Source organism: Carettochelys insculpta, chromosome 2 (assembly GCF_033958435.1).
Source record: "Carettochelys insculpta isolate YL-2023 chromosome 2, ASM3395843v1, whole genome shotgun sequence".
In the NCBI taxonomy this organism is placed as follows: Eukaryota; Metazoa; Chordata; order Testudines; family Carettochelyidae; genus Carettochelys; species Carettochelys insculpta.
In genome coordinates, this window is record NC_134138.1 from 114,966,220 (window position 1) to 115,218,676 (window position 252,457).

General features: G+C 43.3%; 6 protein-coding genes across 10 annotated transcripts; 4 read left to right on the forward strand and 2 right to left on the reverse strand.

The window, feature by feature from the left end:
• Window positions 1-424: 424 nt before the first annotated feature.
• Window positions 425-106,792, forward strand: RIPOR2 (RHO family interacting cell polarization regulator 2). Its single transcript, XM_074985879.1, is given in 23 exon segments — window positions 425-576; window positions 63,657-63,783; window positions 64,929-65,084; window positions 65,771-65,849; window positions 66,310-66,333; window positions 67,573-67,626; window positions 70,617-70,766; window positions 72,286-72,349; window positions 78,029-78,072; window positions 79,480-79,605; window positions 79,716-79,864; window positions 81,122-81,251; window positions 84,177-84,860; window positions 87,982-88,166; window positions 89,859-90,027; window positions 91,700-91,835; window positions 92,766-92,927; window positions 93,876-94,034; window positions 95,619-95,821; window positions 100,561-100,644; window positions 102,264-102,354; window positions 105,197-105,231; window positions 105,233-106,792. Coding segments are annotated over 23 exon segments (3,183 nt in total). The 5' UTR covers window positions 425-515; the 3' UTR covers window positions 105,344-106,792.
• Window positions 106,793-108,024: 1,232 nt separating this feature from the next.
• On the forward strand, window positions 108,025-113,856 carry ARMH2 (armadillo like helical domain containing 2). The gene is made up of 2 exons (XM_074985456.1): window positions 108,025-108,969; window positions 113,408-113,856. Exons 1-2 carry the CDS (start codon window positions 108,636-108,638, stop codon window positions 113,854-113,856), a joined length of 783 nt encoding a protein of 260 aa, XP_074841557.1. The 5' UTR covers window positions 108,025-108,635.
• A 3,215-nt stretch (window positions 113,857-117,071) lies between these two features.
• GMNN (geminin DNA replication inhibitor) lies at window positions 117,072-126,145 on the reverse strand. Of its 2 annotated transcripts, XM_074985880.1 has the most exons (7): window positions 126,076-126,145; window positions 125,912-125,972; window positions 122,334-122,429; window positions 120,695-120,833; window positions 119,633-119,715; window positions 119,422-119,532; window positions 117,072-117,583 (listed from the first exon to the last, which is right to left on the reverse strand). In XM_074985880.1, exons 2-7 carry the CDS (start codon window positions 125,966-125,968, stop codon window positions 117,389-117,391), a joined length of 681 nt encoding a protein of 226 aa, XP_074841981.1. In that variant the 5' UTR covers window positions 125,969-125,972; window positions 126,076-126,145; the 3' UTR covers window positions 117,072-117,388. The 2 variants fall into 2 exon arrangements, with proteins under 2 accessions (XP_074841981.1, XP_074841982.1); XM_074985881.1 differs by lacking the exons at window positions 125,912-125,972; window positions 126,076-126,145 and adding an exon at window positions 125,667-125,864.
• Window positions 126,146-156,990: 30,845 nt separating this feature from the next.
• C2H6orf62 (chromosome 2 C6orf62 homolog) lies at window positions 156,991-175,046 on the forward strand. Its single transcript, XM_074987582.1, has 5 exons — window positions 156,991-159,047; window positions 162,053-162,229; window positions 162,894-163,019; window positions 167,170-167,304; window positions 173,733-175,046. The coding sequence occupies exons 1-5, from the start codon at window positions 158,919-158,921 to the stop codon at window positions 173,856-173,858; spliced, it is 693 nt and encodes a 230-aa protein (XP_074843683.1). The 5' UTR covers window positions 156,991-158,918; the 3' UTR covers window positions 173,859-175,046.
• Window positions 175,047-185,162: 10,116 nt separating this feature from the next.
• Window positions 185,163-193,115, reverse strand: ACOT13 (acyl-CoA thioesterase 13). Of its 3 annotated transcripts, none has more exons than XM_074987585.1 (3): window positions 192,720-193,115; window positions 188,099-188,283; window positions 185,163-185,778 (listed from the first exon to the last, which is right to left on the reverse strand). In XM_074987585.1, the coding sequence occupies exons 1-3, from the start codon at window positions 193,113-193,115 to the stop codon at window positions 185,622-185,624; spliced, it is 738 nt and encodes a 245-aa protein (XP_074843686.1). In that variant the 3' UTR covers window positions 185,163-185,621. The 3 variants fall into 3 exon arrangements, with proteins under 3 accessions (XP_074843686.1, XP_074843688.1, XP_074843687.1); XM_074987587.1 differs by having other exon boundaries at window positions 192,725-192,864; XM_074987586.1 differs by lacking the exon at window positions 192,720-193,115 and adding an exon at window positions 191,551-191,966.
• Window positions 193,116-193,165: 50 nt separating this feature from the next.
• Window positions 193,166-205,533, forward strand: TDP2 (tyrosyl-DNA phosphodiesterase 2). 2 transcript variants are annotated; one of them, XM_074987583.1, is made up of 7 exons: window positions 193,166-193,342; window positions 193,438-193,511; window positions 196,232-196,396; window positions 199,231-199,322; window positions 199,770-199,888; window positions 203,598-203,768; window positions 204,865-205,533. In XM_074987583.1, the coding sequence occupies exons 1-7, from the start codon at window positions 193,166-193,168 to the stop codon at window positions 205,144-205,146; spliced, it is 1,080 nt and encodes a 359-aa protein (XP_074843684.1). In that variant the 3' UTR covers window positions 205,147-205,533. The 2 variants fall into 2 exon arrangements, with proteins under 2 accessions (XP_074843684.1, XP_074843685.1); XM_074987584.1 differs by lacking the exon at window positions 203,598-203,768.
• Window positions 205,534-252,457: the final 46,924 nt, after the last annotated feature.

Genomic DNA, 252,457 nt, shown 5'->3' on the forward strand with positions numbered 1-252,457 from the left:
TAAGTGACACTCACAAAGCATGGGGGTGTATTCGAGTTGAATTGTTCTTGTATGTAGTGAAGCTGAACTTTTCCTTACAGAAAGGTGAATGCAAATTACTCGCTGGCTCGCTCATGGCCACCAAAAAACATTCACATTCTTATGCAAAAACATCCCCCCCACACATCTTGTAAATAACATGTGTGCTAGACAATGTTGATTTCGCACAGAATTCCCTGCAGTCAGGCAGTGAACGCAGTCTGCATTCTGAGCCTGGTCTGTCTGCATTTCCCCTCTAGGTTCCTTCTCTCTCAGCATAGAGAAACACCCCACCTCAAACCTAGTTTCGAGGGCTATGGCTAAAAACAAGAAGCCTTATTCATATGAATGAGGCTGTTTTCATAAGTGCAAATGCGGAAGCTGCCACCACCAAAATGTTTAGGAAACTGGTGAAAGGAAATAGCCTTCTTGTAGCCTAGAAACTAATTCAAGCATTCAGCTCTGTAGCAGCTACCTCTGGCTGAGCTGTGGCCACGATGCAGCGCCTAGAGGAAGATCTGACTACCCTTGGAGAAACCGATGATGTTTTCTGTGAAGGTAAAGAGCCTTTTATTAAGCCAATGTTTTTAATATATAGACTGAAGACAGGTTTGTAGCTTGTATTCTCTTTTCTTTAGTAAAAGTTGAAATTCTCTGCTGGTTCAGGATAGCTGTGGGGCTCACAGTGATAGGTTTGAAAAACTCTTTTTTTCTCTCGGTAAAATAATGAGAACAAAAGCTTTCTGAGTGCCATACAGTGAGTGAGATTCATATTAACTAGGCAGAGAGGTTACATAGCAAGACTGTTAGCTCCAAAGGGAAAGCGAAGGGGGAGCTGCAGACAAAAGTGATCCATAAAGTTACACTTTGAAAAGTCAACTAATACAAATGGGGCCTGCATGCAGTGATTGCCACTGGGCCCGATTCACCATGGCCCTAAGCTTGGCTGTGACTGGTATCGGTGCCAAGTGGGTGCAAAAAGCTACTAAATGAGAGTGAAATGCTTTACACCCACTTAGCACTCATTCTCCACTGGCATAAAAGATTGTACCATTGGAGGCCAATGAGAATCAGGTCCACAGTCTCTCACTGTTCACCCTCCACTCCCCATTGGCATAGCAACATACGGCTTTATCCTGCAGAAGTTCTCCCTGGGCAGAATTCCTGTTGTCTTCCATGGGAATTCAGCACACCGGGGGTGTGCAAGATAGGGCTCAAAGATCCGTAAGCTTTAAACTTAGTTGCACCATAGCTTCAGCAAACTCAGTTGAAAGAAAAAAACAGTCGTGTTGCACTGGTCCCTTGGGATGGAGCCAAACCAAGGTATTTTAGCTTGAGTAAAGACTAGACCAGAGGGGAGGTCACATTTTTAAATCCTTGGCTTCAGTGACATGCTGCTAGTATTTGAATGTGTTCCCCCAAATATCCTCCCATCCCTACACTGTGATGTAGCACCATGCTTGATGTGCAGTTCATTTGCTAAGGCAGGGTGAGAGGTCAAGCATTTACTCCTGTGTTTTCACTTATACTGAAGTGCTTTCTAATAATCAGAGCCAAGGAGGCAGGCAATCCCACCCAGCAAGCCAGTTTACACTTAGCTTAGCTGTGCTTCATGCCTGAAAACTGTACAGTTTATATCCTTGAATAGTCCTACTGACTTCAGTGGCACTGCTCACATAAGTACAATTATTTATGTCTTTCTTTGCAGGACTGAGGCTTTAAGGAAGTAACCTCTGACTTTATTTTATTTTTTTTTTTTTTTGCTATTAAGACATTATTATTCCAACGATCGTGAATCCCAATTGACAATGTTCAGTTTGTGCAGCTTGGAAGGAGCACAAGCTCTCCTGCTTCAGGGCTTAAACAGACCTCTAACTATTGGGGTTCTGTAAGAACGTATCCCCTGGAGGCAGCCTATCCTGTAAATGCCTACTGTAGGGTTTCCTGAAATTCCACTGGAAGAGCTGGTTGGGTCTGTGACAGGCTACCTTATTGGTTGGATTCAACAAGATTTCCCTGGATCCAGTTTTCAAAACTGCTTAAAACCCATTGGAAATCAATGGGATTTAGCCATAGCCACTAAATACTTGTGATTTTTTTTTTTGGCCCATGTTCCTAATTTGAAATGTGTGGGGAGAAGGAACCATTTTTTGTAATACCTGCTATGTGGTATAATGTAATCCAGTCCAGAGACAAAGACGCAGCATTCAGTACATTTTTGAAGCCCCCTGGCTAAATCATCCCCAGCAGGAATGATTTGTGAGGAGCTAGAGAAAGGCTGGTTACTGGAAGCCAGGGGAATCATCCTACCTAACCTCCCCTCTAGTTTACTGACAGAGTTATTAACCAGAGGCTTAAGAAGAATCCCCAAGGTGTTCCCAGCCGTGTAGCTGTAACATGATCAGATCTCCCCCAGCCACATTGGCTGGCAAGATGGAATTAGGAACAGCAGGTTCCCATAGTACGTGGGTTAAAGGCCTATTTAGATGACCCGCCCCCCCTTCTGTATTTTTTCCCTTTGTCTTAGTTCCTTTCCTTTGAGTGAATTTGAGAAGGAACAATGTTTTGCCTTTATTTTCCAAAGCCTTTCCTAGTGCCATTGATTGCCTCAGTGGGGGCCCAGTGCACTCCCAGAGTGGGCCCTGCCAGCTGGTGAGGACTGAGCACAAGACCATCTTCTGAGTCTCCGAGCATCTCCTTGGCCACCTCCACTTGCATAGGAAAAGAGGGAATCAAGTGGCAGCATTCACCAAATGAACCAGAACCAGCATAGTTACATCAGATTAGTGTTACCAGAGGCTAAAGGAGGCCAGAATGGAAACAAAGGCCCAGTGCACGAATAACACTACTCCTCTCCCGCTCCGTTCTCTGTCTCCAAACATGTCTACTAAGAGCCACAGACTTTGGAAGCTGGCACCAGTGCAAAACCCATCATGTGCTAGACAAAGAATTAGGAGGAAATTTAAATTCCATGTCACCAATCTCCTGCACAGGGGATTGTGTCAGAATATGGGGATATTCTACTGTGGTTCTAATGTTCCTACACAGTAATGGGTTACTAAAAATATCTGCAGCTTCATAATTGTACCAAAAATGTGTCCAAAACTTCCCTGTTAAAACTGTGAGATTTTAGTCATATTTTTCTTGGTCCGTGTTAATGTTTATCACAGGTTAGACAGGTGACCCACACGTGGCATGACACCTAGAGCTCAGCCTGAAAAGACATTCAGCATTCAAATTCATAGATTTTTAAGGTTCGAAAGTATCCTTGTGACCCTCTGGTGGGGCCTCCTGCCTGAACTAATTGCTATTTCAAGAGCAATCATTGTGGTTGAACCAGAGCATAGCTTGTAGAAAAACATGATTTTTTTTAACGATTTTCAGCTATGGGGAATCTACCACAACCTTTGCTATATTGTTCCACTGGTTAATTACTCTTAGGCTACGTCTACACGTGCAGCCAACATCGAAATAGCTTATTTCGATGTTGCGACATCGAAATAGTCTATTTCGATGAATAACGTCTACACGTCCTCCAGGGCCGGCAACGTCGATGTTCAACTTCGACGTTGCTCAGCCCAACATCGAAATAGGCGCAGCGAGGGAACGTCTACACGTCAAAGCAGCACACATCGAAATAGGGATGCCAGGCACAGCTGCAGACAGGGTCACAGGGCGGACTCAACAGCCAGCCGCTCCCTTAAAGGGCCCCTCCCAGACACAGTTGCACTAAACAACACAAGATACACAGAGCTGACAACTGGTTGCAGACCCTGTGCCTGCAGCATAGATCCCCAGCTGCCGCAGCAGCAGCCAGAAGCCCTGGGCTAAGGGCTGCTGCCCACGGTGACCATAGAGCCCCGCAGGGGCTGGAGAGAGAGCATCTCTCAACCCCCCAGCTGATGGCCGCCATGGAGGACCCAGCAATTTCGACGTTGCGGGACGCGGATTGTCTACACGGTCCCTACTTCGACATTGAACGTCGAAGTAGGGCGCTATTCCTATCTCCTCATGAGGTTAGCGACTTCGACGTCTCGCCGCCTAACGTCGAAGTTAACTTCGAAATAGCGCCCGACGCGTGTAGACGCGACGGGCACTATTTCGAAGTTGTTGCCGCTACTTCGAAGTAGCGTGCACGTGTAGACGCAGCTTTAGTGTTAAAGATCTGCATCTTATTTTTAGTCTTAATTTGTCTAGATTTGTCTATGTAGTTTTGAAGAACTCTCTGTTATCAAATTCTTGCTTCCCCATATAGTTACCTCTCAACCTTCTGTTTGGTAGGCTAAATAAATTGAATTCCTTGAGTCTATCACTATAAGCTGTATTTTCCAATCCTTGAATCATTCTTATGTCTCTTCTTTGGACCCATTCTAATTTGTCAACAACCTTCTAGAAGCATGCACACTAGAACTAGACTCACTAATCCCACCAGTGTCACACTGGTTCCAAATACTGAGGCAATAAAAGCTCTTTACTCCTATTTGATATTCCTGCTTACACATTCAAGGATAGCATTAGTCCTTTTGGTCATAGCATCCAACTGGGAGCTCCTGTTCAGCTCGTTAGCCACCAGGACCCCCAAGTCTTACCCAGTGTCACAACTTCCCATGACAGAGTGCCCCATCCTGTAAGTATGGCCTGTATTCTCTGTCCTTTAAGCCTAACTTTATACTGAAATGTTGTTTGCTTGCTCTAAATCAATGAGTTGTCCTCTTTATTATGTGCCACTCCACCAGTCCCTATATCATCTACAAATTGCATCAGTAATGTCAGTTTTCACGTCACTGATAACAATACTAAATATGTAGGTGCAAGAACAGATATCTAAGGGATCTCACTAAAACCAGAATTTGCTTATGGCGACTAATTCACATTTACAGTTACAGTTTGCAATCAATCAGCTAATTCTTAATTTATAAATCAAGATACTGTGTGGAACAAAGTCAAATGGTGTGAAGTCTAATTATATAAGCACTATTTCCTTTATCAACAAGCTCATGATATCTTCTTTTTAAAAAATGAGATTGTTAGTTTAACAAGATACATTTTTCATGTTGATTAATATAATTAAAGTCACCCTCCTGTAATTCTTTAGTAATAAAGTACTTATCAGCCATTCCATGATTGTGCCCAGATTTAATAATTATCTAATACATCCACTTAACTGTTTTTAAATATTGCAACAACATTAGCTTTCTTTCAGTCCTTAGTGTTCCAGAGAGCTCCCTGACTAGCTATTTTTGCACTCTTGGATGTAAATTATTCACCTATACAGATTTTAAAATGTCTGACTTTAGTAGTTGCTGTTTCACATCCTCCTTAGTTACTGCTGAAATGAAATTGAAAGTATTTGCATCATCATCATTATATATGTAAGAGTGTGAGAGGGAGGCCAGGCAAGGCAGGGGTTAAACATGGCCTGTTTTCCCAATCAGCTGCACCCTGGTTCGCCTACAGCCAGTGTCAGGCCTGGAGGAGTATAAAGGGAAGGAAGCCAGCCCAGTTTGGGGCTGACCAGCCAAGAGGCAGGAGCTGGCTCTGAGGCAGCAGGCCCCAAACCAGAGCTGCCACTTGGCTAGCTGCTGGAGGGCCCAGCCCCCACCCCCAGGAACCCCTCTCCTGCCAAAGGGGGAACTAGATTCTTGGGGCCATGCCCCAAATTTAACCCACAGACCCTCGGATGGGGCTGAAGACCCACCCAACAGGCCTTGGCCAGGGGGCCTACCCACTAGGCCACCCAGTCCCAGGTGCGAGCCGCTCACAATATGGTAATAGGTAATCTGCTTTTTCTACCACATACAAAATGGAAATATTTATTGAATACTTATGCATTTTCTGAATTATTGTTGACAGTTCTATCATTGCCCCCCAACAGATTTTTAGAAAGCCTTTAAAGATGTTCCTCACCAAAAGCTCATAAGCAAATTGAGCTGTCATGGGTTTAGAGAAAAGGTCCCCTCATGGATCACTAACTGGTTAAAAGATAAGAAACAAAGGCCAGGAGCCAATGGTCAGTTTTCAGAATGGAGAGAGAGGAAATCATGCACTCAATGTGCTATAGCAGTCAAAAGGCAAACAGAATTCTGGGAATCATTAAAAAAGGGATAGAGAATAAAAAAGAGAATATTTTATTGCCTCTATATAAATCCATGCTACACCCACATCTTGAATATTGCAAACAGGTATGGTTGCCTCATCTTAAAAGAAGGTATATTGGCATTGGAAAAGGTTCATAAAAGGGCAACAAAAGTGATTCGGGCACTGGAACAGGTGCCATATGAAGAGAGATTAAAAAGACTGAGACTTTTCTGCTTAGAAAACAGGAGACGAAGTGGGGATATGATAGAGGTCTATAAAATCGTGACTGGTATGGAAAAAGTGCAAAAGGAAAAGTTATTTTCTTGTTTCCGTAACAAAAGAACTAGGGGTCACCAAATGAAATTAATGGGTAGCAGGTTTAAAACCAACAAAAGGAAGTTCCTTCACACAGTGCACAGTAGGCCTGTGGATTTTGCATGCCCCTTTCAAAAGGGAGGGGCCAGTGTAGATGTAGCCCAGGGTTCTGTACTAGGACAAGCTCAAAAATGATCCGGGGAATGGGGTAAAAAGTGAGGTGGCAAAATTTGCAGATGACACAAAACTACTCAAGATAGCTAAGTGCAGAGCAGATTGCAAAGAGATACATGGGGTCTCACAAAACTGGGTGACTGGGCAACAAAAGGACAGATGAAATTCACTGTTAATAAATGCAAAGTAACATGCATTTAAAAACACACTCCCCACTATGCACAAAATGATGGGGTCTAAATTAGCTGCTATCGCTCAAGAAAAAGATCTTTTGAGTTATTGTGGATAGTTCTCTGACAACATCTGATCAATGTGCAGTGGTGCTCGAAAAACTAATAGGATGTTGGGAATCATTAGGAAAAGGATACATATACATACTCTGTATAAATCCATGGTACAGCCACATCTTGAATACTGTATGCAGATGTGGCTGTCTCATCTAAAAATGATACCTTATTAATCTTATTGTATTTAAAAGTTCAGAAAAGGGCAACAAAAATTATTAGAGGTATGGAATGGCTCCCAGATGAATGGGAGTGGGACTTTTCAGCTTGGAAAAGAGACTGCTAAGAGGGGGTCTGATAGAGGCCTATAAGATCATGACTGGTGTAGAAAAAGTGAATAAAGAAGTGTTATTTGTGCTTTCTCTTAATGGAAGAAATAGGTGTCACCCAATGAAATTAACATGCATCATGGTTAAAACAAAACACGAAGGAAGTATTTATTGACACAATACACGGTCAACCTGTGGAACTCTTTGCCAGAGGGTGTTGTGAAGGCCAAGACTATAGCAGAGTTCAGAAAAGGAGTAGGTAAGTTCCTGAAGGATGGGCCCATCAATGGCTATTACTCGGGGCGGGCAGGGATGGTGTCCCTGGCCTCTGTCTGTCAGAAGCTGGGAATCAGTGACAAGGGATGGATATCCTTATGATTACGGTTAGTTGGTCACTGTCAGAAGACAAAAGACTGAGCTAGATGGACCGTTGGTCTGACCCACTCTGGCCTTTCAGTGTTCGGATTCCTTTTGTTTCTAATATACTTACAATATCCTACGTGCGACAGGCAGAGCTGTCCCATCAATAGGACTGTTCGGGTTGGCTGCCCTGGGCTCTGCACTTGAGGGGTTGGCGGGGAGGCAAAGCAGCCACCCCAGTTGTCCTATGGATGAGACAGTCCCCCACACTGAGTTTGACCCGTGGGGTCCAGGACAACCAGAAGGTTAGCTGAAGGGCCTGGTGCAGGGCAGCATCAGGAGTCAGGTCTCCAGCACTCACTGCAGTGGTGGGAGCCACAAGAAGTGGAGCGACCCAGCAGCCTGCTCTGCTGTACCATCTCTCAGCCAAGTAGCTCCGCTTCACTATGACAGCCGGAAGCCGAGCGCCCAGCCCTGGCTCCAGCCCGTTTTGCTCCTCCAAGTGATGCAGGGCTTGGGGGAGCAGCGTGGGGCTGGGACACTCCATTTCGTGCTGGCACAATGACACAGAATGGCCTGGCTAGGAGATGATAGTGCAGCACAGAGCAGGCTGCTAGGTCACTTTGCTTCCCGTGGCTCCTGTCACCGCAGTGAGCCAACCTCTGCTGCCACCCTGGTAATCCCCTGGACCATGTCTCTCTGGGGAGGGGGCTTCAGGGAAAGAATACAATGGGGACAGAAGGAGACATGGTAGGGATGGGAAGAAATGGAATCAGAGTGGGTCTGGGAGTTGTCCTGGGCCTCACACCTGGGATGGTAAGGGGGGTTTACTCAGCTCTGTACTCCTGTAGGGATGGCCCTGGAGACAGCTGTGGGGTCCAAACTATCCCATACCTAAACCCATGCAAGATCGAGTCCATGCTTGTAATATCTGTTCAATGCAGGATTAGAAAAGTGTGTGTCCTGAAAGAATATTATAATCAATTTCCTTACACTTACATATCACCTTTCATCTCAAAGGACCCTGCAGAGCTTTACCAATGACTGCTTTGCCTATCAATAAAGTTCAGCCACTTCTGGTGTGAAATACACTCCACGTACAACTTTTTAACAGTGCACAAACATGTTAGCAAAACTTTAGGATAGGAATTAGAAAATATTTTATCCACTTACAAGTGCAGAGGATAATTTACATAAATTCTTATATGGCCTTCATCATCATCAGAGTGCCTAAGCAGTCACCAAATAGGAATTTGGGCACAGCATTTAGCTAATGCATATGGTTTTCAGAAAATTCTGTTTGATTTTTAGTGACTATACATGTTTGAGATTTTGAGTTTTTCTCTTGTAAAATACAGCACCTTGAACAGCACGGTGCTCCCTAACTCCATCCTGGGATATCAGCACAATAGAAGCCAAAGCAAACCTTCCAAGTGACCTAGAATTTCCTTATCTCCTATCCATGTACAAACTTAACAAGCTTGCAACCAGCCCCATGTAATTCCACACATATTTAGTTAGCAATTGTTAATATCTAAACTTAGAACTGAATTACAATTATTACAAAGTATTTTAAGCAGCTGCTCCACACTAGCCTATGCTCATTTATGCTTATCTCCCTCTCTGACCTGCTGAATAGCTTCTCTGTTTGCACATCGGGTAGCTAACCTACTTTTGAATAGTTTTCTTTACAAAAACACAAAATCCTGTTAATTCGTCCAGTGTATGAAAAAGTAAAACATTTTTGATAATATTTAGTATACGAAAGATCCATTTTAAACAGTATACAGCTTTACACATAGAATCCCAGAGGTCCTTTTCCTGCCCAGAGCTGATTTGCTTATTGGGTCATGCTACCATTCTCTCAGCATTGCCATCTACTGAAGGGCTCCTTGCAGAATAGTAATTACATTGACTGTACACAGTGGCTATGTGGGTCTGCACAAGAGGGATTTTCTGCAAACACAGCCTTTTGTCGGAAAAACCCGTGGAGCATCTACACATAAAATGTGCTTTATCAACAGACTGTCGAAAATACTCGGCACATCCACCAGCAGCATTGTGCCTCTCCACGTTCAGGTATAACACCTTTGTCAACAGTTTTCGGTTGACAAAAAAGCTGCATAGATGCTCCAGGGACCCTTCTGTTGACAGACAGGGCTTCCGGTTCCTGGGCAACCCTCAGATTGCTCTTTTGACCCACTTTTGTGTGTAGACATGATCTGTCGTCATACGTTTTGCCAGAAGATCTCTTCTGACAGTAGCTTCTGTCAACTAATCGCTGTAGTGTAGACATAGCCAGTATGTTTTAAAATGTATACTAGTTTGCTCCCTTGTGAAAGTCACTTTTTGAAGAGGTGAGCAATTTTAGGTTTAAATTTCATGATTGAGGTGAGGTTTACCTGAAATAAGGGTGCAAATAACACTCAATATTCATTTGGTATATGTTTGTGCTCGAGGGGAAAGAAACTAAGAAAGAGCCTTTCTGTGATAACTGTAAGTTGTAAAGGTAATTTTACATGGTTATTCACAAAAACCAATAACTTCAATCAATTTGGTTAAGATAAAATAAAATAAAATAAACTCTTCCTAAGCCAAAAATATTCCCTAAAAGATAATACTTTTCTCAAATGCACAAATCTTTGAAAGCCTGAAAAAAGTTAGAATTTCCCATTCAGAAATAAATAAGTCAGAAAGTACAAAATGTAAGGCTTGGGTACCACAAAGGACCTTAACTCTGCCCCCTTAGCACCACATTGAGACAGTCTTATTAATTCCAGCAAACATCATGCAGGTTTCTCTCTTTGACAGACACAAAAACAAACATCTTGTTTTTAATTAACTGGTGTGAAGGTTTTTTCAAATTGGCATTTCTGGGCCTTGTGTTTTTTGGGTGACCAGAACCATGAATACTTTTGAATAGGGTGAGAGGGGGGCTTTGTTAAACAGAGCACTATCTTGGAATTTTCACGCAGTTTGTCTCTTTTGAAAAATTTACTATTTTCTACTGAGGAATATTGGTTAAAATGTTTATTTCAAACATAATTCCAAACTAACGAGATTTTCGCATGGGAATTATTTTACTTTAGAAAATAATGTTTCAGTACTGCTAAGTGTCAGGAGTTCTTAAAGATATTTTAAGCCCAGCAGGGACTGATTTGAAACTTTGAGGCAAAACACAGGTACAATGGCAGACTTTCCATGACACACTTGGGAACAAACTTCATTCCTATTTAGAATGCCTCTTGTCTTCCCATGTGCCTTCCTATTTCCCATTACCTGTAAAAACTTACCCACTCATAGAGGTTGCCTGTTCCTGCTCCTTCCACAACAGAATGCATCAAATTGATGCCTGTGTTATCATATTATTGTGTTTACTTTTGAAAAACCGTGTGCTTTTCAAAATTATTCTTGTTCATTATAGGTATTCTTTATGGCTCTATATTTTCACAAAAAACAAACTTTAGGAAGTGAAGAAATAAGTACATAAGGGCTGTGTCTACACTAGCCAAACACTTCGAAATGGCCATGCAAATGGCCATTTCAAAGTTTACTAATGAAGCGCTGAAATACATATTTAGCGCCTCATTAGCAGGCGGGGGCTGCAGCACTTCAAAATTGATGCAGCTCACCGCCGTGTGGCTCGTCCAGACGGGGCTCCTTTTCAAAAGGACCCCGGCTACTTTGAAGTCCCCTTATTCCTATCTGCTCATAGGAATAAGGGGACTTTGAAGTAGCCGGGGTCCTTTCGAAAAAGAGCCCCGTCTGGATGAGCCACGCGGCAGCAAGCTGCGTCAATTTCAAAGTGCCACGGCCGCCCGCCTGCTAATGAGGTGCTGAATATGTATTTCAGTGCTTCATTAGTAAACTTTGAAATGGCCATTTGCATGGCCATTTTGAAGTTTTTGGCTAGTGTAGACGTAGCCAAGGACATATTACTGAATATTCTTTACTGAAGACCTGCCTCAGTCAAATGTATGAACCATGGGCCTATTCTGTTCTCGTACTCCTGAGACATTATAGCCAGTTTATACTGACAGTTATTAGGGTGTGTCTACACTTGCATTCCTCTTTCGAAAGCGGTATTCAAATGAGGTAAATCAAACATGCAAATGAGATATGAATTTGCATATTCTGACCTCATTTGCATATTCTAATTTCAAAAGAGCTTCTTTTGAAAGAAGAAAGCCAGTGTAGATGCTGCTCTTTCGAAAGGAAACTCGATCTTCGAAAGAATCCTTCTTCCCTTTATTTAATGGGTTTTCTTTCGAAGATGGGTTTACTTTCAAAAGAGCAGTGTCTACACTGGCATTCTTCTTTCGAAAGAAGCTCTTTTGAAATTAGAATATGCAAATGAGGTCAGAATACGCAAATTTATACCTCATTTGCATCTTCACTTTACCTCATTTGAATACCTCTTTCGAAAGAGGAATGCAGGTGTAGACACACCCTTACAGTTCATCCCCAGCTCTTCCCATCCCTTTATCTCATCTCATGTGCCTAGAGAAGGAATGGTGATGGGACACTGAGCTGCAGTGTAAATAATGAAGAATTTATTTATTTCTTTATATCACCAAAGCAACAGTGATATATTTATATCACCAAAGCAACAGTGTTTTCTTGCAAAATATACATTTCTCAACTGATTGTTTTAGCCACAGGCTCAGATTTTAGTCAAGAACTTTTACAGATGTAATTGATATTCAGAACAAGGATGGATTTTTAAAGTTAAGTGACCTACATTGTTTTCATTTTTAAATATCCTTTTATTAAACCCACACTTCCTTAGTCTGTTTGACAGTCATTGCTGATTGTAATTAATAGATGTAGAGTTAACAGAACTACAATACATTCTTTCATATCTGGCATTCTATCATCCAGAACTCTCAAATAACTGGCATTTTAACCATAGGCAAGGTTTAGTTACATTTTTCGTAAGTACAGTATAGTGAAAGTAAATACAAATAAATGCAACAACTATAGTATAAGTTTACAGTGTACAAGACTATGGTTGTTGATAAAGTACTCTACATATAGGCTACATCTGCACTAGCCCAAAACTTCAAAATGGCCATGCAAATGGCCATTTCGAAGTTTACTAATGAAGCGCTGAAACACATATTCAACACCTCATTAGAATGCCGGCAGCTGTGGCACTTCGATATTGACACGGCTCGCAGCCGCGCGGCTTGTCCAGATGAGGCTCCTTTTCAAAAAGACCTCAGCAACTTCGAAATCCTCTTATTCCTAACAGCAGGTAGGAATAAGGGGATTTGGAAGTTGCCAGGGTCTTTTCAAAAAGGAGCCCCGTCTAGATAATCTGCATGGTGGCAAGCCGCGTCAATTTCGAAGTGCCGTGGCTGCTGGCATTCTAATGAGGCGCTGAATGTGTATTTCAGTGCTTCATTAGTAAACTTCGAAATGGCCATTTGCATGGCCATTTCAAAGTTTTGGACTAGTGTAGACACGGCCATATTTCTGTTTGTTTCTTATTATCTAATCTTGTTTTTCCTTTGTGTTATGCATTGCTAGGTATACCTCTTTGTTATCCAGAGTATTTGAATATCTGGCAACCTTCTGGTCCCAGGGCTGCAGGATATGAAAGAGTTTACTGTAAAAAGCTCAGAGGTTTGAGCATTGGCCTGTTAAACCCAGGGTATGAGCTCAATCCTTGAGGAGACCATTTAGGGTCTGGGGCAAATCGATTAAAAAAAAAAAACTGTCAGGGACTGTGCATGGTCCTGCCAAGAGGGCAGGGGACTGGACTCGGTGACCTCCTGAGGTCCCTTCCAGCTCTATGAGATGTGTGTATCTCCATAAAAGGAGACTACTCTGGCATTCAGTGCAGGGACCCACAATAAGATAGTTAGACAGGTCTGCTCATCCTTATCTTCTCCCCCCACACTTAAGCCGTGTCTACACATGCACGCTACTTCGAAGTAGCAGCACTAACTTCGAAATAGCGCCCGTCACGGCTACATGTGTTGGGCGCTATTTCGATGTTAACATCGACGTTAGGCGGCGAGACGTCGAAGCCGCTAACCCCATGAGGGGATGGGAATAGCGCCCTACTTCGATGTTCAACGTCGAAGTAGGGCACGTGTAGTCGTTGCGCGTCCTGCCACTTCGAAATTGCGGGGTCCGCCATGGCGGCCATCAGCTGAGGGGTTGAGAGACGGTCTCTCTCCAGCCCCTGCGGGGCTCTATGGTCACCGTGTTCAGCAGCCCTTAGCCCAGGGCTTCTGGCTGCTGCTGCTGCAGCTGGGGATCCATGCTGCATGCACAGGGTCTGCAACCAGTTGTCAGCTCTGTGGATCTTGTATTGTTTAGTGCAAGTGTGTCTGGGAGGGGCCCTTTAAGGGAGCAGCTTGCTGTTGAGTCCGCCCTGTGACCCTGTCTGCAGCTGTGCCTGGCACCCTTATTTCGATGTGCGCTACTTTGGCGTGTAGACGTTCCCTCGCAGCTCCTATTTCGAAGTTGAACATCGACATTGCCAGCTCTGGAGGACATGTAGACGTTATTCATCGAAATAGCCTATTTCGATGTCGCCACATCGAAATAGGCTACTTCGATGTAGGCTTCACGTGTAGACGTAGCCTTAATGTGGTTTTTAGATTCTCAAAACCAACCCTGTGACAACCGGAGTATTATTTGTAATGATTCTTCAAGATCTGGATATTCAGTAGAAATGCCTGCTTCTATAATTATGGTATATTTTAAAAATAAATAATTAAATCTGGGATTTTTTTTTTCAGCACTGTTGTCTCTCTCTTTTTAATTAACAATCTTGATCTCATTTTCCTAACGATGCCAGCCTAACTGACGTTGGCCTAACTGATTTTCATGGTTGACATTATTTTTGGATAGTGATGAGAAAATCAGGCCATCTAAATTAGCAGCAGAAGAGAGCAGAGTACTTAGGCAGCAGCGAAACAACTTACTGTACTAGCTGTGCTCAGACAATATTGCAAGCTGCTGGAACAAGTGTCATGTCAAAATTTAAACCAAAGTTGCATTTCATTTTATCAGCTTGATCTAGTATTTGTAGTTCCTTGTTTCAGTTTACAGCTTATTAAAAAATATAAGGGCTATTGTATCCAAATGATTAAAGTCCTAAGACAAATTTTTAATGATTAAAACAGCATATCTAACTTTACCCCATTAACAGTTCTGTGGACAGGTTCGTAGCCTGCTGTGCATGCATGCCCACATAAACATATGCTAATCGTGACTTTGTGGTTGGTGTGTTAAGGGTGTGGCACTCAGAAACCTACGAGACCAGGAAGTTCAGAGTTAAAGCTAATGGGTAGCTCACGTGTATGTGAGGAAATGGTGCAACAACCTGAGGTGCAGACAGAGGGCAGAACTGTTAAACACTTGACAGTGGCACATAACTGTTGAATGTGAATCCTGGCTCACAGAGGTAGTTCATCTTGATTTGCAGGGGGCTGCATGTGTAACACCAACAGACCCAAGTTGCTAGCACCAGGGATTGAACCTGCAATCACAGGGGCTAAATCCCTGGGCTTTACTGCATGAGTTAAAGCCAATTGGCTCTCAGCTGTGGCTGTAGACCAGAGACTTCACGCACCCCTCGTATACAGTCTCAGTGCCGCTGGGTACTCCACATATAACAGCATGCAGTGGGCCTTACAGCTTTACTGAGCCCCCGGGCAAGGGAGGGAGAGGTGGGGCATGCTCTGCACTCCAGCAGGGGTGGGGCCTCAGGCGGGAGGGGCAGAGCTGAGGACAGCTAGCAGCATGGCCTGTTCCCTCTCCCCCATCCCTCAGTGCTAACCAGAGCACACTGCAAGGTGCTCCAGCAGCATTTTAAAGGGCCAGAGGCTCCAGCTGCTCCCCCGCTGCAATAGCAGTTTTGTGTCACTAGGCCCTGTGGCAATGACTCCCTTTGCCGCCCTGTCAGTGGGCTTGACAGCATGCTTTCTTCAGGGAGCCCCTACGTCTGATTTTTATCTACAGAGCATAACCTGGTTCCACAGAATTTAAGTCAACATTTCAAAACCTGCGAGCGGTGAGTTGCATCAGAGGAGGGTAGCTGAGTTAGTCAAGAGATTTGAATATGGTTCCTGTTATGTTGTCAGTTAAAACAATCCCATTTAAGTTTTGAACTTCACCATTTCATAGGAACATCCTTCTAAAAGGTTTGGTGCAGCTGTCCTCCTGAGACCATTTTGCTTAAAATATACAAGAAATTACTTAGCCCCAAATAACTTTCTTGCACCCAGATTATAATCAGTAACAGAGAGGGAGCCGTGCTAGTCTATATACTATCAAAACAAAAAGCTGTAAACTAGTGCTTTAAAGACTAACAAAATAATTTATTAGGTGATGAGCTTTCGTGGGACAGACCCACTTCTTCAGACCATAGCCATAACAGATTATAATAGTTTTTCTAGAGCAGGGGTCAGCAACCCCCCACCCCCGCCCCCAGCAGTGGTGCCAAGAGCAGCACGTGAGCTGATTTTCATTGGCGCATAAGGTGGGTGTTCAGCTGCGCCCCTTTATGTGCATGCACCTGGGAGCTTGCTCGAGGCCAGGCCACCTGTGGATTAACAAAAGACCAGCTAATGCTACCAACCACCATCTAAACAGTAAAGCGCTACATCTTTATTTATTTATTAAGGAAGCTGCTGTAAGTAGGACTATTAGTGACTTTAAAAAGTATCACTGGCACTTGGACGGTACATAGAGGTCAAAAGGTCAAATTTCATCACTCTGCCTCAGAAAGGTTTCTGACCCCTGGCAAGAGGATAACAGGTGGGAACAAAGTGCTAATAGAAAATGGGGTGGAAAATCTAGTATTGTTAACTTTTATAAATGTGAACATTTGTGAATTAAAAACAGGTAGACACCAACACAGTCAACCTTAATTGTCAGTAGCCTGGCAATTAAAGGCTTCAAAAGCGCCTACTTAAAAAAAATAGATGCTTAGTCTACTAAATCTGAATTTCCAAAAGTGATGAGCAGTCACTGAAGTCAGTTGGGAGAAAAAGAACATACAGTTTTGGGTCATACAAGGGATGGAATAAAATAAAGAGTGGGGCTTTCACAAAAGCTTATGCAATTTAGGAGCACAAGTTCCTAAGTAAATAAACAAACATTGAAATGTGGCAGCAGGAGAAAACATCAGAGACACAGAGGAATAAATACACTAGCCTGCATCTGCACTTAGGCTATGTCTAGACTGAAGAGATCTCTCGGCAAAAAATACACAAATTGTGCAACGTATTTGCATATCTCCTGCCGACAGTTCTGTCGGGAGAGGCTTTCCTGACATTTGGCCCATCCACACGGGGCCAAATGTCAGCAAAACCCCCTTTACCGACACCTCCCTTCTTCCTTGTGGAATGAGGATGACTGGGATATCAGCAGACGGCTCCTGATACGGCAATCTAGATACAGCCTTAGAGATGAGTTGAGCTCCTGCTATTGGCCTACCACCACTGCAGATCATGTGATGCTAGCCACAGTGGCAGTGGTATTGGAGACCAGCTGATTGCCATTTTGCCAATATGTTGGTTAATCTTGCACAGTCTCATCCATAATGGCAACCAGTCTACATCAACGCTCCTACTATTACTGGACAGTGGTGGGAGAGCTCCCTAAAATTGTTGCTGCTGTAGGCGAGGTCTAGTGGCAGTGGGTTCCAGCGAACAAACCTCTTTGTGGAGTCTTATTTTCTAGGCAAATGGAACATGAACTGACCCGATGGCTCCCCAAAAACAATATACTTAAAACACACTTACTTAGAACACTGCCCACAATCAGCAGTTTGACCTTCCTTCATTCAGTGATAGTAGGTAGCAGAGATCGCTTATAATCAAATGACATTAACTTTACTACAGGTAGTTGCAAAACCTCCAATTTCATCACCCAAGGCTCTCCTTTTAGGTTGCCTGTCTTCCTTCCTCTCCTCTTACCAAATCTAAGAGGAAGTAACAAATGACAAGTTTTTGTGCAACTCTTTCTGTTCTGCCCTGAATTCCAATAAGATGTTTGTGAAAGTGACTTTCCTTTCGATATTTCCTGGCACTTTCTTTGTAGTGCCTACGCTGAAGTTTAAAAGTCCCAGTGCTGGGTAACCATTCCATTAACTGGAACATTTGGAGCCCAATAAATCCAAAAAATAAGTGTTAGTGAACTCAGGAAGAAACCTGAATTTCCCTCCTAAGGATTCTTTAAAGCCTCACATTCTAGAAGGATCATTTAGGAAAGGACAGCCTTTCAGCAGAGCTTTTTGAACTGCCAAGGAGAGAGTTATATACCCTTCCTAGAGAAACCTATAGGATGTTTCAAACATTCTATGGAGAGGATATCCCTATCTATTACATTCAATAAGTGCTCAGAGTAATTTCCATGGAACACTATTGGAGTCATTTCTATAAAATTCTGTATGACTCCTTCCTCCATAGAGCTCCTTACAGTGTGTGAATAAAGACTGGTTAGTTTAGCACACAGACTCCCTGGAATCGATGCACTTCAGTATTTTCATCAATAATTTGGATAATGGATCAACAAGCATGCTAACCAAGTCAGTGGGTGATACATCAATCTGGGGGAGTGGCCGGCTTTTGGGGTGCAGAATTAGAATTGAACACAACTGACAAATTGGAGAGTTAACAGGCGTGTCAAGTGTGAGACATGGGAGGTAATTGTCCTGCTCTGCTCAGTACTAGGGAGGTCTCGAATGGAGCACAGTAGCCAGTTTGGGGCCTCACAGTTTAGAAAAGATGTTCTGTGACAGGGCTCCACTCATCGCACTAGTGGCTCTTGCTGGCCGTCTTGAGGATTAACTCTGCAGGTTGGTATTCCCTTTCCCAAGAGTGTCACACCTCATTCCGGGGATCCTGGCATCTGTCTGTGCTCCCCCAGTCAAGGGGTTAATATTGCAGTCCGGATACTTCCCTAGTATCAAGTTGCCAGGGGTGTGGGAAGGGAGAGGGCAGAAGGACTGATCCTCACAGCCTCTCTCCTTTAGGCTACTTCCTCACACAGCCTTCCTACGGACCTGTTAACCTGTTCCATGACACCATGGGGCAGACATCCCGCCCCATGTGGACAAATTGGAGAGAGTCCAGCGGAGAGCAATAAAAGTGACCGCAGTTTTAGGAACTCCTCCCATGTTCCCTCTTATCTTTTCCATGCGTTTTCTTATATGCACCATTAGTAGAAACAAAACCCAGCTGTGAGTGCTCTGCTAATCATCTGGGCAGCACTGGAATCTTCCCTCAACGGTTGCGTAAGCACATAGCTTACAGAAAACCCTGACCATGACCTGTGGGGAAAGGTTAAAAAAACTGGGCATGTTTAGCATTGATAAAACAGACTGGGACACCTGATAATCTTCAAATATGTTAAAGACTGTTACAAGAGGACTGTGACCGACTGTTCTCCATGTCTGATTAAGGCTACGTCTACACGTGAAGCCAACATCGAAATAGCTTATTTCGATGTAGCAACATCGAAATAGGCTATTTCGATGAATAACGTCTACACGTCCTCTAGGGCTGGCAACGTCGATGTTCAACTTCGACGTTGCGCGGCACCACATCGAAACAGGCGCTGCGAGGGTACGTCTACATGCCAGAGTAGCACACATCGAAATAAGGGTGCCAGGCACAGCTGCAGACAGGGTCACAGGGCGGACTCAACAGCAAGCCGCTCCCTTAAAGGGCCCCTCCCAGACACAGTTGCACTAAACAACACAAGATCCACAGAGCTGACAACTGGTTGCAGACCCTGTGCCTGCAGCATGGATCCCCAGCTGCCGCAGCAGCAGCCAAAAGCCCTGGGCTAAGGGCTGCTGCCCACGGTGACCATAGAGCCCCGCAGGGGCTGGAGAGAGAGCATCTCTCAACCCCCCAGCTGATGGCCGCCATGGAGGACCCAGCAATTTCGACGTTGCGGGACGCGGATTGTCTACACGGTCCCTACTTCGACGTTGAACGTCGAAGTAGGGCGCTATTCCTATCCCCTCATGAGGTTAGCGACTTCGACGTCTCGCTGCCTAACGTTGAAGTTAACTTCGAAATAGCGCCCGACGCGTGTAGCCGCGACGGGCGCTATTTCAAAGTTAGTGCCGCTACTTCGAAGTAGCGTGCACGTGTAGACACAGCTTAAGAGGGCAGGAGAGGTAAGGGAGTTAAGTCGGGGATTTAGGTTAAATATTAGGAAATCCGACTGTAAAGGTGATTAAGCTCTAGAAATGCTTCTGAGGGATGAATCCACATCATTGACTATTTTAAAGAATAAGTTGGACAAACAGCTCTCAGGGATGATCTAGTTTTACTTGTTTTTGTCTCAAAACAAGGGACTGGACTCCATGACTTCTTGAGGTCCTTCCATTTCTATATAATTTTTATTCCTCATTCTTATGTCATTTTGCTCCACTGTGGTGAAACCCTAGTTTTAGGATGCAGATGGGCCTCAAGCTGACATAAAAGGCATGTTATTAATTAAATTGTATATACATTGGAGGGTAGAGATAGGATCAAGAGTGACCTGGATAAACTGGAGGATTGGGCGAAAAGAAATCTGATGTGGTTCAACAAGGAGAAGTGTAGAGTCCTGCACTTGGGACGGAAGAATCCCAAGCATTGTTACAGGCTGGGGACCAACTGGCTACGCAGCAGTACAGCGAAAAGTGACCTAGGGGTTATGGTGGATGAAAGGCTGGATATGAATAAACAGTGTGTCCTTGTAGCCAAGAAGGTTAATGGCACACTAGGGTGCGTTAGGAGGAGCATTTTGAGCAGATGTAGAGAGGTGGTTGTTCCCCTCTATTCAGCACTGGTGAGGCCACATCTGGAATATTGTGTCCAGTTTTGGACCCCCCAGTATGAAAAGAATGTGGATGTGCTGGAGCAGAGTTCAGCAGAAGGCAACAAAATGATTAAGGGGCTGGAGCATATGACCTATGAGGACAGGCTGAGGGATTTGGGCTTATTTAGGTTACAGAAGAGAAGACTGAGGGGTGATTTAATAGAAGCCTTCAACTTCCTGAAGGGGAGCTCTAAAGAGGATGGAAATTAATTGTTCTCAGTGGTGTCAGATACCAGAACAAGGAGTAATGGTCTAAAGTTACAGAAGGAGAGAAGTAGGATATTAGGACAAACAACTTCACCAGGAAGGTGGTGAAGCATTGGAATGTGTTGCCTAGAGAGGTGGTGGATTCTCCTTCCCTAAAGGTTTTTAAGTCCTGGCTTGACAAGGTCCTGGCTGGGAAGACTTATTTGGGGTTGATCCTGCTTGAAGCAGGGGGCTGGACTAGATGGCCTCCTGAGGTCCCTTCCAGCCCTATGAGTCTATGATTCTATTGTTTAAAAAATAAGACATGTTGTGCAAAAGTAGTCTCGCCAAATTTTCACAGCCACCTCTGTTTATTTATACATTTATTTATTTACTGACAAAAAGATGTTTTTTGCCCCTGTTAGCATCACAGAGCTAATACAGCTACAGGCAAATGAATGGGATTCTGCTGTGCCTCACGTTTCATCAGCAGAGCTGTCAGCTGAGCTTCACTTGCTGACATTTTCTTGCTAGTGATGCAAAAACCAAAAAGAGCACCACATGGTTTTCATAAACCAGATTTCTCTGCTGGTATTTGGGGGAAAAATATCTTTTACTTTATAAACTGAATGAATGTGTGAGTTTTCTTTGAGTCAGGTCTCAAATCAGAAGTTACAGAGAATAAATATGGAAGCACACATTGTGGTATTTATAATTACCTTCTCTCTTTTTTTTTTTAAACTGCAAAGTCCCTTTGAGGTACTTAGATGGGCTCTGTTTGGCCTCTTGCCAACAGGGACACTTTAAATAATTTCATAAAGCCAGAGAGTGTCAGCTTGACACTGATAGGCATTGCTGAATGATGCCTGGGAAGTGATGCTATTTGTATGATTATGAAGTAGGCTCTTTTTTAGTTTAGGAAAAAAACCGCTGAAATGGCCTGTGAGATAGCTCTCAGAAGAAAATAAAGATGTGGCTTCGTAGTGCTGCTGAATTCACTTGTAGCACCATATGTCTTTTTTTTCTTTAAATAGGCAATAGCAGGCAGTTGTGTGTTCTACAGATCTGCTCGGTCCCCCATCTGGGTGGCTATGTACCATTTCTATTCCTGACACTGGGCATGAACCAGGAAGAGTTTGCTTAATCAGTGGCACGTGCCACTGATTAGTGCTGGGCTGCTGTCCCTAATCACTTCAAATCCTGCACTAAAAATAGCACCCCGAGGTCATATGTTGGAAAATGGGCCTCACTGCCATTTAACCTCAGCCATGATCGACACCTAATTAACATGATTTCCTGGTTTGCCCTTTATTTGTTCAGCTGAAACCCACCGGCACACCCAGTGAGGTGGTGGGAGAAGGTTTCCAGTGTCTGCAGGCGAGTTGCATAGTGACAATGCAATTTGCCCCTTTGTGAGGAAACTGTCCCTTTCCCTTCAATGAGGACCTTAATTACCCAGGCAATTAAGCATCAGTTTCCATGAGCGACCTGAAACCCACCAATTCCCTGTTTTCCTGCCATCGGATGTTTGGCGGCTGTATAAACTGCTTGCTGCTGTGATGTCTCTATTTGAACATTTAGCAGATGAAGTCTAGGATCATTGCTTTAGAGGAGCAGAAAGGTCACTGCACTGAGAGGTATTTCACTCACACAGCAGTTGTGCACTTTTCCATATGCTATTTTTAAGCCATGGAAATAAGTGCTGACAAGTGCATTAAAATGAAAGCAACAGCTGTATCTCAGAGGTAGGAAGGTTATGAGACAGGTTCTAAGTTTTGTTTCGAATACCATCCCAGCGGCACTACTAGAGGTAGGCCTAAAGTGCGGAGATGCACGAGCTGTGTTTGAGTTAGCACTATGAAGTGTAATCGGGGGGCAGCAATGGGCAGTAGCTGGGGCTAGCTGCCTGAGGGGGTCTGGATAGGTTTGTACTCAGGCAGCTAACCCAAATTAATTCCTATGCTACCCAAGCTACACTGCTATTTTTAGTGCACTAACTTGAGAAGAGCAAACCCATGTCTGTCTACCCACATTGGGAAACAGGCTCCCAGATGCAGTGTAAACATACCTTAGTCACCCATTACAGGTAAAAAACGTTAATTTATCTGGATAGTAAAACTCTAAGGGCTGAATTCTGCTGAGACACACCAGGGTAAACCAAGAGTAAATTCAATGATTTCAAATAACTGGAGATTTACACTGGCAGAACTGAGAGCAGAATTTGGCCCAGAGCATTTGTCACACAAGCTCAGCAGAAGTGTCTCTGGCAGAATTATGTTAGGAATGTGTGTGAACTCAAATATCGAACAGCAGGTCTCTCAGACCTGGAACTCAGTTTTGGAGCCTACATTAAGTAACATGGGTCCCTTCCACAATTCTCTTAGTGCCATCTTCTAGCAATTACCTTTCCAGCAAAACCTCAGTGGCACTCTGTGTTTGCCCGCTGCACACCATAATATCTGTGTTGCAGTAGCTGTCAATAAAGCTGTAAGTTGCTATGCTATGATGGGCTGCTGAAATGTTGCAGGGAACGTGAGGAAGTATTGTGGAGAGAGCGAATATGTGAGGGTTACAGGACGGAATCAGGTCTGAGTGTTTGAAGGTCAGGAGTGGGAGGAGCTGTAAAGGTGTTGAAAAGGAGCAGGATAACACCAGCACTAAAGCTGGGGTCTGAAAGTCTTTCATTTTTTCAGCTCCCAGAGCAAAATTCCCCTTCCCTATAGTTAATGTACTAACAGGGTCCTATCAGTCTAATACTGGTGAAGATGATTGATTCATGCACTTTATCTGTGTGACATGCTAAAAGGTCTCTCACCCAGTGATGACTTTATGGAATGACTACAGCACTTCACCCTTCTGGGCTGCATGCAGGACTGCCGCTATGGCCTTAAATAGGTCACATGGGCTGCAGCTGTGTGCTGATTGGGCTGCAAGCAGCCCTTAAGCCACAGGTTGAGAGCCACTTTGCTAGAGTGTTCTGTATACAGCTGTCTTGAGTGATGAAAGTGAGTGAGGTAATATCTTCTATTGGACCAATCTCTGCTGGTGAGAGGGACAAGCTTTCAAGTCTTTCAATGCTCGTCTTGAGGTCTGGGAGAGGGATTCCAAATGTCATAGCAAAATGTGAGGTGGAATGGATTGTTTAGCATATGTAGTTAGCCCCTACGGCAGGGAGCTCTTCAAGGTGAGTGATTTACAGTGCTGTAGTCCTAGGATGAAGGGGAGTTTAGTGGGTTACACACTTGTAATAAGCCATAAATTCAGGCCAAGGCTATACTTAACATGCTGCACCAGTGCAGCTGTGTCATTGTAGTGCTTTAAGGAAGATGCTCTAAGCAACTGTGAGAGAGCTCTCCCGTCAGCTTGGCTATTGCCTCTGGGGGAGATGGATTGACTGTGTCCACAGTCTTCTGTCAACATAACACTGTCTACACAGAGTGGGTGGTTAAGAAGATGTAACTGCTTCACTCAGGGGTACTGATTTTTCACACCCCTGAATGATGTGGTTTTATCAGTATAGATCTATAATGTATACTAGACTATAGTGTCTCTGTTCATCAGTGAATTTCAGTATCTAGCAGAGTAATGAATTAAAGCTCCCAGGCTCATCTTCCAAAAGTGGTGGGCAGGTTTCCCTTGAGGATTGAGATGGATAGGTCAGATATAGAGTGATGGCTTTGTGAAAAATGCTCGCCCACAGGTGATGTGTTTTCATCTTTTGTCATTTTTCTGTGTGAACCATTGCACTGAGTGTGAGTTAGGCCATCTCTACACTACAGACTGACACTGGTATAACTACATTGTGAAACATCCACAGAGTTGTAACTAGGCCTGTTAACACCCGGGGGAGCAAGTATATTTGCACTTCTTAGAGGAATAAATGGGGCCATCAGCTCTGATGCGGAATCACTGGATGAACCTATTTGAATGTAGGTACTTATGTGACCCATATTGATGTGGATCCGCAAAGGGGAGAAAATGAAGGTTTGCCTGGCTCGTCTGTTTAGGCAGGTTCTCACTGTGTGTCTGGGAAGCTCTTAGCGCAAGGGATCCCTGATCTCAGTTGCTGTCTGCGTGCTGCCATAATGATGGTTTACACAACTGCTTTTTCAAACCTGCCACCAAACGTGCCTGGAGTGAAATGCAACAGCAAAAGAAACTTTTCTGTCAGACGCAGTGGGGACAAAGGGGTAGGATGACTAGAGACATTAGTGGGGTGTTGAAACCTGTTCACACCACTGAGGAATCCTACAGCTTCTTGACCAAAGGCAGCTTCCTGCAGCCCTCTGCAGGACCAGTGTGTGATTAAATGTCTTTAAGGTTTTAGATTAGGATTGGGAGGGGTATAACTGTATAAGCCTAGATTCTGAGACAGTGCAGTTGTGCCTGGCTGATGCTGCTGGTTGGTCTCAGCCTGAATAATTGTCATGTTTTTGGAGCACGCCCAATAGTTTGAAAACTTCTGCCCTGAATGGAATGCAGAAATCAGAGGGGTTGGCGGAGGCAGCCCTCCCCACACTATCCCATTTTTCCACACACCCCAGCCCTCCTCCACAAGCAGCTGCCTTGCTTGCTCCCCACCCCCCAAAAATCCATACCTCAAAGCAATACCTAGGCTTATCTATCTAAACCATGTAGACAATGCTATATATGTGGGAAGTCTTCTCCTGTCAACATAATTACTGCCTCCCACAGGGGCAGATTAAGTATGGTAACACGGAAAAGGTCTCCTGTCAGCATAGTAGCATCTTCACTGAAACACTAAAGAAGCCCACAGTAGCACTGTGTGTGTAGATCTGCCCTGAGTTATACAGCAAAGTCCTTCCCATAAACCAACTACTGTACTGCAAACCAATGGAACAGTCCCTCTGAGTCTCTCACTAGGGAAAACAAACTGGAAACTCAGCACCTGTGGCTTTAGACCTCAGATTATCACATTAGCTTTGGCCATCTTGTCACATATCTGACTTCTAGCTGTCCAGGAAAACACAATGAACTTTCAGTAGCTTTTTCATGCATATTAACTAGAGAACGTGGAATGCAGCTTTTCAAAAAAACCTGGATGAAAGCACAGTTTTATGCACGTGCACACACACACGCGCACACACACACAGACTCTCTCTCTCTTTCTCAACGTGCACTTATGGGCTGCTTGGCCAGCAGTGGTTGCTAAGCGTTACAAGAAATTGGTATGTACAATTCAGTCAGGCTCTCATTTGAGCTTTTCACATTTGCCATGAAAACTCCTGCATATAAGAGGGGCTGACAGCACAGAATGTGAAGCGTGGGATTTTGAAAAAAAATAGTGCCCCAGAGGGTTCGGATGTACCCACGGGGGCACCATATGAGGCAGGAAGCATATGTTTGCTTTTCTAGCAGCTGAGTTTCATCCTCGCTAGTTACTATTTTGAAGTCTCTGTTGGTGGTGCACAGCATTCTACAGAGAGACGCAGTTGGGAGAGTCCCTGCTCTCTAATGATCTACAGTCACTGCAGATGCAGGACAATACAAAGGAGCAAGGGGAAAAGCAGGCTTAAGCTATGAAATGCACAACTCCTTTCCCTCTACTTAATGCTGAGGGAAGCTCCTCCTTCTGTTCTTGGCTTGAGTGAGCAAGCACTCCCCCAGGCCCTCACGCCTCCTTCTTTTCATTGGTTGGTGCTCCCTCACTCCTCTGCTCCCGCGACCACCCGCACTCCAGTGTCAATCTACTTAACTGTGTTAAAGCAATTACTGTGGAACAGTGGATTGAATGCAGGCCTGGGCTCTAGGACAGCTGAGTTCTGACTCTGGTTCACTGCAGAACTTTGGCTAACTCTAGGAACTGTTCTTTGCTCTAGTTGTAAGATGGGGATAACAAGCCTCTCTCTGCAAGTGTCTGTTAAGTAAAGTGGGATGCCTGTGGTCACTGTGGACATCAAAGGTGGGAAAATTATCCTTGTAATGCAGGGCTTTTTTTTGTCCTCCCTTCTCCCCTGCCTTCCTTCCCTGCATCTAGGTAATCTGTCAATATTTTTTTTCCTTTCTTTTCTTAAATTCTCTTTCTCCCAATTATCAGTATTCTCCAGATCTGAAGAAGTGGGTCTGTCCCCTGAAAGCTCATCACCTAATAAACAATATTGTTACTCTTTAAGGTGCTACAGGACTGCTTTTACTGCTTTGTGAAGACAGTCTAACACAGCTACCTCTCTGAGACTTGTTCCCCATGGTTTATAGTCTCAGAGGGGTAGTCATGTTAGCATATAGCTTCACAGAAACCAAACAAAAATATAAAGTGTGGTTGCACATTAAAGACTAACGTTTTTATTTATGTCTTACCCACAAAAGCTCATTACCTCACGTGCTACGGGACTGCTTGGTTTCTGTTTGTTCGTTCCACATGGTTTGCAACCAATAACTCAAAGCCCAATGGGTAATTTAAGATTCCTTGCATCAGTTTCCCCAACTGTAAAGTGAGGTGGATACTACTGAAGCTTGTTCTGAGTATTAGTGTTTGTAAACCACTGTGTATGTGCTATATATTTTGAAAAAATGTGTTAGTAAAAACATAAGGGCAGTGCAGTACCAGGTTCATTTTAATGCAGTGTAGTTTGAGTAGGAAACAAGAATCAGTTTTTCTTTTGTCACTTTGATATTTGTACTTAGGACATTAGCGGTGACCTATTTTTAACATAACAGCAGATTACACTTCAGCAGTGTGAATAATTTATAGGTATGGTAGCACTATCACAATCATAATACAATGAGGGCTTTCAGGCCCTCATAATTATGAAGGAGACAGTATCCTCCAGCATTTACCACTGAATTAGCAAAAAAGCAGACTTGTGAAATGACAGATTATTTCAAAAAACAAGAGTGTCACAGTCAGTCAACATGCAGAAGAATAGCAGGGTAGAGAAGATTTTATCCAAAGCTTAGTTAAAAACTACAGATACTCTTTGCAGTTTTAGCAGGCTATAGCATTAAGAGCAGGGTCAGTATCTGTCTGCATTTGCTGCTGAAAAATGATATTGAGAAGTCACAGAGGGATAGACTGTGTCTCCTGAGCTTTTGCACACAGATGGGCTAGAGAATGATTTCCTTAGAAAAGGAATCTTGGAACTGAGGAAGCATTAGCTTCTATAACTTGAAGTTCTAAAAGCCTCCTGGAAGAGGACATAAGACTCAAGAGGAAGTTTGTGACATGCTTGATGCACACAGTAATGCTGAACATCTATTACAGGAGTGTCAGGGTCAAGGGGAGATACACCAACCAGAGTGCAGCACTGAGAACCACTAACAAATAAGCCAGACCTCCAGATTCTCTCTCTCCTTCTCTCTGTCACACACACATGCACACACACAACTGAAATGGGCTCAGAAGCATACTAAGCATACCAGAAGGGGAATTAATAGTTTTCAACATTGCCACAAGTATTTCTCTGCTCTTTATGCTGTGGAGGGTCAGGGGAAGAGGACAGCTGCTATTTTCAGGCAGCAAATTCTCTGAATTGCATCCAGAGTTCAGTTTGCTTGAAATGTAGAACACGTCTTTCTTCTTTAATTGAATCTTGAGAAAATTGCTCTCATTTCCACTATTTTTGAAAACTGTAACATCCTATTTAATGTCTACATAGAATGCAAATAAAATGGATTAAGACCTAGGGCAATCAAATTCAGCAATCTGTATGCTTTCTGGCACATATAGGCTACGTCTACACGTGAAGCCTACATCGAAATAGCTTATTTCGATGTAGCAACATCGAAATAGGCTATTTCGATGAGTAACGTCTACACGTCCTCCAGGGCTGGCAATGTCGATGTTCAACTTCGACGTTGCGCGGCACCACATCGAAATAGGCGGTGCGAGGGAACGTCTACACGCCAAAGTAGCACACATCGAAATAAGGGTGCCAGGCACAGCTGCAGACAGGGTCACAGGGCGGACTCAACAGCAAGCCGCTCCCTTAAAGGGCCCCTCCCAGACACAGTTGCACTAAACAACACAAGATCCACAGAGCTGACAACTGGTTGCAGACCCTGTGCTTGCAGCATGGATCCCCAGCTGCCGCAGCAGCAGCCAAAAGCCCTGGGCTAAGGGCTGCTGCCCACGGTGACCATAGAGCGTCTCTCAACCCCTCAGCTGATGGTCGCCATGGCGGACCCTGCTATTTCGAAGTTGCGGGACGCACAACGACTACACGGTCCCTACTTCGACGTTGAACGTCGAAGTAGGGCGCTATTCCTATCCCCTCATGGGGTTAGCGACTTCGACGTCTCGCCGCCTAACGTCGAAGTTAACTTCGAAATAGCACCCGGCGCGTGTAGCTGTGACGGGCGCTATTTCGAAGTTAGTGCCGCTACTTCGAAGTAGCGTGCACATGTAGACACGGCTTCATACTGCCATGTATTCATTTGTACAAGGTGTAATAGCAAATCCTAATTTTGAAGCCCACTTCTTCATTGTTTAAACTCACTTCCAAAGTACAATTCTTTGTGAAAGGTCATCTGTTGTCTCTGAAAAATATTTGAATTTGAAAGGGTGAATTACATCCGTGACGCACTTAATCAGACCACAAAAAGATGTCGATATAAGAGGGACAGCATCAATGTTTGCAGTCTGCAAATTTGATTAACCCTTTACAATTTTGTTTGTTTACCAAGTCTACGTAATTGTTTGCAGTTTTTTCCTGTCCCTCCAAAAAGAAATGTTTCCATACGTCTAGATTTGGGAATCACTGTAGAGAGCTTATTGAAGGAGTCTGCCCAATGCACAGCAGCTAAAAATTAAATTACAGAAAGGATGGACACTAACAGGAAATAGAGTGCAGACATTATGTTGGATGATACTTAAGTATTGTGTCTCATTTTGATCACATCGCTATAAAAAAGTTCCATTGAAAAAATTAAAAGGGATAGAGACCAATAATAAATGTGCTTAGAGATGTGTCAGTACTTATGAAGAGAAATCACAATAATGGGTTATTTACACTAGAAGAAAGAAGATTTGACTTGAAATATTCCAGAATTTAACATGAAACCTAATCACTACTTTCTTCCAAGATATAAAGAAAGAAGGTTCCCTCTTTCACTTACTCACCCTTCTGGTGTCTTTACCCTTCAGTATGTCTAAACTGAGGACTTGGTCTGGCAGATGCTATCAACTGTAATGCACACAACTGCAAACCAGCCTTTTGCATCACTAAACTACTCTTGGTAATAAATGCTATGACCGGTCTGATGTATCTGCAATATGAGGCTCTTGGATTATAAGCGATTATAAGGTCTTTGGGGCATGGAGCAGCCTTATTTTTACCTATAAAGCACCTAGTGCATTATTGTATGACATGTAAATAATACCAAATAAAACAGTAGTTCTTCTTGCAACAGACAGGGGAACTCATTGCCACAGGAAGTCATCTAGTCAGATAGCGTGGCTGGATTTCAAATTACATTTATAATTATGCATGCTGAGATAAAGAAAAGAAAATCTCATGCATCAGAGCATAAGCTGAATTTCACAGGTGTCAGAGAAGGGTCACCTTATACACAGCACTGTTCATTAGGCGTCAGGTAGTGAGCGGGCCACAACTAGACTGAGCTGTAACCTACTGCAGTATGGTAGATTTTATTATGTTAATTCTATAAAAATAACACCAGCCGTTGATTGTTATGATTATCCTAATGGTGCAGCAACAACTGTGTGTGTGCATCTAATGGAAAGAGAGATGGATTGCTAGAGTGCATTGCCGCAAGAGGGAGTGAGATTCTTAAGAGTATAAAACATATGTGACAGTGCTCTTTTTTAAATATGGCATATTAGAAATGGATCAATTCAAGCAAAAACCACCCCTTTAATTTTCAACGCCTTTAAGCAATATACTACCACAACAGGTCCCCAAGTAGTTTTAAAGACTCTTTTATTTGCAAGGTGGTTTACAAAGAGGCCATGGAAAAAAGATTGTGCTGTACTAGTTTAGGCCAAAAAAGTCACTTCCATGTAAATCTGATATATATTTTACAGAGCTTGTCTGCTTGATCAAGAAATCTTCCTAAAAAGTAAGAGCCAGGACCACCAAATTCAGTATACTGCTTCTAATCATAAGGCAAGCTTAGTGTTTGGTTGTGTCAGGAAAAGGGGATGGGCCTGTAAGGGGATTGCTTCTCATCAAACCAAACAGAAAAGAGACAGAATCACCAAATCAAGTACCATCCTTAAAACTGACCTAACTGAGTGACTGTTGAAAGAGACTGAACCAAAATAAGCCAGAAAATCAGGACAAACCTTGAAAATGGATTGCTTCTCAATAAACATTACAGAAAAGAGAGAAACTTGAGAAATTTGTAGTGCTGTGTCTTGCCCAGCTAAAATCAACGCTTAAGGAATGAAAACTACAAGAAAATGTTATTGGAAACCAAACTGATTATCACCTTTTTTTTCTTTATTACTCAACAAAAAAAATCAAAATAAAATACAAAGAATATAAGCCAGTTGTCAAGAGATGAAATACAAAAGTACTAACTCAAACACATGAAATGCCATGCACAAAACCAGTAGTATACAAAGGGGGACTTTACTGGGTACAGGATAAAGAAAGGTTCTGAAGAAGAAAAGGGTTAAATGTATTTTAAAATCTACAACATCAATAATAACAAAATTATCCATCTCCCAGTATTCACAAGAATACCCCTGCTCCCATCTTGTTCTCTGGCACCTTCCCAGCAAGATAGTTTGCATAGGATGAGTCTGAAGATGGGTACAGCAACACAGTGAACATGCTCTGGCTTAGAGAGAGTGTCTCTTTCTCAGTGTGTGTGTTTTTACCCAAGAGGGGCACTGTCCTCTCCTGGCTCCCGGATCCAGAGTCCTGTGAAGGTATTGGCTGACTCTAGGTAGCTGGCCCCTGGTTGGTTTTCTGATTCTCTAGCCAGTGGTGTCTACACAAATGGAGCTACCTGAGCCCTCCCTTAGACCCCCTCAGCAGTTTTGTAAAATCGTGAGCTTACAAGAGATTCCCTGGACTGTTATCTGCACCAGGGGTCATCAACCTTTCCGAAGTGGAGTGCCAAATTTTGACCTTTTGACCTCTATGTACGGTCCAAGTGCTGATAATAAAGTACTTATAACACTAATACTGATGACACTAATAGTCGTACTTACAACAGCTTCATTAATAAATAAATTAATAAGCAGAGCTTTACTGTCTAGGTATTACTTGGTAGCACTAATTTTGTTAATCCACAGGTGGCCTGGCTTTGAGCAAGCTCCTAGCTGCATGGGGGGGAGAAGGGGGGGGGGGTCTGAATTCCCATCTCAGGGGCTGATGACCCCTAAGCCACACTTTCATCTCTCAAACTTAGAAGCTAGAACAGTGAAACTAAACTTAGTCCCTCTGTAAATGAATCAGACTCTTCTTTGCCTCTGGCATGTGAGCATGTGAGACAGGGGATTGCTTTTTACATAGGCAACTCCACATTGCAAGAGTGGGAAGAGGAAAAAAAATCTGTTCTAGCAAAAGGCAGAAAAGCTGCAAATATTGTCTACCAACAAGCTCCACCTAAGGTTTAAGTCACTTCAATTCTTTTATTAATACACTAATTTTTCCTTATTTTTTGAAAAATTGCAATTGTTTTAATAAAGAATGTACATTTTTATTTTATTTAAAAAAACAAATTGGGTTAAGGACCTGAGCAATGCTAGGTAAATCTGCTAGTAATCAATAAGTAAGAAACCCTGCTTGTAGAGGTGGGGAACTACATTACAGAAATGTTTGTAGGGGAGACAATGGGAGTGATCAACTGAAAGCAGAAAGAAAAACACAGCCCTCCCTTCCCGTAGCTAGTTAAAAGTATCTGTCAAGCAGCTGTTTGTATGAGCCTCTGCTTTCTGCACATATGACGCTAATCAGACACTGCTCCTGCTTCCTTCCACCCACCCACCTCGCCACTCTGAGTGCACATACGCCCATTCCCTTTCTGTCTCCTGTAAGTTTACTAGAGGAATAATGTAGTTACTGCTGCTTGCAGTAGAAGCATGAGTCAGACCAGAGACAGGGGCTGAGGACAAATTGGTGATTGCTTCCCTGCTTTCTTTTTTTTAATCTGAAACTCTAACTAAACTGAGGTTGCTTTTGAAGACTAGTATACATTCAACTAGTCAGATCCTAGAGTGCTTATTATGAAGTTCTACTGTGCAAGCGGAACTTTGCGAGACAAACCAGCACATTCAACAGTCCTGCTATGAATCTTTATATTTAGGTAGGTATATAGTTTGGTTCTCTTGTCTTTTTTCCATTCCCTAAACCCCCAATTTTAGTGAGAATTACAAGCCTAGATCCTTCTGATTGTCATTGTGAATTATGTGATTTGAGTGCTGTATTTGTGGATCAGCTGTCTGCAGTGTGTTAGGGACATCTAGAAGTGATTGTATTTCAACAATGCTTTCCTAACTGCAAGTAATAAGTTGTGGACAGGATGGACGTTACTATTAAAATAAGTGTGTGAGATTAGCATGACAAGCAAGTACAACAGGGAATTAATGATTTGAGCTCAAAGTTGTAAAATTAATTAAAGTCACAGAATCTGTGACTGATTTCAGTACAATGTCTGTAAAAAGTGGTAGATTCTAGAGTATGAATATGCCAAATCAAGAAAAGCACTCAGAGATGGGGGAAATGATACAGAAAGTACACACTATATAGTAAGAGTGAACCTGTGTGATAGGTCTTCAAAGCTCAGTGGTCACAGGTCAACACACTAAAACAATCCACTGAGTTCTGAGTTGTCCATAGGATTGCTAAGTAGGCTACCATTGTCTGACAGTTTGCCTTAATGAGCAGATGAGATAGTGGGGAACTAAATAGAAAGGAAAAAGAATTATAAATTAAAAAATAAAAGACTGAGAGAGTGGGAGTAATCAAACTAGTAGTTGGAGGATTTTGTTTTTCAAGGTTATTGTCACAAAAGCAGTTTTTGTACCAATCCTGTGGTCTGTGAGGTCCCAGAGCACTGGTGTGGGGTTTTAGGGGACAGAGAGCTTGACAGTCTTGTGTAACTGCAATCTGCAAGTTTTGAAGAGACCCCTTTTGTTTGTGTGCATTCTCGAAGGACCTGAAAAGCTTTGCCAGGAAACCTGTTTAAATATTTTTTTCACTGCATGGAAGCTTGTTCCTATCTGGAAAACACCTCCGACTTCTCTTTGATTTTGTGTCTCTGTTCCCTGCAAGCTTTTAAGGTATTATCCGTTTGAGGAAGGATTGTCCTCTCAAACTCTTTCCCCTTTAGCCTTTGGCTAGGGCCCAAACCAAAGTGGTACAAGCATACTGTGCTGTAGCGTTGCACCTTTATGTGCTCTGTGTATGCTCTAAGCTTGTCTCTCTCATCAATAGAAGCTGGTCCAATAAAAGATATTAGTTCACTCATCTTGTCAGGTCACAAAAGGTCATTCTAATCCTGTCTTCCTCTCTTCTGATCTTTAACCTTTTGAAAAGGCTGTTTGACAGCTTTCTGGAAGAGGGTTTTTATTTGTTTCTTTGTTGATTCCATTTTGTCTGTGTCCCTTTCCACCTTTACATTTAACCTTCAAAGCTGCACATTTTCTAGTATCAGTTTTGCATAATTTAATCTGACTATGCATTTTTGCCATGCTGATCTTGATTAGTGTGTTTTAGCTTCTGTCACACAGCAGGAAACACTACCAAATTAGAAGCATTATCATCATGAACACAGTGCTCACAGTTCCACAGCACATTAGAATTCAAGAGCAGATCTCTCTTTATAAATAAACAAAAGGGCAGGGGTCTGTCCAGTGAAGGGGGGGCATTGGAAGATAAGGAAGTTGCTTAGCTTAGAAAAACTCTGCTGTGTTAGCTGCCAGATGTAGCTGAGAAATTACTTAAATGTGGCTCTAAACGAGGTAAAATAAGTGTCACAGGGTTACTGTGGTCCACATTGGTGGGTCCACTTTAAATGAACAGAAAAATATGTTACAAGTTGTCTTTTGATAATAATTCAGCAGTGATGGGTAAAAGTTAAATAAATGATAACACCCTAGCTCTAAAACACACCAAACATGCCACGATTTGTTTATAAAGTCAAAATCCCATCAGCGACTAGAGGCACTGTCTATGATAATCATCACTACAGATTAACTCTTTGGCAACCTGGAGTTCAAGTCTATGGAAAAGCCACATGTTGATTACGATCTAATAAAATTCTAATTTTACACTGCATTAACTTTTTGTGCCCCGGCAACATTTTCTCGACAATATTTTGTGGTGTTTGGAGCAGTGAAGTGAGAGTCTGGTCTCTTGGGTTCCACTGATGGTTCTATTAGAGGAGTTCTGTGAACTTTGGGGTTAAAATTTATACCCCTGTAAAATGAGAATACAGGGATGCTATGAAACTGAATTAATATTTATTAAGCACTTCAGGATTTTCAGAGGGAAAAGGACTTTTTAAAGGAACCTGAGAGTGAACGTCCCAGCATATGCTGTAAAATGGTTTGTTGTTATTGCTTTTTGTGACCCTTTAATTCATCTGCAAATGCTCAAAGTAACAGCTGTGCAAAGCCTGACCCTGATCGTATGTCGATACATCTTATATCATACTTAGTGGAACTTCTAGCACTGTGTTCATGAAACTGAAATAGTAGCTGTTTGCTTTCCATTTACATCTGATCAAAAGAATAAGTCATTTTTGCAACATATACTTCACAGCTGCCTCTTTATCCGCTAACTAGGAAGGAACATGGGTCAAAATAAAGCAAGTATTTATAAGTTCACCACTTCTCCCCCCTCTCCCCCCCCAAAAAAAAAGCCCGATCTGACTTTATGCTTTACATGCAGCAGTGGCTATCAACACTGTCATGAACAGCTCACTTACTGGGGGAATTTTCGTCTGCCAAACTAAGCTGCAGGCCGCAAGAGACAGACAGCTTGTGTTTGTGGTCATTCAACCAGCAAAGAATACTAGCTGAAAAAGGATAATGAAAGAACTGAGTGTAGCAGTGCTTTCAAAGCATGCACATACAGCTGGTCTGTAGATGTAGCTAGGGATGTGTAGTAGTGTTATACAGACTGCCGTCATGATTGTTAAACTCAAGTTATATGGTTACTGGATGATTCTGTGAGTGAAATGCTAAGAATTCTGAGCATTCTGCCTTTTAGCAGGTGCTTGGTTTCTCAAATATTCTCTCCCCTTCACATCTCACTATGTCTCTCATGATTTCCTAAAAGGAAATTTTCAGTTGGAGAATCTGATAATAACGCAGAAGAGAGACAGATTTGCCTCTTGCTCCTGCCAGTCTTGCACAAAAATAGTACTGCTGACTTCAGTAGAGTTATGCCTGATGTGTACCAGGGGAAGTCAGCAAGGAGAATCTGGCTACAATCTGTTAGAAAGGTCTGTTGATGAAAGACCAAATTTCTCCCAGTGTAAATCCAGAGTAAGCCTGCTGATTGCAGTGGGCTGATCTCAAATTTATTCCATCAGGGTGAATGGAAATCAGAAAGAAACCTTCCAGAGGGGTAAATCCCAGCCCAAATGCTGCATCTTTGGAAGGTGGGTGCTGATGAAAAGCTCACTTGAACCCTGCACTGCTGCAGGACCAGTGGCTGGCCAGTGCTCTTCCTGCAGTGAAGAGTGTTGGTTGAGGAAATATGGCTACAACACTGGGTCTTAACTCGCAGCCCAGTCAGCACCGAGCTACAGCCTACGTGTCATCCTCAGAGCCATACAGGTGGTACTGTCTACAGCCCATAAGGTGAATAGGTTGAGAGTGTTCAACTACTGTAGTGATGCAATGAGACCCTGTCCTACTGAGTCCTGAACAAGCAGCTGGCTGTTTCCTTTGCAGTAAGTGATACAGTTGGGAGAGATGTAGGAAAGAGATCTCCACTGAGCATGCTGAGGGTACTGCTTTTTTTTTTTTTTTCCTGGCAGTGGCCTGATAAGTTTCCATTTCTGATTTTCAGGTCTCACACCAAACTAGTTGTTTTTTCTGAAATGGACCCTCCTTCTCCAGTTCAATGCCCTCACACTACAGTCTCCTTTCTTGGTAGAGCTTGCAGGAGAAGAGAGAGAGTAGCAATGCAAAACACACCTTCTCCCGGGGTAAATGTTGCAGTAGGTCCTACTGCAGCAGGAACTGCCCCGGGGTAGCAAGTGGGGAGCTGCCATTTTCATGTCTTTATGGCAGTAGGTTAAATCAAGTCAAAGCCAATTCAGATATATCCCTCTATAATGTTGTGGTAAAATTCCTTTGTACAAAAATGTCTACTTTTAAATCCATTACTGAATGTCCAGGGAGGTAAAAGTGTTCCCCTACACATTTGTGTGTGTTCCCATTCCTGACCTAGATTTTATGTCCATTCAATCCTTTGGCACAAAGACTGTCCAATGTGTCCCATGTCACGTTAGTGGATGTGCAGGTGTATGAGCCCTGGATGAGGTGGCTGATGTAGTTAGATCCTGTGAGGGTGTCCCTTTTAAACCTATGGGGATGGAGTTGGCAACAGGCTCTGTTGCCGGAGTAGGTTCTGGTTTCATGTCGCTGTGGTGTGGTGTGTGTCTGCTGGTGGGAGTTTTCTTGAAGTTGGGCAGCTGTCTGTAGAGGAGGACCGGCCTGTCAGCTAGGGCCTGTGAGAGTGAGAGATCATGTTCCAGTATAGGTTATAGATACTCAAAGAGGCACTGGAGGGGTTTAAGCGGGGAGCAGCAGGTGATGACAAGTGGTGTTCTGGTATCTTCCTTGTTGGGCCTGTCTTGAAGTAGATGTCTTGTGGGCGCTCATTGGGCTCTGTCAGTCTGTTTTCTTACTTCCCCAGGTGAATATTTAAGTTTCAAGAATGCTTGATAAGATCTGTTTGGTGTTTGTTAGTGGGATTGAAACAGACTCAGTGTCATGAATGTAGCATAAGTATAGATGTCATCAAAGTGGTATAAGTAGAGCAGTGGCATTAGAGGACAGAGGCTGAGGAAGCATTGCTCTAGGTCAACCATAAAAATGTTAGCGTATTGTGGAGCCATGAGTGTGCCCATAGCAGTGCCTTGAAGGTTTTAATTATCCCCAAATTGGAAATAGTTGTGGGTGAGGACAAAGTCACATAGCTCTGCCACCAGATGTGCTGTGGCATCACTGGGGTTGGAGTTCCTGACAGTCTGTAGTTCATCATCCTGTGGAATATTGGTGTAAAGAGCTTCTACATCCATGGTAGAACGGATGCTGTGTTCAGGAAGATTACTGATGTTCTGTAGTTTCCTCAGGAAGTCAGTGGTGTCTCAGAGATAGCTAGGAGTGCTGGTAGCATAGGGTTTGAGGAGAGAGTCAACATAACAGGAGAATCCTGCTGTAAGCATGCCAATGCCTGAAATGATAGCACGTCTGGGAGTTTCAGCTTTATGGATCTTCGGTAGCAGATAGAATACTCCTGGCTGGGGCTCTGTGGGCACATCTGTGTGGATTTGGTCCTGAGCTGTAGCAGGGAGTTTCTTGAGCAGATGATGTAGTTTCTTTTGGTATTCCTCAGTGGGATCAGAGGAGAGGGGCCTGCAGCATGTGGGATTGGTGAGTTGCCTGCAGCCTCCTGCTTGTAGTCTGTCTTATTCATGATGACTACAGCACTCCCTTTGTCAGGCTCTTTGGTTATAATGTCAGGGCTGTTTTGAGGCTGTGAATAGCATTGCATTCTGCAGGGCTCAGATTGTGTCACAAGATGTTGTTTGTTTACAATGTCCGCTTGTGCGTGTTTGCGGAAGCATTCGATGTAGAGGTCCAGAATGTCGTTACAACCATCAGGAGGCATCCACGCAGAATACCACTTCTTGTTGTGTTGATAAGAGGGATCCTGTGGGTCAGTGTGATATTCACTGATGCATTGAAGTATTTCTTCATGCAGAGATGGCAAAAGTAGGCTTCCAGGACACCAAAGAACGGTGTAGTGTGTGTGTGGGGAGAGGGTATCAGAAAGAGAGTCCCCAAGATGGAACAGACTCTTCTGTTGGACCAAGTTTGTAGTTGTAAAAATTAACAATATTGTTTGGTGAGTTGAGAGTATCATAGTTGTAGTCTCTCCTATACACACTGCAAAGGCATTTTAACTTCAGTACCCAGAGAGCTAATGAAGCAAATAATTGAGCAACTAATCTGCAAACACCTAGAAGATCATAGGGTGATAAGTAACAGTGAGAATGAAATTGTCAAATCATGTCTAACCCACCTAATAGCTTTCTTTGACAGGGCTGCAAGCCTTGTGTGTAGGGAGCAAGCAGCAGAAGTGGTTGGGCAGGGCATTCCTTATGCCTTATGAAAATATGCTTATGAATAAGAATCATATCACTGAAATATAGTAACAAAGAGGAAGCCGTGCTAGTCTATACACTATCAAAACAAAAAGCAGTCAAGTAGCACTTTAAAGACTAGCAAAATGGTTTATTAGGTGAGCTTTCATGGGACAGACCCACAAAAGCTCACCTAATAAACCATTTTGCTAGTCTTTAAAGTGCTACTTGACTGCTTTTTGTTTTGATCACTGAAATATGTTTCATGTGAAATACTTCATATAAGATATAATTGGAAAGTTTGTAATCTACTGAACATGATTATCCCCTTTGTATGCCTGTCTCAGTCCTGTATTTGAAGTTAGAAATAGGAAGAATAAACCTCTAGTCATGATAAGTGAAGGGGGTTAGTAACACTCAAACTTAATGGTCCAATACCTAGAACAATGATCTGTGAATAAACTTGTTTTTCCTCTAAGCTTGGGAGAAGAGCTGTGGTGGCTCTTACAAAGGCACGTGGCCATGGCACTGGATGCTGGGATTCATGTTGGACGTTGTATTTTTCCTCAGGAGGAGAGGGAAAGTTAAAGACAGAACACAAAGGATTCCTGCCTTATGCAAAACCTGTGTAAGAGTGAGGTAATGTAGGTCATCAGTTCTCCCTGGCTACCCAGCCCAAGATGACTGTTGGTAACATGTAAGACTGAACTGGGGGGGAGAATTGGGCCCAGGCCGGAAGGCCTTTTAGTCTGTGAAAGAAATTTTGAGATTGAGATATTACATGTAACTAGTTTCTTTAGTGTATTAAGCTTGGCTTACATACTCTGTAAACCTACATTGTTTCGTATGCTATTTATCTCTTACAATCGCTTAAATCCTACCTTTTATACTTAATAACATCACTTCTTTATTAATGAACCCGGTGCAAATAACTGTTACTTGACAGGGCAGGGAGTCTGTGTATCTCTGTTGACATTGAGAAAGAGGGCAAATTGTGTCCATTTATGCTGTACAGATCTCTGTACAGCATAAGGAGGATTTATTTAGGGTTCAGTTCCCAGAGGGGGTGGCCATCTGAGTCTGAGAGAGAGGTATCTCTCTGTGCTGTGTTCAGTTGAAGTAGGGTGGGCAATAATTTTTGATGGGAGACCACTCCAAGAATTTGATAAGTGGTCACAGACCCACACTCTTCTGTGGTATTAAATGGAGGGGATGTGGGGTCTTGGATGGAGGTTGAGTGTAGGAGGAAGCTTGAAGTAGGGAATTAGGATGTGGGAAGGGATGTGGGGTGTAGGAGGGAGTTTGGGTGCTGGAGAGGGTTGTGACCTGGGGCAGCGGGTTGAACTGTGGAGAGGGTGGGGTGCCAGGTGCAGGCCCTGGCTAGGAGATACTTCCTATAGCTGGGTCCCAGCCAGTGGGACCCTCAGGCAGGCTGCCTGGCTGCTGCAGCCCTACACGCCGCTCAAAGTGGCTGGCTGCTGGGGCCAGCGTGTGCGTCCCTTCACTTACACATGCCTATAGTTTTCATATCTACTGTTTAAAGAAATCAGATGAAAGTGTTAGTTTGAAACTATTTCATAATGTAAACTAATATATTGCAAGATGTTTTAGTGATTCTATTTTACAACTTTTTCCTTTGTGTGTGTTTAAATGTAATGTATTCGTATTTACAGATTCAGTGTCCTTTCTGTGACAGCAATAAAGTCACTCTTTTATGGTATGGGAGCTCTCATACCTGTCATAGCTTTGGGCCCCAGAATACCATAATCCAGCCCTGCTGTGCACAGGTGTAAATAGCTACATGAATTGCAAGGCTGTGGAGAATAGGACTGGCCTAAAACTTTCCATGTAACTGTTCTGACAGAAAATGGGGCTCCCAGCAAAATGAATTTTGCAAGGTGTGTCTGCTTTCCACATTTTCAATTTTTCGTCGAAAAAAGAAAATGCCGTAAAACCAAAAAGCTGCCAGTTTGCATCTGAAATCTGATTGAGTGCAGTGGAGTGGATTCGATGCCGTCTCAAAGTCCCTTCTAGTCCTGTATTTCTATGATTCGACTTTGATTCAGCAGTGTCATCACAGTGTCTCATGGGAGGGTAATTCAGTTGCCTCTCATTCCCATGATGAGCCAGGATCTCCAGACAGACTTCCTACATTTTCCATTAGCCACCGCCTCCCTTCATCAAGAGGGGAGACCATAGTGCATCATGGAACAGGTAGTTTGACCAAGGAGTCCCACCTATACAGAAAATGGGAGTGTGAGGAACCATGGCATCATATCTGAATTAAAAATAAACCTTTCAAAGTCACTATTTTCTGCAGAGCCTCCCCCGCCTCATCCCCAAGCTCTCATGGAGAATCAAGCTCAATAAATTCTATTTCATGGATCCCATGCTAATTGTTACTCACGCAGCATGTATACATTGTAGAAACAGTGACATGTGCATTCATACAAATCACTTTTTGTGCATGGATGAGGGGAGTTGCTGGGGGGACTTCACATTTGAATTTCTTCCCATGACATCTGTGGTTTAACTTATTACCCTCGTCTAACAATAGAGAAAGGTTTCCTTGACACCTCTGTTTTGTCCATCAGATTCTTCATTGGAACTGCATTCCATCTGCAAAGGTACTGATGTATCATCACTATAGCATCTGAGCATTTCATAATCTGATGGTTGGTGTTACCATGTAAATCACCATTTGTATGTAGGTAGTCCGTCATGTCCGACAATGACGTAATCAAGATTATGAGAATGTTTAAAGTGGAAAAGCCGTTGCACAGGGGCAGTTCCACTCTCTCTACCTCAGAAGCCTGGTTCCAGTGGTATGAAAAGTTGTCGTGGATGGGACTTCCTAGGCTGCAGTGGATGGCTGTGCTGTCTTTGGCGCCGTCATGCCCTTTGCTCTCCACAGAGCATTGCAGAACCGCCTTCCTGGTCATTGGATCTTGCTGTTGATCTCATCCGCCCAGTCCACCAGGGCTGACTTTGCATGCTGGGATAGGCAATTCCCCATCTCGCTGCAGGTTTCAGACCTGCCAGCTGCCCTCACCTGGTTTAACCCGCCTGTCGAAGAGGTTTATCGGGATGTGGCTGCTGCAGGCTACAGCTTCCTGGAGCCACAGGTGAGAGCTGGGTGCCAGGTGGGGACCAAAGGTGCACAAACTGCCCCAAAGAGACACGACAAGTCCCCGCACCAGAGGTGCTGCCCCTCCCTGGGCACCCCACACGCCCCACACATTCACTATCAAAAGGGCAGAAAACTGTGCACAGTAGCCGATAGTTAAATGGCCTCTTTTCCCTGCTTATAGGACAGTCTCTCGCTATTTTTCACTACCATTTGAATCTGTGAACTCTGCAGTCCCAGCAAAGGGGTGGGGCTGGGGAAGATGGGTGAGGGTACTGGAGTGCAAGGTGTAGTGTGATTCGTATAGATCCTTACCAGTGCGCCAACTTCACACTGAATGTTTTTAAATGACAGACCATGAGGAAATAGAGTGTAATAAATTCATGCAGCCTTAATTTATGCAAGGTAAATTTATACAATATAAATACCTTGCAGCTGAGTAATAGCGAATGCAGTGAAATCTGATTAATCCATGCTTAGTTTATACACAAGTCTCTGTATCTAAACATTTTAGTAGTAACCGTAGGTGCTAGGGGTACTGGAACTACTGCCATGCAAAGCTTGAAGTGCTTTCCATTATAAATACAGGGTTTAGAGTTTGGTTTGGTGGCTCCCTGCACCCCCACTGTACAAGTTGTTCTAGCCTTCGTGGTGGTAAATAATCTTGTAGCATGTACAAAGTGTGATATTGGCTTCTTAAACTGGGGATTTGTTGTTGTTTTTAAATCTGCACTACAGATGGAGTTAACTGATTTGGATTTGCAAGGCCTGACTGTAATTACCATAGCAAGAACTAAATTGTGTTTACAAGATTATTTGTCCACATGCTATATATAAGTGAAAAACAGTACAAAGGCATATAGACAAAGAGCTGAAAATCTTTCACTAACATAAGTGCATTGGTGTAACACACAGAATTTTGCCTCTATAGTGTAACTAATTTATAATAAATAAGTGCAAGTCTGATTATAATGATTTTCTGGGGTGGGGGCGGGGAGGACAGGATTAATTGTCTTTTCTTCTTAACTAACTCTTTCTTGTTTTCCCCAAGGAGCAGAACTCAGGGGGAAGGTCTTTATGGAAATGACTGTTGATTTAATAGAAGACAACCTTTTCACTGGTTCTTTGAATCATTCCACACAATTTGATAGAGAATTATATCCCTGCTATAGGATTCTATTAGATGGGCCAGAAAACCTTTAGAAAGGAGATATAAATCATTCTCTGTACAGTTGTATAAGGGGTTGTAAGTAATTTCCATAGGACACTTGGAATTCTTTAGTATTCTGCTGGTGTCAGCTCTGTGACATAACATTTTGACTGCGGCTGTGTGCTAACGGGGCTGGCTGGCTAGTGGATGTGTGGGAAGTCAGGGTATGCAGATTGTACCTTAGTGCTGAGGTCCTTATTGCACCAGTGCCTCTGATATTCTTCAAGATTTAACAGTTAAAGTACAGTAAAGTTGGGCATGTGACTAATAACCTCCAATGGGATTTTAAAGACAAATCCTAATGTTTTCAGTATCTGGTCTGAAACACACAAACTCCCCTAATGTAACATTCAGGATGCTAATTTAAAATTTCCAGAAGCCAGGAAGTGAAAAAGTTAAATTTGAACACGCAACCTGACATCATCCCCACCAGGCATGTACGTTGTTACAATACAGTATTTAACTGCACGACTACATATATAACTAAACTTGAAGGGGTCCTTAACCTAACGTGAATAAAACAACACATAGAGGTGCTATGAAAGTAGACGACACACAGCTCTGGTGTGTTTTTATGTAATCACTACTGATATGGGCATATTTGGTAAGTGTTGGAAAGTGCAAATTAAATATTTTGTTGCATCAGCATATTTGGTACAAGACTATATACCTATTCAGGTGTGTTGTAAAGGAATGCTGGTGTTTATGGCACTGGCCTAGGACTGGGGAGATCTGGGTTCACTGCTCTATCACATACTTCCTGTGTGACCTTGGGTAAGTCACTTAGCCTTTCCATGCTTCAGTTTCTGCTTCCCTACCTCACAGTGGTGTGGTGAGGATAAATTCATTGAAGCTTGTGAAGTGTCTTTAGATAGTGCTTTTCATTAGTAGATCCAAGAGTTAAGTAGAATATGTTGTCCTAAAACCCTTGACAGTGTACCTTTATCAACAGAGTAATGAGTAATGTATCATTAATTCACCCAAACAGACTTACCATATTACCATGTTTTTAATTAGTCTCTGATCACGTACTTTTTAGAGTGGCTATTAAAGAGTCTTTATCATTTTACTAACTGAAAGGTCTTGAAAATTATATTTTAGCCTCTGTTCAGTGATAAGCCAATTTAATTTCTCTATCTTACACATGCATTGCTGAAATAGATACCAAGTACTAATGCAGTTTGTTGATTCTGGATGGAACAGGACAAATAGAGCAGTACAGTAGGTAGACTGGCTATTCAGCATCAAGCTAGGTCTGCTTACTTTCTCGCCCACCCCCAGAAAAGGGGGCTACGTTAACCCTCTGTCAGTACACTGCAACTGATGCTCAGGAATGAGGCTTACGGCAGAATGATCAACAAATGGGAATAACAAAGTTGCCCTCCCAAGGACCACTTGATCTTAAATCCTGAGCTTGTTTGCTCTTCCTCTCAATAGCTTCTCTTGTATTCCCTTAGTGTGTAAAGTACACCTATGTTTTATAGATTCACTGAGTCAAAAATCTGTGAAAGTTGCACACTTTAAGACTCGATGCTTGATATATGTAACTTACAATTACTGTTTATCACCATCACGGATGTGGACCTCCATGGAGTTGTGCCTACATCAGAGTTGTTGGTCAACTGTTTCCATAATTAACTCCTCTGTCTATTGCTTTACACTTTTGATCAGTAAAGAACTACCTGCCCCAATTGTTTATTCACTAAGATCATCAGCGTGTCAGTGCTTGCAATCTGATAATGCAATAGACTATGGGGGGCAGGGGGCAGAAGATCTAGAATTTGTGACAGGAGAACCAACCATCCATCTCTGCTGTATGGTGAACTGAATGTGAAAATCCATGTAATGCCTCAGGTTGTATAGTGCTTGTTTGTAGGGTAATTCTTTAAAGAGCCTTTCCTTAGTTTGGCTCTCAAACATGGATTCAGTGTACTTATTGGAACAAATGTGGCCCTGTCTGTTACAGCGCAAATCTATTGAAAAAGTAGCATTCTGCACCTACATCCCTAGTCTTCTGTGAATTCAATGATGGGTGGAATTTGAACCCAAATTAGTAGGTCTTGGCCTGGGTTTTAGGTTCGTTCTTTATTAGCACTAGTCTATCCATATCTCTAAGGTACTAACTTTGGTGCGTGGAGGAGATTTTTTTTCCATTTTAAAAAGCACTTTACAGATTCTACAATTGACAAAGATCAATGATCAATACATCCTCCTTTAAGATAGACATAGAAATTATTCAGTTACATATTGTGGCAGATCACAGACTGCAGCGGACAGGAGCCTGAGGGAAGGGGAACATTTTGGGCATTTGGAGGAACCCTTTTTTGTTCCCCTTGTAAGTTCACAGAGGGCACATCCTGCAGGCTGCATAGGCAGCTGGGGCTCAGTAAGGGTCAGCCAGCATCAGGATGTAGTTGAAGCACCTGGGACCAATAAAGGCCTTCAGGCTTTTCCATAAAAGGCTTTCCCCAGGCAGCAGGAGAAAAGGGGCATGGTGCCCAGAGAGAACGAGGCAGGAGGTGTGGAGAGTGGAGACCAGACCAGACCCAAGCACAGCACAGCACAGCACAGCACAGCAGCATGGTACCAGAGGAAAAGACCCCAGAGGGTAGTGGTGGGTGAAGGGGCCCAGGGAAAAGGGAGCTGTTGTGGGGCAGGGGCTCCCTCCTTCCCTAGGGTCCGTGGGCCAGAGTCCAGGGCAGTGGTAGGACTGGACTCCCCCCTCACCACTCTCCCTGGTGGAGCTGGCCGACTGGGGTAGGGCCAGAGCAGCTGAGGCTGGTGGAGAAGGAACCTGCTGCACCCCAAATTCAGACCGGCCTATGATGAAAATGGCTTGGTAAAGGGAGACCCTTGCCTTTGGGAAGTCCCAGGGCAACGAAGGGGGTCTCCCTGAGTCTCTGAGGCTCACAAAGAGCCTTCTGGAAGTATAGGACCCTTTAGGGACAATCAAGGGGTTTGTCACAATATACAAAAATGATAAGTTGAATAATAAATAGAACAACAGAATTCTGCAAATTTGTACAAATTAAAAAAAAATTAAGATGAAAGGCCAATCCCATATGATGCCATATTCTGCTCTCTCACTTATATTCAAATTTTGGTAGTTTTCATTAGTATAAGTCCAGTGGGGTAACCCTGTATTTATGCTGGTGCAGTGGGACGGAATCAGACACATATTCAGAGTCAGTTGTGAGTTTAAAACAAAAGGTGGAGGCTAAAAATTGAAAGCAGTTACTATGAACCCAGCACTGTGGTCTGAGCGGCACTGAGGTCTGAATGCCTTAAGCCTCACCCCTTTCAGGGCACGGCTCTGGGCCCCTTTCCCGCCTTGCCCCAGGGCCTGTGTTGCCTCTCAGTGCTGCTGCTGAATCTAAGGTAAAATAGAAAAAAACCAAAAAGCTAAGAATTACTTATACAAGTTACTTGTCTTCAGATCAGCAGGGAGCCTGTTGAAACGCATCCTAGAGTGTTTAAGAAACTGTCTAAAGAACTCTCTGAGACATTAACGATTATATCTGAGAACTCGTGGAGAAGACAAGAGATTCTTCAGGATTGGAAAAGGGCAAGTACCTATCCATAAAAAGTGGAATTAGGATAATCATCAATATGTAAGCACCTAGAAAAATATAAGGTGGTAAGTAAATGTTACCAGGGATTTTTCCAAGAACAAACCATGTCAAACCAGCCTAATATCCTCCTTTGACAAGACAACAAGCTTTTGATAGGAAGGTAGTGGATTCCATATATCAACTCTATTAAGGCTTTTGATACTGCCTCTTATGGCCTCAAACTAACCAGAGAAATAGAGCCTATACAAATTCATTATAAAGTGGATGCACACTGGCTAGAAAACCATTTTCAGAGAGTAATCGGTTCCCAATTAAGCTGGAAGGGCATATCAAGCTGAGTCCCACAAGGATCTGTCCTGGGTCTGATTCTATTCAATATCTTCATCAATGGTTTGGATAATAGCATAGAGAGTACAGTTATAAAATCTGCAGATGATATCAAGCTGAGAAAGGTTGTAGAGTGCTTTGGAGGACAGAGTTAGAAATCAAAATTATTTTGACAAACTGGAGAAATGAGCCTGAAATAAATAGGCTGAAATTCAATTAGTACAAATACAAAGTGCCTGGAAAGCAATACTGCAGAAAAAGGTTATGGGGTTCAGTGATTCACAAACTAAATATGGGTCAATAGCATGATGCCAATGTTTAAAAAAAGAAAAAAAAAAAGAAAAGGGGGAAAAAAGAGAGTCAACATCATTCTAGGATGTATTAGAAGTGTTGTAAACAAGGCATGAGAAGTAATTCTTCCACTCTGTTCAGCACTGACACCTTTCCTGGGGTATTGTGTCCAGTTCTGAGCACCATACTCCAGCGAAGGTGTAGGCAAACTGGGGAAAGTACAGACCAGAGCAGCAAAACTGATTAAGCGTCTAGAAATGCTGACCTGTGAGGTAAGGTTGAAAAAACAGGTTTGTTTAGTCTGGGGAAGACAAGACCAAAAGGGGTGGGGATGCAGAACAATCTTCAAAGTACATTGTTGTTATAAAGAGGAGGGTGATAAATTATTCTCCTTAACCACTGAGGATAGGATAAAGGAGGCTTAAAATTGGCTTAAGGTTGCAGAAAGAGCTAGATGTAAGGAAGATCTTCATGACTGTCAGGGTAGTTAAGCACTGGAATAAATTTACCTAGGGAGGTTGTAGAATCTCTGTAATGGGAAGTTTTTAAGAACAGGCTGAACACACCTTTCAGGAATAGTCTAGGTAATACTTAGCCCTGCCTAGGTGAAGGGTACTGGACTGGACTAGGTGACCTACCAAGCTCTCCTCCACTCCTACATTTTATGAAATTGCCATAAAAGTAGTTGGTCTAATCTAGTTTCCTGTTGCTTATAGAAATTTGGGAGGAGAATGAAAGAAATATGGCAGTGATTTGATAATTTGTCCCCAGGGAGAGCTTCCTCTTAAGCCCAATAGTTAATGATTGGCTTATGCTCTGATGCACTAGAGATCTGTATCCCTTTGAAAGCTGATTAGTTTAACACCTCTTATAATAGCTCTGAATATTCTTATCCATATAAATGAATATGAAAATTCTAATTAGCCATTATGGTTGGTTAACTTTCTAAAAGGATCGTATGGGAAACATGCATCCATATCGTCTAAGAGTCTGAAGACCTTTGACTCCACAAAAACATGACCGTTCTCATGTATTTTCTGGTTGACTGATCAAAGCTGAGCATATGCGATTCCAGTGAGACAGCATGAAGAGGAGGGAAAGACAATAGACTACAAATGCCATGCTCATCAGTTAAGTGCATATTGCATAGTCCCTTAAGCAAATTAGACCCGTTGTTATACCGGACCAATCCAAAAAGAACTGTACTTGGATAGATGAGAGAATAGATCAGTTTATTTCTTTATTGAATTCATTCTTTTTTCAGGTACAGGTTTCTAAGAAGGATTTTATTGTGCTGAGTTTTACATGTGTAGTTATCAAAACAAAAAAGCAGCTATGTAGCACTTAAAAGACTAACAAAATTATTAGGTAATGAGCTTTTGTGGGACAGACCCACTTCTTCAGATCATAGTGTTACCAGGACAGACTCAATATATAAGGCACAGAGGTCCAAATATTGTTGTCAAGGTTGGCAAATCAGAAGAGCAGAGGGATGGCAGGGCGGGTGTGGGGTAGGGAATTTAAGAGTTAGATAAAACATCAAAGTATGTAAAAGAGTCCTTATAGTGGGTCAGGTAACTGCTGTCCCTGTTCAAACCACGTATGAATGTGTTGAATTTGAATATAATGTTAGTTCTGAGCATTCCCTCTGTAGAAGGTTGTTAAAAGCCCTTTTCAGTGGAACACAGACTTCCAGGTCTTTAACAGAATGGCCCACTCCACTAAAGTGCTGGCTGACAGGTGGCTATACTACAATAATACTAACCCTGGAACTTTTCCTTGCAACAAACCCCATTGCCAACTTTGTCTGCATATCTATTCTGGAGATACCATCACTGGACCTAACCACGTTAATTACAGAATCACGAGCACATTCTCCTGTTCCTCAACTATCATCATATATGCCATCATGTGCCAACAATGCCCACACACCAGGTATATAAGACAGACTGCAAACACTCTTCGACAAAGAATGAATGGACATAGAACAGACGTCAAGAATTTCCAAATACACAAACCTGTCACCAGCACTTTAATGGAGTTGGCCATTCTGTTAAAGACCTGAAAGTTTGTGTTCTACTGAAAAGGGACTTTAACAACCCTCTACAGAGGAAATGCTCAGAACTAACATTTGTATTCAAATTCGACACATTAACACGTGGTTTGAACAGGGACAGCAATTACCTGACCCATTATAAGGACTCTTTTACATACTTCGATGTTTCACCCAACTCTTATCTTCCCCAGCCCACAACCCCTTGCCATTCCTTTGCTCTTCTGATTTGTCAACCCTGTTAACAATTTTTGGACCTCTGTGCTTTAAATATTGAGTCTGCTCTGATAGGGCTATGGTCTGAAGAAGTGGGTCTGTCCCACGAAAGCTCGTCATCTAAAAATTCCTTGTTATCCCAACCCTTGCTCTGGTTGATTTATACTTGGCCCTGCAGATTTCCAAGACCAGCATCTGATGAAGTGAGTCTGTGCTCACGAAAGCTCATGCTCAAAACTGTTCTGTTAGTCTATAAGGTGCCACAGGACCCTCGTTGCTGCATCTAAGAATTATTTTTTTAGTCTTTAAAGTGCTACGTCTGTAGTCCTTAAAGTGCTACATTTTTTGTTTTGAGAGAATACCGACTAACATGGCTCTCTCTGTCATCATGTGTATTTATGTTAACAGTTCAAGAGAGCATATATCTGATCTGATCAACAGAGCATAAATGAAGGCAAAGCAGAGCCTTTTGGTTCATTATATTCTAGAACAGTAGTTCCCAAACTTTTCAGCATCACGCTCCCCTTTTGATTTTTGAGAAGCCCTCACACCCCCCCACCTCTTTTTTTTTTACTGTGGGCCCACCACACCAGCTGCCTGTGAGTCGCCTGCCTGAACCCTTCCCCTCCCCCAGAGTCAGGAACTGCCAACCCCTCATCTAACTTCATCTTCCTCTTCCCTTCCAATCCACACTCATTCAACTTTTCAGGAGGCAGCTAGTTCCATGTGGACCTTTGCCAGCTGCCTGATTTTTATAGCAGATGCACCAGGTCACTCACGTGAAATGGCAGGGGCTGAGAGCTGGAAGCAAAGGCCAGCTTTTTCTTTGGGTGTGGGGAATGATGGGGCAGGGTTGGGTTGCCTCGTGCCCCGCCTTCCCCCCAGAATTTCTTCATGCCCCACAGTTTGGGAAACTACGTTCTAGAAAGAGAAATTGATTGATCAGACACATCCTTATACTAAGCTTTCTATTACGTATCATTTTCAGTATGCTGACAGAATTTATTCTCTTTTATAGGTTTATTGTTAATTCACTCATTGAATGACCTCAACCACACAATCACAACCTGAACAGACTATACTCCCTGCCATATTATATGTCATTATAAATCTTCAAAGGGTAGAACCTTGCACATGTGATAGTAAGCATCTTTCTACAGTCAGACTGCTGTTGATTCTTTGCCAGCAGCTGCAAAGGTATATGTGGATAGTGGAGAAATACTCAGCATAGAGACTATGCCTTCCTAGGTATCTGACTGTACTCCTGACCCAGGAATGCTGGATCTCAGTACTAATCGAGGCCCCTGGGCAGAATACCAATAAATTTTAATATAAACAATAGAGTCACAATGTGATGCTAAATGTTAGTAATTTCAAGACGTGTGGCCTTTGAGATCTTCTTTGTCTCTTGTTTTGGTTAACGTAACTATATGTTTGACAAAAGTGTTTCTATCTTCCTCCCCCACACCCATGTTATATACAGTAACTACTCACTTAACGTTGCAGTTATATTTCTGAAAAAGTGTGATTACGCAAGACAATGTTAAGGAAATCCAATTTCCCCATAAGAACTAATATAATGGGGATGTGTTTTAGGTTACAGGGAAATATTTTTTGCCAGTCAAAAGGCACTAGATAAACTCTACAAGTTCTAAACAAATTTTTAACAAGCAATTTAATATCCACATACGTTTTAAACAGTTGTGCACAAACGATGTAATTCTATACTCAGTAAAGATAATTGTGATCCTTGGTTAAGGTGGTGGAGTCAGAGTGCAGCTCCTCTGACTGCTTCTCTTGCTGAACTTTCTGAACTGGAAGAAACATCTGTAGTGATTGCTTTGTGGGTTTTTTTTTCCCCTCAGTTCATTTCTTTATAGTAAAAGTTATTAGATCACGAGCTCCCCTACTCACTTGCAATCTGTGTTCAGTCAGGATTGTCATCCTTAATGATTTATAAGCCAGCGTCAATCATTTGGAAAGCTTCAGAAAGAAGTTTGGCAGTCAAATTTCGATGGGCTATTTTTCTTTTAGTTCTTGGCCTTTGTCTTCCATTGCTCTTATCACCTCAAGTAGCATTAGATCTTCGTTGGTTAGCTCTTCTCTGTGTGACTGCAGAAGCTGTCTAACACCAGCTTTTCTCACCTCATCAAAACCCACTTTCTTGGACAAGCCAAGTATGTCTATCTTCAGCATCTTTAAATCATTTTAAGTCACTGACATTCAGACCACCACTTCCCCCAGACACTGTTCATACATGCCTAAGTAACTTCAGCCCAGGACTCACCAGTGTTTTTAATGCACTTCACGATGTTGCAGTCATGCCAAAATCGCCGAGTTGTAGGCTTGCCTTTCCCCTTGGAGCTTCTGATGAGCTGCTGGAACATATGGCATAAGGAATGTGCCTTTAAATGCAGCAATGTTTCCTTGGTCCATGAGTTGCAGGAGTGAGTGATGTGATGTTAGGTGGCAGGTAGGCAAGTTCGACAATTACACACAGCTTCTCCAGGTTGGTTGGTTGAACCTTTGCATTGTCAAGAAGCAATAAAATATTGAAAAAAAATCAAGATTTGCCTTAGCACAGTATTCCCTCCAGGAAGGCAGGGCACAGAGCCAGCCATTCTGAAAAAATAGCTCCAGTTATCCATGTCACCGTATCATTCCTTTGAAAATCTCTAGAGTGGGTACATAGTGTTTCAGATTGGCATGTTGTCAGTGGTTTCATCTTCATGCCTTGGGCAGCATTACCACCTGGAAGCAAGATTAAGTGGTTAGCTGCTTTAAACCCCGTCTTCTCTCATGAAATGCAAGTTGGCTGAGGCACCCTCTTCAACAGAGGCCTGTTTTTACTTTGAAGGCTTGTTTAGGGGAATACCTACCTTCCTCCATTATTTTTTGAGACAGTGCAACCCTATCCCCGACTAAGGGCGGTAACTGCCTTGCTGGACAGTTTGATGCTATGCAGGTGAATGCACCCCTTGAACTGAACAAACTGTCCCTGAGTTGCCATGACAGTCTCTGTGATTCTTCATCTTGGTGCCTCTCTGCTGGAGGGTGCTGCAGTTGGAGAGTCATGGGTGGTGGCAGTTTGACGCTGATGAGAGTCATCAGTCTTTGCAGGGGAAGGGGCAACTTAGGCATGAGAGTGCTTCCTGGGCAGGGAGCATTATTTGAGGGTGGGAGGGGGAAGATGTACGAGGAAGGGCCGGTATTGTGTACTGCAGTCTTCAAGTCTCTGCTCTGAGGGTGGGGATCTGGGGAGGTTTCCTGTGTTAAGGGAGGAGGAATTAATCGCCCTGAGAAAGAGGAACATGGCTGGGTCCTAATTAGTAGGGATGGAGAAGTCTGCAGGCTGATGGAAGTGGATCAGGGCGCCCTCGCCTGTATAAAAGACGTTAGAGGGTCAGCTTCCATTCAGGTGATTTGCCTTGAACCCCACACTCGCTAGGGACAGCCCTGCTTATTCAGGTTCTTTCTTTTGTGGGATCCCTGCTGGAGGAAGAAAAGCTTGTGTTCCAGGATGCCGTGGAAAAGCGGGCCCTGTTAGATCTCCCCTAGCAACCGTGTCCTCTGCACTGGGCAGCATTGTTGCTAGTGTAATGAGAGGAAGAAAGTAATGTTTGCTGCAGGCTGTGCCCCTCCCTGCTGTGTGCATGTAGGGATAGAGAGATGCAGCTGGCATTAAAGTGAACGCCAAAGCTCCTGTGGATTTCGCAGACTTTTCTGGGAGCAGGACTCACCTGTGCGCATCCCTTTGCTGCCTCTCCCCCTTGCTAAAGCAATACAGGCCCTGGAATGGTATTACTGTCACTTGCTTTGGGCAGGCTGCCACCCTCTGTGTTCTTACCCCTCTCCTCCAGCTACGGGGGCGGGTGGAACAAGATGTATTCAGCCGCAAGGCAGGGCTGCTGCATGTAGCTGTCAGGGAAGCACAGCAAGTGGCTAGAGTCCTGGTGAGCACTTGGCTTAGCACCCTGCGATTACTGGGCCATCAAGCAGGGGGTGAGGAACCTGTGAGCCACAGGTGGCATTTGGCCCACAGCTTGCCTCGACTGGGCCCACAAAGCTCAGGACTTGCCTTCCCTTGCCCCAGCGGCGCAAGCTGGCCCTGGCGCACCAGCCATGCGGTGGGTGCTGTGGCTGGAGCGACAGCACTGGTTGCCCACTGTGGTGGGGGAGGGGAGTCCTGAGCATTGTGGGCCCAATCAAGGCAAGCCATGGGCTGAATTTGGCCTGTGGATTCTGCTGGGGGCAGGGCAGGAGGGGGAGGAAGCAGCTCTGTGCACTGCAGGGAAGTGCTCCCTGCAGGCACTACCCCTTCATCTCCATTGCTCCTGATGGTTGTGAACTGCAGCCAATGGGAGCAGTTGTGGGCGGGTGGGGAGGAGTGGCGGGCGTTGGGGTTGAGCCTGCAGGAAGTCCTTCCCTGCAGTGTGCAGAGCCACGTGAAGATACCCATGCCCACATAGGAGCTGCATCAGGTAGGTCCTCATCCCATGCCCCCTCCTGCACTCACTTCCTGCCTAGACCCACACCTCCAGCCTGTCCCTGCGCCTGACCTCCACCCAAACTGCAGATGGCTACACCCCAGCCCACTCCCTGGTAGCCCTCTGTCATACACTGAACCCCTCATTTTTGGCCCCTACCCCAGAGTCTAGGGCAACCCCACAAAAATCTACTAGCCCTGGCCCCCAGAAGAATTAGGCACGGGGGTGGAGGGGTAAGCCCTGAGCCTCAGTGCCTTCCCGTCCTGTGGGGCTGGAGCTTGAGGGGAGTGAGAGGGGTGTCTCTTTTTAACTGCTTCTCATTTGGGGACAAGTGTGTGTGTGTGTGTGTGTGTGTGTGTGTATGTGTGTGTGTTTCTCCTCTCACTTGGAAGCCAGAGCAGCAGGAGTTGTTTTGCTTCTCACATGCGTGTGGCTGCTGACTGATTTTTTTTTCTGTGGCCCCTGACCCAAAATAGGTTCCCCCACCCCTGCTATAAAGCGATAGTGAATTGAGAGAGCGTTGCACAACTCTAAATGAGCATGCTCCCTAGTAGAGCAAGGATGGAACATTAAAATAACAGTAATTGGTAGGATGTTAACTGAGAAGTTATTGTGTGTGTATTTGTGTGTGTAATATATATTTTTTTTCCACAAGAAAGTTCCAGCCACGGGAGTTTTGTGTCTCTTAATTTATTTACTACACTAAAGCTCTTTGTACACAATATTTGCTTACAAGAGGAGAATGACAGTGTAATGCTGTGCCCACATATTTTTTATGAAAATGTTTTGGAATATGAACACGCATAACTTGAAATGGGTATGTGATCTATCACTGAAGAACTTGTAGTCTCACACAAATAGAATGTGAACATTCAGGAATCTATCATTCTTGTATGTGAAGATAAAATTATGAAGTGTAAACTTGTTCATGATTAGTCTAGGTCTTCTAATGAAAGCCATTAGTGGTATGACAGGAACCTAATGGCCTGGTGCTTAAGGCAAAGATTTGTGAGTAGTCTTATTTTTCCTGTAAGTATGGACTATGATTGGTTCTATAAAGACAGGTAACCATCCCATTTAGTGCTGGAATCCATCTTGAATGTTGTACTTTTCCCACAGAGGTGTGGAAAATTGAACAAAGACTTCCTGACCTGGGGAAATTCTATAGAAGGAATGGAAAGTAAACGATGATTTTCAGTTAGCTTCACAGACTGTTTCCCACCCAGTGTAAACAATTGTTACCTGGAGGGGAAACAATAAGAGCTCTTTGTATAAAACTTTTATACAGCATAAGACAGACTTATCTTGGATTTTGATTTACATTGGGGCTGTGCACCGGGGTGCTCTGTCAAGTCCTTGTGACTGAGCCCTCCCATAGGTGAGCTATTCTCAGTGCCTGCATAACTCTGTTATGGGCTGTTATCCCAACTCTGTGCCTTGTTGGAGGAGATCAGAATTTCTGACCCAGCAGGACAGGGCCATGGTGTGATCAGCCCATCAAGTGACAGTCTTAGCATGATCTCTGTGACCCAACCTATCTTAGACATGTGCCTTTTAAATCTTCTATGAAAAAAAGGCCACCATGCCCTGCTGTACCTGTGAAGCCTACACCATGTGGAGGTAGGATTTTAAAAGGGAAGAGGAGCAGCTCAGAAGAAGCAGGCGCTGGAAAAGAATAGATCTCTACGCCTGAGACCTGGCAGCACACACCTGATAAAGCCTGAAAAGGGGAGATTTGTGACTGATGCAAAAGTCAAACTTTGTGGTTCTTTAATTTACTGGGGGATTGGGGGCCAGGAGAAGGGGAGGTCAGTAGAAGGCTATCCGGAGAAGCTGCTGCTTAGCATCCCAACAGACAGAGCGTACCTGTCCACCATTGGACACTGGATTAGAGCCCAGTAGAAAGTTTGGGTGTGGACTCCCCTACCAAGTCCCATAAATGGGACAGTGATAGATGTCTTTACCTCAGTGGGGAATCCAGCTGGGGAAGACCCTGAATGTTCAAGGGCCCAGACCTCCAGACTCCTGTCTAAAGGAGAACTCCTGAAGCCTGTGAAGGTGCTGAAAGAGTTCTCTGTGACTGGACTTTCTCCTGGTGTACAGCAAAAGGCCTGAACTGGAATGTACCATACAGCCAGGGGGCTGAGCCAGAGAAGAAGTGATGGACCCTGCAAGACAGAACTATAACTGGACAGAGTTATGTGAGAGAGGGAGACACCCTGCTCATCACCGGGCAGCACAGGTGGTGTGTCCTCCCTTGTGCCCCTATTCAAGACACAGTTGACTAGCAATGTCACAAATGGTTAAAACTATCACCTCTTTCACAGTGGGACAAGTAAACTTTCCATTCATATAACACTGAGAACAGCTTAAGGATCCGCTGAAAGTAAATTAGTTATCCCAAAAGAGTGGGAGTCTGACAGAATGCTTGGTGAATTGCCAAGATGCCACACACACAAATCACTTCAGCCTTTGAAAGCACAAATCAGTCTAATCAAACTGCTACTGAAATGAACAGGAAGATGAAACTTGGATAGGGTCTAGTAGGGTGGCATAACTTTGGTAAAGGGGACAAACTCCCTGGGCTATATTCTACTCTAGGTCAAACTCTACCCTCAGTTATGACATCATTAGGTTCTAAGGGAATGCCAACATCTTTGTGTCTTTGGCTACCCGTGTGAACCTCATATTTAAAATAGCTGAGCTCTTCTCCATCTGTGGCAAAGAAAAAGACATTAGCCAGATGTTTAGAGCAGCTGAGCAGGCGCTCTTAGCATGTTGACACCAAATTGTTGTGCTTGTTGGTAAACCTTGCTGACTGCCACCGCTAGCTCCCTACTTTTACTGATGATAGACCCAAGGCTGATGATCCTCCTTTCTGTCAGCAATCCTTTAACACTGCATCAGGTGATGCCCCTCTGTTCACAGGCCCATACAGGTGGTCCTCTGCCGTGTTTAAGGATGGTTATTTGGTCATTGGCTTTGAGTGCAGATTCCCCGTCTCCATATCTCGCCTCAGTATAGACGCCTTACTCTCAGTTCTGGGGCTGGATCCTGCAGCTCCCCAGCAAGATTTTGCTGCTGTCTGAGCCCCACATCTCTGATCTCTTAACTTTTTCTACTACTGTCACTGCTGCCAAATAATCACTCATTTATGTTGATGTGGTTTGTTTGAAAAGCCCAGGTTCTCCCGCTGCTGCTGCTATTCTAACTCCCATACAAAAGAAGTCTGTGTAGATCAGGTAGCGCTTCCCAGTGCCAGTTCAGTTATTTGCCTGTTTATCTGCACACTTGCACATGCATACCTGCAATAGGTCCTCCCCAAAAATGTAGGTGAACAAAATACAATAATCTGAATTACTCATGGGAAAAACAAATAAGACACAGTACAAGTGTACAGCCACTATTGTGTCATCAGTCCAATTTAGCAAAACGTGTTTGTGAGTGTATTGACTGCTTGCCTAGCTCAGGTCTAAATAAACACTGGTTATCAAATATTCGAGCTTTATAGAAAATGAAGACTGGACTTATACTGGTTGAAAGGAAGCCTTCTGTAGACAGACTATTTCCTCAAATACCTTCTCTTCTAATTAGTTTAGACTCAGCTGCTTCACCACTGTTTCCATAATGAAAGAAGAGATGAAGCTCTTATTTCCCCAGGGACAGAGACACTGTCAATTATTTGCACTTTCCTGCTATCAGCTATCACTGAGAAGGGAGGAGAAATCTGTTAACATTTCTCCTTATGTTGAGACTGTGTTGATGTACAATTAGTGCAGGCAGTACTCAGTGTATTACGCTAATCAACAGTGTGTATTTATATCTGCTATAAGCAGATAATTTTAAATCCAATATGAGTGATGCATCTACACCATCTTGAAATAAGAGCATTAATTGATTTAGAACCAATACAGAACTCTTAAACCTCAATTGTATTTTGATGTAATCTTTTTTTTTTTTAAGTATGCTTTATAGTAAGAGAGGGAAAAACATCCCCACTCCTAAAATATATCAGTATATCAATTAACTGTTACATCTGGATTTAGGAATTCAGTCATTACATCAAAGAACCAAAAAGAAAAACAAAAATCCTTCTCACCGATTTTAATCCTCATGGGACCTCACTGAAGTCAATAGATTTGCCTGACTAAACTCTTGAAGGCTAGGTCTTATGATAACTGTATTAAGGAACTTACATGATGCTTCTCTTCTTCTCAAGTCCAATTTGCATACACTGGAAAGGGAGCCGGCTGGGGCATGGACATGGCGGGGCAAACCCTGGCAGCTCCAGGGTGGCGGGAGCTGGCTGAGGTGACGAGCCCTGCCAGCAGCTCCATCCCCAAGGACCAGCCAGGGGAGCGGGGGGTCCCCAAAAGCCCTGCTGCAGTGATCTGGCTGGGGGGCAGAGCCCCACCAGCATCTCCAGCCATGGGAACCCTGCGGGGCGGGGGGTGGTGGCAGGGAGCCAGCTGTGTACTGGCTCCTCTTTTCTTACAAAATATCCCACTAGAAGTCAGGATTTATTGGCTAGAAAAGGGCACCCTAATTAAATAATTCTCAATCACTTGGCTGTTTCTGTTTTCAGTTATTTTCCCCTGTTGCTAAGATTTCTTATACTCCATGCAGCAACCCGCAAGCTTTCTTTGGACCTACTATTGTTTCCATTTAAATCAGAGGCAAAACTCCTCTTCAAATGAGTTACACTTACACCTATTGCAGTTGGCACCAAAAGATGATTGATCAAAACACAAAAGGTCCTCCGTCAGCGGAGAGCCCAGTATTGGTATCATTAGCAGGTGTGCGAGACTTTTGTTCATATGCTTCATTAATACATGTTAGCTAAATTCAAACTACATTAACATGTGGCCATTTTGGGAAATTCAGAGATGGTAACTTCCAAGGACTATCTGTTAAATATATGTTAATGAATTATTTAAAATATTTAGGGAAAATAGAATATTGTACAACTATGTAAACACTCATTACTTGAAGTACACTTCTCATTCCTAAATACTAAAACTAACCTATTGATATGTAACCTACTCACCACAGTTGTCTAAGCAAATCTAAACTAAGGTCCAGGTCTACACAAGGAGAGAAAAATCGGTATTAGATATGTAGCTCCAGCTCCGTGAATTGAATAGGTGGAGTCTATGTAACTTGCATCAATTTGCTGAGCCATCCCCACAGCATGAGATTGATGGGAGAAACTCCCACTGATTTCCCTTACTCCTTGCAACTTTACAGTACTCTCAGTGTGTGATTTAGTGGGTCTTCACTAGACCCACTAAATCGAACCCCAGAAGATCAACCTCCAGAGACTTGACCGTCAGGTAAGTATAGACAAGCCCCAAGTAGCTGCCGCTGGAGAAAATATGTATGAAAATATGTATGTATTGATGTTATTTAGGCTTTGGTGAAATGAGGTATAGATCGTGTTTGTAATATATATATAAAAGTCCAACTCTGAAGTCTAATTGCATTGTGCAGACCCACAAGCAAAATGTATTAAAGTGATTCAAAGAGAGACTATTCCTGAGAGAGTCCCAGCACATGGGTTGTACTGAAATTTTCAGTGTGGAGCGAAATTTTTTTTGTATCTAAAATACAGGAAAGATCACAAGTTATAAAATTAGGAGTCAAAACTTCATAAGTGACTGGTATATTTTCAGCCTATACTTAACAAATTAATTGTAGAATGCTATTTTATTTTGGAAGTTGACTCAGTGTTACGTTTAGTTGATTCAGGGTTACATTTATGCCTCTGTTACTCCCATTTTTGATTTGCTCAGTCCAAAAATAAAAAGAGATTTTTCTTTCTAGCTCCCAGATGTGAAAGGCAAGTGGGATTCTTTCTATTTCATACATCAAAAAAGCAAAAATAGAGGTAGACGGGTCTTAACGTAAACATCAATTGTATTTGTTCACAAGTAGATTCACTGCTAATACAGCAGCACAAAACATGAGGAAAGTTGGTTAAAATATTTTTAACAAAATTAGGTGAAAAATGCCCTTTTTAAAATAATCTTTGATTCTTTTTACTGATGAAAACTGAAAATGTCTGTGTGTCATATACAAACACTCAGGAAATATTTTCATTTAGACTAATGAATACCTATTAAAGCCCCATCGTCACACTAATGTTTTTACTCTTTTGTGTAGTAATAGGGACCTGATGGAATAGTAATTGTTTTGGAGTGTTTTAGCATTCTGACTAGAGTTTGAATGTGCAATACCTCATTAGATATATCCCCAGTCCTCATGACTAATACCAAACTTAGTTTGTTTTTGTTCTGCTTACTGTTGGAGGAATCTTTGATGTATAAATGTAACTGCTGTTGAACCCAGCTGAGTGTCACAGCTGTCTGGCTTTTACCTTTGTATCATTTCTAGAGTCTGTCTGGAAATGCACTAAGCATCATGTCAGATGTGGCAAATGCTGAAAAATTACTACTGATTTGGGCATGTTTTTAAAACCATACAAATTGCAGCATGCAGCACACATATTAACCATTTTAAAGTCATTTGAGAAAATAGAGAGAACATATTGAACTTGCAGCACAGAACCCGAAAGTACTGTAATCAGATAGGCTATGTCTACACTACAGGGATCTTTCCAAAGAAGCTCTTCCGGAAGATCTCTTCTGAAAGAACTTCTTTCGAAAGAGTGTGTCCACATGTGCAAAAAAGCGGATCACAAGAGTGAGCTACTATTTCAAAAGAGAGTGTCAACACAGCCCCGCTCTCTTTCAAAAGAATGGGCCAGGGATCGAAGATGAAGACTGTTCTTTCAAAAGAAGGGCCTGCGAAGCCATCTACATGTTTTCTTTCGACAGAAGCTTTCAAAAGGGGGCGCTCTTCCTGAAACAGGAAAGGAAGAGTGTTTTTGAAAGGAGCACCGCATTCTTTCGATTTACTTTGGAAAGAACGCTTTTTGTGTGTAGACGCTCCATGGGCTCTTTTGAAAGAGCCCCCTTCCTTGAAAAATCTTTCAAAAGAACTTGCTACTGTAGATGCAGCCATAGAGACATAACATAATGGGGGAATAAAGTAGTTGTTTCTCAGCTGGGCTTGAGCTAGTTGATTGAGATGCTAATTGATACAATACATAGACTCTCAAGTGGATTCATAAATGGGAGCTTGATCCTGTAAGGTGCTGAGTGGTCCCTGACAGGTACTAAGCATCGTCAAGTTTAAGCAAAGAAACTCAGCATAGTGGAGGAGATGCTCTGTGTCTTGAAGGCTTGGATCCTAACATAGGGCCTGATTCTGGTTTCCTTTAACATGGTGTCAAATTGAAGTATCTCCAGCAATATGTAGAGAAAGTTTATACTATTGCATAAATCAGATAAAAAAATTTATGCTTCCTAATAGTTACTTCTCTGCTTAATAAAGCATGAAGGCCTAATGAAAAGGCACTGATATAAGATTGCCTGTGGTGGTGGCAGCACAGACCGCATCTGTGGAAGCCCTATGCTCTGAGAAGAGGTGTGGCACAAACTTTTGTAAGTTACATATTCCTAAAATAGTACACTGCAATGTTCTTAACTGATTTTCACATACACTCAGCACACAGCTGAAGATTTGGTGAATGCGGTATAAGCCACATAATACCTAATATGCTTTCTGTACCTTAAAGGAACATACTGTGTATTACAGCATATATTTAGCTCATTTTAACACAGATGCTTAGGATTCTGCTTTAAAAAAAAATACAAAGTTCATCAAGATTAATGGAGCTTCTTAAGGGTCTTTAACAAAGATCACAGTTATCTAGTAGTTATGGTAAAGATGAGAGAGAGTCACGGTCTGATCTGTTGCAACTTCCCACAGCTTCCAATGGCCAGGAATGGCAAACTGTGGCCATTCTGGGAGCTGGGGGATGGGAGAAGGACTTGAAGCCTGCAGATGGGTCAACACTCACAAAATATCTCATGGCCCACCAGCAGATTACTTCGATGGGCCGTGCTCAGTAGGTTGCCCTCCGCTGATCTAGAGCACTGGAAATGCAGTAAACATAAAACTACTACATAGCTTCAGTGCCAATTTTTAGTGAGTTCATTTAATAAATGTGAAAGGTCCTAGCTTATCAGCCCAAGGTGCAGTCCTCGTTCCACCAGACAGCAAGAACAACATAGTCCAAACCACAGTGCCCTGCCATGGTGTGTCAGTATTGTTCACAACCCCAGGGGTAAGAGAATCATTCGGTCTCCCTGACCACCCATTCAGCTCCTGGCAACCTATCAGAGAGGAAAAGAGTTAGTTATGATAGGCAGGTGTTCACATTAAAAATCTACGACTACAAAATGAACTGAAATCTCCAGCGTATTTCCTATAGGAAGATGAACGGGACAGACAATATTCTTGTCAGAGAACAGGGACGTGCAAAGGGGAGAGGGCCTTAAGAGGGGCATGAAATTTTGTAAATGGGGTGCAGCATGAACAGCAGTGGGGTCTGAGGCTCATCTCTCTCATTTAAAATGTTGAAATATGTTACTGCTTTTATGTGTGTGTGTTCACATTTATATACTGAGTAATAAAGTTTTTATGTTCTACATGTTTATCTTCTTACACATTCCGAAAGGGTTTTTTTTGCATATGAATGTAACCAAAATTTATAGTGGTTGGGATTATGTTAGACAGGCTGGGGAGGGCCCTGCTAATTGCAGGGATGGAAAGTGGGGCCCAACGTAAAAAGTTTGCTCTCCCCAGTTCTAGAAGATACTAGAGAGTCTGATGACTTCACAGTTGGCTCCCCTCCCTGCCATCGCCACTGATAATTCCTGTCCCTTTCCAAAGGGACCCACATTGGTTTCCCACTCCCTGCCCCCTTCTCTCTCTGTAATAAGATGCTAACAATTACTGAGATAAGGAAAGCTAAGAGGACTGGTTTAGAAATAGTTACATTTTTAAATAAACCATCATCATTATCTTTATAATAATGCCTTGCCCTTTGTAATCTTCAGAAATCTCAAAACATAGTAATCCATGTTAAACAAGTAACTGTGAATTCCCAGATGGTGAGACTGAGGCAGAGTGGTTCATGATTAATCCAAAGCACAGAACATGTCAGAATTTTCTGTAGTCTAAATCCAATTCTGGGTTTCAGCCCTGTGTTGAACCCAATGGACTTTTTTTTTAATCTCAAGCCTTTAAAAACAAAAAAAACAAGAAAAAAACTATAGAATGTAATTATTTCAAGAAAGCTGCTGTTGGGGTGGTTCACACACATTTAATATGTTACCCTGGAATACAAGATAGATGTGCAATTGGAAGAGTTTAGTTCTGAGAAGGGCATTATGGCTTAGTAATGTGAGCCAGTCAACTGCAACACTTTGACCATCCCTTGTGTTTTCCATGTGAATTCAAGAGAAAGTGCCTTTGCAGACATTCCTGGTTTTGTTCAGAAAACTGAGCTGTCCTATAAATAGACTGTGAAGTAAAGAGTCAGGCTTGTAAACATCTACTCATCTCATGATTTTGTGGGATTCCTTTATCCTTTATCACTTCAGATGAATGCTGTTTTGGGCTTGATCTTCAATCTGTCTGTAACTTACCATCACTGACCTTTGTTCTATTATCCCACAGGAATATCTTCCAGGCTCCCAGAAACCATGTCAGTGGGATCACATTCATTCTCCCCAGGTGGTCCCAATGGGATTATTAGAAGTCAATCTTTTGCTGGCTTCAGCGGTCTTCAAGAAAAGCGATCCAGGCAAGTATTATTGTGCAGGGGGTTGGGGGTGGGTAGCGGGGAAGCTTTCAGCTCAAGAATTAGAACTTTGGATATGGGAAGATTTTCAGTGTCTGTCTTCAGAGTTAAATCTATGTGCTGTAGGTCAGACTGTCTCTGTTTATTCTCCATGGAACTCTGCTTTCTCACACGGAGAATGAAGACACCCTGTCTCTTCACTGACAGGAATCCATTAGGCTTTATTTTTTCTTAAGATGGGGCTTATTGCTCTGGCCTCAGTCTCAGAGGAATTTTGCTGGCATCTCAGAGTATAAATTTTATCCCATTAAATAATACAGTTGTGTGATCTTTTCAGCATATAAAATGCCCAGAACTGTCTGAAGCCCACCATCCTCCCTAGGCCTCAGAACCTGAGCCACAGCTTCAAATGGCTGTTTATGCAGCTATCTTGTAGAGCTCCGGTTTGAGACTTGCTAAATTAGCTAAGTCAGCTGAACCAGCCTAGCAAGTTCACGTCTAGGGGCTATGTAGCCCTAAGCTACTCAGCTTGATTAAAATCTGATTGGAGGGAACAAGTAAAGCCAAGAATTCAGTGGCAATTTTCAGATGCCATATGAGAATGAGTACAGAGAGTAAAATTATTTATTTATTTGCAGAGCAGTAGTGCCTAGAGGCTCAGATGGAAACCGGAGCATGGTTGAGCTGTGCACTGTACAAATGCCGAGACAGCACTAGTCAGTAGCATATAAGTGTTGTATTATTAAAAATTGCCTTTTGTTCTCACCAGCTGGGGACAGCTTAGACATTGCTGCCAGGGATGGGATCTTCCAGTCCTACAATTCTGTGATTCCCTGGTATTGCTGGATGGGAAGGATCTGGTACGAAATGCATAACAGCTGTCTGACAGGGGCCAACCTAGGCATCAGCTATTGTTTACCAGACAGGCATTCACATCTCAGCAACTGGAACATCAACTGCTGATTGCCTGAGCATAGTACAGCTCAGACCTATTGACCTGTAAACAAACCAGTAACAGTATAGCTTGTAAACAAACAGTCCTGCAGCCCGTGCTACTGTAAGATTACTACTTATAAGAGAGAAGTCAGGCAATACTCCTTGGAGCTCATTATGATTTATAGCGTTTTCCTTTCATGTCCCTACCGCAGGTGTAACTCCTTTGTTGAGAACTCCTCTGCACTTAAGAAACCTCAAGCAAAGGTGAAGAAAACTCACAATTTGGGACATAAAAACAGCTCTGCCTCCAAAGAGCCCCAGCCTGAAAGGATGGAAGAGGTCTACAGGGCCTTAAAGAATGGATTGGGGTAAGAGAGTTTATCGTTAGATGACTGATGTTTTCTTGGCTACTTTAAAGTCAGAAGCGGTAGGTCAAAGGAGTCGGGGAGTACATCCAACTGCTGACTTCCATTCTCCTGTTTTAAACCCATTTGTAGATAGGGAGCAAAAGCGCACTGGGTGAAATCCTGGCTCTGTTAAAGTCAGTGGCATACCTCCTAGTGACTACAATAGGACGAGGATTTAACCCTGGACTGTGGCTCCATATTTGCCTGCCATCACCTGGGAGGGTCAAACCATACAATATGATACAAGGTAACATCACAGAATGCGGTAATGCCTTTGCTTGCTGAGTCCAAGGACAGTGATACGAAAGAGGCAGCCCCAAACTAAAACATCAGCTTAGTTCTCATAAAACCCAGGTGTTAAAGGTACTTGAAAGCATTAACCTGTTGCTGGAGAGCTATGGAAACGTGTCTATTGCTTGTTCAATTGGTGTGAAGCATGAGAGTCGAGCATGCAAGGGATTTGGGATTATGTGGTGCATTTTTATGACAGTCAGGTCAATATAAACATGTTGCACTTGTTTAAGCCAGTCTGTGTGGAGAAGAGCGATTGTTACACAAATATTCCTTCCACAGATGTCAGCAATCAGCTCCCCGAGGTACTGAAATATAACAGAGTTCATGATTCCCTTTCTGGTTTATCTTTACAGCGAGTATCTGGAAGTTCACCAGACAGAGCTGGATAAGTTAACTGCTCAGTTAAAAGACATGAAAAGAAATTCACGGCTGGTACGTGTTACTCCAGAATCCAAATGATAAAACATTGTATACTACTTGTGCAGATCAAGGGTAACCCTTTCCAGGTATCACAGGAAAAGGGGGAACAAGGGAGTTTTAAAAAAAAAAGCTGTCCTTTAGGGTTGTCAACATTGTATTTCAAAAACAAGGGACTTTTTTCCAACTTTTCCTCCCACTATTACCATGATCATCACCATCAATAATAAGCAGTACTTGACAACATTCTGCAGGGGTATTTCTGGCTGCTCTTTTGCAGCGCTCAGCAATTCCCGACTATGCCACACAGAGATGAAAAAATAAGGGACTGTTGGCAATAAGGGACTGTGACATCACACCTAGGATTTTTTTTATATGTCAGCTATTTAAACACAATAGTACATTGTCAGAATGCCCCATTCAGTGGAATGTCAGGACACGCAAGTTACTCATAATTTCCCTTTCTTTATTGCAGGGGGTGCTGTACGACCTAGACAAGGTACGTTACCCACTGGAGCAGTGGAGCTGGAAATAAAACATTAGCAGTTGAACCCTGACCAGTATGCCCTCTAAGCTGTGCACTTGGGTGGCCACCCAGGAGAGGGTCACATGCTGCCCAACTGATTAGCAGAGCACCAACAGCCAGCAGCAGCTGGCAGCATGTGTTTCTACTGGTGGTGCACATCTGTACATGCCTAGGTGTACACAATAAAATTTATTTTATACAGGAGTGTAAAAAAAAAAAAACTGAGTGGGAACATTGACCCACAATTCAAGAAAGCTGGGCTCAAAGAGCTTCTCAGAGTCTGATTCTCTCATCAGATAGCACCACTGAGAAGGAAAGGCAGGCAGGATTTCCCACTGACTTCAGTAGGAATAGGATCAAGTCCTTGAGGGGTCAGGAAAAAGAACTACCGTGTGTTCAACAAGAACCCTCTTTAGGAAGGTCACATAAAAGGTAACTCACAGATTAGACTCTAGATAAAGAACTTTAGGAGAGAACTACCATTGAATAACTGCTGCCTGAGCTCCAGCCAGCACTTGCTCTTATATTTGCCACCTCCTCATTTTGTAAGAGAAGACTAAATTTATTGCTGTGATGCTTCAGTGGAGCTGTACCCACTTACACCAATAGACCACCAAGTCTTCAGGGTATATCTAGTCTTTACGTTCACTACTGACCTGCAAAAAGTAAAGGCCTTCAAGTTTTTCAGTAGACCTGGTTGAAAGACAGTAGTACTTCACAGGAAAATGTAAAAAAACACTTTAATGAAGATGAGGAAAACAAAACATTGTCAGTTTTCAAAAAATAAAAATGAAAAATTCTGGTAACATTTTAATAATTTTAAAACCTATAGAGCATTTATTTACTGAAAAATCAAAAACATTTTATTAAAAGAAATCAGGTTCTTTTTAAAGAAAATTTGTCCATAAATATTTTGTGTTTTGATCCGAGTTGATATTTGACAAAAATAGATTAGAATGAAATAAATTCAGCCAGTTCTTCCTTGGAGTGAAATAATAATATTATTAAGATAAAGTACCTGATCTGAGGATCATGTGCAAAGACCTCCAAAAGAAAGCTTCACAGTTTGAAGAGAGAATTTCTGTGAAGCTCACCATGGCTAGAGATAGGAAGCCAGATAAAGAGTACATCTCTGCAAGGACTCTATGTAAAAATGCAATCAGCTGAGCTATTAGGAAGAAACCTCCTCTCATTCCTCTTATTTATTTTCAGCAAATCAAAGCGATTGAAAGATATATGAGAAGACTGGAGTTCCACATTAGTAAGGTAATGGACAATCCTATCATATTTTTTCTGAATCTGCTTTTATGTCATTAAGAAAATTAACCATTGCCTACTGTGATAGCGCTAAGGTTTTCCGAAGCTTTAAAATTTCAGAGGTTCGCCTTTCCACATGCACACCAAAACACTCCCACAGACAATAGGTACAAAGCAAATACAAGGCCATGCCCCTGATGTGTAAGCTAAAATCTCACCATAAGTTTACAGTAAGGGTACAGATATAGGCACACTTGCAATGGTAAGAAGTTTACATTCAAAATATGATCTATTGTATATTAAAAGTCTCGTGGTCAGACTGGGCATGTCCTCTGAATTTCAATTGTAGGGTCTGATTCTGCCATTGCAAACACTAGTTTTTACACCATTTTACTCCACCGGGCCAAACTCTGCTTAGTTACACCAACATATACTTGGAATAGCTCCATCCACATCAGTTGGTAATGGCTAGATTTACACCAGTATGCCTTAGATCAGAATCAAACACAACGTGTATTTTTTAGTCATCAGTATATCTGCTAATTAACACTTTTCACAACTTGACAAAACGATGTCTTTATAGGATAGATGGTCTACTGAGATTCATTTAAAAACACACACGCTGCCTGTTATACGCAAGAGTGACCAAGCAGATGCAAAACACGTTAATGTCATTATCCTCATAGTAATGCAGCTTAAAGAAAATTTTGAAGAAATAGGTTGAAATGTTCTCCATAAACAATATACTTTCTTTCTGTTGACCTTCATGTGTTAAAATTCAGAGCCTAAAGCACAATTTCAGTCTAAAACCCTCCTACGCTATCTCCATCTTGCACAGAGCTACTAGTCTGTAGGTGTGTCTACACTAGCAAGTTCTTTCGAAGGAAGGGGGCTCTTTCAAAAGATCCCACAGAGCATCTACACACCAAAAGTGTTCTTTTGGCAGTAAATCAAAAGAATGTGGCACTTTCGAAATCGCTCTTCCTTTCCTGTTTCAGGAAGAGCGCCCCTTTTCAAAAGCTTCTTTTGAAAGAAAACTTGTGTAGAAGCTCCCCCCTCCCCATTTTTCCCCCCCCAAAAGAACAGTTGTCATTAGGTCTGATTTTTCGATCCCTGGCCCATTCTTTCAAAAGAGCTGGGGCTGTGTGTGGACACTCTTTCAAGAGAGCAGCTCACTCTTTTGATCTGCTTTTTTTGTGTGGACGCTCTCTTTCGAAAGAAGTTCTTTTGGAAGAGATCTTCCAGAAGGGCTTCTTTTGAAAGCTCTCTCTGCTGTAGACATAGCTTCTGTGTTTATTATAGAAATAAAAGAGATCCTAAACATAAGAGGAAATAAACAACTCTTCTTGCTCAGTATGTGAGTTTACAGCTCTATAAACCATGGCGACAAACCAACCATTGTGTGAGAGAGTTTTACATTATCAGGTAGGTAGGACGGTCAACTTTTTTGTTGTTAAAAACAAATAAAACCAGAAGAATCTTAAAACAAGGACAAACTGTGCTGTCTTCCGACAACAGCAGTGCCCTCGCAGTGTTAAATGCTGTTGCCATTCTGTACAGGAAATAAAGCTTGGCAAACAAGAAGTGTAGTAACAGGTGGTAGATCTTTACAGCAGCAGATGAACTCATTTTAATCAGGCTCACATTCAGAAACAGTCATAGGCCCCACCCCAATTGTATCATAACCCACAATGCACTGCACATATTAAAGGGGGATTTATCCAACGTTTTAGATCACATATCATATGCTATTTAGATATAACTTCATTTGTGAGCTCTTAGATGTTCACCATTTATATAAAAATAATCAGAAGTTGTTGTTTTTTTAAACTTTGCAGTTATAGTGTTGGGAGCCACAAATAAGTCCTTAAAGAGCCGCATGCGGCGCAAGAGCTGCAGTTGCAGACCTCTGGTCTAGGTGTTTGGTCCTGCTGTGAGGGCACAGGACTGGACTCGATGACATCTCGAGGTTCCTTCCAGTTCTAGTGTTCTATGATTCTGTGGTTATTATTATTACTTGTTAATATTCCCCAGATCTGAAGAAGTCCCACGAGAGCTCATCACCTAATAAATAATATCATTAGTCTTTAAGGTGCTACCTGACTACTTTTTTTGTTTTGTGAAGATACAGACTGATTCTCTCTGAGACTGGGTCTTTTCCTGTGTCCTTTCAGGGAGAGAAGCAGGGGCGGGAGGAGAAGCAGTCTGTGAATTCAGAAGACAATCAGTCTGCTTCCTATTCTTATACAGGATTTCCCCCAAAGTGGAAAATCATTGTTCAATTCCTCTCCGCTGTGTAAAAGTACTAAATTCAATATGGGATTCCAGCACCAGGTGGAATAGTCATATGTCTTTGTAGGACCAACCACAGCCCATGCTTAGAGGAATAACAAGCCTATTTACAGATCATTGTCTTGGGGACCAGACCATTCAGTACAGGAATGATACATGCACACAAATAGAAGCTACACATTCAGGGGACTGCAGGCTCTTCAATGATACATCACTAGCCCCATTATGCATAAAGCATATCTGAGTTATGTGTATTCTCCTTCAAAACATATTTCCATAAAAAGCATAGGGCTGCAGCACCACACCTGGTTTTGATTCTAGACAGAGGATAGATATTTTACTACTACCCAGAACTCTCCAATCCATGCTCTTTTATAAACTTGAAATGGATTTTTTAAGAGAGGCTTGGAAAAGTTCTACAAATTCCAGATAAAAATGCAAAACAGTAGCTGGAGGCCTGCAGAACTGAAGTTACAAAGTACTAACAGTCACAGCTGCCTTGATGAAGTTTTACAGCAGAGGCTGTTTTCCTATGTTGCATCCTTTTTAAAATATAATGTGTTGGCATCGGAACTGCAGTTGTTTACCCACTGGTGTATCTAAAACAAGATTTTCAGAATTGTTCAGTTCTACTTCCTTTTAATGGAATCTGCTTTACGATTCCTTTGGGTTTCTTCGTTTTAAAGTGCTTTCAATGTTTATGCTAGGTGGATGAGCTATACGAAGCCTATTGTATCCAAAGACGTCTCTGCGATGGCGCAAACAAAATGAAGCAAGCCTTTGCAATGTCGCCTGCCAGCAAAGGAGCTCGAGAGAGTTTGTCAGAAATCAGCAGAAGTTACAAGGAATACACAGAGGTCTGTGCTGATCTGATTAGTCCATTCCTGAAGTGTGTTCCCATCCACTTTAATAGGAATTTTGCCTGAACAAGGATTGCCGGATCAGCCCCTAAATCAGAGCAGCTTTTTCCCTTTTGAAATATTTGACCAATTAGAAATATCATGGGACTAGTCTGTAATTACTTCCATGTGGCACTACACCACCTGCAAATACAAACTTGTCATTCTGCCAGAGAGGGATGCAATGGGCACGTTGTATTGTAATGCCACAATACATCTGAAGTTACATCTGAACGTGAACCTTGGGGCCGCTGTGCAGGAAAAGACATGGGTCTGCCCATCTGTACTCCAACTAAATTCTTCCCAGTTCCTGCAGATTTCAGTACATTATGGTTTCCATTAGTTTGGAACCCATTTGTGCAAAAGCCTCTGCTACACCTTTTCTAATCTTGCTCATTATAAACAAACCTACTTTACTAATTTGTGATTGCCTCATGAGATGGCAGAGCTTTGGCAGCATGGCAACCACCACAGCTCTTAGGTCATAGCAATCCCCTTAAATATAGAGAAGGCATTGGGTAGAGCAGTGATTCTCAACCTTTTCAGTAACACAGAACACCAGCGAGACTGACAATTCCATAGTGCGCACACTTTTTCAGCTGAATCGATTGTTCAGAAGCATCACATTTACTTTCATTTACTACGCTTACAGTCTTACTAGAGAGGTTCGCAACATAGTGGTGCATACAACAAGCTAAACAAGGAAAGTTGAGTAATGGAATAACCGCTGAAATGTTCAGTTACCCACGGGGTGGGGAGGCAGGTCAGAGAGCAAGCTCGCCTTCCTGCCGGCTCAGTGGAACCAAGACCTGGCATTTAAACTTCATCCCAGCTCCAGCAGACTCCCTCCCTCTGTGCTTGCCACAGCGGAGATGGGGAGTGGACTCTCTGCCAACCCATGTGGCTGGGAAGCAGCTTTTCAACTGCCTCCTGGCGCTAATGGGCTCCTGCAGGGTTGGGCATTTCCCCTCGCTGTGGTGAAATGGATGAAATTTCATGGCACACGAGCAGGCTGCAGCACACTGGTTAAAAATGGCTGGGGTAGAGTCCAATGCCCCTGTTCTCTCCACTGGCTTTTCTCATCACGTGTTCCACAGAATGCAAGGTATAAAAACACGCTGAGACCCGCTTTGGCGTAAATCCTTGGCTGGCGGGAATGACGGGAAAATGATCAGTTGACATGATGGCTGAGGCTTCGTTCTGCCAGTGTAAGGACTACGATGCAACAAAAGAGCAGCACTAGACCAAATTCAGCAGTGGTGTAAACAAGCATTGCTGACCTGAAGTCAAATGTGCTGCCTCTGTCCCTTCCAGGGCTGACTGTAGCACATTGCTTTTAATTGGAGGTTTGGAGATATTTATTTTTATCTAATGAACATTGTGGGATGTTTCCTTTCCGAACTATTCTTCTGGTTAAAAAAAAAATGAATAAATGTAGGAGGTTGGTCTGATGTCAATCTTCTGTATTCCAATGTAGAGTATGTGCACCATTGAAGCAGAGCTGGAAAACCTACTAGGGGAGTTTTGCATCAAGATGAAAGGTAATTGCCTCCCTCCCCACGCTTCTGCATGAACAGAATTGCCAGCGTTCTCTGCGTGTGTTTCAAAAGCTCTAAGAGCAAAGGCTAATTTAAGTTTAAAATGTAGGAGAGGCTTGTTGTTCCCAACACATCAATTACTGAGTTTTCAGAATCCTGACTTACACCCACACTGAGCGGAAGGGATCATCATGCTAGTTTGATGTTCCGATCTGAACAGTAAGCTCTTCAAAGACAATTCTTCCTGTTTTTGAGGGAGAAGGGTAATTAAATTGCATTGCTTTTACTAATCAAGAAGAATGTGTCGTGCAGTGTCTAAGGCAACTCTATCTTTTGCCTCTATTTCTGTCTTCCTTCCACAAGTTTGCTAAGAAACTGCGTCAGTGGCTGTAGATCAGAATTGCAGAATGTTTTCTTATTTTGATACCAAGTTTCCAAGTCACTTTGCGTTTGTTGTTTTTTGAAGTAAAAAAATAAAAAGTAGGGGCACCTTCCTCTCCCACCCTCTATGGAAACGTATTCTGATCAAACTGTAGTCAGGTATTTGGACAATAACAGAGGAGAGGCACGACCCTTCTGAGTGAATTCAATAATATCAAGAACTACAGGGCTTCCCTGTTCCTTTTCAGACTTGCTTTCCTCATTCTATTTGGCATCCTTTCACCCAGACAAATGTTGTAGGCCAACAGGCTGGCAACTTCGGGCATGTGACCTTTCATGGTGATGTGCTGCTGGGCTATGAGACAGTTCAGGATCTGCAAACTGCAACCTCCGAGAGCTGTGGGGGAGCCATGCCCGCGACGGATAATATAAACAGTCTCTCTCGCAGCCTGCCTGCTCGTTACCCAAATGGGCTGCATGCTGAAGGTTGATGACCCCCTGCTGTGGGCCAATGCCCCTGGACCAGGTCTCAGACAAAAAGAGAGCTTCAGTTTTAAACTTCCATTATTTCTATTAAACACCTATTCCATCTAGCCGAAAAAAAGTTTATTTTATTTACATAAACTGCTCTGTGATGCTGGCTGCCTTGCAGGGATCCAGGTGGCTGAGATCAGCACCTCTGTGAAGATGGAAGCAGCAGCAGAGTGCTAGTAAAATGTAAATTATTTATAAGCAATAAATAAATTAGAAGGCGGGAAGCAATACGCACCCTGACAGAGGGCTGCTTTGTTTTCTGCTCCCAGTGTTAGGGTGAGAATAGCGGATCTGCTGTGTGTGTTCTGCTCAAAGAGCTCATCAAAAGAATGGAGAGGAAAGGCTTCTCAATGCAACGGCCAACTACAGATCAGCCAGTAGTAAAAGAAAATAGTGTTTTCTGTGTTAGGTTGGATTTAATGCCTCTTGTTTTTTAGAAAGAGGGCTTGTTTTGTGTGTATGGCAATAAAGACTAGAACTCACAAATCTGGAGTTCAATTCCCTGTTTGGCCACTGGCTTCTTGTGGGACTTTGGGTTAGTCACATAAGCACAGACCCGCCAAAGGCATTTAGGCACTTCATCCCCTTTGAAATCCAAAGGAGCGAGGTACCTAATACAGTACCTTTGAGGTAGTTTCTCTGTGCACATTTCCCATCTGTAGAATGAGGATAATACTTCCCTTCTGAACCAAGGTGATAGAATGCATTAATTTGTGCACAATTCAGGTACAAGAGAGATTGGGCCCATATAAATATTGTTTGAAGTGATATAAAGATGAGTAATTAGGAGTAATGGGATGAAGCAAAGTTGAGAACTTTTATGCCAAATGTCAGCAATAGCATCTCAAAAGGAGACATGAGAGTCTGCAGGAAGACGTTCCCTCCTATGACACCATTTAAATTATGCTTGTGAAAAAAAATAGATGTGTAAGGTGGTTGTAGGGAACAAGCTTTGCATGGGAAGGGAGAGACGCATAAGTAGTGTGTGTATTTAACTTGTAAGTATCTATGAAGAGAAAGTAACTGACGAGAATCCTCCTCTATCATCTGTATGTCAGCTTGGTAACTATTTGCAAGTGAATATTATGCAGTTCACAGTGATGCCAGCTCTTATGAGCCTCATGATGATCTAAGCCCCCAGCTTCTGAAGTCATGTGGTTACGTTAGAATCTACACTTCGTTTAAGTGCAAAGTTTTCAGCTGCCACACTTACAGAGAAAAGCTTGAAAACTTGAACCCTGAAGACTGCAAAAGCAAAAAACAAATAAGAACCACAAGTTAATTTTTAACCAATCTCATGATTTGTTTGAGGCCTGACTTCTGGTTTTTGAACAGTTGGGACTGGCTGTTCTGGCATTCTCTGGATTTGTACAGCAAATGGAAAATACTTTTTAAATGTAGGAAGAGCTGTTACTGAAACAGTATGTTAGGCTTGCGGAGGATTGCTGCCACCTATGGACAAGACTTGTGAATAGAACACCTTATTATTTAAGCTTATATGAATAAATAAATGAATAAATAAAATTAAAATTAATCATGATTAATCATGCTGTTAAACTATAATCCAAAATAGTTAAATAAATGGTTTTCTATGTTTTCAAACAATTTAATTTCAGTTACACAAAATACCAAGTACAGAGTACTCACTTTTTCATTACAAAGATTTGCACGTTAAAAAACCAAAACTAATATTTTTCAGTTCCCCCGATTAAAAGTACTGTAATGAAATCTCCGTCATGAGAGTTGAATATAGAACTATGTACAAAAAATTGCATTCAAAAGTAAAACATTATAAAAAAATTCAAAGCAATGGTGGCAGCCTGTGGCCCACTGGGATTCTGTGTGTGGTACATGAGGCATTTTGTTTATTGTTGCCCATGTGCAGGGTTGCTAGATTCTGCGAGTCTCTGTCTGCAGAGCTTTTCCCCCTACTGGTATTACTAAAATGACATGCATGTAAAACAAGGGAACGTGAAGTGAGGTGGGTGCTGATTGCATATAATATTGACCGTAACAGCCATGTGCTTCTTCTGCATCCAATCAAAAGCACTGCTACAATTCAGCACACCCAAGGTATTTAGGTACGCAAGGGCAATTAACTAAATTACCCTGTCCCAGGAGACAATCTTGGTTAGGACAATCTTGCATGCCACTGAGATGAAGGAGGGCAATTCATGCGGTCCACTCACTAGTATAAGTTGCCCATGGCTGCACTAAAGCTTTACATTGTTTTGTTTGTTTATGTGCCATTATCTAACAAAAAACCGACATTTATAAGTTTTACTTTCATGATAGAAATTGCACTACTGTACTTGAATGAGGTGAATTAAAAAGATTTTTATCATTTAGACAGTGCAAATATTTGTAATAAATATATAATAAAGTGAGCAAAACTTTGTATTCTGTGCTATAATTAAAAATCAATACACAGTAAACCCTTTAGTTACACGGGGGTTGCATATTCAAGTCCTGCCTAACTCAAATTTTTGTACAAAGTGAGGGGATATGGGAACCAGGCTGCAGCCTGGTTCCTGGCTCCCCTGGGCTTGCAGGGCTGGTCAGTTTCCTGGCTCCCAGAGTGGCAGAGAGCTGGGAACCAGTGGTCAGCCTGGTTCCCATCTCCCCGCTGCCTGTGGGACCCAGCAAACTGACCAGCTGGTCGGTTTCCTGGGTCCCACAAGTGGCGGGGAGCTGGGAATTGGGCAGCAGACTGGCTCCCAGCTCCCCTCCGTTTGCAGAGAGGGTGAACCGAGCAGGCCAGCAGCCATGTTCAGTTTCCTGGCTCCAGCCAGTGGAGGGGAGCCAGGAACCAGGAGCAGCCTGGCTCCCAGTTCCCCTCTGCTCCTTGGAGCCAGGAAATTAATCAGGGCTGCTGCCCTGCTCAGTTTCCCCTCTCTGCAAGTGGAGGAGAGCTGGGAGCCAGGCTACTGCCTGGTTCCCAGCTCCCTGCCATTCTGGAGACTGCGAAACTGCTCCTGTCAAGGTGGCAGCCTGACTCGCAGCGCTGCCCCTGACCAGAGAAGTTTTCTGTCAGGGCAGCAGTTGAGAGTCCAGCTGCCATCCCTGATGGGAGCGGGGGACACCCCCCCCCACCGTTTCTCAGGTTAATGTGACTGCCGCCCCGACAGGAGAAGGAAACAGCTCCTGTCAGGGGTGGCAAGATTCAGGCTGCTGCACCTGAAAGAAACATTTTGCCTGCTACTGTCAAGGATGGAAGCCTGACTTGCAGTTCATGTCAGGGGTGGCAGTCACATTAACCTGAGATACGCACAACTTGATTGTGCAGATTTTGAGGGTTTATTGTATTTTAAAGTTCAGAGGACGATCAAAAGCTATTTAACACTTTTCAATTGATATTGTTTAACAGTGTGATTAAAACTGCTATTAATCATGATTAATTTTTAATTGCAATTAATTTGAGTTAATCACAAGCATTAACTGCAATTAATAGCCCTAGTACTTAGTGACCATTTCACTAACTGCCTGAAAACTAAGTTCTCTACATAGAAACGCTGGCTTGATTCTGCTTGCAGTGGAATGTAGTCGTCTTAGAATTGACATGAATGTAAATGACAGCAGTTTTGATGTATAATCTTGGTTATGTATGACTACTCTGTATGTCTATAAAATATACCATGCAACACTAAATATGGTACTTGAATCAGTTTTCCTGCAAGGCTGAGCTTTCTTTGTGCAATTCAAAGTGTATAGTCTTTATGATGCACTGAATATTTGTATTTATTTGCGGTGTCACAATTAGGCGTGTCCAAGAAGAGAATTTGACCCACAACATGTCATGAGATGCATCCCATGCCATTTATGTCAATGTAGGGTACTACATGTTCCTGAATGTGGTGACCTTTTTCGGTTTTATCAGAATCTAAATTCCTCTCGTGTGTGTTTATAACAAATTTCACTGGGCAAAAAGCAGAATGAAAAAAAATGCATTGTCACTTGTCCATTACTAGTTTGGGTAGTGAATATAGTGAACAAAAACCAAAACTGCTGGACAGCAAGGCATCCAAAATTGCTCTGGCAAGACTGTTGCTTACTTGCACTACATTCAAAAAGTTTTGTGCATTTCACATGATCACCATTTATAATGAACCATGACCTTGACCATGAAAAAAGAAGTTGTCAACTTATGATATGTCTCCTTTTAAAGTCCATCAATTCTGGACACACTTGACTGAACAGCTGCCTAGGGGGAAAAAAAGGTGTGGATACTGTTTCTATTTCTTGGGGCCGTAGCAATGGCTAAGAAATCCATTTTCCAATCCACTGGAAGATACTGGAGAATGATTTGGGGCTTCTCTTATTAACTGACTTAGAGCTGTACTGAAGAATTTGAGGAACTAATAGGAAGTTTTCATAGCTAAAATCCAGCCAAGAGCATAAATCAGACATTCAAGGACCAAACAGTCAAATCTGTCATTGGGTTACTCTCTCACCTACCAGGGCATCCTACTTTCATATTTTCCAGAACCAAAAATGAATCTCTCAGCTTCCTTGCCAACAATGGGATCTTTATAAGGTCCAGAGGGGCAGCCTGAATCTCCAAGAGGATGGGTGGGTTCAACTCTTTTAAAAAGGATCTGCAAAGTGCTGGGGCGCATGGCATGGACATGCTAATGCCATAGGGATAGCTAGGGTTTTGATCAGGTCTTAAGCATGTGGTTATACAAATAGAGGGACCTACAAATGGAAATATTATTTTTAAATAAGAAGGGTCTTCTGAAACTGATCTCACGTATCATTTGCTCCTAGGTCTCGCTGGTTTTGCTCGTCTTTGTCCTGGAGATCAATATGAGGTAAGTGTCGTGTCAGTTTCTTCAGTATAAAAGCGGGAGGAGGGACAGATTTCCATCACTTTATACGTAATTATGAAAGGAACTTACTATGGTGGCAGTTCTGCAAAGAGCTGCTTTCTCCTCGTGGCTTTTTGTAAGAAAATGCTCCCCACTGTAGGCTTTGTGACCACACGTGTCAGCAGCAGTCAAGACTTCAAGATCAGATCCAAAGTACTATTAAAATAACAGTAGTCTGTCTTTTGCTTTGCTTTAGAAAGAAGTTGCGTTACGCAATATATTTTTCTTGGTATAAGTCTCCAGTTCCTCTGTGTAGAAGGTGCCCTCTTAACCCAGTCACGACGGATTGAATAGAACAAATCTATTAGAGCATTGCTATAATCAATGGGACACTAACACCGGGGTAGAAAAAATTTTGACAGACCAAGTCATGCTGGTGGAGAAGTGACACTATACGTGAAAGAAAGCATCGAGTCAAATATAGTAAAAATTTGAAATGAATCAAACTGTACCACAGAATCTCTATGGATAGAAATTCCATGTTTGAATAATATAAGTATAGTAGGTGTTATATACTATCAACTATCTGACCTGGGTGGTGACTGTGAAATGCTATGGGAAATTAGAGGGACTATAAAAATCCAAAGCTCATTAATGGGGGAATTTCAGCTCTTTCCATATGAATGGGTACAAGTCACCTAGGACAGGATGCAGAAATAAAGTTCCTGGAAAACCATGAAGGACTGCTTTTTGAAATAGCTTGTCCTGGGACCCACAAAGGAGGAGGCAATTTTTCATTTATTGCTAAGTGAGGCACGGGATCAGGTCCAAGAGGTAAATGTAGCAGAACAACCTTGGTAAGAGCAATCAAAATATAATTAAACATCACATCCTTGTTGAGGGAGAAAACACCAAAGAACAACACCACAGTAGCATTTAACTTCAGAAAGGGAAACTACCCAAAAATGAAGATATTACCCAGTAATTAAAAGGCACAGGCCCGTAATGAAGTGCCTACAAGCTTTTTTAAAACACCCCAACAGAGGCTCAAATTAATTGTATCTTAAGTGTATGCCACAAATTAAAAAGAGTAGAAAGAGGTCAAAAAAGCCACCATGGATAAGCAGCCCATTGTTGGAAGTGGTTAGCGGCAAAAGGGCGTGTTTTAAAAATTGGAAGTGAAATCCTACTGAGGTGAATAGAAACTGGTAAACAGGTGAATAGGAGAACACAGTGCACTTCACTTTCAACATAGACTTTCCCCCATGTCTCGTGGAAAGCACAATTCAGTATTCATTGCATCTACTCTTTAGGCACGTTTCAGAAATGACCCTTGCCTTCACGCCTTTGTCCAAGGACAACAGGTAGACCTGCATTCCAAGAAACTGAGAGGACTTTTCTTTCTCATAGATTTTCATGAGATATGGCCGCCAGAGATGGAAATTGAAAGGCAAAATTGAAGTGAATGGCAAGCAAAGCTGGGATGGAGAAGAAATGGTTTTCCTCCCTCTTATTGTTGGGCTGATTTCCATTAAGGTAGACACACAAGTTTGTATCATATTGCCATCTGCAGCTAAAAGCTGCCTGGAAAGCTGACATACAGGACAAGGAGGTGTTCTGAATACTCTCTCTCTTTACTCTTGCAGGTCACAGAAGTTAAAGGACTTGCTACTCACATTCTAGTGGGAAGTGTAACCTGTGAGACAAAGGATTTGTTTGCAGCCTGGCCACAGGTGGTTGCTGTTGATATTAATGACCTTGGCACTATAAAGCTGAACCTGGAAATCACCTGGTAGTAAGTAGAACTTTTGAATGGATCAGCAGCTTTTCAAAACCAGCTCAAGACTCATATTGTCTTTATTTCTCTGGTAAAGAGCACTGGGATACAGTGACGACCTTGCTTCACCACAGATTTCCTGCATGACCTGGGACTAGTCGCTAATGGGGTACCTGCACTCACAGAAGCGTGTAGAGTCCAGACACTGCACACCCAGCTAACACAGGTGTAAAGAGCAGTGTAGACAGTGGGGCAAGACCTAACCAACTAGAATAGTGTAAACTGCCCTATGTGGTTCTTTGCTAGGGTTACCAACCCTCCGGGATTATCCTGGAGTCTCCAGGGATTAAAGATTAATTTTTATTTAAAGATTATTTGATGAAACCTCCAGGAATATGTTCAACCAAAACTGGCAACCCTACTTTGTGCAGGCCAGGCGATGGTTGTTACCTTTATACTAATATTTTTAGCACCGTAGCCTGCTGTTGTCTCCCTGCTATCCAAGCTTTTCCCTGTCACTTATAGCCACACGCCGCAGTGATGAGTGTGGGCACTGTGTGTCTCACTGTAGTGTGTAGCTGCACATGCTCAGTGGATCGCTGCAGTTGTGTACAAGCAGCATTCGGTTCTCTACCTGTAAGAAGGACACAATAACGCTTCATTTCACAGAGATGTTATGGGGATACTACATTAAAGATGAAGGCATTCAAATACTACAGTAAGGAAGAACCTATAGGAACAATACCATAGAGCAATAATAAGCATGGGATGACAGAGCTATGATTCAGAGCAAGATTTCTAGGTATTTTACACTGAAGTATTTAACATTTACTTATGTGTGTATCTTATAATACAACAAATCACTGAAACCAATCATGACAATTGCTGTGTTTCATTATGGTGCAATAGCTCTATTAATAACAGAGTGCCTTATTCAATTATGTATGTTACTTGCCATCTCAAATGGAAGAAGATTCTTCACGTTGTAAATCACATCATATTAGCATACATAGTTATTCTTGGCGGTGGACTACTTTTTATCCTAAATGAGAATCATGCTTCTGAGTGACCTACCTAATGAACAAGGTTCTCTGAAAAAGTTCATTTAAAAATTAATTCTCCTTTTTAGGAGTTGCTGCTAAAATCTGTGCATGTGCGTGGGGGCAGGTGCAAATTATTCCAAGAAACTAAATTAAAAAGGAAGCAAACAGATTTTCCCTGTGATTGCCATACAGTCTTATTCAACCTAATGACTATATGACTTATTTTTTGCAGCCCATTTGATGTTGAGGACTTAACCCCATCCACAGGCAATGTGAATAAGGCATCTGCCCTCCAAAGGAGGATGTCCGTATATAGCCAAGGCACTCCAGAAACTCCTACCTTCAAGGATCACTCATTCTTTGTAAGTTAAGGTTCACATCATTATGTAGAGATCCCCACCCCCTCATCAACATAGTAAATGCTTAAGTACTTTAAAATGCATTTTTTCCCAGCTTCATCAATATTGCCCTTATAAACTCTTTACAAAAAGCAAAATACTTGTAGCTGTTCCACCTGAAAGGAAGAAGTATGTTTAGGGTCCTGTTAACCTAAGATACAATTTGGTCAGTTATTTGATGCTCACATGTCTGCCTGTGTGCTTGTAACATTTGGGTAGATTTCATGTCTATTCTGTGATAACAGTTTTAAAAAATTGACTAGTCGTAGGCTAGTTTAAACTCAGGGTAAAATTCACCCTTATGCAAAGGATCTGCACAGGGCCAAGATACCACTTAAGTCTCACCATATTTTGGTGGGTTAAATAGGATTTAAGTAATGCATTGGCCTTGCCTAGAGGTGAATTTCACTCACCGTATCTTTAAAGCTAGTCATTTAAGTGTTGCAACTGCGATGCACTGAACTAACTCCCCCTTTTTGCTTTAACTGCTGAAGAGATGGCTACGTCCTCCGCAAGACAGGCTGCAGTTGTCAGTTCTAGATGTGCTGCAAGACGCTTTCTTTGACAAGCTTCAGCGCAGTCGCTCTTTTAGTGACCTGCCATCTCTGAGGCTGAGGCCTAAAGCAGGGCTAGAGCCATATGTGAGTTTTGCCGGTAGGAGGGGTGAGTGTGTGTGTGTAACAAATGTTTCAGTGCTCGTGAGGCCTCAATGCTCTTGAGGCTTCCTCATTTACATGCATGCTCCTTTTGATCTTTAGACGATCTGTGATGCTCATTTGCTGACCGGTTGCAGGGAAGACTACGAGTATAAACCCATTGCGGGTCTCAGGTCAGCCAAAAGCACAGTTCCTGTTCATTTCAGTGGAATCGGGATCACGACTACTATCTAGGGACAAATAGTCAGACAATTTTCCTTTAGGAATGCAAAGTTAAATTGGTTGATGGTCTATTTTTCTTGTAAACCGACTTCCAACACTGAAAGAAAGTTTAAAAATGTATATACGTGGAAAAAAGTTGAAAACCAAAAAATAGAATCTCAACTATATTTAGACTGACAATGAGAAATAGAAAGAGCTCTAGGCAAAAGTCCAATATACATTTTGATGTTTTCATCTTAGCTAAGTCAACGTATAAATGACATACAGCTTTGTTCAACAGACTGTCAGCAAAATATTAGCCGCTTTTCATCTGTGTTGTGTCCACATGCAAGTTGTGAATGAGTTTGCTGTGCAATTCCAAGCATTCAGGTGTAAGGACTATGCTAAAAATGACCCATTTCAATTTTTCCACATCATTCTGAAGAGTTTCTGATAATTCCTGTTTTGCTGTGATTTTTTTAATCTTTTTAATGTTGTACATTTCATTTCCTACTATTACTTTAAAAGCTTATCTAAATAACCACATAATTAGTTCTAAAATGCCAAGATGTTTCCAACCTGTTTATAGAGAAGACAACAGTGGAGCTTTTGTTTTAAATCCACATAATTCATACTCAAGGAGAGTTAAATGTAAGATATTTATCCACTTTGCTCCTTTTTACTAATGCCTTATCTAGCCAAAGGCTATTTTCCACTTTTTGAAAAAATACATTCTGATGAACTTCTCTAGTCAGGGTCAGGATGGCAGGTTTTGGCTCCTAAATTCTGCTCCCCTGCAAAACATAAAACTCCCACAGAGGTCAGTAAGGTGCTCAGATTGTGGAGAGGTGAGATCTGCTGCACAGACTAAATGCATTTAATCTATGCACACTACTGTCTTCTACCTGTCACAGAACTGGTGGAAATAAAGTTCTTCCGTTTTCTTTGATATTCTATGTGACCTATGTTCCCCTGTTACTCTTAGTATAACAAATACATTTTTAGCCAACAGTAGTGCATGAGTGAGATTTTGACCCTGAAAATCGTATGTTAAAAATTAATGTGAGTAGTCAAACAGTTTTGTGATTCTGGGACTTTTGTATTGCTTTAGAAATGGAAAAAACACAAAAATAAGGAGGGAGAGTCTGAGCAACTATTAAACAAGTACAGGTTAAACCTCTCTAGTTCAGCACTCTGTGGTCAGGTATAATGTTAGTTAGCTGGATGTCCACTTGTCCTGGGCTTGGCGAAGTTTCTCACAGTCCCATAAAGTTTGTTTACAGCAGCAGTCCTGGCTCTCAGTGTTCTGTGATGTTATTTAGCTGTAATTTAGCCCTAAAGGTCTTTTAAGGGCCCAGTAAGCAATGGAAATGTTGGTAATGCTTCTGGGTAATGACCACCTCCCGTGATCTGGCAAATTCTCTGGTTCAGCACCAGCCAGGTCCTGAGGGTGCCAGACTAGTGGGGTTCAACCTGTACAGATATGCCCAAAAGAATTGCAACAACATAACAATGAATGTGTTATGAAACAGTAAACTGAATAATGCAAATTAAATTACTGTCTGCAAATTAATCCCAATATAACCTATTCAGTTTTTACTGTTGTATCATGCTCAATCATGCACTCCGTTTACTGTGCCAACAAAAAATACCAAATGTTGCAGGTGGCTCTCCCAGGCTATGGCTAATCTGTAGCTAAACTCAAAATAACTTAGGCAATTTGCTCAATGCAAATTGCGTAAATTATTTTGAGGCAACATATTTCGAAGGTTGTACTGTCCAAACAGCACTGAAGTTTGAAATAAGCGCCTATTTCGAACTTTCCCCCACCCCTCGCGCACCTATTTCAAGCTGGTGTTTAGCTGTGGGGTTGCTAGTTCAGGATACATTTGTGTCCCAAAATAGCAACACAGACTGGAGTGTATGCACACACACACACACACGTGTATGTAGATCTCTCTCATGCATACACATGGTCATGAGAGATATATACCTGGTGTTTTATATTCACACGTTTACATTATCATTGCAGTCCACTTCGCCAGACGACGTCTTTGAAAATGGGATGGCAGCCAATGAGAAAAGACCAATGTCTTTCAGTTTTGGTGATATACCCAATGGAGATTGTGTGCCCCAACTCAACACTGTCAGTTCCATCTCTACCCTTGACCCTTCCAGTCCTGAAGTTACCGTCACACCTCCAGAGCATAAACCTTCCAAAAACTCAACTACAGGCACTTCCAGAACAAACTCATCCCTGGACTCTGCTCCTGAGTCAAAAGACTTGAAGTCACAGCCAGAGCAAACAGCAGCAAATGAGAACAAGAAAAGTTCCAGAGTAGCCACTGAAGTTCAGCAAAAGCCTCCTGGCCCTAGGAATGATAACCTGTTTATAGATTCTAGTGTTCCTGTGTCGCTTCTGCAGGACACAGATGAAGTGTCAGAGCTAAAACCAGTGGAGCTGGACACCTATGAAGGCAACATAACCAAACAGCTGGTAAAAAGGCTAACCTCAGCAGAGGCTCCAATGACCCCTGAAAGGCTGCACTGTGAGGGATCAATAAGTGGCGAATCTGAAGGATACAAGTCTTATTTAGATGGAAGCTTAGAAGATGCCTTTCAAGGGCTTCTCCTGGCACTTGAGCCCCATAAAGATCATTACAAAGAATTCCAGGACCTGGACCAAGAGGTGATGCAGCTGGATGATATTTTAAAAGTAAGTATAGTTTCAGAAAACACAAAGAACATCTGAATGAGTATGATCGGCCATATTAATTGTAAACAGCAATGTACAATTTATTCAGTCGGCTATCAAGAGGTCACTGGGAAAATACCTAACACCAACTGATTTGCTCCAATGGTGATTCGAGACCACTGCCCTACAGAGATGTTTTGTCAATCTTTTTAGGCCCAAGATCACTTTTTAAATTTCAGGGCAACCCAGGATCAGCCCTGCCCCTTCCTTGAGCTACCACCCTCTTTATTCCCACCTCGCCATCACTTGCTGCTTCCCACCGTCACTCACTTTCACTGGGCTGGGGCAGGGAGTGAGGTCTCTGGGCTGGGGCAGAGGGATTCGGGAGCAGGAAAGGGTGAGATGTGCAGGAGGTGGGCACCAGGCTGGGGCAGAGCGTTGGAGTGGGAGTGCCTGGTGCTTGCTCTGAGAGGGGTCTCCAGGCTAGCACAGTATGTTAGGGTGCAGGAGAGGGTGGAGAAAAGGGTGCTGGCTCTGGTGGGGGGCTCCAGGCTGGGACAGTATGTTAGGGTGCAGGAGAGGGTGGAGAAAAGGGTGCTGGCTCTGGTGGGGGGCTCCAGGCTGGGACAGTATGTTAGGGTGCAGGAGAGGGTGGAGAAAAGGGTGCTGGCTCTGGTGGGGGGCTCCAGGCTGGGACAGTTTGGGGGTGGAGGTGGGGGTTGTTGACTCTCGGGGAGTGGGGGTGCATCAGGGTTGAGACAGGAGTGTAGGAAGGGGTGTAAAGTGAAGGCTCTGGCTGAGAGCAGGAGCTTATCATGGGCGGTTCCTGGCTGGCAGCGCAGCAGGGCTCACACAGGTTGCCTGTCTGCCATGGCTCCATGCTGCTCCCAAAGTGGCTGGCTTCAGGCTTGTCTCTGTGCTCCCCGAGGAGTGGGAGGGACAGCATGTCTCTGTGTGCTGCTGCCTGCTCCCAGCGCTGTTCTCAGAGCTCCCATTGGGTGGGACCCAGCCAACAGAGCCACGGGTGTGAGCAGCTTACAGACACACACTGTTCCCCTTCCCACACAACAGGAACAGAGATGAGCTTGCAGCCACCAGGCATCCTGTACGATTCCTGCTGGATTTTAGTGGCCCAGAAATCACAATGTACTGTCTGAGGCTCCAGGATTGACCAGTCTATTGCAATTGATACGTTGGTGTCTCCTGCTGATTTTTAATGCTTGTATTGTTTACAGTTTGGTTGTAATTACTTAATGTTCTTGAGCAACTTGTATTTTAATTTATGTGGAAGCTTAAAAATGGCCGGGGATAGGGGTGTCTCATAATCAAGGAATTAAATACATTTCCCACACTGCCCCAGTGCAGAAAGTACGTAATGAAACTATGACCTGTGCTGTACAGTGGGTCAGATAACAGCAGTTCTTTCTACCTGTAAAATGTACAGGCCAGAGCCTCAGCTTGTCTCCCTTGGAGTCAAGCGTGCTCTTAAATCACAATTGGCTATTTTGTAAACTCGCCCCTGAGCATATAAATCATAATATCAAAGTCATGTAGGATGGGAAGGGACTTTGCGTGATTTACTAGTCCAAGCCCGTGCACATGACTGTGTTGTTAGGAGTCTTGTAAGTAGCCAAAAAATGAAACTGATTATGTGATAGAATCGAAAAGGAAAAATGATTTTTACATAACAACAATGCCTAACCTTAGATTTTCTTCACAGTTCTTCACTAATCACTGTGACTCACATTTTTCTCCACAAGAAAATATTCATGATACTTTATCATAAGGATGGAGTTAATTGGGAGTAACTGATTTCAATTGTTTCATATTCATATGCCAGGAAGTCTGTTGGAATGATCTGACTAGTGTTGAATTAGCCATGTAATTGAAGAGGTGTGTAGCTAAGGAAAGGAGGCAGAGGTTGTCCTTTCACTTTACCATTTTAACATCTGTGTTTCCATTGGCATTTACAGCTACATGATACTTTTCCAAGCTAAGTGCTTTTTTGACAGCCCATTCCTCCTGCTCTGGCTCCCGAACTAGCTCCGAAGTGGATTTGTACATGAGAGAAAAGAAGTATCGGTTATTTTTGAACTTCCCAGCTGCTCTGCTGCTTGTGCAAATGAGGTCAGCTGTCAGAACAGTACTGGGGCAGGGGAAAGTACTCATTTGCTCTCTGTGAAGCAGATCTTGCAAAGGAACAGAGGGGGGAGATGCATGTGCAGGTGGGATGCTCGGCCTCTTGTGACCGCTGCTTCTTTGAGATCACCAGCCTGTCAATTTGCTTGAGGATTGAGACTGTGGGTCACTGAGTTGCTGGACGTCATATGTGCAAGGGTCAAGACAGAAGCTTGTTCTAACTGAAGAAAGCTTCTCTTGGCTGTGTCACCAAGAAGAGAAAAGTGGCAGTGTGGTTGCTTAAGTTTTATTTTGTACAGGACAGGAAATTGCATTACTAGCCCTTCAAGTGTGTAAACCCCATGAAAGGCTGGATACCTATCTCACAGGGGTGTTGTGAGGATTGTTTAATTAATGCTTATAAAGCCTTGGAAAGTGTAAGATACTATAATGTTAACGTATTGACGTAGAGACAGCATAGATGCAAAACTCCAAATCACCCCAAGCTGTGGAAGGGGGTGGGTCTGGAAGCAGAGCTGATTTAGTAGAAGACGGTCTTGTTCTCCTCCTCCGGCAGGAGATATGGGACCAAAGTCATACCTGATTTACGAGCCACTAAAGTTATCCCAGGAATGAATTTGGCCCTGTACTGCTAAAATGAATGCATGTAATTAAGTTTCTGTATCTAAACTTACTGCTATAGAATGTGCCTTATATTCAGCATCCCACATGCTAATAAATGGACTCTTTAAGGCCCATGAAGATCTGTTCACTTGACTAAGTAAAATGTTTGTTATTTCCGTAGGACAGAGTTGAACCCTGGCCTTAACATATTTTCAGTTTGGAGCTTTTTTTAAGTGTGCAGCATTTGATTGTATTTTTTTATGAATATGAAATTTTGAAATCAACATAATCCAATAAACTGAAGTTTTAAAGAGCATGAAGAGTTGTAAATGTTAATTTTACCCTTTCTGCAGTGACCAAACATATCTGTGGTGTTCACTGGTTTGTTCTGCCTTTGCAGTGCAAGCCCGCAGTAAACCGAAGCAGGTCCTCCAGTTTCAGTCTAACAGTTGAAAGTGCTTTAGAAAGCTTTGATTTCCTGAACACCTCTGACTTTGATGATGAGGATGGCGGAGGTGAGGAGGTTTGTAACGGTGGAGGAGGTGCTGACTCAGTCTTTTCAGACACTGAGACTGAGAAGACTAGGTAAGTCAGCGATGGCCAGCTTGTCGCTCTCACGTCAAGCTAGTTCTTTGTCGCTATCAGAGGATCCTAGTGCACACGTTATTCAAGGAAGAGGAAACTATATATTTAAGGTTGAGGTTTCCTATTGGTTAACATACATGAAACTCTCCAACTGAAGGTGTCAATTCTTCCGTGATCAAACAGCTACAAGAGAGACATATAAGAAATTACCAAACCAAAGATAAATATCTGCAGAGCTTCTTCCCTGATGTAGGTTTGGACCTACAGGTCCTTGGTTTGGATTTAGTAACTAATTCATGTTTGTTTTTCCCCCATCCCTGTCTTTTCTCCCTAGCCCCATGAGTCTTTGCAGTGGATTAGACTTGTCAGTAACAGTAACACAGGGTCAGATTTAAACAGCATGGTGTAGGTTTCCTTTGGACTGTCAGAGTGATGACTGGTACTTTGTTCATGACCCTCATTCCACCAGTCTTTGTGTGAAGAGAAGTAGTTATGTTTGTTATGTTTTGTCACATCACCTTGTGAAGCTGTGTTTTATCATTAGATCCACACATCCTTAGGAGGATTAAAACATGACCCAGAAAGTTTGCACGCTGTAATTATGATTGCAAAAGGAACAAAGATCATACAGTTTTAGTTTCTCCTAGAAGGGAAACTATATTTCTCACTACCTATCGTAGTACATGCAAGGAGTTTAAGATAACAAGCAATCATCCTATCACCAAACTCCCCACACCCCTCAACTTGGATTTACAGTGGAAGTAAATTATGTCAGTTGTGTTGCTGGCTAACTTAGGCATTATGAACTTGATCCTGCTCCTACTGAGGTCAGTGACAAAATGGCATTGCAGAATCAGGCCTTAGATAAGCACCATAGCAATTAAATTAAAAGGTTCTCTTTTTTTCCCCCTCTAATGCAGACTTCAAAGCAGCCTCAGTTCTATCTCTGCTTTTAGGTACATTTTAACACATAGTTTAAAGCATCCAACGGAAGCAGCACCCCTGCTGTGATTTTTAAAACACGTAAATGTAGTTGCATATTGAAATCAGAATTGGGTCCTAGTTTCAAACCATGACAGAATATTCTTACAAGAAGAAGATGGAAATAATGATGTAAACACAGTGAGAATAAGTATTATGCAGTGGAAAAACTATGGTGAACTGTTTGTTATACATAGTGTCTAAAACAGCAGATGGAAACATCATGTCTCTTATTCCAGCCATGTTTTCTTTTACTGTTAAATCTGGTTTCGTGAAAACCATGATAAATTAATTCTTAGCTGCTCAATTTGAGAAACCACAAAATCAATAATGCAGTTTAATCTGGAACGATTTGATAAATAATTATGTCAATAGATGAAAAATAAAGAGTGCGAACTTGGGCAAATTTCAAAGACTTCTTGGCGAGTTCTTCACAAAAGTGGCATTGTACTGGAGAAACAAGCAGACCACTGTTGAAGCAATTTGTCTTTTAAAATGTGTGCAATCATTCCACATCCATTACACAATGTTACTGCCAAGTTAAGATATGATGTATTCATTACGAGGGTTCTGGCTTATCAAGGGCTGTTTGGTTACAGATCACTGCTTGCAGCAATTCTTCTTGTGCCTGATGTTAGTCATTTTGACTTAACATGCTCTGTTTGCATGAGAAGAAAAATCAGCTCCTCACCAAGCTTCCTGCCTTAACAGTTACAGGTCAGAACACCCGGAAGCCAGAGGGCACCTCAGTGAAGCTTTGACCGAAGATACAGGAGTTGGGACCAGTGTAGCTGGAAGTCCTCTCCCACTGACAACAGGGAATGAGAGTCTTGATATCACCCTAGTTAAGCATTTACAGTATTGTACACAGCTCGTTCAGGTACAACTGCTCTTTTGGGTTATATTTTTAATCATATTCCTAGAGGCATTTATATGACAGTTACTTAAGGTTTAAATTGTCCAGTGAAATTAGTACTGAGTGAAAGCAAGGCAGGAGTATTGCTAGACTGAGCCAATTGAAGGGCTAGCAGATGCCAAGAAAGTTTCTACAATATAACTTCTCTCAGGTGCCTCAGGTATGGCCTGCCGGACCTCCATGTCAGTGCTCGCCCTCTTCTGAGGGGAGCGTGACACCTGCAACTATAGGCAGTGTGACATGAACTACTAGGAAAGTACAGACCACTCGATTCACCTTCCGTTTGGATCCAAACCCGGGCACTGATCCTCACATTGCCTCATGTTTGAATTCCCATTGATGGCTGCTCCACTCAGAGCAGCTGCAGGATCAACCCTATTTTAGGTGAATTTAGATTTCCAGAGGTGACATGGAAGCCCATTAATCCATGGTTTACTCTAGTTAAATCCAGACTACTGGAAGTCAACCAAGATATTTGTGCTACTTAGAATCAAAAGGTATGTTTGGTTATAAAACCAGAAGGATTCTTTAAATGTAGGAATTGTACAATGCTACTTTTGCTTTGGATTTTATGGGCAAGTACAGTGGAACGTACAATACCTCACAGTCCACTCTCTGTGTGAGCTAAATCTGGATAGTCCTATATGACATGAATGTTTCCCTCCCTAATCAAAAAAAAAAGCTTGCCCCAGGATTTTGCACTTCCCTTTGGAAACCACTGGTTTCTGATTGTAGTGGAATATATTGGAACCTCATTTACTGTACTTGGGTCTTCATTCCCAAGCACACAGTGTAACATCTACTTCCAGTGGCCACAGCCTCACTGCTGCAATGGAAAACCAGTCCTGCTTCTGGCATCTTGCTAATTTAGACAACTAAATCCCACCCCTACCAGAATAAGGAAGGGTGTTGGGCTCAATACTGGAGTAACAGCATGAAATTCTGTGGACTGCATGTGTTATGGGGGAGGTCAGAATAGATGATCTAATGTTCCACCCTAGTCTTACACTTTGACTCTATGGAAGGAGCTAAGAGCCTCAAAAAGGACTTTGCTATTTAAATAGGTATATTCCTTCCTAGATATGGATTTAGGCATTTCTTTATAGGCATCAAGACATAGAAATTGCATCCCTAAGGAACAGTGTGCAAGACATACAAGCAATGGAAACTAAGAAAATTACAGTTGACCCTCAGTTACAAGCAGGCCTGTCAACACACATACCCACACCCACCCACACACACCCCTACCTTTGAAACCAGAAGTGTGCGATCAGGGTGCAGCAGAGACAGGCTGTGGCAAATGCAGTACAGTACTGTGTTAAACTGTTGGCCGGGGGGGGAACCCAAGAGAAAGCACCATTTTTGTTTCTACATAGTGAAGTTTTACAGCTGTATTAAGTCAATGTTCAGTTGTAAACTTTTGAAAGAACCACCATAAAGTGTTCTACAGAGTTACAGCCAACGTCCATTCCCAACGAGTCTGTAATCGAGGCTCCACTGTAAAGATAATGTATCACAGCAGTTCTTTCAGGTTAAAAATAGCTATATTCTGATCAGACATTTTCAGCATGATGAAATGTCTTCCAGGCTCTTAGTAGGGTATAATAACTTTTTTTTTTAAACTCTCTTTTATTAGCAAATTGTGTTCTCCAGTAAAACTCCATTTTTTGTAAGAAACCTCCTGGATAAGCTGTCCAAGCAGATCGTAATACTAAAAAACCTTGAAGCCATCAGCAGTGAGAATATGGGGAACATCATTTCTGTAACTGAAGGTAAGTAATAGCTGAGGGGTTTGCCCTTTGGAAAGGTTGGGCATATGTGTTAAGTATAAGTCTTTCTAAGTATACATTTGTCTGACTTTCAGTAAATTCCATTGCACTGAAGGTTGGTACATGCAGTTGCAGATGGACACTATACCACCATCTAATTGGACTTGGTCAACATATGGTGGCGGGAGACTTCACATGAGGCTAAGGGGAGATGCAGACATGCTCAGTATTGCCAGTGCACCTCCATTCCTCTGCCCTGCAAAAGAGTAGATGGCTGCAGTAGCACAGGGCATTTCAAAGCAACTGGTATGGGATGTGCTCTGAGAAGCCAGATTTTTACACCTCTCATTGTCCAGAATGGGGAGATTTGGAAGAGCCGTTGTTTACAGGATCAGAGGCATGACAATCTCTGAACAGTTTGTCTAGGAGACAACTTTTAGTTATCATTCACTAACACTTTGTACTTCTATAGCATCTTTGAAGACTTTCATAAATATTAGCGCTTGCATGCCAAGTGGAATAGATACATAAATGATGTTAGCGCTGATTTGCTGATGAAGAAAAAAGGCAAAGTAGTTACGTGAGTTCTCCCAGAAGCAGAGTGTACCAGAACCAGGATTAGAATCCCGCGTTCAGATCATTAAGTCATATCTCTGATACTAACTGGAATCAAATCACTATTTTCCAGTTCCCAATACTGGATCAGAAGCAAGTTGGCTTTTATCCTTTGGATTTTTTTAGTCTGGGAAGCCAAAACACCCTAAGTTTTAAGAGGATGCACTTCCTGTGCATTGGGAAGTTGATGGCTTGGGGAAAGTCTATTCAGCAGTCAGGTGGGAAGCAGTATTCATCTCTTTATGTCTGTGTTGTACGAACACAATCTGATCACTGCAATATTGTTTCACCCGTTTTGTTCACCCACCCCACCCCCAGCAATTCCAGAATTTCATAAAAAGCTGTCACTGCTGTCTTTCTGGTCTAAGTGCACCAGTACCACAGGGATGTATCATACCTCTGCAGACAAAATGATCAAGCATCTGGACATCACTTTTGCCACAGTAGTAAATGAAGAGTGCCCAGGACTCGCAGAAACAGGTACATTGTTTAAAAAAAAAAAAAATTCTACCCACAAGTCAAGGTAGTGTCATCTGTCTAGTAGTGGCATTTTACAGAAATACAACATGCTGAATCCACGTTTTGCTCACCTTCAGTTACAACACCTCAGTCTCACAGAGATCAGCTGGGATCCGGTACCAAGACCTTGCCTGAGGGTAACTGGTTTCAAGGGGTTTTTGCCAGAAATTGTAAAAGCCAAAATAGTAAAACAAAAATTAAACTGTTTTAAAGTCCATGTGATCATTTAAAGAGAAAGGACTAACTCTGATCGTTCCATCCACACACACACACACACAGTATCAGTTGAGAGAATTTCTCTGGTAAGTGACTGAACCGCTGATCTCATGCTCTTGCCTGTGTTGCCTGCCCAGTTCTCACAGAGGTCAATAGAAGCTCTGCATAAGAGCACGAAAGAGGCAGAAGATCCTCGCTGCAGTCCAAGTCCTGCCCCTGGGCAAATCTCAGGACGTCAGTGGTGTTAGAGGTGCGACTGGGCATGGCTTTTGGTCCTCTAATGATTCACTGTCAGGTGGAGAGAAAGGATGGATTAGTGGACAGGGTGGTGCACTGGTTTTGAGAGTGCTGTTCACTTCCTGGCACAGCCCCAGACACCCAGTCTGATATATGACAAGTCACAATCTACCTCATCCCCTCTGGAAGTTGACAATTATTCTGCCCTGTCCCACAAGGTTTCACAAGGACAGATTCTATTATAGTTGTGAGGAACTCAGACACTGTACAGATGAGGACTAGACAGAGCACAATATGTTGCATTCTGTGAGGATTAAAATACTAACGCTGGGAAATGGCTTTTAAGTTCTACCTTTCTTTTAAAAAGTGCTAAACTGAGTTAATTGCAGTGTTTTGCCTGTCTGGAGTTTATTTTTGTTAATAAAATATTCCTTTGTCTTTTCCTGCGTCATGTAGTATTCAGAACCCTGGTATCTCAGATCCTTGACCGAACAGAGCCAGTCCTGTCATCCAGTCTATCCTCTGAAATCCTAACAGTTTTTCAGTATTACAATTATTTTGCCAGCAACAGCATTAGTGACCTCAGAAGCTATTTGTTGCAACTTTCAAAAGAAGGTAAGATGTCTAATTTCTGGCAGGGAGAAGGTCAGTGTATCAATGTGATTTTGAGTAGCAGATAAAAACAATTCTCTCTTCAGACTGATTTTTCATTAAAATTACTACTAAAAATGTGTGTAATACTTAGGAGCTGGGTGGTACTGTTGGTTTGGTCCCACAATCTGGAAGGTGCCAAAATGACCACAGCTTTTACTCTTTCTTTTGATCCATTCTGCTCTTTGGAGGGACCTCATGAAGTGCTGAGCCCCTCTGGGGAGGTTCTGAGAAAGCAGAACAAACTCTGTGCCTTGCAAGACATGCTCAGCACTTCAGAAGATGTGGCCTGTAAACTTAACAGGGAAATCAACACTTAGCACCCCCTGGGATCATGCAGCCACAGATGTGAATCTCACTGGATAATCTGGTCCATCTAAAATGGAATTTCAGGGACTCCTAATCCCCTCTTCTGCATGCCAGTGTAGCACATCATGGTATATCTGCAAGCTTTACTCGAAAGGGGCCAATGGGCTGGAAAAAGGAGAGAAGTTCAATACAGAAGTACATTAGCAGAGGCTATCAGCAAAGACTAACATAAGCGGGCAGGGGAGAAAGTGGCACAGGAAGATGCTCTTGTTACCCATATAATCGCTGAGAAGATCTGACTCAAAGCAAGGCATTCCCTTATAGCGCTTCCAGGGGGCTGCATGGAGAGGTTTGCAAGAAGCCTGCTTGCAGTGTGGCGGGCTGAAACCAATTAAATCCAGTCCCATCTCTAACACAAGAACAACCTCCCTCCCAGCACTAATAACCAGTGTTACTATAATCAGACATCAGTAGTGTAAATGCCACTCAAGTGGTCTCAAATGCAGAAAGTGCCAAATTGAAAAACACATCTTGAAGTCAACTCTCTCTAGGCTGTAGCAAGGAAACTTGAATAATTACAGATTAGAACCTCTTAGGTTTTCTAGCTACAGTTGAAATTTGACGATTGGTAGGGCAACCATATCTCTCTGTCCCAAATACAGGACAGGGAGATATGGGCAGGAGGAGGGGCTTCTCCCAGCTCCACCAAGCCCCAGGGAGCCAGGAAGGAGGAGGCAGCTGCCAGCCCTCTCTGGGAGCCCAGGGAAGCAGCAGGGTCGTGGCAGCCACCCACACTCCCCACGCTTCCCAGAGGCTCAGGGAAGTGACTCCCGCCAGCAGCTTTGGGCTGGGGATGACCCAAATACAGGACAATCAGTCCCCTTTAAAAAAGAAGTCGGGATGCTTTTTTGGCGTCCCTAATATGAGATGGAGAGTCACCCTAATGATTGGGCCCTCACTTTATAAGATTCCTAACATCCCGTGTAACACATCCACGTCTATGTTACTCCTGTGGAAAATGTATCCCAGTTCTCACGAAGAGTATCTGAGAAGCACAACACAAAGAGCAAAACGTTGCCCAAGTGGGAGCGTAGCAATGTTGGCAACCCAGTGAAGCAGCAGTTTTTCACCTCTCCAGTGGGTAGATGTTTTAAGCTAGAAGGAGCAAAAAATTATGTCGGGGGCAGAGAGAAGAAGGGACAAAAGAAGAATACTAATATCTTTCGTTTACGTTTCTAGCTTCAGTGGTTCAGAAGCTGCAGACATTAAGAGATGAAAAACCGCTAGAGAATATCTCTGAGCTAACCTCCGGCAGTCTTCCACCTCAGCAGGAAATACTGAGGACCCTGGCTTTACTTCTGACCGAAAATAAAAAAGAAGTTGGCGAGGCTGCAGCATTACTCTTATCAGCTTCTGCAGAAAACAGGCATTTCAGGGAGAAGGTAGGGGACAGAGGAATCATAGCTAACTGCAAGGACAGCTTACAGTGTAGAAGACCTTATAATCAAGTTCTAAAACGTTAAGTAACTTCTCAGCCTTTCAGCGTTATTCTAAGAATGCTGGTCCCAGAATATTAGAGACAAAGGTGGATGAGGTAATATCTTTGGTCCGATTTGACTGAAGACCTGAAGAAAATCTCTGTGTAAGCACAAAAACTTCTCTCTCTCAGCAACACAATTTGGCCCAAAAAAGTTACCTCACCTGTCTTTTTCTTCAAGGCTGACAGAATATACAAATGTGCAGGTAGACGTGTACAATACCAGACCATATCTGGTCATGAATTTAAAGCTATTTGGTTTGCATTGTATTCTCCAGGTATCTGTCATGTTTCAGCATTAATGTGTGTGCTGGGTTTTTTTTTAAATGCTACTGGTCCATTCTTCGAGCACTTCCCTTATCAAGCCAGATGCATCTGACATTTTGCTCTGAAGGTGGTAAAACCTGGACAGCATCCTGATTTCTGGCAGTTTCCTTCCTCTGATCAACAAACGAGAATCCCCTTCATTGTCCTTAGTGAGATGATAAATAAAGACCTTGCAAAATAAGTGAACTAAAGAGAAAGGAGAAGGAAAAAGGGCAGAAGTAATGATGGACTTTTGTTACGTCCTAGTCTCAAATTTTCTGGAAAAAGTGTGTGTTCTGTAACATTCAGCCCTCTCCTGGGCTGCTTGGGGAAAGAATAGGTTATTTCTATTCTTCTAAAAACATAAAACCCACCACTTCACAGGAGTAAATTTAGCCTTTCATGTAAACACGGCACAGAGCACATTTATAGTAAAACTAAAATAAAGATACATACGAACAATAGGCCATAAACTGAGTGATGCCAGGCAATAGGAATAAAGTTAGAAAGCAAATAAAGTTGAAAAAAACATCTAAAAAAAGTCTAAAACTTAACTGAGTGAGATACAGGTTTTGTTCGAGATGGCTTTACTCACCAGTTATGACACTTTTCTCTCAGTCAGGGCCTTTCACAAGAGCACACAGGGCTGGTTTCCCTAGATTTCTTAGGTTCCAGATCTTGCGCTAAGTACGCATCTCACCTAGAGTCAGTTCCACAGATTCCAGCCCCTGAGTGGCTGAAGAACCCATCTTTCTCAGCTCTCTTCTCTTGTTCTAATAAGCGATGTCAAAGATGGTTTCTGTCCTTACTTATATCTTCCAGAGTTCAGTGACTGCTTCAAGATGCACTCATGCTGTTGTTCCCTTTTTGTGAACTTCTCAAACCCTTGAAGTAAATGGCACTTTCATTGTTTGATTCCACCCTGCTTAATTTACTTAGGGGACAGGTGTAACGGGGCTCACTGTTCACTATTGACATACCTCCTCCTGGCAAATCTGGGGATTAGCTTGGCACTAGTTGGACTCCCCTTTCTGCCGCCACTCAGGCTGTTATCTCAACCTCACCCTCCAGAAACCAGGATAAGTCTTCTTCATGGCTCAGCTGGTTTCTCTTCATGACTTGGGCTTCTGAACAGATCGCTATAGTCCTCCTCTTCTGGGGTCTGTAAACTCCTCTGGGCAAGCTGTTTCTGGCAGTCTTCCCTCTTGTGTCCAGAGCTGTGCCACTACCCTTCGTATCTGGTACGGGGAGAAGCTGGGCCAACCCTCTACTTCAAGTTCCTGATCACGGAAATTCTCAGTTATTGTCTTCTTCTGTCCAGAACTGGTTGCTCCTTCCTTAGGCTCTGTCTTGCTCCCTCTTTTGTCCTCTGTTCTTACCACCTGGCCAGACACCCTCTGCAGCCCATGACTGCTTTCTCCTTTGGCTTCTTGTCAAACCATGCAATCTCTAATATACTTCCCTTCCATCAGGGAGTAACTGTCCTCCTTCTGGTCTTAGCTTTATAGAAGCCCTGCCTGTTCCTGCCCAGGTGAGCTTCATCCTTAATTAATCATTATTGAGCCCTGGCTCTCCTCTAGGTGCAGCCTATGTGGTTAATTGGCCCAACTAGCCTATCTAATCCCTTCAGGACTGGTGTGGGATGAACACCCCTTCATGACAGGTAAACAGCTCCCTTCTCTCCTGTCTGTGAGAAACCTGTTTTCCCTCTAGACCTGAAAAACCTAATATGAGTGAGTGTCGACAAACCTTTCTGTAGTGTTCACCAGAACATTAATGACCGGTGAGTTATAGGCTTCCGCAAACAACCTCAGTCAGTACACTTTTGCAGCATGCTACTGCTGTATGCAATCCATTGATTCATCTGCTTATAATTTAAGGTTCTTACAATTCAGTCCTTTGCAACATACAGTAAACTCTCCTTTAAATGGTATTTGAGTCACCGGCACTCTCAAACACCCAGCACAACTCAGAGCCGAGTAGCTCTAGTCAGGGGACACGGGGCAGGGGTGTGGAGAGAGCAGAGGAGCCTGCTGGCTGCACTCGCACATGGCAGGCTTCTCTGCTCTCTCCGTCCCCGTTCCCAAGGCAGAGCAGCTGCTTCCGGCACAGGCTCCGCAGCGATCCGCCTGCTCTTAGAGGGGAAAGCTGGTGGCTAGGGGGGCGGGGGAGGGCATTCTGGAGCTGGATGCATCTCCCCCTGTGGAGCCACCCCCCTTCACCCCTGCAGCCAGATGCAGCTCCCCCCAGGGTGCCACACCCCCCCAGAGCTGGACACCGCTCCCCCTGCAGTGCCACCCCAAGTCTCTCTCTCTCTCTCTCTCTCCCTCCCTCCGCCCCCCCCAGAGCTGGACACCGCTCCCCCTGCAGTGCCACCCCAAGTCTCTCTCTCTCTCTCTCTCTCTCTCTCCCTCCCTCCGCCCCCCCCAGAGCTGGACACCGCTCCCCCTGCAGTGCCACCCCAAGTCTCTCTCTCTCTCTCTCTCCCTCCCTCCGCCCCCCCCAGAGCTGGACACAGCTCCCTTTGCAATGCCACCGGCTTCCTCCCACTGCTGCAGGGGTCTGCCTTGGAGGGCTTTGCAGATCCTGGGGATGGGAGATGGCAGCTGTAAATCTGCCTCCCCCTACCCAGGCCCATGCCCATGCCCCAGCCCTTGGCGGTCCTAAGACTGAGCACAGGCACAACGCCCCCCCCCCCACCCAGCTCAGTGCTGTGTGTGAGCGTAGCCGGCACACGCCTCTGTGCTCCTAACTGGCACCAGTACTGGATGCTCCATTATGGAGTATTTGATTATCTGGCAACCACCCGGTCTCACGGATGCTGGATAGCGAAGTTTTCTGTAGTCTTTGAGAAGTACAACCTGGGCCCACCTTCTCTCCCCCCGTGGGGGTAAACACTTGGTGTCTCCTCCCCTGCTTGTGAGTGTGGTGTTCACCTCCACCACTTGTTAACTTGATGGATCTAGTTATGTGATACGTAAATACCTTACCATTGTCTTTTTAGGTACTTGGGAAGTAACTCCCAGGTAGGGAAACCATGTTCCTTTGTTTGGTTTGCAGAGTCAGCCCTGTTTACCAACCCCTGGGAATTCTAGCACCTACTTTTACATGTGTACACACAAGAGTATTAGTCTGTCAGTCATTAGTTTTCATTTGCTACCTCACAAGGAAGCCTGCCAAGGTGGGGCAAAAGGGGCAGTTCCCCCAGGACCTGGTGATTTAAAGGACCCAGGACTTCTCACCACCACTGTTATCACAGGAGTGGCAGCAGCCAGAAACCTGGGCCCTTTAAATTCCTTCTGGAGCACAGCATGGCATGTTTTGGGCAGTGCTCAGGGCTGGTGGAGGAGTCCACTCTGGGCAGTGATGAGGGCTGGGCTGCCCCCCAGCCCCACCTCTTCTGCCCGAGGACCCGCACTTTTGTCAGGGCCTAGGAAGGCAGTCGGGATGCTGTATACAAAGATTATTGCAGTAGTGTGGAGGGTGTGAATCCAGGGTGCTTAGCGTCACAGGGCGCATGGCAAATGAAAAGGAAGGGGCAAGAAAAGAATTGAAGGGCACCGGTCATGCGCATTCTTCATTTGATCATCTTCTTCTGCCCCTCTGTTCTCCTCTTTTCCCAATCTCCCTCTGTGTGACCCTCATTTCCTACTGTGCTGTATCAATGCTCTCTGCTACCTCAACCCCCTTTTGGCCAGAACAAAATATATATCCCCTTCTCCTAGCACAAGCTTGCTGCATTTCGGTCAGGTTCACTGCCGTATGACAAAGGCAATAGCATGCCTGGATCAAAACACCTTGGAATTGGGTAGCAGCTGCTTGCTCTTGAGATTTGCAGCTATCACTGATTCTTCCTTGCTTAACACTGACGGGAATGCGTCTAGGGCCAAACGGTGAACTTGGTTTAGCCGGTCCTGATAGCTTTGTCATAGTTATTTTCATTCTCTCTGACTACCAATCCAGCCCATGTTACTAGTGACCCTAGTACTAGTTATAACCCCCTGATCTGCAGGGACAGTGAAAGAGGTGAAAGCAGTTCAGTCTCCAGGACCACTCTGAGGAACTACCATCACAGGTGCCAATTATTGTTGATTAACTTGCTCACTAAGAATTGGACCAAGCTCAGTAGCTCATAAGCCACAAAGCTTGGGCTGGATTTCAACCCCAGATATACCCTTTATCATATCACATTACTCAGTCAATGACTTTACCTTTTGAATTCTGTATCCACATTGTTAGGTAATTTGGTTTTCTGTGTTTGGAAATGTAGTGACACATTCTTTCACTTTTGTGCTCAACACAGCTACATCTTAACTGGTGTCTTCCTCTGTTTTCCAGGCTTTAATTTATTACTGCGAAGTGCTAACACAGCCTAACCTCTACCTGCAGAAAGCGGCTTGCGTGGCACTGAAATGCCTTCAGGTAAAATGTGATGCAATCAGTTATTGTACTCTGCTTTGCTGTCCCAAGGAAGTTCACAGCAAAAACAAAGATTTTATTCAACAGAGCCTCCTCAGCACAAACTGGAAGATGCCAACAACAGCAACAATGGGAGCATTGCCTTTTATTTTGCATTTTCTGCCCTAATATTTAACAAATGGCTGGTTGGCCTGAATTGGGGAGAATGTTGACTTTTAAAGCAGTCCATTTCTGGGGTGATCAGCTATGTATTGTGTACCTGTCTCTTTGTGCCTTTATAAAAAGGCTCTTATTTATCTTATAGGGTATGTGTCACCCCCACCCCACACACACACACCACAGTACAGAGTCTCGGTAGAGGGGGAAGAATGGTCTTCTCAGAACAATGGGCACAGCCAAAAGTTGTAAAAAGAGAGAGAGAGATGGAGACATTGGTCTCTGTTCAGTGCCTGATACCATAGTTATTGAAAGAGTGTACGGAACCTGTAGGTAAAAGTCTCCACAGCAAAGTGGCTGGGCTCCATGTAAGTCACCTCCCTATTCAGTATCAGTTTCTAGTGCCATTTGTGCAGGTCCCCACAGACTATCAGGACACTATATCATTAATGGATATGTGCTGCTAGACTAACTGGTTCTCTTTAATATAGCAGAGAAAGATATCAAAGAACTAATGCTAGAAGCTGAAGCCACATGATACAAATTAAAATTAAAGGTGCTGTATATATACTTAACATTGAGGCTAATTAACCACTGGATCAAACTACCAAGACACATGGTAGATTTTCCATCTCCTGGAGGTTTCAGATCAAGAGCTGGTGGTGATTCCTGGGATGATGTACCGTAGCCAAACACAATTGGTGGGGATAAATACGGGGGCAGCTGGGTGAAAATTGAAGGCTTGTACTCTATGAGAGGACACACTAGATAATCCAATGGCCCCTTCTAAAAAAAAAAAAGTCTGAATCTGTGAAGAACCTGCCTACAATGGAAAATTGAAACACTTAGGATTTTATTCTTAGCTGACCTGCACACTTTCCCTAACCTTAGCCCTGCCCCTTGGCTTTTTTTATGCTATTTTCCTCCTGCAGAGGAGATGGGAGAGAATGAACTACAGGACAGATAGTTATGTTGCTTAATGCACAAGTGGAAAGTGCTCACATGCTACAGTGATGAGAGACGTATACGAGAACCAGAAAAGAAGAGAATCACCCTTTGGAAAAATAAAAAACACATACAATCAAATGTTTTTAAAAATCATCTCACTTGAAAGGAACAGAGATTATGTGGCTCAAAACACCTTTCGTTTTTATGGAACAGCACCCAGCTCTCTGTTCTACTTATCACCACTTTCACAGTGGTAGCATCTCGGATACGGGCAACAACAACTGTTGCTCTGTCTAAAGGCCTGAGATTTTTTGCAGCACAAGTACAGAACAGAGTTTTACCTCCCTCCATGGAAAAGTAACAAATAGCGCTCAAACATGGAGATACAGACCAATGTTGTCATGTGCTGGGGAGGGGGGGGAGGGAGAGAGCTGTGGAGAAGGTTTATATATACACCCACACAAGAATATGAAGAGCTAATAACTGGTAATGTCAATCCACATTTGTGCACTTTCCAGGCTACTGAAAGTATTAAAATGCTGGCCACACTCTGCCAATCTGACAATGAAGAAATCAGAAAAGTAGCATCTGAAACCCTTCTCGCTCTTGGTGAGTTGTGTGTGTGATTTCTTTTACTGTGACAAAGTATCCAAGAAACAGACACATTTTAAGACAATAACTCAAAATGTAATTGGACCCATAGACCCATGAGCTTTTAAAAAAATAAACCAAAAGAAACTAGCCCCAAAGGGGGAAAAATAGAAAGAAAGAAGGAAGTAGGCAGCCTGGACCAGATGACAATCAAGAATGCAAAAGCAAAACTGGAACTGCAGCTGGCAAGGAATGTGAAGGGTAGTGAAGGGCTTGTATAGGCATGTTAATAACAGGAGCATGATCAGAGAGGGTGTGGGGCCATTACTGGATGAGGGAGGTATCCTGGTGACAGATGATGAAGGAAAAGCTGAAGTACTCAATGCTTTTTTTGTTTGCTTCAGTCTTCACAGACAAGGTCATCTCCAGACTATTGCACTAGGCAATGCAGTATGGGAAGGAGGTGGGCAGCCCTCAGTGGGGAAGAAACAGGCTAAGAGCTACTTAGAAAAGCTAGAGGTACACAAATCCATGGGTGTGCATTTCATGCACCCAAGAGTACTGAGGGAATTGGCAGATGTCATTACAGAGCCTTTGGCCATTATCTTTGAAAACTCATGAAGAGCAGCAGAGATCCTGAATTACTGGAAGAGGGCAAATGTAGTGTCCATCTTTAAGAAAAGGAAAGCAGAACTACGCAGGGAACTATAGACCAGCCAGCCTTACCTCAGTCCCCTGAAAAATCATGGAGAGGATCCTCAAGGAATCCGTTTTGGAGCACTTGGAAGAGAGTAAAGTGATGATGTAGTCAAAATGGATTCACCAAGGGCAAGTTGTGCCTGATGAAGCTGCTTAGCTTTATGACGAGGTGACTGGCTCTGTGGCGATGGGGAAGTCAATGGAAGTGATATACCTTGACTTTACCAAAGCTTTTGATATGGTCTTCCACAACATTATTGCCCATGCGTTAAGGCAATACGGATTGGATACTTAGACTGTAAGATGGGTAAAAAGCTGGCTTGATGGAAAGGTGCAAAGGGTAGTGGTCAATGGCTTAATAGCTGGATGGTGGTCAGTTTCAAGTGGAATGCCCCAAGGATCAGGTCTAGGGCCAGTGCTGTTCAACAGCTTTATTAATTACCTGGATGAGGGGATGGATTGCACCCTCAGCAAATTTGCAAATGACACTAAGCTAGGGGGACAAGTAGATACATTGGAGGGTAGGGATAGGGTACAGCGTGACCTCGACAGATTGGAGGGTTGGGCCAAAAGTTATCTGATGAGGTTCAACAAGGACAATGCCAAGCACTGGCTAAGCAGCAGTGCAGCAGCACAGGACCTGGGGATTACAGTGGATGAGAGGCTGGGTATGAGTCAACAGTGTGCTTTGTAGCCAAGCAGCTCATGGTATAGTTGGGTGCAAGAGGTGAAACAGTTCCAGCAGCACTAGAAAAGTTACTATTCCCCTCTTCTCTGAGGCCATAGCTGGAATATTTCATGCAGTTCTGGGTCCTCCAGTATAAAAAGAATGTGGACATATTGGAGAGAGGTCAGCGGAGGGCAACGAAAATGATTAAGGGGGCTGGAGCACACGAGGGCCGTATCTACACTGGCACAAAACTTCGAAAAGGCCATGCAAATGGCCATTTCGAAGATTACTAATGAGGCACTGAAGTGCATATTCAGTGCCTCATTAGCATGCCACCGGCCACGGCTCTTCGAAATTGTCACGTTTTTGCTCCCGCATGGCTCGGCCAGATGGGGCCCTTTTCACAAGGACCCCCGCCAACTTCGAAGTCCCTTTATTCCAATCTGCTGATGGATGAGCCGCACAGGAGCGAAAAGCAGCAATTTTGAAGAGCCATGGCTGGTGGCATGCTAATGAGGTGCTGAATATGCACTTCAGCACCTCATTAGTCATCTTCGAAATGCACGCACGCACACACATACACAAAATCCAAGGCTGTCTGTAAAAAGAAGATCACAGAAGCCCCTCTGACCTGCCTTAAGACAAGACACATGGACAATATCAGATGAGACATAATGTGATGACATTCATACAGAAAACAATATATGGAAAAGGCCTGCTTTTAAGACAGCAAAAGCACTACTTGTTCTTTTCTATTTGTTACATAGGTAAACTTTAGCTTGGAGAGCCATAACCATTTAGTAGTACACCTGTGTAAACAGCATCACATGATCACAAGGCTCACCTGCTTCATCTCTGATCCACACGAGTCTTCTCCACTTTGTAATGAAATTCAGATCATCTGTAAATCCATACTCATCACAGCTCCCTAGGTTTCTAAAGATGAGAGAGTATATTACATTCTACTTCATTCTTATTCTTCCTTTGCCTATTTTGATTATGTATGTGCCCATGCTCAGATCTGGATGCTTTATACAATGTCATATAAAACTAAATCCTTACTACACCAGTAACCTTAATAGATTGCCTGGACAAATAAAATAAATAAAAAAAAAAATTAAATGACATCCTGGCCCCCATCCTATTACATATTTTTCTCTCTCTCCTCTGAAAAATGTGGTCGGAAAGTGATAGCAAAATTATTTGATAGAAGACTGCTTGTTTTGACATGACAGTGGTAAAGAGTAAGCAAGCAAAACAGTATTTATTCAAGAAAACAGTATGTGGACTATCTACTGCCAAAGGAATAGTTTGAACATTTCTAGCATGTTCAATTTTTGTGGATAATTTCTTAATTGGCACTTATATGAAAATTACAATAGAAAATGTAACCAGAAAAAGAAATTCTTTGCACAGGAAGGATTGTAGGATGTGAAATTTGTGTGCACAAATGATATAGCATTTATTTATGCTTTATTTTTTTGTGCTCAGGTGAGGATGGGCGACTGGCATATGAACAGCTGGATAAATTCCCTCACGAATTTGTTAAAGTTGGAGGCCGGCGGGGGACTGAAGTTGCCACAGCTTTTTAAGCACAAGACAATCTATGTAACAATCAACAGTCATTCTGCATCATAAGACTGTCCACATTCATTGGGATGGTGCTGTAATTTAACTGCTTCAAAAACAAAGAGCTGAAAGTTAGAAACTTACAGCCCTTTTAAAAAAAAAGTGTGTAAAAATCAGTTATTGAATTCCTATTGGTTCTTCTTCCTAGCTTAGGCTGGAACAAGTATATGTTGAAGATAATACTGCTTCAATTCTTGCGGAGTAAATTATGTCATTGCAGTAAATCAGTCTCAGTAAATTTATCTGATTTTAGAATTCAGATTCTTAATATTTTTACACAAGTTTGTAATGGTTTTATTAGGGTTGTTCTGTAAACTTGAAATGTGATGCTGTGTTTAAAAAGGAAAAGCAGGAAGCAAACCAAGTGGAACTACAAAATCATTTTCTCTCCACAGGGCGGGAGAGTTGGGTGCCTAGCAGGGTGCCTAGCAGCACAGACCTAGACTCAACTATCCAGATTTATTTTAACGATGAAATACAGATCAAGTTTCTTCAAACCAAGTTTTGCCTCCGGAAACAACAACAAGCTGTAAACCCCAGGAAACATTATTTCACTGACTCATTTTAAATGCCTCTGTTGGTCTTTTATTTTCTCCCTCTCACCCTCCAGTAATGAACTATGATTAATCCAGGGATTTTCTTGTGCTATCAAGCAATTATGTAGCTCTTATAGAAATAAATGGAAAGTCAAAAGTGCTCATTGTTCAAAAAGAAAACATGAATATAATGGTTAATTGCATGAATCCCTGAAGCAATTTTTGTTTCCTAGGTTACAAGAAGGAGTGAGCTACATGCACTCTGGCAAGTGCATAACAACTTGCTGTAATTTCAGTATAAAGAATTAAAGCAAACTACAGAGCACCTTGGAAGGGTGCACATAAAGCATTTCCTCCCACCCAACTCCAAGTATGAAAGACTAAGTGCTTCAAGTTATTGACTATAGCTCTTTAGTTAATAGGTGAGAGTAATTTAACAGAACAGCACTCCTGTACTGCAGTACATCTGACATAAAATACTATTCAGCTGTTCATTAAAACATACACCTTATGAGGAATTATACAGAAAAGGATCACAAATAATTTGTTCACTTCAAAGAGCAGCCTTGTGCGCCAAATACATTGGCAGACAGTATTTCTGACTGTGAATGTTACCAAGACTGTACATACAACTGTATATTTATAAATATATATGTATATATTCTTCCTTTAATGAAAAAGGTACATTTGTACATTCTAAAATATTTACTTGTTTACAGCAGGAAACAGGCTCTTGTTATGGAGGGCTAAATAGCTATGTCATGGTTTTCATATCTCATCTACTGCACAAACTGATTCTCCCCTCATATTCTTCTGTTCTGACACCTGATTTTTTGCTTTCTAGTTTTGTGGCAGTTGTGTTCATATTTCCTATCACATTTAAGTTATAATAAAGAATATTTTTAATCACTAAACACATTGGTCCAAACTATAAAATGTGTGCGTGCAACCTTCTTCACTATGGGGACTAAACAACCTTAATACACATTTCTCAGGCTTTCATCTAAAGTAGAAATTGGGTCCCACCACCAGCCAATAACGGCCACTAATCACTCTGGCTCTCCCAGGGCAAAGCCCATCCATTGTGAACAAGGAAGGCCTCAGTTCTCAATGGTACAACTCTCTTCATGCTGGCACCAGGCCAAATCCCTGAAATAGTAAGATCATAATTTGCTACTTGTGGCAGCTTCCTTTGTGCAGTAAGATGTTGCTCAGGAAACAAATCTGCCAGAAGAGAGTCACTTGTGTACCAATGTACTATTATTGGTGCCTTTTTGTTAAAAAGAAAGAAGCTGGTACGCAGCTAGCGCCATGCCTCCCCCTGCTAGTAGGGTTCCTGTGGCTGGGGCTGTCAGTAGGGCTCCAGGCCCCAGCTGGTTCCCATCTATGGGCTAGTGAAGTCCCTGCCACCTGGCCAGGGATCCCACAGCTGGGGCTGCTAAGGTGTTGGTACACATTACCACCAAATATGGTCACAAAAAAGCACCATTATATATGCACTTGATAAGAACAGCTGGGGAAGGAGTTAGTTGTGTTTTGACATGTCTTATCTCCACTACAAAATTAAGCCAACTCTGAAAAGTCTAGTTAACTAAGTATGCTACCCACTACTTTCCTATTAGCCTAGCCCAGGACAAGTCCAGTTCAGCATTATGTCAGTTGATCATGGTTAGCCCTTGGCACAATATAGTAGAACCCCCAACTTATACGATTTCGACATGCATTTCTTGCAATAACTTGCACATTACAACTTGCACTGGTCAATTTCCCGGCTCCTGGGAGCAGCAGGAAGTCAGGAACCAGCCTTGCTCCTCTGCCTCTTGAAACTGACCAGTGCAAAATTTGACTTATGTGTGGTTGCCCAGGAACACAACATACACTCTACTGTACTATCATAGTGCGCTGGTTTGTCACTACATTCAGGAGCCCTGAAAAAACCACCAGCAGTATTGGAATAAGCATTTGGAAATGTGAATAGGCCCCCTGGTACTGTTAATTTATAGTTTTATAAAACACAACATGGTGGTAGATATGCAGAAACTGAAGCTTCTTTGGGACTCAAAAGGACAAGGCACAGTTGGTTTTTGACGTTTGTTCCACCCGCCCCCACCTCCCCCCCCGCCCACCCACACACACACACACACTTTTTTTTCTTTTTCATGGGTGACTAGTTTTGTATCTCTTTCTGCTGGCCGTGAGAAGCCATAGACCAAATGTTTTAATAAGCTAAAACTAACATTCATACAAAAGAGACAGGAAAAACCATGGGAAGAAAAATCAGCATGGAACAGTGGAAAGGTGGAGCTGATAGTCTAATGCTAGTCTCCGGTAACTACCATCCGCACACATGATATAAGGTGCAAAGTTTTTTCCACAACACTAGACCGTGGTAGAGGAGGAGGAATATGTGATTAGTATTATCTGAGTTTCTGCAAAACAAAACGAGAAGTTATTTTATTTATGTTTTAAATAACAGCGTTATTTTGAAAATACAATAAGATGAGGTCTGATTTCTGCTGTTCCTTCCTTTGCTGATCTAGAATAAGCTTACAGCATGATTGTAGCACGTTGAACACATTCTTTTAAACAACATGTCTTCAGCAAGCTGAATGTAAATATGTGGTACAAGGAAATGGGGGTGTAGAATGTTGATTTGCTAATAACATCTTATGATGTCACCAGATTCTGTTACAACAAAGAGCTGCTGCCATTTTTCATTCTGTTTATTAGCTTTATTCTAAAGTGTTGCTTAGTTACTAACCTGAATGATTTGCTTCAAAAATCAGAATAAATACACTGGCTTTCCAGCCAATTGCTATTTAATTTTCAGAGCACACGAAATTCTAAATGCATTGAAGAAAATCATTAAAGGCAATTTTTTGGGAGTCATGGAAAGTATATTTAAAAAGCTTCAAGGCTGTTACGAAACTTGCATCAAAACCTTTTCCTCTTCTGAGAAGGAAGAGCCCTACAATCCAAATGACAGCGTTTTTCATAAACAAAAAATTGTTAGATATGGCACTGATGTGAGGAACACACAACTACCCCTGGAAGAGAGAGCCCATGCTGCCAAAAATATTGGAATGTTAGCCTACACAGGTAACAAGGCAAATTGGCTTGCTAAAATATTTTTTCTGTCTTTGTGTTTGCTATTTCAACATAATTTAAATGTACTGTTTCATATATGTGCTAAAATAAAGCCATCCCCTTGCATTACTACAACTACTAAAATCTCTCTCCTTTCAACCTTCCTTACTCCTCTCCTTTTGCGCGGCGCACTGAGTTCAACTTTGATCCCTGAAAGCATCTTTTCACACGTGCACAAAATCAAATCACAGAAGATCAACCCGCTGCAGGTCAATCTTCTGGGTAGTCTAGGTGTGGCCTAATTTAGCTTTCATATGCCCAAGTTTCACCTCACTTAAATACATGTGCTTACATGGACATAAAAGCACAGATGTGTCACAGCACACAATCATGGAATAACTCCCTCCCTCATTTTTACCATATAATTTTAAAATAAATCAATTTGAATATAAAATTATACTGGCATTTCAGTGTTTTGTACATAGAAGTATGCATACCCGTTTGAGCAGCATTGCACAAAACTTTACAGTAAGGATAAGTAGTGCTATTCTGAGCTTGTTGAAGAAAAGAAGGGTTTGCTGAGCCTGCCAATCAACAAGCCTACTATAATTGCCAGAAATATTCATCATCAGTTGGCATCATAATGTTAAAAACGTGAACTGTTTAAGTCATAGTTCCACTGTGGGTAGAGGAGCCCCTGCTTCTTCTAAATGGTAGCAAAGGTACAGCAAAAAGTTTCCCATATATTATGATCCAAGAACACCCTGCTGGCAAACATTCTTTGATTTCAGGGAATGTAACATCAGTCAAAAACTCAAAAAGAAGCTGTCGAAGTCACGATTTTGACCACGCAGACAACTGTATCAGGGAGGTGCCCAGGGAAGGAGAGACCTATTGAACAGGATCCCTCTATCACACAATGTTTTCAGTAGAAAATGTATGTGTAACTCACTATCATGCGTTGTGCAATGTGGCCACTCTTTCTAGAGAATAGCTCAGTCATGCTCAGGAGCCAGATTCGCATCCGTCAGTGGATTTATGCAAAACTACATGGCCCGAGAATCTGTGTGAATTACTATGACTCATAACATCTGCATTTAAAAATGAGTATTTTAACCTCTAAAAATGGCATATCAGCCCAAAACTAATCCAGAGATGCTTTTACTTTGTACGAGGTTCCATGCTGTGCATAGACAAAAATCTCTTTTAGGTTGCACAGGGCAAAGATAACCAGTGGTTCTTGTTCTAAAGTTATTTACACCTGCTGCCACTGCTGTTCCCTTTAACATTTTTCTACCCCTGGAATGAATTTTGTTATGTGCACCACCACTAGAAACAAATGCTGCCTGCTGTGGGTGCTGTGGATGGGCAGCATTTGAATCTCTCCTGGGTGGCTACCCAAATGTTCAACTTACAGGGAACCCTGGCAGCTGCCAACAGTTTTCTTGCCATACATGGCAAATCCTGATACTTCCCCCACATCCCACCACCACCACCACCAGATTGGGCACGAGAAAGCTCAGATAAGTTTGCGAGGGAATATGTTCTCCAAAGCTGACCTGCAGCTCTGGTGCACTGATAACATGACTGAGCCTGCTTTTGCTCAGCCACTCAAACTGCCTGCATTGCTGGGCAACATATCTAATCCACCCAGCTGTGTTTGGTAGTGCACTGCTGGTGCAAGGTCCCCAAATTCTGTCCCTCTGCTGCCACTATGCCATACCACCAGATTGGTTTTGCAGGATGCAGCAAATTCTGCACTGACAGTGCGACAATGATGGTAATAGGGCAGGGGAAGGCAGAAGAGGGATGGTGACACATTTACCCCTATGTAACTAGATTGCATTTTGGTATCACAGGGGTGCCACAAAGTGCCTTCTCTGCCTTTATTCCTTGGAGACAAAGACCCCACCCACACACACACTTCTTTAGGACACAAAATCCCTTTTAAAAATTCAATATGCTACTGCTCTGATAAAAAGGAAAAAATGTGCAATAAATATGCCCTAGCATAAGAAATAGATGATAGTCAGAATCAGATTAAATATAAGCAACTGCTTGCCCCCAACTTCAAATGCAGTTCTGAGAAAACACCCAACACCTAGTAAAACCACTTAAGAACAGTAAATCACGTGCAGTATATCCTCTTTGAAAAGTGATCACCACATTAGAGCAACATGCCTCAGAGCAGACAACTCACCGCAAAATATCAAAGGATTTCAGTAGCACTTTTAAGAAATAATTCTAAATAAAAGCCCTTCATTTTCAGTTTTTACCAATCTTTATGACCATTTCCCTGGTTTTACAAAAGTTTTTTGGTTTTTACCCATTTTTGCTCAAGTTTTGGATCACTCAAATACAGAAAAATAGGCCACATCTACACTAGCAAGTTATTTCAACATATTTTGCAAAAGGATCTTTCAAAATGTACAGCTAAACATCTACACACAAAAAGTATTCTTTCAAAATTAAACTGAAAGACCGCGGTGCTCCTTTCAAAAGTGCTCTTCAATTCTCATTCCAGGAAGAGCGCCTTCTTTCGAAAGCTTCTTTCAAAGGAAAGTGTGTGTAGGTGCTCTGCAGGTCCTTTCTTTTCCAAAAGAGCAGTCCTCAGCATACCCAATTTTTCGATCTCTGGCCTGTTCTTTCAGAAGAATGGGGGCTGTGCGGATGCTCTCTTTTGCAAGAGCAGATGGCTCTTTGATCCGCTTTTTTGTGTGGATGCACTCTTTTGAAAGAAGTTTTGTCGGGAGAGGTCTTCCGGAAGGGCTTCTTTCAAAAGAGCTCTGTAGCATAGACGTAGCCATACAGGTTACGATAAAAAATTCAATACATTAAGTAGATATTAGCAAATTACTCGACATGAAAATGTGAGGCTAAAGTAAGGTAATGTAATGCAGGACATACATATGCACATGTACATACAAGTAAAATATTTCATGAAATAAAACAGCATTAAGCTTTTACTTTCAATCCCCTTACTTTTCTAATTGTTGCTGTTTTTTCTATCCTCCCATTCTTCTCTCCCATCTCATAATATCAGTAGTTAAAGAAAACAGATAATAGTTTTGCACCAATTTTTACCTGCCTTTTCCCTTTTTTTGTTTTGGTTAAAAGTCAGTACCTACCTGGGAAGTGTTAAAATAAAAACCAACAGAAAAGAGAGTGTTGAGTATGTACAATGCATATGTCTTCAGTTGTTATGCCTTCTGTAGAACGGGTTTTTAAATTTCAACTTTTATTGTTACTTGGCCTTATTTGCAAATAAGTAACCCCCTCTTCCCCTTTATTACATTTATTGTATCTTATTTCCAATTATAAGCCAGGGTCCAACTGTTCCTGTGCTGACTACCTGCACAGACAATCCCTGCTGAGATGTCAGATCTGAAGGGCTTTCAATCTAGCAAACTTGTAGGTTTGGCAGTACCCAAAAGCTCAAGTTCCTCAGAGCAGAGACAGTACAAGTAGATATAATTTGTGTGCATCTAAACACACACACGTACCTCAAGTAACTATCATTACTGTATAATTAATTCTTCTATAAGGTACTTTTATGTATTAAATTTGAGGAATAATTAAGGATTCTTGGGATACCATATCGTGATATCTCCAACTCTTCACTTTTAGAGTGTTTTGTAGACATGTTAACCATATGAAAATATTGTCCCCATTTTCAGACACTGAAATTGAATGCATAGTGAGGTTAAGGCCCAGGTCCTCAAACGTATTTTAGTGTCTGTCACTGAAATTAGCAAAAGTTTATATATTCTGAGGGTCCAAGTGACAAGATCAAGGTTACACAGGACGCATGTAGCAGAGAGAAAGAAAGAACCTGTATGTTTCATCTCCCCGTTCTATAATTTAGCCTCATGACTATCCTTCTCCTTTAGTTTCCTTGTGGCACACACAGTGGATTGGATGTGCTCCCACACAACTGAACTGACTAAAAAGGTTCTGTAGTAGCCTTAAAAAAATCAATAATTTGCACACACATTGGAAAGTCTACCTAGCAGCCTATCAAAACAAAAAAGCAGTCCAGTAGCACTTTACAGACTAACCATAATTTATTAGGTGATGAGCTTTTCTGAGACAGACCAACTTCTTCAGATCATAGCCATACCAGAACAGACTTAATATTTAAGCCAGAGAACCAAACATAGTAATCAAGGTTGACAAATCAGAAAAATATAATCAAAGTGAGCAAATCAGAGAGCAGAGGGGCAGAAGGGAGGAGAGTCGAGAATTAGATAAAGCCAAGTATGCAAAAGAGCCCCTATAATGAACTAGAAAATTCCCATTCTTGTTCAAACCACGAAAACCTGTGTGTCCCATGAAAGTTCATCACCTAATAAATTATTTTGTTAGTCTTTTGTTTTGATCATATATAGACTAGCATAGCTATCTGTTACTAGCAACCTATGACTTTCTGAAGATTATTTTTCAATTACAGGTGGCACAAATGCTGGACTATATGCATCTGAATATATTCAGGACCTCATTGATATCTTGCATATGCCAGATACTTCAGCAAAAGTGAGGATCCTGGTGCTCCAAGGGCTGTGTGGTATTTGCTATATAAATTATAGTAACCAAAACAAGGTAAAAGACCTAAATCTTGCAGATGTTCTTCTGGCCTGTCTCACTGAAGATGAAGATTTATCTCCAGCTAGTAACCGTATTACTGTAGTTAAATTCTGGGTTTGTTACCTGTTGACCGTCCTTTGTTGCAACGACATCCCCTACATTAAACTACTCCATGAACTAGGAGGTCAAATGCTGGAAACAAATCTGAAATTCCTCTCTAGCATGGAATGGTCTGGTTGGCCAGATAATTACGCAGAAGTGCTCTTTTCCCTTTTGGGGTTTCACAAAGCTCAACTTAGCTCATGTTTAAAATGAAATAACTCTCTCAAAAATAGTTATAATCTAAACTACTCACATGGCATAATAAAGAAAATGAAGATTAAACAATGTTATTCTCCCCCTACTTCAAAAGGATATGGAATTAAAAAGTTACAGGACTGTATCTCAAATCCTATATGCATCCATTATTCACACCCCCCTGCAGAATGTCAAGACCACACTACAACTACCATCCTGCAGCTTCCCATCTGATTCATTTTCCCCAGCCAATATGTTACCAAAAACCTCTCTTCTCACACACCTGCACCAGAAATTCAAAGGATTGCAAACTAATGCTCTCTGATACTGCACTGGAGCAGAGTTTAGCGTGATCTTGGTGACAATTCAGATTGCAGGTAACTTGTGTGTAGCATACTGATTTAGCAAAACTGGAGCTTGTGGATATTGTTTCATTCTAAAGGCCTGATGCAAGTGACATTACACTAAATGGGTAATAGACTATGCACAAAGGTACATTAGTATTAGATTCCCTCCACTCACTCTAATGTTCTTCTGCAGGGTGGCTCAAGAATAGCATTTTCCCCAGGAACTAAACACATCAGGGAGGCATGGTGCTCAAAAATCGTCAGAAGGTGAGGGCTAGGGGAAGATGAGGGTTGAGACCATGAGGACAAGCCTGGGCAAAATAGCACCAAATCCAAAATGAAAAATATTTCACTACCATTCTGGACTCTGTGCCGTTCACTAGCCGAAAAGAATTCCAGCTCTGCACACAGCAGCTCACTCAGACCCAAGGCCGGAGGCAACTAGCTATCTCCCTCCCAAACTGGAGCTAGCCTCCCCTGCTCCTTCTGCCTCCACTGCATAGGGTCAATGCAAGACCCTGCCCCATAATACCCTGGTGTTAAGCCACATGGGAACCCCAGGACTCGACCAACTGCTGGCTTCATCCTGCCCTAACAAGGCAGTGATGGGCACTTTAGTCTAGACTGCTGTCTGTGGGATTATAGAGCTTTACTGGACCTCTTATGCCAGGCACTCAAAAAGCAAGAATGCCCATGGATGCTGTCATAGAGCTTAAGGACTTTATGGTTGATATCCTGGTGCCACAGGGTCCATCTTGGGTCGGTCTTCTTTCAAGAAGAGAATACAGTCAAATGCCTTATTTAGCAGACACCTGCCCCCAGCCAAAGGAGTGAAGAAATACTCTGAGGGATTGAGAGCACCTCTTCACCCACCATCAACTGAGCACCTCAAAGAGTAGTAAGCAACAAAAATGAGAGGCAAGGCCAACAAGCCTCCCACTTCCAAAGAGCGAGGCACCAATCTCGAGCTGTTCAGCCACAGAGTATACTAAACAGCAGGAGCTGATCTTCAGGACAGCAAATCAATTAACTAGCTTGAGTCAGCATAACTACAAGTCCTAAGCCTCCATCAGCGAGACTTAGTTTGCAGCTCTGGTTGAGGAAACCAAGGTGGTTGCCTATATATCCCTGCAAGCTTCTGGATTCAGGGGATGCGGAGCTGTAGTCTAGCACAGCAATGCATCACACTGCCTGGCTCAACTGTGGGGCCTACCTCCAGAGATGCAAACAATCTAGGGCCTCCCTTTTGAGAGAAGGGGATTTTTGCAAGTTGGACTAACTTGTGGCTCAACAGCTCAAAAGGACTCACAAAACCAAAATGCTAGGTATACCCACACCAGCTACCCCGCAGAAGCCCTTCATGCCATGAGTCTTCCCACGATGGCAGTGTCTTCCCAAACTCCAGCAGGACTTCCCATGCTTTTTTGCAGTTGCCACAGCAAGCAATTATTCTCCCCCTTCCCCCTGCATCTAGAACCAGGCCAAGCATTCCTTAAGCTGTAAACAGCCTTTTTGAAGGTGTACCCGAGGTCTAAATACCTGACCTTCCCCCACAATTTCTCACTTGGATCATGCATGGCCTGATCATCACATAATGAGTACTCTGCACAGATTTTAGTTGACTACAGCAGTCATGCTCAACCTATTTACCATTATGGACACATGTGTTAAGTGGGCTGCACTGACTACACATCCCCTACCCCTTTCCTGTAGGGGAAGGAGTCACATGGGTTAGAGATGAGTGCTCACAAGGGTGCAGTTTGAGAACCAGTGGACTTGTTTTCCTATTTAGGTAAAATGCAAACGATCTAGGCAGTGACTTTTTCTCTACAAGTTGGTCGTCATTTAGTGTGTTAGATGTAGACTGCTGGCAAATATTTTAACGAAAGTCAAATTACAGAATATTCTTGTGAGCAGACTCTGCACAATTTTCTCTGACTAAGTATTTATATTGCAGTAGTACCTATGACCCCTAATGGATTGGTCTGTTGTGATAAAGCTGCAGAAACAAGTTAGAGGCCTTGGAAAGGGTCTAAGTATTTGAGCTTGACTCCTTGACAATAAGATTGAGATTTTTGCTTTCAGCACTGACAGTAACCATCTTCTCCCTTTTTGGAAGAGGCAGTACTCAACATTTCACTTCAACATTGAAAAATCCACTTTTTGAACAGTTATTTTTCCTGTTCCTGGAGCACCAAAGTGAACACTGTGATCTTAACACTGGAGAGGTGTATACAAATTGTACATGGATTCTAAGATTACCTTCCATGCTAAGATGCAGAAAATGATCACAGGTTTCAGGTAGCAAGGCTTGAGTCATAAATGATTTTGCAGGAGAAAGATGGGATAGATTTCCTCCTGACACAGTTTAGCGTGCCAGAAACAGAGGACAAAGCTGTGGACAGATTAGTTTACCACCATCTAAGATGTTCCCCAAATGGCTATTTTGCTGGGAACTCACTCCATGCCCAAATGACAGTCCTATTCTATACAGCATAGATAAGTAATAATGCAAAAGAAACTCATGCTAGTGTAGCCTGATGCCTCCAAGCCCTTCTACAGGCAGAAGAGAACTGCCATAGCTAGACCTTAATAGCCCATGTATACATTCCACTCTACCCCCACATATCCACAACTGACCTAGAAAAGATTGCCTAGAGATTTGTCTTTGTCATTTGAAACAGAACATGTTCTAACACCTGTAGTTTAGTATTTGAATTTGCACTATATGGAACAGTTCCATGACACATTTTAACTATCATTACTTCAATGTTTATGCAGTATAGTCTGGTTTTTTTTCTCCAGTGACTGCCACACTTTTACATCTCCTAGGTTAAAGGGACCTTGGCAGTCTGTCCCCTAGTCATCAAGTTATAAGAGGCAGAGTGTTTTGGTAGAATTTAGTTTATTTGTCAAATACACACTCTCATGTCAAAGCAGATACTATTTACACAAGTTAGAAATACACAGTATTTCTATTTTATGGAAGTGACCACATTCAGTCTGTAATACCTTGTTTAGATAGTATACAGCTATTTCCAATGCTACATATTAGTTAAAACACATTGCGAACTTTTAAAGCCTCCACAAGACTTGCAACTTTTGTATCTGAGGTAAAGTTTGGCAGTGTTCTTCCGACAGTCATTTAGCAATTAAAATGGAAAGCCACATTCACACTGGCCACTCAAGTTTGCCAAGCCATTTCACAAACTTCTACTTCTCTTTCCAGAAGAGTCTGTGGCATCCCCTCCAGAATCACATGAAGCCTGTGAAGGCAGTTCTTCAGAATCACGATCTATATCATCCTCAGTACCACTCTCTTCATCTTCTTTCTCAAATTCTTCCAAGTCTAGGTTTTTCAGTGACTCAAGGCCATCAGGTGCCTGCCCAGTTAGTCTCTACAAGATACCCAAAAAAAAGATTTATTTCCATACAAATATCAATGTTTAGAGTTCCTAGTCTAAGTGTATTTCATTTTACTGATCACTTACAACCTCAAGTGACAAAGCCATCCTTCCAAATGACAAAGCCCACCTCCTAAAAGCAGCAGCTCTCGTGCTTCCCTGGCCCCGCCCCCCACACTTAAAGTCAATTGGCAAATTGCATTTGACCTGAGGACACAGTCTTCCAAGGTTTCTAGGTATCTGAAGCCAAATCTATTTTACCACAAAGTTCATCTGTTGGTTAAGGGACTGTTGGGATTAAACAGTTTCACAGCTGCTAAGCCAGAAACAAAAGCTCAGTACTGACATGTTCATTCTTGATTATAGGGCAGGAAATTGCAAAGTTTGAAGATTTAGGTAACCCAAAACAATTTGTCCGAGTTACTAAGGAGTCCCTTTTTCTTTAAAGCAGGCAAGAGACCCAGTTTGAGCACTTAAGAGTCAGAATCTCAAATCTGGAGCTGTTTAGAGAGGAAATTTAAGTATTGCATTATGAATAATGCCAACCTAGTCCTATCATTTCTGATAATTTACTCCCATCATGAACTTTTGTAGGCAAGACCCACCTCTTCAGCTAAGAGAGACTGGTAAATTCACAGCTACAGGCTATACTGATGGTGAATCAATGTGGGCAAGACTCCTTTAGCTATGTCAGTGCAAGTGTTCAGACCAGGCTTCTAAAAGTTAAAAAATTTTAGGTTGGGAGTCCAGTCTTATGCAGCACAAAACACCTCTTTATAGGTATGAGGGGGGCAGCTGTGTTAGTCTGTATACACAAAACACAAACCAAGAAGTCCTGTGGCACCTTATAGGCAAATAGATTTTTTGGAGCAAAAAGTGCCACAGGACTTGCTGAAGCTAGAGGTGCACCTATAAAGACAACATCTCCATTAGCTAAATGAATAATTTCCTAACTTCACGTGGAAGCCATTCCTGTCAGGAGTCCAAAATTTCTCAATCACCAGCAATTTATCTTTTGCATAAAAAGAGCCACAGCACCTGGCTAAACAGTTACTGTTCTAATGTGACCCAGTCATCATGAAGCAGATTGAAAGTAGATTCAACCCCAGGCCATATATGCTTCTGAACCTTCCTATGCCTTGGTAGTATCTACCTACAGATTCTGGCTAAGGCACACAGGATCAGATCGTGTCCGAAAGCCCCTTCTTGGGTTGAGAGTCCAGCAAGTCTGACCACCTTCATCTATAAATCCAGTGTCTCAAGCCCTGAGCCCCATGCTGCATGCTCCCCCTAGAGTTTCACTTTGGGTATTCTGGCTCCTGATTTAATTCCTTTGGCGAATGGCAAGAGACATGGAACAAGATTAAGAAAATAAACCAGGCATTTAACAAAAAAAAAATCAGGGATCTTTTCAAGGCAAGAAGTTCTGACACAGCCCAGTCTGATCTTAATCATTGAGTGTGAGGTCTTGTCTGCCTTTTATGCAAAGTTCCTCCTGCCTTCTCCTCAGCTCATTCTGCCTACATGTGATGGTGGCTACTGCCTTCCAATACAGTGTTCTCTTCCCCTATGTGCCTAAGCTCAGAAACTCCATGTTTCCTTATAAGAACTTTTTACATGAGTTGGGCAAACTGATAAATACAAGATAGCTTAAGCAACTGACCTAAATTGAGACATGAAGTGCCCAGCACCATTCCTGAGCCAGCATCTGCAGCTTACTTACCACAGAATCGCAATTTTTCTAGACAGAGTGCAAATGTAATCCATATTTAAAAAGTTATCATTTGATTCAGTGATGTGTAATGCTTGATTGAAAAGTTATGCACATTTACCTCAATCATGTTTGTCATGTACTTCACATGTTCTGCAAGTAGTACTAATTCATCGTTCTCTTCTTTTAGACGGGCAATTTCACTATCTCTCTGTTCAATTTCTTTGTGAAGCTAAGGGAGGAAAAATAAAAAAAAAAAAAAAAAAAAAAACAAACAAGTTGTATATAGGGACTAGTCAAGGGAAATAAAGGCATTTAACCTAATTAACTACCTTTTCATTTTCTTGAAGCACTTCATAGAGTGCCTTCCTCCTTTCTTCAGCCACTTCCTTCCAGTAGCGAGAAGGAGGATCTTCTGTAGGGGGAATTAAAAAATAGATTATTCTACAACCCATTCTGACCTGCTAAAGTAGTTAACAAATGACATTTGTTAGTTGAGACATGATTTTTACTGTTGGATCAAATTCAGGGTTATACTACAGTAAGCTTTCATATCTGGCATTCTATTATCCAGAACTCTCAAATAAGCAGCATTTTAACCATAATGTTTTAGTTACATTTTCCATAAAGCATAGTCTAGTGAAAATACAAATACAGCGTAAGTTTACAGTACTACTGCTGTATGTAAAACAAATTACTCTGCATATGTTTGTTTAATATCTGATCTTGTTTGTCTTTAGCATTATGCATTGCTAGGTATACCTCTGTTATCCAGACTATTTGAATATCCAGCAAACTCCCAGTCCCAGGGCTGCCAGAGTTTACTATAGTTCAGTAGTTATGTGAACACATTTTCTGAAGCCTCTTCAAGAATGTTACAACATGCACTGCAAAACAGCCCCAAGGTATATTGGGCATAAACCCCACAGGGTCAGTCTTTAAGAACTACTGTTCTATATTAATGAGAAATATCTAGTTTCTAGCTGTGTGCTTGGTGTCCTCGAAGCTGTCAGCTTTTGCTACTTGTAGTGAGCCTACTGTGCTGCCACTATTCATTGCAGAAGTAGCTAATCTGGTTGGCAAGTGGTAATACAGTGAATATAGTTCAGGTCAAGTTAAAATATAGCACCTGACATTTAAACCACTGTGCCTCACTATCGCTGGCCAAGTCAACCTTCAGGGAGAGCGTAAAACCATGAAACTTCTATGTAGATCTGTGTGAATGATAATTAAAATGAGTAAGCTTTGCTACCTAATGTTGGCAGGTCCTAATTTAACAATTTTAAGCCCATTACTTGCCTTTAGTAGCATACCAAAACCAAGTAGCATCAAGATATACATGCAACATTGCCCACAATGGCATATTGTTTGAAGTATAAAATAAGGCAACATACTTTTTACCATGAGATCCACAGCTTGAGTGGCTCCTTGTAGGTTTTCGTTTTCCTGTTCTGAGCCTACCACCTCAGCTTTGCATGTCTTTGCAGCTAGCGGATCACTCCAAAGTTTCCTTTTGATTGAACATTTAGCAGGCTGTAATACAGCAAATTGGGTTTTCTAAGATGTACATATTTAAGGAGAAATGACATGTCTCCATTCACTTACAAAGCCGTCTAAGACGAATGCGTGCCAAAACATGGCTTCAAGGAACTACACAAGGCACCCCTCTACCAGTCCACACACAGGTCCCACACCCCTTGGTGGGACACGTGCATGGCAGCAGCATGACTCCAAGCTACTGACTCCTGGGGCTCATGCAGCTGCGACTCCAGCACAGGGCAGCTTGTGCAGCAGTGACTCTAGCCACAGGGCAGCTCCATCAAGTAACCTGGGTGGCGTTTGGTTTGGGGGGTGGTGCATGCAGCACAGCCATGTGGTGATCTATTTAGTTTCTTTTGGACACCAATAGTCAAATACTCTGACAGCAATGTATGGTGTTTCCCCTTTACTTAGGGGGCATGAAGGTTGTCTTTATATCAAACGTGGCAATGTTTCTTGCCAACTCACCTCCAGATTTCCTGGAGCAAAGCTTAACCTCACAAAATATTCTCAGTCCAGTCAGCTTTCATGTAGTAGTAGTAGTAGTAGTACTATAAGTGTGATGACCAACCATTTCTTCTGAAGTGCTTTCAAAGCATTTGAAATATTTATGCCAAGTTTAAGTACTGTTTACAGTACTTGTAACCATTATATGCAATTTATGACATGATTGTAGCATGTTAAGACCTTCTACATTAACAGCATGCCACACTCCAAAAGGCCCTACCTGACAGGCCTTCTCCTGTAAACAACCTCCTAATCTTATTCTCACTAGCAGCCACAGGCTATACCCCATCAATACTAATCCTGGAACTTTTCCTAGCAAGAATCCCCATTGCCAGCTTTGTCCCGTCTGGAGATACCATCACTGGACCTAACCACATTACAGAAGCGGGGCACATTCTCCTATTCCTCAATGTCACATATGCCATCCTGTGCAAGTAATGCCCACACCCTATGTATATTGTGCAAACTGTAAACACTCTTCAGCAAAGAATGAACGGACACAGAGCAGACAAAAAATCTCCATATACACAAACCTGTCAGCCAGCACTTTAATGGAGTGGGACATTCTGTTAAAGACCTTAGAGTTCATGTTCTGGAGAAAAAGAGACTAACAACTGTCTACAGAGTGAATGTTCAAGCCACATGTTAATGTGTCCAATATGAATGTTAGTTCTGAACAGGGACAGCAGTTAGCTGACCCATTATAAGGGCTCTTTCACATACTTTGATATTTGATGTAACACTTAATTCCCCCACCCCATGTCTCTGCTCTTCTATCTGATTTGCCAACCTTGATAATTTTTGGAGCTCTGACATATATTGAGTCTGTTCTGGTAAGGCTCTAGATCTGAAGTGGGTCTTTCCCATGAAAGCTCATCATGTAATAAATCATTGTTAGTCTTTAAAGTGCTACATAACTGCTTTTTAAAAAAGCCACATGATTGGGTTACTGTAATAGACCTAGAGTTATTGTATCTTAATACTTACTCCATTTATCCTGCCAACAAGGCAGCCTGCTGCTGAAGGCTGAATCATTTTAAGAGTCCGTCTTGGGGCTGAACTTGCATGGCTTGTGAAGTACTTCTTTAAAAAAAAGTTAATACAAAAGGATTTGAATTTACAAAGTTTTTCATTCCACATTAAGGTAATTATACACTTGTCTTTCCTAGGACAGGATTAACAAACAGTTTCAATCTAATTTAGAGTCCCATTCCCCCACACTATAGTGATGGTTTAGTTTGTATTTGTAGCAAAGTTACATTTTAACTGTTCTATACAAGGCTGAATACCTGCATATGACTTACCAATCCAGTGAATTGGGTTAGATTGAATATAGCTGTTCCCTGACTTGTTTAAAATGTTCCATTATGTAGTGTAAATGAGACCCTGAGTACTTTTTAAGGTAAGTGTTTGGTTTAATCTTACAAGTTATGCTACCCATCATTCACTACAGAAGAATGCTTATGTGCTTTGACTGTTTTCAGGTGCTGGCTGTTTTGTTTTTTTGGTTCAAAGTGATTTCACCAGTTTGAACAACTAGAAAAAGCTGCATAGGTAATTATGCAAGTCTTTTACTCTTCATTATACATAAATACATACAACCCCTGAATCATTTAACAGAACTTCTGCTTCAACCATTCATCAAAGAAGTGTCTGGAATTTCCTTGCTTGGGGCATAACACACTGATCCAGGAAGACTATTGTTTTGTGGAAAAGAATATTTATCACCTTTTCTTGTCCTAGCTCAATACCTATTTCCTGCATTAAAGCTTTTTAAATCATTAGTTACACTGCCACCATTGGACAGCAAACAATGGTAAACAAACAGGGATATCAAGAACACAATACTGTGCAAGCGTGAGAAAGTTACTGATTCACACTGTACTTCACATGACGAGAGTTCACCTTTCCCACGGTAAAATTCCTGCTGCCGATTATCTTGCTGTTGAACTAGAGAACAAATGCCAAAGTACTGTGGGAACCAGCATTAGACACTATTTTCAGCTAGCGAAGATGATTGGTCAATACTCCCCAGGTTAAATATATTTTAATACTATGCCAAGGTGCTTAAGTTAACCCATTGTTCTTAACATTTGAGATAACCAGAGAAGCATCCAGAAAAGACTCAGCTAACACTCTAAAATAAGATCACAGCCACATGGTAGTTAAGATGAACCCAAGAACAAGCATTATGTATAGGAGCCTGCCAATTGCACTGACCATTATGACAAATTTCACAGCCCTAGGATTTGAAAATTGGTAAGTTTCACATTTTCAGCTGCTTAAACCTAAAATTATATGGTCTTGTAACCCTGGGGTCCCAGCCCAAAAGGAGATGGGTCACATGAAAGATTGCCACCCTCACTTCTGTGCTGCCTTCAGAGCTAGACTCTGAAGGCAACAGCAGAGCTTCCTGCAGCCACAGGAGGTTCCAAGAGGTGAGTCTGATCTCCCTCTTTGCTTTTGGGAATGTCAGTTAGGGGCTCCCAGCTGCTAGTCCTGGCTAGTTTGGGAAAGAACACTTGCCCTCTTTGCACAGCTGCAGAGAGCTCTATAACCCCTGCACAAGCTCAGCTTGTCCTGTCCTTCCCCTGCCAAGTCAGGGTTATTAAGCCCCCTTTGATGGGGTGCGCCCAGAAACACCAGGCAGATATGATACAACTCCAAATCTCCAACTGCAGGGTCCTCAGTCCCAGACAACATGCCTGAAGCAGGGAAGTGGAGCACATGGAGGTGGGTCTGGTCACCCTCTGTCACTGCCAGAGCAGTATGCAAAGGAGCAACAGATCCTGTCCTTCCACAGCACAAATGGACCTATAGAGCCCCCTTTGATGAGGTGCTCCTATGAGCAAGGAGATGGTTCACAGGGAAGTAGTGTTTATTTCACTGCCTGTGAGAAGGGTGGGTATTTTGGTTGGCCCATCTCTGAAGTCAGCACAGAAGTGAGGGTGGCAATCCCATGACCCCCTTACAACAGGTTTGACACCCATCTTTCCCCCCCACCTTTAATTAAACAGAGCTGTGAAATTGTAAGGGCCTAACTTATGCACATATCAAATAATTTTCAATCAACTGGAATGTTTCATTTGACTCACTCTATTCTTTTAAGGGTATGGAATTAGTCTTTGCATCCTACAGACTCACCCTGTTGATAGGACAATGTGAGGGAATTACCTTGGGCCTGCTGAATTAACAGGGACCTGCTGCTCACAGGACGGATTGGGCTCACCCCTCCACACACACCAGCAGCAGGAAGCTGACCAACCTTGCCCTAGCTCATTCTCCCAGCCATGTAACATGGGCGAGGGGGCTTGGAGGAGAGAATGAGGGAAGAAGCACATAACCCCTGCTACTAGCACCAGACACCCTGCTAATCTGAGGAGTACTGCCATGATATGTGTGAGAGTGAAGAGGTGGGTTGTCCTGGACCCTGCACACCACAGAGACAGCCCCGACCCTACAACACTACTAGCAGCTCTAAAGTTCCTGTAATTTTTTTTTGGGGGGGAGGGGGAGGGCAGGGTATTAGAACAGCTCTTCTACCATCTATTATTTCTCCATGACTTTTACACCACCTTCTTTCACTTTTACACCTACCCAATCCTCAAAAGGAGTCATTTAAGGCTTGAGACAATACACCAAATAAAGTCAAGACTATAGGCTCTCAGGGAAGCTTGGTATTTGTTATGAGTACATAAGTGACCTTTCAGAAAAGCAGTTATTGAACAGTATGAAATTCAATTACTCCCCTGATTACCTCAGACATCTGAGGTAGTGTGGCTCCACTCTTCTTTTCAGCATAAAAAAGCCACTTATTTTAGATTTGGATTTAAGACTAACTACACACCATGCAAGTTTGAAATGTACACAGAGGGTAGAATGTAGAAGGCAAAGTAGGACAGGAAACTGGGCATGTGCAGGGTGAAGTAAGGGGTGGCAGGAAAAAGGCATGCTAGAAGCTGGTGTAACCTACACACATCTACATGGTTTACTGTCCCATGTAGCATCACCCAGACCACTTCACAGAGAGAAAATAAGTGTCTTCTACAGCCAAAGCTGAGAGCCAGCCAGCTTGTAGCTGAAGCTGTATGGGTGCCTGCATTAAGCACCAGAGGCCCCAGGTTCCAGTCTGCCTGTGGACAGCTACACTGGTGCAATCCCAGATGACAACCCTGTCCTGGTCTACTCCTGTTCCAGGTCGAATGGGAGCTGTAGAGACAATAAGCACAAACACAGGGCAGGAGCGATGGGTGCACATGCTGGAGGAAAAGGTGAAGAAGGCTGAATCAAAGCTCAGACCCCGGACAGCTACTTGCGTACCAGGACGCAGCAGCTTACTTGCTCCCTCTTCGGCACGGGGGCAGGCCCAGCGGGGGCGCATGGATCGGACACTTCTCACGCTGAGGGCAAGGACCCTTCGCGCCCGCAAGCGCACACGGGTGGCTGGAAAGCGCCGCGCTACACGCGGGGCCCGCCCCGAGCCTGCCAGTCACCGCAGCCAAGCGGTTTTACGCGCCTGGACACGGCAGCCCGGAGACCGGAGCGCGCCCAAGGCGGGTACAGACCTTCCCCGGGCCGGCGGCTCTCCCCGCATCCAGCGGCTGCTTCGCACGGGACTCCATCGCGCTGCGGGGACATAGACACAGGAGACGGGGGTTAGGGGGCGCGCAGGGCCGGGCACCCGAGCCAAAGGCGGCCTCCCACCCAGGCTACTACGCCCCACACTCACCCTGCTCCTGCCGCCAGGAAGCCAAACCCATCAGGCCGCACGCGCGCCGAGCTATAAATACCCGCCTCGTTCACGTCACCGCCTGCCTTCCCGTGGTGCCCCGCGCGGCGCAGGGGGCGCGGCCTCGTTGGAAAAACGTGCGTTTTCGCGCCGCTCGCGGGTCCGGGGTCTCTCTTTTTTTTGGCCGCGCGCAGCCCGGCTACGTCCGCAGCCCGAGAAGGGGCGGGGCCTTGCTGGGGGTGGGCGGTGGAGGAATACTGGGCTGGCGATTGGTGGAGGGAGGGAGTGAGGACGAGGCTGGGAGGGGGCCGGGGTGTGTTTCACCTGGGCTAAGTCATAAGCCAGGCCTGCGCCTGCGCCTGCCCCCCCCCCCCTCAAATTGCAGGGGGGCGTTAAATCTGTCCTTTTGTACGGCCAGGTCCCGTTGCGCGTAGATAGTTCTCCCTTTTCTGCAGGCATTCAAGGGACACAGAGCTCCTGTCAGCCAGCTCCTGAAAGTTATTACTGGGAAAAGCCTAGTGTCTTCAGGTGCCTCAGGTGCCCCTGAAATCACAGTTAAAGTGCGCTCCTGAGATTGAGAGCGCGAGTCTGTCTGTTCTGGTCTCCCCCTCCGTTCTGTTCCCCCAGCCTCATCAGTGCTGCCCACTAATAGGCCAGATTAAACTTTTATGGACTTGGCACAAAACATAATGTGTGGATCTCCAGGAGGACAAGGGAGCAGTGGGGGAGGTCTTTGGAGTGAGGGACTCCTGGCTTTTGCCCTGCTGGGACATGCAACTTTAACCCCACAGAGACTTGCACCGGGACCTGGGGCTTCAACTCCACAGAAGTCACACCAGAAATGAAGCCACCGTGTTAGGGCTTCCTGATCACTGTCTGGAGTACACAGCTGTTCAAAGCCTGTTTCTACCCAACTTACATCTATCACTGGCTGTTTGTACCCTTAATGAAAACACAAACCAATGACTAGGACAAAGAGTAAAGTTTATTAACAAAAATTCAGCAGTGAAGTAAACCAGGAACCCAACTAAGTAGGTGAGCAGTAACCTAAATAACAGGTAAACCACAATTTGGCTGCTGTGTCCCTTAGGTCAGAGGTGTGCAAAGTGGCAGGCAGGTCCCCTTGGAGGGGGCATTAAATTTCATAAGGAGGGTACAGTACAATCAGCTGCTAGGTGTCAGCTTCATCCTTCTCATTAAAAATGTTGATATTTTACTGTTTTTATGTATGAGTATTCATATTTATAAACCCATTGATAGAGTTGACGTTCTACATACTTATTTTCTTACACATCCTGAAAGTATTTTTTTTCATATGAACATAACTGAAATGTCTATTGATTTGGATTACATTAGATGTGTTGGGGTAGGGGGCTGCTAATTGCAGGAATGAAAAGAGGGGCCCAATTTAGAAAGTTTGCTCACCTTTGCCTTAGGGGCCTGACGCTGTCATATTTGGCCCTACACCAGAGCCTGAGGGCCCCACAAACTCCACTATCCTCAGGCTCCCAAAAGAGCTAAATTTGGCCAGGGGGTAAGCCTTGTCCCAAAGGCTATTTGCCCCGTTCCCAGCAAGCATGGGGGCTGGGGCTGGAGAGGAGTGAGGCGAGGTGTCTCTTTTTTTCCCCCCTTGGCTTTTCACTTGGGGGCCAGGTCAATGCTTCTTACTTGTGTATGGCCCCGCAACTTGATTTGGAATGGGTCAGTGGTCCCCAATCCAAAAAAGGTTCCCCACCTCTGCTTTACACTGAGAAGTATCATGGACTTCAATGGAACTATTTAGTTTAAAATTTAGCACATGTACAGTAGAGTCTCAATGTTCCAGAGGGTGCCGTGTTCAGAACCCTCACAAATGCTGATTTTCGCAAAAAGTGGGCGGGGGGAGAATGGGGGGGGGGACAGGCTCAGAGCCCTGGGGAAGAGGCAGCTGCCAGCACTCCCAGCCCTGGAAAGTGGCAGCTGCTGGCACTCCCCACTGGAGCCCCGAGAGGCAGCAGCTTCAAGCAGCTGCTCAACAATAATTGAACTTGTGAACATTAAGTTTGCGAATGTGAGGACCTTACTATACAGGTCTTTCCAGGCTTAGGCCTGAGACTACATCTACCATATGCAGTAAAATCAATTTTTAATAAAATTCAACTTTTTAACCTCAATCTTATAAATTCAAAGTTAATTGTTCACAAATGTTCCAAGTATTCGACTTACCATTTCTCCGTGCCAACTTAGCGCGTCTCCATTGCCTTATCCACGTTCAACTGCATGAGCACTATCCCATGCCATCACTTATCCAGACCATTTGTGTTTTCATTAAGGGTACAAACAGCCAGTGATAGATGTGAGTTGGGCAGAAACAAGCTTTGCACAGCTGCGTACTCCATGATACCAGATTGCTGTCTGGTTGCCTGTCATGGCAAGGTGTGCTATTGTGGAAGCTGCAGTAAGTCAGGCCTGCCAAAAAACCTCATGGAAAAAAATACAAGAGTACCTGGATGAGGCCTTTGTGGAGATCTCCAAAAAGGATAAGTGCTCCACCCCCAGAAATATTAGCATGCTTTTCTGAGGGCATAGATCCATAGAATATCTTCACCTAAACCCAGCCACAACCCGCTTGTAGCATTCCAGAAAAAACGCTCACCAGAACAGCTGGGCCTCGGAGTTTCAGGGATCAACATCGAAGGGACTGGCTTGAGGTCAAGGGTGAAGAGCTCTGGGCTGTCGGGAACACCTTCCTCAGGCCCTGCTGGATGCCCCTGTCCTCCTCTCCATTGTCCTCTTCCTCCTGCCCATGCCCAGGCTCAGCTCCTCTTGGCTCACCCCAGACTTTGGAAAAGGGGCTTCCTGAGGAATCCAAATTAAGAATGGGTATAATGGTCAGGTCCCTCCCAAAGAATCTCATCCAGCTGTTCATAGTATCAGCACATCTTTAGAGAAGACCCGGATCACTCGCTGGCTTCTTGGACTTTGTGATGAGCCTTTCACCTTCACCCAGCATTCCTGTGCATCCCGGGAGTAACCTCTGTTGATCATCCTATGCAAAATCTTTTCACATATGTCCACATTTGGCTTGGACACTCAAAGTCTGCCTGCCGCTGACTCCTCTCCCCAAACAGCAAGGAGATCCTGGATCTTGTTGTGTGTCCGTGCTGAAGCTCTCTTGCGATCCTGAGTATTCATGATGGCAAGGCATGGCTACCAGTGCAATGGCTACCAATGTGACGGCTATCTATGCAATGCGATGCAATAGCTAACAGGAATTCTGGTTTCCAGGTGCCCTTTAAATTTCCCAGGCTTTCTGGTGATGAATTTAAATTCATGGGTTTCTTGTGAGCTACTTCATGTGCACCTGGAGCGCAGCAGAGATTGAAGTAGTCAGAGCAGACAACCATGGGGCATTGTGAGATACATACAGGATCTCTGGAGGCCAATAAAGACAATTTAAAGGCATGGCATTTGCACGCTAGCATTAAATTGAACTTTTAAATTCGAACTGGACGCTACATCGGGTCACTTTTGATGCGGTTATAATATTGATCTTAGCACTCCCTAAAATTAACCTAATGGTATTTACAGTGAAGAGAGTGACATTGTAAAAATCGATATAACTGCCTTTAATTTGACTTTATGCAGCATAGACATAGCCTTAGTTTGTATGTTTGTGGCAGGGAATCTGTAATATGCACGTACTTTTTAATTGTGCTATAGAAATATTTTCTGACAATAAATATAAAATTGCAGTGTATATGTATCTTTTCAAATTCAACATTGTTGATACTCGCACTTCTGTAAAGCTTTTTTGCATTTATAAAAAAGAATTAAAATATCAGGAGACATTCTCTCTGAAAAGTTTTGTAACTTCTTTTCAAAATGCTGGTAATTAGAGTGAGTTGTAATGAAAGAAGGCTGCTATTTGATAAATTCAAATTTTTCATATTTATCCTTTTAACCTGTCCTTTAGTATGCTGTCCAAGTGTTGATAACAATAGAGCCACTCCTTCCCTTTAACCAGCTGAAGAACATTTGTTATTATGCACCCTCATGCTTCAGTGTGAGTTTCCTTTCTCTTCCATTTGAAGGATTTGTAAAGAATCCTTTCACCATATATTTTCCTACATCAGAAGCTAATTGATAGGATTTAATTGTTGAAAATATTGTAATTGCACCAGAAACAACACTGAAAGGTCTTAGATGGCATAATTATAAATTTAGACCACTGAGCACAGAAGCTTAGTTTCAAAATAGAAGTGACCTTTTTTAAACAGTCATGCTCAGTCTTAGCTGTATTTCTCCTTCCAAAGTTGAACTGTCTTACTGGATTTCATCTTGTTTGTTTCAGAGAGCTTGGAACTCTGGATTGGAACTCATGAATAGCTATGACCATTTGCAATTCTGTAGATTTCAAACAAACAAAGACACCAAATTTTCCCATTGAGCTCATCCAGTTTTTGATTGCCAGAGAGAAGGCATTTATTTTCTAGGCTTTTTAAAACTTGTGGCAAATGATAAATATTGTAATCTATTTTACAGGACATAACAAGAGAAGCAGTTAGGTCTGGATGGATGAGGGGATGTTTTAATATCTGATTTATAATAATTTCTAGGGCTCACAAGGTTGCAACTTTCTGTGTGACTACTGCACCTGTGTGAAACTTCCTTTGGTCCTGCTGATTTCAGAGTTGAGACCCAGATCTCTGAACCTAACTAGCCTGGATAAGTAGTGACCAAAAGCCATTTCTATCCGATTACTTTTATGGTCTATATCTCAGAGGTTCCCACACTGTATGGTCTGGGTAGCACTCACTTATGGTCCATAGAGTACCACCAGCCTTAAGAAAATGGCACCCTGGGCAAACTTGTATAATGGTGACCCCTGTGGGTATGGTGCCCCCTATTGCCTTTGGCCCCCATTTGCTCTTTACATTCTGCATCCCTATCCTGCACCCCCTTTGCCACTAATCCCTGCTCCCAGCCTACATCCTCACTCCAACACTGCACCTCGGATCCCTGCATTGTGCTCCCTTTGCCCCAGCATCTTCACAGTGCCACCTTTGTCCCAATCCTGCCCTTCATGTCTGTGCCCCAAGCCCTGCCCTTCCAGTATGTGCCCCTAACCCTTCATTGTGCCCCTTTCATCACTTTCCCCTGCACATCTCTTACTCCCACATTGGGAAACTGGCCCTGAGCAGCTGCAATGCCAAGTGCTCAGTGCATGTAAGTCAGCCACAGGGAAAGAGCCCCTTGGGACACATGGGGGGCGGCCCTAGAGCTGGGGTCATGGGGAGGGATCCTCTGAGAGCTGGGAGGGATCCTTGGTGGGAAGAGCTGGGAGATGGGAGCACAAGGTCAGGGTCCCCTAAGACTTACTGCATTTTCTTTGCTCTACACTGAGTTCCGAGTCTCTTTCCTTCCTCTCCCAACCGGAAAGAGGCCAGCATTGGTTGGCTGAGACATGGGTGCAGAGCCAGGGGACTCCTGAACCCTTTTACAGCTGGTGGCAGAGGTGGGATGTACTGCACCCTGGGGATGGAGCATCTGGCAGTAAGTGTCTGGGGCACAGGAGGAAAGAGGGAGGCCAGCGAGACCCAGGTGTCCTGAAGGGCAGTGAAGTGCAGTTCCCTGAGGCAGAGGGGTCTGTGACTGAACCCAAGAGGTCATGGTCCTCAAAGAGTGGGTGTCACAAACAAGGAGGGGTTACTCCTGGGAGTCCATTGGCATTAGTCCCAGAGGGTGGAGGGTCCTACAGCCTAACCCCCAGGAACACGCAACCCACAAGGAGTCTGGCACACTGAAGGGATTCTTCCAGGAATCGTGGGGTGCAGGGGGCATCGGCCTGTGAGTCTGCATCCCTGCTCAGCAACTCCACTGTGAAGCGGCAGTGCCTGGAAACTGAATTGAGATTAAAGGATGGGAACAACTGAGAGAAAGAGAGTGGCAGAGCTAAGGGTTAAGGAAACTCACGAAGGGGTGACCCAAGATGGGGGCAGGGAACCCTGAAATGTGTAGAGCTCTGAACCGAATGGCCTGCCACAGTTCAAGGAGCGAAGGAGTGATTCCAACTCATTGTCTACTAGTGGCCAGGACAGGCCTGCAAAGAGTTTTCCAGGCCTGGGCCAAGGAAGGGTGCCCGTGCATCTGTGCAGGAAAGCAGCTTGTCCATGGGGAATGGCAAGTGGTCTGTGAGAGAAGGTGCCTCACCTTCTGGGCATGTGTCTGAGATCAGCCAGCGGGGCTGGGACAGAGGAGAATGTCTCCGATTGCCTGTCTGTGTTCAACAGCAGCAGCATGCCTGGGGAGAGGAAGATCACATTCACCTTCTATGGGGTGGCCTGACTTTCATTCAGGCCTCCTATGGACAGGATCTGCAGGGCTGGGGCGGGGAGAGGAGAGACAGCTTCCAGCTGGCAGAGTGCAGAGGCAGGAGGAGGAAGCTAGCACACCAGGGCTATGTCTACACTACAGTGATCTGTCAACAGAAATTACGGTGGAAGATGTCTTCCAACAAAACTTCTATCGACAGATTGTAGCCACACACGAAAGCAGATTGCATTGTTGATCCGCTCTGTTGACAGAGAACGGCCAAACTGCCCAGCTGCTCTCTCGACAGAATAGCCAGCTAGAAGCACAGCAGATAAGGCTGTCCAGTGACCTGGAAGCCCCCCGCAGAGTATCCACACAGCTTTTTTGTAGACAGGTTCTGTTGAGAAAGGCATTCTGCCTCAGGGGGGGAGAGGTAGAAGGCTGTCGACAAGAGTGCCAAGTTCTGTCGAACACAGTGTTAAGTGTGAACGCTCCGTGAGTTTTGTTAGCAAAACTCTCTCGTGTAAACTTAGCCCATGTGGGGTGGTGGCTAGGGATCTGTAGGGTTACCAGCTTTCTAATTCCACAAAACCGAATTCCTTTGCCCCACACAGTGCTGAGGCCCTGCCCTCACCCTCTCCACCTCCCTCCTCATCACTTGCTTCCCCACCCTTGCTCAAGTGCTCATTTTGATTGCAAGGCCCAAACAAGCATATTTACTGTTTGGAGAGATATCTTGTGCTAAGTTACAAGACACTAGAGCTAGCAGCAAAGTAGTCAAAAGGGTAACTTAAACAAAAATGAAATTTCACAGAAATTTTCGTGATTTCCCTCTTCCCATTTTTTTTTTTTTTTTTTTTTTTTTTTTATAACTAGCTCCATGTTTTTTGTTTACTAACATTATTGTCAAGTAGTAGCTGAGAGAAAGCCGTGCTAGTCTATATATATGATCAAAACAAAAAAGCAGTCCAGTAGCACTTTAACAAAATAATTTATTAGGTGAGCTTTCATGGGACAGACCCATCCTATGAAAGCTCACCTAATAAATTATTTTGTTAGTCTTTAAAGTGCTACTGGACTGCTTTTTTATTCTTGTCAAGATTACCGCTGCAATGGGTCTTCTAAAGGCCCATTCCAGAGACCCAAATACAAATCTGTACAGCAGAACCACAGAAATGCACCTGACCAGTAGAAAAGGCTTAATAAATTCAGTAAGTGTTCCTGTCCACAAAATAATTGAAGGAAATGTTTAGCAAGATGCCATCAGGTTATTTTTTATTTTGGTGTGGAACTTTTCAGGTGGTTGGTGCATCTCCCCTGTACTCTAACTTCAAAACTGAATGCCATAGAAGTAATCCTCTGTGCCCTCACCTTGTTTTTTTTAAAGTAGCTTTCTAAAACCTAGCAACCAAGTATACTTTATCTTCTGCTTTGTTAACAAATTACTATGATGCGATTCCTGTGTCCTAAAGAAAGATCTGTGTATATCCATTCCTCGACCAAAAGACCAGTTTATCAGATTGCAGTTTACTTTTTCATCTTTGTTTCCAAGTTCTCTCCTAAGGGAAGGGAAGAGGTTGGGGGTTACTCCATAGCGAGACATCCCAAGTGTGTCTTCCTGGGTTTCAAAGGGGTGGGGGGTTTCCACTCGGTGGTAGCAGCTGTCCCAGGGTTGGGGAATCTGTGACCTTGGGAAGTTTTTTTTTTTTAGCAGAACCTATACAGGCAAGGTATATTAAGGTCTTTTGAGGCCCCCCCCCCCCCCCCCCAACTGCTGCATGCAAGAGTGTCAGACTGGGGATCGGCCCTGATAGAGCTGGATGAGGATGTCAGTGTTAAATGTTCAAACCTGTTTAATGTTATGTAATTATGATTCCTTTAACAATTTAAAGGGTAAAATCAGTAAGTATCATTCACCTAATATGAAATATGTAACCTTTGACTCCCCCCGCCAGACTCGATTTTGTTATCATGCTTGCCATCATCCAGGCACTGGTTCCATACAGGCTAGTACTAGATGAAGTCCGTCGTTCTTACCAGAGATAATCCCAGCATTTGAATACCTCAGGATGTTCCCTGCCAAAATTTCTATATGAGGACTTACACAGTGCTTGCACAGGCTGTCCATCTGAGAACCAGTGTGTGAGATATGGGTTCTGAGATGTTCTGACAGATCAAAGGGTACCAGCATTCCCGAGATGAGACTATAGAAGGAAAAACCTGCCTAGAACATCATTAACAACAACAACATACTACAGTGACTCCGACTTACATGTAACAAATTTTGTGACTGAGTGTCCACCTCCTTTGAGGCTTCTCCACTGTAGAAGAGAACCACCTTTTGCTGACCTCCCCAGAGTTTCCAAATTAAAGGCTTTTAATTTGTCAGAGATGTAGGTCCTGGGCCTTGTTGTGGCATGTCCATCAGCATCTTGAATTAAGTAGGAAACAGGTTTCACTTTTGGGTATCATTTGTTATTTTACAATTACATGGGAAGGTTTTGTTATAGGTCAGAAACGAAACTCTGTTCTAGGAGTCAGTCACTGGGTACTATCAGGTTTTTCGTTTCTCTCTCCTGTTATCCTCACTGTGAATTTTTACCATTAATACAGCTCGAGTGTTTATTATGTGCACTCCAATCAGGTGCGTGCACAACTACGTGCACAGCAACCAAAAAAATTTTCCCTGCCCTGCTAGCGACAGGATCAGCCTGGGTGCCCTTGGAGTGGCACCCTGATGGAGCCCAGTAAGAGACCAGACAACCTGCCCTCTGCTCAGGTCCTTCTTACTGCCAGTGATGGTAACAGGAACTTCCCCTTGCTCGTCTCTTGCTTGTAGAAGTGGATCAGCAGTTCTGATATCTCTTGTATCTAGTTAGCCACACTAGAGATGCTATAGGGTTAGTAGTTTTGTAGGTTTCCATTCCAGGGGTTCCCTGCTCCCATCTTTCCATACTGTCTTCTAGGACAATTAAGGAAAGAGAGCAATGGCTTAAGTTTCTCTTATGGAGGTGGCTCTCTGGCCACATTGGATTCTGGCACTGGAGACCCGGCACCTAATACCACCTTGTCTGTTAAGGGAGCTCTGGGACCAGCATCAAAGGAAGTGGCTCTGAAGAAGGATGCAGGTAGGGAGCAGCACCAACACACACCCTCTCAGGGGCACTGGTCTCAGTCACAGGTGCATAAGAAGAGAAGATCAGACAGAGGGCAGTCCCCCCTCTGCAAAAACGAGAGGTCAGCCAATAGTGGCACAACAGATGGTCCACAGCTCTAAAATTCAGGTAGAGACTGAACTGACTCCTACCCAGGTGGAACAGTTGAGTATAGGTCAGCCACAGTCACTGGAACCTTTGGACCACTTGCAGCTCTTATCCACACCAGAGGCTTTCCATTCAGCACTATTCTCACCTCCTAGGCAAGACGTTGCTTTGGCACTGCATGCTACCTGCCAGCCCCCTGTGCAGTCCAAGGGGAAACTGGTGATAATGATGCATCACTCACGCATCCCCTCAGAAGTGGTCACAGACCGACAATCCATGGACCATAATCTATTTACCTGCCTCTCTCAGGCTGCTGCTACACTGCCACTTTTGCTGGCAATGAGGCGCTAACATGCATATTCTGCACTTTATTAGCATAAATGGCAGCCATGCAAACAGACTTCAAATTGCAGAATGACAGTGAAAATGGGGGCAGCTTTGAAATAAGCACTCTACTTCAACATTCCCTCACTCACACAAAACTAGATCAGAGTAAGGGGATGTCGAAGTGGGGTGCTAATTTCGAAGCTGCCCCCATTGTTATGTAGAAAAAGGAATTTTAGAACAAGTGTATAAATGATTAAGATAGTATGATAGGACAAGGTTGCATGGGACCCCTAACATACAGTCCACTGACCCGTGCTCACAGTATCTACCACCTGGTTAATCATCAACCCAGGCGAATGAAGAGAGAGACAAAAATATATCAACTGAACAAGAAGAATTTATGAAAAAGAGAAAATGTCAAAGAATCAAAGAATTCAAACACCACCACAGTGATAATAGTCAGTCCCTAAAATAGTAACCCCAGTAGTGAATGAAAGGCTTAAAGTAACCTCCTTCTAAAGTTCCAGTAGCGTGCCCAGGACCTTCTACTCTTAGGCTAATTGAAAGCCCTAGGAGAGGAACACTGGGGCGATCCCATGATGGAGAGTTGTCACTAGATGGCAGCTGGATTCAGGATGAACAATGGAGTGGCATCAAGTGATTTGGTGGCGTGATGAGGTTCTGTTTGGCTTGATGTTCTTCAGAGTTGACGGAAAAGAGAACTGCACCACTCTGCCACTCAGATGGGCAGCACCTCAGATGGATTGCTGTCTGTCTCTTATCTCCCTTTGGTGGGAAAAGCCTTAGGTAAGTGAGCCCCAGCAGGGAAACCCCATAAGATCCCCCTGAAGTAAAAAGGCAGGAAAAACTTGTTATGTAAGGACGACTCAGCATGCCTAAGCATCACGTGATCAGTCTTCTATTTTGTAAGTCCATAAGCCTCGCTGGTAAATTCAAGTCACGTGACCTGTTCTCCATTTTGAAAAAGGGTTACGTAACATTGCCTTATTATACAACTTATGGACCTATTATAAAAACCTCATGATTTTGTCCCCAACACCCTCTTCGCTATCAATCTACAAGTTAGTGCCTTATTAGCTTGCTTCCAATTGCCCCAGTAACACGGCACCTCTGTTGGGGGAGTGGTAGTGTAGCAGCAGCCTGAGATCTGCCTCCTGAGAAGCAGCTCCATCATAGTCCTCCTATTCAAAGTCAGAGTTGGATTCATACTGCTCTGGATAAAGTAGCAGCAGGAGATCATCCTTCTGGACCCCATAGTTGGCCCTGCTCTATGTGGTGCAGTCCATGATGGCAGAGCACCTTCTAGTGGCCTGTTTGGGCACCCCGAGCCTCTACCAAGCCCAGGGCAGGCGCAAGGGGGCTTGCCCCGTGGCACCTTCAGTAGCTTCTGCTTTATTGTGCTATGTGAGGTTGAGCAGTGGTGCACATCCCAGAAATACATAAAAAAGTACCATCTTTATGATATTCCTCCTCCAGTCCGACTGAGGGAAAATAGTGTTGGAATCATCCCGTCCAACATTTGACCATTTCACAGTACACCCTTAATGAAGCAGGAATATAGGAGTGGTAAAATATAACAAAGGCAAGCTAGACCACCCAGCTACAATAGTACTCACTACCAGTTCACAGTCCTACCATTCAGGTTGTCAGCAGCACCTCATGTTTTCACCAAGTGCATGGCAGTCAGCACAATGTTGCTGCGTAGACATCAGGTGCAAGTATTCTTGTCCCTCAACGACTGGCGGATCAAGGCTCATTCCAAGCCCAGTTGGAAGCTCAACGCAGATTCATCAGAGCCACCTTTGACATTCTGGGTCTCCTTATAAACAAAGTGAAATCCACACTGTTCCCTGTTCAGAGGATCAGCTTTATAGGGGTAGTTCTGGACTTGACCCGGACCAGGGCATACCTGCCACATGTGAGGTTCAAGGTCCTGACTGATCTCGTTCAAGGTCTCAGACAGATTTCTGCCACTATGGCGAGGACCCCTCTAAAACTTCTGGACCACATGTCTCTATGTAGCTACATTGTTGGGCATACCAGACTCACACCATGGCCGCTTCAGTCATGGCTGGCATCAGTCTGTCATCTAGCCTGGGACAGTTTGGACAGTGTTGTAACTCACCTGAGTTGTGGACTCACCTGACAGGATATTATGCATCAGTTGCGATGGACAATACAACAGCAATGTTGTATATTGACAAATGGGGCGCACACTTCTTTCCCTTGTACTGACAAGCCAACCTGTTGGGGGATTTCTGTGTAGAACATTCAGTTCATCTGTGAGCTTCCTACGTCCCAGGGGTGCAGAACAAGCTATTGGATCACCTCAGCAGCTCGTTTCATGGCTACAAGGGAACCCTACACCTAGGTGTCACAAATTCAATCATCCAAAGGCAGGGCTTTCCTCAAGTGGACCTATTTGCCCTGTGACACAACAAGAAGTGTGGTAGTCTCAGTATGTTTTCTAGTTGGCAGGTGCCTATGCAGATCTTGTTTCAGTTAGATAAAGAATTCATTAGTGCTTGCTTACACTCTTCAAAAAGATCAAAACAAAGTTTGACAACTTGGAGCAAGCAGGTGGAACTCCTAATAAAGACCATAACAATTCTGAACTTCTGTCCCTTAAAAAAAACATGGAAATAAACATATGTTATAGAACTGGAAGGAACCTCAAGAGGTCATCTCAAGATACGACTGCAGCTGAAGGAGGCATCTCCATGCCAGTTTTAAACTAGGTAGTACAGCTGAAAATACAGTGAAGACTAAGTTCCACCCAAAACCCTGTGTACATAGTCATGTTTCTAGCCTGCGCCAAGATCTGTGCTAAAAACTTTTCACAGCTACCTTGAGCCAGGCTAGTTTGCAGAAAACTAGCATGACTATGCCTACCAGCGTTTCTTCTACTTTTTCCCCCATCCATGGGCAGAATAAATTTTGTTTTGTTTACTACAGTGTGTGCTGATGTGCACCACCACTAGAAAAACATGCTGCTGGTTTTGGCCACTGTGGTCACTCTGCTAATCAGCCAAACACCACCTGAATTTCTCCTGGGCAGCCACCCAAGGGCTGATCTTATAGTAAATACTGATGCCTACATAAAATGCAATTGGCCCTCCAATTTGAGCGTAGACGTACTCTTAGGATGGATACTTTATAAAAGTGAGGCTTTAGCACCCTTTAGGAATCCACTAGATGGCAGTCTGACATCAATTTGCTTACCATTTCTGTTCCTTTGGTCAGAGTATTATTTCTTATATTAGGTTCTTGTGTATTCAAACAAACTCTGGAGACAGACATAGAATCGTAGAACTGAAATTGACCTTCAGAGGTCATCTAGTCCAGTCCCCTGCATTGATGGCAGAATTAAGTATTTGACAGACTACTTCCGACACGTTTGTCTAACCTGTTCCCATGATGGAGATTACACAACTGGTCCCTGGGCAATTTATTTTACTGCTTAACTACTCTGCTGAAATATAAGCCCATTCCATGTTGGCCTATCATCAGAGGATAAGTGGAACAATTTTTTTCCCCTCTTCCTTGTACCAACCATTTATGTAATTGAAAATTGTTATGTCCCCAGATAACTTCTTTGAGGCTATCAGAGAGAAACCTTATAAAACAAACAAACAACCAACCAACATGAAGAGGCAAACTATGGGAGAACACTGAAATAAATTGGTTTAGTCTGGAGAAGAGAAAACTATCTTCAGAGTGGTTAGTCACAATCCAGGCCAATTAATCACAATCCCCATTAAGTCTAAAGTTAACTCTTTCCTGAGTATCAGAGAGGTAGCCGTGTTAGTCTGTAGCTTCGAGAACAACAAGAAGTCTTGTGGCACCTTATAGACTAACAGATATTTTGGAGCGTAAGCTTTCGTGGGCAAAGACCCGCTTCATCAGATGCGGGTCTTTCATCTGATGAAGTGGGTCTTTGCCCACGAAAGCTTACGCTCCAAAATATCTGTTAGGCACTTTCCGGCTTTCTCTGAAGCATGAGGGATCACTGTACTTTACAGGATAATCTCTCATTTACATGAGGAGAAGGCTATTTTAGACACTCAGGAAAGAGAACAAGAAGTCTTGTGGCACCTTATAGACTAACAGATATTTTGGAGCGTAAGCTTTCGTGGGCAAAGACCCACTTCATCAGATGAAAGACCCGCATCTGATGAAGTGGGTCTTAGCCTTCTCCTCATGTAAATGAGAGATTATCCTGTAAAGTACAGTGATCCCTCATGCTTCAGAGAAAGCCGGAAAGTGCTTAACAGATATTTTGGAGCATAAGCTTTCGTGGGCAAAGACCCACTTCATCAGATGCGGGTCTTTCATCTGATGAAGTGGGTCTTTGCCCACGAAAGCTTACGCTCCAAAATATCTGTTAGTCTATAAGGTGCCACAAGACTTCTTGTTCTCTTTCCTGAGTGTCTAAAATAGCCTTCTCCTCATGTAAATGAGAGATTATCCTGTAAAGTACAGTGATCCCTCATGCTTCAGAGAAAGCCGGAAAGTGCCTTTCTCCTCCTAGATTTTTCTTTGGAACTGAGTGAATCTTTAACCACCACCTCACATACAATGGGACATCTGAAGTGTGATTTTACTCTGAGAAAAATCTATGTAAAAACCCCTCAACAACTGTGTTGGCTCTAAGTATTTAGAGCCATAACTGCTGGCTTCAGTGACTGGCATAAATTTTTAGTCTCACATTGACAGAGACAAGGTATTGCAGCACCTAACTTTTAGGTGCTTCAAAAATCACAGGGATAAAACTTAGTTGCCTAGGATCCAGTGATGACTGCTTGGGGGGGACACAGCAAGGACAAGCACTGGCCACATGGCCACCCACCATGTGACTCCTCACTCCATCTTGGAAGTCTAAAGTTTTCCACAGAATTACATTATTCCCACTGTTGGTATTGCATTAAATACCCCATAAGAAAGATGTATTTAGGTTCATTCGTTTAACTACAGCTGTGGCCATGCTGGCTGAGTCTGCTTGCTTCTTAAGGCCGTGTCTACACGTGCCCCAAACTTCAAAATAGTCACTTTGAAGTTTACTAATGAAGAGCTGAAATGCATGTTCAGTGCTTCATTAGCACGCGGGCGGCCGTGGCACGTCGAAATTGACGCGCCTCACGTCTCGTCCAGACGGGGCTCCTTTTCGAAAGGACGCCGCCTGCTTCGAAGTCCCCTATTATTAATAAGGGGACTTCGAAGTAGGCGGCGTCCTTTCGAAAAGGAGCCCCGTCTGGACGAGACGCGAGGCGTGTCAATTTCGAAGTGCCACGGCCGCCCGTGTACTAATGAAGCACTGAATATGCATTTCAGTGCTTCATTAGTAAACTTCGAAATGGCCATTTGCGTGGCCATTTCGAAGTTTGGGGTATGTGTAGATGTAGCCTAAGAGAGACAAATCAGCAGTGTTCTTCATCTTTACTCTTCCCTGCCTAATGAGATGAAGGCCCCTAAAGCTGTGTGTGTGTGTGTGTGTGTGTGTGTGTGTGTGTGTGTAAAAAATTACTCTACAAAGGCTCCAGGGCAACAGCCACCCAACAACATAAATCTTCATCCCCGTAGAGGAAGGAAGGGAGGAGATTTATTCTTAACAAATCCATGCTGACTGTTTCTTAGCACATCATCATCTTCCACCTGTTTACACACAGATTCATTATTTGCTCCATTATCTTTCCTGCTACAGAAGTTAGGATGATTTGTCTGTAATTCCCTGGGTTGCCCTTATTTTGTATAGATGAGCACTATCTGTGCTGTGATGAGGCTCCACCCTTCCTTTGGTGGGTCCCACATTTCCTGGCAGATTATGTTTGCCTCCCAGGCTCATTGTGATGCTGAAGGAAGCCTTTTTACTTGCTAGAGGCAAGAGTCATGGCTTACTGAGCCACTTCCATTATGGGCTATCAAGGGGGTTGGTGGGAGGACTCCCAGTGTCTGTTGCCCCCTCAGGTTTCTGTAGTGGATTGGGGAGGGTTGAGGGGAACCAGGGCCCACCCTCTACTCCAAGTTTTAGCCCAGTGGGCCTAGTGACAGCAGTTGTTGCCAGCTTTCCCTTCAGCACCAGCACAGCTACACTTCCCAGGGCCACTTCCCCTCAGCCCCTTTTTCTGTCCCTCAGTGCCTCCTTCACCCTTATCTCAGCACCCTGCTCTATGGGTAGTTGGTATTTTATAATCCAGTGCTTCTATTCCTCTCCCTAAGGCCGATTAGATGGAGAGCTTTTAACCAGTATGGATGAGACCCTAACTGGAGCCAAGTGTCCACATTAGCTGAACAGCCCCAGCTGACTCTCTGCAGGTTAACTGGAATCAGGTGACCACATTAGCTTGGAGTAGCTGTTGTTCTGGATTATTTCAGGGACAGAAAACTCTCTCACCCATGGGCAGTATGCCTGCCTTGACTACTCTGCTGGAGTGGGTAGGTGCATCCTTGGTCCCCAATAGAACTACGCTGCTGGAGCACCTGCCCACTTCTCAGTTCCTAATTAGGGGGACCAGCCGTCCTGGTTTCGGCTGGACGGTCCCATACTTGGGACACCAGGATGGTGTCCCGATTTGTTTTGCCGAAGAGGTAATTGCCTCGTATTTTCAGGCCGCTGCCGCCTGCTTCCCCCATCTGGGGGAACCGGACCCATTTGCAGCTGCCCCACCCTGGAGCCAGGCTTCATGGCAACGTGGCTGCCACCCAACTTCTCCCGGCTCTCCCGCAGCAGCCCCCCCAACTGCCCCCAGCCGATGGAGCCAGGAGCTGGACCTATGCCATGGCTGCGCCCCCCAGCTTCCCATAGCTGGGGGAGCCGGAAGCTGGACCACATGGCAACACAGCTTCTCCCCTGCTTCCCCCAGCTCCCCGTGGTGGTGTGGCTGCCACCCACCTTTTCCCAGCTGGGGGAGCCAGACCACGTGGCAGGGCAACTTTTCCCTAGCCTCCCCCAGCTCTCCCATGGTGGCACAGCTTCCCCCCAGCTCCCCCGTGGCTGTGCAGCTGCCCCCTAGCTTTCCCCGGCTGGGGAACCTGGGAGCTGGAGCAGCAGCACAGTGACCCCCCCCAGCTGGTGGAAGCAGGGAGCTTCCCTGGGAGGGTGACAGCCCCACAGGGCAGCCACCGTCTGACTCCCAGATAGGGTGACCATCCATCCTGTTTTGGCACCATTCCCCTTGTCCCATATTTGGGCAGAGGAATAGGGTGACCATATCTCCCAATAGGACTATTCTACTTACTCCGCTGGCCTAAATTCTGTCATAGTGCCCTCTCCCAGTCTTCTGGGATCTCTGATGTCTTCCATGACTTTTCAAAAATAATAGCTAATGGCTCACATGTTTCCTCAGTCAGTCCCTGGAGTATTTTAAGGTACATTTCATCAGGCCCTGGTGACTTGAAGACACTTGACTTGCCATAAATAAATAAAAAAACCCTAAATAAATAATCTTTAACTTGTTCTTTTCCCATTTTAGATTCTGAACACACCCTCCCCCCATTTTCACTGCCATGACCAATGTTAGGTCACCGCTAATCTTCTTGGTGAAAACCAAAACACAAAGATGTCATTAAGCACCTCTGCCAACATTATCTGCTATTGTTTCTCCTTCATTGAGAAATGGGCCTCTTGTCCTTGGTCTTCCTTTTGCTTCTAATGTATTTATAGAATATTTCCATGTTACCTTTTGTGTACTTAGCTGAATTGAGCTCGTTTTGTGTCTTGATGTTTCTAATTTTGCACCTACATACTTGTTTTTTTTTATATGCATCTTTTTTTTATTTCACCTAGTTTCCAGTTTTTGTAGTACTCTTTATTTTTAGCCATTCAGGATCTCCTCATTTATTTGGGGGTGGTTTCTTCCCATACTGCCTGGCTTTCCCAAATCTGATGAAATGGGTCTTACCCACAAAAGCCCATTATCTAATAAATAAAATTGTTAGTTTTTAAGGTGCTACAACACTGCCTGTTTTTAGTGGAATATGTTGTTCTTGTACCCTTAATACCATCTTTTTCAAAAACTCCAAACTATAAGAGTCTGCCTTCTTAAAAATCCATTATGTTTATTTTGCTGTTTTCCTTCCTACCACTCATTAGAGCCACGAGTTCTATCATTTCACAATCGTTTTCACCCATGCTGCCTTCCAGTTTCAAATTCTCAACCAGTTCCTAGTTCAGATCTAGAAGGTGCTTTCCCCTTGTACCATTCTCTGCTTTCTGGAGTGAAAAATTGTCTCCAAAATAGTCTAAGAACTTGTTGGATGATCTCTGCCCTGCTGTGTTACTTAAGTCCCCCCCAAATCACCACCAAGTCCTGTGCTTTGAATGTTTTTTTCTAGGTGTTTAAAAAAGCCTCATGCACCTCTTCTTCTGGTCATGTGGTCTGCAGAAAATCTCTACCATGACATCTCCTTTATTTTTTATCCCTTTTATCCTTACTAAGAGATGCTCAACAAGTCTGTCTCCTATGTCCATCTCAACCTCATACCAGGTGTATACATTTTTAAATATAAGACAACACCTCCTCCCTTTTTCCCCTGCTTGTTCTTCCTGGGCAAGCTGTACCCTTCTATGCCATTATTCTAGTCACACCTCCTGGTGGGGCACATGCTGCTCCCAGTACTTGCAGAGAAACAACCACTGATTTAAGCACTGAGCTTACCAACAGTCTGGCCAGCAGGCTCCTTCCTTCCTGCCTCTGGGCTGGCACCCTGGGAAAGGCCAAGATCCTCTTGTCTTTTCCTGGCCAGCACATCAGGCAAGCCCTGCATGTGGCAAAGCCCCACAAAGAGTGGGCATGGGAAACCTCTGTCTCTCAGCTAAGCACATGAGTAGCAGGGAAGAGGAAGTGATTTCTAGCCTATTTACTACCAGACCTGCAGGCTCCACAGCAGCCCCTGGGACAGAGGCTTAGCACCCTCATCACCTTCCCCCCCCCCCCGCCCCCGGCAACCTTCTCCCCAGCCCAAGGTATGTGAGGCTGCTCTGTCCCCTAGGCATCCTCCTCTGCTGAGCCAGCTCTCAGGCTGGATTTACTGAAGCTCTTGCAGGGCCAAATTAACTTTTGGGGAGCCCTTGTGCCAACCATATTGTCCCCCACCCCCAGAATGATTGGAAAAAGCAAGAGATTGACACAGAGACTGTCATTAACACAGCAGATAGTTGCACAGGTTTTATTAATAGCTCCACGCAGCAGTTTGGTTGAGTAATTCCTGTTAACACTTGCTGTGTAATGTACAAATTACGTATCTGAAGTAAGGCAGGGGGCCAGGGTCAGTCTCTAGAGCGAGTGAGGGACCTGAGATAAGGAGGGAGCAAACAGGCTTCGCTTCCCTCCCCTCTCCCTCAGGATGGATGCCTGCCTTTCTCTCTCTCTCACTGAGCTGCCCCTCCTCCAGCAGCAGCGCTCTGCCCTCCAGGGTGGGAGCACGTGGTGGAGTAGGTGAAATGCAGTTTTATTCCTACAGCTGCACTTTTAGTTTGTGGTCAGCAGTGCTAACCAGGCCAGCCCCTGCCAGGTCCCCCCATTGCCACTGCAGTTTATGACTGAAGAATAGGATACCTGACAGCAGAGCCAGAAATGCCAGAGGCAAAGGGGACATTGTTTTTAAAGTGTGGGAGGGTAAAGCCTTAAGTCAGCAGGGCAGCCAGGTGGGGAAGGAGGAGAGTAGAGCTAGTGGGCAGGGCTGTAGCTGTTAACACTGCCCAGGTAGACTGAAGCTGTGGGATCAGCCAACACACCTGCTAGCCCAGGGCCACCATGCCAAGCACATTGTGCCCAGGGCAGACCCCTAGAATCAGTGCTCCCCCATCCTTTCTAATGCACACCTGATGCCAGCAACACCTGAGTAGCCTGGGGCCCTGCTCCCCACCTCATGGGGCCTTCCTTTGCTGCCACAGCCTCAGAGCTAAATAGCAGCAAAGACTCTGTGTACTCTGCTCTGGGCCTCTTTAGGCTTCCTGACCTCAGGGTAGCCTGAAGTGACCATGGTCTGTCAGTTGCTCCTGCAGGAGACCGGGAAGACTGAGCCCCTCTGCGCCCCCTCCAGCAGGCTGCCTGCATAGCAGTGAGGTGACTGGGGCAAGGGTGAAGAGAAGAGAAGCCCACAGCCAGCAAGCTGAGAATGAGCAAAACTGTTGTGGGCAGTGGGGAAGGGGGCAAGGAGAAGCCCTGAGTCAGCTAGTGGGCCGAGGGAGGAGTGCGGGGAGGGGACCCTGTGCTGTGGCCACTGGGCAGCAGCAGAAGGGGAGCGAGCTGGGCCATTGCACTGTGGCCCTCTTACATGGTATTGCACTCAGGTTTCAGTGGGTACAATGCATTATTAGGGCTTAACCCCTTCCTGCCTGTGCTTTAGCCAGGGACCAGGATGCAGCTGGGTTACGTTGGCAGTCAGCAGTGGCAGACTGGAGAGGTTAGCTGCCTTGACGCTGCGCAGGCAGGCAGTGAAAAGCTGCTTCCAGCCACATGGGGATAGGTGTGAGGGAGACAAGCTCTGCAATATTACACCCCAGCTCATGCCTGGCCTTGCCCAAAGCTGGAATCAGTTCCCAGCCCTTCTCTCCCTAACAGTCTGGTATGAAGTGTGGTGGAAATCCAGGGTGTGGGGCACAAAAGCTGGCTTGCCCACCCCTCCTGCTGCCCAGGAAGGTGCTGTGCCCTGTATCAGGAGATGTGGGTCCATATGAGGGGCTCAGCCATGTGTAGAGGGAGGAGAGCGCCAGGCAGGAAGGAGTGGGTTTACAGGTAACCCCTGCATCCCATGCGACGGCAGTATATAGCAGGGTGTGTATGCGTCACCTCTCCCTCTTTGAAACCTTAAAAATGAGAAGGTAAATAAAAAGAATCCAGCTCCACAGTATTTCTTTTTAATGGGGGTTCAGGCAATTGATGTTAATTTGAACATTTAGACAATTGATTGCTGTTAAATTGACTTGAATACAGTATGAGTAATTTTATCAGATGTCATGTATTCAGCACAGGAAGATGTGGCCACCTTAACCATACTGCTTTACCATGAATAAAAATGCAAGATCATATCTTTGATGTGCTAATGGGGTGCTATTCAGGGGTTGTTAAGAAGCAAGGAATGGGGGGGGGGGGGGAAAAACCACGACATTTACCAAATAAAGGACCAGCTAAATCAGTGGTTCCCAAACTTTTCGGCATCACGCTCCCCTTTTGATTTTTAAGAAAACCTCATGCCCCGCCCCACCCCACCTCTTCTTTACTACCATCCAACCCCACTTTTAACAAAAGTCAATTTGTAACTTAAAATAAACACAAAATCTTGATATAAAAATGTTATTTGACATTAAAAATTAAGTACAAATAGTTTTTCTTGGCCCCTTGCAGGTGCCTGGTGCAACCCCCAGCTGGCCAGCTGCCTGAGCACTATGCCAGCTGCCAGAGCCCTGTGCTGCCCTAGCCCCCTGTCCAAGCCCTGCACTGCTGGGGCCAGCCAGTCACCCACTAGCCTGTGCTGCCCAAGCTCTGCAATGCCAGGGCCAGCCACCCAAGCCCTCTCCTCCCCCTAAGCCAGGCACCCCTAGTCCCCCACTCATTCCATCTCCTGCCCAAGCCAGGCACCCTCAGCCCCCATCTAATCCCATCCTTCTCCTCCTCCTGCAATCCACACTCACTCTCCTGTGCAGGAGGCAGCTAGCTCCATGTGGGTGTTTGCTGGCTGCCTGCTTTTTATAGCAGCTGCGCCAGGTTGCCCATATAAAAATGGCAGGGGCTGAGAGCCAGAGGCAAAGGCTGGCTTTTTCTTTGGGGGTGGGGGGGGGGGAGGCTGAGTCGCCCGCAGCCCCCTAGAATTATTCATGCCCCCTGCCCCCACAGTTTGGGAAACCATGAGCTAAACCGATACTGTGCCTGGGGCTGCTTCTTTACCACTGGATTGATTTTGATGGCATTACTAGGCCTAGAGTCAGTTATTTACCTGGCCTTTTTACCGTACAACACTAAACAATTAAACGTGAGAACAAAGATTTTGGACCACTTTAGTCAATAGCAACAGCTTCCATTAAAATCTGTTTATAGCCTTTTATTATAAGGCAGCTAAGGCATTTAAAAAAAAAAAAAAAATCAAAGCAGTAAGTGAATCTTCTACTTTAATAGTATCTCTTACTCATTTTCCCTTTATGTGTAAAGAATTTATATGGGAAAAATTCCTTGACTGACAGTCTAATAGACATTATAAAAGATGGGAATAAGTATAATTTCTGGGGAAAGCAGAATAAGCTGACATGGGTTGAAACTATTTTTGTTAATGTTCCATTTTGCATCAAGACAAAACAAGATAAATTCACAAAGAGAGAGCAAAGACCAACCATGGGAGAATATGTAGGGTGTGTGTCCCAGTCTAACTTTTGCTTGCAACCTTGCCTCTGGAAAGATATAGGCATGGCTAGGGTGACCATCCTTCCCATATTGGGGCCCTCTATTTGGGACAGGGAGATATGGTCACCCTAGGCATAGCACACATACTTATTAGCCACTATGAGACCTGGCAAACTAGTATCAGCATCAGGCTGTTTAGGAAATTGTTTTTGTGGCTTTTCCTGTCATGGACTTTCAGCAGTTTTGCAAGATACATAATGTTGGGCAGCTAAGCTAGATTCTCACTAAACAGAAGTGAAAGAAAGATATGAAAGTAGAGTGGGATGATGGAGAAGAAAAAGGAAACATGAACGATGGGGTGAGAGCAGGAATATTTCATGTTGTGATCAGGATTTAGCTCATGCTGGTGGATATGATGAAGTCATCAGTTTCCTATCCCTGGCCTGTCTACTCAAGACCTTTCCAAGGGTCAGAATGATGTGATCTCAGGAAATGGTCAGGGTGGTATAGCTCACTTGTTCCAATTCACTCACCTGCAACCTAGTGTATTGATTCCCTGCCCTTCCTCCAAAATATTTACTTATATTTAGGGAATCTCAAAAAGGGGGTGATGGGTAGAATAGCCCATCTCCTTTATATTTTGGCCATGACATAGACCTAATTTCCAGGAACCCTCTTCTGGTCCACTGATTTCTGACTCTCTTCTCCTCTTGTTTAAAATTATCAGCCAGGATCATAACAGAGTCCTTGGATGGCATCAGAAAGCTGTTTTGTTTGGACTAACCCATGTTAACTTTTGCTGACTTTTATGCACAACTAGATTTACCCAGCGTTACTCAGGGCCTGAACTCAATTAATTTTTGGGTTTTGGAAAATAAATTAAAATAAGAAAGTACATGCTTCATTTAAACCACTGCTCTATGGTGGTGCTGGGATAAGGGGTTTAGTATGAAGGCTGCTCAGGGGAGAGAGGACTATATCTCCCTCTCTCCCAGCAGCAGCTTGGGACCTTTCTACAGCCACTGCAGATCCAACAGGTACAGCTTAGGGAGAGGTGCTTGTCCCCCAGATATGGCAGGCAGAGTTTCATCTTCCCTCCTGTGCTCCCCATTTTGAGGAATGCAGCAAATTGTGCACTTTGCCTTTGCTACCTGAAAAAGATGAACAGCCAGCAATGTTCCAGTAGGAATCAGAGCTTCAGCCCCCCTGCCTTCCCTGAAGGGCACCTGGGGGCTGACAGTTTTATGCCCAGGCAGTCCTGGAAAGGAAGGGCTCATCCCCTGCCAGACCCTTTCACATGCCTGGTGATTCCTTTTCCTGGCACAGCCAAACCCTGACTCTGCTTTAAGTTAACAGTAAGAAGCTATATTATTAATTTGGCTGTTGTAGCTCTAGCAGTTTAGGAGTACTTGAACAGATGGACAATGTCTCAAAGATAGTAACAGAGGAGAAATAAAACAAATCAACAGGGCCAGATGAATACCCAGAAACCAGCTACTCCAAGATAGGCCCCAAAAAAGCCAAGAACAGAACACCACTGGTCATTACCTACAGCCCCCAACTCAAACCGCTGCAACGCATTATTAACTATTAAAGACCTATCCTTAATCAGGCTGCCACACTCCAGAAGGCCCTAGGTGACAGGTCTGTTCTCTCCTACAGACAACCCCCCAACCTTATGAGGATTCTCACCAACAACCACAGTCTATACTGCAGGAACACCAGTCCTGGAACATTTTCTTGCAACAAGGCCCATTGCCAACTTTGTCCACATATCTATTCTGGAAATACCATCTCTGGACCTAACCAGGTTATTCACAGAATCATGAGCACAGTCTCATGTTCCTCACCTAACATCATATATGCCATCACATGCCAACAATGCCCAGATGCTTTGTATGTTGGACAGACTTCTAACTCTTAGACAAAGAGTTAATGGGCATAAAACAGACATAAAAACACTCCTGGGCTGTGTCTACACTAGCCCCAAACTTTGAAATGGCCATTTTGAAAGTTTACTAATGAGGTGCTGAATATGTATTTCAGCGCTTCATTAGCATGCGAGCGGCCACGGCACTTCAAAATTGACGTGGCTCGCCGCCGCGCGGCTCATTCAGACAGGGCTCCTTTTTGAAGAGACCCCGCCTACTTCGAAGTCCCCTTATTCCTATGAGCAGATAGGAATAAGGGGACTTCGAAGTAGGCGGGGTCCTTTCAAAAAGGAGCCCCGTCTGAACGGGCCATGTCAAATTTCGAAGTGCTGCAGCCTCGCGCATGCTAATGAGGCACTGAATATGTATTTCAGCGCTTCATTAGTAAGCTTCAAAATAGCCACTTGCATGGCCATTTTGAAGTTTGGGGCTAGTGTAGACGTAGCCCTGGAGTCACAAACCTGTCAGCCAGCACTTTAATGGAGTAGGCCATTCTGTCAATGACCTGAAGCTCTGTTCTACTGAAGAGGAATTTTCACAGCAGTTTGCAAAGAGAGGCTGCTGAACTCTGTTTTATATTCAAATTTGACATATTGACATGTCGTTTGACCCAGGATGGCAATTTTATACCTCATTATACAGGCTCTTTTACATACTTTGCTTTATCTAATTCTTGACCCCGTCCTCCCTGCCTTCTGCTCCTCTACTGTCCGATTTGCTCACCTTGATAATATTTTTTTGATTTGTCAGCCTTGGTTACTATGTTTGGTTCTCTGGCTTAAATATTGAGTCTGTTCTGGTGTGGTTATGATCTGAAGAAGTAGGTCTGTCCCACAAAAGCTCATCTAATAAGTTATTTTGCTAGTCTTTAAAGTGCTACTGGACTGCTTTTTTCTCTCAAAAAGATACTGTAGATTTTATTTTATGTAACAGGTTAAGTTGGGCTTTTGTTACCTTCACAGCTTAGCAAGCTGGCCTTTATACAACAGTCCCTTCTCTCTTTTGAGCCAGTTCTATTTAATATCAGATTTGGTTGATAGATATAATTGTAAACTAAAAACCTTATGTTCAGCAAATAGAAAAAAAAAACAGCACATTGTTATATTTTAGTTTTGCCAATTCTGTATCCCTAAATTACTGTTACCGGTAACCCACACAAGTTTCTTTACTACTTCCACACTTTAGGGACACACACACACACACACACACACACACGTTCTCCATAGGGCTCAAGGTGTGATTCTGGTAATTTAAACTCCCACCCTTACCCAATTCCTAGGGCACAGGGCATAATTCCCTGTGGGCATGCAGGATCTGTGCCACTGAAAAAGCCTTACAGGGTAATATTCTTATTCTTTACTTATTTATAATTACTAAGAAAGCTGAATACACATAAGCATACACAGTCATGCTCACCAACCCTGATAATGCAGGTAGACTTCCCATTAGAGCACAGAAATTCACTCACCCAATGATGGTTGTTACATCTCAGGGTCTAGCAGTACTGATCTTATGAACCCTTAAGATATTCCATCTTCCTTCTGTTCCTGCTTTTTTCCCCTCTTGGACCTGTTTAAATAGTGAAACTTGAGTCCTGTTTAGCTATAACCAATCATAAGCTACTGTAACAGAATTACCTAACCAATCATAACTCACCACCTTAACTGATTTGCACCTAGCAAAATTAATTATACAGCAGATGGGTGCAATTACAAACCAGACAGAGATTAAACAGTAGAACAGTGAAGACAATCATTATAGAATGTTACAGTGGTCTGAGCATTGGTCTGTTAAGCCCATGGTTGTGAGCTCAATCCTTGAGGAGGCTGTTTAGGAGTCTAGGGCAAATAGACTTTTTAAAAAAAAAAAACCCTGTCAGGGATAGTGCCTGGTCCTGCCAAGAGAGCAGGGGACAGGACTGGATGACCTCCCAAGGTCCCTTCCAGTTCTATGAGATGTGTATCTCCTGTGGCAGGGTGGAGCCAGGAGAGGAGAGGCAGGAGTAAAAACAGCAGAGACAGAGCTGACAATCTAAGTGGGAGCAGCTGAGGAGTAGGCTGCCCCAAATCAGTTAAGGCCAGCTGATCCCACTCAGGGCTCCTTCATAAGCCCTTCTCCACGCAGGGCAAGGGGAGGGTGATTAAGGAGAGTTTGGAAAGTGAGTGAGGAGAGAGAAAGGGGATTTAGAGGAAAACCAAAGACTACAAAAGGGTAGAGGAGCCTCAGCAACCTAGGGGGCTAGACTGCCCCTGTCAAGGGGACCTGAAGCTCAACCAGGGACTGTAGGGAATGAGTCACCCAGAGGAACCCAACAAAGAAGGAGACTTGCTGCTATGGCTGTCACTAGCAGAAGGTGGTACTGGCAAATAGCCTGGGGCAGTGGCCCAGGGGCAGGAGCTGTGGGAACAAGGGTGAAGGGAGTTAGCCCTTGCTAGTAGTGGCCATACAGGATTCCTGGGCTGGAACCTGGAGTGGGTGGGGGACCAGGTTCCCCCCAGACTGTCCCCTGCCCCAGCAAGGGTAATGGGGTTTGTGTGGTGTGGCCAGTGGACTGAATGGAGGACCTAGGAATGAAACTGTGCTACACTCAATATAATAAGTGTGTGTGTATATATATATATAAAACCTGTTAATCTATAAGGTGCTACAGGACTTCTTGTTGGTTGTCTACACTAACCCCAAACTTTGAAATGGCCATTTTGAAGTTTACTAATGAAGTGCTGAAATGCCTATTCCCATGAGCTGAGGGGAATAAGGGGACTTTGAAATAGGTGGGGTCCTTTCGAAAAGGAGCCCTGTCGAGACAAGCTCTGTGGTGGTGGTGAGCTGTGTCAATTTTGAAGTGCTGTGGCTGCCTGCATGCTCATGAACTGCTGAATATGCATTTCAGCGCTTCATTAGTAAACTGAAATGGCCATTTGCGTGGCCATTTCAGAGTTTGGGGCTAGTGGAGACATAGCCATTGTCATCATAGAATGGTAATTCCACAATCAAAGTTCTTCATGCATCTTGAGATGTTTCTTTATTTGGTAACAGTGGGTGGCATTAGGATGTGGTCTTAACAGCCTGATGTGACACTATTGTACTGAAATATAGATGGAATGTGAACTGTAGCTTTACAGTAATAGCTGCTGCTCTTCATTCTGGCTGTACAGGCAGGCCTTTCAATATGGCTATAGAGAAACCATATTGATTTTACTGTTACATCTCCCATGCACAAAACAAACACATCAACACCAAAATAAAACAGAAAACACACTGCAAAACCCAAACAACTGCAAACATAATTATCACAATAAAAAATTCTGCAAAAGTCCTTTCAGAGCATTTGACGTTCACTCCAGAGCTGATACAATAGCAGTCCTGAATTAAGATAGCTTTCTGGGTTATCCTTTGTGGACAAGATGACTCTTCTAGTAAAAATGTGTTTTGGCAACTTACCACTGAAAAGCTTAAAATACTTAGTTTTTATAATTAGAGCAATTTTGATAGCTTAAAATTTTAAAGAAAAAGTAAAAGTTATAAAAATTATCATTCTCAAAATAAACAAAAGAGAAATGGAAGGAAAATACAGCATTACTTAAAAGGTTTAAAATTCATAAAATGAATTGTTCAATGGTCTTAATGTTCTTAGTTTAAAAAAAAGTTTGCTTTTCATCTTTAACCCAAACAAGATCAACATGTTCAAGGATTTAAAACAAACTTTTGTTTCTCAGCTAGCATTGTCTTAAAGTTTATGTTGACTGGATTTAACATGATGCAGTATTACACAGACAATATGAAGCATAACTATGTTAAAGTATTCCAAGCTATGAGCCCTCTGGCTAGGAGAAATATGGAGTGATATTGCATAAAGGAGATCCATAACAGAACTTTAGGCTTGTTTCCACTTTTCTGAAATTTAGACCATCATGATGTGCAGCAACACCCCCCTGTAGATGCTGTGGGTTTGAACTAAAAGACTGCAAGTTTGCAATAATGTGTTCTCTTTCATCTGGACTATATCAACACAACTACAGATTGCATCTCCAAAATATGGCATTCTCTGGTCTGACATCTGTCCTGGTCTTAAGAGTCTGAGAGCTTAAAGGCAAGAGAGTCAGCCTATCTAGGAGCAGCAAGGAACTGGGGCTGGACCAGAGCCCCATGGCAGACCCTGGATGGAGTCCTGCAGTAGCAAGAGCTCCACAGCATCCCTAGGGCTGGGACTGGAGCCCCAGGGCAGCTCCAGGGAGCTTGGGGCAGCGCCAGAGCCCTGCATCAAGTGGCAAAGCCTGGGTCAGCCAGGACACTTACAACAGTTGGGCAAGGAGTCAGCTGGAGCAGGGTGCCAGCAGCGGGTGCTTGAGGGCTGGTGGCAAGAGACCCCCCCACCCTTACTCTGGAAAATTCTATCATTTGGGACCAGTCAGGTCCTGATGGTGCTGGGGCCAGGAAGGTGCACCCTGTAGGAATCTTTTACATTGCTCCCACAGTAGTACCTGCATGGAGGACACACAATGCAGGATTTGGCATGCCTTGCTATTCACATGCTCATAATCTGAACTGTGGGGCAGTGCAGACATAACCTTAGGTAGCATCTACACTATGAGATAAATTTGAATTTAAGGCAATTAGTGCAATTGTACCAAATGACTGTTTTTACTGTAAATACCACTAGCTCAATTTAGGGAGCACTAATATTGATATAATTTTGGTGGAACCAGGTGGGTGTAGCCTCAAGTAGCTAGTGTGGAAGTGTCATATCTTTAAATTGAATTTATTAGCCTCCAGAAGTGTTGTATATGTATCCCACAAAGTTATACAGTTACCTACCATGTATGGCCACTTCCTTGTCTGCTGCTCTCCATCCAGGTGTGCAGGAAGGTCAGAGGAAGCCCATGAATTTTTGATTAAAATTGAATTTGAATTCAGCAGCAACTAGGTGTGCAAATATACAGGCAGCCCATAATGGAAAAATTCTTTTACCTATCATATTGCACTGCATTGGTAGCCATTGCATGATCAGCCATTTACTGCAAATGTGAACACTTGGGGTAGTGATTTACCTAGTAGTTCCCAGGCTCGCAAGGGAGCTCCAGTGTGGATATATCAGGAGATTCTGGATCTGCTTGCAGTTTGGGAAAAAGGAATCAGTGGTGAGGAGACTTTGGATGGCCAAGAGAAATGCGAACCTCTGTGATCATGTCACAGGAGATGACCACCAGAGGTTACTCCTGGGACTCAACGCAATTCCAGGTGAAGGTGAAAGGACTCCAGCAGGCCTAACACAGAGTCCAGGAAGCCAAACAGCAGTCAAGGTCATCTCCAGAAATCTGCTGCTATTATGAACAGCTGCACGTACTTATTGGGACTGACCCCCCAACTCTGAGTTAGTAATAGTTAAGAAGAAGAAGTCCTATGGCACTTTGTAGACTAAGATATTTTGGAGCATAAACTTTCGTGGGTAAAGACCACCTCGTCAGATGTTGTTGAAGATACAGACTAACACAGCTACCTCTCTGGTAATAGTCAAATCAGCATGTCCATGTGTTCGAAGTACCTGTTCTGCATTTATAACAATTGTATTGCAAATCCACATGCCCATAATTTGTATTTATGCTTTGCATTTACCTTATGTGGTTGTGATGTACATTTTAACTTTAGGAAGTAGAAAACTCAATGTGTTTTGATACAGTCTGTATCAACACATAGGTCCAATTCTCCTGCCAACTAACCTGTTTGTTACAATTGTTTACTATCCCCAGTTATATAAGTCAGTTTGTGAAGGAAGGGCAACTACTGAACGCAACTGTGCGCCATTCCAATGATGTAATTACTTAAATTGTCAGAGTACCAAAGCCTACAATTACCTACTGGCAGCAAAGATCCTTTACTCTGCCCGGAAATACAGCTAATTTCATGGAACGGATTAATTATCTCGTGGTTCCTTTATTCATTCCAGAACTGGGCATTCTCTCTCTGTTAAGCCTGTTAGTCTTATGGAAAAAATGTAATTTTGCACGTTTCTTACAGTGGCGCAAGAGAAGGCAGTGACTGAAAGCCACTCCCGCGCTACGTGATTCACAGACAACCCCCTTCCCTCCTCGCTGCCCTGAGCAGCAACAGCTTGTCCCTGACCGTCCGGCTCTCGGCGCCACTGCCTGCAAGGTCAGGCTGCAGCTTAGCCCCGACCCGCGCACACATTTGCAGGACCAGCTTGGTCGCTGCGCAGCTACCCCGGCAGCCACCACGGTACCAACAACCACGCGCTGCCACCCCCGCCCGGCCCTGGGCGGAGCCTGGTGCGGGAGGTGGGTCTCGCAGCGCCGCGAGAGCGGGCCCTGCCCCACCCAACGAATGAACACGAGGCTCCGAAATGCAGGCCAGGGCGCACCCTGGAGCGAGATGCTCCCTCCCGCTTCAGGCACGCGGGAGGGGGAGGGAATAGCGTGGGGTTCATTGAGCAACTCCATCCGGGTCCCCGAGCGGGAAGCGGCGGCGAGGCTGCCTGTCACATGGGTTCCTAGAGCCCCGTGACCAGCTCCGAACGGGAAGGGGGGAGACTCGAGTTAAGCCGTGGAACTTTCCCTCCCCCCTCTTTCCCTGTCACGCGCGGGGCCTAACCGATCTCTTCATCTCCCCCTCCCCAGAGCATTACGAGCTTGGCCGCGCCTGGGCGCTCGCGGCTGGCGCTTCGGCGTGCGCCGCACCCCCGCGAGTGGTACGCGCCAGCGGGGCGCGTCTGCGCAGTGAGGTCCGGGCGGTGTCTGTGACTCGGCCAGGCGCTGCCATTTTAAGTTGTTTGTTCGGGCTCCCTCCTACAGCCACTTCCTCTGGTGCTCCGGGCCTGAGAGGCGCGTCCGCCTGCGAGGAAACGCCGGGGCACTGCGAGGCTTTCCCCGCCGCGCCGGGCCGCTACACCATCGTCGGGCCTTCTCCGTAGGAGCCTCTAGCGCAGGGACCCGGCCGCCTCCTCCTCCCTCCGCCGCCGCCTCTGCTGCCTCCGCCGCCATTTCCCCTCCCCCGGCACCGGGGCGCCGAGCTAGACTATGGGGACCACGCTGGGGCTGAGCAGCGGCAGAGCGGGCGGCCCGGTCACCGTGTGCCGTGCAGCGGGGATGGGGGGGCTCGGCGGCTTCGTGGCTTTATCTTGACATGGCTCCTCCCCGTGCTGCTAGCAGCGCCGCCGCTTCCACTGCTCCTCCTGCGCCCGCTGGCTGCGGGTAGCGAGCGGGCCTCGGTCTCTGCCTGAGTCTCTCCGTCTTCTGCGGGGTGGGATTTGGGGGTGTGGTGCATTTTTTTGTTTTGAGAGAGGGGAGGAAAAAATCGTTTTGTATTTTTCTTTTTTTTTGAATCTGGTCCGAGGAGTTTATTGTGGGTTAAAATTCTTAACCCCGCCCCCTGGCAAAATGGCTGGAGCGAGGCAAAAATAACCTACAAATTTGCCACAAAAGTTGCAAACGGGGAAACTTTTTTGCACCTTTCCCTCCCCCCTCTGCAAAAACCCGAGATTGTTCGGGGAGCAGCCCGCCGCCTGCGGCGCCCTCTGTCTAAAGTCGTTACCATGAAATGAGGGGGGGAATCCCAGCCTATTGAGTCAGCGGCTCGCTGCTCTGGGCACAGGCCGCCCGCCTCCTACTTGTTCAGGGAGAGGCCCAAGGGGAAGCGAGAAGCATCGGCCATGCTCAGCCCCAGCTGAACCGGTTCACTGCGGAGCTTAGCAGCAGCGGCAGAGAAAGGAGGATCCCCGGGGGATCATTAGCCCAGGGAGCTTGTGAGGTGTTGGGCAATGTAGGACTCTCACCCTGAAGGGTGTGGGAGTCGGGACCGGGGGATCAAGTCTGGTTTGTCTCTAGGCGAGATAATATTGCCTTTTTGCCTCCAACCGCCCTTCATCTATGGCCGTCATGATCCCTCTTCTCTTTGGCAGCGGCAGCCTTAGGGCTATGATGTGCCTGATGATGAGCAGGATGAAATTAGAAATGACTCCGCTGTTTTTCATCTTTGCTCTTCTGCAAACCAGCACCGTGTTGTTTGTAGTTGATTTTGTTGGCAGGGAAATCTCATACCTCCCGGGATGTGCACTCCTCTGCATTTTCTTCTGTGCTCTCCATCAAGTGTAATCTGAAAAAGGGGGCGACATAGCAATAGTGGAAATCTGAGAATAATCAGCAGAGTCATGAAACTGGGTGGGGTAAAACGCAATTTGTAATTTGTTCTTATATATATCTTTTTTTTTTTTTTTTTTTTTTTTTGTAAGCAGGGCAAAAATAACCCCACATGGATTGGGCTTGTGCCAGTTGCTTTTTATTGTATGCATAAATTGTGATAATTTTTTTTTCATTCTCACCCACATATTCCTGTGGTTAAACTTTTCACACAAGTTTATTTTTTTCAGAATTTTTAGGTTTTTTTTATTGGTACTGTTGCAAAACTGGTTCTTGTCCAATCATGGTTGGACAACTACATATGTTGTTTCTTGACCCCTGTAATATGATAGCCTCATAAAATATTACCTGAGGTGTGTGGGTTTTTTTTTGGGGGGGGGGGGAGGTACATTCGCGTTTTATCTATTCAGACATATTAGCAGGAATAAAATGACTTGTTTCTGTTGTACTTGAGTCTTATGAAAAAAGTGCCCATAGCTTAGTGACAGTTTCCAAAGGCTTTAGTACCACCTCTGTTACAAAATGGGGGACCCAAACTCCCGGAAGAAACAAGCTTTGAACAGACTTCGTGCTCAGCTTAGAAAGAAAAAAGAATCTTTAGCTGACCAGTTTGATTTCAAGATGTATATTGCCTTTGTATTCAAAGACAAGGTAACTTCCTTTTAGAATAACTTTTCTTGTTTTATACTCTGTACTGTAATCAATTTTTTTGGAAAATGATCCAAGGACAAAATGAATTTTAAAATGTATTTGTCACCGTGTTCTTAATGTTTCAGTGCAAGTGACTTTGGCTTTTATTTGTCATGTGGTGGCATAGGCTTGGAACACATACAGTAGGTGCAAACTCGTCACTGGGACGTTTGCATCCCAGTAAATCTTTTGCCAGTGTGGGAGGGAATTTTAAGAGGAAAGTATCTTATTTGTCTATTAGGCCTGTTTTGGATGCTGAATGAGATGCTAATGGTCTCGTAAAAGTCAGAATTGTGACAGAGAAAATGGACTATGACAACTACTGAAGTCACCTTTATCAGATTATAACAAGCTGGATGTGATGTTTTTGGAAATAGTACAAATATGGATGCACACTTGAAGCTGCTGCTGTCATTTAAACAGGTTTTTAATTGCTTGTCGGCCATGAACAGAAGCGTGCATAGGGTTTTCTCCCCTTGGATAACTCATCACTCCATTTGTATCTAAAATGTTGGTTCAGCCTGACTGTTGGCAGCTACTTTTTCCACTATACTCTGCATAAACTGTTTGGTTCACTTAAACTTACTAGTGAATTATCAAACTATCTTAAATCTTAAAACTAGGGTGAAAACATCTACTTCAGCATGTGCTTACTCCTTGAATGAGGGAGGAAGCCATATTTTGAAATGTGATACAAAGACATTGAGCAAATTAAGACACTTGGTAGGCCATGTTTGCACTAGTAGTTGTCAGCAAAACTATTTGACATTCAGGAGCTGGGGGGTGCAGAACAGTCTCCCAACGACATAGCTTTTGCTGGCATATAAATGTCCATGTTCATAGTGCTATGTTGGTGGGGAAATATCACTCTCATCAGTACCACTCGATCATTTGAGCTGGTTTCATTCTAATCTTGTGGCAGGGCTATATGAATGATTTTACAATATCCACACAGCTGTGCTGCTGTAAGCTTGTAAACTTGTTTTTTTGTAAAGCTCCTTTTCTGAACTGTCAGTGTGGCAATGAGTTTAACTTTGAATCTGAATTTAATCTTAATTTCATTAGTTTGATACTGTGTAAAGCAAATGGTATTAGAGGTTTGTTAGTGGCAGTGCATGTCACTTGTTCTTCTTGGACAACTAGCAATCTATCTAGCATCTGAGAGAAACAAGCATTAAAGAAGTTAACATCTAACTGAGGAGAAGTGATTGGGGGCAGGGGTGTCAAATGTTTACACCATTCTTTACCTTTTCAGTGGAGGACAAGCTGTAAAATTGTGAACGCTTATGTGGGAATGAGAGAGTGTGGATTTGTTGGTCTTTAGTTGCGATGTCACGTGACAGTAAAGACAGCCTCTTAACTTACTCACGTGTCCGTTATCATGCTAAAAGATTTCATGCTCAGTAATAAGGTGGCAACATATACCACATATTGAAGAAACAGTTAAGCTGTCATAACTAGCTTTTCCTGAGGCGGTTTGTCTGCTTGTCAAAGAGTGATAATAACCAATTTAACTTCCTAGGATTTTTTTTGGAAGTGTTCTATGCATATATATATATATATATATATATATAAAATATATATATATTCAGGTGTTATGAAACTTTGCTTGCATCCAAGTGGACTTTACAAGTCTTTCTTTTGCTGTCAGTTTTGAGGGTGCACACCAAGACTTAAGATGTTTGAAAGTTTAATGGGAGTAGGTCAGTCTGGAGAGGGGGAACAGAAGATAAGGTGCTGAGCTCAGGGAGTTATGGGAGGGTTTGTTAGGAATAGAGAAACAACCTTTGTTTACAGGTGATGTATATGCAGTGGAAAACAGCTTTTTTTTTTGTTCCTACAACAGTGTTCTCGTGAATGGCAAGTGCTGAAGCAGTTCATAATTAACTGTGTGGAAACAGTGCAAGAATCCATTATGAAGGGAAGTTATAAAATAAACTACTCTTCACTGGTGGATGGCTTTTGATTGCTAAGATTGAGGCTTTTTTTTGCTTTCATGCTTCAGTTGAATGTATGTTGCTCAGGGGTATGAATGATGCACCGCACTGTGGGCGGTAAGTCCCACTGTGTGAGTGGGAGAGCTTCCCCTGCAGACATAGCATTTGTCTCCTGTGGAGGTAGAATAATTAAGTTGACAGGAAAGCTCTCCAGCTTGGTGTTTTCACCAGACCAAAGCTGTAGTTCTTCTAGGCCTTGTCTATACTAATCCCTGCATTCAATCTAATTTACAGGACTTCACCTACCTAAATAGTATAGTTGAAGTTGATGTCCTGTGGCATATTGTGGGCAGTAAAGTTGGCAGGGGGTACTCTCCCATCCATGCCAGATACTTGTTTTGTTCCTGGTGGAGTACCTATTTTGACAGGAGAGTGCTCAGATCAACTTTATTGCATCTAAGATATGGTAAATCCATGGCTGGCTGATTGTGGTAGTATTAATCCACAGTGTAGTGGAGATAACACCCTTGGGTGGGTCATCTCTTTGAATTATTCCAGATTGGAGTTGCCTCACTTCTACTGATACTGAAGCTCTTCTAGTGAGAGGAAGAGACTCTTAAACTTCATTTTGGTACAAATTGACAAATCTAATATGTGAAATGTCTTTGATTAACTTGGCTCACCAGCAGATGTCTATCTTGAGCTGTTCCCAAGATAACGATCCATTTTAGATGATGAAGCTCCAGTCCCACCAACTCTTGTGCATGTATTTACCTTAAAGTGTGCGCCTAAACGTTTTGCAGGGTTTGGGGCCTGAGTCATCTTTCTAAATAGAGCTCTCAGACTTACCTCTGTCTTGAAAAGCTTTGCGAACAACTTGAGTTAAGACTGTTAAAACAAGCCACTAATGTAGCACTTAAGCAGTGCGTGCACTGAGGGTAAAACATGAAGGCGCTTTGAAAGGTAGTCACAAACTGCTTAGAAGAATGCATAGAACCATAATGTAACTTTTTTTTGTTTGTCTTTTAGAAGAAGAAGTCAGCACTCTTTGAAGTGTCTGAAGTGATAACAGTCATGACCAATAATTATGAAGAAAATATCCTGAAAGGTGTGCGGGATTCCAGCTATTCCTTGGAAAGTTCCATAGAGCTTCTACAGAAGGATGTAGTGCAGCTTCATGCTCCCCGCTACCAGTCTATGCGCAGGGTAAACTATTTCTTATACTTAATGTTTTTTTGGCCTGGGCTGTCGTTGCAGGATTGTCCAAAATCTGTATTCCTCCAATCTTTTTTGTTGAACTAGAAATTTGGGTATATAAAGAGTGGTGAATTATGGGTGCAGGTTGAGGCCTGAACTGAAATGTAGTATATATACTTATCCTGGAATTAAATGTACATATGTACTTGTATAATTGTTAAAACTCTCTATTTGTACTTGAATGGAACAAATAAAATGCTTAGAAATTGGAAATGTGTTAGTGCCAGTCTTGTTCTCCTCCATTAATCTTTGCAAACCAGTATTTTTTGTAGTGTAGCTACACATTGACTCAGATAACCCATGACAAAATTAAAGCTTCCTTGGGATTAGAAGTTGTATTATAATTGGGACTGTTGTGTAGCATGGAAAAGCCAGCTGAGTCTCTGCTTATGCTAGCTCTTGTGTAAATAGAAAATTTCTCCTACTTCTTGTCCTAAAGAATTGGATTTCTCAGGCCAGACATAAGAGGTAATCAGATAAACAAGTGGGTTGGGATTGAAAAAATGTATCTGCAGTTTTCACATTGCTTAAATTTATGTGAGTAAATTATGTCTGCTCTTGTACTGATCCCCTGTAAGAGTAATCTATGATTGAACCGCTCGACTTGTTGCAGGATGTGATTGGCTGTACCCAGGAGATGGACTTCATTCTTTGGCCTCGGAATGATATTGAAAAGATAGTCTGTCTCCTGTTTTCTCGGTGGAAGGGATCTGATGATGAGCCCTATAGGCCTGTTCAGGTATCTTGTAAATTCAAAAAGAATAAAAGATTCAACTTGTTGGAAATGTTGAGATTTTAATATTTCCTGTGAAATGTCACTTATTCACGTAGTTGAGAGATCTTCAGGCAAATTAATGCTATTGCCATCTATAGCTTGTCCTGTTTTGTTTTGTAAGTGAGTGTACCAGCAGCTTCAGCTATCCATAGGATATGGAAAATGACTTTAGTTCGGGTATTGTCAGACTGCTGCTCTTTTGTCCTGAGCTTGCACTTATACAAGTCTGTGGTAAGGCTCCCATTGACTTTAGTGATGCAGGATCAGGTCTTAACACAAATTTGTTCTCTTGAACTAGAATAATAGTGAATATATTGTATATGTGTCTTGCAGAAGTATATTCATTGAGAATTTGCTGCTTGTGTTACAAGGCAGGTAAAATATTGAAGGTGTACTTACTTGCTTCCTCCTGTTACTAACAGTCTGCCAATTCCACTTTTAATATCTGAAAAGTTGCAAAGAAGCTGAATTACGTAAATTAGTAGCTGCAGAAGCTGGAATTAGATATAGTCTGCTTTCAGTAGAATCCAGATTTCATTATCTAAAGAATGTTGAGCTAATCATGAAAATACTTCGTATGCATCTTATTGATGTATAATGGGCAATACACTATTCCTAATGTTATACAGTGATGGGTGATATTCTAACCATTCAAGATGAAGGGACGCTGTGTTGAAATGAGATCATTTTGTCTAAAATTTTTGAATGTATCTTTACGGTTAATAGCAATAATGCCTAAGGGAAGGCATACATTAATTCCTTGCCTTGCATGGTGACAAGTATCCAAGAGGTAGCCATGTTTAGTCTGTAGCTTCAAGAACAGCAAGAAGTCTTGTGGCAACTTATAGACTCAGATATTTTGGAGCATAAGTTTTCATGGGCAAAGACCTGCTTCATCAGATGCAAGAGTGGGCAGGTGGTTTGAGGGGTATTTAAAGAATGGGGTCCTAGAAAAAGAGAGGGCTAGAGCTGAGAGGTCTATTCAGCAAGGTGGAAATGGCCCATTATCAATAGCAGGTGTCAAGAGTTAAAAACAAGTTGGATCAGCCAGGGGGATATGAGCTATTGTCAGTCTAATGGGGGAGATCTTAACACCCAGGGCAGAGAAGCTGCCTTTGTAAGCTGCAAGCCACTTCCGGTCTCTGTTTAATCCTTGGTTAATGGAGTCAAATTTGCAAAGAGAGGCTGCTGAACTCTTATATTCAAATGTGACACATTAACACGTGGTTTGAACTGGGATACGAATTTTCTGGGTCATTATAGGGGCTCTTTTTGCATACTTGGCTTAGTCTAATTCTTGACTCCCCCCTGCCCCCACTCTCTGATTTGCTCACCTTGGTAACTTCTTTTCTGATTTGTCAACCTTGATTACTATTTTTGGTTCTCTATGCCTTAAATATTGAGTCTATTCTGGTATGGCTATGGTCTGAAGAAGTGGGTCTGTTGCGCGAAAGCTCACCTAATAAATAATTTTGTTAATTTTTTAAAGTGCTACTTTACAGCTTTTTTTTTTGTTTTGCTACTATTGATAATGGGCCATTTCCACCTTGCTGAACAGACCTTGTCAGCTCTGGCCCTCCCTTTTTCTGGGACCCCATTCTTGAAATACCTCTCTGACCCCCCATGCATCTGGTGAAGTGGGCCTTTGCCCACCAAAGCTTGGGCTCCAAAATATGTTGCCACAAGACTTCTTGTTGTTCATTAATTCCTTGAGTCTACTAACTCATTTCTCAACCTAAATGTACAGTTGGCATTGCGTCCCCCCCTTTTTTTTTTTGTTTTCTTTAGTTTGTTTCACAAATATACTGTGGTATTGAAAGCAAAAGGCAATTTGATGATAAAGGTGAAACTGGAAAGGAAATTCCATTCTCTGGCAGAGTACCTGAGACTACCTCCACTCTTTACTGAAGTAGTCAGCTGTTTTAATTATAGCTATACTTAAAACAATGGAGAGCAGGATAGGTGTTCCCTAGTAAAAGGCGCATTTAGTACAGATCTTGCTTCAGGTCAAAGTAGTTTTTGTTAAATATATAATTTCTTACTAGAAAATATAAATACTTTCAGATTTGGGAAACAGTAATAACTTTACTATGCAGCTTACATGATGGCCACTAGTTTTGTGCAAAGTAAGGTGTTTAAGAATTCTACTTTGTGTATTATTCAACTTCAACTAAAAGTGAACTACAGAAGAAAACAGGTGTGCCCTATAGTGCTGCTGCACAATGTGTAAATTGTCATATCTTTAAGCTTATATTTTTCTTAACAAATGACATGACATTTTACACTAGTAGGACATATGCCATGTGAAGAATGACACAGTTTAACTGGCCCTATTGAAACGAGTAGAATAAGTTTTTGCTGTCCCAGTTCTCTTTTGAAGGAGAGGTGTTGAATATGTTTCATGACATCTCTCAGATGTCCGTGAAATTATTCTGCTGAAACAGTTACAGAGCACTTAAACGTCCCTTTTTCAGAAGAGGCCTGTTAAATTCTCCAAGTCACTATCCTATCTTTTTTTTACCTCCAGCAAACAAAAAAGAGAGTAAGGAGGTACTTCTAGTGAATTGGTTTCTTTCTCAACAATGTTGACAAGCCTTGGCGGTTTTCTTCTACAATGTATAAGTGACCCTTTGCTGTGCTGATCACCTTCAAAGGCTTTTTTTTTTTTTTTTTTTTTTTTTTTTGGTTAAACTACTGAGCATATTTTTTGAACCACGTAGGTTTTGATGCACTAACTTTTCTAGGGATCGAAATAAAATTCTGTTTGTATTGCGGTCTAAATAATGCTAATGCATGGAAAACAGTTTAAACTATTTGTCTGAAGTTGAAAATATGCAAAAACTGGTTTTGGGAATGTAATACTCTACTGAAATAGAGACTTTTCTTTTTTAACTAGTTTAGGGTGTAAGAACTTATTTTTATTAAAATGTTTGTCACTCTTACAGCCTCTTAAATGGATGTTAATTTTTTTTTTGCATTCATTAATAGCTTTTTCCATTCTTGATAGGTGCTTGAAACTGGTAATTTTTATCCCTGCTGCTCTTACTATCTTACACACTGCAAAAAGCTTAGCTCTTAAGTCTTGTCTAAGCAGACTTGCATGCTTGAGCTAGACATGTATGTAGAAATTGATATGGCTGTATTGGTGCAACTTTCAGACAGCCTAAAAGTTAAGGAGCAAACACTCATCAAGCTAGGTAATTACTCCATTTGGAGTTCTCGCAAGGACACAGTCAATTTGAAAGTCCATTTCAAACTGATCTTATTAGGTGCTGTAGCCTTGGCTTGCAGTTATTTTGCTGATTGTTTGTCAATTGAACTTCAACTTTCCCAGATTTATTTTTTTTCATCTCTTCCCCTGCTTCCTGTTAGACACCAAACTACAGGAAAAACTGATTAAGTGCTGTCAGGTATGCAAACTAAACCTAGAGCTTATTTTTCTTATAGTAATGCAGCTTGCTCATATGCCTCTGCACAGTTTGTCTGTGAGCAGCATAATGAAACAAATTTTTCTGATCACATTCTCCACTGTTAAACCTAAAGGCTGGGACTACACTAGAGTTTTGTCGACAGAGGGAGCCTTCTGTCGACATAATTCAGGGAGCATCTACACACTTAACGCATTCTGTTGATAGATTCTCAACATAACTCTCTGCATTTGCCTGGACAGTACTATCCCTCAAAAATTTGAGGCATAACAGTCTGACAGAAGTGCCGTGTAGACATGTGTCGTCAAAGGGGGCTTCTGGTTGCCAGGTAGCCCTCTTTGGAGAGCTGCCATTCTGCTTTCTGGCACCAGAGGGCAGTGCAGTCTGGCAGTTCTGTCGACAGAGCAAGTTGTATGTAGGTGTAGTCTGTTGGTACAGGTTCCGTTGAGGTTTCTCTCTGACAGTAACTTTTGCCGACAGATCCATCTAGTGTAGACATAGCCAAAGTGGGTCATGAAACCGGTGGCCTTCTCTTCCCCCCAAGCTTCTATTCGGTGAATCTGAGCAGTAGATGTGGATCACATATGGATGTTAGGAGTCTGATGTTAAATTATGAAGCTAAAACACAGAACGTTTTTTAATATGTGCTTTGTTTGTAAACACTGCTTTTCTTTTTTCCTGGGTAGGCCAAGTTTGAATTTCATCATGGTGACTATGAAAAACAGTTTCTGCATGTTCTGAGCCGAAAGGACAAGACTGGAATTGTTATCAGCAATCCTAACCAGTCAGTGTTTCTCTTCATTGACAGACAGCACTTGCAGGTAAGCTACTCCTCTTTATACTGTTGATAGCATAGATTTAAGAACCTGGAATATTAAGTCTTAGGTCATGAGAGAACACTTTATCCTTTGAACTCATGAAAGGACAACAATTTTCCAAAGATTTATAAGTGATCTAGTTGTAAGCATTTAATTATCTAACATTTTATATGAACAAAATGCTGTGGTCTGTCTTTGCATTTAAGTGATCTCATAGCAGCCCACCATATTGAAAACTTTTGAAGATACAGCTACTGGCTATAGACAAAAAAAAATATTTGCCAAATTGGTTCAGGGCTGTTGAGTTATGGAATCTATTGGAAATGAATGTTAAAACGGTTTCCTTCTATTATGGAAAGTCAAAGTTGAAGACTTAATTCTTATATACATACAAAATGGTCACTTTTAAACATCTGTCCCACTCTGATCATTGCCCCTTATTTGGAGTGCTGCCATGTTTCTTATATCAGGCTACAGAAGAATCTCCATTGTACATAAGTAGAATCCTGAACGCCATCATTCAAACAATCTGACAATTTCAGAGGCACTCAACTGCCTGGACTCCTAAAATCATAGGACTGGAAGGGGCCTTGGTCTTTTAGTCCACTCTCCTGCACTCAAAGTAGGTCTGAGTATTATCTAGGCCTGGGGTTCTGAAAGCATGAATGGCTTTCATCCCAGTTAGCACACTACTGCCCATGTGGCATTCTCTAGGCATGCAAGTAGTACAAATAGTATGTGGATGCAGTCCACATAACATATGCAACACTCTCTGTGTGGGCCACAATGATAAATACAATGAGAACTGAAGAGAGATTGGAATGCAAAGGTCAGAACAGATAAAAGTTGAAGGTGGAGCATGGGAAGGTTTGGATACAGAGAGAAACTACTGGAATTTGCTACGGAGCATGAGATGATCTGCAACACAGGATTCCAACGAAAGGACTTTAGGAAGTGGACATGGCGATCAAATGACGGAAGTCCAATAACATGATAGATATGATTTTGATAAGAAGGTGGGCAACATCAGTACAGCCATACCAAACTTTCCAAGTCTAGTGATGATAAATGTCAAGATGAAACACGAGAAAGGTGTGAGACACAGTTCAAGAAATGAAGAGACATGGCAAGACTAGGCATGGAGGAAATAGGGAATGAATATAGAACAGCAGTCAAAGAGAAGATCAGGAATTGGGGCACAGAGAAAGACATACACAGCCACCGCGATAGAAGAGGCAACTGTGAGCAGATGTTTCCAGAAGAAAAGATAAATAAGGATTGTATTACTCAGGAGATGCTGAAGTTGGTCCAAGAGAAGAGAGCATTGAAGATCAGAAGGGGTGTTTCTGAGAGGGCAGAACAGCAATAGAGTGAAATTGAGGTAAGAAAAGCAGCCAGAATGGATACGGCAAAATGGTTAGAGGAGCAGTGTGACTATACAGAGAGATTATGGCAAGTGTAAGACCAGAGAGGTGTATAAGACTGGGAATATTAATAGGAAGTGGCAGCTGAAGCAGATGGTGATCAAAAAAAAAAGAGTGACAAGGTGCTTGTGAACGAGGGGAAGGTTGTTCAGTGATGGACGAGATACTGCACTGATCTGTGCAAAGCACAGTTGGACCCAAGTGTGTCAGACTGATCAAAGAACAAAGATATTACCACCCAACATTGAGAGCAAGACTGATATTTTGAAGGTGGAAGTAGTGAAATGGCTGAAGAACAAGAGCCCCGGAAATAAGATCATAGGTAAGATGATCAAATATGGCAGAGAAAGTGTAATTCAGGAAATATTTACTGTGTAATATATCATGGAAAGAAGGGAAGACACCTAAGGAATGGGCAAGATTTGTGCTAGTGACAATATATGAGAAAAGAAGTGCGTTTGAAGTGCAAGAACGACAGAACAGTTGCTCTAATGAGTCATCTAGGCAAGGTGCTGCTGATACTGATGGAGAGACTGAGATCGCAGATAGAAAACATCTAGGGGATGAGCAAGTGGGATTCAGGAAAGATAGACGTACCATACAGCAGATACTGGCACTAAGATTGGTAGCAGAGAAAGCTCAATGAGAGAACACGAACATCTGTAATTGCTTTTTTTTTTTTTTTTTGGAGAAGGTATTTGACAGTATAGAGCAGAAAGTTATTTGGGTGGTGCTGGAATCATACGGGATGGATAGCAGACTGATTATGGTGGTCGAAGGATGTCAGTGACAATGTGGCGGCAACAGTAAGAACGTGTGGAGAGTTCTGGGAAGCTGGTTTAGAACAAGTAACAGTATGAGACGAGGAGATGTGATATTGCATAGTATCTTCATGTGCAATGGACAAGATCAAGGAGGGAGGCAGAAGGGATATTGGTGCACAGTATGAGAATTAACAAGAGGTTTGTGAATAATGTAGTTATCAAGGAAGATGAAGAGAAGCTAGCGAGTAATGGTGCAGGTGCTAAATGAGGAAGGGAAGTGGTACAGATTGATTATGAACATTGATAAAACAAAGACAGTGGTATTTGGAGATAAGGAAATAGGAAGGAAGGTCAGTTTAGACAGGCTTGAACTAGAGAATGTAGAGAAGTTCATGTACCTAGGGAGCAACGTAACGTGATCAAGACAGTAAGAAGGAAATAGTGACTAGAATAGCAAAAGCAAGAGCAAGTTTAAAGGCAATGGATAAGATCTGGAGAAGCAGGGTGATTAGCTTAGGAATGAAGCTGAATGTCTCTGTGTATTCAGTAGCATGTCTACAGATGTGAGACAAGGGGTGATAACAAAAGGTTCAGAGAGAGATTGGCATTAGAGAGGAGGAGTTATTAAAAGATCCTGAGAATAGAATGGATGTAGAAGGTAACCAGTGAGGAATTCTTTAGGATGATACAGCCAAAAGAGAACCTACTGCAGAAGGCTATACAGCAGAAGCTACAGCTATTCCGTCATACCTGCAGAACCAATGAGTGAAAAGCCAAGATCCTAGTATTTGGCGTAATGGACAGCTCAAGTAGAGGCAGACCCAACAGATAATGGGTAGATGATATAGTAGATTGATGCGGAGCTAGCCTGCAGAAACTAAGCCATTCAGCACTGGATGATGAAAGATGGAAGGAAAAAGTGTGGGAGGAATCAGACACCCAACAGGTGCTGAGCCCATGATTGAAGATTACTCTAGAGCAGTGTTTCCCAAGTGTGGTCTACAGCTCAGTAGCAATTTGGGGTGGGGAAGGGTCCTTACAAAATATACAAATTATCAATATGTACTATTATTGTGAATAAACATTTAAAAAATGAGAATTTATTCATTCTCTGTTTTTTGTATGTGTTTATATTTTGGGGATGCAAAAAAGATACTGAAAAAAATGGGCCCCAACTATATAAAGTTTGGGAAACCCTGGTCTACAGCATTTCTGGCGGGTTTTGTAACAACTTTTTAAGTACTTGAAAATTGTCATGTTTGTGTTCCCCAGTTTGTCCACTTTTTTGTGAAATGTGGCACCTAGAACTGGACACAGTTCTTTAGTTGAGGCCTAATCAGAATATGGTAGAAGAATTATTTCTTGTCTTGCTTAAAACATTTGTTGTAGATGCTCACTTTTCTATAAAGCAAAGATTCTAAACAACAGAATTACACTGACTCATTTAGCCTGTGATCCATTATGACTGCCAATCCTATTCCTTAGTTCTTCTTAGTCATTTCTTATTTAGTATGTGTGTAACTGGCTCTTCCTCAAGTAGAATGTTTTTGTGTTTGTCCTTACTGAAGTGACTCTGGAGTCATATGAGAGACTCATCTCTCATGCAAAGAGTGAGGGTTGACAACTTTTGCTCCTGTATTCCCTAATGAGATTAAAGCTAGGCCGTGTAGGAAATTGAGCTTTGCCTACAGCAAGGCCAAGATTGGAATGAACTAAGGCCCATTATCAACCTCACCACCTTAAATATCTTAAACTTGGAGCAGTTGTTTGCCTTTGCCTTTTCTAATATATGTATGTGTATTTGAAAACTCCTACGTGCTTCTCATATTTTTCTCTGGTGTACATGTTTAGTCATGCTGTGTTGGGAGGCTCTCAGACACTAGTGTATAAGAACCTTGTAGAATGTCTTATGCTGCAACAGCCCACCATTCTTGCAGGTTGCAAACTGATCAGCTGGTCCAAAAGTTAAGTAATGAGCTTTTTTTACAACTTTGTAAAGAGCCACAGTTAAAAGTAGGATTACTATTGCTGGAGGAGAATACCTTACTGCCGTTTCTGTTAGCAGTTTCATCCTCACTCTAAGTCAGATTAATCATTACGTGTTAATTTTGCCATTTGTGAACTTACCTATAAGCAAGAGTTAATATTTACAGATGGTTGCCATCAACAGACTGTGGTTTTTTTTTTTTGTTAAGATCAATGATTTTCGTACAGTTTGAGAGCAGATGTCAGGCTTTATGTATGTATAAACTTAGGTCTTTGCCCTTCAGCTCCTCCTTCAGCAGACCACTTTTTAGAGCCAAGGATTGGTCTGAAACAGCAAGTTTTTGAGCTATTATGGAACACCTTATGGAAGAAAGAGGCAGTGAGGGTCTGACCTCCACACAGTAGCTAAGAGAGGAAGTGGCTGATTCAGGTTGCCTCTCTTTTTTTGAAAAACTTGGACTTGGAAGGGAGAGTCTAGGTCTGAGAAGTAATCTCCAGGTGGGATGTGTGTCTAGTAGCCTAACCTAATTTTGTCTTCACTTCAACTATTAAGGCTAGAGGAGTGTGGTGTGTCTTTTTTCCCCCCCCCCCCTTTCCTTTTGCTCACCACACCCTCCTTAATACAGAACCTCAAGGAATGGAAGAGTTGCCACCCAGACATTGCTTAGCATCTTTAGCTTTCCAGGCTCTCTCAGGCTTAAGATAGAATACAAGAACTGGAAGGGATCTTAAGAAGTCATGGATTCCAGTCCCCAAGCACCACCTAGATCAGGGGTGTTCAACCTTTGTTCATTGGGGGGGCCACATGGTAATTTTTTATATATTACAGGGGGCTGAACACAAAAACCCCAATCCTTCCCACTCCAAGCCCAGGATTAACTTACCTAGGAGATCCACGTGCTGGGACAGCTCCATGTTCCGGATGCCAGGGCTCTGCCTTGGGCTAGTGGCAGTTCTGCCGCAGGCCCCACCCCTAGTTGGGGCTCTGGCCCCCCAGGGCTAGCAGCAGTTGTTCTCTGGCTGCTGCATGTCCCAGCTGTTCGGGCCCTGCGGCAGCCGGCGTCTTACATGGTGCTGCTGCCAGCTCTGCAGGCCAGATTCTGGCCTGCAGGCAGTCTGTTAGACACCCCGATCTAGATCATCCCATACATAAGTAAATCTAGTCTAGTAGAAGAATGAGTCTAAAGTTAACAAACTGTAGCAAGTGCTTACTGAGTTGGTGCAGTAACCTCAAGCAGACCTGCCAGTTCAGAAGCCACAGACTTCCGATTTTATTCGAGCAGATATGAGTTATCTGAAGAGGTGTACCTTTCTGAATTGAGTTTTAAGACTTCTGTACCAAATGTAACTTTGTCAGTACATGAAATCCTTGGAGCTTACTTCATAGTATTTCCTAAACACACACACATTTGAGTAATCTAAAATAACTAAAGACAGCTGGTACAAATTACTTATGCTTTGGACCAGAATTGCACTGCGTGACATGAGCCACACAAACCCCAAAAGGCTGTAGAAGGCTAACTCTAGTTCTCATCTTACCACCAATTTTTCCCACCTTTTAATTTTAGAACAGCTTTGTGTAAATGAGCTGTACTACTGCTGAATTTGAGATAAACTTGCAACCCTGGCGCTGAAAACTGTATATTTTAATAGCTTGTTAATGGCAACTGATGGAACAGGAACTGAATGCAGTACCTATCTGAAATTATTGGAGGCAGTTGGTGAATTCCTGTTACCCAAACTTCAGTCAGCAGATCCTGACTACTCAGCCATTCAGATTTTCATAGTGGAAGGGGTGGGAGGTGCTCAAGCAGCAGTATATCTTTAATACTGGAGTATTGACTTGGAACAGAACAGAGGGTGTAATGCTGCTGTACATTCTGCATGCTGATCAGATTACGTTCAATTTTGTTTGAGAGCTGAGCTCTCAATCAGATGGTATGATTTCCCCATTTAGAGCTGAATAACTTATTTTCGTAAAAAATTCTATTCTGGAGAATCTCTTCATTGTTATACATCTTTACATAAGTAATCTAATTTGGTAGCCCTCCTACAAAGAGAATATGCTACTTGCCACATCACAATATTTTGATCAGACTTCGGTTCACGTGCAGAAGGGAGGGGAAGAGTAGTTGTAAGAATTTCAGCTTTATTTTTGGGACTGTTTTGAGTGGGGAAGGGAGAATATTGAACCTATGCAAAACTTTTTGTTTCAATGTGTTCAGTCTGAACAAAATACTTTTTTCTTCCTCCCCAGACTCCAAAAAACAAAGCTACAATCTTCAAGTTATGCAGCATCTGCCTGTACCTGCCACAGGAACAGCTCACCCACTGGGCGGTTGGTACCATAGAAGATCACCTCCGTCCTTACATGCCAGAATAGGGTACTGGCCAGCAAAATGGGGAAGATCACAGATTGCAGCAGTGAATTCTCACTTTCTTCACCACTTCCTTCTTTCAGAGTGTAGAAGAAAAAGGACTCGTGTTCAGAACAGTATACATTGTGAAACTTGATCATCCTGGATTATTTTTTAATCATTTGTGTATCAGAACTTTTACAATTTTTTTAATTGTTTTCTGCATGGACCTTGTGAAAGAGAGGATGCTCTGCATATTTTTGCTTTGCGTCAGCATCTTGCTAAAATGTGAAATGAAAGAACTGTTGTACACTGAAACAAATGTATCTGAAAGCACAAGGTGATCATTTGTGATGGTGTTCCCATTTGTGCTGATCATGCCCCCTAACATCTAATGTTAGTCATCAGTATTTTTGGAGGGTGAGAGGTGAATGTAACGGGTATAAAAGCCTTATAGCTTTGCTGTTAATGATTGTATCAGAGAGCACTATCCAATTCATTCTAATGAACAGAGAAGTGGCTGTTCTAATAGAAAAATGAATGTGGGGAAAGAATTTTTAAGGAAAAAAGCATCTCATTCAGTGTAGGCATTTCTTGCCTTTTTTTTTTTTTTTTTTTTTTTTTTTTGCTGGGCCACGTTTAAGTTTACTGGCACTTTGTTTCAGATCTTTCCCCAAGTTGCTGTATAACTGTGTAAAAGAGTATTCTGTTGAGTTGGATACATTTATACAGATTATGAGGCAGACCTGGAGTCTGAAGTAGTTTTAAAGCAGCTAAAATTAAAGTAAAATAGTAGCTGCAGAAACCATGTTGTTGGTAGAAGATTATTTTTTCTTCAGAGTTGAGACTTGTAAACTTGCTGGCAAACTGCAGGAAGTACTGGTTTCTAAATCATTTCTTATGGGAAGACCCTTTGAGGGTTTCTGAAATAGGTGTTTTAAAGCAGTTGTGATCTTCACTGTAAAATAGTGTTTGGAGTGTCAAAGTTGGTTCTGGCAGAACATTTTGAGACTGTGCAATGAAATAAGGAGAACTACTGTATAGTGTTGATGACAAAGAAAGCTTTGCTTAAGGGTTGAATACTTTACTGGAGTAAATCTGTATAAGCCTGCTCCCTTTGGGTAAAATTAGTGCTTACCTGTTTAAATTTGTATTTAGCTTTTGTTTGGAATTGGAAAAATTGGAAATTAAATAAATTAGATGAAAGATTACAATGTTGATTTTATGCAAAGCTCATTACTTTTAGTTCATACTATTTTTTCTTACATTTTGTCATCTACAAATTTCTGAAGCTTGCAGAGCCTTCGAAGTGGTGGTCTCTCCAGTGAAAATTAGTGGTGAAGACCTGTTCTGTGAATCCGATACAGTTATGGAAATATCAGTCAGGCATTCAAAAGTAGTGTTGTGATAGCATTAATAACGAACTACTTAAAAACAGCTGAAATCACTTAACGACATGCTAGTGTGCTGGAGGCACTATGAATTCTTTTTGGTCCTGACTGGTCCCTCAAAGTAAACTGAAGGGCTGCTATTTGAGGGCTGCCAAAGTGAAACTGTACTTTCAATTCATAAAAATATTGCTTCCTCTCTCTTTCCCTACTTACGTTTTAGAGCCTGATTCTTTAAAGTGCAGCTAGGGCGTTAGGGAATACTTGGAATTGGTATTATTGCCAGTAGTACTGGCAGGAGTAGTACGTAATGGATGACAACGTGTTGCTTGTCAGTGACCTGTAAGACACACAGCAGCAAAAATTTCTAGGGTAGTGCCTTAACAGTCTTGTTCGAACAATGTAACCTACTTGTGAGCTGTTTAAACATGCTCTGTGGATTGTCTTGACCAATGCATCACAGGTGGAAGTTAGTTTCACTCTTTTTGGATCAAACTTTAATTATAGTGGCTGTCTCAGTTCTAGTCACTGATAAGCAAATTAATCAAAGGATAACACTTAGCGAGGGAATTCGTGTTTCTAATCCCAGAATTTTTAAACATAGTTACAGAAGAAAATAAGACACTGATTTACATGGACATCTACAAGCTTACTCACGGTGGCCAGATCCTTCATCTTAATTTAAGATTATTTTAGGGAAAGTAATCTGCTGTTTTATATTATTGCTGTCTTGTGGATTTGTGTGGGAAGCTTAGATCTATTGGTGTGAGATCTACATAGTGTAAATCTGGAATCAGCAAGGCCAAGTGCCAGAATTTAACCTTTTGATTTCTATGAACTGGTGATACTTTTTAAAGTTGCTGATAGTCCTATTTACAACAGCTTCATTAATTAAGGTGCAGAGCTCTGTAGTTTAGGTGTTGGCTGGTAGCATTAGCTGGGCTCTTATTAAGACACAGGCGGCCTGGCTTTGAGCAAGCTCCCAGCTATATGGTGGAGGAGTGGTGGGGCTAAGCTCCTACCTTGAATGCCAATGAAAATTGGCTAACGTACCAAGGGTTGCTGACCCCTGATGTGAATGCTAGTATACTCTTACAATGCTTCCCATTCCAAGCTATACACTCTAGTCTTCGTAAAGTAAATCTATTATATGTCACTTCCAAACTGTCGCCTTCCTAAGGATATTGAATTCATAAGTAACAGAATTGTAGAAGTTTGTTGAAAAAGGAAAATGAAATTTACTCAGTGAATCAGTGTCCCTGGAGCCTTCTGGTTTCCAGAGAAGGTGTAGGTTTCCCCCTCTTTCCCTGTACCATTTAGTATTTAGGAGATTTCAATCTCCTTCTCTGAGCAGAGATCGAAGATGGTGAATCCCCCTTCTGGGAAGGTCACAGGAGACCTTGCATGAAGGAGAGGGATGTTGAATTTCTCACTGTCCTTTTCTGTCAATGTACTTCTACAATGGAGAACATTGAGTAGTCTGGTATTTAAAACAAGACACACCATATGTAACTGAGCTATTATTTTTAGGCCATCTTTGGAGTCATCTGCTAGAGGAGTGTGAGCTGATGCAATCTTCACAGCTCTTAATGGCCAGGGTTCATTTTATTAAATCTTTCATGCAGCATAACTGTGCTGAATTAAGTATCTGTAGCAGCTCTGTATAAACACCCAAAACATACCAGGGTGAGCTATTTAATTTTGTTTTGATGTGTGTACTTCACTTGTATATCCTTGAATGGTCCTATAGGAAAAGTAGGAAATTCTATGTAGCTGTTCTCATTATCCACTGTGTGTTGAAGGAGTCCTGTTAGATCCTTGGAGAGTTTTTTTTTCCTTGGGTCAAGTGTGCCTGACAGGAATGGAAACCTGGGCAAAGAGATGGGTACAACCGAGCAGACTAGTTAGGAGTATCTGTGGTTGGTCCAAGTTTTCCATACAGCTTGGCTTGGGGGAAAAAAGGATGCTTACCTAGAATTCATGAGCTTATGGGGCAAGCACCTGATGTTCCTTTTAATCTTCAAAGTGCCAGATATGCACTCCTAACTTGCTCAATTGCATTGTTTTACTTCCAGCTAAAGAAACTGGTAAGTTACTGTGGTGGATCAAACAGCATATGGAAATTGCATTCTGGGAAGGTCACAGTGGGGCTGAGAAGGGGCTGGAGCCAAGGAGCATACTGAAGTCTAAACTAAGTTTTTAAATCTTATTCACCAAGGCTATGTCTACACTACAGCAATCTGCAAACAGAAGTTACCGTTGGGGAAAATGTCTTCTCACAAAACTGTCAACAGACTGTGGCCACACAAGAAAGTGGATCACTCTGTTGATCCTCGCTGTCAGAGCAGCCAGACTGCCCACGTGCTCTCTCAACAACTGCCCCCTGGAAGCACAGCAGACAGGGCTAGCTGGTGACCAGGAAGCTTGTCTGTCAACAGAGGGCCCCCTGGAGCATCCACACAGCTATTTTGTCAGATTCCATCGAGAAGAGGCATTCTGCCTTGTGAGGGAGAAGTAGAAAGCTGCTGACAAAAGCCTGTTTTATCACTTTAGCTGTTGATAGAATGCATTTTTAGTATGGATGCTCCAAGTTTTATCAACAAATGTGGGGTTTTGTTGACAAAACTCTCTAGTGTAGATGTAATTACTGAATAACTGATACTACATTCTTCATTATAAAGTAGGGTTGTGACATTTGCAAGGGTTCAGTGTTGAGAGCTCTTGCAAATGTTGAACTTCACTAATATCGTTTTACCCCCTCCAACAGCCCAAAGATAAAAACTGAAGGCATCCTTTCCCCACCCCCTAGCCATTCCACCTGTATGCAGAGCTGCAAGTGCTTGAAGAGCTTCAGCTCTGTACATCTTCCCCATGCTGTTCATGACAGAGCTGCAGGCCTGGTTGCAAGGGCAGTGTTCCCAACAGCCATGCAGTAATTCCTTGGAATGCTGGCACACCCAGTGTGGTGCACAGCTGCCCAGCTGAGTCCCCAGATCCAGAAGTATGTTTGGGGGAGGGAGAACAAAATCTTTGTGGGCTCTGTGCTTTGGGGTGGGGGTATCCTCCTGAGGAGCCTTGCATGAGGGTGGCCTTTCCTTAGGAATCTGATTCATGCAGGCTACTTTGGGAGGGAGTGATGGCTGGTAGGGGGCTTTGGGAGACCAACAGAGTGGCCAGGTGAGACACCTTTCTTGATACAACGGGGAGGCTGTTCAAATAACTGAATTCACAAATGTTAAATTTTGTGAATGTTGTGACCTTGCTGTACAGAAAAATACCTTGCTCAATATTTACTGGATTACATTTAAATTGCTACCATAAATGATGCCTCATAGGTAACACATGGTATTTAGGCCCATGCTTCCAAATACTCATAACTGAGCTGAAATATCCTATGCTCAATCTCTGCCTTAGGCTGACTTATACTGAGCAGAAACAATTATAATTCCATTAAGAAGGCTAGTGGATAAGTAAAATTTTGCTAATCTGAACTTTCAGACCTTTTTAAACAGCTGAGGTAGTTCAATGATATGAAGTAACACTATGAAATTAGAAAACACTCACCCATTTGTACAAGAAAGGGAATATCAACCCTGAAGGAAAACTGAAACCAGTTCTACCCATCAAGGCTGAAATTGAGATGTAAAATATTATAGTTAACAGCCAAGTATTAATCTATTAGTCTGACAATTAAATGTTTAAAACAGACCAGCAGCCACCTCAGACCCTGATCCTCTGCTTTGAGGGGTTGGGCAGCAGCCTCCTCATGTTAATGATTAAATGACTAATATAATTTTAATAGTTTAAACTGGTACTTTCAAAAACTATTCACTTCCCTAAACTGGAATGTAACTTTAGAAGGAAAGGCAAATAGTGATTTCCACCCTGCACCCACCCACAAGGCTGCTTTCAAATGCCTGGTACATGCTGTTCTTCAACTTTCACAGTATGAAAGTCACATCTTAATTGACATGTAGGTCACTTCCAGACACCAAACTTGGGGTAGAACTACACAATGGAGACAGATGGATCTAAGCTATGCAACTTGACTTCAATTAGTAGTATAATGCAATTCAACATAGCTTAGATATACTGTGGCAGGGCCACACTGTACTAGGTCAACAGAAAAAAAACCCTCTTATTGACTCCTCACTCTGCCAGAATGAGAGTATCAGTTGGCAGCAGGGTAACTGGCAGCTGATTTATCACATCTCTACTAAACATGATAAAATAACACCCCACAACCACAGAAGACATGCTATTAAGCTCCAGTTCTGCCACTTGTTCTGCAAGGACAGAACATACATCTTCAGGCCCACTGATGAACTACATGGGTCTGTCTGCATAGATTAGGATTTACAATTGGCACCCTAAGCAGCAAAAAAACTCTCAGGACAGTGCTGCTTTTTTGTGAACTTGATTAATGTGCCAGCATTTAAATCAATATATACTTTGTATTCTTTACTCTTTACATGGAGTTTCTATTGAGAGGTGACCTAATAAGATTTTCCTGCCTTTATTCCTCTATGCTTACAATGTCGAGTGGCCTAATTTAATAATTTTTTTCTAGAAATCTACAGGGATTCTATTACAAAAATGCTGTAAAAACTGTTTGAATCAAATATGCATGTTTATTTTAAGAAAGAAATGCTGGAGTTCCTGAATTGGGGGAGAGGGGAAAAGAAATTGGTAAGCAAACTGATCATTTTAAGCCCTTTTTAAAAGCTCATTATTGGAGTTAGTTGAAATGTTGACAGAACATGAGAAATTATTAGAAATATGCATATTTACAGTTTCCAACTAGCTCTAATGCTGGAAAAGTTTGTGTAGCAGGTAATTTACCAGGTTTGTCTTACATTCTTAGCCATAAGTATGTACCTAGAGCAATATTCTTGGACTTCAAGTATAATTCTGACTTTTGGTGGGTTTGCAGTTATAAACCCTAACAGTGAAAAAGATAATTTTAAATACTGATGGGGGGGTTAAACCTGGGGATGGGGGGTGGGTTTGCAGGGTTAGGGGGTAAAGCTTGGGGTTAGGGGGCAGATTAGGGGTCTGAGGCAGGTAAAGCCTGGAGTTGGGGGTAACAACTTTGTAACTGGTACAAATGAATGTGTGTGCAGTTCTTAACACAGGCGATAAAAAGCTTGATTTGATATTTATTAATGACTGTCTCATTCACATGCATTGTGGCTCTTTGAAGTATTGATTTTTGTAACAATCTGGAAAAAATGGCTCTTTGCGCTAGTTCAGTTGCAGACGCCTGACATAGGCCATTTGTGCATGTCACTTGTTCGGAAAGCAGCAAGCTAATAAACGGCGCAGAAAATGCTAATGAGGCACAGATGTAGATTTCTGGTGCCTCATTAGCATACAGTCACATGATTCGGAGTCCCGATGAAGCTCTCCAGACTCCAAAACAGCATGTAGAAGCATGGCCCCGGGGGGAATCTCCCGAAAGGAAATACTCCTCCAGGAAGCCCCTTCTTCCAGAAAATCTTCCAGAAGGGGCTTCTGGAAGGATGATTTCCTTCTGAAAGATCCCCTGGGGGCCATGCTTCTATATGCTGTTTTGGAGTCCGGAGAGCTTCATCCGGACTCCGAATCATGTGACTGTATGCTAGTGAGGTACCAGAAATTTATATCTGCATCTTATTAGCATTTTCCTGGCCATTTATTAGCTTGCTGCTTTTGGAACAAGTGGCATGCGTAGAAATGACCACAGAGCATAACACTGCTGATCTGTCTGTATAGTAGCTCACCTTTTATATGCACAACCAATTCACTGTTGCTAGCAATGATTTGTTTCCCTGGAATTTTACTTCCGCTGAGACCAGAAATGAGTGTTGGAAAATATTGATTAGACAGGAGCCAGTCTTAGGGCAATCCTTATTTAGCTACTTGGGCATACAGACACACTGATAGAGCAGGCAATCTGAGATCCAGTTATCTAACAGCACTGACTACCTTTTTTTTTTTTTTTTTTTTCCGGTCAGATGTTATGAAAAAAACACTCAAAACAACATTTCAGAAAATGGGAATTACCTTTCACAATTTGCCTGATGGTTCTAAATAGAAATTTGTAGTTAGCACTGACTTAACTCTAAATGGAACCAAAAAAAAACAAATCACTTGACTCCCAAAGATGACACCAGACTAGTCAGTCTGTTTTCCCTGAGGAAATTCGATGATATTTTTCAAAACAAATTGAAAATGTGGTATAAAAAGCTACATTCATTCAGCATAATTTCAGAAAGTAAAGAGATCCTTAATACTTAACTGATTCTCATTAGACAGAGCAGTGTAGCACAAACTGTACTTGAAATCTTGGTCACATGATCATCTGACTTCCAAAATGTCCAGAGCAATTCTGGCAGGTTGAAAACCCTGGTCATGTAAGGGTATGATTTTTGGTATACAGACCCAAATGAGAGATTCTATATTCAAATCTCAAGTGCCATCACTACCTAACATTTTAAAGCAATCTTTTTTCCTTTCATTATTCAAACTGCATTAACCTTAAGGGATGTAAACATTCAAAGATACTTCAAAGTACATTATAATAGATTCATCCAAAACAAGCGGCCTACTTAAAGGTATATAATTGCAGAACGGCAGATTTTCTTTGAGTCATTTGAAACAAAATAAGTGCAATTTGTACAATTAAAATAACAAAATTGGCGTTCACTAAATGGTTGATGTATGATTCTTCTGTAAATGGAATAGCTACCAATGATTGGAAAATAATTAAAAATTAAAAGGCAAAAATAGGAATTTAGTTTTTTTTCCATTTTGCCATATATAAGTAACAAGAACTGAATGGATCAATTTGACTTGGCAAGTGAAATATGGAAGGGCTCTGTTTAAAAAGTCAATACATTAATTTTTAAAAAGTTATTAGTAATTTTGGAAACATTAACCTCTGTGAATTTTAAAGAATTAAAACAAAAACAAAAACCCTACATAATACAACTGCTCCTTGACATCAAACAGTTTAGGCTGCACCAAATTTATTCTGGAAATATTCTTTGCTTCAGAATGGTTATGAAATTTGCAACACTTCACAATCCTCCTGATGTATCATTCTAGAGTCGTGGCAGGATTATATAACTTTCTGTAGAGGAAATAGTGTCTTTGGGCTAAGTGAGCTTACTTAATGTTATTGTATGAGCTTTTATTAAACGTGTACTCACATTTATTGAACTTTTCTGAATTAGGTTATGTTGTCAGAGTTGCCACCAGCGTGGTGGTGCTCTGCTCTCTCCAATGTAGCACTCGGCTACGTGCGTGTTTTCCCTCTGTGTGCTGCCCGGCTCGGCAGATAGCTGACACAGCAGACTCGAAGAGAACCCCCAATGACCACAGAGTCTAGTAAGGTGCGAAGGCACGTCGGCCAGGTTTATTGCCGTATTGGATACAGTAGTAGTTCCCTGTAGATTTCTTAGTCTAAGTCAGGGCATACTACAAATATGCACCCACAGTCAATGGACTCAGCTCAGTCAGTGGCGGGACTTTCCACTGCCCCCTCGGCCGGACCCAGACCACATCCCAAGATTACATTCTTATACACAGGTACAAACAGCTTACTCATCACTCCTGACGTATTGAGGTACCGCCCTTCTACGTAGTCAGGTGCCGCCTCTCACCTTGTACATGGTTTGAACAGAACTCTATCCATCATATTACCCTTTTGCCCGTCATTGGGATGGGTCGGCCTGTTCTTTCTTATCTGTGGAATGTTCCAGGGTCGGGTGTTCTGGTGCCATGTTCCTATTTCAACATGCTAAGTAGATAGGTTTCTGCAACATCAACCCTCTTCTTGCCAACTTCTGTGAGCACTGCATTCCTTTTGCTTATAGATACACTTTGCTTTGTTAGCAAAGTTTTGACCATTACTTTGGTTCAGGCCTAAGGCCTCATACTAGGCCTGTACTTACTACATTCCCCCACTTTTTGCCCTTTTATGGGGAGGGTGTTTACCCATCGTCCTGGAAAAGCATAACGTATGGACTAAGGATAGCCCAGTGGGCTAAACACTGTTGTGTGGTTATCTTATGTCATCATCCATACATTCATGCCCCATCTGTCTTTTAGTCTGCACATTCCCTCGTACGACTATTAGGCAGATTTTATTATCCAATTATTTTTTAGTCCCTTATGATGGGCCTGGGAATGTTAGGCCCCGGACCTTGAGTTCGTGGGGGGTGTCAGACACCTATTGTCCTACTGAGGGCTTCGTTGGAATATAGAGACTATCCCAAAGATACAAACGTGTATTATGGAATATATGTGCACATGGAATATTTAGTATATAGGTCTTATACCTTGGTGATATACCAATGTAGGTTACGGATATATATGGAGTATACATGGATATATATATATATATATGGATATATATGGCTTATAACTTTGTGATCTCTTTAACTTCTAACTCCATGAAATGAGTGTTTGGGTATACCACAGCAGTGTTGATTGCCATTTCCATTCCTTTGTTTACTCAACCTTGTAACTTAGCTTTCTTGGTCTGACGGATCATGTATCTGCACATTCCTATCAACACAACAACAGTTAGTGCCTGGATCCCCATTAGGAATACACTTAGAGTGCAGACCACTGGCTGTAAAGTCACATCCTCGGGAATCGCCCACCGGGCTGTTTCCACCTCTTGGTGCACCGCATCAATTTCATTTATCTGCTGTTGAATCAATTGGGCTATTGGTATTAGGGATTCCTTAGTTCTTGCAACCAAGTCATGTATATCTAGCTGTAAGAACTTCACAGGGGGAAACAGGTCAATTAACAAGTTTTGTAAGCGTTCACGTGGGATGATCATTTCGCTGACAGCATTACCCTTTCTTGTTGGCCAAAAGGCACAGGCTCCTATTTGAATGGTGCTGGTCACAGGCACACAGAATCCTGCCTCACTTGTGGGGCAGGTATTGCCATTTATGGAGAAATTATGAAACCCTATGGCACATGCCATCTCTTGAATTCGCACCACCTCTGCAACTAATTCCTTTTGTACTAATCATGCCCAGCCCTTTGTAGTGGCATTAATGTCAATTTTGGCATAGCACTCACACAACCATCATCCATTATGTTTCGTGCAACACGCTTGATTAACTTCTGAGCCAGTTTCAGTTACCAAGCGCACAGTGGGGTAATGTTGCACATATGTCTTGTTTACCAACGTCCCTACACTATTTGCATAGTAAACCTTAACTGGCTCTTGTACCCATCTAGGCACTGCCATCATGAGGCTTATACTCTTGTCCTCCTCATGATTCTGTCTTGGGATTTTATCAAATTTATCAAATTGCAGAAAGATAGGCCTCATGTGATTTATGCCCTGTTGTTGTATTTGGTTCATGATGGATGCCTGGTGTGGATACGTGGCCAATTCTGAAGCTGTAACTGTAGCACACTTTGCTGTACAATCTCTATTCCCCTATTGCCATAGGCTGTACAGGCAACTGCCAGTGAAACGTTATTGTTTTGTATGCTGTTGATAAGAGACAGAATAGTAGCATTTAGGTGTTTAAACCCTTGTGCAATTAAATGCATATTGTTAATAGTGATTGCATGCTGATCCAGTAATAGACTACTAATTCCTCCCCCAGTTTTAACTGCTTTGCCTATTCCATTCACCACAGTGTTGATTTTTAAATTGAGATTTTCAATATTTGCCGAGTTCCATAGGGACATGCCAAGGCTAGACCCTCCCAGGGCTGTTCCCAATACATCCCGTCTGTCTCTATGTTGTTGTGGGGTATTTTGAGATAATTTTGAGGTATTTTCAGGCCTAAGGCCTCATACTAGGCCTGTACTTACTACAGGTTATTTGACAAACGTAAAGGTTTTCAGCTATAGGCTCACTATTCAATTTTTCATTTGCAAAATACTTCCGATCAGTGATTAAAAACAGGAATACTGCATTTATACCAGCAGTTATTTAATGGCACTTTACAGCGTAGGACAAAAATGCAGTTTGATAGTTGCTTTAATTTTTGAAACTTTACAAACTGACAGCCCTGGAAAAATGTTCTCATGAGAGAGGTGCAGAAAAGAGGGGAAAAAAAAGTTTCCTCATGCAGTTCTGCTAGGGAGCCTAACCACCAAATTTACAGGCACAATAAAAGCAGAATGTTCTCCACGTCTGTTCAATTCTTGGTCTATCAAGACTGCAACAAGCCCAGATTTAGCACCAATCACAATGTGAACACTTGTCCACCAGGAATGGGACTGAGACCAACTAATTTTACATAAAACGTTTAACTGCCTTCAGTCTGTAGAGACTTGATTATGTTTTAAAATTCCCAAAATAAAACCCACCAGAACATTGCTAGCTTCTTAAGCACAAGCTTTCCTTGTTTTTGTTTTGGTTTTTTTTTTTTTATATTAATGTCCTAGGTATTTTGTATGTCTGCCTTGTGCTATAAGCTTGCCGGTTCCCTTGACTGTTACATCCACGCTGGCAAAAGCAAGTCTTCTTCCTTGCTTCAAAATCTGAGCAGTGATCAATAGTTCTTCTCCAATCTTAGCAGGAGACATGTATCTTGAATGAGAAGACAGAACTGTTTTACATACAGCAAGCTACAACCCAGGGAACATTCATCTATTTAGAACAATTTTTAAAAGGAGCTACCAGAGTCAGTTTGCAGTTACTCGTGTATCATTTCAGAAGCTTGAATTTTTGCAATTTCCCCTCATGCAGAGCCTACACTGTTTGCTTCCTCTGAAATGTCATGCTTGAGAAGATTACAGAATTTGGAATTGGCTGTCTGAATGTAACTAAGGCAGTAAACTAAGGCTGTCAAGCAATTAAAAATCATGCTTAAAGAACTAATTGTGTAACTGCACTGTCAAACAATACTACTTTTTAAATACTTTTAATTGAAACCAATTTTATATACAGCAGATATCTAAAACACAGAATACAAAGCGCCCTCTATTTTATTAAAGTTGTAAAATCATTTTTCAATTAAGCTAATACAATTATTGTAGTGCAATCTCTTGATCATGAAAGTTGCATTTTAAAAAATGTAGAATTGTGCACAGAAATAACTGCATTCAAAATAAATGGAAAATTTCAGTGCCTACAAGTCCACTATGTCTTCCTTCTTGTCCAGTCACTCAGACTAACAAGTTTGTTTACAGTTCTGGGAAAAAATGCTACCTGTTTCTTGCATACAAAGTCACCTGAAAATATGAACAGCTAGCTGTTGACATGGTTGTAGCTTGTGGTATAAGATAGTTACATGCCACATACATTAACGATTCATATGTCCCCCTCTCATGCTTCTACCACAATCCCGGAGAACATGTGTCCAGCCTGATGATAATGCAAAGCAGTGCAAACCATCACACGTTCATTTTCATTAGCTGAGTCCAATGGTACCAGAAGGAGGCTGATTTTCTTTTTGGTGGTTTGGAGCATTACACTTAAGAGCATGCTCCATAGCTTGTCCCACTTCCAAATTCTTAAACCTTGGGTTAAATGTGGTAACTATCTTTAGATTGATCCTTCTTTGTGTTTTATCATATCTGCAGCACATACATTATCAGACACTAACATAAAATGTATGGCAACATAGGGGCAAAACAGACTCAGACATAATTCCTTCCTTCCCCCACAGGTGGTCAGTCACAGATGTAATATCACGTTATTTTAATGATGAACGTAGCCCATGTTTTCTGGAATGGTGGTTAAAGCATGAAGGGCCATATGACAGTTTAGCATATCTGGCACATAAATACCATGCAACGCTGGGTACAAAAGTCCCATTGGAATGCTTGTTTTCAGTGCCATTGTAAATAAGAAGTGGATAGTATTAGCTCAGACCAATGTAAACAAACTTGTTTGTCTTAGCAACTGTCTCAATGGCCGTGTCTATGCTAGCCAAAAACTTTGAAATGGCTATTTCGAAATTTACTAATGAAGCGCGGAAATACATATTCAGCGCCTCATTAGAATGCTGGCAGCCACGGCACTTCGAAATTGACACAGCTCGCCGCCACGTGGCTCATCCAGATGGGGCTCCTTTTTGAAAGGACCCTGGCTACTTCAAAGTCCCCTTATTCCTATGAGCAGATAGGAGTAAGGGGATTTCGAAGCAGCCGGGGGCCTTTTGAAAAGGAGCCCCATCTGGACGAGCCGCGCGGCAGCAAGTCGCGTCAACTTCGAAGTGCCGCGGCTGCCGGCGTTCTAATGAGGCGCTGAATATGTATTTCAGCGCTTCATTAGTAAACTTCGAAAGGGCCATTTGCATGGCCATTTCGAAGTTTTGGGCTAGTGTAGACATAGCAACAAGAAGTACAACTAAGTGGACTTGTAGACTCTAGAACTTTCCACTGTTTGAGTAAGTTATGTAACAAAAATAAAATCGATATTTGTAAGTTACTTTAATACAGTATTTGTATGAAGTGAACTGAAACACTTACATATGAAAATATTTATAATATAAAGCAAGCACTGTACACTATTGAACTATAATAGAAATTAATATCTTCAAAAATATAGAATAATGCTCAAAACGTAATAAATTCAGGTATGCTATTGTTTAACAGTGTAATTAACATTTTAATTGTGATTATTTTTGACTTGCGAGTTAATTGCAATTGACAGCATTAAACTAAACATGCAATAATAAGGGTGCTTTAAGAACATTTAATTGCCTCAAACCAGTATCTAAACCACACAATGATACTCCCAAACCAGATCTATACAGAGTTTGAGTTGTTCTTTCAGAATGTACCGCAGTTTGTCACCATAGAGGGAAGTTCATTAAAGAAAAACTTAGCAAAATCCAGGCCGTTAAGGGAATGTATCAGACATTTAGAGTTAATATTTGTCAGTAAGCACGTTCAATACATACGTAATGTTCATATCCACACTGACCCCAGGCATTCCTCTTTCTGTGTATAGCAGTGCTGCGGTTGACACTACATCTACCAGAGTGGCAGTCAAACCTCCATGCAAGGTGCCACCTCTGTTTGTGTGCTCCTCCTCCACTTTCATTTCACAAACAACCTTTCCAGGAGCTGCAGACAGAACTGTCATCTGAACACAAAGGGGGAACAAAATTCTGTTAATTAAAAATACCAATAATGGGAAACATATGCACAACTAGAAGTCTACTAACTGCTCTCAAAGTAAACAGATCAAGATGAAAGTAAATCTTGTTTCAGTTCTTAAACTAATGAGGGAAGGAGAAAAATGAAGGACTAAAACATTGATTTAAATCGTTAGATGTTTTTATAAATTTTCAGTTTCAAATTGTTTCCCTACAGAAATACATAACTCCTATAAAAACAAATATGCCCACTGACAGCAGTGTTGTGAAACCCATGTTGTCCCAGAATATTTGAGACACAAGACGGGTAAGGAATATCTTTTACTGGATGAACTCCACCTGAAGAGCTCTGTTTAAGTTCAAAAACTTGTTTCTATCACCGACAGTATCTGATCCAATAAAAGAGATTACCTCACCGATCTTATGTCTCAAGTGTGCATAGTGAGTTCATTGTAATCACCATCAGCTTTCAGTAGCTGTTTAAAGGACAACCTCTTATTCATGTTCAAAATGGAAATTGGACTTGTCTGACTTTATACCTAGCATAGAGCTGATGAAAAGTTAATGTTTGCTTTGCTTTTTTCCCTGCATGATATAGTAGATTAGTATTATGTTGCCTCTTTTTGAGAGGATAAAAATTAGGAACATGTCAGGAATCCTTAAAGTGAAGCAATATCAAAGTTTAAATGGTACTAAATCAGTATTTTGAAAGGAATACTTAGAAATGTTAGTCCAACATATTCAGGGCTTCACCATGGGAAAACTTACCAGTATGCTTACCAGAGCTTGTCTTAGAATACAGAGGACCCTACACAGCACTATTAAACTGGTGCCCCTATGCTCAATGGCAAACTGGAGGGGACAACGTTTTTTTTTTTCCAGATATGTGATTTTATAATCTTCAGCAACACACTAATGAAATAGTTTTAAAATAAATTTTAAAACTAAGCTCCTGTAGACTTACACAGTAAATTTAAAATAGGAAAAGTAGTTTTTGAAACTGCATTACATCCATCCCTGGGTTGGGGGGGGTGCAGGGGAGTGGCTTTAGGATGAACTGTCATAAATAGAGATGAAAATAGGTTCCCTGTAAGAGATTGTTTATCTTTGAAAGTAATACTTTACTAAAGGTGGCACATGGATATTCTGTTTTTGAGGACTATAGTAATAACACCCATTCACTATTGATTAGTATAATTGAAACATTTGTAAAAACCCTAAAATGGAGTCTGCATATATCTGTATTAGAAAAGTTAAAATGGACAGGTGCAGTACACTAGAGAAGATTTACAGCAATGGGAGTTCTTTCGTTGTTGTAAGACAGAGTAGGTAAGAACATTCTTCCATCAATCTAGCATTGTCTAGACTGGGAATTAGACACATCACTACACTGCCCTAAGGGTCTGAATTTTTATGCCACTGATTGGCATAGTTCGGTCAGTCTAAATTTTAGATGTAGCCCTAGTTTCAGCCACTGCTAAAAAGTCCCTTTTCATAAAGCAGAGGGGTGGTACAGCTATTGTGAAATAACATTTTAAACAACTCAGCTGTGTTAGCACCTGGGCCTGGTCTACACGGGGAAATTAAGTCAAATTTAAGGGTCTAAGGTCAAGTTTATAAACCACCAGTCTACACTACAGCGCTCAGTATGTCAATTTTAAGGGGCTCTAATGTCAACTTCTGTAATGCCAAATTCCCCAGGAGTAACTCCTAAAAGTTAGTTTTACAATGTGGGCCTCTGCAAGTGCAGACAACATTATTAAAATCGATTTTATTAGCCTCAAACTGTCACACAATGCTCCTTGATGTGTCCTTTCTGGTCATTGCTTCACCTCCGTTGGTCTCCAGGTGAACAGGAAATAGGTGACAGGAAGCAGCGGTCATCAGCCCAGGAATCTTGAGTCTTATTTCCTTTCCTCACTGGTCAGCATGGCGAGCAAATGTCTGGACCGTACCTCTGCAGCACACACAGAAGCCATGAGTCCCCAGGACTGCAAAAGAGCCCCAGCATGGAGCCATTAGGAGATCCTGGACCTCACTACAATGTGGGGGAGGAAGACTCTATCTTCCTTCAGGTCAAAGCCAGCAAAAGAAATGCTGATATTTACATGACGATGTTGCAAGGCACGATTCAGAAAAGGTACATAAGGAATGTTCAGCAGTGCCATGTTGAAACCAAAGACCTGAGGCAAAATTATCAAAAGTGCAAAGAAGCAAATGGTTGGTCTGGGGCATCTCCCCAGAACTGCCAATATTATAATGAACTTCATGCTATTCTGGAACAGACACAACCTCTTCCCTCAGAAGACACATTGACTCCTCATTAAAGAGCATTCCTTGGCAGAATCTGAAGTGTACTCTGATTTGCTGAATGAGGAAGAGGTGGACAACAGCAGGATCCATTTGAGTGCAGAGCAGATCCTGCAAGCCAGGACCCATTTACTGTCTTGACGCCTGTCCCCTTATCTCAGGAGGCAGCTTTGGAGGCAAACCGGGATGCTGGACAGGGCATGTCTGGTGAGTATGCTTTTTTCTACTGAAAATAGTATGATGCAATCATAGCAGGTGGGGGGAACTCGGTCTTTGCCCGTTTCCCTCAGAACTTGCTGTGGTGATGGAGCGCTGATCCTGTATGGACATCTCACTGAAGGTCTTAGGCACATTTGGATTCTTTTCAGAAGATTTTTGGGGAGACTGGACTTGTTCCTGCTTCCATGGTAAGACACTTTACTGTGCCAAGCCACCATTAAGGAAGCTGAAATCATTGACCCACAGAGCATTCTTGCAAATTTTCCAACTTTGTACCCAGACAGAATGCACAATCTTTCCCTATCACTTTTTCTTATTCTGAGGAGGCTGTTGTCTCATTTTGCAACCTAGAACGCACTGGAACTTTTGTGAGTCACTAGTGATTTTTTTGCTTGTGACCCACCCAAAGCAGGGCAAAACTCATGCAGCCTTACTGGTTTTTAAATCATGGTGTGGCATTAAAATCCAGGTGCTGCTTTAAAAAGCCCATGCTGCAGCCATCTCCTTCCCCCTTAGACATGCAGCAGCCCAACCCTAGCCCATGGGCGATCAGATCCTTGCCTGGCTCATGTGCATGCTTGGAGTGATTTTTTAATGATTTTTTAAGTCGTGGAGAAGCCTGCTTTTAAACAAGGTGCCACCCCCCGCCCCCAAACCTCCAGGCTGCACCAGTGGAAAATAAGAAATGCAGCAAAAATTTTTCTTGTGACCACAAGATAGCTTACTATGGTGTTGAAGGTAAACATCAGCTGCAGAAGAGCTTAAATCCTTATGCTTGGAATCATGCATCCTTCAGCCTTAAGAGTCAAGTATGTTCTTCCATAGAGCTAGACACCCCTTCATTCTGTCAGTATGCTCATTGTTCCAAGTAAAGATAAAAATATTGCTAGTGACAACACAATTAATATTTCTACGTTTCATTTTTGCAGAAAGCGACCTTGCATCATAAGCAGAGGCCCCAGTCCCCTCCACATGAGGTTGCCACAAATGCCGAGGAGGAGGAGGTCATGGCAAGAAATGATTGACAATTATTTTGAAGTGGCAGCAAAGGGAAAAAGTTGAGCTGAGAGAATGGAGAAAAAGCATGATGGACAATCAGGCACTAATGAATGCTTCAGTCACCTCAATAATGAGCAGGCAGACTAAGTTAATTGAAGTAATACTTGAAAAATCAAAATCAAACTCTGCACCCCCTGTACAACACATGCCACATTACATACCATCCCACCCCACATTCCCCTCCCCTGGTCAGGGCCCTGTATCCCCCAAGCATTTTCCTCCCAGGTAACAGAATGATGTCATCATGAAAAGAATAACTGGCCAGGTAGGAGCCACCACCTTAGCTCACCCTCCCTGACACAGGTGGCGCTGGTAAACCCTCCCCCACACCTTTCTACCTCCCTGCCTAATTTTTGCACCTCCCACCTACCTTGACTTTTGCACACACACACCCCCCCACACACACCCTGCCCCGGGCCTCACCCCTAGTGGCCCCACTAACTTTCTGCCCTAGGCCCTCCACTCCTTCGTCTCACCCCAAACCCTCGCCCCAGCCCAGTTTTCCTCACTTTCTGAAAAATACCATCAGTGAAAAAAGCATGTAGTTCATTTTTTAATGAAATCACTTCACTTAAAGAGCCGAGAAACGCCGGGGACATCTGCCGGCCAGCTACAATACCGACTCCCACCCAGGACTTTGGACACCTTCCGGAGGACACATTCTTCCCATGACGAAGCGCTAAGCAAGTGCCAAACAGGTTTATTTCCAGTGCTATCTCGTAGAGCTGGGAGGGACCTTGAGAGCTGCTGGAGTCCAGCCCCCTGCACACACAGCGCGGCCTAGCGCCCTCCCCCACCGATTTTTTTAAACCTACTTGCAAAGCTACAACGGTACCTTACTTAACACCCGATCAAACCCGGGCGCTTTCAGCCACCCTTCCACCGCCTCCCGCAGGGAGCGCAGCGTGAGGGAGCTCATGGCTGAGAAGCCCAATTGCGACGCGTTGACTCCGCAGAGAGACCAGCCCAGGGCACGCGCCTCCTCGCACCAGCTGTTAGAGTCAGACGGGCGCGGCAGCCGCTGCACCGCTCGGCGAGCTTCCCCTGCGCGCCGCGGAAGATGGGGGCGGGGCGGGGCGGGGCGGGCCCGACCCGACGTCACCACGTTCCACGGGCCCTTGCGACCACCTTCACACAGGTCAGGCGCCCAGCCCCGGCCGAGCTCGCCCTCGCTCCGTCCCCGCATTCCTCCCCCGCCTGTCGAACTGGAACGCGACTCGCCGCTGCGCATGCGCGTGGCTGAGGCGGCGGGCGAAGGCGGTAAGCGGCGGGGTCGGCGCGATGGAGGGGGCCTGCGCAGCGGAGGGGAAGCTGGAGCCGCCCCCCGCGGAGGAAGAGGCGGCGGCAGCGGCGCTGGAGAAGCGCCGGGAGCGCCTGTGCGCTGAGTTCGCCTCCATCACCAGCAGCAACCTGGGACTGGCGCGCCGCTGCCTGGAGGACAGCGACTGGCACCTGCAGGTGGGGCGCGGCCCGGGCGTGGGGCTGCCGGGGAAGCGGGGGGAGGAGGGGACTCGCACCGGGCCTCGCCTCACGCCCGCTCCTTTGCCTTGCAGAGGGCGCTGAACGCCTACTTCGAGCCGCCCCTGGACCCGCGAGACGTGGGCGGGAGGCGCCCCCCGGAGCCCTGGTGAGCGGCGGCGCCGCGCGGGAGGGTGGCGGGCGGGCGGGCAAATGCTACAACTCTCGGGCAAGCGAGCCCCGGGCGCAGCGCCTCTCCCCGGTGCTTCACAACCCGCCGCCTCCTCCCCCCTAGGCTGTGACTGTTGGACTCTGACTGCCTCCCTCTCTCCCCGCCCCGTGTCTGTGCTTCGCCTGTGTGCCCCGCCCGGCAGCCGACGCACGTCCTCCTTTGCACAAAGGGACACTAGGAAAAGCACCCGAGGCGCCTCCCGATGGGCTGAGTGTTTAGCGACAGTAGCATCACTTCCTTTCTTCCTGCGTCCGCCGTGTAAACCAGTCTTGAAACTCTCCCTTAAACCGCTTCCCCAGTCAGCTGACATTTTAATGGTGCGGGCCATTCTGTTAATTACTTAAGAGTCTGCCTGTTACTGAAGAGGAATTTTCACACCACTTTGGACAGAGACACTGCTGAACTCTTTTATATTCAAATTCAACACATTAACACGTGGTTTGAACCAGGATAGAAATTTTCTGGGTCATTTTAGGGGCTCTTTTCCATACTTGGCTTAATCTAATTCTTGACACACTCCCCCCACACACACCCTTCTCTCTGATTTGCTCACCTTGATCATTTTTTTTTCTGATTTGTCCTCCTTGCTTACTGTTTTTGGTTCTCTGTGTCTTAAATATTGAGTCTGTTCTGGTCTGGCTATGGTCTGAAGAAGTGGGTCTGTCCCACAAAAGCTCACCTAATAAATTATTTTGTTAGTCTTTAAAGTGCTACTTTACTGCTTTTTTGTTTTGATAGTATATAGACTAGCACGGCTCCCTCTCTGTTATGCTTCCCCAGTGGTGTAATGTCTCCTCTGCCCAAGGATCAGCTGCGTGTGTGTTGCCATGTGTGCAAATGCGGGGGGGGCTAAGTCCCTAGGCTCCTGGCCTTTATTGTCTGAGGGAGAGTGTCCTAAATGAAGATGTTCTGCACTTGGTATGCACACAGCTGGATGATGGCTGAGTCATGAGCATGCAGGTGTGACTGTGACAGCTGTGCACAGTTGTTTCATGTAATCATAACTGTTGACTGTAAGTAGGCAGTCATACTGTCCCTTGGCATTTATTCCATAATTTGGATATTAGACTCTGTGATGGAATAGACTGTCTATCAGTCAGCAAACTCTGTTCATATTTTTATGAAAACTTTATATCTAGCACTGGGGCATGTAAAAACACAATGAAGAGAGAGTACTTTAGTTTTAGAATGTAAATGCAACGTGATCAGCCTGAGGCAACACTGCCAACCATTATTCATACTGTGCCTTAAACAATATTTTGCTCAAGTAGGTTATAGTAAATTTGTCCGGCTGGTGTGGACAGTCTGGCTTTAAAAATGGGAGTGAAGGGGGAAACTGTAAGTTGCTTGGGGTAATGGATAATTATGGCACATGCTAACTGACTTACGGTATGTCTACATTTGCCAGTAGATTGGCACCCACAATCAGTGCAGCAAGCATGAGTTTACTGGTTTTGGTGAACAAGCTAAGTTGATGGGAGAGCATTCTCATTGATTTGTGCACACCACCTCCCAGAGGAGTGCTAAGCAAGTTGATGGGAGATGCTCTCCTGTTTATGCAGCACAATGATGATACCCTGGTAAGTAGATTTTTGACTCTGACTTCGGCTGTACTGTTTATATAGCTGAAGTTGTGTATCTGAGGCCAGGTCTACGTGAAACCAAAAAATCAATCAAAGATGGGCAATTCCAAGTTGTGTAGCTGGGATCAAGGGAGGTTGGTGAGAGAAGCTCCTGTGTACATGCTTTGTCTCATGAGGAGTACCAGGACCAACCATAGAGCCCTGATGGTTTGATTCAGTGCAACTAGTGGAGACACGCTAAATCAACCCTGAAGGAATCAATCTTCTAGTAAGTGTAGACATACCCTTAGACAGATCTTCCCTCATGGTGTACACCAGACCTTAGGTGCAGACCTACAGTGCAGTAAAAAATCCATAGCTGACTCATGTCAACTGCCTTGGGTTCATAGGGTTTGAGTTCTGGTGCTCTTTAATGATGATATAGATACTCAGGTGGGGTCCCAGGGCCCAGACTCCAGACTAATGGTCTGCACCACAATTAAACATCTCCTTAGCAACTTGAATCCAAATCAACTGACGCAGGACCTCTACAGGTGGGTGGGAAGTAAGGTGCAGGAGCAGGATGGGGGTGCATAGTCTGCGTAGGATGTGAAGTACATGAGACGATTGGGGGGTGCTTATTTGGTGCAGCTCCGTAGGGGGCACACGACTCTGAACAAGCCAATGGGAGCAAGAGGCAGGCGACCTCCACGCAAGCGGTTTCCTGTGCTGCTTTTCCCCCAGTTGGGGAATTTGGAACAGAAGTGTGCAGAGCTGCTTCCTCCTGCCAGGCAGAGCCCGTGGAATAGATCTGGCCATGGGTTGCCTTGATTTGGCCCTTGGGGTTATCCCCCACCCCAGAGCAGGGAGCCAGAACTGGTGCTCCAGCCACATGGGGATGCCTGGAGGGCCAGATCCAGGCAAGGGGAATGGGGCAAGGGGCTCTTTGATGCGGAGGGAAAAGGGAAGCCCTGAGCTTTGTGAGACAGATCTGGCTGCAGGCCATAATTTTGCCACCCTTGCTTTAGAAGTTGGACCTTATTTCAGAGTAAATGCTCTGTTTTCTGTAATCATAATTTTAAATATTCTGTCTAGTATTGACCTGACTGCTGATGTTGACACCAGCACTACTACTAACAATGTAGACTGCAGGCAACAAGAAGATGAGAGCAGATTCTCTTTGATTACCTGGAATATTGATGGTCTGGATTTAGGAAATCAACAGGACAGAGCTAGAGGAGTGTGTTCTTATTTGGCATTGTAAGTATTATTTCCTCTGTAATTCAATTTAACATTTAGACTGGTGTTTCTCAACATGTGGTATGTGTACCCTTAGGGGTACGTGAGAGAAGTGCCGGGGGGTATGCACACTGGAGTGGTATGAGGCTCTTTGCGCAATAAAATTCTCAGAGCGTGAGAGCACTGTGTGCCACTCTGTGCACACATTCCTCCCTAGTGCTTGGAGGGAGAAGTGGGTGGTAGTGATGATGGTGGCCATGACTCTGGTGAGTTGTTGGTATTGGATTATAGCAGGGAAGGAGTGGGGAGGGCTGGAGCTACCTGGCTGTGGAGGAGAGGAGGGTGCATTGCATTAAAGCAGGGTGACTGGCTCTGGAGGAGGGGGTGGGGACTGGGTTAAAGTCAGGAGCTGGTGGTGCCTGGTTCTGGAATCTTATGCTTGTTTTCTGAAGTAAGTGATAAAATTGCTATTTGTGCAATTTTGGTTTAGTATTTATAATTACAACTGAAAAGGTTTAAAATGGACCTATTCCTTGTGGAACAAAGACTAAAACTGCAGATTTAGAAGAAGGTAGTGCACAGGAAATGGTGTCAGAAACATTGATATAATTGCAACGAAGGGTCCTGTGGCACCTTATAGACTAACAGAAAAGTTTTGAGCATGAGCTTTCGTGTATGTATCAAATGTACAGGTGAGTCTGTGCTCACGAAAGCTCATGCTCAAAACTTTTCTGTTAGTCTATAAGGTGCCACAGGACCCTTCGTTGCTGTTACAGATCCAGACTAACACGGCTACCCCTCCGATAATTGATTTAATTGTGTCCCTCAGCAGTTTGAAACCTAGGTTTGAACATTTGATTTCAACCAAACAAGCTCAAACTTCGCCTTCAATGAAATTACAATAAACATTTTAACTAATTTATCACTGTTCATTGATGTTTGCATAAAAATAAATACATATGTATGAATAAAAAAGCTGGACTTATTTTATGTTAATTTAATATTTTTTATTTATCGTTGTGCAGTCATAAGTATGATGGCAAGTTTATTGCCTATAGACAATTTTTTCCAACCAACCAGTTACAATTAAGTTGTTTAAACAAATGTGTTGCAAAGGTAGAAAAAATTTTGCATATCTGAAAATTGTAGGTACTGGGGGTACTTATAATTTTCTTTAAAGTGGTACCTTATGAAGAAATGTTGAGAAACACTGATTTAGACTGTCCAATATCATAAGTATCTGTAGGATGTGCACCCCCACTATATCCAAGAACCAAATACAGAAATACTATAACACAAATTTTGTAATGTGTGTAATCTTAACATAGCTTGACTAAAAGCTGCAATTTGTTTGGCCAAAAGAGGTTCGATATACAGGCTTTGGTATTAAATGCTTTTGTCAGCTAGTCACTGTGACATATAACTTTTTTTAAAAAAATAACCATAATTGATATTAAATGTCTAGCTGTAGTAGTGAGTCAGGAGACTGTAGAATTGAAATAATAGATTGTAATGCCAGGAAATGCAAATACTTTGCTTCCAGTGACAATATTAACTTGAACCTGTTGCACAGTTTGCCTTATTTTATACTGTGTCTTCTAAGAAAAACATAAAAGATGCCTTCCAAAAAGGAGGAATCAGAATGTAAAATCCTAATTATGTATGAAGTGGCTGAGTTGACATTACTGTTGTTTCCATACTTCCTGTGGTTTGAACTGTGCAGACTGAACATGGTACTACCCATAGTGTTTGCATTTCTTTTTTCATATTCTTTTTAAAATGTTAGCTGCTAAATAGTCCCACACATCTTTGACATTTTATTCTTTGCTGAGTGAGTTTGATTGGGAACAGGGAGCTCTCACCTTAAAAATTACGTTGTCCAACACTCTTGAGTTGGTCTACTGGACTGATTTTTGCAATAGATAACTTTAGAACCATTTGTGTAAAATGAAAACCTAAAACTCGTGGGACAGGTAGAATTCAGCAAAAATTGTGGAGAAGCACCAAAACTGCAGAGTTAATGATTGTAGTTAAATCAGTGCATTTCCAAAAAGTGGGGTGGGTTACACTCAAACAAGTGTCATCCTTATTTATATTGGTTTGGCATAAAGGTTATCATGTAGTACTACAAACTAAACCAATTTTTAAATGTGTCTGAAGGGTTATGGGATCAGTTTTAAATTGATCACTTGTGCAATTTTTCTTGAATAGACAAGGCCCTATATTTTCCCTTTTATGTAGATTATCCCAGTGTTGGACTCTGTACTTGCTGGGAGCATGTTTGCATAAAAATAGTGATAGGTTGCTACTTTTGTCATGTCATACTAGCATATGCTAGTAGTGGGACAGAAAAATGTAAAGCATGTTGTGTAAAGGCTAAGGAGAGCAGCTGTCCTTTACCTTTCTGCCTAGGCTGGGAGTCTGGGTATTTATCACAAAGGTCATTGGTCTTAATTGAACTCTCTCAGAAATTTTGGGGCTTATAGTTCTCTGAAGCTGTATTCTTAATCATTAACTTAAATTCGCCCATATGCATGAAATTAGAAATGTGTAGATGTTTGCAAGATCCAGATGTACATGAGGAAATTAAACCTCATATGAGTAACTTGTTGGTAAAATGCATATTTGAATCTTTCTTTTTTCCCTCCAAATATGGTGGCATGTTTATATGCTGACAAATATGACAGAGATTCTTTAAAATCTTCGTAATCTTTTTACCTTTAAAAAAAATAAAATAAAAACCAAAAAACTCACCCCTAAGCCCAAAATCTCACTGTGTTTAACCTTTGGCATTTAAATGGGAAAACCTTGTCTGTTTTAAAAGTTATATTATGAACTTGTCTTGTTGATTCCAGATACAGTCCAGATGTGGTGTTTTTACAGGAGGTTATTCCACCATACTTCAGTTACCTACAGAAGAGAGCTGTTAGTTACACAATCATTCCAGGTAAAAAAAAATGTCTAAACATTTGAGAAATCTGCTTCAGATGGAGAGAAGAAGCTAGAAATGTTTTTGTTTTCTACACACTAATTTGTTAACTCCCCTCTGACTATTGGGAGAAGCTGAAAGGCAGGAAAAGGAGTCAGTGAAATTGATTTCCCTGGCTTCTGAATTCTGGAATCTAGTTTGCAAATTATAAATAAAAGACCAACTTCATTGCCATGTTCTTCTGGCTCTTTTGCTTTTAGAAAGACAGACTTTAAGGTTAAGGACAGACTCAAAATTAATTTTTTCCAATCCTTCACTGTTACAAAAATTAGCTATGTGTATGGGTTCGTATAAGAACTGTGCACCACGGAAAGGTCTCTGAAAATATATAATTCTTCTGTATGAAGGGATGGATGAATACAGTGCATTGCAACACTGAACTTTTCTTTCCTTATTCCTCTTTAGGTAATATAGATGGTTATTTCACTGCCATAATGCTAAAAAACTCAAGAGTGAAGTTTTTGAGGCACGAAATAATACCTTTTCCAACAACCTCTATGATGAGAAACCTATTAGTTGTGCACGTAAGTGGGTCTTTATATATTAAAATAAATTGAATGTCTAGTTTAAGGACATAATTCTTTTAGTTCGGAGTTAAGGTTGTAAATATGGGTACTAATTTGAGGGGAGAATGCATAAATGGAACATTATAATATAAGGCTATGCCTACGCTAGAGCATAAAGTCAATTTTAAGGGAGTTAGGTTGATTTCTAATGTACCTATCTTCACTACAGTTATCATTAGGTTGATTTTAGGGGAGCCTAAGGTTGACTTTTCTACTCCAGCTTTTTTCATGATGAGTAACACTAAATTCAAACTTATAACTTAATGCCAGTGTAGACGGAGTATAATTTAATTGATTTTATTGGCCTCCAGAACTATACCACAGTTCACCCAATGTGTCTGTTCTGACCATCGCTTTTACTTCTGCTGATTTCCAGTTGAGTAGGCAGCAGGAACTAACTCAGGGTCTCTGGCTTACTCTCCCCTCCCCACCCCACACCCAACAGCTGCTGGGCTCTCCAGCTCAACACCCCCACCACACAACTGCCGGGTCAAAATGAAATTACTCAAAATAACACTATCAAAATCAAACATTTCAACAATACCAAAAAACAACTTTTCAACAGCTTCAGACTGAAACTTTCCAGATTTTTATTTCTGCATTTTACATTTCTCAGGACTGGCCTGCTAGCCTTGTAACAGCATGTGTCAGAGGCGAGTGGTAGAAAAGTGGTGGCAAAATGCATTTGGCAGTTCATTTTTAATGCGGGGGGGCAGTGAGGGCAGTGCAGTCTGGGATGATATCAGATATTCACAATCACTTGTGGCACATTTTTTGTCCCCAGTACACTGGCAAAGAAGCCCAGAATGCAGTGGGAGTGCAGGAACTGTGGGATAGGTACCCACAATGTACTGCTGACACAGTTGAACTTAGCAAAGCTATGGGGACACATTGTGCCAACTTTCTTAATGCATGGATATTCACCATCGACTTTGTAATATCTAATAGTATAAAGTTGACTTTAATAAATACAATTTTACTTCCTAGTGTAGACATAACCAAAGAGGAAAACAGCATGTAAAAGTCAGACATTTAGATTTGAAGTCTCCAATACAAACACTAGAAAGCATACTTTAAACAATTTAAACTGTACTGTTATGCATTCCCATGCTCTTACCAAATCATGCACTCCCCAACAAATGTGTATTGTTTATAGGTAACATTACACCACTGTCCTGAGCCATACTCAACCACCATCATGCCACCTACATCTATCTGCAACAAGAGAGACCTTGTGGCTGTGGCCACACTACCCCTCCATTTTGGAAGGGTGTGTTTAATGAGGGATTTCAGAAAGTGCTAGTGAGGCGCTGAGATGAATTTGCAGTGCCTCATTCGCATAATGGCAGCTGCATGTGATTCGAAAGTGCCACTGTTGGAATGCACACTGCCTGTGTAGCCCCAAGCGCCTTTCGAAAGGATGCTCTGATTTTGAAAGCCCCTTCTTCCTAAAATTAAATAGGGGCTTTCGAAGAAGCAGCAGCAGCTTTTGAAATCAGGTGATCCTTTCAAAAGGCCCCCGGCTACACAGGTGGTGTGCGTTCCACAAGTGGCACTTTCGAATTGCACGCGGCCACCATTGCATGTCAGCGGCTCATTAGTATCTTCTGAAATCCCTCATTAACATGCCCCGTCTGAAAGGGAGGGGTAGTGTGGCCACAGCTTCAGTGTTGTATCTCTTAGGTTTTGTATACATAACAAAGAACTATAGAATTCCACTGCACTTTCTCATTAAATTTTTTCCCAGATCAGAGTTCTGCTTGTTTAACCATTTAAATGGTTAAACCTCCTGTCCTGTAGCAAGTTACACCTCAAACTCAAATCTGTGTACTCTTAAGCAAGCCAAGGAGGGTTATAGATTAAGCTGTCCACAACTGCTGGTAGAAATGCAAGGTGTGGATGGTCTGATATATCTCCAGATGCAGTGTTGTAGCTGTTTTGATCCCAGGATATGAGAGAAGAAGGTGGTTCTGGTAACATCTGTTATAAGGCCAAATTCTTTTACTCTCAGAGGCAGGCTTTCAAGCTTACAGAGGGCTCTTCAAGTCTGGCATATGTATTCAATGGTTATAAATGCATTGCAATTGAAAACTTACATCTGTCTGGTGCCAGCTGACTCTCACTTGCAGGGCTTGGGCTGTCAGACTCTTAGTTGTCTGTAGACATTTGGCTTCAGATTGGAGCCTGGGCTCTAGGAACCTGTGATGTAAGAGGATCCCAGATCTTAAGCCCAAGCCTGAATGTCTACACCTCAAATGAACAGCCCCTTAGCCTGAGCGCAAGTCAGCTGGTGTAGGCCAGCCATAGTTTGCAGTGTAGATATACCCAGAGTGCCTTAGCGAAATACATTAGTTATAAGTTACATATATTAAGTTTGGTCCATTGAAATATGGACTTTCTTGGTGAAGTGACCTGTTAATACCCTTTCAGTTATAGGAAGGAAAGGAAGGACAAGGAGAAAGGCTAAGGGGGATGGATTGTTGATGGGTTGTAGATGGTTATAATAAGCTATAAATGCAATATCCATGGTTCAATCTGACTTCTAGTGTGTAGCAAATTTATACTGCAGTGTGTTTTTTTACCAGATCATCAAAGTAAAGGGTTTAACTGTCATGCCTGCCAGACATGAAGCTTTTTTACACAAAGGGAGCATAGGATGGTAGGAAAAGGAGGGCAAAGTTATGTGGGATGCCGTATTTCAGCATTGATATATTTTAAGAAAAACAACCAGCTGGATCGTATAAACTAAAACCTTAAACATTTGATGTTCCTGATTGGTGTGAGGTAGGGGTGTGTGTGTGTGTTTTGTTTTGTTTTGTTTTTTTAAAAAAAAAAACAAAAACAAAACAAAAAAAAAACAGCCTATTAATTTTTTCCCCTTCAGTTACTGGTGTATATTTACAGTCTTTATAATCTTTCAAATATAAGGTTGTATATACAACTCATGCTTTTCAGAAATATGTTCTACTGTAGTGTAAAATAATACATATTAAATTTTGGGCAGATTTGTTTCACTTGGTTGGAGTAGGGCTCAGCATTAGCTTTGAACTAAAAGGCAACTTCTGCCTTAAGTGTGGAGTGGTTAGCATGGCTCTGGAGTAAAAAGTTGAAATTCCTGGCCTCATAAAGGAACTCTAAAAAGATTGTCCTTGTCTTGCTCAGCAAAATGTCCTTGAAGTTTTTAGAATGAGGAGTATTTCTTGCCATACATAAGCAGTAAACTGAACCAGATTGGAATTCTTAGTTGAAAGTCAACATGAAAGTGCTGCTAGCAGCAGGTTTAACTGTCAAAAACCTCATTTGACAGTAGGAATAAAGGCCCAATGACTTGACTTAAACCCTGGTACTCTGAGTGGAGCATAGGTCAGCTACATGTCTCTTTTACCTTCACTCTGTCTTGGGACAAAATTTATAGCTGTCTCCAGGAGTACCGGAGTTGTTATAGTCCATACAGATACATAACATTCAACATCACAACTTTCAATCTCTACTGAGATTGAAGGACAAAGGCCCAGTACCGAGGTGTGAATCAGTTTTTCTTGTGTATGTAATAGCAGTTTTAACAAGCAGAAGAATGTTCCTGTGTTGTATTTGAACAGTATGGTTTGTTTTGTCTATCAGCTGTGTTCCCTGGTATATGATCTAATGTGTTTTGTTTGTCTAACAGGTGAATATATCTGGTAATGAACTCTGCCTTATGACTTCCCATCTAGAAAGCACAAAAAGTCATGCCAAGGAACGCATAAACCAGCTGAGACAGGTGTTAAAGACAATGCAGGAAGCATCAGAGTCAACTACTGTTATATTTGGAGGGGATACAAACCTAAGAGACCATGAGGTCAATAGCAGTAAATCCACTTAAATTTACTTGGAGAGCAAAAATCACATGGTGAAATCTTGTGGGGGTTTTCCTTTCTTTTTATAAGATAGTGACTTCCCATGAATCATTTGTGCATGACAGAGATATTGAGCTTTCTACTCTAATACAGGCACACGTGTGTCTTTGCGTATGTCTACACATCAGAGAAACCCACGGCTGGCCTGTGCCAGCTGACAGGGCTTGGTTTACAGGGCAGTTGCTTTGTTGTATAAATTTCTGGGAACAGGTTGGAGCCCAGATATTAGAGTAATAAAACATGGTCAGGTAAGTTGGCATGGGTGAGTTGCTAGTGTCTAGTTATTGTGTAAACATACCCATAGTGTCCTCATCTGTTAAAGAGAGATTGGGAGAAGTGAGGTTGTTGCCAAGTAGACGTTTATGCTGGATTGTGCATTTCTCTTTTGGAACAGTGTTACAGCTGAAGTGACTTTAAAATTGAGAGAGAGTGGTATTTCCTCCCTAGTGTGCTTAGTGTAAGGGAATACAGAGTCTGTTCAAGCTTTAGCTTTCAGAAATATCCTTATTTGTGTGCTACGTTTTTAGTTGTCCTGCTTCAGAAACATAGCCCTCAGTTTTCAGAGATGTTGAACATCAGAGTTTCACATGGTAATTAGAACTGCTGGTGCTCAGTACTTGGAGAGTGAAATCCTGTGTTTTAAATTTGAGCACCCTAAAATGAATGGACTGAAAATAAGATCACTTAAAAATTTATCAGTGTTCCAACTATGGGTATTGCAAATTATTCAAGGCCCAGCCCTATGCTACCAGGTTCAAATGCTTAAAAATGCTGTGGTTTCCTGCATACTTTTTTAGTTTGGAAAGTGAAACATGAAGTCAGTGTCCTAAGTGGTTTATATTTTTATATTCAGAAATTCTTGAGTTGCTATCATATTTAAAATAATTGTAATAGTTGTAATTTGCTATTGTGGCTGGTGCTATACAGAAAAAGCATTATGTTATATATGACAATCATTGGCTGAACCTAGAATTTAGATATTGTAATATTAAAGGCATTATTGGATTGAATATTTTTTTTTCATTTTTCTCTTGTCAGGTTACTGAAGTAGGTGGCTTACCTAACAATATTTTGGATATATGGGAATTTTTGGGCAAACCAGAACACTGCCATTATACATGGGACACAAACTGCAATACTAACCTGGATGGAAGGTACAAGTGTAAGTTCCGATTTGATCGCATATTCTTCCGAACTTCAGCAGAAGGTGGACAAGTTATTCCACGGAGTTTGGACTTAATTGGACTTGAAAAATTAGAGTGTGGCAGATTTATCAGTGATCATTGGGGTCTTCTGTGTGATTTTGATGTAATATTATAAAGAAAACAAGGGTTTTAAAGTATCTTGGTATTATTGCAAAACCTCTTAAATCTTAACTTTTAGCTTTCACAAAAATTATATTTTAAACTTACTTAGGATTTATTTTACAATCCTAAGGGGTTATTCATTCATTTCATTTAACATCTGCTGGGTTGTTTTCATATTAGAAAAGCAAAATTCTTTCAATTTTATCCTTGTATGCATTCTAGGAAACTTTTTAAAAATTATTTTATTGTGGCAATAAAGTACAGAAATACAAAACAAAATTTCTTTTAAATGGAAGAGAGAAAACAATCTGAAATAGACTCCATCAAAGTATTAAAGCATTGACATTCAGACTTTTTCTTATATTTTTTTGTTGTAATAGTCTTAATAAATATTCATTGAAAATTATTTTTTGTACAAATGTCTGTTTCTTTCACAGTTAATGCCATAATCATTGCCTTATTTCTCATCAGGCGCCAAGTATCGTCTCATGTTGTTCAGAGTTCAGTCTTAAAGAATAACATTGACATCTTCAAAAAGGATGAATAGACGTTAACAAGACAGGAAAAAGTAGTTCAATAAACAACTGCAATATTATAGACTGGCTTTGAGAACAACTGAGACTATTAGATAAGCTTTTTCAGTTGTCCTTAAGGAGAAGACATACAAGTTTTGTTCTTGGGCTATTAAATAGCTCACTTTGTCAATTTAGATATGAGGAAGAGATGAGTGTGTAGAAACATGAAAACAAATGTTCGGGTAACTTTTGAAAATTAAGATTTTTTTTTTTTTTTAAATCCCCTGGAATGAATTTACCTTTTTGAGCATCCTTCCTTCATTTAGTGCACTTCTAGAGCCACATTATCCTCAACAGAATGTACACCCATCCCTCTTTCAATGAGTACTTTCCTTACGAGTACTCACTAAAATGAGGGACATGTATACCCACCTATATTCACTAAAGGAGTGAACTTCCCCGCTAATATGAGTAAGCTGCAGGGTCCCTGGCTGGGGAGTGGGGAGACCTGCACCCGTTAGCAGCCCCAAAACTTCCCCCAGTCTTACATCCCCCACATCCCTAAATGAGCTGCAACCTTAGATCTCCCCTCTACCTCACTGCAGCCCTAAATGGCCCCAGCCTCAGACACTCCTCCTTCCACAGCCTCTTCACTGGGGCTGCTAGGCTGGGTGGCTCCCCCAGCTCTCCTGCTTCCAGCATGTAACAGTCCTAAAAACCAATTAACTTAAGTGTTAAACTTTCAGAACCTAGGCATAAGGTAATTGCTATTTCTAATGATAGATACCGGTCTCAGGCAGCAGTGTTAAGAAACTGCAAATGGCTTCTTTAACAGCCACATGCAGCTCACAGCTTGGACCTGCCCAGCTGGAGGACCTTAAGAAATCTAAGGGTGACCCATGTTTGTGTCCTGACCCATAGGTTGGGAATCCCTGCTCTACATACATACACTACATCTTATTTCTGGTGCCAGACCATTCAAAGACATCAGAAAAGTACCTAAACTCAACTGCTTTATGCCATTTACAAGCACTTGGAACAAATCGGAGACTTTTACAGAAATTTGGGAACCAATTGTGTTCATATAGCGAGGGATGAGTGTATCCAGCTATGTACAGCTGGAGCAGTCAAAGTGTAACAGTTTTAATTCATGCTTTCCCAAAGAAAGAGCAAACAGGTTTGTTTTGTTTCTAGGTTGTAGGTACAGTAAGGTCTCAGAGTACACAAAGTCAGAGTGTGTGACCCCGCTCTTACGCATCTGACCCTGACCCCACCCCTGGTGCGGTTTAAATCACCTGCAAGCGGCTCTGGTTCAAGCTGTGCACGGTTCTGGCGCAACCGCCCTGCTGGCTCACGAGCTGCCCTCCCCCGTCCTGTGCAGCTCTGGTGTGACCACCCCCTGCCAGCTCACAAGCTGCCTGCCTGCCTCTCCCCCTGCCTTTCACGGCTCTGGTGCAACCCCTGCCCTCCCCGCCAGCTCACAAGCTGCCTGCCCCCCTCCCACGCAGCTCTGGTGCAAACCCCCCTGCCAGCTCAGAAGCTGCCTGTGGCTCCCGTGTGACCCTGCCCCTGCTGGCTCAAGCTACCCACCTGCCCCTGCCCCCCCCCCACACACAGCTGCAGTGCAACCCCCCCACCAGCTCACCACCCAGGTGTAGCTCTGGTTCCAGCTCAACTCCACCCCCCAGCTCACCACCTGTGCACAACTCCACCCTTCCTCCCCCTGCAGCCCTAACCCACCCCAGGCTTAGCCTGCCTCCCACAGCCCCAACTACCACCCCCAGCCCAGGACTTACCTTTCTGCTGCTTCCCTGGCTGCAGAACATCTGTTCTGCCAGGGAAAAAGCTGGACCCCCACTTACACAAAATCCGGGTTTACGCAAGCATGCATGGAACGGAACCCTCGTGTACTCTGTGACCTTACTGTAATTAGCAACTTAGCACTTTCATAAAATAAGCTCCAAGTATCAATCTGTGAGATGAGTAGGGTAAAGTTCAGAATAATGAGTGAAGGTGGAGAACGCTGGAGCTGTGGAGTAGGTGTAGAAGCCTTTTATTACATCAGTTTTCCTGAGCTTTTGGGTGATGTATATCGTTCCAAAGATAAGGGAAATATCAGAGGTGGCAAATACATGCAATGCCTCAGAAAAAGATGGAGGGGAATCCAAATTAATGTTACATACTCTGTGACAACAATAAGCAAGGGCCAGATTTTCAAAGGTATTTAAGTGCCTATATGTGCAGACAGGAATTAGGCATGTAGGTGCTTTTAAAAATCCTGTTAGATTGCCTGTCTGCATCTGTAGGCAACCAGATACAGGCAATCTGGCTGTAGATTTTGTAGGCCCCAACCCTGCAAATGTTAGCATATGCATATATCTAAGACACCGTGAGGCATTTTAATTTAAATAGCCCCTTTGTCTGAGCCTTGAGAACTAGCATGAGCTAATTATAGTGTAGACACCCTGAAAGGACCATGGCATAATATGCTCAGTATTTTGTATCTTCCATTGACTCCAGAGGAATTGTAGGTGCCCATCACCTTCAAAAATTAGATTAATACCTAAAGAAGGTGAGGGAGGTAGCTATACCAACCTAATTTTCTTGCATAGACTGGGCCTAACTAATATGTTAGGTGACTACACTGCAGCTTAAGGGGAGCTTAGGCTGAGAAAAAGTCATGGTGAAGATGACCATATTAAGGGAACATATACACTACAGTTAAGGCTATGTTTTTATCACAGAGTTTGTGGAAGTCATGGAATCTGATTTCTACAGGATCCCTCTTTGCTCATAGAGGTTGGGAACTGTGGGGTCCCCCTGTGACCTCAGGTGCCACAAGTGGTGGCCAGCTCTAGGACTCCACAACTCCCTATTTCGTTACTAATATTTTTAGTAAAAGTCAGACTTCATTGCCTATGATCTCTCCATGTCTCTTAATATATGTGGCAAAATCTTACCCTTAATTACAAGTGATCTCAGTTCATGGATCAGGATGCAGTGATGTTACCGGTCCCTCTAGTTCACTTATTAAATTATGGGTCATCAGTCCATTGTTCAAAGTTCTCCATTAGAACTTACAGCCAGAGATAGGGAGCAGGTATCAAGACAAAGAAGTGACATCAGTGTCCTGTCATATTTTTAGGCCAACTGCCTAGAATGTTACTGGCAAAATATGGAGCTTTAGATCACCCATCCTTACATGCCTTGCTGAATTACTGTGTGAGCTGATTGTCCTTTACAGATGGTCAGATGGGTTGGCAGGCCTTGAGGCATATGTCTTGGTGTATCACCCAAGAAATTATGCTTGAGATACAAACACACAGCCAAATATTTGGAACTTCATATACAATGGTGATACATGGAGTCAAAGCTGATGTAGCAATCAGTAATATCTCTCTCCAATTGTATGTTATATGACCTGCTTTATATAAGATTTACTGAAATTTGTAATGGCAATAACCATCAATGTGTAACTAGTTACTTCCTCCTTAAACAGCATCACACCAATTATTCTAAGGGGAAAAAGCCCTGTAATTAGCCATCTGCTTTGATGAATGATATTTTATGGAAGGAAGGGATTTACTGTGTCATTTTAACCTTCTATATTAGAATTCTTTGACAATACTGCTGGAGGAATAGGCAAGAAACCGCCTATAGTATGTATTCAGAAAATGCTTGTTAAGGTAGTTGCATGTGAACTTTGAAGCAGAGCAGGAAGTAATCTCAGCAATCACAATAAGGCAACCTTGAAAAGACAAAATAGACTACCTTAAATTCTGCCAGTGGCTTTCAAAAGTTTTCACCCTCACTGGAAAGTTAAAATAAGACTATCAAATGTAAAAGTTACCCCCCTCTCACCTTCCCAATGCTCACAGGCACTTCTAGCTGAACCTAATAGATTATACATAAGGCAGAGATTTTGCTGTCATTTTTGGAGATATGGGGTTATTAAAATAATTTTAATAGAAAAGTCAAAACACCTCAAGGTAGGCAGGATCTCACAAACAGATACCCAGTAACCCCTGAAATTTTAACAAAGCAATTCTCTGTGGGACAGCAGTGTCTACATCCATGGTGATGAGGAATTTTACTACAAAATTTCAGAGGGAGACATATGAATTGGAATTTATTTGCAAATTTGACACCTTTTGCTTAGGTCTTAACAGAGATCTCAACTATCTTACATCATAGAATTTTAAGCCTGGAAGAGACCTCAAGAGGTCATCTAGTCCAGTCCCCTGCCTAAAACAGGATCAACCCCAACTAAATCATCCCAGCCATGACTATGTCAAGCTAGGACTTAAGGGCTATGTCTACACAAGCCCCAAACTTCGAAATGGCCACGCAAATGGCCATTTCGAAGTTTACTAATGAAGCGCTGAAATGCATATTCAGCGCTTCATTAGCACGCGGGCGGCCGCGGCACTTCGAAATTGACGCGCCTCGCCGCCGCCCGTCTCGTCCCAACGGGGCTCCTTTTCGAAAGGACCCTGCCTACTTCACGGCCAAGAACTCCAGGGATGGCGATTCCACCACCTCTCTTGGTAATGCATTCCAGTCCTTCACCACCCTCCCAGTGAAATAGTTTTCCCTAATATCTAACCTACACCTCTCCCTCTGTAATTTCAGACCACTGCTCCTTGTTTTGTCATCTGTCACCACTGAGAACAGTCTCTCTCCATCCTCTTTAGAGCTCCCTTTCAGAAAGTTGAAGGCTGCTATCAAATCGCCCCTCAGTCTAAATAAGCCTAAGTTTCTCAGCTTCTCCTCATAGGTCATGCTCCAGACCCCTAATCTTTTTCACTGCCCACCACTGAACCCTCTCCAATGTGTTCACCTCCTTTCTATACCAGGGGGCCCAGAACTAGACACAATACTCCAGATGAGGCATCACTAGAGCGGAGTAGAGAGGAATAATAGCTTCTCTAGATCTGCTGGAAATGCTTCTCTTAATGCATTACAAGGGCAATTTCCTCATCTTTGTTATTTGTAGGAACGGCACACATATTATTTAACTTAATTTGCTTAATTTGCTGGTCCTACTAGTGACAGGTAACCCATTCTCTTTCCTTCTCCCCCCACCCCTCTGCTGTGTGTACTCCAATAATCTGAAGTGGGTCTTAGCCACAAAAGCTCATGACCTAATGATGTTGTTAGCTTCTACGGTGCTACAAGACTGCTTGTTTGTGAAGTTACAGACTAACTTGGCTACTCCTCTGAGACTTCCCCCAGGTAATCAGGAAGGCTGTGGGGCACTGAACATTTTGTGACCTCTAAAGCCAAGAAAATCTCATTTCACACTCACACATACCCACCCCTTTCAAGGTCAAGTATTCTGTGTCAGCATCTTTAAATATACAAATTGTAAAGGCTTATCAGTGGTACATTTTATTCGTGCTGTTACAGTTATTGTAAAGGGACATGATTTTTAACTTGGCATATGGAGCTTTCAAGCTAAAGAGTTTAAAAAGAGTTAGACAGCCAATACAGAGAATCTCAGACCTGGGAAGCAAGATGAGCAGCACAATGTATTTTGTATAGCTTGTAATTTTATTTCTATGAAAGATAATTGCTTAATCGCCTTAGGCCCACTCGGATGTTTTTAACAATAATTCACTACTGCAATTTGGAGACTTGCTTTCCTAACTGCCTTGCAGAGCAGGCACCAGCCTTAGCTGTGTCGTGCTTAAAACATCTCTGTGGACATAATCGCCCCCGTGAGTCAGGGACAGCATGCTTTTGGCAGGAAAGATCACTGTGAGGAAAAATCTCCTCAGACACATGGAGTTTCAAATTGTCATAGCCTGCCAGCTGGCAGTGTTCCAACGGTCACTTTTTGACCGTTAGCTCCCCCGGCAACTTGAAATCATACATATTCATTAATCATGATTTGCATGTGGTGCCCTGATTGGCTGGCTCTGGAGACTTTCCAGAACCTTCTGTGAAAGTGAGGACCTAATAGAGAACTGTGCCTGTATGCTAATTCCCTCATAAATATGCATGAGAACATTCTATATAAGTGGGGCTCGCAGCTCACTCCGCGGCCCTTGACGGGGAGGTGTGGCTTGGATGAGTGTCCACCAGTCCCACAGGCTAGCCTGAAAAGGCGAAGAACATCTGAAGCGCAAGATTGCCCATCATCTGCACCCCAGGAGAAGCGCAAGATTTCCCATCGTTTGCACTCCTGGCAAGTGGGGGTCTCTGGAGATAAGCTGTCAGCTGTCGAACTGGCCTGCCTTTGGCAGGTACTGTGCAGTTGGCAGTGACTCCCAGAGCCCACCATCTTACTGGACGTGACCAGTTCATCGGACGTGACCTTTTCAACCGGACGTGACATAATTATCAGGACAAGTATCTCCATTCACAGGCCTGTACTTGCCACAGAGCCACACCTATCACACCTCACGCCAGTCAGTGGCATCGGGACCCTCCATGAGGGAGCGAGGCTGATCCCCTCACTGTGTCCCTGCTTGGTAGGGTAGGGGCAGTACCCGGGGGCCAGACCGCAAGGCTGGGCCTTACAGGCCTCTGGCTGGACCCTGATCCAGAAACAGGACATTTATAAGCTTGTCTAATTTGCAATCGTCATTGTTATTCTATTTAGTTGTTAGTTATAGAGACAATTAGGAGATATTCTTAAACAGGGTATTTTAATGACATTTAATTAGTTAACTTATTAGAACTGTTAGTATTATTAGAATTGCTATTGTTAGTTGTTAATGATATTTGTCCACAAAGGGATTAGTAGCCATTTACCAGCCACATATATCTATATGCACTAAGGTGAAGGCATGGCCTCCCTTTTCCTTATTATACTTTTGGGCCCGATAGAGAGGAAATCCTCCGTCAGGACCATAACCAATATACGGACCAGGCTAGCAACCTCATCCCGGCAGGGGTGAGAGGGATAGCATCCTCCCGCCTCCTCAAGAGTACACGCATATTTATATTTACATATTTAATATTTATCTACTTGTTATATGTCTTCGACTTCCTTCAACTATCACACCACTTCAGTGTCACCATGAATACCGTGGCTGCCATCCAAGTAAGTGGGTACTGTTGTTGAGTAAACCCGTGCAATACTGTTCTATCCGTCTTTTAACAACCAATAAATTCATTGTGAGTGTTTTCACAGAAAAAGTCTGCTCGTCTGTCTCATTCCTCCTAACTCCTGCTTGTCCAGGGGGTTCAGTGGGGCAGTGTCAACCAAGTGTGCACCCCGTCATAGGTCCGCGGGGGTGGGTCTTGGGACCTTCGGTGAGGAAGGCCTAGCACTGCAGTAACAGTTGCGGTCTTGCTAATGTACCTCCCTCTGCATTCCATCAAGCTGGTCCTCTAGAAAAGCAGATAGGAAGATCCAGGAAATTACATCTTTCCAGGACCAGCATATAGTTGTAAAAACTGAAAGGGAGGAGGTAGAAGGAAAGGAAAAAAGGCAGAAAACAATCCCTGTACACTGGAAGAAGAAAATGTATTTGCCTTTGAGGACACACTTTTTAATTGTTCTACAATAACTACGTAACAGTGAGCAGCTATAGGTACTTTAGAGAAACTATAGCTATAGGGCTAAGCAGAACAGAGGGTGGTCGGCAGAAGGGGGAGGGGTTGGCATGAAAGTGGGTTGGACCAGAGTTACGTATTTACAATTATTTAATAAGTCTTTGCACACTGTTACTTGAAAGTGAAGCTACTTGCTTTAAATGTTGTTGAGGTAGGTGGATTTCTTTTAGCAAAACCAGGTCTATTTTCTGTAGGACCTGGTATAGAGCAGAAATGGGCCTGCTTAAGAACATACTGGGTCATATCACAAGCCTCTGAGGAAATGAACAGAGCAGGTAACCATCAAGCGATCCACTCGCTGTTGCTCATTCCCAGCTGCTGACAAACAGAAGCTAGGGACACCATCCTAGCTCATCATGGCTAATAGCCATTGATGGATGAATCATTGAGTTTATCTAGATTTTTTTGAACCCTGCTATATATTCTTCGCCTTCACAACATACTCTGGAAAGGAGTTCCATATGTTGACTATGCTTTCTGTGAAGAAGTACGTCCTTTTGTTTTAAATCTGCTACCTAGTAATTGCATTTGTTGACTCCTATTTCTTGTATCATCGGGAGGAGTACATAACACTTCTTTATTCACTTTTTCCAGAAGTCATGAATTTATAAACCTCTATCATATTCTCCCTTATTAGTCTCTTTTCCAAACTGAAAAGTCCAGTCTTAGTAATCTCTTCTCATAGCATCAGCCATACCGTATCCCCAATCTTGTTTGTTGCCAATTTCTGAACCTTTTCCAATTTCAATATATCTTTTTTGAGATGAGGTGACCACATATGCACACAGTATTCAAGATATCGGCATTACCATGGATTTATAGAGAGGCAATAAGATATTCTCCGTCTCATTATCTATCCTTTTCTCATTGTTTCCCCACATTGTTAATCTGTGTTGTTTTTTGACTGCTACTGCACATTGTGGATAGATCTTGGAAATATCTACTCAGTGATGCCAAGATCTCTTTCTTGAGTGGTAACAGCTAATTTAGTACCCATAATTGCCTATGTATAATTGGGATTCTGGTTTTCAATATGCAAAATTGTGTATTTATCAACATTGAATTTCATCTTCCGTTTTGTTGCTCAATCACTTAGTTTTGTGAGGTCCTTTTGAAGAATGAAAATTGATCAATTATTTTGGAGTGAATCTGAACATTCACTTTTCTGCAAATTGAAATGTGAACATGCCAGATCCATTAGCTGAAAATACAGAAGAAGCAACATTTAGGGAATGTGAAATCTCATAGGGAAAAAGTGACTATTTTAATGAGAAACTCTGCAAAACAAAAATTGTGAATTTTTAACACAGACATTATTTGGAGACACCTGTTCCTTTGGCACAGGGATTTGTCAGCTGGGAGGGAACAGCCTAATCACTCTGATTGTGAGAATTTTGGCAGCTGGTAGAGGAGGTCTGGATGCAGGGGAGAGTGATCCTTAACTAAAAAAAATTGGGGCCCAGTTCATCTTTCCAGTATGTGTGAGGTTGTAAGTGTGTACTAGATTAGTCCTGAAAAGTGTTGGATGATGGGCAGCAATACATGTGACCTCCATGTGTTGGCTTGGGAGCCAATTAAGGTCCTACCTATCTGTTGATGCAGATGTTGGATTTGATGCTTCAGCACATTTCAAATGGTCACGTTCATTCCTTTTTTTCCAATCTATAGCAAAGTTAGGGTAACAATTCCTTCTTTCCGCACAACCACTTCTGGGAATTTCCAGTCTGACACTGCCTGATTATTTATATTCTAAATTAATGCATCTGAATCATCATTACAAATGCAAATTTCAGAAGCTCAGTACCTTAAGATTTTTCCTGTACGTGATTCCTGCAATTTTATCTGCAGCTGCAGAAGCTGGGTCCAGTCAAGTCTGTGGAAGATTAAAACTCTTATGAAAATCCTATATGGGATAAAATGGTCCAGTTAAAGCTTGTCTAGGTCCAGAGTATTAGTGGAAATGATAATCATACAACACTAAATGCAAAGACTCATAATTATAAGGCTTTTGTCTGGGCATGTCATCTTCCCTAGAAGCAAAAATTCAAATGCCACCAGGACCAACTGTCAGGATTTTTTAACACCTTTGGACATAATCGCCCCCATGGGCCAGGGATTACATGCCTTTGGCTGTGTAAAAACAGTGCAGACACATGAAATCCTAAAGTGTCACAGGCTGCCATTTAGCAGCATTATCAACGGTCACCAACAGTCACTTTTTGACAGTTGGCTCCCCCAGCAACCTGAACTCATGAATATTCTATAAGCAGGTGTTTAAAATCATAGTTTCTGATTGGGCGAACACCTGACTTTCTACAACCTTCTAAGCCCATGAGGACCTGACTGAGAACTGTGAAAGTATGGTAATTGGGCTATGAATTATTCATGAGATCATGCTGCATAAGGAGAGCTCACCCACCATTCTGGGGGCTGAGGACATGGAGGTGTGGCTGCACAGCAGTGTCCACCAGTCCCTGAGGCCAGCTCTTAGGAGCGAAGACACTGAAATCACTGAGCTAAATCACTGGAAGCGCCGCCCTGTTACCGTGGCGACAACTCCTCAGAGCCACCACCCAGAGCCACAAAGGAGCGGCAAGCGGCCTCAGAGGGGAAGTGACCGGGTGGCGAACTGGCCCACCTCACAGTGGGTACTGCATACCCAGTCACCAATCCCTGAGGTCGCCATCACACCTGCAATACCGCCATTTTGTCTACTCTCCTGAACTTCGACAGCCTACCGAACTTGACCTGCAACATTTTTTACTGGACTTGACAACTACTGGACACTTAATTCTATTCACCAGCCTGCGTTTTCACGTGGTGCTCATACATTTTGCTTCATAGCCAGCTTGGGACACCGGGACCCTCCGTGAGGGAGCAGGGGTAGCTCCCCTGCTGTGTACCCTCCCCGACGGGGGAGGGGCAGTTCCTGGGGGCCTGACCCTTGAGGCCGGGCCTACAAGTCCAGGCTGGGTTTACACATATATATAGATATACACTGAGGCACATTTAATTAATAAGTTAATATTGCTAATATTCTTTAACTAATAGTCATTATTGTTAATATTTAAGTATAGTAATTTTAATAGGATTTTATTTATTATAATTGTTGTTATAAGGAGAAGGTCTAACCTCCCTTACCCATATTACCTTCTTACCTTCATACCTTCTTACCCGTCCTCTAAAATACTGCAGGCACAGGCACAGCCTCCCTGCCTCCCATTGTTGTTCACCTATAAGTGGCCTGAGGAAGAGCAAATTGCCTCCCAGGTCGCTATTTAAGTGGGTCTATAGAGAGTAGTGGGGGGGCCTCGCAGAAGAGGAACAGCCCCGACCGCCTCCTAGGCACCACCTTCTCTGGGGCAGGCTAGCACCCTGACCCCGGTAGGAGGTGAGGCTAGCAACCTCACCCCTCCTTTTAAAAGGGAGCAACAGGGATTTAAATATCCATTCCCAAACAAACTTACCTTTATTTATTAACCTAATCCATTTTTACCTTCTGGATAAATAAAACCTTCCATTCAAGAAACTACAAGGAAACAATGTTAACTGTAAGTTTTTAGTTACTGATAAACGTTTAGTGTTGATACTTTTTAATTCTAATTTGTGTTATTCAATAAAGATAATAGTTACTTTGTTTTAAATTTAACCCTTGTCCTGGTCTCCTTGTCTTTGCCAGCCACTTCTCTTTAGGAGGCTTCAGCGGGGTCCAGTGCGTACCGGGGTGGCACTCTCCCCTCTTGTAGCAGGGTTCGAACTTGGGTTCTGGGATCTGTGCTAAGGAGGGTTAACTCTCCTTTGAGGTCTCCATTTAATTAATATATATCGTTACCCCCCAAGAGGAAACCATCACCAACTTGACCCTTATCCTTTCTAGTATGCATATATATATATATATATATATATATATTATCTAGCTACATTTTCTGTGTGGGTGCACATGCACGTTCTAAGGAGTTTACTGTTTTCACGGTCTCTGGCTGTGATCTTAAAACCAAATTCCAGTCTGCTTTGGTGAATAAAAGTTTGTCATGGGGTCTTTAAGTAAGATGATTCTTAACCCTACTTTCTTCTGTGGGATACTGCATGCCATATATCTACCACACTTCACCCTCCAAAGTAGCTGCATTTCAGTGGGGGTTGCGCATATATAGTTTGTGAAGTATTTTGGGCCCAGATTTCCTATATTATTTAATGTGACAATTTCAAGAGTTGCCATCTCTTTTTATGCCAGGTCTTTTGCTGTCTGATGGTTTTCTTTAAGTGCCAGTTTCTGGAAGGATATTAATTTGTATTTTAAAGAAAAAAAAAGCTTTAATAGGAATAAGTATGTTTCTTGCCCTAATTGTGGAGAAAAGCTTGAAGACAACTAAAAAGGACATCCAAATTCATTTAAAAAAAATCACATAATTTGTGGGTGAGGCCTGTCCCATAGCTTTTGAATGCCTGAGGATGGCAATACTGCATTTTACAGATCACTGCTCCCAGAGTACATTTTGCCCCATGTACATTATTAGACAGTGAAATAACTAATACACGCTATGTCTCCACTAGCATTCCTCTTTCGAAAGAGACATGCAAATGAGGGAAACTGAAAATGCAAATGAGTCACAGATTTATGTATCTGGCACCTCATTTGCATATTCTTTCAAAAGAGCTTCTTTTGCAAGAAGAAAAGCAGTGTAGACATGGCTCTTTTGAAAGTAATCCGCATCTTCAAAAGAACACCTCCTATTTTTTTATAAAAGGAAAAAGGGTTCTGTCAAGGATGGGGATTACTTTTGAAAGAGACATGTCTACATGGTTTTTCTTCTTTTGAAAGAAGCTCTTTTGAAATAAGAATATGCTAATGAGGTGCAGATATGTAAACGTGTACCTCATTTGCATTTTCAATTTCCTTCATTTGCATGCCTCTTTTGAAAGAGGAATGCTAGTGGAGACACAGCCACAGTGTTAAGATTGGGATTTTACAGGTATGAACCAGGCATTTCACTTGGGAACCCATTCTTTCCTCTCCTTCCACTGTCATTTCAGTTATCAGAGTCACTGCTTTGCCCCTCCCCTAGACACATAAACTGCTTCCTGCCCTTCTCTCTCCCCGCTGCAAAAAACCTATTTTCCCCAGACCTCTCAAAGGACAGTAGGAGAGGAAGGCAATCTCCTCTTGTTGCTACAGGAAACAAAATGGGGGAACCTGTGGGGATTCCTGACAAGATGATTGTAGAAAATGAAGCCAGTTTGCCATGGGATTAGTTTACAGTAGGAGTGCAATGGGCAGGGAGTGTTTCCCCACTAGCAGAAGATATATGGAGGAACAAACCTGCTATTCCTTCTCCCACATTCTTCCCAAACCCTGAAGACCCAGCATAGAGGACTGCCTGCTCTCCCTAGAAGACAGTAATGGCAAACGGGAAAGAGGATATGTGGCTAGGGATCTCCTTGAGCTTTGAGTTTCACGTATTGGAGCTTCTGAGCAAACCAACAGTGCCACTTCCCCCATGAACTGAACTCTGCAAGCTTGGCAGCATGTCTCTGCTCACAACACCCCTGGGATTACTGACCACTTGCAGGAGGGGGATAGTCACCCTTACAGATTCCCTCCCTATTCCCCACTCCACCTCCACCTGCTATGCTTGATGTTTGCTGCAGACTGAGCCCTGGCACAAACATCTTTTCAACCCCAAATTTGTCACACCGCCAGGTCCCTTTTGTGTCTATTTAGTTGGAGCAGGGCACTGTGGAACCAAACTTCATGGTGTTACACCTTAGCCATGTCCTGTGCCTCCTATTTGTCCTCTTTTGTCCTCATGGAGGAAAAGTGCCAGGTGAATGTCAACCTCAGGACAGTTTTAAGTGAAGATGGGTCCAAACCAGTTTGTCAGAGCCTACAAAACTAGACTGGGGTCACCAGTCTTCCTGAAGTGGAGAGCTGAAATTTGGCCTTTTGACCTCTATGGAGTGCCAGTGATACTATACTATCTCTAAAAGTCCTACTCAGAGCAGCTTCATTAACAAATAGATGAGGAGGCAGAGCTTTACCGTTTTGGTGATGGCTGTTAGAACTAGCTGGCCTTTTGTTAATCCACAGGCCGCCTGGCCTCGACCAAGCTCCTGGCTGTCTGGGGGAGAAGGGGCAGGGCTGAGCTCCCACTTCTTGTGCCCATGAAAGCGGGCTCAGGGGCCACTCTTGGCACGCAGGGTGGGGGGAGTTGCTGACCCCCACCCTAGAGCCAATGGAGGCTGTGGACTTCAAAGGATTGATAGCTAGCCTCCCTCTCGCTTGGACACGTGCCTCCACCCCTGCGTGGTGCAGGTGTGGTTTGTAAACATCCGCTTTGGGGCGCTCGCGGGGGGCGGTGAGATACCCTCCCCCTTCCCACCCCTTCACTTCTCCCGCGCCGCCAAGGCGGCCAGGCCCCCGCAGCTCTGGGCGCGGCCCCAGGCAGGTTCCATCTCCCGCTCCCCGGGCCGGCAGCCGGGGGGGGCGTCTCCGGGCGGGGCCGCCGCGGTAACATCAGCTGCTGCTGCGGGGCGGCGGCTGGCGGAACAGCCGCCCCTCGAGGTCTCGCTCCCGCAGCCGCAGCTCGCTGATTCAGCAGCAGGAAGACATTAGGCATCTCGGCCTGGCGCTTTGCTACTGCCCCCTGCAGCGCGCTACGCGTCTCCTCCCGGCCGGGGCAGCGAAGGATGGTGCCAGGCCCTGGCGAAGCCGCAGCCGCAGCCGCAGCTCCATCGGGAGTCTCAGGTACGGTCATCCTGCCCGCCCCGCGTCCCTGCAGGTGCTGGCGAGTTCACCCCGTGCCGAGCAGCTGGCTGGGTTGTAGAGAAAACAAAGGATGCTTTGGGTGCGAGCACTTGTTTGAGCTGGGGAGCTAGTCCCTTCACGGATGGTCGGGTCTGTGTTGATGTGTGCAGTAAGCTAATGGCTGCACCTCTTGCCCAGGCTAATTTCTGCATAGAGCCTTGATTTATTATTTGAAATGGAGAGGAGGAAATGGAGTGCCCCATCCCTCTGTCTGTGAACATACGTGTAAGAACTTCCCAGCCAGAGAATGCATGTTGTTCCCTGCTCTGGAAAGGTGCATTACTTGTTAAATATATATGACAACTGGTTTACAATGATTGAGAGCATGAGGGGATGTTATGGTCTGCATCCTCCAATAAATTCATAATTACTGGTCTAGAGCTTGAAAACCAAGATTAATTGCCCCTGCTTCATGCACCTCACTCCAACAAGAGAGGAAGGAAATATATGCTGCTCTTTAGCAAATACATTTGCACTTCTCCCCTCCTGCTGAATTAGTCTAGAGCAATATAATGCTTTAAGGTAAAAAACACTGGACAGAGAGTTTTGTTGTAAGACTGTGACAGTCATTTAAAGAATAAAGGGAATGCTACAGCAAGTACTCGGTGTTAGTATTGTTTTCTTTCCATAATTGTGTGGCAAATGTGTAGCACCTGTTGGACTGGGAAGGAAAACAATCAACATGAATTTGCTGCTGTAGTGAGCACTTTTCAATTTTCATGTAGGCTGAAAAAGGTAAAAAATGAAAGTCTGTTCCAAATATTGCTTTGGAGGTATACAGATGTGACAGAGCTGAGAAATCTCAGTATTGTAAATGTTACACATACAGATCCTATGGAAATTAGTGAATTGCAACTGAAGTGCCTGCTTTTTTTATAAATAGGTATTGACATGCTCTTGGAGAGCACATATATTTGCTCTTTTCAATGCAGTAAAAGGAAAAAATATTATCAGCGATTTCATGATTTGCAGCATTTTTTGGGACATGTAAATACTAAGTGCTTAACAAACACAGTTTTGTGCCTCACAGAGCTTACAATCTAAATCAGCAACCTATAGATGAAAATGGAAGTTGCAAATTAAATGCAACACAGGTGGATTTGTTTTTATTCCCAATCCATGTGTGCATGTGTTATATGTAATACAGTACTGCTGCTCACGTCTCTTCTACTAGGTGCTGTACAAACACACACACTATATGTATTTATATTGAATACTCCCAGTTCCTGTCCTGAAGAATTTACAGTCCAATCTATTTATAGATGAAGCTGTCCAGGACAGGAGCTGTAACCCATCTGTGTTTTTACAGTACCTAGCACTAGAGACATGACCCTGAGCAGCATAACTGTAATCCATATAATAAAACCTCAGCATTGCTACTCTGTGTGTCAGTGTGGAATCTATGATGTCTGTACGGTCCACATGAAATGATGGAAACTACTACAAGCAAAACTAAGAGCAAATTTTGTTCACAACCTCACCAGGCTCAACCATTCCTCTGATTCGCCTTCATTTGTTGTCCATTTTTAAGTTCTCAGCTATTTTGATTTTACAAATTGTGCCTGTCTATGTTTCAGCTACATGAAGGTATTTGCCTGCCTTGAGTCCTAGATCATTGTGCTATCAGAAGTATCTTTACTAATCACAGGCCTTATTTCACAGCTAATTGGTGAACAACCATTTCACTGGGCATATGAGAGACTGGCCAGCTGCCGGATAACCTGGCCCAGCTGCCATTCCCATGTGACCAAATGCCACCAACATAAATCAACACGAATCTCCCAGCACAACTTCCGCTAGACTCAGATCAACACAGTCAGCAGATAACAGATATAGTAATCCCAAACAACACTCTACAAGGTCTGTAGCATCAGTGTTAATCAGTGGAAACCAAAGCATGGAGGACAACTTGTTTTGTTTAGAATCTCACCATAATTCAATCATCACTGAGACTGCTGGTCTGTTACTGGCCAGTTTTAAGTTCTGGACATGTTTAGCTTTTTTACCCATGACTTCATGAATTACACCTGTGCAGTGGTATGGGTTTTCAGTTACGAGCACAAATACATACCTCTTGTTTTGCATTCATGCCTCTTCATTTTTATTAGCTTTTTCATTTTGGGGGTTGAATATTCTAATGGATATTCTTATCATTTTTGACCTGCCTCAGGACAATTGTAATTTCTTATTAACCTTGTACCACCCTTGTCTTTCATAACCAGTGCTTCCTGTAAAAAAGGATAGATCAATTTTAGTAGCTTAGACAATGTGTGCACAGCTGCTTAGCTCACAAAGGATGGGAGATGGGGCAAATTGTGTGCATGGGTGGTGTCAGTGAGAAAACAGAGTATAAACACAAAGTCTTGAGTTAATGTGCTACCCCTGAATGCAAGGAAAAGGACAACCTGGTAAGGTCCTAATTCTGCTACATCATTAAAGTCAGTTAGAGCTTTGCCATAGACTGCATTAGTGTAGGAACAATCCTAAAAAGGGTATGGGCTAAATGTCTTCTGGTAAGCACAGTTTATTTTTCCCCACTCTCCTCCATCAATGAACGTTGGACATGCAAGCAGTGAATAAAGCACCAGGCACTGGGCACTCTAATTTCTGCCCGGATGTGATTCTGTCTTACCTCTGTTGTTAGCGTGTGGCTCCCTACTCAGCTCTGTGGGGTGCATGTCTATAGTGCCACTAAATAAGACTTAATATTGCTATGTGTCTAGTGGCGCTCTCGTCACGGCCTGTCTTGTCTTGGCTGCCTATTTAAACAAAGGGGAGGATGCAGCTGCTGGTTACGCTGGGCATTGCTGTTGGTTTCACTGCATGTTTGCTGAAGGGGCATTGTTCATAGAACATAGTTTTCTGAAGGCATGTAACATCACTTGCTCTGGGGTGGTCAAATGTTTTGGGATTGTTGCTGCATGTATGTCCTTGTTAGGGTCGTAAGGATTGCCATACGAAAGTCTAATAGCCTGTATTCTGCGGTACCAAATGCTTTAGAGCAGGGGTGAGCAAACTTTTTATGCCAGGACCCCCTTTTTGGCCCTGCAATTAGCTGGGGCCCCCTCCCCAAACTGTGTGAGGACCACAGGAAGGAATTGAGGGAGTGCTCAGGAATAGGGTGGGAGGCTGAGGAAGGGGGTGCTGGGAGGCTCCAGGAGGTGCCCTGAAGCGGGAGAGGTGCTTGGGGGTAGGACTCCAGGAGGGTACCAAGGAGGGACCCCAGGCGAGTACCTGATCAAGCCAGAAACTCGCCGGCTGCCCCTGCTGCTCATTTCAGGGCATCTGTGCATTCTGATTGGTCTCGGGGGTGGGTGCGTGTGCGAACATGTGCTCCCTTACAGGGCAGCTGAGCCAAGACAAGCTGCTACGAGGCAAAGGCGGGCCCCTGCGGTGCGAGGAGGAACTGGAAATGAAGCCGACTCTCTGGCAGCAGAGACCAGGGAGACAGACAGTGAGCACTGCATGGGGCAGGTGGCTGGAGAGATGCTGAGGGAGGCAGTGGAGGGACCCTGCGGGGAAAGAAGCCGATTGGTGCACCCCCCTTTTGAAATTTCACACCCCCCCGGTTTGCACACCCCTGCTTTAGAAGAAGGTACAGAGCTCCCATGCAGAAAGGTTCCTCCTTGACTGAGGCAGTTCATGATTGGCTCATTCTTTTGGTAAGTGTGTATCCTTAATTAGTTTAATGGCACATACTCCTGTGGTTTGTACAAGTATCTAATCCCTTTGTGACCACTATTAAACCCTTCCCCCTATTATCATAAAAGAGTAGGACTGGAAGGGACCTCGAGTGGCCATCGAGTCCAGCCCCCTGCCCTCATGGCAGGACCAAGCACTTTCTAGACCATCCGTGAAAGCCATCTATCTAACCTCTTCTTAAATAGCTCCAGTGATGGAGATTCTACCACCTCCCTTGGCAATTCGTTCCAGTGTTTGATCACCCTGACAGTTAGGAACTTTTTCCTAATGTCCAACCTGAACCTCCCCTGCTGCAATTTAAGTCCATTTCCTCTTGAGGCAAGGAAGAACAAGTTCCCTCCCTCTGCCTTATGACACCCTTTCAGATACCTGAAAACTGCTATCATGTCCCCCCTCAAACTTCTCTTTTCCAAACTAAACAAGCCCAATTCTTTCAGCCTTTCTTCATAGGTCATGTTCTCTAGACCTTTGATCATTCTTGTTGCTCTCCTCCGGACCCTCTCCAATTTCTCAACATCCTTCCTGAACTGCGGTGCCCAGAACTGGACACAATACTCCAGCTGAGGCCTAACTAGTGCAGAGTAGAGCGGGATAATGACTTCTCATGTCTTGTTCACAACACACCTGTTAATGCATCCTAGAATCATGTTTGCTTTCTTTGCAACAGCATCACACTGTTGACTCATATTTAGCTTGTGGTCCACTATAACCCCTAGGTCCCTTTCTGTTGTACTCAGTCCTAGGCAGTTCTTTCTAGGTATACCACATCCACCACTTCTCCCTTATCCACAAGGCTTGTTATTCTTTCAAAGAAAGCTATTAGATTGGTTTGACATGATCTGTTTTTAACAAAACCATGCTGGCTGTTCCCTATCACCTTACCACCTTCCAAATGCTTGCAGATGATTTCTCTAATTACCTGCTCCATTATCTTTCCTGGCACAGAAGTTAAGCTGACTGGCCTGTAGTTTCCCGGGTTATTCTTGTTCCCCTTTTTATAAATGGGTACTATATTTGCCCTTTTCCAGTCTTCTGGAATCTCTCCCATCTCCCACAATTTTCCAAAAATGATTGCTAAAGGCTCAGATACCTCTTCTATCAGCTCCTTGAGGATTCTAGGATGCATTTCATCAGGCCCTGGTGATTTGCAGACATCTAATTTTTCTAAGTAAATTTTAATTTGTTCTTTTCTTATTTTAACTTCTAAACTTACTCCTTTTTCACAAGTAGTAGTAGGCATCCTTCAGTCTGCATAGACTATGGATAGCATTCTCTATATCAGGCATTCCTCCAGATTTCTCAGTGAAGACCGAAACAAAGAAATCATTAAACATCTCTGCCATTTCCAAATTCCCTGTTACTGTTTCTCCCTCCTCACTGACCAATGGCCCTACCCTCTCCTTGGTCTTCCTCTTGTTACCAATGTATTTGTAAAAAGCCTTCTTGTTTCCCTTTATGCTTGTAGCTAGTTTGAGCTCATTTTGTGCCTTAGCCTTTCTAATCTTGCTCCTGCACACTCGTGTTGTTTGCCTGTATTCGTCCTTTGTAATTTGTCCTAGTTTCCATTTCTTATAAGATTCCTTTTTTATTTTGAGATCATGCAAGATCTCCTGGTTAAGGCAAGGCAGTCTTTTGCCGTGTTTTCTATCTTTCCTACACAGCAGGATAGCTTGCTTTTGGGCCCTTAATAATGTCCCTTTGAAAAACTGCCAACTCTCCTCAGCTGTTTTTCCCCTCAGTTTAGCTTCCCATGGGACCTTACCTACCAGCTGTCTGAGTTTACCAAAATCTCCCTTCCTGAAATCCATTATCTCTATTGTACTGTTTTCCCTTCTACCCTTCCTTAGAATTGTGAACTCTATGATTCCATGATCACTTTCACCCAAGCATCCTTCCACTGTCAAATTCTCAATAATCTCCTCCCTATTTGTTAAAATTAAATCTAGGACAGCTTCCCCTCTGGTAGCTTTTTCAACCTTTTGGAATAAAAAGTTGTCTGCAATGCAATCCAAGAATTTATTGGACAGTCTGTCCCCTGCTGTATTAGTTTCCCAACATATACCTGGATAGTTGAAATCCCCCATCACCACCAAATTCTGGGCCCTGGATGATTTTGTTAGCTGTTTAAAGAAAGCCCCATCCACCTCTTCCACCCGGCTAGGGGGCCTGTAGTAGACTCCTAGTAGGACCTCATCCTTGTTTTTTACTCCTCTGAGTTTAACCCAGAGACTTTCAACCCGTCCATCTCCACCTCTGTCCAAGCGTGTATTATATAAAGAAATGGTGAGTTCCACCACTTACGTTCTGAGTGAAACAATAATACATTTGTTTTAATTACTGTCAAAGGCATAGCAGCTCTGGGTTTGGCTCTGTGTCTTGTACCTTGTATAGCCCTTCCTTTAAATTCATTATCTTCTAATAGCCAGAGAGAAGCAGGATTTACAGAAGTGTTTATATGTGTTTTCGCTCCAGTTGGTTGACTGCATGTATCAACTGCTTCCATGCCTCACCTTTAAGTGCCCACGTAGTCAGCATTTTGCTCCTCTGAATGCATCTCCTGCCATGTCAGACCAGTGCCAGTTCAGTAACACTCATCTTCAGTTCTTCTGCAGCAACCCCCAAAACTCACTGGTATTTTACTGGCTCGCTGCTGCTGCTGCTGCTGCGTTAATTACCTACATCTTCTTTTGCTACGTTGTGTTGTATATTGATAGTGGATGGTGCTTTGCATGCAGCCTGTCAGTGAAGTCCTGGTCACTGTGGCTATCTTCATATGCTCTGTCTTATCCACTTGACAATGTGTATTGTGTGCCCCTTTGTTAATGGCACATAATGTGATTAAACTTTCAGGCAAGCTAGTTGTGGAGCACATTGCATGTCATGGGGAATACTGACCCTCATATCCTAGAGAAAGTGCACTAGGATAGGCATGAGATATTATGACACTCACCTTTGCCAGGATGACTATTTACATCCTTTTGTCTACGAGAGACGGTGGGACTTGCAGCCTATATTGCAGATGGTTTGCAATAGGGATATTAATGGGTAGCTGGTTAACCCAGGAGTGCGCAATAGTTTTTGATGCGGTGCCACCCCAAGAATTTGGAAAGTGATTAAGGGCTGCACTCTTCCAGGCTGTTAAAGGAGGAGACGTGGGGTCTGGGATGCAGGTTGGGTGCAGAAAGGAGCTTGGGGTGAGGGACTGAGGTCCAGGAGGGAGTTTGGGTGAAGGAGGTGGTTGTGACTTAGGGCAGGGGCCAGAAGCCACAGTCTGGGAAGGGGTATGGATGCAGGAGGAGGGGCATAGGGCTTGGGTTATGTGGGGTGGGGAAGCAGGTGTGGGGTGCTGAGGATTGTGGGGGAGGGAGGGTCTGGAATACCAGAGGAGGTGCTGGCCAGAAGACTTGCCGATGTGGCTTCTGGTCAGCATCCCCCTGAGACAGGCTTTTTGCCTGCTGCAGCCCCACATCCTCTAAACTGCTGTCTAGTCCAGGCCTGGAGGTTGTGGGGGAAGGTGCACTGCCTCTGTGCCCCAGCAAAAATCTCTCAGCTCCTATTGGCTGTAAACCATAAACAGGCCAATGGGTTATGAGATATTTTGCAAGGGGACTGGAGCAGATTGCTACAATGAGCAGGAAACTTAAAGCAGCAGCTTGTTGCTTTGTGCCTGAGGCGGTCTGCAGGCAGCATCCACTCCAGGGCTAACTGGTAAGCCTCACCCTAAACGGGTGAGGCTTACTGGTTAAGGTTAACTGGTAGGTGAGGGCCAGCCCCCGCCCCCCCCAACAACCCACCCTTTAATCAGTTATCCAGTTAAACTTAATGCTTAGCCAGTTAACTAATTAAATGGGATTTTACATCCCTAGTTTGCAGTGTCCAATCCGAGCTTTGTATGATTTTTGGCGCTTATTGCATATATATGTATCTTGATCAGGAGCTACTTGCTTCCTATGGTCTTTTCAAGTTGCAGGAGCCAACTTCTCGTGGACTTTGACACCTTGATGAGTCGTGACAATGAATAGCATAGTGATATTTTACTTACTTCTAACAAAAAGAAACAAAAGATGCTTAACCCAGTTAAGTGGCCTGATAAGCTTTTTTTGCCAAGCTAATGTGTTTAGTCTCTCTCCTTCCGTCCACATGCAGACTCAGAAACAGAGCTTTCACTTGCACTCACTTAAATCCTACATTTTTATACTTTGGTTTATTATCTAGCCCAGTGTAAATAATTGTTACTGAGGACAGGAGCAACCACTGTGTTTATCTCTTTCATTGATAAAAGGGACTGGCCACCTGAACTTTCTCTGTGTAAAAGTTGTACACAGAATTAGGCTGGTTTATTTGGGGCTTTGGTCCCATTCAGGGATTGGTTTCCCTGGGTGCTGAGCCTTCGCAGAGCTGGTTCAGTGTTTGTGTTGCTTTACAGAACAGCAGTAGTCCTAGCTCTGTGGTTTGTCTGGGGGGAGACTAGAGGATCTAAGCCAGATGGGTGGTGGGGAGGCCAAAAGAGCAGGAAGGTCAGCATCAGTGACATGATTGACACACCAGGGGACATAACCCAATAACCTGTCACAACCCTATTACTTGCCTGCCTTTGGTAAGAGAGTTTTGCTTCGGCTTTACGGGATATGCACTCCCTGACATCACCGGTTATTGAACTGCCCTAGCAGTCTCCTCAGGGCTTCGCCCACCCTTACTTTGCCTTGCAGGTTAACAATTGGTGCACCCCAGTCCCTGCTGCGTCCACCCTTCATGCTCTGTCTGGATGCTCACAGAAATTAGCAGGTAACCTGTCCCCAAAAGAAGAGCGAACGCATCAGCCTCCATGAGTAGGATCCTACCAAATTCATGGCCATTAAAAATGCATCCCAGACAGTGAAATCTAGGCTCTCTGTGTGCAGTTTGGTCTTTTGCATGCCTTTACCCTGTGCTACACAGATTTAATGGGGGAGACCAGCATTTTTGAGGTTGGGGTTGCTGACCCAAAAGGAAGAGACAGGAGGGGCCCCAGGGTACTTTAGGAGGAATCACAGTATTGCCATCCTTACTTAATGCTGTCTTCAGAACTGAGTAGCCAGAAAGCCGCAGCTGTTGGCCAGATGCCCAGCTTGGAAGGCAGCACCCTGCCAGCAGCAGCACAGATGTAAGGCTGAAAATACCATATCCTGCCTTCCTCCCTCCCTTGCTCTCTGCTGTCTTCAGAGCTAGATGACTGGAAAGCACTGGCTAATGCAGGGAGCAGTGCAGAAGTAAGAGTGGAAGTATATACCACGTTGCTGTTATTTCTGCGCTGCTGGTGGTGGTTCTGCTTTCAGGGATGGGCTCTTGTCCAGCAGCCACTGCTATCCAGCTGCCCATCTCTGAAGGCAGTGCTGCCAACAGTAGCAGCACAGATGTAAGGATAGCAGTACTGCAGTCTCCCCTACCTTGTGCCTACCCAGCCCACTCCTTTTCAAGTCACAATCGCTACAATTCTAACACTGTGAAATTTCATATTTAAATAATTGAAATAATGAAAATTACAATTTTTAAAAGCCTGTGACTGAGAAATTGACCAAAATGGACTGTGAATTTGGTAGAACCCTGCCTATGATTCAAATGACGATCAGCTCCGATATATCATCACTGCATGGAAATATATTTACACTGAAAACAATTTTCAGTTTTTTATCAAAGGCTAAGATTTAAGAGATAGTGAGTAAGGATAGAAATGGAAACACACAGGGTTATTTATAAAACAAAAAGTAAAATTCTCTTCTGAGAGTAAGCAAGGTAAACATTTGTCTAAAGCAATTCCAGCATCTCCATCTAATGTGGCTGGAATCCCCCCCTCATGAATGCGGAAAATCTGGTTTTTTGCTTCTTCAGGGAAGGATCAAGATGTGTCTTCTTGCCTTCTCAGATCCCCAAAAATCATTGTTTCGTCTGGCTTATTTTTTGGTGTGCTGGTTCCATGTTGCCTTCACATGCTTATGATGACCTAGTTGTATGCAAATGATCTCACGTTGTAGTCGCTTAGGGTGCCTATTTTACATGTGACCTAAGGCAGAGAGGTGAATTTACATCCTCTGTCTGGTCAAAACCTGCTTGACAAGCTTGATATGAAGAAATGGGTCTGTCCCACGAAAGCTCATCACCTAAGAAATCATTTTATTAGTCGTTAAAGTGCCACAGGACTGTTTTTTTTCTTTTCCTGCTGTGATTCAGACTTGCAAACACATTTTCCACTGTAACAAAGCTCCTAGTTTCTTAGTGCACCCTGCACTTCTGGGTAGCAGTAGGTTGAGCATCGTCTCTCCCATCTGGGGAAAACAGCAATTCCTTGTCTAATTGCTCACCTCAGTGACTCACTAGAGCTCTCACTTTAACCCCTTTACGTCAGGGGCAAGCTGTAGTCTAATGTAGCCACTGTCCTCATTAGGGTCGTGGGGGGGAGGGAGGAGTCTCTTAGTCTCCAGTTGCTGGATGCAGAGACAACAGACTAGAGTTCTTAACTTGGTCTCTCCTCCCTGGTAGGGGTTCATCTCCCTTGCACTTCTGAGGTCCACAGGGGCTGTTCCCTGGGCAGAGGTCTCCCTGCTCCTCACCTCTGTACCTGGAGGGTTCCGTCTGTCACCTGAGAGCCCGAGAAGAGCAGTGCTGGGATTGCAGGGGGGGCACCAGCCGTGTGCCTCCTCCCAGGTTTCACCTCTTCTCTGCCCCAGCCCACCACTTCCGGGCTACATCTAAAGTGCAGGCTTTGGCTGGGAGACTGGAGGTCTCTTGGTGGCAGTCTGCCAAGGAGGAAGGGTTGTGTCGGCAGAGGGGTTTTCCTGCATTTGGCCCTGTGTGGATGGGCCAGATATCAGGGAAAGCTTCTCCCAGCAGAGCTGTCAGCAGGAAATAAGCAAATTGCTCAATGCATTTGTATATCTTTTGCCGACAGTTCTCGGCAATCTAGACACAGCTCCAGTAGTTCTCTCCCCTGGCCTGTGCACCCCAACACATCACCTGTACTGAGAGGGTCTCTGCAGTTCCTGCTTCCCAGCAGCACATCCTCCTCGCACCGCTCCTGGCAGGCTGCTACACTGACTAAAGGGGAGGCTCATAAGCAGTTCCAGCTGGGCCCTGATTAGTTCCAGGTGTCCCAATCAAATCTGTCTCACCTGGTTCTAGCAGGATCTAGATTACCTCCAAGTGTCTTGATTAACCTGTCTCCATAGGATAATGCAGGTTCTTAATTGACCTGATTAACCTGGGGTAGACCCTGTTTGGTTAACAAGACTAATGTGCTGGCTTTCTGTTTCTTTCAGTCATCTGGCCTGACCCTGGCACAATACAGATGACTCCTTTAATATCCACTCCTACATCTCTTAACAATTAGGATCAATATGGCATTGTATATTTTTATTAGAAGCTTTTTTTGGGTTGGGGCCCCTGGCCCACAGAAGAGTCAGTCAGGGGCTACAAGCAAACGAGGAACAAGTAAAAAAAGGCCCTCACAGATGTGGCCCACTAACTGAGAAGCAGAAAAAAGGCCCTTACCTCACTCCCCTTGCACTCCAGCCCCTGGAGAGAGAGGCTCAGGCCTTTTCCATAGGGCCAGGTTAACTCTTCGGAGCTGCGTCTACACGTGCACGCTACTTCGAAGTAGCGGCAGTAACTTCGAAATAGCGCCCGTCACGTCTACACGTGTTGGGCGCTATTTCGAAGTTGAAATCGACGTTAGGCGGCGAGACGTCGAAGTCGCTAACCCCATGAGGGGATGGGAATAGCGCCCTACTTCGACGTTCAACATCAAAGTAGGGACGTGTAGACGATCCGCGTCCCGCAACATCGAAATAGCGGGGTCCTCCATGGCGGCCATCAGCTGGGGGGTTGAGAGATACTCTCTCTCCAGCCCTTGCGGGGCTCTGTGGTCACCGTGGGCAGCAGCCCTTAGCCCAGGGCTTCTGGCTGCTGCTGCTGCAGCTGGGGGTCCGTGCTGCATATACAGGGTCTGCAACTAGTTGTTGGCTCTGTGTATCTTGCACTGTTTAATGAAAGTGTGTCTGGGAGGGGCCCTTTAAGGGAGCGACTTGCTGTTGAGTCCGCCCCGTGACCCTGTCTGCAGCTGTGCCTGGCTCCCTTATTTCGATGTGTGCTACTTTGGCGTGTAGACGTTCCCTCGCTGTGCCTATTTCGATGTTGGGCTGAGCAACGTCGAAGTTGAACATCGACGTTGCCAGCCCTGGAGGACGTGTAGACGTTATTCATCGAAATAGCCTATTTCGATGTCGCAACATAGAAATAAGCTATTTCGAAGTTGGGTGCACGTGTAGACGTAGCCCTGGAGGCCCAGGACTACAGGTTCAACCTCTTAAATCCAGAATTCTCTCATCTGGTAACATCCATCATACAGCATGACCACGAATGGTGCAGGACCAGAGAGTCCTGCAGCTGAGACGGGACCAGCATCAATAGAGCAGGGATTGGAGCCATAGCAGTAGCTGGCAGCCTGGGCCAGAGCTGAAGCCCCTGTCAGTCCTGCTGCAGCACAGGGGAAGGGTTGTGGAGCCCCACATGGAGGAGGAAGAGGGAAACTGGGGAGTACAAGCCAGTGTGCTCTGATGGCTGGAGAACCAGCAGTGAGCACCAGGGCCCCAGTGGCTGAGGAACTGGTCATGAACCTGGGAGGAAGCCGGACAGGAAACTGTGGGGTGGGAGCTGGCTGGGAAGCTGCAGGCTGGGGAGCTGCCAGGGAGTGAGCTAGGGAGCTGCAGCGTGGGAGTGGCCAGGGAACTGCAGAGCCAGCAAGAAGTCTTGAAAGTGGCTGGGGGACAGGAGGGGAGCCCCAAGGGCATTGACCACCCATTGTCTAGCAAAATCCCTTTTCTGGGACTGCTCAGGTCCCGAGGGTGCTGGATGAGGGAGGTGCCACCTATAGTAGATTTTGGGAGGCCTCCAGTGCTTTAGGGTGCAGCCAAAATAAGGGTTCGGTGTGCAGGAGAGTGCTGCTGTGGAAAGGAGGGGGGGTTCAGGATCTGTGTAGGAGGTACGGTAGAGAAGTGGAGTAGGTGTGGGAGGGGCCTGAGGGGGGCACGAGTGGGATGAGGGGATCTGGGTGAGGGGGCAGGAGATTAAGACACCTGTCTGGCACAGGGGAGGAAGGGCAAAGGAGGCACTTGCAGGCACTGCCCCCTCATTGCTCTCATTGGCCACTTTCCCGCCACTAGGAGTGATGGGACTGAAGCCTGCAAGGGAGAGCAAGGAGATCGCTTCCCTGTGCTGCTGTTCCTCCAGATGCCTCCTTGTGTGGCTGGAGCACTGGCTTGCCCCACTGTAGGGGTTGGGGAGCCCTGAGCTTCGTGGGCAGCGTGCGGATCACGGGCAGGTTGTTTGGTTTCTCATCCTTGTACTGGGAGTTAAAGAAAAATACAGTAAACTCTGTCTTAACTGGCGTGCTATCATCTGGAACTCCCCAATAGCCGGCATCTTAACCAATAAGTACATTTTAGTTATGCTTTCCATAAATACAGTACAGTGAAAGTAAATACCAATAAATACAGCAAGTACAGTACAAGGTTACAGCATACAATGCTACTGTTGCTGGTAAATAAAGTACTCTGCATACATTTGTCTCTTTTTTTTTTTTTTTTTTTTTTTAAATATCTAATCTTGTTTGTCTTTAGTGTTACGCATGGCTAGGTAACCCTCTCTATTATCCAGAGTATTTGAATATCCAGCAAGCTCCCGGTCCTGGGGCTGCCACACATGGAAGAGTTTACTGCAGCAAAAATCATGAGACTCATGATCAGATCATGAGAGCTGGCACTGTTGAGGAATTTCATTTTTATTTTTAAAATCTCAGCACTTGATTGTAAAAATATGATTTTAGCTGCAACTTAGTTCATGTCCTGAAGAGTGAAGTTTTGATTGCATTTAATAAAAGACCATGTTAATTTAAGCATTTTGATATTATAAAAGCACACCAAAAGTGGTGCCAAAATAATCTAAACTAATCTGACCAGAGGTAGTGTTTTGTGATATATCTCTATCACTAGTCAACTATATATTAAAACAGCATTAAAATTAATAATCTGAATCAAACTGATCAGATGTAGTACGTGTATTTGTATCTATATGGTATAGAATACATGTTTTCTCTTCATGAGCACAGAAATGAAAGGTATCAGCCTTGGAAACTGAATCTTTCTTTTCAGGCACAGGAGGGAAAGTAACAGTGGAAACTTCCCTTGCTCTGGCCCACCAATATGTCCCAATCTGGCCTGCAAAACCTCTGATGTGAAAGGGTAGTTTGTGCTCCAGCCTTAGTCAGACTCTAGCCTCTGTGCTAAGAGAGGCAGCCAGTCGTGGCTATTGTTTTCTGTGAAGGGGACACTGATCAGGCATCAGGTAGTCATGGCTTTCAACACTGCAAATATGACCTGTATTCATACGAACATCTTTGAGGATGTCTGTCCAATTTGCGATCCCTTAAACCCTTTCTTTTTTAGTTTGATATTGACATTGCATTTAAAAAATTGACAGCTGTATTCACCTTCAAAATGCATATCCAGCAAAGATATAGAGAACTAAAAGATCAAGAATGCATGAAAACCAAAAGATCTGGTGATCACAATCTCAGATGATCACAAAATTCTATTAGTTCTTTCTTCAGGTGCCTCCATTTTAAGGAAGGGTAGAGGAAGGGAGTGAAATTGGTAAGTGGGTCCCCCAGTGGCTGAGAAGCTCAGGTGGAAGGGGGCAGAGAGGGAGCTAGGCTGCCCATGGGAACCCACTAATTTTTCCCATGGGAGCTCTGTCCCAGCAGTACCTACACAATCCACACCTATGCCATTAGTGGTCAGTCTGCATCTCTCCAGCACCGCTCTGTGATCGTCCTAACCATGCACTCATTCCAGTTTTTGATTATTTTTACCTGGCAGGAGAACTACTCTCACAGCTGATGTCAGTACCATCCGTACGGACAGTGAGCTACATTTGACAATTCTGTGCTTTCCTATATGGGCCTGGTTGAGCCCAGTGGGATATTTGCCACGATCAATGGGAGGAAGATAGGGCCCAGATATGCTGCCTTATTCTGTTTTTGCTACTCTGCAGACCAAGGATTTAAATGTAGTCTAGGTAATCTACTCTGTACAAGTTTTTATTGTTCTGACCCTGGGGTAACTTTTATGTGTAGGGAATGTCAATGTGTTACTGCTTGGCTGGTCCTTTTCTCTCTTTAATGGGGAAAATGACTTTAGTCTATCTGAAAACCAAGGTGGATTGAAATATCGAGAGAGATTCTGGGGGAAATGCTGCTGCTGTGTTTTTTTTTTTTGTGTGTTTTTTATTTTTTTGTTTGTCCTCTGAACAGTCTGGTGCTGAGGGTGCATCCTGCCAAGCGTGTTAAAAATTATGTAGTGGAAATGTTTGTCTCAGGCTGCCAGATATAGAATTCCATTTGGTTCAAGCAAAGATGAAAGCAGGCTAAGGGTGGGGGAGGGAAGTGGTTTTCAGTGTAAGCCAATACATATTTTTACTGTCAAGTAAACTGACATGCAGTCCATTCTGAGCCGCTTTTCGTCTGAAATGTAAGTAAGATTACAGGGCTGACTTAAACCGATGAAAGCGAAGATAATTCCAGTTTAGTGCCGGCAGCATTATGTCTTCTGTTCATATAATTATAAAAATAAAAAGGCTCAGTGATGTGTAAGTGCAGGAAAGAGATTCAGCTATAATACCAGATCACATGGCTTTGTCGATTTACACTAGACATTTTATCCACATTGTTTTTCAAACATGCACGTGTTTTGATTTAACAACATCCAGGTAAGCAAGCTGTGACGTAGTGTGCCTGATGTCAGCTGCATGTAGATGGTGCAGTACAGTGGTGTAAATCAGAGGGGATAGGTACCTGGCATTCCTATGAAAGGAAATAGTTACATTTTAGTGGCATATGTCTGTGGAACATGCTTAACCTCAGAATCCTTCCCCGCAGCTACAACTTGTACACTCTGGAGAATGTCCCTGAACCCAGTTGTTATGGGATTAAATTTATAAGTGGTTGAACTTTGGGGTTTAATGGGAAATGGTTGACAACTTTAATAACTGGAGTTGTTGTCATCAGCTCTTCAAATGTAAAATGGATTCAATAATATTTGTTTAGCTTAAAGGTGTTTTGTGAGAGTTAACTAGTGTTTGTAAGTGTTTGGTGATCCTTTGGGAAAAGGCGCTGCATAAGAACTAAGTATCACTATTTTTTCCTTCTCACTTAAGCATGGTGGACTAGATTAATTCCTAAAGAAACTTCATTGACCTATGTGAAGCTACATATAGGTTGAATTTAGTCTATTTGAATAAAGATAAAGCCCAACCCCCCAGCTTTCCATGAGCTTTTGCAGTGGTAAATCAAAATAAAGATTTCATTTGCTCAATAGCTGAGGCTTACAAAGGGTGGTCAGAGTGGGAAGAAGAAATGAATTAATACATTTTTTTTCATCCTGGTTCTAGGAATTACTTTCGGAGGGGGAGCTATAACTGCAAATATCAAAACCTTCTTAAGCATAAAGTAGTGGTGTTTTGTGGTAGATAATAGGTTTTCTATCATTTGAATGAATCATGATAACCATTTTGATGTTTGATGCGCTGGATTCTCCACAATAGTGTGTCTCTTAAAAAGGAATTTTATTGCTTGTTTGGTAGAGTTAGGCATGTGAATGTCACAATATATTTTAAAACAAGTGTGGAACTTCTGAAAAACAAATAAACTTTCCCAGTTTTGCAGGAAGCTTGTCAGTTTCGCTGCTTTTCACATGTGGGACTTGAGATCCATTGCAAAATATTTTTTTATTTTAACATTTCCTGTCTGCAAAACTACAGATTGTATGTAGGGACCCTGGAGATTCTTCCCTGCTTACTAATGAATAGGTGATGCCTGTTCATTGGATTGTATATGGAGCAGATGAGGTCCAGTTGGAATCTGGAGCCGTTTCAGTACCTGTTCAGATGAGCCTGTGTAAAAGAACCATGCAAAACATCTTTTCTTCCTATATTTCTCCTTGTTTTCTAGCAGACCAATCAGTTGTCATATAAAAGGCCAAGTTGTAAGGGGCCCAGCACTAACCCGGCAAAAGTTTTAGCTCCTTTCCCTCATGGGCTATGCCTCTGTATCTTTTGTACGTATGGTAAATTGTAGGTAAGTAGCTGGCTAAATAAACCATGTTTTTCCTTCTTGAACAGGGGATATTGGAATTAGTTCTTCCCCATTAAGCCCATATGTTCATTGCTCAGGTTTACTGAAGGCACATTGACTGACTGTCCTGAGGAAGGGAGGTTTTCTTCCTGAAAATGCCAAATAGGCCCTTGTTTGCCATAATCACACAAGTAGTCCCATATATTAACATACACTCTTTGAAGCCTTGAATTGTACTGTTAAAGGGTTTTTCATGGCTCCTCTGTGACAGTTGCATTTTGCTTTCTATTTAAGCAAAAATAAGTTTGGTGTGTGCATAGAACTGGGGTTTGTAGGTACAAAAACCAGGGTGTAGCCTATTTCTGTACCTTTAAAGCACAACAGCTACAGGTAAGTAATTTGTTCTTTATCTCTTATTTCCTCCATCATGCAGAAGCTGGGGGAGTAATTGTGGAGCCTTCATTTAGCCTCTCTGCTTGTGTTGCAAATCTAAAATGCTAACCTCTGACCTATTTCTTCCTCTGCTGTCTATTACAGCCCTTCAAGTCTCCTGCTAGGTACTTAACTATTAGAGGAAACCTACGCTAAAGTCATATATCATCTCCAATCAGCTGGTCAGAAGCTTGCCTGGTGTAAAATGGCATTTGGGCTCAGCTCTCTGTTCTTGCTGCTGTGGGCAATAACAGGTAGGAGGAGTTCACATCTTGTGTTAATGTCTGAGTCGTGCACAGCAAATGACACAAACATGACTGATTTTTTTGTGAGAGGAGCAGGCTGAGAAAAAGAGACTGTTGCTCTTTCTTGTGAAGAAGAATTATTGTGAAGTAACAACTCAAGAGCTGGTAGTAGAAAGGGGATCTTAAACAGAAACTGTTTGAAACTGATTTCTTGATAGTTCTGGTGGGAACGAAGGAAAGGTTCCAAGAAACCTCTGCCCTGGCTTTAATTTATCTATTGTGGATTAGCTATAATTAGGTGCAGATTCTGGGGAGTACAAAGGGAATGGACAGAAGTGGGCAAAGTACCCAAAAAGTTACTTGAGTAAAGTGCAACTGCTTTCATGTCTGGATACTTGAGTACAATCAAGATGTGATGTGTCTGTGTGCTGTTACTCAAATGGTTGAGTCACTGGTGAGGTGTGCTCAAGTACACCCCACCCCCGCAGGTGTACTTTTACTAAAGTAACTTTTTGGGTACTTTCCCCACCTCTGTCCATTCCCTGTGTACTCCTTTTCTACCTCTTGGAATGGAGCACTATAGGATGCATTTATAGATAGGGGCAGGGCCATGTGTACCAGCGACAGGTCCTCATAGGCACCGTTGAAAGGCACAATCCTTTGAAGGTATCAAAGCTAAGGCCTGATCAAGCCAGCGGCGAATAGAAAGTAAAATGCATTTTTTCAGGTAAGCAGAACTTATTTTACAAAGATACAGATTTTTAGGGAAGTGCTACCGATTCTCCTCTAGCCACCACCTGTGACTTTTTTCAACTCTTAGCAAACAAATGAAAAATAGCATAGAGTCTCAATATTACCTCCTTATCAGTAGTTTTAACACTAATGTTGGCAGTGTTAGTGTTAGTACAGACACTACAGAATGAAAGTTAAATGCACATAGGAGGTCTTTATTTTTCCAGAGGGCAAACTGTTTTTGAAATTGTGGCTGCACAGATACTGGCAGAAATTATATTATTGGAATTTAATAAATTAATAGAGAATTATTTGGATTCCATCTGTCTCCTGAGATACAAGCAGGATTAGCTGTTTAATGAGGGAGATTCTTGCTGATATGTCTAGTTTTAAAACCACCAGCTGAATTTGGAATGAGAGAGCATTAACTCCAGGGTATTTTGGTGGTGAGTTTAGAACCATCTTTTGGAACACTATGAGATTGAAGTAGGGAGCTAGCATAGACAAAGTACCGGTGCGTGAGCCACGGCTAGATGTGAGCCGGTACTTCAAAGCTTAACACTTCGAAGTTGCCGTGGAGGAGAATTAGCTTAATGAAGTGCTGCATATGCAGTGCAGCACTTCGTTAATAAACTCCCAACACCCTACTTACCATGCTCCCTTTGAAGTAGGGAGTTAGTGTAGACACCGCCTATGAGACTCTTATAGTATGTCTACTAAGGGGAACTTGTGCCTGTTTTTGTACCCTAAAGAGTGGATGTGTGTGTTTTCTCATGTAGTCAATCTTACACAAAACCATATCTGAGGTAGTGATATGTGGCCCAAACTGGGATTCATTGATGAAGAAAGTTTCCGTGAGAGCTCTTTGTGTGTAAGAAATAATCAACGTGGCTCATTGACACTGTTAGTAAATTCATAGGTGTGTTAGTTATTACTAAGCTAAACATCCTTCATAGCATCTGAAAAGACTCGTTCATTGATTATGTCTCGTTACCAAGTCTCACTTTTTTTCCAAAGCAAACCTGTCACTCCTCTCTTACGTCGTAGGGTATGTATTCCAAACTTCTCTCTGTCCCAAACAGTGAAGTAGGGATTAGCAAATGTTACCATGGAGCCGCTTTTTGGTGACTGTGTGCCTTTCCTCCTTGGAACGATTCAGAAAAGTTAGGTGCGCTACCCCGGTCAGTCAGGGCCATCCCTAGGGGGATGTGGGGCCCAGGGCAACCACCTTGTCTCTGTTCAACCCTTGCCACTGCTCTACCTCACTCCACCCCTTCCTGCCCTTGCTCCGCACCCTTGACCAACCCCTACCCCAGAATGATGTGAGCCAAAGGATTACTGGGGGGTGGGAAAGCAGAAGTTCCTTTCCTGCCCTCACACTTACTGCGGTGGCAGGAGCCAGAACAACCTGACAGTGAAATGCAATGAGAGTCTGGGAGAGGGCTGCCGGCTTGCTTCAGGCCCTGCTGCTGTGGTGAGCGGGGGAGGTGCCGCCCCACGCCAGGCCACTAGGTAACCCTCAGACTGCCCTGGGCCGTATGGGTGCCATCTATAGGATGGCTTAGGGGGTTTCTGTGGGGACCTCAAAGCACGGGATATGGGATGGCCTCCCCAAACTGCCCTATGGATGGGATGGGTCTGCTTGCAGTGGCCTGACAAAACAGTCCAGTGTGAGTGTGTTTCTGCAAGGCATTGTGCACCCCAATTCAATTGGATGGTATTCAGCATTTTCCGCGAGGTGCTCGTTGTAGGAAGTCCATGTACACTCCCTCTGCTGCTTGACGGGGATGTCGTCTTTTGTAAGCCCTTTTAGGTGAATTGTTTGTGGCTTCAGAAGCTGCGGAGATGCTTCTGCTAAAGATTTTAGCTTTTCTGTGATTCTCCAACATAGTGGACCTTATAAAGAATGGGGAGGTGTCTTGCAGCTTCCTAACAGTCCTAAGCAATGGTTCATTACATCAGCAGTCAGCAGCCTTTCTGTGGTGGAGTGCCGGAACTGGACCTTTTGACCTCTGTGTATGGTCCCAGTGCTGGTGATACTTTTTAAAGCCCGGCAGGGGCCCTGTGCCACAGCAGGGTGAGGGTGCTCCAACCGGGGGCCCTGAGCTGTGCAGGGGGTTTTGTAGCAGTGTGTGAGCTGTGTGAGGGGTTGCGTAGCAATGTGAGAGCTGTGAGGCAGGTGTTGTGTAGCGGTGCGAGAGCTGTGCAGGGTGGGGGGTGTTGGGCTGGTGGGTTGTGTAGCAGTGTGAGAGCTGTGTGGGCTGGGGGGGTGTTGTGTAGCAGTGTGAGCTGTGCAGGGGGTGTTGTGTAGCAGTGTGAGAGATGTACAGGGTTGGTGGATTGTGTAGCAGTGTGTGTGAGAGCTGTGCTGGGCTGGTGGGTTGTGTAGCGGTGTGAGCTTGGGGGGGATGTTGTGTAACAGTGTAAGAGCTGTGCTGGGCTGGTGGGTTGTGTAGTGGTGTGAGAGCTGTGGGGAGTGTTTTGGGTTGTGTAGCAGTGCGAGAGCTGTATGATAGGTGTTGTGTAGTGGTGTGAGAGCTGTGCGGGGGGTGTTGTGTAGCGGTACGAGAGCTGTGCAGGGTTGGTGGATTGTGTAGCGGTGTGTCAAAGGGGTGTAAAAAGAGGCAGAACAGCCTTGCCTCTGTCAAGCACTTTGAGATGGGCTTCACTACACTAGCTGGTTCTCTTTGTGTGGTTTGTTAGTTGGCTGTGTTAGTTTGAGATGGCTCTTTTCTGTTGGGCGCATTTTTGGCTTTTGTGAAAGGAACATGTAACTGCAGATGGGGTTGGTAGGTAGTGACCCCCTGCTGTGGAACCTTATGCAACACTGACATGCGATGAGCTCTGAGCCAGCTGTACCAATGAGCAGTGGTAGCACTGCTGTGTATTATGCCTTTGGCATTCAGCACCTCCCATGCTTGTGTTAACTGACTTTATGGATCTCTGCTTGCAGCTTATCATTTCTTCTTGTTTTTCACTAAGACTCTGGCTGCACTACAGTTCTAACTTGACCTGTGTTAGCTTTGACTTGCAGCCACTGTGTTAATGACTGTGGTGGCCAATGTTCACGATATCCTTCTCCTCTTGGTGGTGAGCGTCCTCAGCAGGAATCCTCCTGGGGCTTCTTTTCTTGCCTCTCCGTTCACATCCAAGCTTGGTCTTGCCTCTGGGGGAATGATCTGCCCCTGTAGTCCATGCACCTGCACCTTGGCTGCCATGCTTCCAGAAGTGTTGGGAGTCAGAGCCCTATGGGGGCAACACAGACTGGGGAGTCCAACCTGGGAGCAGAGGCCCAGCTGGAGAACCAGGAGCTAGCTTTCTTGCCAGGAGCTATGCAATTGACAAGAGTAACACCCAGTCACCAATGTAAGAAATGCAGTGTCTAGAGAGACATTGGATCACCATACTACATCAACATTTTGAGAGCAGCCTTCAGCTACCTGACAGTGGGTTCCAAAGAGGATGGAGAGAGGCTGCTCTCATTGGTGACAGGTGGCAGAATGAGGTGCAATGGTCTCAGGTTGCAGTGGGACAGATGTAAGTTGGATATTAAGAAAAATCTTTCACCAGGAGGTTGGTGAAGCACTGGAATGCGTTACCTAAAGAGGTGGTGGAATCTTCCTCCCTAAAAGTTTTTAAGTCCTGGCCTGACATAGTCATGGCTGGGATGATTTAGTTGGGATTGGTACTTCTTAGAGCATGAGGTTGGATTTGATGACCTCCTGAGGTCTCTTCCAACCCTGTGATTCTATGTTGACATTATTACATCAGCAATAACAAGGGAGTAACATCAGTGGGTGGGACATTTCAATGCATGCATCTCCATTGTTCTGTTGATGAATGCTGACTTTGTCAACAAAACTGTGTAGCGGGGACAAGTCCTTGATGTCTGTATGACTCTTCTATAATGTGGTTTGTTGCCACTGATCTGAACCCCTGAACTGATGAAATCATTTTGTGTTGAATGAGATCTAAATTATTGTGTCCATTCTCACTATCAGGAGTGGTTGTGTTAATGCATTCCAAAATTGATTTTTATATTTATATCCCATAAACTGCCAGTCCAGCTGAACTGAAGTGGGGGGATGTACAGCGCTCTCATTGATAATGACAGCATGCATTGGTTACCGAGGACACGGTTGTTCATTTGACAATGTTCCATGTTGGATTCAGTTCAGTGTAGCGCACTTGCAGAGACATTCTCCAACCTGGCATCACAGTGATCTTACAAAATCATTTTATTGTAATTAATTTCTACTCACGTAATAAAGCACAGAGGTGCAGTCGTGCCTGACTGGTAGTATTCACTGATGGCATATTCACACTGTAGTACTTTGTTCCGAGAGTATCCTTTATAACAAAAACACAAAGGCGGTGTAATGGGTAGTTACAGTTGTATGGGGTAGCTCTCCCAGCTTGTTGTTCTGTGCAATGCAGCCCTGTATGAGTAAACCAACCTCCCAATGCCACTTACAAAGGTGCCACTCCTGTTTGCCTGTTTAATAACACACTTCTGAGAGTCCCACAAGCTGTGAGTTCTCAACAGACAATTGACAATTTTATGTGCTTAAAAATCCTAACTCAACCCCTCAAAATCACAGCCAAAAATCACGAGCTGAAAATCTGATTTCTTCTGGTTTTGCTTTCTGATTTTTGACTCTTCAGGGTTCGTGTTTTTAAAACTTTTCTTCACAACCGTAGAGGCTAAAAACTTATTTTTAAATGAAAGCCAGGATCTTTGTGAAACAAATGATTCCAGGATCTGGGGCTTTAAGGAAAAATTCAAATATGCTGAGAATTGCAACAGAAGTTTAGTACCCAGAGGCACTGAGACCTCCTACCAGGGTGAGTGAACTTCCTGCTCTACAACCTTGCTGAGAGCCAGTTGGCCTTTAGTTCATGTTAGAGCACAGGGCTTTAGCCCCTATGATTGCAGGTTCAATCCCTGGTGCTGGCAGCCTGGGCCTGCCGGCATTACAGAATCCTGAGAGTTAGCCACACTGTAAATAAAGTATCGGAGGGGTAGCCGTGTTAGCCTGGATCTGTAACAGCAACGAAGGGTCCTGTAGTACCTTATAGGCTAACAGAAAAGTTTTCAGCATGAGCTTTCGTGAGCACAGACTCACTTCATCAGATGCTGGTCTTGGAAGCCTGCAGGGCCAGGTATAAATAAGCCAGAGCAAGGGTGGGGATAACAAGGTTAGCTCAGTCAGCAAGGGTGAGGCTTACTACCAGCAGTTGATCTGGAGGTGTGAACACCAAGGGAGGGGAAGCTGTTTTTGTATTTAGCCAGCTATTCACAGTCTTTGTTTAAGCCTGAGCTGAGGGCATCGAATTTGCAGATGAATTGTAGCTCAGAAATTTCTCTTGGGACCACAGTCACTCTAACTCAGGGACCCATCCATGCAACAAACCTCGTTGCCAGCTCTGCCCACATATGTACACCAGCAACACCATTACAGGACCTAACCAGATCAGCCACACCATCGTGGGTTCATTCAGCTGCACATCAACCAATATAATTTATGCCATCATGTGCCAGCAATGCCCCTCTGCTATATACATTGGACAAACTGGACAGTCTCTACGTAAAAGAATAAATGCACACAAATCAGATATCAGAAATGGCAATATACAAAAACCCATAGGAGAGCACTTCAGTCTCTCAGGCCACACAGTAGCAGACTTAAAAGTAGCTATCCTACAGCAAAGAAATTTCAGGACCAGACTCCAAAGAGAAATAGCATGAACAGACACATAATGCCTATTTCAGAATAGTGCCCTGGGACCTCACTATGGCTTATTTTGAAATAGTGCCATTCAGTGTCTTAACAGTGCCTATTTCAAAATAGCTATTTTGAAACAGGTGTTATTCCTCCTGCATTGAGGTTTATGAAATTTGAAATAACGCACACAATTTCAAATTTATTTTGAAATAGTGTGCGCATAATATATATGCTTGCACAGTTATTTTGATATAACAGCTTTATTTCAAAGTAACTTTGCTGTGTAGGTGTAGCTGGAAAGAGCAACTTTTTAGTTATTAAATTTACCAAGAGATAATAAAATGCCCAATGCCATTTTAGAGTCACTTTTCACAACAGAACTGCACATGAAGCTATTTCCTCCTCTGAATTTCATGGTGGGAACTGTCTCTGCAGTGCTGGTGTTTGTAAGCTTTTAGATTTCAAGGTGGGGCTGTCTTTGTCTATGGGCTGTATAAAGCACCTACCATAAGGGCATATTTTAAATATATTTTAAATTGGATGAATTACTGACAATTCAAAGAAAAAAAAAAAAGGAGGGGAGGGAAGAGTTGATTACACATATTAAGGTATTGATGTGCCCCCTGTAACTGTGTTATTGGAGCATCTGACAATCTGTAACACTGTTACCCTCACAACACTCCATGAGTTAGGGAAGTACCTGTTCTTCATTTTACAGCTAAGAAACTGAAAGGAAGAGTGAGTTATTTATCCAGGGTCGTACAAGAAGGAAATCGAGAGAAGAGAACTGAACCTCTGTCTCCCAAAATCCTGTCCAGTGTTATATAGGATACTGGGGATGATGCGTAAGTGTAATCATAGGGAAAGGTTCCCACTAATGGCTCAAAGGAGTACAGGGCAGAAAGCAACTCCATCTACTCTGCCCAGCAGCACTTCTTCATTTGTCAGGAGCGGATCCTGGCAACCTGGGAAATGAAGATGAACCGTCAAGTGAACCATCAGGATCAGAGAATCAATTAGAGAGGCTCAGCTGATCCTGGGCCCTATAACAGAACTGTAAACATCCTGCAGGCTGCTGCTCTAATTACAGTAAAAGCTTTGCAGCCCATTGTTTGTAAATGTAATAGCAATACTCTCCGCTGGGTCCCCGTGTCAAGGATTTGCTTTTATGTAATTTAGCATTTTTCTCTGTTTGCTCTACCCCTCTTTCCCGGTGTTTAATCTGCAATTAGAATGGTCTCTGAGGCAAGAAAAGGCCTTCTGCTTTCCCTGAAGTATCTCTGTGAAAGCTTACAGGATTTCAGGGACAGGGAGGCTCTAAATAACATGGGAACAGCCTGTAGAGAGAGAATGAAATCATATGCCTTATGCGCAAAGGCTTATGCCAGCCCATCAGAAACTGATGCAGTGACACATTAGATTTTAATGAACTTCTGGCTAGTCTGGCTTTGAGGATAGTGATTTTTATAGGTCCCTGCTAAGGTTGCTGGAGTTAAGCTTTTGTCAGTGTTTATGGTATTAATCCTGTTCTTTAGAGGCTTATAACTCAGCTGCGAAAATTGGCTGTCTTGAAAGTTGGAATTAAAGTTCTCATCTTGGGAAACATCTTATTCCCCACCCTTCCGGAATCTCATCAAAAGTGTTTCAACCCTTTATCGTGCTTGGGGAAGGTACACTATTTTGTGGGTTTTTTTTTTTTTTTTAAATTTAATCTGTTCCCCCAAAGGCTTCCAAAGCACTGAACAAAACACTGGCATGTAGAACACCACTGAAATGCAGCCAGCCCATAGCACAATAGTGTGGGGAGTGGAGATTTTTGGCCCAGGATACTGGGCAGATCCCACCCTGCCCTACCCTTATGACAATTACCGCTGGATTTCCATGTTTGTGTGGATTGAGACCATGTGATCTTGGTTGAAGTCTGTTGCCAAAGATGCTCATGTAGCAAACAACACAATTTAATTTATCTACCTTCCTTCCAGATGATGTTGTGGTACCCTCTTGCACAGGAGGGAAGTCCAGTTATTAGGAAAAGGCAGCTCTTAGTAATGGAGGATTTGATCATGCAAAACCTAAACAGCTGGGTTTGCGATGACCAGGGAACTGCTTGGTGATTTGCTTGCCTGCTGCAAAGGCTGCAGCTCTCTCAAGACTTGTAGACTTATGTGTAGTGCTATGGAGGAGCTGGTGGTCATGGTACATGTAGATACCACTGACCTAGGGAAGCATAGGAGAGAGATCCTCGGGGGCTAATTTAGGATGCCAGGTAAGAGATTTGAAATCAATTACCTCAATGGTAGCATTGTCTGAAGTGCTGCTAGCCCCACATGTGGAGCTAGGTAGACAGGCAGAACTGCAGGGTCTCAGTGCGTGGATGGTAGGAGGAGGAGGGGTTCCTGCACTACTTCAAAGTGCCTCTACTCCTCAAAATTTTTAGTACTTTATTCACAAAATTTTGAGGAGTAAAGGCACTTCAAAATAGAGCGAGCACTTCGAAGTGCCCACAGCTCCACACATGCCAGCACTTGGAAGTTTGACGCTTCGAAGTTGCTGTGGGGGAGAATTAGCCTAACGAAGTGCTGCGTATTCACTGCCGCACTTCATTAGTAATCTCCCATCGCCCTGATTAACATGCCCCCTTCAAAGCTGGGGGCAAGTGTAGACCCACCCAAAGACTATAATCTGGTAGCTCACCTTTCAGTCTGGCATGAACATACACATACTCTCCTCTAGGACACAAGGATTAAATCATTTGCTTAAAAAAAAAAAAAAGGTAATTTATTCACAAAACAAGAGACAATAATCATACCGGTTGCAGCACAAAGAATTATTTAATTGGAATTAATCTTAAAAGTTACAGTTTACAGGGAAAGGAATCAAATCATTCACCAAAGCCACTGAAAAAAGGATAATCCACACTAAATCCAAAATAACCATAGCCTGATTGCATCTAACTACACATTTTCCTTTTACTTACATATCTATAGTTGATTCTGAGATGGACAGGATATTTACTGGATTCTTTCCAACTGCTTGAGAGCAAGCATTGATGGCTGATGCAGAGGGGAGCCAGAGAAAAGACTCCTCAGACTGCAATTTTTCTCAGTTCAAAATAATTTTTCTTCCTCCTGTTGGCTTACCTGATCACCCCCTGCTGAGAATTGTCTCTGTAAGGGTTAACCCTTTCCCTGCATTCATTTATGACATGCTCAATCAAGGTGCTAAAGAAGCACTCAAGGACAATAAAGTCATTTTGGAGAAACTAAATTAATTCTTTGCATTTGTCTTTGTGGCTGAGGATGTAAAAGAGATTTCCAAACTTGAGATGTTCTTTCTTGGTGAAAATCTGTGGCACTGTCCCAGACTGTGTCATTAGAGGTGGTTTTGGAACAAATAGAGAAACTAAACAGCAACAAGACACCGGGACTGGATGGCATTCACCCAACAGTTCTGAAAGAACTCAAATGTGACAAAATTTGCAGATGATATGAAACTGCTCAAGGTAGTTAAGTACAGAGCAGACTGTGAAGTGCTTTAAAAGGATTTCACAAGACTAGGCAACTGGGCAACAAAATGGCAGATGAATTTTAATGTTGGTAAATACAAAATAATGTATACTGCAAACGATAATCCCAACTGTATACATAAAAATGTTGGAGACTAAATTAGCTGTTACCACTCGAGAGAGATCTTGGGGTTGTGGATAGCTCTCGGAAAACATCCAGTCAGTGTGCAGCAACAGTCAAAAAAGAAAACAGAGTACTAGGAATCACTAAGAAAGGAATACAAAATAAGGCAGAAATATCATATTTCCTCTCTGGAAATCCATATATGCCCACATCTGTGTGCACATGTGGTCGCCTCATCTCAAAAAAAGATATCTTGGCATTGGAAAAGTTTCAGAAGAGGGCAACAAAAATGATTAGGGGTTTGGAATGGCTGCCACTTGATGGGGGATTAAGAAGACTGGGACTTTACAGCTTTGAAAAGAGATGACTAAGGGGGGGATATGACAGAGGTCTATAAAGTCATGACTGATGTGATAAAGGTGAATAAAGAAGAGTTATTTACTCCTTCCCATAACACAAGAACTAGGGGTCACCAAATTAAATTAATAGGTGGCAGATTTAATACAAACAAAAGGAAGTACTTCACACAACACAGTCAACCTGTGGAACTTTTTGCCAGAGGATGTTGTAAAGTCCAAGGCTATAATGGAGTTCAAAAAACAGCTAGATAAATTCATGGGGGATAGGTCCCTCAGTGGCGGTTAGCTAGAATGGACAGCAATAGTCTCCCAAGCCTCTCTTTGTCCGAAGCTGAGACTGGCCAACAGGGAATGGGTCCCTTGGTGATTTATTCCCTCTGAGGTACCTGGCATAGGCCACTGTCAGAAGACAGGATACTGGGCTGGATGGACCTTTGGTCTGATCCCAGTATGGGCATTTTTAGGTTCTTATGGACTGCACTTTGTTGACCAGAGGGCTTCTCCCATTGATGTAGCTACCATCTCTCAGGGATTTGGGTTAACTCTGCTGATGAGAGAAACATCTTCATGGTAGTGCTACAGTGGCACAGCTGATCTGCCACAGCTTTTTAAGTTGCCCTCAGTAATGCATGCTCTTAAGATGATTATCAGACGGTCAGGTGGGACAGTTTTTTGTTGGCTGGATTTGACATCCACAGGAGCTCTGGGTATGTTGCTGATCCAACAGTCAAGCTACATTTTGTGGTCTAAGGCTTAGAGAGAACAGAGTGAATGTCTGCATGTACAGGGGAAGTTGTAAAAGAGCTAACACACAGGTGTTCAACTTGGGGCCAGGAACAGGTTCTGGAAGGTCACTGCTACTCTTCCTTTCTGAATGAAAGGACAGGAAAGGGTCGTGAAGCTCTTGCTTTTATTATGTGGAGACAAAGTATAAAAAAATTTAAAGAATCGCTGATCTGAAAAAATTACTGCCCTTAGAGAGGCCCAGCTCTGGTGAGGGCCTGGAGACGGAGCTATATTTTGACAGGCAAAACTGATCCATGCGATGCTTATTTTGTGGATGAATGGAAGGCTTCAGCGTATTGGAATGTTGATCCACCGTTGCATCAGCACGAAGTCCTCTGATTTAAAATCTAGGCCACAGCTTTCAAAAGTGACTAGTGACGTGGAGGCAATATGGTCTAGTGGTGAGATCAGTAGCCTGGGTCTCAGGAGATGTGGGTTCTATTTTCAGCTCTGCAGCTGATCTGCTCTGTGACTTTGGATAAGTCACCTCACCTCTTTGTGCCTCAGTTTCCCCTGCCTGTAAAGTGAGGGAAATGCTGGTTACCGGTGCTACATATGAGCTGGATATCAGTATTGTTGTTACTCTTATGGGTGCTTGAATATTGGAGTGTCCAACTTGATTAACCTTAAACGCACCTGTTTCACAGAAAGGGCTGAGCATCTAAGTAACCAGTAAGTTCGGGCTTTATGCCTAATATTTTTATGAAGGGCTGGTGACTTTGTGTTGTACAGAAACCTGCGTCACACTTTTGTGTTGCTCTGTGAGGTTTTGTTGTCTTTTCAAGTTCCCGTTTATTACCTTTTTATTGAAGTGGATAAATGTCTAGATCACACAGCAGTTAAATCGGTCTCCTAACTATTAGGCCTCTCCTTTTAAGCATGAGCTTCTGCAGCTACCCTGTCAGAAGCTGGGGAACACATTTAAACTAATGCTTTGCAGTAAGTATTTTCGTAGACCTCTGCAGCAGCATCCCTGATATTCTCAGAGGTGAATGGGAATATGGAAGAACTAATTATAGTACACTTGCCAGGGAAGAGAAGAATCAAAATAAGTCTCCTGGGGTGCTGCTAAGCTGAAGAATTGCACATTGTAGGTATGTCACAAGGGAGCTGTTATTTTAAGTTCATGTTCCCTTGACTAGAGGTCTTGCTGGAAGTGTCAAATACCGACACAAACAAAACCCCAGCATTGTATCAAACTGCAGTTGTCAGAAAAGTGCACTTGTAAATAGGAGAGAGGCATTTATGCTCTATTAGTACATGATAGAATGTAGTCCATTTACAAGTCAAAAGACTTTTTCTCTCAAAGTACTATTGCTGGAGGTGCAGGGCCAGATCCTGCCTGGCTTTGTCTGTCATGCTGTGACAGGAATAGCAGTCAGCAGAGGTCTGCATGCTCAAGGGCCAGTGCTGACTGGGGAGACCCTGCTTTGTGCCCTACATTATTGTTGCTCATTTAGGGCCAGTTTGAGATCCCATTACTCCCACTGAACAGCACCGTACCTCCTGGTGGGGCTGCCTCAGGGATAAGGTCGTGTTTATCATAAATAATGGTACCAGAATAACGTGCACAAAGAGTTATGGGCATTTTTCCTGAGTGCTTCTGCCAACGACAGATGATGGCCTGTGTCTAGGCAAGCTGACCTTGCCTGCTTGGAACTGTGAAGTCCTGTCAGGTGTGATAGCCCCCTTGCTTAGCACGCAGGGAAGTGCCAGGTTTATGTGCTGGCCTCTGCCTGCTCCCTTCCTCTCCCTGGCCACAGTACAGCAGAAGGCAAAATTTTTTTTTTTGCTTAACCAGGGTTCTGACGTTCAAGCTGTTTTCTTTCTTCCTCTTTTACCATCACCAGCAATAAAGCTTCCATCATCAGAACTCAGCTGACACAGTTGGCTGTGATGCATGGGGCAGAATAGAATCCAGCTCACTCTTCCAAAAGTGTGTTAGCACTGCATCGCTAACAGTAACGTCTTGGTTTCATCACTTAAGTAATCAAGTCTGACTCAAAACCATGGTAATAAGCATGGGCTGTTAAACTGCCTTTGTAGCAAGGAGGGTTGATCAAGTCCTCCTACCAGGACCTTACAGAGAAGGAGCCACATCGTACAAGCATTCCTCAATAAAATCTGTGTATTTCCCAAATTACGAGTAGAATTTTCGTATGCTTATTCACACACCGTACTAAGTCATCCTTGGGTGGCCAGGCTAAGGTATGGGAGAAGCTTGGAGGCTGGAGGTCCGGTGGTGCGCACACAGTTTCGGGGTAACGTTTGCTGTTTGTCTCCACCGTATACCTGGTGCTTGGGTCTTTCACCTCTGACTAGTCGTGTGCACAAATTCCTTATTCAGAATTATCTCATCCTTGCTAATGCAGCATCAGATTGCACCTTGTTCCTCCAGCCACATGGACACTTGGCACAATCGGGTCCATCTTCCTTATTTGGCGTTATTCGTTGTTATCAGTTGCCCATTTTATTGCTATCAGCCACACCAGCCAGTTCCAGGGTCACCTTGCTCTGTTTCAGTATTTTTCGTCCACTCGTACTCTCATTCAGTTATAGAGATAATATACAAACCTCGTTTTGGGTCATATCAGTGCCATTTTTACGTAGCAACTTCTTAAACTGTGGTTGGATTTTTGTAGTGACGGTTTACACACATGATCAAATAATTCTGAATTTTTCTGCACAGGAGCAAACATAAAACTTGAGATTGTGAAATTTCTCCCCCTTCCCACTTCATCCTACAGCAATGTCATAATCCTGCATTCATGACCCCTTAGTCTCTTGTGAAGGGAATTAAATGTGATATCACACATGCAGATCATGACTTCACTGCAAGATCCAATAGTAAGGAAATGCGTTGGTAGGGGCGAGCTTCTGCGAGGCAGGAGGATCTAATGATTTAAAGTGAGGAACTAGGAGTCAAATTAAATTCCCTCCAGGTTCTCCCTCCCCTCCACTTCCTGGCTGGGGGAACAGCATCATAAGGAAGCTGGCATGGGGGCCGGCAGATTCCGCCCCCATCGCTCCTGTTTGGCTGGGAATTATGGCCAATGGGAATGACAGGGGCGGTGTCTGGAAGCACAGGACCACCTGGAACCGTATGTTCTCTCCTGGGATCTCTTCCCAGTTCCCTGCATATTCCCAGACACTTCACACCATGCCTTGCTCCTAGCAGCCTACCTCCCACCCTGCTCCCTGGCAGCCTCCTCCAACACAATGAACTCTCCCCACAGCGTAGGGGGGCCTCACAGAAGCTATTAGCCTTGGACCCCCAGATGAGTTAATTTGGCCCCACGGAACCCTGGTACCCAGAGCTGTGTGAGTGAGGTGTCTCCCTTCTGCTTCTCATTTGGGGGATCATATCTGCAGGGTTTTATCCTCCTCACTTGGGGGCCAGGTCAGTGAGATTTTTTTTTTTTTTTTTTTTATTCTCACTTGCATCTGGCCCTTGACAGACTTTTCTGTGGGACAGTGATTTTCGCCCCCCAAAAGGTTCCCCATCCCTGCCTTTATACCATAGCAACTTTTACAAGGATTTTATATTTCCTGAACACTTCTGACAAATCTAATATTTGTCTTGAACAATACTAATGTGCACCTGCACTGCGTCTGGTTTCCAACAATTGAATTGTCAGTGCTCAGCTGATGATTACAGCCTTAGCAAG

Bases quoted from the DNA above. Each gene is read 5' to 3' on its own strand.
- ARMH2 (XM_074985456.1), top strand. From the start codon at position 108,636: ATGATTTGCTTCAAAAATCAGAATAAATACACTGGCTTTCCAGCCAAT. The intron at 108,970-113,407 runs GTAACAAGGCAA...TTTCAATTACAG, and splicing joins TGGAATGTTAGCCTACACAG to GTGGCACAAATGCTGGACTA.
- GMNN (XM_074985880.1), bottom strand. From the start codon at position 125,968: ATGGAGTCCCGTGCGAAGCAGCCGCTGGATGCGGGGAGAGCCGCCGGC. The intron at 122,430-125,911 runs GTCTGTACCCGC...TTTTTTTTAAAG, and splicing joins GAGCCGCCGGCCCGGGGAAG to AAGTACTTCACAAGCCATGC. The intron at 117,584-119,421 runs GTAAATGTGCAT...GGTATCTTGTAG, and splicing joins ACATGACAAACATGATTGAG to AGACTAACTGGGCAGGCACC.
- C2H6orf62 (XM_074987582.1), top strand. From the start codon at position 158,919: ATGGGGGACCCAAACTCCCGGAAGAAACAAGCTTTGAACAGACTTCGT. The intron at 159,048-162,052 runs GTAACTTCCTTT...TTTGTCTTTTAG, and splicing joins CCTTTGTATTCAAAGACAAG to AAGAAGAAGTCAGCACTCTT. The intron at 167,305-173,732 runs GTAAGCTACTCC...CTTCCTCCCCAG, and splicing joins TTGACAGACAGCACTTGCAG to ACTCCAAAAAACAAAGCTAC.
- ACOT13 (XM_074987585.1), bottom strand. From the start codon at position 193,115: ATGCGCAGCGGCGAGTCGCGTTCCAGTTCGACAGGCGGGGGAGGAATG. The intron at 188,284-192,719 runs GTACCGTTGTAG...CTTTGTGTTCAG, and splicing joins TTGATCGGGTGTTAAGTAAG to ATGACAGTTCTGTCTGCAGC. The intron at 185,779-188,098 runs GTATGTATTGAA...TTCTCATTCAAG, and splicing joins AGTGTGGATATGAACATTAC to ATACATGTCTCCTGCTAAGA.
- TDP2 (XM_074987583.1), top strand. From the start codon at position 193,166: ATGGAGGGGGCCTGCGCAGCGGAGGGGAAGCTGGAGCCGCCCCCCGCG. The intron at 196,397-199,230 runs GTAAGTATTATT...TGTTGATTCCAG, and splicing joins GTGTGTTCTTATTTGGCATT to ATACAGTCCAGATGTGGTGT. The intron at 199,323-199,769 runs GTAAAAAAAAAT...ATTCCTCTTTAG, and splicing joins TAGTTACACAATCATTCCAG to GTAATATAGATGGTTATTTC.